The sequence below is a fragment of the Sphaerodactylus townsendi genome, linkage group LG12 (assembly GCF_021028975.2).
Source record: "Sphaerodactylus townsendi isolate TG3544 linkage group LG12, MPM_Stown_v2.3, whole genome shotgun sequence".
Taxonomy (NCBI): Eukaryota; Metazoa; Chordata; class Lepidosauria; order Squamata; family Sphaerodactylidae; genus Sphaerodactylus; species Sphaerodactylus townsendi.
Genome location: NC_059436.1, coordinates 25,256,090 through 25,523,848, shown reverse-complemented (window position 1 = coordinate 25,523,848; position 267,759 = coordinate 25,256,090). Strand labels below are relative to the sequence as shown.

General features: G+C 56.8%; 16 protein-coding genes across 30 annotated transcripts in view; 9 read left to right on the top strand and 7 right to left on the bottom strand.

The window, feature by feature from the left end:
- The window catches only part of VPS11 (VPS11 core subunit of CORVET and HOPS complexes), a 10,536-nt gene extending 10,241 nt beyond the window's left edge, over positions 1 to 295 (top strand). The window contains exon 16 of the mRNA XM_048512315.1: positions 1 to 295. This exon is cut by the window's left edge and continues 179 nt beyond it. The gene's annotated coding sequence lies outside the window, so the exon portion shown is untranslated.
- Positions 174 to 8,922, top strand: HMBS (hydroxymethylbilane synthase). 2 transcript variants are annotated; one of them, XM_048512317.1, is made up of 14 exons: positions 174 to 294; positions 3,420 to 3,473; positions 3,951 to 4,023; positions 4,239 to 4,288; positions 4,381 to 4,436; positions 4,836 to 4,913; positions 5,160 to 5,237; positions 5,880 to 5,955; positions 6,797 to 6,910; positions 7,363 to 7,401; positions 7,823 to 7,942; positions 8,064 to 8,117; positions 8,225 to 8,311; positions 8,569 to 8,916. In XM_048512317.1, the coding sequence occupies exons 1-14, from the start codon at positions 274 to 276 to the stop codon at positions 8,809 to 8,811; spliced, it is 1,143 nt and encodes a 380-aa protein (XP_048368274.1). In that variant the 5' UTR covers positions 174 to 273; the 3' UTR covers positions 8,812 to 8,916. The 2 variants fall into 2 exon arrangements, with proteins under 2 accessions (XP_048368274.1, XP_048368273.1); XM_048512316.1 differs by lacking the exon at positions 174 to 294 and adding an exon at positions 382 to 2,483 and having other exon boundaries at positions 8,569 to 8,922.
- Positions 7,275 to 9,581, bottom strand: LOC125441637 (late histone H2A.2.2). The gene is made up of 2 exons (XM_048512318.1): positions 9,081 to 9,581; positions 7,275 to 8,143 (listed from the first exon to the last, which is right to left on the bottom strand). The coding sequence occupies exon 1, from the start codon at positions 9,517 to 9,519 to the stop codon at positions 9,109 to 9,111; it is 411 nt and encodes a 136-aa protein (XP_048368275.1). The 5' UTR covers positions 9,520 to 9,581; the 3' UTR covers positions 7,275 to 8,143; positions 9,081 to 9,108.
- Positions 9,582 to 10,975: 1,394 nt separating this feature from the next.
- DPAGT1 (dolichyl-phosphate N-acetylglucosaminephosphotransferase 1) lies at positions 10,976 to 16,513 on the bottom strand. The gene is made up of 9 exons (XM_048512289.1): positions 16,063 to 16,513; positions 14,644 to 14,764; positions 14,350 to 14,563; positions 13,978 to 14,124; positions 13,674 to 13,758; positions 12,689 to 12,877; positions 12,332 to 12,419; positions 12,010 to 12,165; positions 10,976 to 11,757 (listed from the first exon to the last, which is right to left on the bottom strand). Exons 1-9 carry the CDS (start codon positions 16,215 to 16,217, stop codon positions 11,692 to 11,694), a joined length of 1,221 nt encoding a protein of 406 aa, XP_048368246.1. The 5' UTR covers positions 16,218 to 16,513; the 3' UTR covers positions 10,976 to 11,691.
- A 95-nt stretch (positions 16,514 to 16,608) lies between these two features.
- C2CD2L (C2CD2 like) lies at positions 16,609 to 35,913 on the top strand. The gene is made up of 14 exons (XM_048512288.1): positions 16,609 to 17,603; positions 22,677 to 22,772; positions 24,186 to 24,305; positions 24,881 to 24,991; positions 25,906 to 26,019; positions 26,485 to 26,599; positions 27,438 to 27,561; positions 27,894 to 27,958; positions 28,789 to 28,916; positions 29,470 to 29,632; positions 30,399 to 30,500; positions 30,732 to 30,865; positions 30,981 to 31,251; positions 32,603 to 35,913. The coding sequence occupies exons 1-14, from the start codon at positions 17,268 to 17,270 to the stop codon at positions 32,818 to 32,820; spliced, it is 2,097 nt and encodes a 698-aa protein (XP_048368245.1). The 5' UTR covers positions 16,609 to 17,267; the 3' UTR covers positions 32,821 to 35,913.
- Positions 35,914 to 39,423: 3,510 nt separating this feature from the next.
- On the top strand, positions 39,424 to 61,204 carry BACE1 (beta-secretase 1). The gene is made up of 10 exons (XM_048513383.1): positions 39,424 to 39,910; positions 52,597 to 52,685; positions 53,434 to 53,650; positions 53,744 to 53,881; positions 55,118 to 55,252; positions 55,439 to 55,540; positions 56,009 to 56,158; positions 57,125 to 57,194; positions 57,226 to 57,321; positions 57,637 to 61,204. Exons 1-10 carry the CDS (start codon positions 39,629 to 39,631, stop codon positions 57,876 to 57,878), a joined length of 1,521 nt encoding a protein of 506 aa, XP_048369340.1. The 5' UTR covers positions 39,424 to 39,628; the 3' UTR covers positions 57,879 to 61,204.
- Positions 61,111 to 73,396, bottom strand: RNF214 (ring finger protein 214). Of its 3 annotated transcripts, none has more exons than XM_048513378.1 (16): positions 73,041 to 73,396; positions 72,355 to 72,468; positions 69,795 to 70,284; positions 69,094 to 69,153; positions 68,129 to 68,269; positions 66,279 to 66,418; positions 65,839 to 65,907; positions 65,418 to 65,514; positions 65,216 to 65,304; positions 64,154 to 64,244; positions 63,967 to 64,065; positions 63,420 to 63,787; positions 62,846 to 62,993; positions 62,328 to 62,435; positions 62,133 to 62,228; positions 61,111 to 61,356 (listed from the first exon to the last, which is right to left on the bottom strand). In XM_048513378.1, the coding sequence occupies exons 1-16, from the start codon at positions 73,379 to 73,381 to the stop codon at positions 61,291 to 61,293; spliced, it is 2,517 nt and encodes an 838-aa protein (XP_048369335.1). In that variant the 5' UTR covers positions 73,382 to 73,396; the 3' UTR covers positions 61,111 to 61,290. The 3 variants fall into 3 exon arrangements, with proteins under 3 accessions (XP_048369335.1, XP_048369336.1, XP_048369337.1); XM_048513379.1 differs by having other exon boundaries at positions 72,355 to 72,465; XM_048513380.1 differs by lacking the exon at positions 73,041 to 73,396 and having other exon boundaries at positions 69,795 to 69,902; positions 70,055 to 70,284; positions 72,355 to 72,465.
- Positions 73,226 to 90,026, top strand: PCSK7 (proprotein convertase subtilisin/kexin type 7). 3 transcript variants are annotated; one of them, XM_048513381.1, is made up of 16 exons: positions 73,226 to 73,309; positions 74,039 to 74,518; positions 74,832 to 74,966; positions 75,934 to 76,099; positions 78,320 to 78,410; positions 78,692 to 78,746; positions 79,047 to 79,185; positions 80,424 to 80,524; positions 82,099 to 82,269; positions 82,827 to 82,934; positions 83,515 to 83,617; positions 86,484 to 86,640; positions 87,088 to 87,182; positions 87,384 to 87,477; positions 87,995 to 88,112; positions 88,790 to 90,026. In XM_048513381.1, exons 2-16 carry the CDS (start codon positions 74,051 to 74,053, stop codon positions 89,078 to 89,080), a joined length of 2,292 nt encoding a protein of 763 aa, XP_048369338.1. In that variant the 5' UTR covers positions 73,226 to 73,309; positions 74,039 to 74,050; the 3' UTR covers positions 89,081 to 90,026. The 3 variants fall into 3 exon arrangements, 2 of the variants coding, with proteins under 2 accessions (XP_048369338.1, XP_048369339.1); XM_048513382.1 differs by having other exon boundaries at positions 73,238 to 73,952; XR_007245955.1 differs by having other exon boundaries at positions 73,237 to 74,518; positions 87,384 to 87,482; positions 88,790 to 88,802.
- A 717-nt stretch (positions 90,027 to 90,743) lies between these two features.
- Positions 90,744 to 96,388, bottom strand: TAGLN (transgelin). Of its 3 annotated transcripts, none has more exons than XM_048513606.1 (5): positions 96,322 to 96,388; positions 93,121 to 93,321; positions 92,612 to 92,789; positions 91,826 to 91,928; positions 90,744 to 91,321 (listed from the first exon to the last, which is right to left on the bottom strand). In XM_048513606.1, the coding sequence occupies exons 2-5, from the start codon at positions 93,298 to 93,300 to the stop codon at positions 91,177 to 91,179; spliced, it is 606 nt and encodes a 201-aa protein (XP_048369563.1). In that variant the 5' UTR covers positions 93,301 to 93,321; positions 96,322 to 96,388; the 3' UTR covers positions 90,744 to 91,176. The 3 variants fall into 3 exon arrangements, with proteins under 3 accessions (XP_048369563.1, XP_048369561.1, XP_048369562.1); XM_048513604.1 differs by lacking the exon at positions 96,322 to 96,388 and adding an exon at positions 95,832 to 96,042; XM_048513605.1 differs by lacking the exon at positions 96,322 to 96,388 and adding an exon at positions 95,471 to 95,614.
- A 1,913-nt stretch (positions 96,389 to 98,301) lies between these two features.
- SIDT2 (SID1 transmembrane family member 2) lies at positions 98,302 to 114,396 on the bottom strand. Of its 5 annotated transcripts, XM_048513056.1 has the most exons (28): positions 114,191 to 114,396; positions 113,488 to 113,612; positions 112,954 to 113,118; positions 112,365 to 112,410; positions 111,586 to 111,687; positions 111,401 to 111,484; positions 110,753 to 110,852; positions 110,186 to 110,251; positions 109,784 to 109,877; positions 109,287 to 109,348; positions 107,018 to 107,029; positions 106,618 to 106,689; positions 106,326 to 106,400; positions 106,036 to 106,083; positions 104,775 to 104,893; positions 104,479 to 104,552; positions 104,221 to 104,287; positions 104,001 to 104,074; positions 103,770 to 103,893; positions 103,185 to 103,302; positions 102,713 to 102,849; positions 102,128 to 102,236; positions 101,751 to 101,827; positions 101,099 to 101,145; positions 100,623 to 100,728; positions 100,314 to 100,424; positions 99,938 to 100,051; positions 98,302 to 99,627 (listed from the first exon to the last, which is right to left on the bottom strand). In XM_048513056.1, the coding sequence occupies exons 1-28, from the start codon at positions 114,377 to 114,379 to the stop codon at positions 99,565 to 99,567; spliced, it is 2,580 nt and encodes an 859-aa protein (XP_048369013.1). In that variant the 5' UTR covers positions 114,380 to 114,396; the 3' UTR covers positions 98,302 to 99,564. The 5 variants fall into 5 exon arrangements, with proteins under 5 accessions (XP_048369013.1, XP_048369015.1, XP_048369014.1 ...); XM_048513058.1 differs by lacking the exon at positions 106,036 to 106,083 and having other exon boundaries at positions 114,191 to 114,395; XM_048513057.1 differs by lacking the exon at positions 107,018 to 107,029 and having other exon boundaries at positions 114,191 to 114,395.
- Positions 114,397 to 115,348: 952 nt separating this feature from the next.
- PAFAH1B2 (platelet activating factor acetylhydrolase 1b catalytic subunit 2) lies at positions 115,349 to 120,807 on the bottom strand. The gene is made up of 6 exons (XM_048512557.1): positions 120,649 to 120,807; positions 120,211 to 120,298; positions 119,764 to 119,853; positions 119,118 to 119,234; positions 118,757 to 118,879; positions 115,349 to 118,172 (listed from the first exon to the last, which is right to left on the bottom strand). The coding sequence occupies exons 1-6, from the start codon at positions 120,672 to 120,674 to the stop codon at positions 117,894 to 117,896; spliced, it is 723 nt and encodes a 240-aa protein (XP_048368514.1). The 5' UTR covers positions 120,675 to 120,807; the 3' UTR covers positions 115,349 to 117,893.
- Positions 120,808 to 123,963: 3,156 nt separating this feature from the next.
- Positions 123,964 to 129,136, bottom strand: LOC125441721. Its single transcript, XM_048512558.1, has 2 exons — positions 128,945 to 129,136; positions 123,964 to 125,232 (listed from the first exon to the last, which is right to left on the bottom strand). Exons 1-2 carry the CDS (start codon positions 129,003 to 129,005, stop codon positions 124,691 to 124,693), a joined length of 603 nt encoding a protein of 200 aa, XP_048368515.1. The 5' UTR covers positions 129,006 to 129,136; the 3' UTR covers positions 123,964 to 124,690.
- A 294-nt stretch (positions 129,137 to 129,430) lies between these two features.
- Positions 129,431 to 233,048, top strand: SIK3 (SIK family kinase 3). Of its 3 annotated transcripts, none has more exons than XM_048512381.1 (25): positions 129,431 to 129,748; positions 185,087 to 185,203; positions 187,027 to 187,090; positions 206,782 to 206,943; positions 207,207 to 207,331; positions 207,647 to 207,770; positions 211,444 to 211,562; positions 212,342 to 212,452; positions 212,544 to 212,687; positions 212,839 to 212,916; positions 213,005 to 213,114; positions 213,459 to 213,612; positions 213,824 to 213,979; positions 214,250 to 214,320; positions 216,996 to 217,133; positions 220,378 to 220,528; positions 222,509 to 222,631; positions 222,999 to 223,063; positions 224,265 to 224,374; positions 224,570 to 224,894; positions 225,215 to 226,098; positions 228,647 to 228,813; positions 229,032 to 229,146; positions 229,603 to 229,780; positions 231,305 to 233,048. In XM_048512381.1, exons 1-24 carry the CDS (start codon positions 129,527 to 129,529, stop codon positions 229,761 to 229,763), a joined length of 3,996 nt encoding a protein of 1,331 aa, XP_048368338.1. In that variant the 5' UTR covers positions 129,431 to 129,526; the 3' UTR covers positions 229,764 to 229,780; positions 231,305 to 233,048. The 3 variants fall into 3 exon arrangements, with proteins under 3 accessions (XP_048368338.1, XP_048368337.1, XP_048368339.1); XM_048512380.1 differs by having other exon boundaries at positions 222,978 to 223,063; XM_048512382.1 differs by lacking the exon at positions 216,996 to 217,133 and having other exon boundaries at positions 222,978 to 223,063.
- Positions 233,049 to 233,183: 135 nt separating this feature from the next.
- Positions 233,184 to 239,108, top strand: LOC125441662 (apolipoprotein A-I-like). Its single transcript, XM_048512383.1, has 4 exons — positions 233,184 to 235,003; positions 235,642 to 235,702; positions 235,970 to 236,126; positions 238,376 to 239,108. Exons 2-4 carry the CDS (start codon positions 235,660 to 235,662, stop codon positions 238,998 to 239,000), a joined length of 825 nt encoding a protein of 274 aa, XP_048368340.1. The 5' UTR covers positions 233,184 to 235,003; positions 235,642 to 235,659; the 3' UTR covers positions 239,001 to 239,108.
- Positions 239,109 to 254,000: 14,892 nt separating this feature from the next.
- On the top strand, positions 254,001 to 257,380 carry LOC125442024 (apolipoprotein A-IV-like). The gene is made up of 4 exons (XM_048513117.1): positions 254,001 to 254,144; positions 254,479 to 254,564; positions 255,332 to 255,458; positions 256,234 to 257,380. Exons 2-4 carry the CDS (start codon positions 254,516 to 254,518, stop codon positions 257,135 to 257,137), a joined length of 1,080 nt encoding a protein of 359 aa, XP_048369074.1. The 5' UTR covers positions 254,001 to 254,144; positions 254,479 to 254,515; the 3' UTR covers positions 257,138 to 257,380.
- A 1,846-nt stretch (positions 257,381 to 259,226) lies between these two features.
- Positions 259,227 to 266,743, top strand: ZPR1 (ZPR1 zinc finger). 2 transcript variants are annotated; one of them, XM_048513491.1, is made up of 15 exons: positions 259,227 to 259,365; positions 259,460 to 259,621; positions 260,416 to 260,506; positions 261,169 to 261,239; positions 262,998 to 263,084; positions 263,197 to 263,319; positions 263,571 to 263,624; positions 264,405 to 264,471; positions 264,739 to 264,809; positions 264,898 to 264,987; positions 265,061 to 265,171; positions 265,349 to 265,435; positions 265,569 to 265,634; positions 266,226 to 266,391; positions 266,455 to 266,743. In XM_048513491.1, exons 1-14 carry the CDS (start codon positions 259,261 to 259,263, stop codon positions 266,358 to 266,360), a joined length of 1,320 nt encoding a protein of 439 aa, XP_048369448.1. In that variant the 5' UTR covers positions 259,227 to 259,260; the 3' UTR covers positions 266,361 to 266,391; positions 266,455 to 266,743. The 2 variants fall into 2 exon arrangements, with proteins under 2 accessions (XP_048369448.1, XP_048369447.1); XM_048513490.1 differs by having other exon boundaries at positions 266,226 to 266,743.
- Positions 266,744 to 267,759: the final 1,016 nt, after the last annotated feature.

Here is a 267,759-nt window from a genome sequence, read left to right as displayed (position 1 = left end):
GCGCACCGACCCCCCCCCCCCCCGTGTCTGTGTGTCCCCCTCTCTGGCGCGCGCGATCCTCCATTAAAGCGCTGTGGTCGCCCCCGCTCGCCCGGCCTCGCTCGCTCTTTCTCTGGCTCGTCCGCCGACCGGGGGGGGGGGGGCTATAGGGGGAGGGGCCCCACCCGGAAATGTCGGGAAGGAAGAGGCCGGCTGGCGCGTGCGCGCGGGGCACGTAGGGCGAAGGAGCTGCCTGTGCCGGGGCCGCGCGCCCTCCGCCGCCTCCTCCTCGCCATGAGCGCCCCTCCGGCCGCGGTGAGTCTCCCGGCGCCTTGCCCCCTCGGGCGCGGCTGCAAAACTGGCCTGGCCCCGGGGGGGGGGCTGCAAGCTAATTACCCCCCCCCGGCGCACTTGAGATTGATGAGCCGCACGCAAAGGCGGCCCCTGTGAGGTAGGCCAGGTTGGTTGACCCCTGCGGGGGAGGGGTCCCGGAGGAGGTCCTTCCTGGCTACGGCCCCCAAGCGGCGCCCGCTCCGCCTTGCGAAATCCCCGCGGGAGCCGAGTGCGGCGCTTGCCCAATGCGCGGAGGCGGCGGCTGGCTTTCGGGGGGGGGGGGCGGGGGGGAGACGGGAGGCCCGGTCGTTCGGGGCCCGCGCCTGTGCTCCGGCTGGTGGCGGCAGGCAGAGGCGACCCCGCTTCCTGCTGTCTGCTGCCCGGGAGGGCGGCGGCGGCGGCCGTAGCCACGCGGGGCCTCCCTGTGCCTGGCATCCGCGGGGGGTGGGGGTGGCGCTCTGCTCCGCTCCCCCCAGAACGAGCCCGGCAACTGCAGAGCTTGCGCAGGGCCCCGCCGACCCTCCGGCGTCTCACTGCGCGGAAAGGGTCCTCGGGTGCTGACCCTGGTTGTTGCGGGAGTGAGCCCCACGGGCACGGGAGAATATGCCTCCAGGCCCACCCGAAGCCGCCCGTTCCCCGATCAGCGCCCCCCCCCCCCCCCGTCCGTACGGGACCTGGAACTGGCCGTGGTTCCCCGGGATCTGGGGCTGACCTCCCACCACCTGCTCTCTGCTGCGTTCGAGTGGAGGCACCTGGGATTGAACCCGAGACCTCCCCCCCCCCCAAAAAAAAACACACGCACCCGTGAACTGTCTTGTGGCACCTGTGAAGGAGGAGCGCATTGTCAGTTGCACCTGGCAGCCGCTCTCCAGGGTCCACAGCAGAGGAGATTGAACCCAGGGCCTTCTGTATGCCAGGCGGAGGCTCTGCCTCTGAGCCACGGCCCCCACCTGGATGGTTTCTGTTTTCTATAAGAAAAACTGCCAGCATCCCCCACCCTTGACATGGAGGTGCCCATGGCCGTATTCTTGTTGCCTGATTGACTTACGTAGGCCACCATGCAAAATTAAAACCTAGGCACCAGCTGCACTGCAACCTGCGTTAAACAGAAGAAAGTGTTTCTTAGGATTGCCTTAAGTGAAGCTTCCAGGATGGGTTTGATATTAAGTCAAGTACTGAAATGTATTTAGAGTATTTTTCTTTCTATTGGGGGGACCTAAAGTGGTTGATCTCATTTTCCTGTCCTTATTTTATTTATTTATTTATTTATTTATTTATTTATTTATTTATTTATTTATTTATTTATTTATTTATTTATTTATATATTCGGTTTGTAGACTGCCCTCCCCCTTATCCTCATAACAACCCTGTAAGGTAGGTCAGGCTCTGTGTGGGACTGCCCCAACCAAGGTCACCCAGCAGGCTTCTGTGGCAGAGTGGGAATTTGAACGTGGGTCTTCCAGATCCTAGGTTGAAACTGTGTCTTCTCTGCCACAATAGTGAATTCTATAACAACATTAAATGCAACACAGCACTAAAGTTCTTACGTTCAGATTTTATCCCCAGTGCTCCCGAAATGCAGAAACCCCCCAGACTTTCTCCTGCTGTGCATTTTGCTCCCGGGGCCTTCTTGGCTCTCTCGGTCTCCTTCCCCAGATGGTTGGCACTCTGTCGAGGCCCCCTGACTCTTGGATGCCCCATCAGTTGCTTCAAGGGACTGTGACGTGGGATCCTTTTGGAGGTGCAGCCCCTGCCTGGCAAACTGAAGCACAGCATGAAGTAGACGATCCTGGCATTAGGAAGGGGGTTGGGGGGTTGGACCCATTCTCCCCCTGCTCCTGCAAAATCGTGGGTGAAATGACCGTTGTTCATTTGCAAAAATGGCCCCATTGTTTGCTGCTTGGGTCAGAAGGATGCCTGCTCCTGCCGCTGGCTCACCAGAACAGTCCTTTCTGTGTGGGTGGGACCTGGGCAGCCTCCTTGCTGGCAGCGTCCACAGCTGTCCTCCTTCCAGGCCTCCGCCCATCCAGCCCCCTCCTTCTCCTTATCTCTGGCCCCACATTGGGGCTCGTTTTGTGAAGAGAAGCTCCCTTGATCCCACACCCGCACAGTGGCTGGCAGAGACCTCGTGGGTGCTGGAGATGGCGGACGTGCTGCTGGGGCCTAGTCAGGTACTGGGGGAGTCTTCAGGGGTCTAGGCCTAGTCAGGTACTGGGGGAGGGGAGAGCCTGGAATGCTGCTTTGGGTTCCTGCTGCTGGCATCACATGATGGTTGCTCTCCTTATTACTGGGTGGAGCAGTCACTGAGGCCTTGCATTTCCCCCACCCACCCACCCACCCTCGCCCACACACCCTGGCCTTCCAGCAAGAGGCCGGACTACCTTCTGACGCTAGTCCCTAGTCCTCTGCAAGAGTGGCTTGCTGGCCCCGCCTTCCGGCCATCTGCGTATGGTCTCCATGGCTGGACTTGGTGACTGTAGGGCAGAGGGGTGGGTGTGGATTCTCTCGGCTCCTCTCATGTCTTTGCTTCTGTGCTGGAGGAAAGGGCAGCATGCTGGGCATCTGCCTGGAAGGGGGCAGGAAGGCTTGGCTCCAGGTCTCTACTCTGCCTGCTGAGTGCACTGGGAGGCTGTGGAGCAGGTGTGGCCGGGTCCTGGAGTGCAGGGAGAGCCACGTCTGCCACCGGAGCAGCCTGCAGGAAGGGCAGGGTGAGGTGGAGAGTAGAGTTGAGGGCCCACAGGAAGGGCTCTCCTGCCAGCTGCTTGGGGTCTGGATTTCAGCAAGTGGAGACTGTTCCGTTTGGTTGCCCATCTAGCGCCTAAGGAATGGTTGGTGTCTTGGGGATGGGGTGACCCTCGGAATGGAGCAAGGCTGCCGAGTGTGGGTCGCTGGTGGGTCCCTCTTCGTGTCTGTGGTCACACAGCCAGCCTGATGCCCAGCGCGAGGAGATTAATGCTGGCTCTGGCCAGCTTTGCATTTGGTGGAGAAGTTTCACTTATAGACTCATAAGAGCTGGAAGAGACCCCAAGGGCCAGCAAGTCCAACCGCCTGCCACGCAGGAACTCACAATCAAATTTCTTGGAATAAATGGAGACAAACCTTTGCAGGAAGAAAATGGCACGAAAAACCACACGATCCGTGTCGGAACCAGGAAGAGCCAGGTGAAGCCCCCCCTCCTCCCCTTGCTTGGCCAAAGGAAGTTTCCTCCTCAAGTCTCCCCTGCAGAATCCCAGAAAGGAAGGTGGAGGGTGGGGTGGGGCGGGGCGGGGAAGCTTGTGAAGGAAGATAATGCCCCCACCCTTGCGGTGGAGAGCAGCTAATCTGCCTTTGCTGGCTCCTGGTGCAGCAGTCCCTTGCAGGGGCCTCCCTGGGGGCATTAACCATGAATGAGAGGGAAATGGGCAGGAGGGGGCTGTGCATGTGCCCCCCAGCTCTGCTTCCCTGGCTTTCTGCAGGGGCGCACCCAGTCTGCCTGACCCCCAGCTGTGGCAGGAGCAGCCCAGCCCCCCTGTTGTCCCCCTGAGTGTCGGCTGGGCTGGCGTGGCCACGGCTGCTCCCCCTGAGGGGCTCACCCCAGCCGCAGGTCACTCCCTCTGCATGCTCTCCAAGGCTTCACCTGTCTTCGCTTGGGGTTACAGCTGGCTCGGATCCAGACGGACAGCGTGGTGCAGATGCTCCAGGACCACCACCCCCACCTCTGCTTTGAGATTGGTGAGTGCCTGGGGACAGAAGGCCCTGGGTGGGAGAGGCAGACGGAAGGAGGGCTGGGGGCAGAGAGCAACCCTTCTCCATGCATGGCTGTTTGCTGCCCTGGCAGGACAGGACACCCCTCTCTCCCCCAGGGCCTCAAGCCCTCCCCACCACAGTCTCCTGCATCCATCCCGCTGGTGCTGGAGTGACCCCCCCTTCTGTATGTGTTTCAACAGTTGCCATGTCAACCACTGGAGACAAGATCCTGGATACGGCTCTCTCCAAGGTGAGTCTTGTCCCCTCCGTCTCCCTTGGCTGAGGCTGGCTTAGTGGGAGGGTCTTCTTTGCTACTGACAGGCGGCCTCTTCCCCCACTTAGATTGGAGAGAAAAGCCTCTTCACCAAGGAGCTGGAAAATGCACTAGAGAGAAATGAGTAAGTGTCCTTTTGGAGCTGGCCTGAATTTTGCCCTTCAGGCCTCACTGGAAGGGCTGGGGGGCCTGGCATGTGGTGTGGGGGAAGGGCTCTTTGATGTTGGGTTCCTGCAGAGCTGCTGCCCCAAACAAACCCCCCAGGAGAGGAGCCCAGCGTTCAGTGTTTCCTTGCCCTTTTAGCCAGGGTGTTTGCGTTCTCACCTGTGACATTGTGCCCCAGTATATTATGTAATGTTTGTTAAATTCTTATTGCAACAATCCTGAAAAGTGGGCCATGCTGAATGGTGCTTGCTCAAGGCTGCCTGGCTCTTGTACCAATCCTGCCGCCGCCCGCCTTGGACTCACCCATTGGGTGTTTGCTGTCCCCTCCAGTCCCCTCTCTGTTCTGCTCTGTTTTCAGGGTGGACTTGGTGGTCCACTCGCTGAAGGACCTGCCCACATCCCTGCCCCTGGGCTTCACTATTGGTGCCGTCTGCAAGTGAGTTGGAGCGCTTTTGCGAGGCCCACCTTGATGGGTGTGGGGCAGCGTGGGCCTGGGCCAACTAGCCTCCTCTCCTCCCCCTGGGGCTAGATTGGGGCCCCTGTTGCTGTGGGGCAGGGCACCTCCGGCTGGAGCCTCAGGCGCATGCTGGAGCTGGAGCTCTCAGTTGTGCGGGGTGGGGGGGCATGGGAATCCTGCTAACGCTCAGCTGACACCTCCCCCCCCCCCCATGGCTCCATGCAGGAGAGAGAACCCTCACGATGCCGTCGTCTTCCACCCTAAGCACTGTGGGGAAACTCTCAGCAGCCTCCCTGGCAAGAGGTGAGTGTGCTGTGCTCTGCTCGTCATGCTCAGCCCCTCAGCTGCCCCCTCCCAGCCAGCCTTCCTGCCAGGTCGAGTGGGCTGAGTTCTGTCCCACTCCCCACCATGAAGCTCGCTGTCTTTTGCATATTCTCCCCTTGGCTGCAGTTAGATCCATTGTTTTGCCACCCCAAACCTTTGCAAGAACCTGCTTGATCAGGACAGTGGCCCACCGGTTGCCTTGCAGGTCCCAACACACAGGGCGTGGAGGCCAAGACCTCCTGCTGACACCACCCAAGCCCAGGGGATTGAGAGGTTTGCTGCCTCTGAACATGGAGGCTGCCCTTAAGGCACCATGGTGATGGTAGCTGTCAATGGACCTCTCCTTGTTCAGCTTTCTGCCGGTTGCCACCACTACCTCCCACTGGCAGTGGATTTCCCTATTTCCCAGCAACCTCACTGCGTGTCCCCCAGTCCTGATATTGTGGGAGGCGGAAAAGCGCCCTCTGCCCGCTTTCTCCACCCCAAGCACAATCCCATGTTTCCCCTGAGCCACCTATTTTCTGGACTGAAGTTGCCGCCCCTTAACCAGCCGGTCATGGCGGAAGGACGTCCCCGGCCGTGGCTTTGTTCTGATGTGTGCTTCCAATTGTCCCTCGGCAGTGTGGTTGGCACCAGCTCCCTCCGTCGAGCAGCTCAGCTGAAGAGGAAGTTTCCTCAACTGGAGTTCAGGGATATTGTATCCTTTCGTGGTTCTGCATTAGACCGCTGGGCCTCTTTTGAATCAGAGGCATTTTACTTATTTACGTTACTTACAGTCTACCTTTCACACAGGGACTCAAAGTGAATTAGTGACTCAGCACTAACAAAGGAGACTCAATAACCAGTGCATTAGGGTACTGGAAGCCAGGAATTACCAGAAAGAAACAACCAAACACAACATAAATAATAACAGTGGCATATTAAGCGGGACAGAAATTTACACAGTAGAATCGTACTTGTAATATGCTGTATACAGCAAGCAAAGACCACAAGTCCCAGTCATTTATCCAAGCTCATTTTGCTCTGAGCAGCCTTATTATCTATGCAGAAAAGCCCCCACGTTCAGCTTTGCAAAGTTTGTGGAAAGCCAAGAGTGGGAACATTCCTTACCTCCAGGCAGGCTGCTGCACAAGAGGAGAAAGCCCAACACAGGCAGGCTCTTGTGGATGTGGCTCCTTGGCAGGCTGGCACTGCAGAAGCCCCTCCTGACATGAGCAGAGCAGAGGGAGAAGCAGCCCTGCATGTAAGTGGGGCCAACACCACAAGAGGGTACATGCCAATTTAGAGTCCTTCTATCTGTGGGGTTAGGGGTTCCTGCTTAGAGACCTCATGGCTTTGCGCTGAAGCCTGTGGTTGTGTAAAAAGGAGTTGGGGTTAGGCCAGCCTGTTGAGGAGCGTGTGCTGATGAAGAGACAGCCAAAGCGAGCTGGTCTCCCTTGGTCCTTGAGAGATCAGTGTGCCCTGGGGGCCAGAGAGAGCAGCACCTGTCAGTGTGCCTTGCGGAGGTGTGTTTTGTTTTCCCTTAAGCTACCCCACAGAGAGGGAATTTGAACACACGCTTGAAGAAGCTGGATGAGAAGGAAGATTTCAGTGCCATTATCCTGGCTGCTGCTGGCCTGAAGCGGATGGGTTGGGACAGCCGTATGGGCCAGGTGAGCTCAGAGCGGGAGGCGTTGAATGCTTTTGGCTGGATGTTAACTAGGAACGTGTGGTAGGTGCTGTGGGGCAAAAAGCGTTGTGGGGTATGTTGGAATTCCAGAGGTGGCAGCACAGAGCGGCACCACAGGCCAGGTTACGAGCATGCTGGAGCTGCAGGTACAAGGCTCAGAGGGCGGCTAGGGTGGTCCTCATGGGACAATCGCAAAGCTGGAGACAAATTTCCAGGCCAGGTTTCAGAAAGTTGCCAAAGCCCTCTCCTCATGACCTGTTTTACAATTTCCCTCCAGGATAGCCACATTCTGAATTTGCCAAAACAGGAAAGAATTGCAGGCAGCCATTAAAAACAGACCCCAAAGCAGCAGTTAGGAAACAGTTTTATTAGAAGCAACTGCAGGGTCCCAAAGGAAGTCTGTGAGGTCTAACTGCCAGTCTTGCTTTGTTTCAGATCTTGAGCCCTGCAGACTGCTTGTATGCTGTTGGGCAGGTATGCAAAGGGTTAGGGTTCTACGTCCTGCCCTAGGCGCATGAGTTTCTCAAGCCTGAAGTCGCTCTGGCATTCTTCTTGCTAGCACATCTAATTAAAGCAGGGGTCCCCGTGCTTGGGGTGTCTCCAAGGCCTTCCAGAACTATGGGGAAGGGGTGAATTTGCTTGGGGAAACCCACTCACCCCACTTCCACTGGAGCCTCCCCAACCAGAGTTTGCAGGCTTCCTTTTGTTTTGGATCTGGTTGTTCTGGGCCAAGGGGGATGGAAATGAATACCCCATCAATCGACATCACTTCCTTTAAGGAGGCCGGTGCTGCCACTACTCTGTCTCCCTCCAACCTGCTACTAACTGTGCTAAGCAGAGGAGCCTGTTCTCCTTGGGAGAGGCTGAGGGGGCCCTGCCGGCTTTGTCCCTTTAGGGTGCCTTGGCAGTGGAGGTGAGAGCCAAAGACCACGAGATCCTGGAGCTGGTGTCCGTCTTGCATGATCGGGAGACTGTGCTGTGTTGCATTGCGGAGAGGGCCTTCATGAAGCGTTTGGTAAGCCTTGCAGGGCAAGGTCCGAATGCCGAGCCATGAAGCAGCCTGCTCCCACGGCAGGGGTGGGGCGACTGGTCAGGTGCTGATGCTCCAGTAATCCACGGGGTTCCTTCAATTCCAGGAGGGCGGCTGCAGCGTCCCAGTGGCAGTGAGCACCACGGTGAAGGATTTGCAGGTAACAACAATGGTGGAGATGGGGCACTAGAAAAGGGGAGACCAAAATGAGCCGGCTGCTTTCTGTACCTTTCACCTGCCTGCTGCTATCCCTACTTCCTCTTCTAGCTTTATTTGACTGGGGCCGTCTACAGCCTGGATGGAGCAGAGAGCCTCCAGCAGACCATGCAAGCCACTGTGGATTTCCCACTAGAGGTACCAACACCTACTGCTTTTGCATTGTCCTCTGTGTGTGTGTGCTTTCCCACTTTACAAGCTAAAGAGGAGTGTGGGGGGAAAAGCTGAGACTTGCACATAGACTTGCATAAATGCACCTGGAACTGCAGCAAAGGGGCTCGCATGTGTTGAAGCAGCATGCAGCCACGGTTGGAGCATCAGTGCTGCAGGTTAGCTCTTGCCACTAAGTGAAGTTGCCCCAGGCAGGCCTCTATAACCCACCCCTCTCTCCCCAGGACACAGACGGGCCAAACGATGACACGCAGCACGTGGGCATCACCGCCAGGACGGTCCCTGGCCGGGCTCAGCAGGCAGCCGAGAAGCTGGGGGTGGATCTGGCAGAGCTGCTGCTCAGCCAAGGAGCCGGGCTGATCCTCGCGGTGGCCAGGCAGCTCAACGAGACCGGAGAGCCAGTCGGACTCCCACGCGGGGGCAACGGAAGGGCAGCCTCGCCACCGCCTTGCCCTCACCAGCCCTGAATGTCTGCCCCAGCTGGGGTGGGGACTGATCACTCTCGGTGCCTTATTGGGGGGGGGGGGGGGGGGGGGGGGGCTGTTTCTGTGGCGGGAAAGGACTCCTTGAAGCGATTAAAGAGATGGTGGTTAAAACGGTGACTGGAAAACGAGCTGGCTACACGACGGCGTCGCCCCTCCCCCCCCCCCGCCCCCGCTCGACGGGCAGCTGCCTGGAAGAGGCCCGCACAGCCTGCGGCAAGACACCCCCCGGTGGAGCGCGGAGGGTCACCTACCAGAGTCGGGATCGGCCCGGGGGGCGGGTCAGTACTCCTGCGAGGCCTGGTCGGGCAGCTTCTTGGCGGCGGCGGCGGCGGCCTTGAGCGGCAGGAGGGCGGCGGGGATGTGGGGCAGGACGCCGCCCTGCGCGATGGTGACGCGACCCAGCAGGAGGCCCAGCTCCGCGTCGTGGCGCGCGGCCAGCTGCACGTGGCGGGGCACGATGCGCACCTTGCGGTGGTCGCGCGCCGCGTTGCCCGCCAGCTCCAGCACCTCGGCCGCCAGGTACTCCAGCACCGCCGCCAGGTACACGGCCGCTCCCGCGCCCACCCGCGAAGCGTAGCGCCCGCGCCGCAGCAGCCGGTGCACGCGCCCCACCGGGAACCGCAGCCCGGCCCGCCACGACCGCGACTTCCCCCGCGCGCCGCCGCCGCTGCTCTTCCCGCGCGCCGACATGCCTGCCCCCTCCGCCCTGGAGCCGCGCCGCTTTTGTAGCCCCCGCGCAGTATCTACATCGCTGGCCCCTTCGGCGCTCCGATTGGACGCGGCTGCCCGGGGCTGCTGCTCATTGGCCGGCGCCTGGAGCCAATGGGGCAGCAGCGCGCTCGATTCAAATGCGGCCAGTCTGCGGAGAGGAGCCCCCACGCCCCGCCCGCCCTTCCCGGAGGGGGACAGGGCATGGGCGCAGCCAGGGGGCGGTGCCTGCTTTGGGGCTCTCCCCCCCATCGTCACGTAGCTGGGGTAGCGGGGCGGGGCAACACCTGCGCACCCACCCCCACGCCACAGGCAGCCACCAGCTCTGGACAAGCGGAACAGCGGACTGCTGGATCCGGCCCGTGTAGCCCCCCCGTCTCATTTCCCCAAGGGGCCAGCCAGCTGCCTTGGCATCACCTCCCAGCACTGGGATTCAGGTGGCTGCTGGCCCCATTTAGTCAACACAGCCGGTGGCCATGAAGAAATCCTTTTACTGAAATTGCCCGGCCCCCTAATAGTATACACCACACTGGGAATTTTCATGTTAGGACTGAATTTGAACTTCAGGGTGGTCGCTTATTTCACTTGCTGGCTGTTCACCCAGGAAAACATCCCCAGCGTGATCCTAAGGGAAATTCTATGCAAACTAACTCGAAGAACCTCTAGCTGCATGCAGACTGATCTCCCAGGCATTCTCCTGCCAGCCGATGGTGATTTTCTCCTTCACAAAGTGTCACGTCAAACTGCAGTCTGTACAACAGGTATTGCTTATGTCCTTCTATCTCTGGGTGTTAGAAACAAGATAATCACTCTGGGCTGCCTTCTATGGGTCCACTCACCATGAGCCCCGACCAGTGCTTCATGAGGCAGGAGCTCTGCAGCTCAGCCAACCCCTTTGTCTCGCAGACACAGCACATGTTTTGAAGGGTGATGCAGCCTCCATGTTAAAGCTGGATACACCTCCCTTCAACAGGACCCCTCCCACAGACTGCCATAGGAGCAGCACCAGCAGCCCTGTGCCAGGAGGCAAAGGAAACATGCCCAGTTTCTGCCCATCACTGCCTTCCAAGCCTGCACCCACCAGCAACCCCAAAGGAGTCTCAGAGATCGGGTTTGGCTGAGATCACTCACAGCCCATTTGGTCTGCTGGCTTCCAAGGTGGGATGCTGTGTCTCCTCTTCAGAACATGGGCCAAAAGGATGATCAGCCCTCTGCTCTGGGGGTAATGAAAATGGACAACTACAAAGAATTCGGGGAGAAGCGGTCTACCTTCTACAGGTAACTGCAGCATCTACGCAACCCTTCTAGCTCCCTGCCCCAGTTATTCGGTGGATGTGGAAAAGAGAATGTCAGATTTCATAACTATGGACCCTTAGGCAGGAGCCAGAAAAAGGTTCTGGTCAGTGCAGAGAAACAGAAGCACACACACACACACACGAGATGTTGATCATTTATTTTAGATCATTTTTTGAACCATGAATGGAGGAAGAAGAGGATTTCCACCTCTTTGCTGTAAAGGAAAAGGGCCGTTTGGCTAACCATTTTCAAAGAACTCTAGTGCACCCCAACCCCAACTATAACAAGCTAGGAGGCGTCTTTCTTTGCCCAGGGGCACCTCCTCAGGGCTGGCTGACACGGGCCCAGAAGGCAAAAGCAATCATTTAATTTTGCTTTTCCAATCATTCCTCTTTGATTCTCACCAGACACCATTCCTACCACCAAAACAAGCCCCCACCCCGGAACTGCCATTAGCCACGGATCTTTGTCTGAACAGTCCTGACTCCTGCACACTGAGGCTAGTGGCACAGCACAGGCAAACAGGCTGAAAGCGTGGGGGGGGGGGGGATTTATAGCAGAGAGCCTTTCAAGCCTGAGCAGCCCAGCGTCCCCTTGCTGCCTAATTGGCCTCCTCCCCAGTGAGCACACAACAGAGCAATACTCCACATCCAGACTCCCCTTTACAAGTGTTACAATCATTTCTGCATCTGCTAGTGTAATGAGAGGGCTACTTTCAAAACTTTGCTAAGAAGCACCACATAGCCCTGTAGACCACCATGAAAGAAAGCCTTCTGTCTCTGGGAAGCAGGCCGGCTGCCACAGGCACCTGAACCAGAGCACCCACCAGGGATGCAGGTCGAGGAAGACAGGAAGAGCTCAGATGTCGTAGAAGAGCCGCACAAGCTGGTATCGGATAGAAAAAGCAACAATGCTCCCGGCAACCTAGAAAGGCATGACAGACATTAGGATCATCTGAGAAAGAAGTGTCAGTACTGTAGTAGATGTGCTGATCTTTTAGGAAATCTCAATTCTGTTACTGGGAACATTCACGCAGTAATCAAAGAGAATTTGGTATTGTGCTGGCGTGGAAGTCTGCTATTCTAGATTCAAGCCTGCCCTGAGCTCTCCCGGCCCCAGATGCTCCCCTGTGGGCTGCACAGGGAAGCAGCCGTTCAAGACCTTTATAGCCCCTACCTGGATCAGCAATAGCAAAAGAGTCAGCGTTCTCTCAGGGGTTGGTCCAATCAACTTTATCACCAAGTTAATTAGAGTCATGTTGCTGCACTCCACATATTCGCCATCTTTGTCCACACACTGATGTACATCAACAATATGGAGATGCTCAGACATCTGAAGGGGAAAAAATGCTGCTGACGTCTTTCCAGGATGAAGGGGAGAACCAGCCTTGAACTGTGACTTAGCCCAGGTGTCCCCAGCAGATTCCTTCTGGCTGGGACTCAGAGCACACCTGTCCCACAGAGGAGGGGGCACATAGCACAGAGGTTCGTGACCTTACCTTGAGGATGAAGGCTCCCAATGGAGAGAGACTCTTGGACTTGAATCTGGAGTAGCTCATCTCTAGCTTGCCGGTCTCACAGTTAAATCTGAAGACACAGACAAACCGGCGCGTGAGGCAGTGCCCGGATTCATCTCTCTCAGTGAGGTAATAAGGAAGGCCAGCAGAGAGCACCAGGTGCCAGCCCATCCATGCAAAGGCCAGAAGAGCAAGGAGGCGGCTGGGCTACAGCCAGTTTGCCCATCAAGGCTCTCCACAGAATTTGAGGAAGTGACACTGGCAAAGCACACAGGCCAAGAAGTGACAGCTGCCCTATGGGGTCTGGCAACACTGGGCAGGCAGTTGGGTCCTTGTTACCTGGGCACCCGGTGGCGTGGGCAGGGGATGACGTGGAAGAGCTGAGGCAGCGAGTAGAGGAAGTTCAGCACTTGTGGGATAAAGAAGAGCAGCATGGTCTTGCTGAAATGCCCAAGGATGCCCACCACAGCAAAGGTCATGCCAGCAAAATAACAGAAGGTGTCCCCCACAAACACCCGGGATGGGTACCTGTAGTCAGGCACAGAAGAAACAAGTTAGCTGGAACGGAGGCAGCGCAGCCCAAAGGCAGCCCTTGGGAAAACAGTAAAGGTCATCACACCCTGAGAAGTTTTTGGACTGCTGTGTTTCCCCCTCTACCTCTGCAATATGTGTGTGAATAGGGGGTGGAGTCCCCTTCTTAGGAGGTTTTTTAAGAGAGGCTGGATGGCCATCTGTCAGGGTGCTTTGAGTGTGTATTCTTACATGGCAGGGGGTTGGACATGATGACCCTTGTGGTCCCTTCCAACTCTATGAGTCTATGATCAACACGATCTGGAGAATCTGAACCAAGCGGGGGTGCGGGTGGGGGGAGATTGCAGATGTGTCCACAATTAAGGCAGCCACGGTGCTGGCTGAGATTTGGCAGAGAGAGGTCTCCATTCCCATAGAACAGGGGTAGGGAACCTGTGGCTCTCCAGATGTTCAGGAACTAAAATTCCCGTCAGCATGGCCAATTGGCCATGCTGGTGGGGGCTGATGGGAATTGTAGTTCCTGAACATCTGGAGAGCCGCAGGTTCCCTACCTCTGCCATAGAATATCAAGTGTAGCTTGCTGGAGCACAGGATCTGTCGTTTCAAACTTCTTAAAGGGACTGTTCACTACTGAGAGATGCCCTTTTCTGCTCTTAGCCTTCCAGGACACACACTGTGCAGAGATTCTGCATGCACACACAACGCACCAGCACTCTCCAAGGGGCAGCTGCAGACTATAAACCTCCTTGCTGCATACCTCCTCCCCAGGAGAAACACCTCTGGGGAAACTTACCAGTTGTGATACAGCAGCCCCAACGTGGTAAAGAAAAAAGGGATCATAAAGTAGAGAGAGAAAGTGTGGTCGTCTCTGAAGTCTCCTGTGAGCAAGGAAGAAACAGAAAGAGTCCAGGGGGTGGTGCGCTGGGGAGCATCAGCTGCAGGGCCCCCACAGCAGCACCAGTGCCACTGTCCACTGCTCAGCTGGCACCAGTGCAGAGTGGGTGCCCACAGACCTCTGCTGGCCAGGTTGCTTAGGGCTCAACACAATATCCCCCTCAGCCCACCCACCCGGCCCCCAACCATCAGCCTCTCCCTACCATTTAATTCTATGATATTGAAAGTGATGATGGATGCGGCGATCACCAGTGACTGCCCCGCCTCCAGCCCATTTATCCCAGCAAGAATGTTGATGGCGTTGGTGCAGAATACAGCCAGCATGCCCATGTACACGTAATACAGGACGCCTGTGAGGAAAAGAGAAACCTCTCCTGAGGACACAGCCATGTTGCAGCCCTAAGGCAGAGGAGACCTGCCAGGCCACTCTGCCACCCTGTTTCGTGTACAGCCTTCTATCACATGTGGCGGTCCAGCGTGACATCAACTACGGCCGCTGAGACAACAGCTGCTCCAGAGGAGCCACCAACGTCAGTTGGGCCAGCATTGGCCTGAGACATTCCTGGATCACTCACCCAGGTCCAAGTGCATGCCCAGCAACATCCGGAATGGCTTGGGCACCACAATGGTGGTATTCCCAAAATTGGTGAAGTAGACCATCAGCAGGGGCAAGGAGGCCATGGTGGGCAGAAGAAGCTTGTGGCGCCAGCGCAGATTGAGCACATCATCCGCAAAGCCCAAGAAGATCATGCAGCAGATGGCCAGCAGAGAACCAATGAATGCCACAAACTGCAGGGAGAGAGAGGTTGTGAAGCCCACGCCTTGTGCTTGGGCAGCCAGCCAGAGTCCAGGGGTTGCCAGACACTCACCTCATGGTGCGGGAATGCCTTGCACTGCTCTTCCACAAAGCAGCTCAGGAAGGGCACCGGGATGAAGCAGAAGAGAATTATCAGGAACACAGCACCGCTGATGACCCCTTGGGATTCTGGGCTGGAATCAGATGACCACACACAGCAAAGTTAATAGCTGTCCGGGATTTGTCTGTTCCACATGCACCAGGATTAGAGTTCAACAGCCTGGCTGAAGCACCCAGGGATCTGAGGGGGCAGATCTGCCAGAACCAAACTCTGCAGGGAGAGAGACAAGCAGCAGAGTAAATGGAGTCAACCGCAGCTCCAAAGCCTCTTGTCTGTCTTTGCAAGGAAGCTCAGCACACTTGAACCAGAACACAGCCCCAGAAGGGCATCACAACATAGGGTCTGCTGAATCAAAACAATGGTTTATCCAGCCAAGCATCCTACTTCACAAAGCAGACATGGAGCTATTGTTTATTTATCTATTCATTTCTTAAACTTCTAACCTGCTCTCCTGTGTTTTAACAGCAACATTCACATTTCCAAGAAAATCAACAGAATGATAAAACCTACATCTTAAAAAAACAGTACTCCACAAATGAAGAACAGCTAGAATTTTATTTTGTCTAGTTGATTTCTATCTCACCCTTCAAATGCATCCCAGGGTGGGTTACAGCCATTTTAAAAAGCTTCCCATGTTACAATAAAAACAGCATCCTACACAGATAAAACTTCCTAAAAAGATGCCTAAAACTAAAAACATCCCTACAGGCATTCTTAAAACATACCTAATTAAAAAAATACATACCTAAATACACACCTAGAACATACCCGTCCCATCCCTAACCCTTGCAGGTACAGGTGCAGGACAAGTGGCAAGAAAGCCCAGTAGACCGGGGGTAGCTGGCATCAATCATTCAAATGCCCAGGTGAAGATGACTGTCTTAAACAAGTGCTTAAAGGTATAAATGGGAGGGTATTCCATAGTACAGAGAAAGACCTCCATGCAACCCTCACTGTCCTCACCTTAGGTTGCACCTCAGTGACCTCAGCACTAGACTGGTCTATATGGCAGAATGCACACTCCTGCAAGTAGAATGGTCCCAGGCCATTCAGGGCTTTATACACCTTAAACTGAGCCTGGTAGCGAACTGGGAGCCAGTGCAGATCCGTCAGTACCGGCAGAACACGTGCACAGCCTGGGGTGTCAGCTGGTAGCCGAGCTGCAGCTTCCAGACTGTCTTCAAGGGCAGCCCCACACAAAGCGCATTCCCATCACAAGCAACCTGCCCCCATCCTCAGGGGCCGATGATGGAAACGGCCCCCAGGCAGCCAGCCGGCCGGTCAGTCAGAGGGTGCTCGGGAAGGGCTCTCCCGCAAGACCCCTCCCCCGCTCCCGGCCGGTCCCCGGGCCCAGACGCGGCCCCTACTCACACGGGCTGGCGGGAGGCCTTGTTGAGGTCCAGGCCGCACAGGCGGGCGGCCACGAAGTGCTCCCGGAAGGCGGGGATGAGCGTCACGGTCGCCGCCAGGCCCGCCAGCGAGCCCACCAGGTTGACCAGCAGCGGCACGGCCGGAAGCGGCCACATCGCAGACAGCCCCGGCGGCCCCCCTAGACGCCGCCCCAGGCCGCGGCCCCGCTCGCCACACCGCCCCGGAACACGCGCGCCCGGAAGCAGCCCCAGTGACCCCCTCCCTCCCGGCTTCCAAGAGCCGCCGCAGCCATTTTGGGTCCTGGCAGCTCTGCGGAGCGCCCCGGCCACCGCCCTTCTGCCCCTTAGGAGCCCAGGCCACGCCCTGGACTGCCGGAGGGGGTCTCGGGGGCGGAGCTTCGGAAAAAAGCCAGGCCTGCCTGCCAGGGGTCGTCGTCGTCGCCGCCGCCATCAACCGGGAAGGGGCGCCCGCACTAAAGATGGCGGCGCCCTGCTCATTGTCGACTGCTGCCCTTTCTCTCCCCGAAGCTACACGTCACCTTCCTCCGGATTGGCTGAGCCGGGCGCTGAGGCTTCGGGCGGGTGGGGCCCCTTAAAGGGGCCGCCATGGGAGGCTTTGCGCGCTGCGCTGTAGCGTGCTGTGTCTGCTGGAAGCCGGCGCGACTCAGCCGAGAGCGGGAGAGGCGCAAGGGAAGGAGTGAGGCGCCCAGCCCTGGCCCGTAGGCAGGCGTCCGAAGCGGCGGGGCCGGGCTTGATTGGCCGGACGGAGAGCTGCCTGCGGGAGGGCAGGGGAAAGAATAATAGAATCATAGAGTTGGAAGAGATCTCAAGGGCCATCAAGTCCATCCTCCCTACGGCTCCCTCCGGGGGCCGGGACATCTCCAGGGGTCAGCCGAGGGAGGGGCGAACGCGGCGGCGGCGTCGGAGGTCTGGGGCCGAGGGAGCGCCTGTGCCTTTAAGGCGGCCGGGGCGGGGAGGCTGCCCGGGCCCTCCCCCGCCGAGAAGAGCCGCGGCCTTCCGGCGCGCACGCAGTCCCCCCCCCCCCTCGCCGCCCGCTCGCCCCCGTCCCGGCCGCCATGTAGCTGGCAGGCTCGTGCTGGTGCTGCTGCTGGTGCGAGGCTGGGGTGTTGCGGCGGCGATGCGCCCCGGGGGCGGCCGCCGGTGCTGGTGCCGGTGCCGGTGGTGAGCGGGGCCGGCTGGTGCGCCATGGAGCCGGAGCCGGCGGCGTCGGGCGGCCTGGGCTGGACGGCGCTGGTGGTGCTGTTCGGCGCCTCCCTGCTCACCGTCTGGGTCTGGCTGCTGCAGCTGGCGCGGGGCTTGTGGCGGGCCAGGGGCCGTGCGTGCTCCCGGGAGGCGGCCGCCGCCGGACTCTGGGCGGCCCTGCGGCGCCTGGGCTGGGCCCGGCAGGCCACCTCCGCCGCCGCCTCCGAGCCGGCCGGAGCCCGCGGCTTGCTGGCCGCGCTCTTCGCCTTCCGCGCCTTCCGCGAGAACTGGCGCCGAGCCTGGCTGCGCGCCCTCAACGACCAAGCCCGGCGACACGGGGTAAGGCGCTCGGGGCGGCGTTTTGCACATGCCCAGGGGCCCTGTCGCCCGCGGCGGCTTTACTGCTGGGCCCGGGGCACGCCGGGCTTCCTTGGCGGTGACGGACGGGGCGGGCGAGGGCAGCTCTTGGGGTCTCGGCCTTTGCCGCCGCCGCCTCCTCCTCCTCCTCCTCCTCAAGCGAGCCGCGCTGCTTCTCCCGGGCGCTGGACCTGGGCGGCGTCCTGGCTCTTTGCCCTTCGGGCTGGGAACCGGCGGGCGCCGTCCTGAAAGCCGCGGGCGGTCAAGGCCGTGGGGAGGGGGTTGCTGGGTTGGCCCTCCCCTGGGCGGCGAATGGTCAGTCCTGGCAGGCCCCGGGCAAAGGAAACAAGTAGAAATCCTCCGTGTAAAGGATGCCACGTCTCAACCTCCCCCCAGGATTTAGGAACCCAAAAGGACACCCGCCCTTTCTGCTGTAGCCAGCGCTCCTCCCACAAGTTTTGTGCTCATTTTTTGTTTAAATGTTATTTTCATCTTTAAGAAATTATCTTCTTCTGGTAATTTGCCAATTTTGCTGCTAAAAACGTTGGACAGGGAGAAGAGGATACGATTTGAAGACAAAACCCAAAGAGACATCCCAATTAAGTTAGGGACCTGCTTCGTCAGTTTGGCAAGCTGGTTAACCTAGTTGTGCCCCCCTTTCAGATAACCAGTACGCACCTGTTTTTCCACCTGTACAAATGGTGGAAGGTCGAGTTGCTTTCCTGCCGGGCCTGCATGCCACAAAGCGGATGTGGCTGTCTCATGGTGGCAGGTCCACCGTTCCAGATACGAGGATAATTATGACTCTAGGTATTCTGTTTCTCCACGGCCACGTGGGTGGAGCGGACAGCCCACAACTGAATGAAAACACCAACAAAAAAAGCCCTCCCCTCCCAAAGTGGACCGGGAGTTGCGGGTTAGCAGGACAGACGAGGGCCTGGTTTTGTCTCCAGCGCAATGAGGTCATCAGGAACCAGCTTCAGAGCTCTAAGGGGGGGAGACGGGGGTATTTAGGAGCCACACTCCAGTGTCGTGCCAAGTTGGAAGAGCAGCCAGTGGCGGGGTGTGTGTGTGTGTGTGATCCCCCATGAGCACTGTCCACTCAGAACCGGCCAGAGCCTGGCTGGTGTGGCCAAACTGGGGAACACCTGAGGCTTCCTAGAGGTGTTTGGGGTCATTCCACATCATTAACATGCATGGAAAGTGGCAGCCATCGGATCTTGGCCCGCAGAGCTTTTCTGCCTCTTCCCCTTGTGATTGGCTAGCCTGGTCTGCCCTGCTGTCCGCTTGGAATGGCCAGAGCAGAGCCTGAAGCCAGGCTGTGCTGGCCAGATCAGTGCTGGCTTGTATCTCAGCCTCTCGTTCTGTGCTGCAGAAGGTCGGGTGGGCCTCAGTCCAGCCGCTGGCCAATTCCTGCTGTGGTGCCTGGCGAGCACAGCAGCCTGCGCAGCCTTTCCTTCAAGGGCTGCAGTTTGGCTGATCCAGGTTTGCTTTCCTTTGGTGAAATGGGCAGGAGTGGGCAAAACACAAAGCCATGAGTCGCGGTGTTACTTCCCAGATGCTCAGGACTGGTTGGACCTGCAAAGAAAGCCTTTATTTACACTTACGAGCAGCGTGAAATCAAGACTGGGTTCGAGCATGGAGTCCCCTCCTGGGGCAAGGGCAGACCTGTGCTTCTGTGTTAAAGTCCTCTTCAAAGGTGTTGGGTCCCCTTTGGTCAGACTTTCTTCTGGGAGGGATTTGGTTGTCTGGCCACTGAGGAGTGCATGCCTCCTCCCCCCAACATTCGTAGGATGCCTTTTCTCCTTTGTTGGGCAACTGAAAAGGGGATTAAGGCCAGATCTTTTTCTTGGCAGTAGGTAGGAAACACTGTTTCCTCTTCCTCTCCCCAACCTTCCCAGGAGGACTCTGAGATAAATTTACCTTGGTGGCTGCTGATCTCCACTCCTGCTGGATTGATTGGTTTTTTTGTTCCTTTTCCGTGTTACAGTTATTGTTTACAGTAATTTGGGGAGCTCATGTAGAGTGGGTTTCCTAAAAATAAAACACAAATAGGGTCTACGCAGGAGAGCTGAAGCCTGCATTTGTGTTGCTGACCACCCGCACCCCCCATCAACTCTTGGAGCTCTTGGCATGCTGGGCTCGCCTCTTGCAGCAGACCCTTTCTGGTTTTTCATGCAGACGGCAGGGAGAGGAGATGGGAGAAATGCTGCCAAGCAGGTGCAGTTCAGTTTGATGCTGAGCTCTGTGTGAGGCGGGGCTCTTATGCCTCCATCTAGAGGGCGGAGCCTCTGGACAGCCCCTCTCCCGGTGCCTGGCCACAGAGGAGAACCTCACCTTCCTGTCCTCTGGTGGTTCCCCTTTTGCTGGGTGGGATCGGCTGTCCTAGATGCCCAGGGCAGGACCTGGCTCTTGGGAGAGATACCCGGGTTTGTGGCCAGGTATCCCTTTCAGGGTGTGGCTTATTAGGTTTAGAGTAAACAGGGTCTTTTGGGGTCTTGGCTTCTCTGCTGTCATGGGAGGTGGCTCGTGGGCCAGTGCCGGCATTCGCTGGTCCTGGCTTAGCTAAGCTGTGCTGCTTCTGGGGCTGTATTTCCTGGTGCAGAAATCTGACCTTAGCCAGGGTTGCCGTGTTCATGTTTTTGACCTGTGCTAGTTGTACCGTCTTGATCTTATACATGAAGCTTTCATGGAATGGAACAATAGTTTTCACATTGCGTTTATTGTTGGGGAAGAGGGGTCTCAAATGGGACGGTTTCTTTGGGCTTTTGAGGCTAATGTTGAGGGGATTCAGTGAGCAGATGTTTATCTGCCCCTCCTGGCAGAATGCTGCCCTCTCAGTGATGCTCAGGCACTGGGGGGGAGGGGGGGCTGCCCCTGGTTCCTGCAGGCAGAGGAGCGGAGTTCCCTGCAGTGCTGGTCCACAGAGCAGTTGAAGACTCTTCCCTCTCAAGGCCCCCGGGCTTTGCCCCTGTTGCTGGAACGGCCTCTTCCCAACACCGTTTCAGTCTTGGAGAGTTCCAGAAGGGTCCAAGCAAGGTACTTTCCCCCCACCCAAAGGCATCTCAAAACTCTTCATTTAGTTCTTTTATATCCCATCATTCTCTGCTGTGGGGACCCAAAAGGGCCATACATCATTCTCTTCTCTGTTTTATCCTCACAACAACCTGGCGAGGTAGGGTATGAGAGGATATAACTGGCCCAAGCTGACCCAGCACACTTCCGAGGCAGGGATGGGGATTTGAAGCTGGATCTCTGAAATCCTAGTATGACTCTATAAGCCCCGTACCCCTCTGTGCCCAGAAAAGGCTGGCAAAGCACCCGGCAGCAACTCTCCTTCTCCCTACACCCCCACCCCGCCCCCTGACTGCAGCTGCGTGTGTTGATGATTTAAAAGGAGTCCAAGGGAGCAAAACTGCTTATGAACAATGGAGGGGTCCTCAGAGCCCCGTTCAGGGAACTTGGACCTGACCCTCCATGCCAGGTGGAATCCACCCCCTGTTCTTGCCACCAGCTTCGTGCCTCTGAGTTGACCTGAGGCGCTCCTGATGCCGAGATCTACCTGCCAAGTGGGGACCAAGGAGAGGTGCCTTCTCCCTATTCCGTGCGTGTCATGTCTAGGTGGGGAGGCGGCCCGCAGTTCCAGGGCTGGTGGGGGCCACAAATCAAGAGGCGCTTGTTTTCTGCCGTGATCTGTGTTGGGAATGCCGAGGCCACATCTGTGTGGGAAGAGGGGAGAGCTTCTGGGTTCCTTGTGGATAAGGTGTGTGTGTGGGGTGGGGGACACAGTTCCAGCCAGGAGAGGAATCCTTGCCAGCCATACCTCCTCCTGGGACTTGGAGCTGCCTTTCTGCCCAAAGAGGCCCCAGCACCATGTCGGGGCCAGCCTGGACTCCTGCGAGGGGGCTGCTTCGTTTTCTCCGCTGCCTGTTTCCACCCCACGGAGGCTGGATTTTCCAGACCGCGGCTTCCATGGCAACTTTGCCTGCGCTGAGCCTGAATTTCTTGGGCAGCCTGCAGAGCTGAGATGGGAAGAGCGGGGGGGGGGGGGTTTTGTGAGTCACTCCGCAGCCACAGGCCAGCCGTGAAGAATGGAGCCTCCTCTCCTGGCAGCCCCTGCACCCAGCAGCCGCCTCCTTCAGCCTCCAGGTTTCCGTGGTTGCCAGGAGCTCCCCGGCAGGGCAAGCAACTCTCATTTACAAGCTAACCCTTCAGGGGGGAATGCTTTGCCTCTTCACTGGCTGGGCTTATGTAGCCTCAAGTGCTGCATACCAGGCAGAAATCCATCAGGGGAAGCTGTCTGTATCACTTCTCTGCAGGCCACCATTTGAATGTTGTTATCTCACAGCGATGACCTAACATGGATGGGGTCTTGACAGCAGCACTTTGTTTCTTTTGAAAATGTCCTTGCTGCTCACTAGGTGGAAAATGTGACAAGTCCCAGGGAGCTGTTTCCTTCCTGCTGTTCGGGACTGGAGTCTCCGTGCTTCCTTTCAAGCCTCTTCCTGCCTCTTTGGGGTGTTTCTGGGCTGGCAAAGGCGAGATTCAAATCCAGTAGCGCTTGAAAGATCAGCCAGAGCCCCGGGGTGTCCTCTTTCGAGAGGCAAGGCTCCTAGCCTCTGTGAGACAGCCGGGAAGTTTACGCCCAGCAGGAGACCGTCGTCTTTAAGGAGCTACTGGCCTCAAATCTTGCTCCTGTTCTGCAGACAAACACAGTTGCCTGCCTCACGCTGTGCCGCCAGGGGCCACTGTGGCTTGCCAGGGAAGACACGTTCTGTGAAGGGAGGGGAGGGGGGCAGGGCTGCCAAGTGGGAGCTCGCAGCCAAGGCCCGTGGGAGAGTCTGCCAGCGGCCCTTGCGTGACCCGTGAGCTTCCTGACTTTTGGGTTTCTCCCAGTGGGTCCCAGCTGGCCTCTGAGGGGCAGGCAGTTCAGCACGTAGGTTTGGCCTGTGCCATTGGAGGCTCGTGGTTCCGGCCATGACAGCCAGCTGCGTTGGTCCCCTCTGCTTCAGGGGGTCCCTGTTTTGTGCCTAAACGTGTTCTGTTCTTGGCCAGAGCTCCATCCAGATCACCTTTGAGAACAGCCCTCAACTACAGCCGGGAGTCAACATCAGTCATGTGAGCTCTGCTGACCAGTCACAGCGCAGCATGGTGAGCAGCTCTCTGGGCACCCTCCCTCTGTCCGCAGCTCTTCCGCCTCATGGTGCGCACAGCTGACCGGGGTGGGGGGAGGTTCTGCACAGCTGATCAGAGTTAAATGGCAAGTCTTCCCCCTCTGGGTGCTTTGGGCAGCCTTGGTCTGAACAGATGCCCCGTGTGTGGGAGGGGGGGGGGGTATTTTTATGCTCCTGCCAATAGTCCGCCTAGAACGCGGTGAAGGAGCCGGGCCGAGGCCAACAGTGCAAAGAAGCAGGAAGTGCCTTCCGATGGCACGGGAAATAGGGAGCGTGGCCAGTTCCGGAAGGGCAGCCATGCGGGTTTGTTGCAGAAAAAACGAACAGGAGTCTCGGGGCATCTTTCAAGACTGACAAATACTGTTCCAGCATAAACTTTGCTCAGCCCACCACATCTTCTGAGTGGCTTCCCTCCTGTCCTATACCCTTAATCCTTGAGTGGCCGCCCTTTCCTTGGCGATTTGCCCCCCGCCCCACCCCCCGGCATCAGAAGAGCCTTCTGAATCATAACAGGGACCTCTGCAGTCCAGCCCCCGGCTTCACTTTATGGCCAGGAAGCTGTCCAGGAGCGCAGCAGGAAGGGCGCAGAGGCCCAGACACTCCTCTGGCGCTGCCCCCTGGCCCTGGGGGGGCAGAGCTTTGCTGCCTCTGAATGCGGAAGCTCCCTGGCCAGTAGCCATCCATGGATCCCTCCCCCTGAATCTATCCCCCTGTTCAGCCTACCTAAATTCACAGCTATTACTGCATCTGCTGGCAGTCAATGCCACAACTTAATTATTCATTGAATAAAGTATTCATTTTTGTCTGTTCTAATGCTATAGCCCACCAATGTAATCAGCTGTCCCCAAATTCTAGCATTATGGAAGAGGCAGGAAAAACCCTCTCCGCTTCCTCTGTCCGTACGTCATTTGCTAAACCTCTTGTCATGTCTACAGTGTAACATTTCTAGAAATTTTAAAGGTGTGATTACCTTTCGCTTTGTACTAAGAATGGGGAAGGTCACGGGTCCAGTCCCCAACGCCTCAAGCTCAAAGGATCAGAGAGCAGGAGCTGTGTGGAGCAGCAGCCAGGCAGAGAAGGAAGAGCTGAGCTTGAGAGCCAGAGGGTCTGACTTGGGCCTATACAAGCCCCTGCTCGCAGCAAAGGGGTTTCAGTCGAAGGGGAAGGCATCGAGCCTGCCTGTCTTGGAGTGGCTCTCACACTTCTCTAAAATAGCGGGGTTGGAGGGAGGCCAACATAGTTACCGACCCTCATTCGGACCAGTGGTTGACTTAAGTAGAGCGTGCCCAGATTTTTCTTCCTTCCTGCTGTCCCCTCCTGCAAGTGGTTGCCTTTTGGGTGATCTTCCTGGTGGGGACCATAACTCTCCCCCTCCCCCCTCGTTCTCCAGGTGTTGCATTGCCACCTTTCAGCTGATGCGATGCAGTTCCCCGTGTCGGTCACTCAGCAGTCCCCGGCTGCTGTTTCCATGGACACCTATCACATCACTTTGGCTGTGCTGCAGGCCCAGGTAAGCGAGAGGGCGGCACACCTGTGCTCTGTGGGCTCCTGCAGAGGAGCGGAGGCTGAGGCTGACGGACAGAGCGGCCTCTCTTTGGCTTGGCTTTGGCTGCCTCTGTGTTTGACTTGAGGCTTTGTGCAAACTGATTGGATTTTTGAGAGCCAGTGTGGTGCAGTAGTTAGGAGCAGGTGCACTCTAATCTGGGGAACCGGGTTTGATTCCCCACTCTGCCACCTGAGCTGTGGAGGCTTATCTGGGGAACCAGATTAGCTTGTGCACTCCAACACATGCCAGCTGGGTGACCTTGGGCTAGTCACAGTTCTTCAGAGCTCTCTCAGCCCCACCCGCCTCACAGGGTGTTTTGTTGTGCAGGGGCAGGTGGAGGGAAAGGAGATTGTCAGCCCCTCTGAGTCTCCTACAGGAGAGAAAGGGGGATATAAATCCAACTCTTCTAAGCTCATTGTACAGCGTCTGTATTTCGTAAGCAAGGGACTCAGGGTTCCACCCCCCCCCCAAAAAAAAATACCTTCCTAGTTAGGGGTTCCTAATGCTGATTGGGATTCTCTTCTGTTTGCCTGGCCCAGCTGGTGATCCATCTGGAGGAGATCCAGGACGAAGGCCTGCTGGTGTCCTGGGCCTTCAAGGAGAGACCAGACTTGAACCTGACCATTGTACCCAAGTTCCAGCTACACGGGGTGAGTCAACTGTTGAGGCGTGTGGGGTGGGGAGCCTAATGGGCCGGCCCTCACCTGTCCTTGCCTTGCAGAGCGCTGCAGGCTTAACCCCCAACTGCTTCCTTAGAACCCTCTCATCCTGCTAGAAGACGTCTGGGGCACCAGGTGTGTTGGGGTGCTGGTGAGGAGCTTCAGAGTTGAAGTGGTAACAGGGCCGCCCAGAGCACGCTGGCTGGGCACAGTAGACTCTGGAGCGCGCGACTGTTGGTGTGGTGGTGGCGGGAAGGACCATCAAGTCGCAGCTGACTGATGATGACTCCGTGGGGTTTTCAGGGCCAGAGACATTCAGAGGTGGGTGGCCACTGCCTGCCCCTGCATGGCCACCCTGGGTTTCCTTGGTGGTCTCCCACTCAGGTGGTCTCCCATTCAGCTGAGCTCTGATGCGATCAGGCTAGGCTGGGTCCCCAGGTCAGGGCAGCCGCTGTCGGTAGCCATGTTGATTTTCCCCCTGCTTTAGAAGAGGCCCTGGTGGCTCATAGCAAATGAAACCCCCAGTAGAGAACTTGTATCCCTCTTGTGACCAGCTTCTGCTCATAAGCTCATCCCCCCAACTTGAGGTAGGACTCTAATGCAGCAGAGGTCTCAGCTCACCTGCATGGGAAGGTGCTGCCACACCTGCTGAGACAGCCTTTTGGCCCACCTGCCCAGGGAGAGAGACTCTGAATAAAGGGGTGAAAGTTTGGTTCTCCACAGAGCTGGGCCGGTCGTGATGAGTGCTCCGCAGAAGTGGCAGATCCATCCCCTGTTTTCCTTTGGGAGGTGCAGCCAGGCCCCCCCCCCCCCCCCAGCTCTGCCTGGGCAGCAAATTGCCTCTCCTCTGGAAAGGACCACTTTCAGCCTCTTGTCTTGATTTAACTTCCTTCTGCTCCTTCCAGGACAGTGATGGGAAGGTAGACCTGTCCATCATCAAGGACTTGATTGAGGACTCAATCATCAGCACTCAGCCGGCCATGATGGTCAATCTGGAGGCCTGCGTTGCCGGTGGGAAGGTGATAAAGAAAGACGGGGCGCTGCTCCTCTGTAGGGTTGTTCAGAAGAGTGGAGCTCGAGGGGGAAGGAGCAGCGCAGACTGCCCCCTAGTGGCCCTGTGTGGATTATGGGGTGGGAGGCAGTGGTGGCATCCAAAAATTTTAATAACAGGTTCCGATGGTGGTGGGATTCAAACAGTGGCGGCGCCGCACACACGCACCTCCAGTCCCTATTGGGCAGGGAGGTTGCTTTAGTAACCCCTTCTCAGCACTCAGAAAAAATTAGAGAAGTGGTGAGAACTGGTTGGATCCCACCTCTGGTGGGAGGTGGCTGCTTTGCCCCACAAACAAGGGGTCCTGGAGCGAGAGCCGTGGGGGGGGAGGGCTACCTGTGTTTCTCCTCTTCCCTGTTCAGCTGAGGGGTGGGTGGGTGTGCCCGTGAGTGCCTCCCCGCTCATCCCCCTCTGTTCATGCTCTCATCCCCAGGCGTCCTGCAGTAAGCAAACTCAGGGGTCCCCATCCAGCACAGCAGCAACTCCCGTGCGTAAACTGCTGCTTCAGCATCTGCGGGCCCTGCGCTTGGACTGTGAGGATGCTCAAGGTGTGGTGGAGAAATTGGGAGCCTCCCAGCCACTGTCCCGACTGCTGGGCATGGCCAGGCAAGGGGGGGGGGGTTGTGGTCATTGACTACTGCATGGGGGGAGCCAGAGTGGGGAGAGATCTGTCTGCTTCCTCTGGGTGGCAGAACTGAGCAAGGAGCACACGGTGCCAGCAGCTCGGGATCCAGATGTGCTGAGCAGGGTGCTGGCTGGTTTCTCCTGCCTGGCAGGGGAGGGACTGAGCAGAAAGCTGACTGGCCAGCAGGTTGGGTCTGGAGGTGGAACATGGGGGTTCGCATCCTTGCTCAGCCCTGGGGCCTGGGAGACTCCGCCTCTCTTCGCTTACGGTTCCCTCCCTTTAAGATATGGCTGCTGGTGTCCTGCTTTGCAGGCTGGTTGTGGGGAGACGCCAGGCGACTGACGCAGGGGTATTGAAAGGGCTGGTTCCTGTCGCTGCCCTCGGCCGACGGTCCCTTCCGCAGGCTTTAAAATGTGCAGCGAGGGTCAGGTGACACGCTTGGCAGGTCCTGGGCCCAGCCAGACCTGCCAAGCGTGGCGTCTGGGCCCTTTTCAGGAGGCGAAAGCACTTCCGTCTCAGGAAACTTATAGGCAAGGCAATGTCCAGATTTAAAATGACCCTTCTCACTGAGCGCTCTTTTACTCCTGCTCCTTAAATCAGTCTGAGTGAACACCTACAGATCACAGCCTGGAATTTCAGACAGCAGTGGCCACTATTTCAGGATTAACTTCTTGACTTCACTGTTCCCACACAGTTTTTGTTATGGTTATTAGACATCATTTCAGAAAAGAGTTGGGTTTTAAGAACAATTTTCTTTTCAGAAAGCGGGCAGCTGTGCTGTGTGGCGGAACTGGACAGCCCTCGGCAGCGGAGGTGGACCACGGCTGTGCTGGCCGGCAGCTCCGGCCCCACCGGCCAAGTGGAGTGGGCTGACAAACTTATTTTGTAAGGGAGGGGCACTGCTTTTGCATCTCTAGGCAGGGAACAGGGGGCTGCTGCTGCTGCCCGTGGCACAGGCAGAGGAGCCAGAACCACCTCTCTGTAGTCCCTCATTTGCATGTTTGGATGCAGAAGGATTTGGGTCTTGGCAGAAAAGAACCGCCACGCCCTTTGGCTTCATCAGATTTCCTTGGAATCTGTGGAAAAGCTTCCTTCTCTGGCATAATGTTTTTCCTTTGGGGATTCCCCCTTGCTTGGTGGCACTTGACGGCGGGGGGGGGGGGGGGCGAAAGGGTTAGGGGCAGCAGGAATAATCCTCCTCTTTTGTCTCTGGGCAGAGAGCTTGGCCCGGGAAGCAAAGAGCTGACGCTGAGTGTGTTCAGAAGCAGCATTGCCAGCCAGGGTAAGAGAGAGAGAGAGAGTGTGTGTGTGTGTGTGAGAGAGAGAGAGAGAGAGAGAGAGAGAGTGTGTGTGTGTGTGTGTGTGTGTGTGAGAGAGAGAGAGAGAGAGAGAGAGAGAAGGATACCAGAGGCCTTGTCCCTTGTGGCATCCTCCTTTTTGGGCAAGGAGGGTGGGCTGTTCATGTGGAGTACAGAGAAGAACAGAAGCCAGAGAGTTCAAACTGGGGTGGCCAGGAGCTTGGTTGCACAGTGCAGGGCTAAGATGGATGAGGTTCTCTTGACTTTTCTTATAACATCAAAATGTTAAGGCTGTAGAGAATGCCCAGCCTCCCGTTTCAGATCATTTGCTTGGTGTCCCAGCTGCAGGCACTAGCTGAGCAAAGACAGGGCCTTTTTAGGGGCCGCACCTTGTGTGTGGATAGTCCTTCATGCTTGCCTGGCTCCTGATTTGCTCTGTTTTAGGCATCAGGCCCAAATCTTATGTTTTTACCCAGGACTACATAACTAAAGAGTTGATCTTTTAAAATTTCTTCTACATCAGCAGAATTGTCTTATGAGAGTGGTTTTTAAACTTAAAAATGTTTTAGTCCTTAAGTTTTCTTAATTTTAATGGTTTTTATGCTGCATTACTTTGTGAACCACCTTGAGCTGGTCCTCTGGGCAGGTAGCACAGAAATTCCATTAAACGACAAAAAAATATGGCATGAACTGCCTGCCTGCCTTCAGGGTTTGGGGCGACTATTTTGGGCTGTTGAGCGAGTCAGTGTGGCCTGGCTTGAGGCAGTCAGTGCTCAGTCCTATGGGGTTCCCAATGCTGATTTTCTCTTACCAGACACACTCTTGGGATTTGCCACGGTCCCATTGGATTCCTCCTCCCAAGAGCTGCATGGGCACCAACAGTTCCTACTGAATCCCGGGGCTGGCAAGAGGTTGCCCCCTTCAGCGGCCCTGATGGTGGAGGTGAGGCGGTTGGCGGGGGTGGTGGTGGCTCATGCTCTGTACAGAGATGCCCAGGGCCGGGTCCCTCATGCCATCATGGCCAGATACATTGCTCAGTTTCCTCCCCTTCTTTCTGTATGTTTGTGTAGTAATTTTGACATCCTGTGTACAAACAGATAATTCCAGAAAAAGAGCTAAGCAAAGTGTCTGCAGCCCCCAACCCTTCAAAGCCGTCCTCTCCCCAACCTCCCCCCACCCCGGCCTCCTCTGGCTGAGCCATTGAGCTGACCAAATTTGGTTTCCTTGCTGGTCATGAGAGCTGGAAACACGCTTGGCCTGTCTGTGTGCTGCATCCCAGGCTTGCAGGGTGGGGGTGGGGTGGGTGACCAGCCAGGATGTCTTGAGTGGGCAGGCTTTGGAGCTAGAAGCTTCTAGGCAGTGGAAGTGACGGAGAAGGGGACCACCGTGCTTCCGGAGAACATCCTGAGGGGGTCCGGAGGTGGTAGTTCTGCTGTTAACCCCTTGTGGGGTGCCCCGGCGTGTCTGATGGGCTTACCTTTGGGGGTCTCCTTAGCTGCTCTATCAGGAGTCGCCAGAACTTCAGCCGGTGTCTGCACTGCGCACCAGCATCACACCCACCAAAAAGATTGAGATGGACCGCACCATCATGCCTGACGGCACCATTGTCACCACGGTCACCACTGTCCAGTCCAGGCCCAAGATGGACTGCAAGCTTGGTAAGTTCTGGGGCCAGGCCCGGCTGCTGTCTGGTTGAGGCCGCCCTGAAGACCATTTGCCGGGTGCAGCCAAAGGTCCCTTCGACAAGAAAGGAGGATCTGCAGAAGCGAGGAGGAGGGGGGATGGCCCAGAAGCCCTGGGGCCACAGTCCCAGCAGGGGTGGGAGGCTATAAAGGGAGGGTCTCAGAGGTGCACCCCCCTCCCACTAGCACAGTACTCATCTGTGGATTTCGGGCAGAAGGTGGGCTCTCAACTGGCGTCCCAGATGTCCAGTAGGAGGAAGGCAGGAATGTCTCTAAAGGGCTTGTTTGGAGCTGACTGCCCTTTGCCAAGATGCTGTTCTTCACCCCCACTTGTCCTCCCCTTGTGGGGCATGAATGGATCCTGGATGTCACTGGCTTCAGGACATGCCGCTAGGCCTGCCTGTTGGCCTGGCTTTTGTCTGGGAGTTTCAGTGGCAGCCATTTTTTGAGGGTGGGGGGAGAGATTTGGGGCTTCATATTTTAATTTTGGCAGGGGATGTTTTAACTATTACTGTAAGCCACCTTGAGCCACAAGGAAGGGTGGAGTGGAAGTGTTTCAGTAAATAAGTGAAACTAGAAGTGCAGGATCCTGTTTGCGTGGAAGCAGCTCTTTGGGGACCCAGGCAAGGTCGACACCCCTGAGCTGTGTGGGCCAGCGAGGAAGCAGCTTCACGGGTCTGAGTGGGGAGGGGGGGATCAGGTGGGGCCTCGTTCACTCGCTGTGCCCCCACCCTTCTTCCAGATTCACCCTCGAGGTCCCCCTCCAAGGTGGAAGTGACGGAGAAGGGGACCACCGTGCTTCCGGAGAACAGCTGCCCAAGCAGTGCTTCGCCCACTAGTAGCAGTAAGTCACCCAGTAAGGAATGGCCTGGGGGTGGAGGGGCTGATGTCCCCTGGGGACGGTCCTGCTGCCCTTTGCACATGCTTGCTTCAGTGCTTGGCCATAGTGAAGGCAGCATAAAGACCAGCCTCAGCCAGCCTTCGGGCAGGGCAGGGAGGGTTCCTCCGCAGCCCCTGGGAGCTCTGCCACCAAATGCACAAACTCGTGGCCCCAACCGTGGTCTCGTTCACCCAGGAAGCAGCCATCTCTCCAATGGCTTGGACCCCGTCGCTGATGCGGCAATCAGGCAACTGACAGACGCCACCAACAGACCGGTCAAGAAGACGCCGACCAAGCGCAGCACCCTCATCATCTCAGGGGTCTCTAAGGTGCCTGGTGACTCCTCAGCCTTTTGTCAGCGGCCATTTCTTGGGCAGGGTTGGGGGGCGCCTCTCCCTTGTTGGTCTTTACCAGTTTTGTCGCTCTGGTTGCCCCCCTCCCCAGGTGCCCCTTGCCCACGATGAAATGGCTCTGTCCCTGGGCTACGCGGCCTCGCTGGACGCTGCCCTCCACGAAGACTCCGTCATGGCTAGCATGCTGGACCACACGCAGAGCACCGCAGGGCAGGAGGCCTCTTACTCCGCCCACCGGGCCAGTCAGGAGCTGGATGAGACCACCCGCTCCGACATCTCGGAGAGACCCTCGGTGGAGGACGTGGAGTCGGAAACTGGGTCCACGGGGGCTCTGGAGACCAGGAGCCTGAAAGACCACAAAGGTGAGGAAGGGGAGGGTCTTCGGCAGCAGCCTCCACGCCAGGCTGTGGCCCTTGATGCCTCTGGCTGCAGCTCTCGGTGGCCTTTGGCGAGGAGCGGGGCAGGGAGGGAGGGCTGTGGGTCAGCGGCAGAAGTGCCCCCATTTTAGAGCAGCCTGGATGTCCCAGGCCAGGCCTGTCTCCTCAGATCTTGGCTGCTGAGCAAGGCTGGCCCTGGTTAGTGCTTGGATGGGAGACCACCAGCAAAATTGCTACGCAGAGGCAGGCATGGCAAACCACCTCTGAATATCTCTTGCCTTGAAAACCCCAGCAGGGGCCACCATAAGTTGGCTGCGACTTGACAGCTCTCCCCCCCCCACTGGTTTTAGAGGGGGGGGGTCTCTGCCTGAGACCCTGGTGATCCTCTGCCAGGCCCAGGAGACCAGAGCAGCGTGGAGAGCAAGTCCATCTGGTCATGGCTCTCTGGGGCAAGAAACAGCTGCTTGCAGCCCCCCAAGAGCCCTGCCTCTCACTTGAACCTCTGTTTGTGCGGGGAGAGCTAGCAGTTACCCCCGCAGGTGAAACTGGCCCCACTTTCCTTGGGCCCGGGTTAATCCAGCCCCCATGAAGGTCAGAATGCAACCAAATGCAACATCCACCTTGCAGAACTTGAACAAGCAGAAACCACCAGAGCTGTTCTGTCTCCAGCTAGCGGGGTTCTTACTGCAAGTTCGGGGGTCCCAATCCTGGCCTCCTGGGCTACGAGCCTCTGAAAGGCTGGGGGATCAGTTTGTTTGTGCGCGGGGGGGGGGGGGGGTTTGAACCCACTTCTAGGGAAGCTATTGTCTTCCCACCACAGTCCCAACCTTTCCCCCTTGGGTATATTTATGCCAGACTCTCTTTCAGGGGTCTAACTCCACAAAAGTGTGTGGGGCGGGGGCCTGTGTGTGTGTGTGTGCGCATATGGAGCACCGCTGTCCTGCCCGGTCCCCTGCTCCACTAACCCTCTAACTCAGCAAGGGGGGGTCTGAACTGTGCTGCTCAGCCCCGGGAGAGCAGCTGAGTCCCAGTCTGAGACCTTTCAAAGGAAGAATGTCTGCAGCTAGTTCCCCCAGGATCTGTGGGGCCAAAGTGTTAGGAGTCGCACTGCTGGCTTGTGTGTTGTTGTTCAGGGGCTTGGCGTGTTCCCTCATAATGGCCAGAGGTGCCTGCCTTTCCCCAGGAGCCCCCCCCCCTTTGCCTGTTGCATCTGGGCTGAGCCTGAGTAGGAAATGACCAGCGCCCAAACGGCATCCCCATTCGCTTGTCCAAGGTCTGGCCGGCACAGTGGCTCCAGCTGGGTCCCTGTGCTAGCCCTTTCTCTCTCCCGCTGTAGTGACTTTTCTGCGGAGTGGCACCAAGCTCATTTTCCGAAGGAAGAACAAACAGAAGGAAGCCGGCCTCAGCCAGTCCCACGACGACTTGTCAAAGGCCGGTGCAAGTTCAGCCCCCAGGAAGAAATCTGGCAGCTTCTCCCGGCGACTCATCAAGCGCTTTTCCTTCAAGTCCAAGCCGAAGGCCAACGGCAGCACCCTGGCCGCAGACAAGCCCTGAGCCTCTGCTCCCTGGAAGACTCTCCAGCAGACCCTCCGTCGACGCCTCCCCCACTCTGTCTTCGCATCACGGCCTCCGTTCCTCTCCCCTCCCCTGAAAAGGGAGTGGCTGCCAGGGTCTGCCTGGGGGGGGGGGTCACAGTTGCTGTCTGGAGCTCTTGCCGTGGAGTGCCCACGAATGCCCTGTCATCCCTGTGTGGAGCTAACCTGGGCACTGTGTGGGAGAAGGATGCACTCGCCACTTCAGCCTGAACGGGAGGCCCTGGGAGCGCGTGGCAGAGAAGGTGGCTTTGAGCGTGTATCTGGAGTGCAGCTCCTCTCCCTCTTCTGGTGGGCACCGCTGCAGAGGGGAAGGAGGCCAGTGTTCCGGCTGAAGACAGGGACCTCCTGTGCGTGGAAACACCCGTCTTTTCACTCTCCAAGACTCCAGAGTGTTGCTTGTCTGGAGGGACAGCTCTGTCAACGGAGGAGCATCCTGCCTGCCTGCCTGTGGCGCTAGCTCTTTGGGGTTTCATCCTCCTTTGTCCCAGTCTGTGTCTGTGGAGCATGAGAGGGGAGGCCGACCAAGTGGCCGGGGAGGGGGGATGTCACAGAGAGCATTCTAGGGTGGGTGGGGAGGGGCTGGGGCACATCTCCAAGCCCCGGAGGGGCTTTTTTTGGAATCCCTGTGCCCCGCACCCCAAGCAAGTAAGCAGTGTGGTGAGGGGAAAGAGGGGTGAATCTGCTTTGAGTGGGCTGGTCCCATTCTGCAGGTAGGTATGGGGTGGGGGGAAGTGGGGGGGGGGCTCTGATAATGGGGAGACAAGCTCTGGGGTCACTCAAAAGGTCAATTCTCAGGTTTTACAACAATTGCAGGAGACGCTTGGTAGAGAGAAAATGCCTTTCCTTTGGTGGGGGTGGGGTTTGACTGCAGGCAGTTTAAGGGGATAGATGGGCCTAGAAAAGCAGGTGAGGAGGGTGGGGTAAGTAAGCAGGCTGGGCTAATTGCTTTAGAGCCCCAACCCCCCAGTTCTCTGTTTCTTGCCCTTGGGAGTACTTGCTGTTCCCTGTCCCTAACAGAGGCCAGCCACGGCAGAAGAGGGCAAGTGTGAGACAAACGGTTGTGTGAAATCCTGCCGTGGGCTCTGCTGTGCAGAGGCACCCAAGGCTGCGCTGAAGCATAATCCAAGATGAACTTCTCAAGGAATGAAAACAGGAAAGGCTGGGGGAGGGTACGGGGGGGGGGAGATTTGTGCTGGCAGGTGCTGGTGGGCTGAATGTGTTTCGCAGCTCTGTATGTGGAGCTGGTTTTTTCTGGCAGCAAGACGTGCACTGGGGCACCCGAGAGGCCAGACACACTGCTCTCCGAGAGAAGGAAAGCAGGGATGAATTGCACAGACTCCTCCAGCTGCCCCTGTCCTGCTCCCCTCGCAGTGGAAAGGTGGTCCCTGGGGCACCCTCTGGCTGAGCCTGATCCACGCAGCTGTGGCTCTCCTTTGGCTGAGGGGTGACGGGAATGGCAGCTCCACCAGCAGCCCTCCGCACATGAGCACAGGGACCACCTTTTCCATAGGAATGAGTCCAGTTGAAGCACGGCAGATTCCTGCTTGCCAGCCTGTCCCCAGCCACTCCAACTGGGAGCAGCTGGGTCAGGTGCTTCCATTCTGAAGCGGAGTAAAGCCAGGGTGGGTTTGGAGGATCACACCCTTGGCATCGTTATCCCCATTTCCTTTAAGGCCCTTGCTTCAGCGGGTATCGGGGGCTTCCAGGCAGGCTCTTTGGGGGTCCCCCAGCTGTGGCTTGCAAGGGAAAGGAAGGTCTGTAGTTGCACCAGGACCCCGGAGGCCACTGCGCACTACCTGCAAACTTGATGGCTGCCGAGACCAGCTTCAACCCATGCGGGCGGGTGGGCATTGCTGCCAAACGGCGCGGTTGACGAAGCCATCGGCCTCTTCCCAATTTGCAGCCAGTCTAAATATGCTTTGCCGCCTTTTCACAGGGAGCGGTGGGGGCCCAGAGGCGAGGGGTTGCCCGGATCCCTCCGCCTGAGGGCTGCTGCGTCCAGAAGAGTTGGGGTCTGACCCGCAGTGCAGCACAGGTGCCAGAGGGAGGATGTTCTTGTTCATGTTACAGGCATCACCACCAAGGTGGGGGTGCGGGGAGCTGTCTTTGGCTCAGGTTCAGTGAGCCTCCTGTGGGAAAGGAGCACTGGGATGTATTTTCATACAAGCCTCGAGGAAGCCAGCAAAGAATGTGAGCCTCTGAGAAGGAACCCCCCCCCCCCCCCCGGGAGGCATGACTCCGACCTCGTCTCTCTGCCTGCGGAGGAGAAAGAGCTTGTTCTCCTGTTCCCTTTTTTGTCAAGGGGGGGTGGTGCTGAGAGGGCTTCTCAGTCTTCTATCCAAGGCAGCGTGGAAGCGCAGTGACCTCGGGCCCCACACTGAGCAGGTGTGCTTGGAGGGGAAGAGCTGATGGCGTCTTTTGACCTGCAAGGTCCTGTGAAGTGGGGGGGGGGGTTGGGCTGTGTCCTGGGCAGCAAAGGCCGTGCCGGAGTTTCCAGGCAGGTGGCACCCCTCCTGCAGCGTCTCTCGTGGCTCAGAGTCGGGGAGTAGGGACAGAGCAGAGGCCTCGTGGCTGCCGTGACATCTTGTGGTGGGTGGGTGGGGGTGCACCTGTTGCTCTGGCAGTCTTCTCCTGGCCAGCAGGGTCAAGGGGAGCATGGAGCTCTGGGATGGGTGAGCTGCTGTCGCCCCTCCCCTACTTATGTGTGACCCCCACCCCACCCCTTCACAGTGCAGCTGTTGTGCCCCCTTTCTTCACTGGTGCAGCTGCTGGACCAAATCCCCAAACTGAGCCTGACCTGATTCCCCCTTCCCCCCCCCCAAAGTGGGGGGGGGGCTCTTCTGTACCCGAGGCCTTTTCTGTGGGTGAATTATTGTAACCCCAGGTCATTTAGATCAAAAGAAATAGGACTTGTGTAGATATTTAAAGGACTAGAGTTTTAAAAAGTATTTAAATCATGATTGTGACACTCTGCACCTTTGTATATGTTGGGAGAGTTCCACTTGCTGTGTGGCCTTTAACTTATTAAAGAACATGGGAACGATGCGCTCTGGGTCGCCTCCAGACTCTCCTTCCTTTCTGGCCCACTCAGACAGGCACCTTCAGGTTATTGGGGGGGGGGGGGGGGGGGTTAAAAATTGGGGTGATTACGTGGTTCTGCATGGGGCGGGGTTTTTGCCACCCCCTGCCCTCTCTTGCTCCCTGGCCCACCTGCGCTTCTGGTGGCCATGCCCCACTTTCTTTCAAGCACTGATGGTCACGGCCAGCATAGTTGCTGCTCAGAGTTCCTCAGGCCAAGAACTGTGGTGTCCATTCCCCCCACCCTCTGCAAAACGTAGGTCAGGCTCACTCTCAGCCTACCTTACAGGGTGGTTGTGAGGATAAAGGGGGGCGGTGTCAGCCATGCCGTACTGAGTTTGGAAGATGGGTAAGCCCCTCCAGCTCTGTTCAAGGGGGGGGGCTTGTAATGGAGAGCCAGCAGCCCTGCCGTTCCCCTCCTCCCTTGTAGGAGGGCTTGGCAGCTCTGGCTGGGGGAGTGCTTGACCAGCCCATGCTGCTTGTAGGTAGAAGAGCCAACCATGTGGATCTCAGGTCTGCCACAGAACCAGCTGCTGATGCTGCTATCTCCCCCCCCCCCCCCCCCCTGCTCCGGATTAGAGCAAGAGCTTTAGTGGATTAGGACCCAAGATGGAACGTCAGCGGATGTCTCTGCACCCACTGGGAGAACCAGCACGATTCCCCGGGGGGGGGGGGGGAGACGCCGCAGCTGACCCTGAAAGCAAAAGGAATGGAAAATCATATCCTGCTACTGGAGGCTAATAGGGCTCAGTGGTGGAGCCTCTGCTTGGCATACGGAAGCTCCCGGGTTCGATCCCCGGCATCTCCAGGCAGCAGGAGGTCAGGGGAGGGACCTCCGCCTGTCGCCTGTCAGTCTGAGCAGCCCAAGTGAGCCTTGGTCTAGTTCAGCAGAGGGCAGCTGCGAAATAAGCTGTGGGCTTAAACCGCCAGGTCACCTTGAGCCTTCCTGCTGCCTCGCTGACAGGCAGAGAAGAGGATCCGCATGGTGGCCATTCATGAGAACAGGTTGCCAGATTTGGGGGGGGGGGGTCTTGCAGACGGGTGGACCCTGGGAGAGAAGCAGAATGGGGTGAATACTAGATTTCATGGGAGGGGGGGTATAAAGGTTTCATTCCCCTTAGAAGAGATTAATGGAGGTCAGACATAGATGATAATATTTTATCGATCATATTGTTTCCTAATGTAAGCTACCCTGATTCTGTCTGGGGAAGGAAGGGCGCTCAATCCGTTGAATTTAAAGAGTCCAAAATAAATGACTAGATAGAACACGAGAGTCGGGGCTTCAGCCTCCAGAGCGGCCGGCCGGGGTCTCCAAAGGGGGTTCCAATCCTGGGAGGTTTCTGGGCCCCACTTGCAGGGAGGGCTCACGCAGCCACCCTGCTTGGAATAGGCTAATAGACGGCCTCCCCTAGAGCCAAGCGAGGGCCTCCTCTGGCTTCATCTCTGCAGGTCAGCCTTTGAGGGACGGGAGCAGGCTGATGATTGACTGATCAGGCCTCCGGAAGGCCAGAGGCTGGACTGTGCCCCACTGCCTTGTGGCAGCTGTAGTCTTTGCGGCTGCATGGAAAGCTGCTCGCCCACTAATTCCCCCCTCCACACGCTCAAATTCATTTTAAAGGCAGTTGTGAGGAGGGGCTTTTGCAGCCTCTGTTTAATCATATTTAGACACAGCAGGAGCTGCTTTTCCTGAATTTCGGCAGCTTCCCAGGCTGGCTCTGAATAGAGCGCTTGAACTCCAGTCAGGAAATCCAGTCCCCAACACAAGAGCCTCTATGACCGCAAATGGTATTAATGGAACAAATAAATAACTGCCAGGTGCCTCCAGAAGCAGAGAGCCCCAAGAAAGGCTGGAGCCCTGCTCTCTACCTATCCCCATGCTTCCTCCACAACAGCCCTATGAGGTAGATTAGGCTTGGAGAGAGGGATTGACCAGGAAGCCCACCAGCTTCCAGGGTGACTGGGCTGGGCATTGCACCCGGGCCCTCAAGCCGTGGTCTAGCCCTCTAACCACTACACACACCTTCCTGGGCCTGCACTGAAAGGCCAAAACGAGGACAACCCTCTGCTGGCTCCAGGCCGCCCTCCCCTTCCAGCCAATCTGTGCAGTTAGAAGGAGCACGGAAGACAGAGTTGCATGCTCCTTTTTATTTCCCTCACTTCATTTGTAGTCCCCCTTTCTCACTGGGCCTCAAGGCAGGTCACAAAGTTAGCCAATGGTGACCAGGCAACAAGGACCTCCAAGAAGCCACGCAGCCAGACTCAAACTGAAATACGAAGCAGGGCAACTTAAGTGTTGCAAGAACGGAAGACGAGGCAGCAGAGAAGGACTCTCCGTGCCATGAGACACTCCTCCTCCTCCTCCGTCCCTCGTCCAAGCAGCCTCCGGAGCAGGGCGGTTGCGTGATTCTGCATTCCGGCCCCTTTGCAAATATGCTCTGCTGCACATTCCTGTCTTGCGCAGTCTGCCAAACGGCAGAAGAGCAGCCAGCATCCAAATCAGAACAAATGTAAGAAATCCCACCAGAAAAACAAGCCAACGAAACAGTCGGGCCTCCTGCTCCTGGGAAGGGCCGTGCCATCCATTGGTGCAGGCCCAGCCTCTTATTCTGCTTGACAGGTAGTCTTTGTTGGTAGATTCAAATGCTTTTATCCCACTTTTATTTGTAACCTGCCTTGAGACCCGTGGAGAAAGTCGGAGTATAAATGAAGCCATTAACAATAACAATAGAAATACAGGCATCTAGTTTGCAACTGTGTTCACGGAGTTGTTAGTTTTCTGCATGGTTTTCTCCCAAGTGAAAAGCACTCACAGACACACACACACACACACACACCTGGCTCTGGCACACGACTCCCGCACAAAGACAGGCAGACACGGCAGGTGCAACACTGTTTTCAGGCTTCTTTGGGTAGGAAGCCTGGCTTCAGCCTGGGGAGCGGCGAGGGGCCGAGGCCAGGCGCAGGTGTGCTGCTCACCCCCCAACCTGCCCGCTGGCTACGGGGTCTTCCAGAGAATATGCTGGGGGGCGCGGAAGGGGGGAGCGTGGCGTGCCCGCTGCAACTCAAGATGCTCCCGAGCACGGTAAGCAGAAGATGCCCGCCCGGTGACAGGGAAGGGAGGAGAGACCCCGCTCGCCAGCTGCCGCCGGACGCGGTGACTTCGGGCCCCGGGCTTTCTAGCAGGGCGCCGTCAGTCCGGCCTGCAGCCTCGGTACCCCGCAGCCCAGGACGGCGGCGGGAAGGGTCGCCTGTGGGCAGCCCCCCCCCCCCCCCGCCGGCGGGACGGGCGCCCTGCAACCGGGCTGTCCCGTCCGGTCCCGCGCTCTGTCGGGAGTTAGCCAAGCGCACCTGCAGCCCCACGGGGCGGTGACTCCCGGGCAGCGCCTTCCGCCCGCGGCCCAGCCGGGTTCGCCGCCCCCTTTCCGCACGCCGACGCCGGCCGCCCTCCCCTTCCTCCCGCCCCGCCCCGCCCCGCCCCCGGACTACAACTCCCAGCGAGCAGCAGCGGCGCGGCCCTGGGCTCGGCGGAGGCTCTCCGGCGGCCACCCGGAGCGCGGAGGCGTCCAGGGCGCCCGGGGCCCAGCGTGCAGGAGCCGGCCGCGGCGCCGGATGCAGCGACGCCCCGCCGGACCGCCCCGTCTAGTCGCCGGCACCGCTGGCCCGAGCCCGAGGAGGGGCCGCCGCTGGCCATGGCCCGCACGCCGCCGCTGCTGCTGCTGCTGCTGCTGCTGCTGGTGCTGTGCGCGGCGTCCGGCGGGCGGCCCGACGGGCTGCGGCTGCCCCTGCGCGGGGGCGGCGGGGGTCGCGGGGCTGCGGCGCAGGAGGGCCGGGCGCGGCGGGCGGCGGGGGCGGAGGGCCCTGTGGAGCAGGGCCGCCCGCGGAGCAGCTTCGTGGGCATGATCGACAACTTGCGGGGCAAGTCCGGCCAAGGCTACTACGTGGAGATGACGGTGGGCAGCCCGCCCCAGAAGGTGAGCCCGGACCCCCGGCCCCGCCGTCAGCCGCTCGTCTGGGGCCCCCTCCAGGCAGCAGGCCTCCCGGCCCGAGAAGCCCTTGCCCGGCACCCGGCGGCGGCCGGCCTCCCGGAGCCCGTGGCTTCCTGCTCTGCCCCTGCGGAGGCGCGGGGAGGGGGGTGGGCGGCCGCGCTCGGCGATCTCCGGGGGCGTTTTGTCCCGCTGGCTGGCCGCTTCCCCCTCCCCCACCCCTCGGAGTGATGCTAGCAGGGGCAGCTCTAGTGTGTGGGGAGGGGGCTTTTGGCCGGGCTCGCCAGCCGCAACTCTGCCCTGGAGACACCCCCCCCCCCCCATCACTGGCCTTCCCGCCTTGCCCCTTCTCCCCATTCAGGCTGGCCTGTGACTGGGGCGCGGGAGGGAGGGAGGGAGGGGGCGTGCGGGGACGGAGCGCCTGGCTCATCGTCGGCTGGTTCCAGGAAGGCCCCCGCCGGCCTCCTCCTCCTCCTCTCCTCCTCCTCCTCAGCTGTGCCCACCCCCCACCACCCCCCGTGCCTGGCAGGCAGAGTCACCGGCCGCACATGCTGCCGCTGGCAGGGGAATTAAAGGTCCCTTATGTAAAGTGTGCGCGCAGGCGTGAGAGAGCGCGCGCATCAGGTGCTACAGGGCACGCTTGCACGTGAATAAGGGCCCCTGTGCATGCGAGCAGAATTATAGGGTCGTGTACAGGAGTGTTTGGTAAATGATGTTGTGGTCAAGGGCAGCGGAGAACTGACTTCCCGCTCCTGCACATGAAGCCTGCTGGGTCACTTCGGGCCAGTCACAATTCTCTCAGGACTCCCTCAGCCCAGGGGGAGGCAGGCAATGGCAAATCACCTCCCAGCTTCTCTTGCCTTGAAAACCCCACCGCAGGTGTTGGCAAGGTTCAGATTAGAATTATTGTTATTATGAATATAATAGAGCTGCCTCTCTATCTAGAGTTTCCGTTACAGCCACCTAGGCCAAGGGCAAGGGAACTCTTCTCCCCTCAAGCCAGAGGGAAGAAAGAGAGGCAAAGGTTCCCAATCACAGACAAAAGTCTTACTCAGAATAAAAGCAGAGTTTATTTCTAAGCCAGCACAGATCCCACCTAAAATGAGAGCTGCACTGAACTGGTAGAAAGGTCCAGGGTTTCAAGAGGGTCTCTTTAGAGATTTACATCAAAAGCAGAGTCACATACATTGCAAAAGATTTAGGGGTTGCAACAAATTATCCCATCGTCAAACATTTGGTGCAAGTTCCCAAGCAGTGCATCTCTAACCCAAGTGAATGTGAGAACAGTTATCTATTGCATCCTGGCTTCTCCGGCTATCACCGTGTTTATGGTACTTCTTGTAACAACAGTAAAGGTCATACCAAGTTCCTGAGAGGCCAGGAAAAATCGAGGACGGGGTCAAGTTTAGGACATTCCAGGTTGTTTATGGCTATCTCTGCATAAGCGAGAAAGTGGGGTCATTATCTCTCCAATATCTAACAGTAAATTAGCCCCTATGGGATGGGGGGGGCTCCTTGTCTGGGTAATTAACTAAGAAATGTAGTTAGCCTAACCTAAGAGCAGAGGGAGAGATCTATATAAGTAATGCTACTATATTGATATCCCTATATTGTATTTCTTTAAAGCATAATTTCCAGTTCTTCAAGCGTCGCTCACAAAATCCCCTTTTTTAATTGTGCGCCTGAAGGAACCTGAGGGGGCACACTAACACTGGAACCAGGGTTCAGTGTTGCGAAGCCGCTTGACGAGGGAGTAGAGACAATCTTAGGACCCCACTGTGGAAGGCTACTGGGGAGACGGCTAGAAGATTGTTAAGTATTCTACAGTAATGTTTTTCTACAGCACTACCATATATTTGTAAAGAAATAGTGGGGACAGGGGCGACAGGCAGGAGCTAAGTAGGGTGCAATCCAATAACTGTGAAACGGGGAGTTCAGAAGGGGTTAGGGAGCATATACATAAGGGGCAGCTAAGAAACTGGATCAAAACACACAAAGTAAAAAAAACAAAAAAACTTTAAGAGTATTAATGCAGTTCTGCAAACACCTCAGCCTCGTTGGTGGTCCTTTTCCAGCGATGTCTTCAACCAGGAGAGTTCCGTGGGCTGTTGGATTCGAACACAAAATATAGTTCAGTGTCACAGGACACCGGGTCCCTCGGAAAGGGAAGAACCCGGATCTCTATGCCTCTACTGAAGACTGAAGACTGTATCAGGAAAATACTCCAACAGGTAGTTTAGATGTGTTCGTTTTCCGGCAAGGTTAGGGCTGCGTCAGTTTCGTCCTCTTCAGCTTCAGGTGCCGGAGGGGGTGTTTCACAGTGGGCTGGCTTTCTGCGGAAAAGCATGCGCCAAATCAGATCCTGCAATTCAGCCGACCAGGATGTCCTCGTCACGAGCCGCTGTTTCTCTAGCTTCCACAAGCAAGGTGCGTCAGCGTGTTTCAGGCGAGTGTGATGGACCCAGGTCTTTACCCTCCGACTTTCACTGAAGCTTGAGTGGCAAGGGAAGGGGACTTGAAAAGGGGCCCTTTCACACCAGAATGAGAGGCTCCTTCTTGTAGCCTTTGATGTAGACCCAGTCTCCCGGCACGAAAGGATGCAGCGGGGCAGTCAGTCCTTCTGGTCGGATTTCGTTCAGGTCACGGTGCAGCTGTGGAGGGGCTGAAGGGCAGCTAGGCAAGAAATATATTCGACAGTTAAAGCATCACTCCACCCTGGCTTCGTCCAGCCAGGATGGAGTCGGGATATAGAGGTGGTGGGGTCTCCCATACAGGACGGTTGGAGGAAACGTTTGTCCGTTGGCAGATAACACACAGTTTTTTTGTAATTGCTTCTGCCTGTGCTCTGACTTTGGCATTCCAATAAAATATAGATCAAACCAATTTCATCAGACCCTGACACCCAATGTGGGTGCCTGTCCGTGGAGAGAGTTCTTCAAGATCTGAAATACCACCAGCCCTTCAGGCACAAAAGATTTTTTTTCCTTTGCTCTGTTTTCCCCACCATCAACGTCCTCCCTGGAGTGTGTAGTCCATTCCCTTCTGCGCAATTTGTTTTCTTTTGTGTGTATATTGGGTCTAGAGTCCTGTACTGCTGGGATGAGGGGCTCCTGTTATGGCAGCATGTTCTGGTGGTTCCCATACCTCTTGTGCCCAGGCTGCCCTTTCTAAATACTCCTCATCCCTTTCCTCCATTTCACTCCCAAAAGTTTCCTTTCTAGAGTCTTTGTAACCTTCTTCAAATGAGGGCTTTTGCAACAGCTTCCTTTAGTAGTGTGTAGTAAACCTGCTTTCCCCTGCTGCACAGCTTTTGCGGCGGTGTCTGCCCCTTCTGTTACCCCGGTGCCAGGATGGAGTCCCCTGCTGCATGTCCCTTGGTTAACACAATTGCAAGTTCGCTTAGGAGTCTGTCTATGGCACACTCCAGGAAGGCCCAGCACAAGCTGGTGGGCATGTTTGATTTTTTTGATCCTTTAGAGGTTAGGTAAAAAAAGCCCTTTGTTTCCCAAAGAGTTCCCCAAACGACATGTACAACCCCAAAGGCATATCTGGAGTTCTGTAAGTATATATTTGCCCGCTGGCCTGTTGCCAGGGACCAGCTTCGCATTACAGCCATGAGTTCACAGCCTGTGCAGGAGAATATGTAGGGGGCCCAGTGTTCCTGGCTTCTATGACTGAGGTTCTGGGTGACGACTGCAAAACCAGAAAACCGCTTCCCCTCCACCATATAGCTGCTCCCCATCTGTCAACTAAAAAATTCTACCTCTGGGTTTTCTAATGGCTGATCCTGTAAGTCTGTATCGGGTCAAGCAGTCATGTCTATGGGTTTCAATGCAATCATGCAGAAGAGGACTCTCATCAGGCAGAAAGCGTAGCTGGGTTTTAACCTGGTGGAGACTGGCGCGACTTTACCCCTGGGCTGTCAATTAGGGATGGCCTGGTATTTTGCCATACGTTGCTGAGTTAACCAGTGGGCCCCTTTTCGTTCCAATACGGCTAAAACTGCATGGGGAACATAGACAGTCAGGTCCCCCCCCCCAGCGTAAATTTCAAAGCATCCTCTACTAATAGACAAGCAGCAGCTACAGCTCGCGTGGAAGCCACGGCGGGCACATCCCTTTGAAGGCTACACAAATCAAGTTGTTTTGATAAGTATGCTACAGGTCTCTGAGTGTCAAGCAAAACTCCTGGGTCAGGCCTCCCTTTGCTATTCCCTTCTGTTCATGCAGGAACAGAAAAAATTCCCTTCTCGATGGAGTCAGGGAGGCCCAGCGCGGGCACTGATAAGAGCCTGCTTTACTGCCTGAAAAGCGTTAATCTTAAAGTGTTTCCCATTCTATTTTTCGCGAGTTCAGGCCCCCGCAGCATCTCATACAGAGGTTTTGTTAAGGGTAGCATAGTCTGGGATCCAGTTTCTGGTGTAACCTGCAATTCCCTAAAGAACTTCCTTAAATCCTTCCTGAAGTCTCGGGTTGCTTTATTTTGGTTATCGCATCTTTCCTAGATGCTGCCGGGCCTCTCTCCCACTTTTTTAATTGATAACCAAGATAGAGCACCCGATTCCCCTGAGAGTGATTTGGGCTTTTTTGCCTGCGTAGACCCGGAACCCCTCCTGTGCCAAAAAATTAAGGAGAGAAATAGTGTATGCGTGCATGTAAGGGCATCCAGCTGCAGAAAGGAGAAGATCATCAACATACTGGAGAAGGTTGAAGCCCCTCCGGGGGATCCCAAACCTCGAAGCCTGTGTTCAAGAGCAGACCCAAAAAGAGTGGGGCTAATTCTTGGAAAACCCTGAGGCAAGCTGGTCCAACGGATTTGTGTTTCACGACCCATCCGGGTCAAGACCACTCAAAAGCAAAAAATATCTCTACAAGCAGGATCTAGAGGCACAGAAAATGCATCCTTCAAATCCAAGGCAAGTAAAATATGCATGATCAGCGGGAATTAAGGTAGAGCAAAGTGTAAGGATTTTTTTTTTTGGGACGACTTGGATGGAGATCCACCGTAATTTGGTTGATGCTCGCGGAGGTCATATGGACCATGCTTGAAAAGTGCCGTCCTTCTTTGGGACTCCAATCGATTGGAGTGTTAAAGGGAGAGGCGCACTCCTCCAAAATGCCATTCTTAAGCAGGAGGCGATCAATCACCGGCTGTAGTCTAATCCGCACATGTTGTGTGCAATGGGATACTGTCGAGGGAGACGGACCGGGAGAGAGGTCGCGCCTTGTTGATCCAGCACAACCTGGTCCCTCAGAGGGAAAGTTCCCGGCACATACCCGGGTCAGGGCGAGTGCTTCCCTGCGCTCTGAGCGCCGGAAGGAAGTGCCAGTAGTGGGACTGTCTGCCAGTCCCTCAGCTGCCCTAATAATTCTAGCTAACTTCTCAATTTCAGCTTGAGTTTCCGCCGTTGCCGCCGCAAGCGCCGCTTCCCTGGCTCTCCTGTCCTCCAGCTCTCGGGCGGCTACTAGTTGGAGTGCTTCCCCCTGCCCCCCTTGGTCGCCCAAAGGGGGTGCTGGGGCCAGATTCTGAGCCTGATCCTGAGCTCGGGTAGGCGGCGGAGTGGGAATCAACGGGACATACGGGCGAGGAATGGGAGGGTACAGTCTCCATCCGGGGAGAGGAGGCAAGATCGGAGCCGAGCAGCGGAAGGGGAGTGGCCAGTCCCTTGGCGCTGCCGGGGCGGCGGTCTGTAAAACCACCAGGGATGAGCCATCAGGAATGGTGAGAAGTTGCCGGGGCACAAGCTGATTTCCATAAAAGGTGGCTTTCGAAAGCTGCCCCTTGCTGGGAAGCGTTCCGAGGTCATAAGGGACCTGGTAAGAGAGATTGAATGGTGGCGAGATCCAGGAGGTCCCCTCCGAAGGCCACCGGGCACCTCCGTCCAAATAAAAGAGAGGCCATTCCTTCACTCCACCATTCAATCAGTTTCTCCCTCTTTCCTCAAATCTTGCATTTGAGAAGTTTCCAATTATGCAAAATAGCAGGCAAGGAGCTGGAGTCCCTCAGACTGAGGGGCCCCCCTTCTCATCCTTTTCGCAGTTTGCTAGGCCAAACCATGACTTAGGGAATCAGAGGAGAAGGGGGGTTTCCACACAGTTCTTTTAATCAGCCTCTGTTACAGAGTAATCCAGTAGGTACCAATTAACTTTAACCCGTCTGTAAAACAAATCCAGCACGGGACCTCAGTGATCGTCTGGGCTTTTGGCTATCTTAAAGGTGGCCTAGGGGTACCCTACAACACAAAACAAGGCGTAAAAGCTTTTATTCCAAGACCAGACAGAAAACAAAACAAACACAGATCTCTCACTGCACCTGGCTTCTGTCGATCCCGGAGGAGGTGTTCTTGCAGAAGAAAAAACTGGAGCGCTTGTCCCGAAGAAAAAAGGGAAGGGGGGAAAAAATAGGAAGCCGGCGGCAGCCCTCCTGAAATCAGCTGGCTGTTCGGATCCAGTACAGCACAAAGGCAAAAGACACCCAGGCCTAGGACCTGATAGAGCCCTGAGCCAAAATTTCAGGCAGAGGGGCGCGCTCCCACCCAGGCCAGGAAAGGGGCAGGAGCCAGAGGGCTGTATTTAAATCCGAGTCATGGCACCAATTTTTGTTGGCAAAGGTTCTAGATTAGAATCTATTGTTATTATGGAATATAATAGAGGCTGCCTCTCTATCTAGAGTTTCCGTTACAGCCACCCAGGGCCAAGGGTGGAACCTCTTCTCCCCTCAAGCCAGAGGGAAGAAAGAGAGGCAAGAGTTCCCAATCACAGACAAAAGTCTTACTCAGAATAAAAGCAGAGTTTATTTCTAAGCTTTCAGCACAGATCCCACCTAAAATGAGAGCTGCCCCGAACTGAGTGAAAGGTCCAGGGTTTTAAAGCGGTCTCCTTTAGGGTACATCAAGCAAGAGTCACATACATTGCAAAAGATTTAGGGTTGCAAACAAATTCATCCCACGCCAAACATTTTGGTGCAAGTTCCCGAAGCAGTGCATCTCTAACCCAAGTGAATGTAGAGAACAGTTATCTATTGCATCCTGGCTTCTCCGGCTATCACCGTGTTTATGGTACTTCTTGTAACAACAGTAAGGTCATCAAGTTCCTGAGAGGCCAGGAAAACGAGGACGGGGTGTTCAGACATTCAGGTTGTTTATGGCTATCTCTGCATAGCGGAAAGGGTTATCTTCCAATATCTAACAGTAAATTAGCCCTATGGGATGGGGGGGCTCCTTGTCTGGGTAATTAACTAAGGAATGTAGTTAGCCTAACCTAAGAGCAGAGGGAGAGATCTATATAAGTAATGCTACTATATTGATATCCTTATATTGTATTTCTTTAAAGCATAATTTCCAGTTCTTCAGCGTCGCTCACACAGGGGTGTCAGACTCCTGTGTTATGAGGGCCAGGTGTGGCATCAATGTGACTTGGCAGGGCTGTGCCTGGGTGTGTGTGTGTGTGTGTGTGTGTGTGTGTGTGTGTGTGTGTGTGTGTGTCGCACTCAAGGGGCCAGATCGGGCCCCTGGGCCATTTGTTTGACACCCCTGCCCTACAGCAGCAATTTGACAAGGCTTTCCATGCACGTACAAACTCAGTAACACAAACCTTCCCCAGCTCACTGCCAGACGAAGCCACTGCTGTTGTGCTTCCGAAAGATGTTCAGGGTGGAGGAATTCCATCAAGCGCGCAGCAGAGGGGAGGGCTGCTCCTGAGCTTCTTGGGGATGTGGCAGGGCTCATGAGTTCCATGCGCGGCACGCCAGCTGCAGGCTGCTTCCTACCTAGCGAGGCCCCTGGGCCCCCCAGCCTGGCCTTTCTGCCTCTTGCCCTGTCTCAGGCAGAGAAGGTGCTGCACCCGTGCTGCACCCTTAGCTGCTGAGCCTCAGACCATCCCCACACGGGCCCCCTGAAGGCAATTGATGCGCGGGGGGGGGGGGGGGGGTTTGATTTTCCCAGTCGTCTTGTGCTGGTCTTGGGGGCGGGCTCCCCAACCCTCTCCAGCAAGGCTGACTCCCACCCAGGTGGCAGGAGTGGCTGAGCACGTGCTGCTGGGGTGGGGTCCCACTCTGGGCTCCTCCGTGGAAGGCAGGAGGACTTTCAAATCCCCCCTCCCCGCCCAGAGTGCTGAGGCAGGGGCTGGCAGTCACTGCGTGGCTCTGCTGATTCTGTCCCTGGGGAAGGTGTCGGGTCGGGCCTCGTGTTTGTCTTCTCACCAGGCTGGTGACAAACTCAGAATGCAGGAATGCCCGGCTGCAGCCCACTCCTTCACACACCTACTCACAAGGACGCATGTTTGCGTGGGGCTGAAGTGTGGTGTTAGGAGAGGCAGCTGCGCAGGGGCAGAGCGAGCACGCGGTCCCCATCCCTGGCAGCATCTCTGCCTAAGAAGGACCGGGCAGGAGGGGATGGGAGGGCCTGCCAGTCTGAGCAGGCAAGACTCTCTGTGATGGGCCAGGGGTCTGACTCAGCAGAGGGCACCTTCCAGCAAGTATGGGCGGGGACGGGGGAGGTTTCAGGGCCGTTCCCGGGGGCGGGGAGGGCGGCGGGAGGCCATTGGCTTGTGCTGCTTCACTCAAATGTGTGGAAGTCTCACAGAGCCCTGTTTCCTGTTTGGCACCTGGGGCGTGCCCCCCGCCCCATCTGTACAAAAGCCCAGCAGGAAGGAGCTTTTCAGCAAGTGTCCGGCCCCCTCCCGAGTCCTGCTGTGATGTTCTGCTGTGATGTTCTGGTTAGTCCAAAAGCATTCTGTCTATTCCAGGGGATCGAAAGACACTGTCCTGGGGTCAGACTAAGGCTGGCTGAGACCCCTGGCAGGGCACTCCAAGGCCCACCCAGACAGCTGCCCACTGGCCAGGGCTGCAGCAGGTGCAGAGGAGAGGGGGCCATGGTGCGTGGGGCAGGGTGTGATATGGAGCCACACTCTTTCCCCAGCACCTGCATCTCAGGGCCTTCCTCTCTTTGACAGTGTTGCTGATTGGCAGCTGACCCCAGTTTGCCTGTTGTTTGCTGCTGTTGGAACAAGGCAGTTCTGGCGCAGAGCTGAAGGAGCTGGGCTCTTTTGGGCCGGAGTCTGTTTCCTAGGGCAGGGCCTTGCATGCCCCCCCCCCCCCCCCCATAGAACAGCCTGCCGGCTTGGCTTGGCTTGGCTTGGCTTGCAAGCAGATGGGCAGGAGACGACTGAAAGAGGGAATGAATGACTCTTGCCGGAGCAAGAGAGTCGGGGGCACCGGGACATGCTGCTGCTGCTGCTACTGGGATTCACATCCTCTGGAGGTCTTACATTTTTGAACTGGTTCCCCCTCTTTCAGAGCTTTCCCCTCCCTGTGCATGCATAGGGCTGATTCTCACATGCACGTGTGTAATCTACAGCGGTTCTAAGAACTCTCTTATGGCCTGAAGTTTGCCCAGCAACTTAGTGCGGAGTGAGTGGCCCTGAGTTCCACTCAGTTATTATTATTATTATTATTATGCTGAAAATTAAGAACATAAGAACATAAGAACAAGCCAGCTGGATCAGACCAAAGTCCATCTAGTCCAGCTCTCTGCTACTCGCAGTGGCCCACCAGGTGCCTTTGGGAGCTCACATGTAGGATGTGAACGCCAATGGCAGCTTCTCCTGCAGGTTTAATTGCTCCCGATCCTGCCCTGGTCTGTTAAGGCATTTGCAATCTCAGATCAAGGAGGATCAAGATTGGTGCAGCCATAAATCGACTTCTCCTCCATAAATCTGTCCAAGCCTCCTTTTAAAGAAGCTATTGTCCAGTGTTAGTGGCCATCACCACCTCCCTGTGTGGCAGCATATTCCAGAAACACCAATCACACATTCGCGTGAAGAAGTGTTTCCTTTATTGATTAGTCCTAATTCTTCCCCAGCATTTCTCATAATGAATGCCCCCCTGGTTCCTAGTATTGTTTCAGAGAAAGAGAGAGAAAATTTCTCTCTGTCAAGCATTTTTTCTACCCCATGCATAATTTTTTGTAGACTTCAATCCTATCCCCCTCAGACGTCTCCTCTCCAAACTAAAAGAGTCCCAAACGCTGCAGCCTCTCCAAGGTGCTCCAGTCCCTCAATCAATCCTTGTTGCCCCTTCTCTGCACTTTTTCTATCTCCTCAATATCCTTTTTTGAGATGCGGGCAACCAGAACTGGACACAGTACTCCAAGAATGCTTGGTCAGTGCACCACTGCTTTATTATAAGGGCATGACAATCTTTTGCAGTTTTATTCTCAATTCCTTTCCTAATTATCCCCAGCATAGAGTTTGCCTTTTCACAGCTGCCATGCATTGAGTTGACATTCCCATGGAACTATCAACTAAGACGCCTAAATCCCTTTCCTGGTCTGTGACTGATAGCACTGACCCCTGTAGCGTGTATTTGAAGTTTGGATTTTTTGCCCCTATGTGCATCACTTTACATTTTGCTACATTGAACTGCATTTGCCATTTCTGAGCCCACTCACCTAATTTATCAAGGTCCGCTTGGAGCTCTTCGCAATCCTTCGTGGTTCTCACCACCCTACATAATTTGGTATCATCTGCAAACTTGGCCACCACGCTACCCACCCCTACTTCCAGGTCATTTATGAATAGGTTAAAGAGCACTGGTCCCAAAACGGATCCTTGGGGGACACCACTCCCGACATCTCTCCATTGTGAGAACTTTCCATTTACACCCACTCTTTGTTTCCTGTTTCTCAACCAGTTTTTAATCCATAGGAGGACTTCCCCTCTTATTCCTTCATTGCTGAGTTTTCTCAACAGTCTCTGGTGAGGAACTTTGTCAAAAGCCTTTTGGAAATCCAAGTAGACAATGTCCACCGGTTCACCCCTGTCCACATGCCTGTTTACACCCTCAAAGAACTCTAGTAAGTTTGTAAGACAGGATTTGCCTCTGCAAAAGCCATGCTGACTCTTTCTCAGCAGGTCTTGCTTTTCTACATGTTTTATAATTTTATCTTTAATGATAGATTCTACTAATTTACCAGGAACAGATGTCAAACTGACTGGCCTGTAATTTCCCGGGTCCCCCCTAGATCCTTTCTTAAAGATTGGTGTGACATTGGCCATCTTCCAGTCTTCAGGGATGGAGCCTGATTTCAGGGATAAGTTGCGTATTAAAGTGAGAAGATCAGCAATTTCATGCTTGAGCTCTTTAAGAACTCTTGGATGAATGCAATCTGGGCCAGGGGATTTGGTAGCATTTAGTTTATCAATGGCTGCCAGAACTTCTTCCTTGTCTACCACTATCTTCGCTAGTTCACCAGTTACGCCTCCTAAGAAGCTTGGTTCAGGTGCAGGAATGTTCCTCACCTCCTCTTGGGTGAAGACAGATGCAAAGAATTCATTCAGCTTCTCTGCAATCTCCCTGCCATCTTTTAGCACACCCTTTGTTCCTTTGTCATCTAACTTTGTCATCTAACGGTACTATCGGCATCTACCGCTTCCCTTGCTGGCTTCCTGCTTTTGATGTACTTGAAGAACTGTTTGTTGCTGGTCTTGATGTTCATGGCCATGCGTTCCTCATAATCCTTTTTTGCCTCCCTTACAGCTAACTTGCTTCTCTTTTGCCACCATTTGTGTTCCCTCTCATATTCTTCATCAGCCAAACTGGACTTCCATTTTCTAAAAGACATTTTCTTTTTTCTGATAATTTCCTCAACCTCTCTTGTTAACCATGGTGGCTTTCTTTTGGACTGGGTGCTGCCTTTTCTAACCTGCGGAACACATTCCAGCTGAGCTTTTATTACTGTGTTTTTAAATAACCTCCAAGCATCCTGGACAGTTTTGACTCTCTTGATTTTCCCTTTCAGCTTCCTGCGCACTGTCCCCCTCATCTTTGAGAAATTTCCCTTTCTGAAGGCGAATGTAACTACATTAGTAGTTGCCACTTGTTTGCATGCAGAGATACTGAATTACTAGCGGAATAGGGACAGTCGGAACTTACACCCAGGTGTTAAAAACTGAGCACCCCTGCCTGCACACTTGTATGCTCACAACTGTAAAGAGCCGCCAGTAGACCAAAGGTTCCTCCGGGAGTGAGGTTTGGGGAAGTGAAGAGTTTTTGCAGCAGTCCTGAAGTCCCCTCTGACTTGAGACTGTGCCACAGTGGCCCCCGGAGCTGGTGTCCCCCCCCCCCCCCCCGCTTCCTGCAGCATTTTCCGCTTCCTTGGAGGCCGGCTGAAGGGCAGTGGAGAAGTGAGCCCTGGGGCAGCAGAGCTTGCAGCAGCCTCGTTCTCCTGAGCCATTGCAGCTGGCAGTCCGCAGAGACGTGCCAAGCAGAGCTCTTCATAGACACTGCAAAAAGCATGGAAATGTTTGCAGCCACTTGCCAGACTTGCTGTCTTTGTGTACCGAGGGAGCCTTCGCTTGCCTGGTCAACCTGAGATTCTGTGTAGTTCAGAAGCTTGTGCATTCCTCATGCTAATTGGCATTAAGCCCATAAAAGACCTGGCGTTGCCAAACCTTTGCTGACTTGTCTTGCTTGTCCACCTGGAGACTTAGAGGAAAAACCCGGACGGCGGGGGTGGGTGGGTGGGTGGGATATTTGAATAAATAAATAAGGGGTGTTGCTGCCTGTGTTATCCCAAACAGGGTGAAACAATTGTGCTGATTTCCCAGTTCCACAGAATTTCTTGTGTTTACGCAAACTTTTCCTCTCTTCTCCTCCCACCCCCCTCCCTTCGGCAGTTGAATATTCTGGTGGACACGGGGAGCAGTAACTTTGCCGTGGGTGCAGCCCCACACCCCTTCTTGAAGCGGTACTATCGGCACCAGCTGTGAGTATGCAGTGGGGTGGGGTGGGGTGGGGTGAGGGAGAGGTGGACGTGCAGAGTCAGGACAGCTCTGCTCCTTCAAGGCAGCTGCCCACTCCCCCATCTCTCCTAGGCCTCCCTCAGTGAGGTGAGAGTCCAGTGTTTGCCTTCTGCATTTGTCTGGCACTGAATGTGGGAAGGTGTTGAGCTGTGAGGGGAGGGGAGGGGATGCAGTCCGGCCCTTCAGCTGCACAGCACCCACGGAGGATGGCTGCGTGAGCCAGGCTTGGCAGAGGCAGCCAGAAGCTGGGAGGGGGGAGCTTGACCTGCAGTGTTGTGCCTCTGTGGATTCACCCCAAGATCAGGCCTGTGCTGATTCTGGCCTGCAGAGGAATCCTCCACAAACATTTCAGCTAATTGGTTCTGGTGGGCTTTCCAGGCTGTGTGGCCGTGGTCTGGTAGATCTTGTTCCTAATGTTTCACCTGCATCTCTGGTGGGCATCTTCAGAGGTGTCTCACAGAGGGAAGTGTGCTACACGCTGTGTCCAGTGAGAAAGGAACATTTAGCTAACATCAGCCTCTGTTCCTGGCCAGACTCATGACAGACTGAGAAGGCTTTCAGCATGTAACCCATAACAGAAACCACCAACCCACTGAAACTGCACAAAACGACCCAGCGTCAGATGCACAGTCAACCAGATTCAGAGGCCCCAGGAAGCCCCCTTGGCCCGGTGCTCTCCTGGGCCAAAAGGTTTCCCTTTGTCTTTTGCAGCTCCAGTACCTTCCGGGACCTGCGGAAGGGGGTCTATGTGCCATACACTCAAGGGAAGTGGGAAGGAGAACTCGGCACTGACCTGGTCACCATTCCACATGGCCCGAATGTCACGGTCCGGGCGAACATCGCTGCCATCACAGAGTCAGACAAGTTTTTCATCAACGGCTCCAACTGGGAAGGGATCCTGGGCTTGGCGTATGCGGAGATTGCCCGGGTGAGTCTGCCGTCAAGTCACCGCAGCTGCGGGACTGCGGGGGTGGTGTGCCTGCCCTGCTGACCCTGCGTCCCTGGTTTCTCTCCTCCCCAGCCAGATGACACGCTGGAGCCCTTCTTTGACTCGCTGGTGAAGCAGACGCGGGTGCCCAATGTCTTCTCCCTGCAACTGTGTGGGGCTGGTTTCCCACCCAATAACTCCGAGGCCCTGGCCACTGTGGGGGGCAGCATGGTGAGTTTTGAGGGAGCAGCAGGGACCCAGGCTGCATCCACCTGACCACAGCCATTGGTTGGAGTCCTTGCTTTGAGCTGCTAGAACTGAGCTGTGCTTAAAGATGTAACATTTCCAAAAAAAAAATTAAAATCATGGGGAAATCGTGTGTGTGGGGCCTCACCCCTCCAGAAAAACTGGGACATTCCAGGAAAAATATTTATTTTTCATTTATTTCTCCTTTTGTTATACTTATTTTTTTCCTTTACTAATTAAACAGCATAAAAAACACCTCTTATAATTTAGCATATGAACTAGTACTACTTAGCATATTCATGAAATTAAATAATATGGACATCTTCGTTTCCCAAAAGCAAATTGTGAGAGTATCCAGTCTCTGAGAAAGAGATGCAAAGTGCTCCAGCCTCTCTACAATTCTGTGAACACAAAAAAAGGGCTACCATGTCCCCATTGAGTGAGCACAGCCAGATGCCAACTGTTTTAAGTTTATTTAGCACTTAGTTTATGGAGCACCTTCCTTATGAGGAAAGGCTGCAGCGTTTGGGACTCTTTAGTTTGGAGAGGAGACGTCTGAGGGGGGATATGATTGAAGTCTATAAAATTATGCATGGGGTAGAAAATGTTGACAGAGAGAAATTTTTCTCTCTTTCTCACAATACTAGAACCAGGGGGCATTCATTGAAAATGTTGGGGGGAAGAATTAGAACTAATAAAAGGAAACACTTCTTCACGCAACGTGTGATTGGTGTTTGGAATATGCTGCCACAGGAGGTGGTGATGGCCACTAACCTGGATAGCTTTAAAAGGGGCTTGGACAGATTTATGGAGGAGAAGTCAATTTATGGCTACCAATCTTGATCCTCTTTGATCTGAGATTGCAAATGCCTTAACAGTCCAGGTGCTCGGGAGCAACAGCCGCAGAAGGCCATTGCTTTCACATCCTACATGTGAACTCCCAAAGGCACCTGGTGGGCCACTGCGAGTAGCAGAGAGCTGGACTAGATGGACTCTGGTCTGATCCAGCTGGCTTGTTCTTATGTTCTTATTTTGGCAGAGGAGGAGGAGGAGGAGGAGGAGGAGGAGGAAGGTGTATCTGGAGCATGAGGAGCTTTTGATCCACACAGAGGCCACCTGGGGAAAGTTGGGCTTGTCAGTCTGGGGATCCAGGGGGGGTGGGTAACCTGTGCTTCCCTCTGGATCTTGGCTATCAGCTGCCCTCTCTCCCCTTTCCTGCAGATCATTGGGGGGATCGATACCTCTCTCTATACGGGCAGCCTCTGGTACACACCGGTGCGGAAGGAATGGTACTATGAAGTGGTCATCGTGAAGATGGAGATCAATGGGCAGGACCTCCGCCTGGACTGCAAGGAGGTGAGGAGAGGGCTGGAGGCCAAAGGAAGCCCCATCTGGACAGTGGGTTGAATTCAGCCTTCCAGTGTGCCTGTCTGGCGCAGTGCTGGCTTAGAGAGCAGGGTGTGCGTGTATGTTGTGTGTTTGCACACACCCCAAGCAGCTGGGCCGGAGCCTGAGGCTGACCACTGTGCCTTTTTCTCACAGTATAACTACGACAAGAGCATCGTGGACAGCGGAACCACCAACCTTCGGCTGCCCAAGAAGGTCTTTGAGGCAGCCGTGAAATCCATCAAGACTGCCTCTGCGGTGAGAGAGATGCGAGGGGGCGGGGGGGGGGCTTCCCTGCCTTCATTGGACTCTCCCCTCTGGCAGCCCCCCTCTGGGAAGGAGCCAGGCAAGGCTGGAATTCTGCCCCTTCCTCCCCCCGACTCTGGAGTCAGTGGCATTGAGTCTCTCTGGCACCTCTGAGGTTTGGCCAAACATGGCAGGAGGGGGGAGGGTGGGCATGGTAAGCAATCCCACCTGCTGATGTCATGGCTTGAAGTCCTGCCTTGAAGAGTCATCTGAGACCTACTTCATCAGTGTTGACTTGGGTGGGGACAAGAGAAGCAGCCCCCCTCCCTAGCAAAGCTGAGCTCCTCACCCCAGCTCCTCTGTCTGTGCCGGAGGCTGAAGCGGGGGCCCCAAGCCCTTGTGCCCCTTGAAGCCGAGCTGCCCCCCTGGCTCTGGCACTGATGCCCATCTCCTGCCCTCCCTCCTCCTCCTCCTCCTCAGACAGAGAAGTTTCCTGACGGCTTCTGGCTGGGGGAGCAGCTGGTCTGCTGGCAAATGGGCACTACCCCGTGGCATATCTTCCCAGTTATCTCCCTGTACCTGAAGGGCGAGACCACCAACCAGTCCTTCCGGATCAGCATTCTGCCCCAGGTGGGTGCCTGGGGGTCCATCGGGCGGGGGGGGGAGGGCGGGCGGGGGGGGCAGGGGAGCTGGTAGCAGGGGCCCCCTGTCAGGCGGCCACTGCAAAGAGGCTCCCTTGTCGGGTGCTGGCTCTGGAGTCTGGCATGTCTGCAGTTGAGCAGGGAGAGGCATCTGCTCGAGTGAGCCCAGAGACCCAGCTGCCTCTTTGCTCCAGGCAAAGGCAGCATTCTCAGCGGTTTTAAAAAGCAGCCAGTGAAATTGCCCTGGCTGAGATGGCCCCCACCTCCTGCGATCTCAGGGGCAGGGTGGCCCCAGTGAGCACCTGGACGAGAGACCGCCAAGGACCTCCAGGGCGCCATGCAGAGGCAGGCAACCGATCCATCCCTTTTGCCCAGGGGCCGCCATGAGCATGTTTTGCTACTTGACGGCACTGGACTCCCAGGCACACAGACCCAGATGGGGACGCAAACGGCCGGCTGAGCCGAGGGCTCCTCTGGTTCGCGGGCTGCTTCTCATTAAAGCTTTCTTCCCCGCCCCCCCCCCCCTTTGTGGCTGCTCCGCCCCTTCTCGGCACAGCCCTGCCTGCACGCAGAATGGCCCAGGAGAGCAAGAATCTGTGGGGTGCAGCAGAGCCCGGCCTGCCTCTCTGTGCTCTGTGCTGGGACTCTGCAGGGGACCCCAGACCACTCACCCTGCCCTCAGCCAGATCTGCCCTGCTGGATGGTTCTGAACTGAGCAGGCCCCCCAGAGCTGTGGCGGCGGGGGGGGGGGGGGGAGAAAAAGATGTGGCAGACCAATTTAGATCAGGGAGGCTGATGTGCAGATGGGCCTCCTGTGCCCAGGTCCCAGGGGAGAAGCAAAGGTGGCTCTGGGCCCCTGCTGCGCTGCGTCACTCTCCAGGCCTGCGGGCAGAGAGCCTCTTCCTTCCAGAGTGCCTGACCCAGCCGCTCTCCCTCTTCCCTCTGTGCCCCCCAGCAATACCTGCGGCCGGTGGAGGACGTGGCCACCTCTCAGGACGAATGCTACAAGTTTGCCATCTCAAGAAGTTCCTTCCCACGGGCACCGCTTCCATGGAGTGCGAAGTTGGCTCATGGAGGGCTTCTACTGCCATCTTGGATCGCGTGCCTCTCGGGCGAGGCGAAATGTCGGCTTTGCCGTCAGCTCCTGCCATGGTGAGTCAGTTGCTCGAGCGGCAGCTGTTGCCCTGATGAAGAGAGGGGTCCGTGGCCTCCCCTGGATCAGCCAGGGACTCTCAGAGGGGGCCCCTGGATCACTCCCCCTCTGCCAGGGCGGGGCTGCAGTACTGGCGGGCGAGGGCATGCCAGCGGGTCAGGAGTCCCTTTTCCTTCTTGGCTTACCAACCCCTCAGCAGTCGGCAGCGGGGGAGGCCTGTGGGGCTGGCCGGGGCCCTGGCTCCTGTGTCGGGGGAGGGGGGCTGCAGCCTTCTAGGCCTCTGCCCTGACTCGCCTCTCTATCTCTGGCCTCAGTTCATGATGAGTTCCGGACAGCCACCGTGGATGGGCCCTTCCTGCACCCCAACATCGAGGACTGCGGCTACAACATTCCCCAGACGGACGAGTCCACGCTGATGACCATCGCCTACGTCATGGCCGCGATCTGCGCCCTCTTCATGCTGCCGCTCTGCCTCATGGTCTCACAGTGGCGCTGCCTGCGCTGCTTGCGCCGCAGCCACGACGACTTTGCGGACGACATCTCCTTGCTCAAGTGAGCGGTGCCCACGCCAGCCTGTGGAGGCAGAGAGGTGGGCTGCGTGGAGAGCAAGAGACTCCCCCCCTCAGCTGGAGGGGCCTTGGTCTCTGTGGAAGGGGGACGGTGCAACGCCCAGCCAAAGCAGGGCCTGGCACACAGCTAGCCGACCAGGCCCCCCAGTTCCACAAGAAAGGCGTCCTTCCCCCCCACCAGGGAGGGAGCGGCCACAGACAAAGACACTGTTCTCCTGCCCTGCTGGAAAAAAGCGCCATAGTGGGCCAGAGGCTGGCTTCGCTGGCCCGGGGAGTGTGTGCGGGGGGCGTCTTGTCTGCTTGCTTTATCCTCCTCCCCCGGTGGGTGCTGCTCTGGCTTCACGTGGGCTCGTGCCACAAAGGGCTTTCTGCAAAGAGCTGTGTTGCTTCTGTGGGCCCCGCAGGGGTCGCTGTGGGTTTTGTGTGCGTGTGTATTTATAAAAGGGCAAGCGTAGAGGCCATTCCCCACTTTGGGGGCTGGGCTGGGCTGGGCTGGGCTGGGCTGGGCTGGGCACTGCTGGCATGCCCGGGGAGGGGAGGAGCCACTTCTCTCCAAGGAAGGCAGAGCTCAAGGTCCTGGAGTTTGCTTTGTGGGGCTAAGGCAGCGCCCACCTTCCCCCACCCCTCTCACTGGTGGTGAGCTGGCCAAGGCAGGAAGGCCTGTGAGTCTCGCGGAGGGGTGTGTGTGGGGGGCTTGAGGACCATCTTGATCACAGCTTTTACAGGCAGGTAGGTCAGCCCGTGGGGACGCTCCCTTCCAGGCTGCTTGGGGCTGCCGGTGCTTGCAGGAGCCGCTGCTTCCGGTCATTCTGTGGGTGTCTGCATGGAGCTCTTCATCTGGCAGACCATTAGAGCCGGTTCTAGCCTCCTGGCCAGCTCTGCTGTGAAAGGAAGAGGGCAGCTAGCCCCACTCTGCCCTGGGCTTCGGGCTTTGCACTTCAGGGGCTCCACTGGGCTTAGCCTCCACTTTCCAATTTTTCTGGCCCAGAGGAGCTTTGCTGGTGCCATCTCTGTGCAGCTTATGGCTGGAGGGAAACTGTAATCGGTTCTCAGCCTGCAGATGAGTGGATGGACCCCCCCCCGCCCCGCCCCCCCCCCCCCACACACACACTGCCTCTCCCAGTCTTTAGAGGCTGCCAGCTGCCTCAGGCGAAGGCCAGGACTGCCCCTAGCACCTCCAGGGAGCCCTTTGGCCTCAGTGGAAAGGCTGCTGGCTCAGGCTGTTCCCTCCCTCCCTACACCCACCCACCCCACAAGGAACAGGCCCAGCTGCTCAAGCCGGCTGGCAACAGCTAGCATGGTCCAGGCTGCTGTTGAGCGTAGTGTGCCATCTCTCTGGTGGCAGGGGCTGGCCACAGCACATCAAAGAATGGAAGGGTGTCTGCAGGGCTAATGGAACCTAGCAAAGCTCTTTGAGGAGTCGGGGGCCAGGTGCTCCTGCCTCTGTCTGGGGATGAGCGCTCGGGGCCAGTTCTTTTGCAGCCAGCCAGCCAGCCACAACAGCACCGGTGACCACGTAGAAGTCAACCAAAGCACCCAAGGCGGCAGGGAGGCTGCTTAGTCACACTGTCCCACATACCTCCTCCCCCCTCCCCAGGTAGTGGAGGGAGGGTCTGCCTAAACAGAATGCACAAGCTGGATTTTGGCAAGCATAGCCCGGCCCCCAAGTGCCCCCACCCTTGCTCAGAGGCTGTGGTCCTTGGGCCATTTCCCCTGAGCTGCTCTCTTGCCGTGTTCCCTGTACAAGATGCTGTAAATATTTGCAACATTAGCCTTTCGCTGCCCGGGTGGTTTCCATCTTAAGCGAGGGATGAGGAGCCAGACAATCTTTTTAGGATTTTTTAAAAAATAACTGCCTGGTTTTCAATATTATGTTCTTCAGCCTGGAATGGCCGCCAAGCGGATGTGGGCGGGGGCAGGGGATGGGATAGGAGCCCGGGATGCACTTTACGGGTTGGGTGCTGGATGAGGTTCTCTCCCATCCTGTCCCTGGTGACCTGGATGGGTTGCTCCTCAGGAGAAAAGCTGCTGCGGCTGCTGCTGCCTTTAGCACACCTCAGCCCTTTCAGAACGTAACGTGTGTTTACAGTTAGGGCCCGCCCTTCTTTCGCCCGACTCCAGCAGTCTGTCTTGATTTTCTCAATCTGGTTACTCCTTCAGTAGGACCTGCACTTCAGGCGTTGCCTCTCAGGCTTTGAAGAGGCGGCAGCAGCCCTTGACTGAAAATCACGACTGTCATGGCAGGGCGGTGGCCCTCCAGCCGGGGCCTTCTGCCACCCTGACCCAGGTCCAGCATCCCAGGCTGCCGGGCAACTCTGGCAACGAAAGATGAACCAACAGAAGCTGGGCTGTTTGGCCTTCTGAAGCAGTTCATGTCGTTGCAAAGGGGACGCTGGGGGTCCTCCCTGCCTGTATTTTTAGGAGAAACGTTTGCAGATTGCAGGACTTGAGCAAAGCTGTTCATGATAGGACATTTTGGAAATCATTCATTCAACTTGACAGCACTTAACACACTCACAGAGGTACTTTGGCCAAAGAAGGCTGAGAGCTGGACAGCATGAGGAGCAGCTCTGAGCTGCAGATTTTTGTGTACAAAAGCAGCAGGCCACAATTCTGTGCACAACTGAGAGAGGCAACGGCTTGACAAGCCTACAAGATATTTTCAAAAAATCTAGAGTGGAGGCCCTGATTGGAAAGTTGGAAAAATGGGACTTTGAAGGGTCACGCAAGGAGGAGACCAAACCCCAGACTCTGCCCCTGCAGCTGGTGAAAGATGCCCCAGCCAGAGCCTCCCGTGCCTGGGTCCGCTGCTTCCGGGGCTCCCACAGAGGGGGTGGGGACATCAGCTCACTCACCAGCTGCAGCTTGTGAAGGACTACTTGCCAAGGTGGTCTTAAGGGGGGAGGGGGACGCAGCTTTTCTCCCAATAGGCTGGTCTGGCTTGGAGATGAAAGAGTGACCCGGCAGGGACCAGTGGAGCCACCCAAGCCAGTGCTCTGTGACTGGCCTCCTTCCCCGTGCATGTCTGTGCGAGTCATGGAAGTTTAGCCCAGTAAAAATGTGTTGCCTGGAGGGAGAGAGAGGAGCTTCTTGGCTACCTCATTTCTGGTAGGGCAGGGACACCAGTGCTCATCGGGGTGCGTGTGGGGAAGGGCAAGCGAGAGCAGCTCTGACGGCCCGAGGAAACTAGAGCCAGTGAGACGAGGCACAGAACGGCACTTCTGCATAATATACACACTTTAATTATGAACTAGTATGTATACAGACTTTCTATACACACATTCCCTATAGAATAAAAATGTACATGTGTATACATGGCTGTATAAATATAGAGTTGTACAAATCCTCGCAGCCCCTCCTGGGCACAGAGCACCACCACCGTCCTGTGTCCACTAGTGGTCATTTCATGGTCGGGCAGAAGGGACAGGCGTCGTTTGCATTTGTCTGGGCCCAGAATTTAATGCACTGAAAGAAGAAAAGTATTCCTTTAAAATAAAACTCCCACGTTCCCCCTCTCCAGTGGGGCTCACAGCAACTTGTGTAGTCATAACAGTGGCTTCAGGGAAATCCAGAGAAGTGCAATCCAGCACGCTGACTTGTGCTGAAGAATCAACAAAGAGGGGGGGGGGTCCCTGCTCCCCAGACATTTTGCAAGGTCAGGGCTTCTGTCTTTGGGGAGACAGTTTCATGAACAGGAGTAGATGCCAAGAAAGGCCAAATCATTTTCACTGCCCCTAGAAAAGAGACACGGACACTCGAAAGGGGGGGGGGGCGCGGTGTGTCTCCCTCTTGCTTCGGCCCCTTGTTGCCAGTGGAGGTGGCTTCCAAGAAAAACACCACCATAAAAGCACCAGAACTCACCGCTATGCAAACAAAATAGGCCAGCAACATAAAATATCCAAGAGAGAGAGCAGACCATTAAAAAAGCCTAGATGAACAGCAGGCATTTTGGCTGGTGCCAGGCAGGCATTCCACAACAGACAATGGTGCCCGGCCCCCTCACCTCATCTCTGGTTTGGGGCATAAGGGAAGAGCCAGCCGCTCCATTTCCTTCAATCCCAGCTGCCTCCACCCAAGCCTGGCCACGAAGGACCCGCGTGCAGCTCTCTTCCCTGCCCAGCAGGGCTTCCTGGGTTTTCCTGTCCCTGTCCCTGCCAGTGCCCGAGAGCCCTCCAGCAGCTGGACATGCAGACAGGGCTTGAGCACGAGCCAAGGGACCTACTCTCCCTGAGGGTACTCACCTCCTTATGCAGCACGTGGGCACAGGCCATGGGGTGGAGGTCACTGGGCTGAACCAGCTTCTGGCACATCAGACACAGTTTGCAGGCCATGGGAGCCTGGGCAGCAGGAAGAGGATTGTGAGAGCGGCAGTGAGGAAGCCACCACCCACTCACCGGAGACGCTTGTGCCCAGAATCCTCTGAGAGTTCCACTCACCTGTGGGGGCGTCCCAGCATAGGACACCTGTGCAGGCGGCAGAAACACAGGGCCACTTATCTGAGGCAGAGGAGCAGGGAACATGGAGGAGCGGATTCGACCAAGTGGCTGCGGCAGAGAAGAAGAAGAAGAGTTTGGATTTATATCCCCTCTTTCTTTCTTATAAGAAGACTCAAAAGGGCTGACAACCTCCTTCCCCCCACAAATACCCTGGGAGGTGGGTGGGGCTGAGAGATCTCTGAAGAACTGTGACTAGCCCAAGGTCACCCAGCTGGCGTGTGTTGGAGTGCACAGGCTAATCTACTTCACCAAATAAGCTTCCACAGATCAAGTGGCAGTGGGGAATCAAACCCGGTTTTCCAGATTAGAGGGCACCTGCTCTTAACTACTATACAATGCTGACAAGGGGGTGGGGTGGGGGTTAGACCCCCCCACCCCAGGCATTTCAACCTTCTCAAAGCTCCACAAGATCCCACCCCCACCCTTGGGCACCAACAGCTAGGCACCCCCATCCTTACCTGGGCACCGACGGCTGTCCCAACGGGCCCCCTTTCTTGCTGCTCAGCCAGCTTGGCTGCCACCAGCTGGCTCAGCTCTTCCATGGTGAGCCCTGCCAGGGTGCGACGAGCTGCCTTGATCTGCTGCAAGATGGCAGTCAGCTGGGCCCTGCAGACAGAACCAGCCCGGCAGGAGGCCGGTCAGCAGGGCTGGCAGCGAGGCTCACCCCTCCTCCCAAAGAGGCCGGCCGGCCAGCCCCCTTCCCCAGGGGCCTGCAGGAGTCTGTGCGGGAGAGCGGCTTCTGCCCCCTCCCCTCTTCAGCTGCTGGGCCCAGAGCCCCAACCCAGGCCAGAATGGCTTCCTTGGGCATTCAGGGCAAGATGCAGTTGCTACCACAGCCCTTCCAGCAAGCGGGGGCAGGGGGTCTTCCCGCAAGGAGAGGCAGCTGGCGTTCCAGGGCAGACTCCGCACGCCCCCACCCCACCCAAAAAACCACCTCAGCACACGAGGCAGAGGGCCAGCTGCGCTGTCCTCCCCGAGGCAGAGAAGAAGCACCGGGCCCCCCATCCCCAGCCCAGCCAAGGGACCACTCACTTATTACACTGAGGAAACCGGGTCAACAGTTTCTCCAGGATCTTGTCCAGCTTGTCCACGGGTGGGGGTCTGTGGAACTCTGCAGCAGCTTTGGCCCCACCCAGGCCCGGTGGCGGAGGGAGCGAGGCTGTGAGTGTTGCGCGGGGGCCGCCCAGAGAGGAGAGGCCGGGGCTGTTCCGGCCCTGAGAGGCAGGCAGGGGGGGAGACGGCTGGCTGGGCCTGGAGATGGAGGGGGTCAGGAGGGGGAAGGAAAGCACGGGGGGGTCTGCACTGGGCATGACCAGGGGCAGGGGCACGGGGCCCATGGGGAAGGGCAGCCGAGGGGCCAGCGAGGGATTGGGCGGGAAGGTGGGCAGCAGGAAGTCTGTCTGGGGGAGAAGGAACAGAAGAAGCTGGTCAGCTGATTGGCTACACACTCACCCCCCCCCCATGCCCCTCTCAAACAGGGCCCCCCAGGAACAGCAGAACAGCTCCAGGAATTCCTCCCTGGCTGGGGAAGTAGGAGCTCATCCCTCCCCTCTGGAATGGAGGGTGGGCGGAGACTCACCTCCAGTGGGGGGGGTGGCAGGGGCGGGGTGGGGATCTGGGGAAGGCTGCTCAGCTTGGCCCCGCTCCGCACGAGCTGGATGTGGTCATTGAACTGGTCCTGAGACAAAGATACAAACATAAATGAAATAAATAATAAAAGGAGGGGAGGGGGCCCGGGGGGGGGGGCGCGTCAGGGGGCCACTCACCCGCACACTCTCCTTGGTCATCCGGGTCTTCTTCAGCCGCTTCCCCCACTCCTGCCGTGCCTGGAGGGTCTCCCGTGTGGCCGGGGCTGATCTGCTCAGGCAAATACTCCCTTCAGTGAGCTGCTGAGCCCAGGAAGGCAGCGAGACCCTCCCCGAGCTGTGTGAGGAGGGGGTTCAGCCCGGGACAAAGGTGGGAACCCAGCAGGGTGGTGCCAGGAGGGCAGGCAAGGCAGGCCAGGGGCTCCTGCTCAGAGGAAGCAACTCACAAAGGAAAACTCTCCCTGTTGGGCCAGCCCCACAGCCAGAGTCAGAAGCCCAGAAAAGGAGCGATTGTCTTTCCCACTGAAAGATTAAAGTGTGGTCAGTTGAAATAGTGTGCTTCCGCATTAGAAAACAGTCCTGAATTAATATGAGAATTATCGTTCATTTCTAAGCGATGCCTTTGCCAAAATCATTATCCTGTGCATATTTAAACATGGCTCAGTGGGCGGGGGGAGCAGGACCTTCGGGCTGCCTGGCCGACTGACTAAGCAGAAGGTGGCAGCAGCAGTGAGGTTTGGCTGGCAGGGGGAGCAGGGAGCACACAGGTGGTTGCAGGTGGCCGAATTTGCCCACGGACAGCCTCACGCAGCGGCAGAGCCAAGCACAGTCTCATGCCCAGCCTCTTAACGGGAAGGAGGAATGGCAAAAGGCAAACAGGAGGGACCGGCGGGGGGGAGGGGGCATGGAGGGATGACACTAGGTTGGCACTAGGACCCAAGCGATGCATTCTACAGCAAAGAAGGTCCAGCATGTGGCAGATGAATGGCAGAACCGTGCCTTAATCTTTCAGTGGAAAAGAGTACAGACCATTCCAGGGGTGGAACCGTGGATGCCCCTGGTTGAGCAGGGAGAGGCCAGCCATGGCAGGAGGCCCTCCTAAAGCCAAGGGAGCCCATCGGGTGACCTGGGGATTCTACGCATAGGATGAGCTGAGGAGAGGCTGGCTGGCTGGCGAAAAGAGGAGCGCGACCAGGGCCCGCCTCCCCCCTCCTGGCAACAAGCCCCCAGCCCCGCTCTCACTTGAGGTAGGTGAGGTGCAGCTCCGCTTCCTTCTCAGCCTCCTCCAGCTTCAGGACCAGCAGCTCCTTGCGGCTCTCCAGAGACAAGATCTAGCGGGCAGAGACCCCGGCTGCTCAGCACACAGAAGCCCCCGGCCACCACTCAGGTCCCAGCCCTCCTTGGCCACGCAGCCCCCTGGGGCAGCAGGAAGGGGCGGGCCTACCTCTGCTTTCCACGCCCGCTCTGTCTCCTCCAGGATGGACTGGCTGATTTCGTGGTGCTGGTCCTTCAGCTTGTCCAGCTCCGTCTCCCAGACCTCCCTGCAAAGAGCACCCACAGCTCTGCTTTAGGAGGCACCACGGTGAGACAGGACATAATCTGCCCCATTCAGAGAAGGGGGGGCGAGGGGGGGGAGTGAGGCACAGATTTGCCACATCTGCAAGCCACCAGAACACCTGGGGGGAGCTCCCGCTTGAGACACCCTCTGCCAGCAGAAGAGACCAGAGCGGAGGACAGAGGGGTGCTGCAGAAGCTGACGTTACAGTCCCAGCCCCACTAATGCAGCCAGAGGAGCGCTCCGTAATGGAGGGAACGGGGAGCCAAACGTGGGCCACAGCACAGGAGCCCCAGCAGCAGAGCCGTACTTCTCCTCGGACTGCTCAGCAATGAGGGAAACGATCTTGTTCTCCTTCTCCTCTTGTTCTTTCAGCAACCTGCACACAGGAAGTGGGCGGGGACAGGCCAAGTTCATGCCTCTCAATCATCACCTTTACAGCCCCGCCTACCCTCAGAACCCCGCGTGGCTGCCCCTCAGGCAGCAGGCTGGGAACCATGCAGGCCAGCAGAACCTGACAGGACAAGTGGCACGTGGCGGCTTAGCCACTGTCAAAAACAGCGGGTCCAGCAGGACTTCCTGGGCACCACTGCTGAGGACCGGAAGGTCTCAAGGGCACCTGACGACCAAGGAGGCCTCTCAGCACAAGCCAACGGCCACAAGCCCCAGCTTCTGCCACCCTGGCCTTCACGCCAACCCCCCTGGAAGGACGGCTGGGGCTGGAATCCTGCCTCCAGCCCTCAGAAATACCTCCTGCCTTTCTCACAGAGCTTCTCAATCTCGGCCTTCAGGTCCTGCTCCTTTTGCAAGAACTCCTTTTTCTCCTTCTCCATCTTCTTCTTGGTCTCTTCCCGTTTCACAGTCACATCCTGAATGGCCTTCAGAATCTCCTACAGTAGTAGCAACATGTGCTTAATACTTATGAAGCACTTAAGACCTGCGAGGTAGGCCAATAGGGAAAGACTGGATTGTTGAAGCACGCCTCGCGCATTTGGTGCGTGGATGACGTCTGAACTGGTGACACACCTGGGACCGTTCTCTTAGCCACTGCATCACAAAGCCTTGGGCACAACCCCCTTCTTAAGACCTTCAACAGGCTGCACTCCTCAAAAACAGAAAACAACGGCAGGCCCTTCTTCCATGAGAGCCAGGAGGCCTCAGCTGTGACTCTTTGCTTTCTCCAGAACAGGAGATCTCTTGCTGAGAACAGGCCAAAACCAGCACACGGCAGAGCCCCCACCTGGGAGTACCTGGCTGGCCCTATCTTGCCAGACCTCGGCAGCTCAGGAGGATTGGCCCTGCCTGGCACCTGGATGGGAGGCCACCAAGGAAGTCCGGGGTTGCTGCAGAGGCAGGCGATGGCAAACTACCTCTGCATGTTGCTTGCTTTGAAAAAACAACCAAGGGTCCCCATCAGTAAGCTGCAAGTTGACGGCACTTCCTCCCCGCCCCGCCCCCCAAGAGTCAGCATCCAACAACAGAGACTGACTCCTGGGGGAAAGGAGAGCGAACCCTCCCTCATTTGATCTCCCCACACAGGGTGATTTTCAGTTGTGTTGGTCTGCAGTGTAACAACGATGTGAGTCCATCATCGCCTTAAAGACGAACCACCTTTTCAGGGAAGGAGCACCCAAGAGCCGCTGCTCCCACCGTCGGACACCGTCCAGCCACAAGAGCTTTGGCTCCTAAAAGCATCTTTCTGCCATCAAGTCACAGCTGGCAGGCAACCCCACTCGGTTTTCAAGGCAGGAGCGGTTCAGAAGTGGTTTGCCATCACCTGCCTGGCGTCATGACCCCGGTATTACTTGGAGGTGATCACACTAGCCAGGGTCAAGGCTGAGAGCGCGTGACTGGCCCAAGGTTGCTCAGCAAGCCTCCGCAGCATGAATGGGAGATGAAGCTTGGTTTCCAAGGTCCTAGTCCTGTGGTGGTGAACCTTTGAAACTCCAGATGTTACGGACTACAATTCCCATCAGCCCCTGCCAGCATGGCCAATTGGCGGTGCTGGCAGGGGCTGATGGAAATTGTAGTCCATAACATCTGGAGTGCCAAAGGTTCACCACCACTGTCCTAGTCCAACACTTTATCTACTACATTGGACTGGCTCTACTTGAAAACTTAGGGTGCCCTGGAAATCTGGCTTGTCTTTAAGGTGCAGCTGGACTTGAATCCACCTCTTCCACTAAGAATCACATCACAGACAAGAAGGATTGAAAACTGAAAGAACTCAGGAGGAAACACATTACAAGAAATCTTCTTATATAAAATGTGACTGATGAAACTCCGAACACTTGTGAACTTGCATATCTGACAGCATCCCCATAGACAGGAACACCACACGCTAAAGGCTTCAGAAAAGGAGCGTGTGAAGAAGCCACGTTGAGTTGCTTTGTAATGGTTTACCAGCCTGACTTTTCTGAAGTGCCCCTCAAAACCAACTTTGAACATGAAAATGGAGGTTCCAGAACTTAACCCAAGGAGCATAGGGTTGTCCTTCTGTTCCTCCAGGAACCCACAGAGTTGGAACATGTCCTTCACTGAATATCTTCAGTTCCTCCCCCTGCCCCCAAATATCTGCCCAGAAGGAAGTTCTGCCATACCTGATGATTCTTCATCTCTTCCTCCCGTCGCTGCTGGAGCTGCTTCAGCTGCACCTGGAGCTGGTTCTCCACCTGCCTTTGCCTGTCCAGGACTTCCTGATAGCGCTCCTTCAGCGAAGCCCTCTCAGACATCATCTTATCCTGCCAGACCCCCAACAGAAAGTGAGAGGAGGCTTCCAGCGCTGAGCCCACATCACTACTCTGGACCTCGAGGCGGGGTCCGCTCCTCCCCCTCTACAAGAGTCAGGCCAGGAAGGCAGGGGGAGGGAGGGCTGGAACAGAACCAAGGAGAGGGGGTGCTTGGGCCGGCTGACAGGACTCCTCTCCAGTTGTGGCCAGGGCAAGCGGCCCAAGCCACCCCGTCTGCCCCAAACTCACACATGCAACAAGTCAGCCAGGGGCCTCCGGGCCTCCAGAACCGCACCCTTCCTCAGGGGAGAAGAGTTCTTGCTGGGATGGGCAGAGGCCAAGCACTGGATGGCCCCAAGGTGGGCCACGTGCAGACACAAAACCACCGGGGGGGGGGGGGACACAGCTGGGCACTGTGCAGACGTACTTTGGAAGCCCATCTGTGTGGCACTCCCATCCTGGGGGCCTCTCTGTACAGACCACAACGGCCACTACAGGGCAAGAGCTGCTGCCTGGGCAAGTTAAACAACAGGGGGCACAGGTGCCTCCAGCCCTCTGCCTCCCCAGTGCTTTGGGCTTCCTAGCATCACTCTGGAGAAAAGGGTGACTGGGTGGGTATCCACAGCTTCAGGCAACAAAGGCCCAGCATCCCTCAGGCTTCAGCAGGACCCCCAGCAGGCCTCCAGGCGCGAGAGCTCCAGCAAGCCCCCCACCCACCCCCACCCCAGGCACTCCACTCCACACAAGTTCCACACACACCCCCACCCCACAGTGTTCCAGCTCTGCAGTGACTAAGACGTCTCTTGAGACGACCACAGATGCTTGAGCTCACTCACCAGGTTCTTTTCAATATCCTGGTCTGTGTTCACTTCCAGGTCAGTCGTCTTGAAGTCAGTCTGCCAAAGGAAAAGAGAATTCCACCCATCACAGACGCCAAGAGACCCAGCAGCTCTGTTCCTGCACCAAGGCTGCTTTCCTCTCACAGAGGTTTGGTCGATGCAGCCGGGCCCCAGGGAACTGCTCATGCTCTTGACTACCAAAGAGAATAGAAACAGGAACGCCAGGTCAACAGAGGGCATCCAGCCAGGCCTCCTGAAGCGAGCTGGGTGGCAACCATCTTGGCACTAAAATCCCGGACCTCCCTCCTCAGGGAGACTCATCCGCCTCCCTCAATCGGCATCTTCTGCCACCAGGTGAAGACCGTGCTTGTTTTGTCTGGCGTACCCCCAGCAATGGTTGTTGGCCCAACTCCTAGTGCTGTTGGGTTATGCATTTCAATTGAATTATTTCATAAACTCTATTTTTAATTGTTTAAACATTCTAGTGTTTTAATGTTCATCCCCTTGTGCACCCTGACTGGGTAGAAAAGAGGCATCAAAATGTGTTAAATAAAATAATAAACGAAATACATTCCTGCTCCAGCCCAACAAGAATCTGCCAGAGTGGTTGAAGAGAGACGGCAAGCAAGTATTCAAAGAGGCCCAGCCCTCTGTCCCTCCTACAGCCCCCTTCCCCCTCCCCCCAGCTTGCCCCAGACCTGCACAGCAATGTTCTGTAATGACTTCGGGGATGAGCAGTCCTGCCCAGGGCTTTCCACCAAGGGAGCATCTTCCGCATCCAGGCACCCGTTCTGCCGCCTGCCGTGCTGCAAGATCAAAGATCCCAGCTCAGCCTCAGAGCAAATGAGGACAGCGCCGGCCTGGTCCGTGGAGGGGTCTGCTTGCGGGTTCAGCAGAGCTGCCTGGAGCCTTTTCTCTCCCACTGCATTGTCTGAGTTCGGCAAAGAGGATTCCTCACTTGAGGGACAGGCCTGAGGCTGGGAGAGCACCTCAACGGGGGCGGGTGAAGGCTCTTCAGGGATCTCCTGCGCCTGGGGAGCCAGCAGGGAGGAATCACTCTCTGGCAACCACGGATCCCTTTCTTGGACCTCCAAGTGATCATCTTCCCAGTTCTCACAGGCTGCTGGATGGAGGTGGATGGCGGCCAGCGGCAGGCAATGGTTTTGGGGAATGGAAAGGTCACTTGTGCTAAAAGGGGAACAAAGAGAAAGACCAATTAAACCTCAGGGCCAGCTGCACTCTTACACACGAGACCAAACCAATGATTGTCTTTTGGCAGACTCAAAACTAGCAGGGAAGGAAAACCAGACAAGCACAAACGAGCTACTCTGCCCAGGCGCAGATGGAAAGCCAGAAGCCTCAGAAAAGCAGTGGAGGGAAACGCTGCCAAAAGAAGTCAGGAGAGCTCCTGTTTCATTTCCACGCAACTCTCAACTTCAAAGTTGACTTCTGATTTGGGAGGACTGCGATAGCCATAACTAGGAAATCAACAGGACTGGCCTACCCCAAGTTCTGCCCAGCAACCTACGAAGCCAGATCCTCCTCTTTAGCCAGAACTTCGATGCAAAAGACCTGCCCCAACCTTGGCAACTGCCACGTTAACAGCAATATCCAACATTCGTGCAGAACTGTAGCTCATTCAAAGCTCCTCACGCATATTACCTTGTTGCAAGTACTTAAAAAGACTGTAAGGTAGGTCAACAATATCTACCAGTTATGGGGGGGGGGGGGTGCTGGGCAGTTGAATTTAAGAGAGTAACTCCCTTAAAGCCAGTTCACAGCAGATGAGGAAGTCTTGTTAGGAATTTCTCTGCCTTCACAACTGGTGCACAAAATACTTTCTCACATTCATTAAAAAGATAAGAGATCAAACCTGATCAATAAAAACATCACAGGCTTCTTCATAGGTCCTCTCCCCTTTGTAGAAACCCTGTTTCAAAAGGAAGGCAGCCTCACCAGGTTTTTTTTTGGGGGGGGGGGGATTTCACTGAGAGCATAAACTAGCATGCAGACAGAGGGGATCAAGTAGATATTCTGTAGCTGAACATCCAGGAATTGTTTGACGAAGCCCCCCACCCCCACCCCCAGGAGTAAACTGAGCAGCCAGAAGATGAGAGATCCTCTTGTGGAACAAGAACTAGTTAAATAGCTGGAAGCCGAGGACAGGAGGAAACGGGCAGGCCTCGTAGCGGCACAATGCAGGGGAGCTGCGGGGTCCTGTGAAGATCTGAATTTTGGAGCAGTGCTGTTCAACTTGTGCACAAGTGGAGTCAGAGTAGGACTGGCTGTGGTGACTTCTCCGGTCCTTTTTGCTCCTAGCATTTTGCCCACAGCTATGGCTGGCTAGGAGCAAAATCAACCAGACTACGGCCCCACAGCCAGGAAAGTCCACAACAGCCAGCTGATTCAGGACATGAAAGCCTCTGACAATACTTATAGGGTGGGATACTGGCAGAAGGGCATAACACCACGCAGGCTGCAAAAGCCCAAAGGGTCCCTCCACACAAAGTTTACGAAGCAAAAAAGTGGCAAAGAAGGGCTGCTTAGAGTATTGACAAAGGCTTTCACGGGGTGTTGTGGGGTTCCCAGGCTATGTGGTCGTGTTCCAGCAGCATTTTCTCCTGACGTTTCACCTGCATCTGTGACTGGCATCTTAGAAGATGAAACGTCAGGAGAAAATGCTGCTGGAACACGACCACATAGCCTGGGAACCCCACAACACCCCGCTGCTTTAAGTGTTAGGTGACGCTGCGGCCCTGTGGAACTGGGGAAGGGACGGGGTAGACAGAGTCATTCATTCTTCTCCTGCTGCGCTCTGGGTGTCTTCCAAAGCAGTGAGCACAAGTGGCCGGGTGCAACAGGAAGAAAGATCTGGGGACAACCTCAGGCCTGGGTTCATATTAAGGCCGGGAGCTCTGAGCCAAGAGGCCCTGGGCCCATATCCATTCAGCCTGCTGCATGGGAACGAGTCCGCCCTGGTCCAAATCCCCAAAAGAACCAGACGGCAGCTGGAAGGAGACCAAATGCCTCTCAAGAGCTCCGGGTCCAGAGGAGCCAGCGGTCAGCACAGAGCCTGGGAGGATCGTCTTGGCCATGATGGCAGCCAAGCGGCACTTGCAGGAGCAGCTGAAGAAGAGCTCCTGCGGAGGGTCTTTTTCACACACTTTGCAGCAGGAGGGCAGGTGGTGCTGCAGGACCCCTTTGCAGAGAGCAGCTGTGGGGGCCGCCTGCAGGAGCCCTTCCAAAGACCAGGCCTACCTGATAGGCAAGTCGGCAGGTTCTGCGGAAAGGCCGGAGGGGCACGAGCCAGGGGGGCTGGCACAGAGGTCCACGCTGCCCTCCTCCTCTTGGCTTGACGCCATCACTCTCCTGCTGAAAGCACAGAGAGACCAGTGGTTAGATCCTCCCTCCGGGATGGCTCCCATTCATTGCCCAATGCAGGCCTAAGGCTCCTTCAGCGCCGGGGGGGGGGGGCGGGGGGGCTGCAGATCCAGCCCAGCAGGGCCTGACACAGCTACTGGGGCGGGGGTGTCTTGCGAAGCCACACAGGAAGTGCACAAGATCCAGTCAGCGCCCCCTCCCACTACAGTTGATACCCCCCCGCCCGTCCACCAAAGCGGGTCTCCTCTCTGACTCTGACTGATCCTCACAACAGCCCTGCGGGGTAGGTTATGCCGAGCGCCTGTGCCCGTCCTCCTCCGCAGCCCTGGTCGCCGCTGCGCCCACCCCCGAGCGGGCACGGGGCACGGGGCACGGGGCGGGGGGGCTCCCTGGTGGAGCCGGGGCTGCGCGGCTCCGGCCGGCTGGGTCGGCGAGGCCCGGCGCGGCCTGCCAGGCGCCTCAGCGGCACGGAGGGAGGGGAGCCGGGCCCGCTGCCCCTCCTGGCCCCGGGGCATGTGCAGAGCGCCACCCAGGCCCTCCGGGGCTGCCTCGGCCCGGCTCACCTGCGGCCCGGCGGCACCGGCGCGGCGACCCACCCTCGGGCCTGCCTGCCTGCCTGCCTGGGCGCGAGGGAGGGAGGGAGGGAGGGAGAGAGGGAAGGAGGGCGGGCGGGCGGGCGAGCGGCCGGGGCGGGCCGGGGGCCGCCGGACGTGACGCGCCCTTTGCTCCGCCTCCTCCCGCCCCCCTCTTCCTGGCCCGCCTCCTCGCAGGGCCCGGACGGACGGAGCCGACTGCGGAGCCGCCTCCCCCGCCCCATGCGGCCCTCTGCGCGGTGGGCGCCCCCCCCGCCCCCCCGAGGGCCCCCCGGTCTGGGGGCGGGAGGGCCGGCGGCGCTCTGCGGCATCGGCGGGAGGCGGGGGCAGCCGCGGCCAGCCTGCTCGCGAGGAGACCAGGGAGGGGGGTGGTCCAGGCTGGGGTTTAGCCGGAGCGCACCCCCCCCCCCACACACACACACACCGGCAAAGGGCTCCGCTGCGCCTCCTCGCGGGACTCACCGGCGCCCCCCCCTTCTCGAGCCCGGCTGCCCCCCCCGGCCGCTCAGGACGGCGTCCCTCAGGCTGCCCCCCTCCCGTTCCCCCCTCCCAGCAGGGGGCTGAGTGCCCGGCCCAGCACGCTTCCCTGCGCGGTGGAGGATTTGAACCCGGGTCTTCCGGACCCTCGCCACCCGGGACCGCGGGGGGTGGCGTGGAGAGTGGAGGCGCCGATTGGCCCGTGAGGTTTTCCGGCCAAGGTCGAGCGCCTGGGAGTGCCAATAATCCGTTGCCCTGGGGGGGTGGGAGGAGAATTTGTGAGTGCTTCCGGGGGGGGGCTGCTCTGCTTGGGGGGCATCTTGTGGGGCTCGTGATTCCTTCTGCCCTACTTCAGCTTACTCTGCAGCTCCTGGGGCCTGCCTGAGTGCCCGTGCCGGACGGCTGGTGGGTGGTCTGGTGGTCTGGAAGTGGCCTCGGTGGGCCCTCTGGCCAGAGGGGGCTGTGCTGACCTTTGCCCTCTCCCCTTGCAGCTCGCCTGGCGGATGCATGCCCTGCCGTCATGGAGAACCGTGATGGAGGCTGCCCTGCGGGCTCACACGTGCCTTTGGCTCGCCCTGGCTTGGGTCCCTTTGCTGGTGCCAAACGGACTTGTGTATGGAGGGGCAGAGCCCTGCAGGGCAGCCGGTCGCCCTGGGGAGCTCACCTGGGCAGTGCACTTGGCCGTTCCTGAGGGGTCCTCTGAGCAGGAGCTGGACCGGCAGGCCGAGGCGCTGGCTGAGGCAGCCGGCCTGGCAAATGTTGGCCGCATCGGAGAACTCAGGGGTCACTACCTCTTCAGCTACCGGCCGAGAGGCCCTGTGGAGCCGGGCCTGGAGGACGTCCAGCAGCTGGCGGAAGCTGTGTTTGCGCACCACGACAGCGTGAGGTGGCACGCCGAGCAGCGGCTCCTCAAGAGGTGCAAGCGCAGCCTCCATTTCAACGACCCCAAGTTCCCCCAGCAGTGGCACCTGGTGAGTGGGTTCCAGGCGCTCTCAGAGGGCGTGCGTGCCTCCAGATGGTGTCAGCAAGAAATACAATGGGGGCCTCCCTTGCCCTGAGGCTGGTGGCAGGGAGGGGGCATGAGAAGGGGAGGTCCCAGGTGTTGGGCAGATGCCTGCCTGTCCTCTTGATGGAGGGCCCCTGGACTAGTGTAAGCCACAGGGGGTCCAGTGGCCCCAAGATGCCACCTCCGTGCCCAGTTTCTGGGGGTCCTGGCGTGGGTTCAGGCCGACTGGCTCTTTGCCCTCTCACTTGCCCCTCTGCCCCCTTTGCCTTCCTACCTAGAGCAATCGCAAGAGTCCCGGGATGGACATCAACGTGACCGGCGTGTGGGAGAGAAACGTGACTGGCCAAGGGGTGACGGTGGTGGTCGTGGACGATGGTGTGGAGCACACAATTAAGGACATCCAGCCCAACTACGTGAGACCCACCAGCTGCACCCGAGGGAGTGGGGGTCTGCTTTGACAGGGGGTGGGGGTGCCCAGGCGCTGCACCCAGGAAGGACAGGGAGCTCGAGTCTGAAGCTCACTGCCTCTCAGGCCCTTTCGGGTGCGCAAGAAGAAGTGGTCTGTCCAGCCAGTCAGGAGCAGAGGGGGCTACGTTGGGGAAGGGGGCTGAAGCCGGGCGCTGGGCTGGATTCCTTTCTTTGAAGCAATTCCATCCCAGAAGGCTTGCAGGGAGAGAAGAAGAAAACGGGGTTGCGGGGGGGGGGGGGGGGGTGCGTCTGCGAGGGCAGCCTCCAAACACTCCCTGCAGCTGGCAGGAAAGGCCATTCCCCAAGGACTGTGGTGGAAACAGGCAACAACGGCCAAAGTCCCACAGTGCCAGGCAGCATCCGAAGTGGGGGGGGGGGGGCGCCAGGTGGGAGTCCTGCTCCCAGGAAGTGCTGCCTCTTTCTCGGCTACCCTACTGCAAGGGGCTGCAGGAGCTGTTTCTGGTCCTGTTTCTGGCATGGGGGGGGTGGGGGCTGAAGCCCCACAGCAGTGAATAGCAGACTCTGACAGCAAATGCTGGAAAGCCAGGCTGCATCTGGGCCGGGGGGGGGGGGGTGTCCCGGCTCGTTGTGCTTAGCAACTCTTTTGCACTCCTGTTGGAGCTGGCTCGTTGCAACAGCCAGGGCTGTGACTGGGAGGCAGCCGCAGGAGACTCAGAGAAGTTGCTTGCGCTGCATGTTGCGCTGCAGACACTCCTCCCAGCCCCTCCATGCGCCAAGAAGCCCCCCCTTGCTGCTGTCCAGCTCAGCAGCGGGGAGGGACAGGTGGTCCCAGTTTCTCCTTGTGTTTCCAGATGGCCTCAGATACACGCATCACTTCCGTCATCCTTGGCTGTTTTGTTCCCTAGTACATTTGGGGAGGGAAGTTTCAGCTTTGTGGCTGGTCTTTTGCAGAGCCCCGAAGGCAGTTATGACTTGAATTCCAATGACCCCGATCCCATGCCCCACCCCGATGAAGAAAACGGGAACCACCACGGGACCCGCTGTGCGGGAGAAATCGCCGCTGTCTCCAACAACAGCTTCTGTGCTGTGGGAGTGGCCTACGGGAGCCGCATTGCAGGTACCTCCGACAGAGGCCCCCACCTTGGCTGCTTTGGGGCAGGGGTGTTGCCGGCTCTCATGGCAGAAAGATTTTATGCAGCAAGAACTAAGGTGGGGAAACAGACAAGAATATGAGCCCAGAATCACCCCTGCAAGTCGCTCAGTGGCTGTGAGGTAGTCATTCTTTACTTCCACTATCTTCAGTAGGACCGTGGTTCAGTTGTGGCCTACTGTACAGGGCAGGTGTACAAATTATCAAAAGAACGTATGGGAATCACTTTGGGCATTAGCAGTTGCAAACCATACTAAGTAGGGTGTTTGGCTGCTCAGCATTTATTTGCATAGAAGTCTTGTGGTGACTGATGGGCTGACAGCATGAACTTTGTCAGGTATGTAAGAACATAAGAACAAGCCAGCTGGATCAGACCAGAGTCCATCTAGTCCAGCTCTCTGCTACTCGCAGTGGCCCACCAGGTGCCTTTGGGAGCTCACAGGCAGGATGTGAAAGCAAGGGCCTTCTGCTGCTGCTGCTGCTCCCGAGCACCTGGTCTGTTAAGGCATTTGCAATCTCAGATGAAGGAAGATCAAGATTGGTAGCCATAAATCAACATAAATCGACTTCGACTGTGTAGCGGGATGGCAGACATTTGTGTATGAGGTTATGAGGGAAAATGGGAAACTGGGAAATGGGAAACTGCAGAGTTCCAGAGGGTGTCGCTTTAATATGTCGTGGCAGAAGCACGCGGGGGTCCTGTGGTGCTGCAAAGACTATAAACATTTAATTAATCAATTTTTAAAATTCCTCCATGAACTTTTCATGGCCCATTTCTTTTCATGCAAATAAAACTAACTGAGGATCTCATAGGAGAGCATCACCCTCAGTCGCCTGTCTTAATCTGAGCCTGTCAGAGTTGCGAAGCTAAGTAAGACTGGCCTTGGTTAGTGCTTGGGTGGGAAGCCACCCAGGAAGACTGCGGTTGCTACGCAATGTCAAACCACCTCCTCCTCGTCTTGCCCCTGAGGGCGTGATTGCCTTGAGTTGGTTGTGGTGGCACATTATTCATTCATTATGGGAGAGAAGATGAGTGAGGAGAAAGACGAATCGTATGTTGCGCATGAAATGGTTAATGAAAGCGTGGCTTTAATCCCCGAGAGGCCTCTTCTGTGTGGAATGCTGGAAAGTTGCTTTGCTCCTTGACCGTTGCGTTGTGATCTGGGTGGGGAAAGAGTTGCCCAGCATCCCATTTCCACAGAGGTTGGCAGGTGCCCCAGAATGCCCCCAGCCACCAGGGGCACAGGGAACACAGTCTTCCCGCCCCCACCAGAGCTGCTCCTGGGCCGAACAGTCCTGTAGGCAGAGGTGGAACAGGGTAGCCTCAGCTGGCGGAGCAGGGAGAACTTTTAAAATTAATTTACTTTTAAATTAATTTAAATTAATTAAATTAATAAATTAAAACATTGGAACAACTCAAAACAACGGATGAAAAATGATTAAAAACTATCAGTCAAATAGTTCAGTAAAAGCACTTAAACAATGTCAGAACCAGAAAGGGGACTCATAACAGTTTTTAAGATCATAGAAGATGCCAAAGGAATCAAATAACTAGGGGTCTTCAAACTATGGCCCTCCAGATGTTCAAGGACTACAATTCCCATCAGCCCCTGCCAGCATGGCCAAGTGGTAGGGCTCATGGGAATTGTAGTCTATGAAAATCTGGAGGGCCATAGTTTGAAGACCCCTGATTTAAGCTTTCACTCACAGGCGAAAGACCCTGATAGTGGGAGACGGGCGAATCCCCGTGCAGCGGAAAGGCCAAAGGCTGTTGCCACGATGAGGGAGACCCTTTCTGGGTCACCACCTGTCTAGCTTTAGATGTTGGGGGCAAGCAAAGCAGGTCCTCAAAGAAGACCCCAGTAAGCAGGAAGGTTGCTATAGGAGACGTTGGCCCTTCCGGTGTGTGGGTCCCTGGCCAGCCTTGTGGGGTCTGGGCAGTTCAGCAGCCCCACTTCCACAGTGACTCCTCCCTGGGGCTCAAGTGCTCTGCAGTGTCGGTGGTTTTGGTTCTTGCAGGGCTGTGAGGCAGGTCCCTCGGACAGAGCGGAAACCACGCTTGCTGCAAGCGACGCAGCAGCAGAGGGCTGAATCGTGACCCGCTGCTCCGGTTGGCCGCTGTGTCTTGCTTGGTGGGCCTGCTTCAGGCTCTGCTCAGTAAACCTCAGCTTGTCCTTGGCCACGCAGGGATCCGGGTGTTGGATGGGCCGCTCACAGACAGCATGGAGGCCATCGCTTTCAACAAGCACTATCAGATCAATGACATCTACAGCTGCAGGTCAGTGCCCGGGCTCTGCTGGCGCCTGGTCCCAGGAGCGAGGGTGGCCGGGGCACTTCCTCCCTGAGGGCAGCATCACCGGCCTCGGGGTGGGCACAGCGCAGGTGGCAGTCTTGCCTCCCTCGAGTGGTGCCCCGAGGCTGGTGAGCCAGCCTGAGAGCTGAGGCCCTCCCTCTCTCCCTGGTCGACATGTGACGGCTGCTGCTCCGGCTCTCCGGCCCCAGGAGCACTTTTGTTTGCGTGCATTCCTAAGCGCAGCTTTGGGGTGTCTCCCTGCACAGCTGGGGTCCAGATGATGATGGCAAAACTGTGGATGGGCCCCACCAGCTTGGAAAGGTACAGAGGAGTTCGTTTTTTCTGCTGTCCTTCAGAGGCTTGTATCCCGCACGACCCCTCGGTCCGCTGCCTGCTGGGAGGGCAGAAGCACGGGTCTGGCGGGCTCCTTGGCTTGGGGTCGCTCCTGTGCCAGCGTTCAAAACAGACCCAACTGATCCAAGGGCAGAGGCAGGCGGAGGGAGGCCGGAGCTGCTTACACGGCGGAGACCCTGACTTCGGCGCTCTGTGGGAGCCAGTGGGTGGGAGCGCCTGTTCTCGTTCCCCAGTATGAGGAAGTTGCCCGTCTGCCCTCTCCTGCAGGCCGCTCTGCAGCACGGAGTGATCGCTGGCCGGCGGGGATTCGGCAGCATTTTTGTGGTGGCCAGCGGCAACGGGGGACAGCACAACGACAACTGCAACTACGACGGCTACGCCAACTCCATCTACACAGTCACCATTGGTGAGGGCACAGGAATACCTGGGCACACAGCGTGTTTGCTTATATGGAGGGTGCGTTTGTGGGAGGGAGGGAGCAAGTGAAAGAGGCGTGTGCCCCCAGCTGGGATGCAGGAGCCCTTCTGCAGCCGTGGACTTCCCCCCTTCAGTGGGGTTTGCTCAGAGCTTGCCTCTCTGTCAGTGCCCCATGGCTTTGACACCACTGGGGAGCAGGAAGGGGCTCTCTGCTCAGAAGTCTTCCATGCCAGGACTGTGCGCTTTCGCCTCTCGAGTGGGGCTTCTTGCCTGCCGCCTTCTCGCTGATGACGAGTCTGCTGCCCAGACTGCTGTTTGTGGGGCAGGGCAGGGCAGGGCAGGGCGCCGCTTGTGGGCTTCCCTGTGGGGTTTGACTCACTGCTGTTGAAAGCAGGTTGTGGGCCTGATTCTGCTGCATGACTCTTGCATTCGAGTCCCTGTGGAGAGGAGCTCTCTCGGTGTCTGCCAGCCGGGTGGACTCAAAGAAACCTCCACATTTAGAGGCAGTCAGCCTCTGAATCTGAGGAAGACCGGGGCCCCTGTGGCCTTCGGGGGAACTGGTTGGGTAGTGTGTGAGATAATCCAGCTGGGCTGTTCTTCTCATGTTCTTCCCAATAAGGGAAGGCCTCGGCCTCTATGCCCTGTTGCTGGAGCTCCGGAGGAGCTGGTTGGCCGCTGTGTGAGATGGGATGCCAGGCTGGGGGGGCCTCTGGTCTGATCCAGCAGGGGCAGTTCTGATATCCTCTTATAGGCCATGAATTTGACAGACCTTTAGGTAGACAGGATTCCTACTTCAGGTCTAAGTTCTCATTTGTTCACGGTTGACTAAATGGTGCTTCTGAGCAAACAGTGCCCTTGGGCTTTTGTGAGTGGTCCAGATTTTGGCCACCCAGAGCAGCTGGCCCTGAGCGGTAGAGACTGATGTCTGGATGTGCCTGGGGCTGGGCCGTGGCTCCCACTGTCTCTTCAGAATACAAAGACCAGGAGGCAAGAGACCAAGAGGCCACGTGCTGGTCGTATCCCACTGAATCTTCCAAAAACAAGAAACTCCCCTTATGGCAGGTGGAATTGAAGATCCCTGGGAAGGGGCTTGCCACCCTGTTTGAGCCATAAAAAGCTGAAAGGAGAGAGCCCGCCCCCTGCCCCCAGACCTCACTAGCAATGGGTTGGAGTGCTTGCACCTGTTCTCAGTGGCCAGACCCCCTTCCTCCTCTCCCTCCTCTCCAGGTGCAGTAGATGAGATGGGGTACATGCCCTTCTACGCGGAGGAGTGCGCCTCAATGCTGGCTGTGACCTTCAGCGGGGGCGACAAGTTGATGCGGAGCATTGTGAGTGGGGCAGGCACCCGGCACTCTTACTTTTGGTGGGGCTGCACTTGTGAGCAGGGAGGGGCAGCCGGGGGCTCATGTACAGCTCCAAATCATTTGCTTCCCCCCCCCACCTCGCTCGGTGGGGCTTCTGCTTGCCTGCTGCCCAACAAACTGCACTGATGCTTGGGCTGCTCCCCACCACTGACCAGTGCGCTGCACTCACTTGTGCCAGGCTGGATGGGCCGAAGGGGAGGGGGCAGACAGCATGCCCCTCCCTGCTTATCCTCTGACTTGACCCTGGGCTTCTTCTCAGTTCAGGGAGGAGGGATTTCATAGTGGGACGAAGAGCTCTCCTCAAGAGGGATTTCCTTCATCTCTGCTTCACTGACTTCCCGAAGTGTGCTTAAGACACCCCAGAAGGTTCCCCCCCCCCCAGTCTCTTGCTCACGAGCAGCAACTCTGGGGCAGCCCAGTTTGGGTTGGGATCCGGGGAAGCTGCCTCTTCTCCTGCTGGCATTTCCGTCCACCCCACAGTGTGCTGCCAGGGCTGTGGTGGAGCTCCGCCTGCCAACGGAGGAGGGGGCGGTGCTGTTCTTTTACAAGCCAGGCGACATGAGTGCAGAGTCCAAAGTCCACCCTGTCCAGAAACTGCCAGCAGGGCCGGACCTTGATCAGGACTTCAGACGTTAGCCGGGTTGGGCTGCAGGAGAACAGTGAGGTTTGAGTCTTGAAATCCTGTTGGTCTCTCAGCTGCTCCTGAATTCAAACCTTTAGTGCATCAGGTGAGGCCACCCAGTACCTGTGGCCACCTCTCACCCACCCACACACGTACACCACCCCTGCCGGCCGGCCTGCGCTCTGTGTTGAAGGAGGGGCCCTTGGTATTGCGCACTCCTGCAGATTCTGGAGAAGCCGTCAGTCCCCATAGCAGGAAGCAGCCCAGCACCAGAGATGCCTCTTCTAAACAGGCTCACTTGCAGACATTTAAAAGTGAAAAGGGGGATCCTAGAAGGAAGACCCACGACTACACCCTTGATAAGGCCTAGGGGCTCAGGGGAAACTGTCTGCGTGGTTGGCCACCCTGGGCGTCCTGCAGGGCATGGTGGGGGAAAGTCTGCTGCCACAATCCGTGGCTTGTCTGCTGCCTTTCTGTCCCCAGCACCCAGCTGGAAATCCTCTTTGCCCAAATGCTCAGCTGGGCTCTCTGCCAACAACTCAACTTGAAAAGGGGCTCCCCTAAACTGGAAGCAGGAAGCCTGGCTTGCGGTCGCTGGCACTGGTGTGAAAGAGCCAAGCTCCTCTCCCTCCCTCTGGCGGTCCGGGGGCAGCTTCCCTTGCCAGTCTTTCCGGTCCTGAGTCATCCTGCCTTGGTGGGGGGAGGAGGGCTCTGCAGCCACAGCTGGCCCTTCTCGTCGTCACCCACAGATCAGCCCTGGCTCGAAAAAGGCCGTGTGTGGATCCAACATGCCCAGAGAGTTGCCCCCGTGGGCTGAGGGTGCACTCTGGCCATGGACGGCGTAAGGGCTTGAGCCAGGGCCGTCCGGGGGCTTCCCTGTGTAGCTGTATCTGACCTGGGACTTTCTCCCGAGCAGGCAACGACAGACTGGGACTTGCAGCGGGGCACAACAGGGTGCACCGAGGGCCACACGGGCACCTCCGCTGCAGCCCCTCTGGCGGCTGGCATGATTGCCCTCATGCTACAGGTGCGCCCCTGTCTCACCTGGCGGGATGTCCAGCACATCATTGTCTTCACAGCCACCAAGGTGAGGCCTGGAGCCCTTCTGTCCCTGCAAACCTCCAGCCTGGAAGAATCCAGGCCCGAGTGAGGGGGCTGCAAACTGACTCCCCTCTCTCCCCCCTGGGAGCAGTGACTCCTGGGCATCGTGTGGTCTGCGCTGAGAGAGTGACCTGAGGCAGGACAGGTGGAAGAAAGTTGGTCCCCCGCTTTGCTGTTGTGTCGGCATGCTGGCCCCTTCCCCTTGGGGCAGGTTTGCGTAGCTGACAGAGTTCCAGTGAGCATGGCAGAGCCTTCCCCTGGGCAGAGCAGGCTCTGCACACCCTACAAGAAGGTCTCTCCATCCTGTCTCTGGACCCGCCCAATCCTCAATTGGGAGGTCTGCGGGGGGGGGGGGGCAGTGCGCATATACCGTCTTCTGCAAGATCAGATTGGCAGGTGACGGGATCCCTGGCTGACTCTCATCCCGTGTTCTCTGCCCATGAAGCAGGAACTGTGGAAGTGGCCCCCGAGTGGGAGGGGGCCCCATGGCCTGAACGTGGTTGACTCCCTCCCCCGCCCCCTCTATGTCCCCTTCCCTTGCAGTATGAAGATCACCGTGCCCAGTGGGACACCAACCAGGCTGGCCTGAGCCACAGCCACCAGCACGGGTTTGGTCTGCTCAACGCCTGGCGGATGGTCAACGCTGCCAAGGTAGGAGCTGCTGCCAGCTGGAGCACCTCGGGTGGGGGCTCCTTGCCTCTGCTCCCTGCCCCCCCCCCCCCGGCTCCTGGAGGGGCCGAGGACAGGCACAGCGGGTGGCGCCAAAGGAGAGCAGCAAAGCTGCAGGAGGGGCTGGGAGCCTTTTCTGTTAGGGCAGGGGAAGGTCTCCCTGTGGAAAATGGGGTGCTCTGGACCCGGGCCCTCCCCCTGCCCTGCTCCAAATTCCGGGCTTTGGGGAGAATCCAAGGGGTCATTCCTCCCTCCCACCTCACAGAATATTTCTTGCCGGATATTTCTGCTTTGCCATTCAGCCCCCACAAACACACACACACACACACACACACTCAGACTGGCGGTAGTTGCTGGCCTCTTTGGGGATGGGGGTGCATTCAGATGTCCCTCAGCCCAGGGCAAGAGGAGGGAACGGGGCCAGGCCTTCCGGGGTCTCGGGGTCTGAATCCGGCATGAAGGCAAACAGTGCTGAGTTCTGCCTGGGGTTTAGTGGTGAATGGGGCTCGGTAGAGGGGCTGCCCAGGAGGAGGTGGTGCTACCTGTCCTTCATCACTGACAGATCTGGGAATCGGTCCCTTACTTGGCTTCCTATGTCAGCCCCGTCTTGAAGGAGAACTGGATCATCCCTCTGGAGCCCCAGCAGCTGGAAGTCACCTGGAATGGTGGGTGCAACCTCCCGGGGGTGGAGCTGGGGAGGGAATGGGCAGCAGTGAGGGGGGCCCTAGGAATTCCAGGCTCCTCCTTCAAAAGAAAATGGTCTCCCTCCCAAACTACTGTACCCAGATTCCCTTGGGGCAACAGCCGTTCAGGAGGCTGGGCTGGAGGGTGCCAGATCTACCAGAACCCGCTCGTTGCAGTGGAGATGCAGAATTCATGTTGCCTGCCAGGGGTGCGGTGGGGGGAGGATGGAGCTTTGGTGTGAGCTCTCCCCTCCCCCCCAGCCCACACAACTCTGTCTGGGGGAGGAGGTGGTGGCTGGGACATAAGAACATAAGAACATAAGAACAAGCCAGCTGGATCAGACCAGAGTCCATCTAGTCCAGCTTTCTGCTACTCGCAGTGGCCCACCAGGTGCCTTTGGGAGCTCACATGCAGGATGTGAACGCAATGGCCTTCTGCGGCTGTTGCTCCCAAGCACCTGGACTGTTAAGGCATTTGCAATCTCAGATCAAGAGGATCAAGATTGGTAGCCATAAATCGACTTCTCCTCCATAAATCTGTCCAAGCCCCTTTTAAAGCTATCCAGGTTAGTGGCCATCACCACCTCCTGTGGCAGCATATTCCAAACACCAATCACACGTTGAGTGAAGAAGTGTTTCCTTTTATTAGTCCTAATTCTTCCCCCCAGCATTTTCAATGAATGCCCCCTGGTTCTAGTATTGTGAGAAAGAGAGAAAAATTTCTCTCTGTCAACATTTTCTACCCCATGCATGAATTTTATAGACTTCAATCATATCCCCCTCAGACGTCTCCTCCTCCAAACTAAAGAGTCCCAAACGCTGCAGCCTCTCCTCATAAGGAAGGTGCTCCAATCCTTCAATCATCCTCGTTGCCCTTCTCTGCACTTTTTCTATCTCTTCAATATCCTTTTTTGAGATGTGGCGACCAGAACTGAACACAGTACTCCAAGTGCGGTCGCACCACGGCTTTATATAAGGGCATGACAATCTTTGCAGTTTTATTCTCAATTCCTTTCTTAATTAACCCCAACATAGAGTTTGCCTTTTTCACAGCTGCCATGCATTGAGTTGACATTCCCATGGAACTATCAACTAAGATGCCCAAATCCCTTTCCTAGTCTGTGACTGATAGCACTGACCCTTGTAGCGTGTATGTGGAGTTTGGATTTTTTTGCCCCTATTTGCATCACTTTGCATTTTGCTACATTGAACTGCATTTGCCATTTCTTAGTCCACTCACCTAATTTATCAAGGTCCGCTTGGAGCTCTTCGCAATCCTTTGCGGTTCTCACCACACTATATAATTTGGTATCATCTGCAAACTTGGCCACCACGCTACCCACCCCTACTTCCAGGTCATTTATGAATAGGTTAAAGAGCACTGGTCCCAAAACGGATCCCTTGGGGACACCACTCCTTACATCTCTCCATTGTGAGAATTTCCCATTTACACCCACTCTTTGCTTCCTGTTTCTCAACCAGTTTTTAATCCATAGGAGGACTTCCCCTCTTATTCCTTCATTGCTGAGTTTTCTCAATAGTCTCTGAGACTGACTTCCGCTCCCCCCCCCCCAAAAAAAAAGATCCAAGGCTTGCAGGGGCTGGGTGGCAGCTGGCCGGGGGACCAGCAGCTCCTTCTGCCCATTTTAGGCAACGCTGCTTCTACTCCCGCCTTGTCCGCCCCCTGTCTTCACACACCCCTCCCCTCCCGGCACCCTCAGGGCCTGCAGTTTGGGCCCTTCTTTTGGGCCTTTGTGCTACTGAGGACTTCAGATGCCCCTGTTTGCAGTCCTGCTGGCAGAGAGACAACATTTCTGAGCCCCTCGTGGGGGGATCTGACTGGTAGGCTATGCTGTCCTGCCACCAGTTTAACCTTAGAGGGAACAAAGTGAGGGCAGACCTTGGGATACTTGGGACACAAGCAGGGCAGGAGGACAGATCAAGGGGGCGGGGTGCCTGGCAGGCGTACCCCACCCACAACGCGGGGCCCACTGGATTTCCTGGGCCCTGGGGATTTCTCCGGCCTGAGCAGAAGCCCTGAGCTCTGCATGCATGCTCCCGCTCCCCCGCCTCTCCAAAGCTGAGGGTGCCCCCCCCCCCTTCAACTGGCTTCCGCGCCTCCCCCGGTTCGATCTCAGGGCCAAGTGTCTGGTCAGAAGCAGCGGCTGACCCCAGCAGGGATGCTTCTGGAGGGGGGGGGGAGGAGGCTGTCCTCCCTCTCCCTGTTCCCAGCCTTTGCAAGAGCCTTGAAGTTAGCAAGGACTTGGGAGGGACTCCAGGCTGCCTCCAGTGTTTCCCCTAAAAGGAATTATTGTGAGCAAAGTGGGCAAGCACAGACCAGATGCTGGCTGGGAAATGCCAGAAATGCGGCAGAGGGCCCAAAAGGCAGGCCAGGGCTGGAACTGCCTCAGGGAGGGGGGGGGCTCCAGGGGGACCAGCAGAGGAGGAGGGGGGGGCTGCTTGCAGGAGAGGGCCCCCCATCTCCTCTGGCCTAGCTGGTGTGCTGCTTCCACCAGGCCCCTCAGCCCCTCTGCCCTTTCCAGCTCTCTGTGGGGGAGGGAGGGGCTTGCCTCCAAGAGAACCAGCAGCTGGAGCTGGCCTGCAGGCCTGGGGAGTCTGCCTGGGGAAGAGCCCAGGAGTGTGCTTGGCTGGGTGGGCCAGGGCGGGCCTCACGCTCTCCTCTGCTGCTGGGCCCTTGTGGCCTTCCGTGTGCTGCTGGCAGGTCTGCGCCAGGGCACCTGTTTGCAGTGCAGAAAATGAGGCGGGCAGAATCCATGGGGAGGGGCCTCTGAGAGCCCGGAGTTGTCCCTCCCTATTGCTGTTCTGACCTTGTTTTCTTCCTTCCCAGTCACGGAAGCTGACCTAGAACTGTCAGGGATGCGGACCCTGGAGCACGTGGCCGTGACCGTCAGCATCACCCACCCTCGCCGGGGCAGCCTGGAGATCCGCCTCCTCTGCCCCAGCGGCATGGAGTCCTTGATTGGCACCGCGCGGACAATGGACTCGTGAGTGCAGCCGGGAGTGCCCCCGCTGACCTCTCCCCAGGGGAACTTTGAGCCGTGGGTGGGTGGGTGGGGTGGAGGCCAAAGCCCATTCAGCTGCCCCGTGTTGGAATCGGGAACTTTTAATGTTTCACCTGGCCAGAGACTGTTTTCCCCTCAATATTCTTTTGGGCAGCTCAATGTCTTGTGCTCGTTTTATGCCCTGACTGGTTTTATAAGGGTTGTGCTTTATTGTTTCTACTTCTAAATCACCTTGGCCAAGTCTCCACAGACAGGAGACTTGTTCCCAATAAATCATTGTGTGCTGTACTGTGCTGTTATCCTCACAGGACAAACAGGAGGAGGAGGAGGAGGAAGAGAGAGCAGGAGAAGGGCCCGTGCCGCCTGGCTCACGGTGTCTGGGTGGGCTGAGGCCTCTCCTGATGATCTCAATGTCTTCTTCTCTCCTAGAGACCCCAATGGCTTTGTGGACTGGACCTTCTCCACCGTGCGCTGTTGGGGGGAGGAGGCCCAGGGCACTTACCGGCTGGTGATCCACGATGTGGGTGAGTTTTCCTGCTGTTGGCTGCATGTCGCAGCCGTTGCTTTGAGGCCTCCCCAGCCTGACTCTCTTGATCCTCCGCTGACTCCTCGCTTTCCTGACTGGCACTCCCAGCTCATCCCGCGTTTCAGAGGGAGCCGGGTCTGCAGAATGGGGGCAGCTTTGCGGAGCCCACCTGCAGCCTGTCAACCGTTCTCCTTTCCAGGGGACAAGACCTTGCGAGCAGGAGTGTTGCGCCATTGGCAGCTGGCGCTCTACGGGTCCTCCTGGTCTCGGGCTGAGATCAAGGAGCGGCAGAGGTAAGGTGAGGAGAGCGGGACGGGGCATGTGCTCCTGGCATGGGGGGCCTCTTCTCCCTTCTGTCTGTCCATCAGTTCCAGGTTGGGGGGGGGGTCATTAATTCATAGGGTCACCATAAGTTGAAAGGGACTTGATGGCACATTTCTCACACGCATATCGCTGCAACGAAGCTACTTATTCCACCTGTCATGCATTTGGGGAGACTGACTTGCATTTTAAAGGAAGCCTGTTTGCCCTTCGTGGCTTCTTTGACTTCGCTTCCTTGACCACGCAGGCATCCTTTCAGACTTGGTGGAGCATTTGCTGATTGGAGGATGCCTTCTATCTGGGCCTCCATTTGTGTCATTGTAAATAGTTTCCAGGGGTCCTGAACAGGGTGGTCTGGATGGCCTCTTGGTCCCTACCTGCTTTCACCCAATAGCTCCATCTCCAAATCCACTTGACCCATTCTGGCTGAGGGGGAGAGAGAGGACTTTCCTGTCCTCTTTTCCCCTTTGACCCCACCTTCGTCTGCAGACTACTAGAGGAGGCCATGAGTGGCCGGTTCCTGGACGCCGACTTCTCCGTGCCCTGCCCGCCTGGCTTGAAGGTCCCGGAGCAGGAACTGTACACCATACCTGTCAACACGCTCAAGGTGATGCCCACCTGGCAGGACTGGGCTGGACTAGGTTGGCCAAGGGAGCACATCAGGAGGGGCCCACAGGGGTTCTGCGCTGCATGTTTCAAACTTGGTTCTGATGGAGCCTGCAGCCGTTGCAGAAGTTTAAAGTCCGTAGCCAGCAGGATGTTTGCAGATGCCAGTCCTGCACAAGGGGGAGGCAGCCACCTCATGAAAGGGAGGGGTGGAACAGTCTGCAATGGGGGCTCCATAGATCAGGGTGTCAAACATGCAGCTCGGGGGCTGGATCCAGCCCCTTGAGAGGGCTTATCAGGTCCAAGAGCCAGCTGAGGCAGCCGCCCCAGTCCCCTCATGCCAGTCTGAGCTGAGGAGCCTGCTGGGGGGCTCACCAACTGAGGCAGACCCCCCCACACACACACACACATATCAGGGGCCAACCAAATCACATGTATGTCATATCCATCCCTCATAACAAATGAGTTGACACCCCTGCTGCAGCTGATGAGAGGGTGGCAGGGGCTCTGTGAGAACGTGAGGGGCGGGGGGGGGGGGGGCAGCCGAGGTCCAGGGTGCGGTGCCTTCTCTGGGTCCTTTTGCTGGACGCCTGCAGTTCTCCACCAGGCCTCCTTGAAAGATGCTCGGTGTGCAGATTTCCAGCTTGGTTCAGACATCTTTCTTTCCTCCCTCCTCAGACTTTGATGCTGTTGGGCTGCTTTGCCGTCTTCTGGACCATCTACTACACCCTGGAGGTCTTCCTGACCCGCAACAAGGTGGCCTTTGACCTCACAGCCTGCAGCAGTGGCCGTGGTTGCCCGTGGCCCGCCAAAGGCAGAGCACCCTCAAGCCTGGAGGACGCGACCGAGATGGAGGAGACCATCCCTTTGTACGCAGGGGAGGAGGTGGGGGTGGAGACAGAGACGGAGCAGCTCCAGGAGGGGCCAGCCCGGGCCTGCCAAAGCCCCGGGCAGGGCGAGGCTTGCTGAACGCCCTGGCGCAGGATCAGGCTACCTCACCCGTGGCTGACGGATAGCAGGCGGAGCCCCCCCGGCTCGCTTGCCAAATCGGCACCTGCCTGCCCTCCTGCTGCAACCCAGATGCCCGGCTGCTTCTCCAGAGGAGCCCTTTGCACTGGCAACTTGCCCAGCGGCCACCTGAGGCACGGCGACTTGTCAGGCAGCACCCGGCATGCTGATGGCACGGGTGGGGGTCTCCGTCACTTTGGGGAGGAAGAGAGGGGCTCCCTGTAGCCCAGACCAGGACAGACAGCCTTTGAGCGCCCACCCCAGTGCACCGGTCCACACACATGCGGGTCAAGGGGAAAGCAGCCCCTGCCCAACTGGTGGTCGCCAACTCTCCCTCTGCCTTACGCTGCTGCGGGCCACAGAGCAGCAAGACCGTGGCTGACCTGAGCCAGTTCGGCCAAAGACCGCCAGAGTTTCCTGCAGGGAAACCCTGCTTCCTTCTGCCTTTTCTCTTTGAGCTTCCCTGCTTGCCTCTCGCCATGACTTGCTTGCCACGCTGCCCATGGAGGGCAAAGAGGAGCCGTTCCTTTCCTCCCGTGGTCAGTGGTAGGCCGGCCCAGCCAAAGCACACCGCAGCCTTGCCTCCACTGCCTTCCTGTGCGGACTGCGGGAGGCCTTGCGCAGGGGACAGTCTGTGTCCGCGAGGGGCCCTTCTCTCCGTGTGACTCGGTGTTTGGCCGAGGGGCTGCATGAGCTGCTCAGCCTGCTCGGAGCTGCATCTGGTGAGCAGACGGGGGGAGGGGAGGGGGTCATGTTTTGTGTGGGCCAAAGAGCTGGCCCCCCCTTGACTGACTTGAAGCCCTTCCTCCAGCTTGCAGGTGGAGGGTGTTTTTAGTTCAACGGGGTTTTGTTTTTTACAGATTCGTTTCTCTTTGCAGCTTTCCAGAATAAACTGATTTTAAAAACACCGATGGCCAATCCTCTCTTTCTCTGTGTGGCTCAGCTGTTGGGCCAGCGGTAGCCCAGCAAGGAGAGCCCCCTTTCCTCTTGCAGGGGCCAGGCCCGGGCATCTCAGGGGTGGCAGCGGGGGTGTGAAACAGCTGGAGCAGCAGGCAGACTGCAGCTTCCAGGGACGATAGATGGAATTAGAAACCCCAGATCGATGCCCCCACGGTGCTGAGTGCAAAGCAGGGATGAGCTAGGACAGGGGTCTGCCACCTGCGGCTCTCCAGATATCCATGGACTACAAATCCCATCAGCCCCTGCCAGCATGGCCAATTGGCTGATGGCAATCGTAGTCCATGAACATCTGGAGAGCCGCAGGTTGCAGACCCCTGAGCTAGGAGGAGTTCTGCGCATCAGAGGCGGGTTAGCGGGTTTGGGCGCTTCAACACAGAGATGTGAAACGGGAGCCACCTTTGGTGCTGTCTGGCAGGGGCCGCCTGGCCACTCTTCTGCCCCTCGGCGAGACCAAGGCCTGTGTCTCTGGAACCCGCGTGCTGGCCTTTGCTGGCAGCGGATCATCCAGACTAAGATGGGTTTGCCCTGGGCAGGGAGCAGGAAGGGCCTAAGGCGGGGGGGGGGGTTAGAGAGGGGGGGCGAAGGCTCCACCTCTTTCCAGGGTTCCAGCATCCACTGCCAGGGAGGATGGAGGCTCTTTAAGTAAAAAGTCCAGGAAGCAACAGAGATTCATCATTTTAATTGATGAACAAAAGAAGTACAAAATGGGCAGAAGGGGGAGGCGCTCCCCACTACGAAAGGATATTACTTTCCTTGTGCAAGTTTCAGCTATTTCCAAGACCGCCGCTGCAGGGGCCGTGGTTTCTGGCTGCCCTCCCTCAGGGGCTGGGCCAGCCCCTCCACTTGATCTGAAACTACGCCATGCGGAGCGGGCGGGGCAGCCAGTGAAGCAAAGAGCGTGCGAGGGGCTGGGGCCAGAGAAGGCTAGCCCCACCGAGGGGCCTTGCTGGGGTCCTTGCTTGTGCCTGCCGCCAGGTATCGCTGGGTGGACTGAGTTCAGGGGACCCAGTGGGCGCTTCCCTCGTGACAGGATTCATTGGGGGGCGTTGGGGCGGCTAGCACAGGAGCAGGAGGGCTGCCTGCCGGTTACTCCCCGTCTAGCTGATGATCTGCCGGGGGCGGCCGTAGCCAGTCATGCCTGTCTGCGAGGCCCCTTGGTTGGAGCCCATTTGCAGGCCGATAATGTTCTTGCCTTCCTTCATCTGTGCGGCTGAAAAGTCCCGCTTGTTTTCCTGGGCTTTCCTGGGGCAAGACAGAGACATAAGGGAGACCTCTTGCAAAACTAACAAAATACTGTATTGTCGAAGGCTTTCGCGGCCGGAATCACTGGGGTGCTGTGTGGTTTCCGGGCTGTATGGCCGTGTTCTGGCAGCATTCTCTCCTGTCGTTTCGCCTGCATCTGTGGCTGGCATCTTCAGAGGATCTTCATCAGATGAAGGTGAAACGTCAGGAGAGAATGCTGCTAGAACACGGCCATGCAGCCCGGAAACCACACAGCACCCAAGTAACAAAATACTACCACCACCACCCCAAATCTGGCTTCCATCTTTTTTGGCACACAGAGGCAAACGCAGCCAGTGAAGTGGGACGACGTCTCCTTGTGCAGCAGGAACGGGCTTGCAGAACTGGAGGGAGGTGTGGGGTTTGTGGGGCCTCGCCCAGATGGAGAGCCAGGAGCTGCCCAGGTGTTTGCACAGGTGCCTGGCGTGCGGGAGGGGGTCCCCACAAGGCTCTGAGGCCACTTACTTCATGAACCAGGAGGGGTCTCCCTGATAGTGCCCGTCGTTCTTGGTCACAGCGAGGCAGCCCAAGGCCATCAGCGTCCTCTGGACAGCAGCCATGTCCTTAGCTGGAGGTCAAGAGGAAGAAAAGCAGTCAAAGCAGGAAAGGACCCACGAGTCTCCCTCTAGCAAAGGGCCAGGCCTGCCAGAGTCTCTGGTCAGCCCCTGCTCTGGCCAATGGCTGTCACTGCCATTGTGGATGCTGGCCTCTCTCTCTGCACCCCAGATCTACCTCAGACCCACCCAGACATTCAGCCCGGTGCGGTTCAGGCACGTCCTGCCTCAGAAGGAGGCCTTGAGCCTACGGCCTCCCGCCGGCCCCTCACACACAGCCCATCTCCAGGCAGAAGGAAGGCAAACCGTCAGAGGGACGGAGAGCCAAACCCAGTCCCAGCAGCAGACCGAGCTGCCAGCCGGCTTATGGCGACCCCAGGGGATCTTCATGCCAAGGGTCGTTTGGGGCCATTTCCCGTTGCCTGCCTCTGGCAGCCTGGACTTTCCTGGTGGTCTCCCATCCAAATACTAACTAGGGCCTGCCCTGCTTAGCTTCCAGGGTGGGGCAAGCCAGGGCCGTCCAGGTCCAAGTCTCTGCCACAACTTTGCAGAGGCCAACTCTGTAGCTCAAGCCACTGTCTCAAATAGTGATCACAGGGTCACTGTGAAGGCAGCAGTAGACGTTGAACGGTGGTCTAGGAAGACAAGCAGCAATTTCAAGCATCACACCCCTCCCCACGCACATACACACACACACCTTCAAACAGGTCAACAGTCTGGAAGATGTCCGTCTTGACCACCCCATAGTCCTCGGACGCCTTTAGGAACTGAGCGATCTGCTCCATCTGCTTGAAGACCATGGTGGGCGGGGACTCCGGGATCTTCACAGGCTTCGAGCCAGAGGGGTGCAGGCTGTTGATCAGCTTGCCCAGCACCTGCCAGCAGGAGTCCCGGGGTCAGGAATGAGCTTTGGGCTGCGCAGGGATCCCCTTCCTGTCCGGGCGTGGAGTTTCCCCAGCCATGCAGGCAACTTCTGTTCCCGCCCGCCCCCCCGCCCCCAACTGCAAGCAATGCAGTTTGCAAAGAGGCTCAGCTGCTCAAGGGGCAAGCAGGCCTGTGGTGGGACCCTCTGTACATACTCAGAGAGAAAAGGTGGGCAGTAAGTGAACCACTGCTGTCACTGCACACGTGCGATGGGTGAGCCCGAAGGGGGAGGGGCACGGGGAGGAAGTCAGGGCAAGGGGGGTGGCCAATCTGCACACTTACAATGCCATTCTTTAGCCAGACCTGGAAGCCCAGCCTGCCACGGTCAGGGCGACCCACTTCTGTGCCACACTGGGCCACGACCCACTCCACCAGCCGCTCCTCCAGCTCATCATCATATTTCTTCTCAATCTTGGCCTGGACATCTCTGCTCAGGCCAAATGAGGGACCTTTGTTTGCCATGCTCACAGGTGAGGGAAAGACCTGGGCGGGGTGAGAGGGAAGGTACGGGCCAATGAGCCCTGCGTGGTGGGCACAGCCTGCCTGTCTCAGTCTCCATTTCCCCCTGCAGGGAGTGTGAATGTGGGCCAGGGCTGGAGGGGACGCTCTGCTGGGTCCATGTGGAACTGCTCCAGAGAAGCACAGCTGCAGGGCGCTCCCTCTCCTCGGCTTGGCACCCAGTGGGGAAGAGGGGGGGCCTCCCCGCAGCCACCTGCGCAGCTGCCTCCAGAAGTTGGGTGCTGGGAACTCCGCCCATCTGTCCAGAGGAGCTCAGCCACCGGGCTCTCTGTGACTTTTCCCAGAGCCTGTGAGCCACCCCTTTCTGAAGCAAAGCCGGACTAGGCAGAGTCTAGACAGGAGACCCCCAAAAACACTCCCTGTGTGCAGACGCCCCTGAGCCCCAAGTTGGTGTGATGGAGCTGATGCCTGCATAAATGCACAATTGAGAAAGGCACATACACCTTCACTGAACAAGACCATACATTGTGAATCACCCTGAGAGGTGACGGGGATATGAGGTTCTTTAGGGCCCCTCCCCTCCCCTTTCTGCCAGTGATCACTGCTCCCCACTCTGACCACCAGGACAGAATTTCCTGCCAGGCAGCTTCTGTCCTCTGACCTGTGGGGGTGGGGGGAGAGACCTGAACCTCATGCCAGAAGCGTCCAGTTGGGGCAGGCATGGAGGTCTGGGCGTGGGGGGGGGGGCAGGCAGGGCAAGCTTCTGCTGCAGGAGGGGCCCAGCAGGCAGGGTCAGGTGGCTGCCTGGGGAGGGTGCTGGGGAACTTGCACAGACTCTGCCTGGTGTTCTCAGCTCAGAGTGGTCCCTCCCTGGATCTAGGTGCATTCCCACTGCACAGTCAGGAGCGGTTGTGACTCTTCAAGGAAGTCCTGCCTCCAAAGTGCCTGGAAGGGCTAGACTTGCATGCTGTGGGGAAGGGGGGCTGCCCCCCCATGGGACCCTCAGTCCAGCACCGCCAGCCGTACTAACATCAAAGGCCCCCTGAGTCCTGCCCTTCCACGTGCTGCTGCCAGCAGTCTGCCTGGGTTTGCCACCTCTGCCTTGGGAAAAGCCTGGAGATGTTTGGGGCAGGGCTTGGGGCGGGCAGACTCGGGGGGGGGGTGCTTGGCAGAGATGTGATGCCACGGGGTCTGCCCTCCAAAGCCACTGTTCCCTCTGGAGCCCCCAATCTCTGTCATCTGGCACTCGGCTGTCCTTCTGGGACAACTCAGTCCCCACCTGGAGGTTGGGCTGTCCATTCCACTCCCCCCCCCCTGCAGCGGTCAGACACTCTTGCCACAAATGCTGGAGCAGCTGGCAACGGCTGGGCAAGCAGGAGCCCCAGAGGACTAGCCCAGGCCTGGGAGCCAGAGCCTGTCCTGGGGGCAAAGAAGCCGCCTCCGAAACCAGCGCTGACCTGGGTTGTACTGGGGACAAAAGCCTCTCTTCTGGCCCCGGCTTTGGCGAGCCAGCCCCCCCCCCCGCCCCCTTCGTGTGGGTGAGGGCTGATGAGACTGAAGCAGGCAGGAGAGGGGCAGGCAGTCTCCGAGGGTGGGTGCCCCAGAGGACAGGGACCAGGACAGGCCCTGCAGCCAATGGCAAGTTGCCCGCCCCATTCCGTCCTCCAGTGATGCCGCCCCCCCCCCTCTTGTGGCCCCATGGCTGCCTGCGGGGCTCAGTAGCCTGAACGCGGGGAGCGCCGCCGGGGCTGCTCGGCTGTTTTCCTGCACCCAGGCGGCAAGACCCCCCCCCCCGGTCCCTCCCTCTCGGAGCAGCCGCCCCGCAAGCCCTTCGCTCCGGCCCCCGAGGAGGGCGACATGTCCCCAGGCTCCCCTGCCTGAGGGGCGCAACCAGGGAAGTTGAGAGCGGGGCACCCCCAACCCTGTGCCGCGCCACGCGTCCCCTTCCAGCGCTCCCGGCGCCCGGGCTGGTGGTCCCAAACGGTGAAGGCAGCCGGAGCGCGCCCAGAACGGCACGACTTCGCCAGCCCGCGCTTCTCCGCGCCCCCAAGTCCGGACCGGAGCCCCTGCCCGGCTCCCCCCCCCACCCTGCCCCGGCCGGGCCACCATTCAGTCCCCGGGCAACCAGCCCGCCCGCCCGCCCGCCCGCCCGCCGGCCGGCCGGCTCACTCACTCCGAGGCGCAGCTCCGGCTCAGTGGGCGAGGATGCTCCGTCTGCAGCCCGGACCGGCGGGCTCGGGGGCTAAAAGGCTCCGGCTGCCCAGCCGCTGATGTCATGGGCGCCCCCCCCCCACCCCCACCCCCCCGGCCTCCGCTCCGGGCGCACCATATTTGGAGAAAGGCTCCCCAAAGACGGACATTCCCCAGATGCCGCTGCCGCCCCCGGGGCCGCCAGGGCCTTTTTAGGCAGCGCAGCCCAGATGTTGCGCAACGGAGGACGGGAGGATGGGCAAAGCCCGGTCAGGCCCTACCCCCCCCCCCGAAAAACGGGCATGCTAGTGTGGGTTTGCCCCGGGCGGGAGCTTGGCACCGACCTTGGTCCGTTGGCCAGTTCCTCCCTCCAAGTGGGCGCCCCCAAGAATCTGCCCTGGTGGGGAGGGGCTCGCATTGGGGCACCCACTCTCGCCCCCTCCTTTACTGATGGGGAAGTGGGGCTGGGGGAGTCTCCCCCACCCCCTCCATGGCAGAGATGGGGTTGGAGTCCAGCTTTGGGCGCAGAGGGCTTCTCTCACTGAGCTGCTCAGCTGCGGGATTCCACACCCAGGCAGGCCAGCCCCCTTCCCCCCACGGTCGAGTGGGTTCCAGGGTCGGGGGTGGGGCGGTCTGCAGAGCATTCTGGAGAGATTCCCAAACAGGCCACTGCAGGAACTTTCCCGAAAGTTAGCCCCCCCCCCCACCCCGTTCAAACCTCCCCTTGACCCCAAACTCTCCTGGCAGCCCCGCCAGCCCTTTTCTCTCTCTCCCTCCCCCCCCTGCACCCCAGAGCGACCCTGGCCAAGCTGTGCCGGAGGGGACCGCGCTCACCCCGGGCGGCTCGAAGAGGGCTGCAGGCAGCTCCCAGGAAGGCACGGCGGACTCAGCTCCAGCCCCGCCTCAGTTTCGCCCTAACCCCAGCGGGGGCTTGGGGCCAGGCCCAGCTCAGCACCCCTCCCTCCGTTCCTAGGATGGGACTGGAGGAAGGGGAACAGAGCAGATGCCCGGTGTGTGTACCTGTGTGTAGTGGAGGCAATTTATTTTTAACAGGTGTGTGTGAGAGGTTTTAAAAAATATAATTTACTTCACAGAATTGCTGTAGGGTTGAGGAGACCTGAGGGGAGGGGCTCATCTATCCAGAAAGGGGAGCTTTCGAAAAAGGCAGGGAAACACCAGATCCAGCCCTGAGGCATTTCACTGGCACCCCTTAGCCAGGCAGGAAGGCGGCCTTATGAAAGCAGTCCTGTTTATCCTGGGAAAGAGGGATAGAGTTGAAGAGGGGAGGTTTAGTGAACAAAAATATAAAGGAAAAGTTCCCCTCCTTGACAGCGACTTAAAAATTCAATTCATCAGGCATTGCTCAGAGTGACATTTTAAAAATATGGAACAAAATGGGGAGCGGGATTTTGCTCCTTAATAAAAATAGACGGTTTACAATAGATTTGGAAATCTTATATCAAACTGAGAGACGTCTCCAGCAGCAAAAAGCCCTGTCCCTTCTTTTGAACCCTGGCTTCAAGCCTGTCCAGTCCATATTTACCTGTGAATTATCCTGGCCAATGGGGTCCCCTGCTGCACAGGTGGGCAGGGCAGCAGACCCAGACAGGCCCCCCCACCAGGTATGGCTGGAGCAGATGGGGCAGCTGGTCTTCATTGCCCCGGGGCGCCGAGGGCACCTGTGCAGGCAGTCCTGACGCCAGCCTCTCTGACGCCACTCCAGCCCAGCCCAGCATCTGTCCGGTTAGTCCACCCCACTCACAATCTTGTGCAGCCTGGGAGGCTTCCAGGAGCAGCTCCCCAAAGGGATGGTGGAGGGCGTTGCTGGCGGGAAGCACTCGTCCCCCTGCAGTCAAGTCTGGTAGTGTCGCCAGCCCTGTCCCTGGTTGAGCAGGTGGTTTAGCTGAACGCCCCGTTGCAGCCCCGCACCCTACACCCCTAATACCCCTCTATGGCCCACCATTGCCCAGTGGGGGGGGGGGAAGGGAGGGGGCTCTGACTGAAGGGCCAAAAAAAGCAGCTGGAACAGAGCAAGACTCCACCAGAGGGGAAGAGCTCAGGGCATCAAGAGAAATATCCCAAGGAGGCACAAGGCAGAGAGCCTGGGTTCCAAAGGAAATCCCTTTTTTACTCCTCCTCTGGCAGAAGCAGTTCAGTAAAGCTGTGGGTGTTTCTGCGAGAGAGAAAAACCGTGTTGGGAAGCCGAATGCTACTGTCCCTGGCTTAGCCAGGCTGGCTGTGAACCAACCCTGCCTTCTTGGGGTCCTTGTCCCACCACCAAAACCACTGAGCCCAAAACCACCGAGCTCTTCTAAAGAAGAGACAGCGAACTGATCTGTTAGTGTTGTGCAAACCACACCAAGAGGAGGGGCAAGAAGAGAAATTACCTCGGACTCTGAGGCTGCCTCCCCAGGCCCCATGCCACCCAGAAGAGTCATTCTTAAAACTGCCCCCACTTGGTCCTTGCCCCTAGAAGGTGTGACGGGGTGGGTGGGGAGCTGAGAAGGTACTTGCTCAACAAAAGGACTCATTAAAGAAGTTTCAGGGTGCTGTTCTGTGTTTGGTGCCCAGGCGACTGCTGTCCCCCAGCCTGAGAAAAGGGTAGGTGGCGAAGGGGGTGTGTGTCCGAGGCACTTGTCTGTGGGGAGCCCCGAGGGTCCACTTGCTCCAGAACTCCTGGTGCTCCCACCTCATGACTCTGGCCCCCTGTCATTTTTTTCCCAACTGAGAGCACCCACCTTCCTGAGCCTTCCCTCCAACATCTTTTGTGAGACCCGGCCCATCATGGGGGAAAAGATGCAGGCAGCGCAGTCGGTCTTTCTTTCTTTCTTTTTTTGCATTTGGCAGCAGAATCAATAGAAATGGAAACGGCAAGACTATGCCGAGGACAACAAAATGAACAAAAAACATCCAGTCTTTAAAACACACACTCAAGACAGATTTGCAGAAACACCAGAGACCCTTCTGCAGCGGGGGGCTGGGGGGGGGTCACCTCTCCCGCCCGGCAACTGATGTCCCTCTTTGACTTCCACCTTGGAAAAAGTGGCCAGCAAGCCACCCCGACACTGGTTTGTGCCCCCAAAGCAGAGAAGGTTTTCCTGGCTTGGCTTGGCTTGGCGTGCTCACCTGAAGTGCACAGCCAAAGAGGAAGCTCAGGCAGCACAACGTAAACTGTGGTGGTCGTGAGACGGTTTCTCTGGCCAAAAGAGAGCCACAAAGGAACCCGCCCCCCAATGATGTAGGCACTGGAAAGAGGCCCATACTGTGTGCTTCAGGGATCAAGAGGAACGCCCTCCTCTGCCCAAGGTTACGTGGTTGGCAAGTGAGGTCAGCTGCACCTGACCTCCTGAGGAAAGCCACGGTCCACTGGAAGGAACAGAACTCACGCAGGCAGCAGCCCAACTCCTTGTCCGTTGAGGAGAGGCAGCAAATGGGGCCAGGCTGAGGGGTCCGCAGCTGTGTGGGCCTCGCCACAGCCTCAGCCAGCGCTCATCTTCCAGGGCCGGGGGTGTTAATAGCAGGAGGATGACCACAACGGAGCAGGAGCTTGGCTGGCACCACTGCAGCCCAACCTCCCCAAACGGCAGGCCCTAGCTTGCCCCAACCCCCTAAGGAGGATATGTGGGGGGCGGGAGCCCCAACCCCTTTCTCAGCAGGGGGCAGGGTCAAGACTGCTCAAGCCAGCTGGCAGGCGGCCCCAGATACTGCTAATCAACGAGGCTCCTCGCAGTCCTTGGCCTCTTACTAGCCAACATCCAGCTCTGCCCTTCCCCCACCCCAAGAGACCTCAGATATGCAGGAGAAACAAATTCAGAGCTGCCCGGCCTGGCAGGCAGACCCACAAACCTCAGCCCTGAACTGGGAACCCAGAAGCCTTCCCCAGCAGGCGCCAGCCCCTGTGTTCGGATTCCGCCACAGAATCACAGCTGAGAAGGTGGGGGAGCCCCTGGCAAGTCCCATTTGGGCAAGCTGGCTGTGCAAGTCCAGTGGGAGGTCCTCCCCAAAGGAAAGCCATCCTAGCAAGGCCTTGGGCCCTCTGGTGGGATGCCCTGGAGAGGTTGGCAGGAATCCAGTCATCTAGAAGACATAGATCTTGTCACGCTGGACGCAATCCAGGTCATCATCCAGGGTCAGCAAGACCTGCAAGGAGAGAGGAGGTTCCATGCTGGAGGGGGGGGGGAGGTCTCAATCGACCCCTTGCCAGCCTCCCCCTTCTCAGCCTCAGCCTCCCCACCATGAAGTTCTCTGAGAAAACCAGGACACGTGGGGTTTGCCACGCCCAGCTTTTAAAAGGTTTTGCACCAATGGGTGGGGATGAAGGTGACTTAAAATGTTCCCCTCCTGCCCTTCAGTCCGCCGGGTGCCCTCTGGTACAGTTGGCAGCAGATGCCATTGTGGGCACTGCTCCTCCCCAGTCCCAGTCAGGGCACAGAGCCGCCGGGCCACCTACCAGGAAGGAACCAAACATGGCGATGGACGAGAGGAAGTGCCAGACATCGTGGTCATCGAAGAAGCCCAGCAGGATGCAGTCCCGGTTGTGTTCTCGGGACTCTGCCGGCGTTTTCTGCCAAGATCAAAAAGAAGGTGCGGCTGAATTGTGTGCCTCGTGCAGCTCCCCACCCACACTGCGCAGGCGCCCAGATGCTTGGGGGTTCAGGGTACTCGGGCCGAGTGACGGTGCTGACCTTGGCAGCCCTGCCGCCCCCTCCCTTGTCCTCTGCAGAACCCAGTTCCTCAGGGCAGGACTCCTCCTCCTCCTCCTCCACATGCTGCTGGCCCCACCCTGGATGCTCAGGGTCTGACCAACGGGGAGAGGCTTTGCTCACCTGCCAGGTGCTTAAGCCCTGGAAGAAGAAGAAGAGGGCAAAGCCCCACACAACGGAAGTGCAGGCGATGCAGAGCAGAGGGATCAGCTGGAGGTGCTCTCCACTCCGGAGCTGCGGAAGCCATAGAGCTGATCAGAGGCGAGGGGAGGGAGGGAGGAAGGCAGAACCCCACACTGCATGCTCCCGCCCCCCCCGCAGAGAGGGGCCCAATCCAGCAGAGGCTCTTCCACACCAGGAGAAGTGGGCAAATGGGTGGCCATTGGACCCGCTGCCTGCCCAGAGTAAAGCAGCCCCCCCCCAGCCCCGCACCTTCATGATAATGTAGAAGGCAAAGTAGAGCAGGAGGTTGCAGATGCCGATGGCCAGAAGGTAGGACGCAAAGTCGTTGGGCTGGACAAGGAGGCCGTAGGCAGCACTGCAGGGAAACAATGTGGACACACCTGAAGCTGCCCCTTGGAGACCACTCGGCCCTCCCTGGCCCATCAAGCTGAGAATAGCAGACCGCTTGCAGCTGCTCTCCAGGGTCTCAGGGGAAGGTGTTTCAGCTGATCCTTTTAACTGGAGGTGCCAAGGTTTGAGCCTGGGGCTGTCGGCATGCCAAGCAGAGGCTCTACCACTGAGCCATGGCCCCTCCCCTGGAACGGGAAGCAGCTTCAGGCAGAGGGCAGCCCACCCCCCACCCTTGGGCAGGACAGACCAGGCTCCAGTAGCTTCCTTGATTGGCTGACATCCTTCTCAGACTCACCCCCGGTCAACCCCAATTCCACCCACCAGCTGCTACTCACAGTGACCAGTTGATGATATTTCCCATCACCAGCAAGACCATCCGATCCTGGGGACAGAAGAGAGGGGCTGGGACCCAGAGCCTGCAGAACGGCCCACCTGGGGAAGAGGCCTCTGAGCTCCCACACAGCTCCCAACGCACAACCGCTAGCCAGAGGGCAACCCTTCAAGTGCACCTGGCTCAGAGAGCAGCTGCCGGGGACTCACTTCATTTTCCCCAGAGCTAAAAGATCTCCACAGGAACCCCAGTGTTTTTCTGAGCATATTCCAAGGTGCTGTTTTTGACATAAGAAACCCCAACACGCCTGGCACCGTGGCATTCAAGCGACTGCCCGTTCTTCCGCCTGCTGAGGTGAGGTGGCTGCTGGCTGGAGACAGGGTCTTTCCTGTGGTGGTGCCCACGTGTAACACAGTGCCCCTGCACAGATCCATTCGCTCCCTCTCGTGTCTTTTAGGCATTAAAATTTGATGTGGGTGTTTCAGTACGCAAATGGCTTCGCTGTGCTATCAGCTGGTCTCTTGTGGTCATATATTAGGAGGCGATTTGGGGTTCAAATGTGGGGTCCCCTGGAGGCTTCTTCGTATCCTTTTATCCCAATATTTTAAATGAAAGGACCACAAAACAATGTCTGGAAGGGAGGTGGAGCTACTCACCACATAGAGGGGCCCGCTGCACTGCCGGATGCAGTCTGTGTAAACCATGAGCAGGATCCTGCGCAAGATCCCGGAGTCTGCAAAGAGGAGGACACACCTCAAGCCTGTGGCCATTGGGCTGGAGGGGGCAGGAGGCGCACTGAAGGGATGGCTTCCTAGCAGACGACAGGTTGTGCTTCCCTCATGTTGTCCCCCGCAGCGGCCCATTCTCCCCCCTCCACAAGGCCATCTAGAGCACAGAGCCCCGGCCCCTCCTCTGAGAGCACATGGGAGGGGGGGAGGGAGGGGTCAGCTCCAGCTCAGCAGTGACTTTTGCAGGCCCTGCAGGCATCACCAGCAGAGCCAGAGAGACAGGCAGGCAGGCAGGCAGCCCTCACCCAGTCTCCAGCGGCCCATGTAGTACAGCTGGGTGCTCAGCAGCAGCGTGGAGACGATGTGGATGATGGAGAATACGATCCAGAAGGCTGTGTTGCCCTTGCCAAAGACCTGGGGGGAGAAAAGCAGGTGCAGGTGGAAGCAGGAACTATGCAGGCCCAGAGGAGGAGGCAGGGGCAGCACTCGGGAATCAGGCATGCCCCCCTCCCCAGGTGCTTGGGACACCGGAACACGGGAAGCCTCCTCATGCTGAGCCAGAGGTCCGGGCTCCTCAGGGCCTTTCATGGGGCCTCCTGCCTCATCCTTTAACAGGAGATGGCAGGGATTGAACCGGGGGCCTTCCGCAGGCCAAACAGGCACTCTGCTGCTGAGCCACAGCCCCTCTCCCTCAGAGGAGAACTCAGAGGGGGCCACGTGGAAAGTGCTCAGGAGTGTTCCAGCGCCAGAAGACTCTGGATTGGGGCTGGGGACCAGGCTGCAGGAGAGCACACCTCGTGGATGCTGAGACCCTCAAGAGAACTCCCCCCCCCACCTCCACTGGGCCGCTGGACAGTTCTGCCTTCCTGCCGCCCACCGCCAGCACTCACCACCCCCAGGACCGAGAAGAAGATGATGATGGCCAGGCAGGCGTAGGCGCTGTAGGCGCTGGCGTTGATGTCCGGGTGCCGCTTCTGGTACAGCTTCAGCATGCACAGCCCAGAGATCATGTACATGAAGGAGGTGTCTGGGGGGCAGGGGCGGGGAGAGGCAGAAGCAGTGGCAGGAGGGCTCACCCTGGCCCCTCCTTGAAAGGAAGGTGCTGGAGGGGCTCTGGGCATGGGGGGTGCTGCAGGCCCTGCCCCCAAAGGCCTGCTCTTCAGACCAGCCACTCAGGCCAACTGGCCAACTGACTGCGAGGGAAAGGCACTTGGCACATGCTCAGGGGACCCTATGGTATTCCCCCTGGCTACATCCCCAGGCAGGCGCCTGGCAGCCCTTGCCCTTTGCCCCACAGATTTCCTCTCCCTTGGCCCATCTCTTGGGGCATCCAGGTTGCCCCCCTTCCCACACAACACTCACCAAACTGGAAGTTGGTATAATTGGGGCAGACGTGGTAGCAGGCGCTCAGGAGCCCTTCCATCATGAGGGCAGTGCCCATCGCATAGAAGAGGCCAAAGTGCTTTGGGATGCCACACTCCTAGGAGGAGGAGAGGGGGGGAAGAAAGGCCACCTGCCTGAAAGTTCCTGCCCACACCAACCCTGCCTGCTGCCCAGGGACCCCTCCTGGGGACAGCCCATCCTGTGCGACTTTACTCCATTCGTATCTCCTGCTGAGTGGGGGCCCAGAGCAGCTTCTGCGGCTGTCTTGTTTCAACCAAGGCAAACAGGAGGGGCACTCTGTCCTCCCACCCCTGACTGGCTCTGAAGGAAGGAGGACTGGCAGGCAGGCAGGCAGGCTGGCTACTGGGAAGGAAGCTCCTGCCAGCTGGCGTCCAAAGGGAAACGGCTGCTTTGCCAGCTGTGCCCCCCACCCCGCCATTTCTGGAAGAGGGGCCAGCGTGCCCTTCCAGGAGAGCAGAGGCAATGCAGGTATTAGCCAGCCAGGACCCAGCAGCCCAGGCCGAGCGGGAGGGGGGCAGCACAGCAAGGGTCCACCCATCTCACCAGCGCCTGCACGTCGCTGCGCATCAAGGCCCGGTTGTAGTGGATCTCTCGCTGCAAGATGATGAGTAGGAAGAGCAGCCCCAGCAGGATGTAGCCCAGGTTGCTGATGATGTTGTTGAAGGCGCTGCACGCAGGAGGGGAAGCAGAGTGGGTCCCTCGGCCACCTCTCCTGCCCCCCGATCAGGTGAGACCAAAGGCCGGAGGTGGCAGGGCTGGCACGACCCTTCCTACCTGAGGTTGCCCAGAGGGTGGGCACACAGGAAGTTGTAGAAGCAGATGTCCTGATTCCCAGTGACATTCACCACCTGCCAAGGGGAAGAGGCAAATAGGGAACCAGGGCCTGGACCGGTGGGGCAAAGGGGTGCTCGTGGCCAGCCTGGGGGAGAGCCAAAGTCCCACCAGCGCTCCCACAGAGAGTTAAGACGGACACCCCAGGAAAGGGTTCAGTTACCGTCTGGTAGGTGATCACTAGCTGGACGACAGGCAGGGCATAGAACACAGCGATGGTGGCAATGTTCCTATGTGGGGGGCGAAACCAACCGTCATCAGGATGGCACTGCTCCCTCCCACCCTGAGCACCCTGCAGGCCTGCCTGGAAAGCACAGGATGCTCCAGACATCAGAGGCCACCTTTGCCAGGGATCAAGGCAGGTGAGAAGGGAGCCCCGTCCCATGCCCCAAGCCCTGCCAGTCTACCCAGGCTTGCTCACCAGAAGTAAATCTGGTATTTCTTCCGCAGTACCCGCTTGTCTTTGCGCGCAAGATCCGCCACATACAAGTATTGCTGCATTGAAAGCAGAAGAGTGGGCGTGAAATGCAGGTGAGAGGTCCTCCCTCTTCCACAGGTGCAGCAGGGGGGGGGGGTCGCTGCCAATCTGCTGCCAGGAGCTAGTCGGGAAATGTTGCCCATGCCGGGAACCTCCTGGGCTCCCCCAGCTCTGCTGTGGTTGGGAAGCGCAGGAGGACCGGGGAACAAAGCAAGCCGCTTCCTCCTGGCCCGCCTCACCTTGGTGCGGATGACGTTCTTGTCCGAGTCAATGTCGGCCAGGGTGTCGTAGTCGTCCTCCTCCACTGAACTGAGCGAGTCGAGCCGTGGGCGCCCCGCCAGGCTCTCCAGGGAACGGTCTGCAGGCAGGGAGGAGGCAGCGTGACTGCTGAGATCCCCTTCCCTTCCTTCCTTCCTCCCTCCCTCCCTCCCTCTCTCCCTCCCTCCAGCAAGATCTACCTGGTGATGGCCCCGCAGCGTTCAGGAGAATTTGGGAGGCCCCTGACAGCCGGTGGGCAAAGCTGGCCAGTCAGCTGCCTCCGCTCAGCAATATGGCCGATTGTTTCCTGCCTGCCCCAGGGCTCAGTGCAGGAGGTAACTGTCCCTCTGGGGCACAGGATGTCCCCAGGCAGGCTTCTGGCTCACGGAGGGAGCAAGGCCCCCTTCCCCATCACGTGCTCCTGCACTGAGGACAGAGGTCTCCCTTCCCTCCCAGAGAGCAGCCATCAAACTGCCCTGGAAGGCCGAGAGTAAGGGGAGGGGGGGGGGCAGTACCATGCAAATTACGCCTCCCCCCGGCAAGCTTTCTGAGGGGGGGTCGGTATATTTCACTATGGAGAATGCAGTTCAAAGAGAATCTGGCTAACTGACATGGCTTGAAAATGATGATGGAATCCAACACCCCACTGCAGCACCCCCCCCCCCTCAATGTGTGCAGCCCCTCAGAAAGCAGCCCGGAGGGGAGGGAGCATCCCATTTCTGGCTCGCCAAACGTGATGGACCACTGCCAGGGCTTGGCTCCCCTGTGGCCCCCTTTCACTTCAAGATCTAAATTCAGCAGCAGCAGCCACCATGCCACTGGAGGGTGAAGTGAGGGGGTGGCTCACCTGGCAGGACAGGTGCTGCTCCCCCCAAAGGAGGGTTGCAGCCACTCGAGACAGGTGGCAGTGCTCTGGCTTCCAAGCAGGACTTATCCACAGAATGTGCGGATAACATCCAAAGAAGCTGGTGCCATAGAGCATGTGCAGATAGCCTCTCTTGTACCGCAGCCAGCCCGTGCATATTTGAGACCAAGAGCTGAACCCTTCTGAGGAAGACAGAGTGCCGGGGGGGCAGAGTTCTTGCCCTCCCCTCGGGACTTCCTCAGCCCTGCCCAGACATGAAGGATGCAGACATAACCCCGCCCCACGCAAGCAAGGTGGCCAAAGCAGTGCCCACGTTTGGAGCCGGGAATGGGATGGCCGGGGGCAGTGATTGGCTATCTCTCTTTGCCACTATCTACCCATAGCAATGGCCAAGTGTCGCTGGCGGTGCTGGCACGACTCCTGCCCTTGAAAGAAAAGCACACAGTTACGCTGGAACAGCTGGTGAATCGGAGACCTGCTCTCTGGACCCACCAAAGGAAGCTCAGCTCTGCCTACCAGGAACTTCCTCCAAACACAATTCTGCAGACCTGACACCCAAGAGTGGGCAGGCAGACCTGGTGCCCAACATGCGCCCCCCCCCCCCCAGCCGGCAGCAGGAGCTCTGCTTGCTTGATGGGGTCCCAGTTAGCCCCCGCCAGCACCTCACCTGCATAGCTGTACGATGCTTCTGTGGAGAGGAGACTGTCAGAGATGTTCTCTGTGCTGAGTGTGGAACTGTTGTCTGGAAAAGCCATCAGAGGCAAGCCAGTGAGCAGAGCCACAGGACAGACACAACAAGAAAAGCCCCCTCCCTGGCTGTGAACTCCCAAAGCAAAACAGAGCAGCAGGTATACACCAAGGTAAGGGAGAGCTATCCCCACCTGGCACAACGGGGCTATGCCCAGTGCATAGACAGGGCCAGAGGGTTCAAGGCAGGCAACACACTGCCCAAGACTCACCAAAGGAGCCATAACCGTAGGCACTGTAAGACGGGCGTCCCAAGAAAGAGCCTGGGGTGACGTGGGCATGCCCTACAACCAACCAGCACAAAACCATCAGCCAACAGAGACTGCAGAGAAAAGGCACTGGGGAAGAAGTGGTGAAGAACAGCCGCCCCTGGACACAGCACCCAAGGCCACAGGGGGTGACAGGAAGACGGCGGCCTCCTCCGCTCTGGTCTGGCTCAGCCAGACTCCCAGCTGGTTGCCGGCTTTTGTGGTAGGAAGCTGGCAGAGCTCTGGGAGTTCCCCAAGAGCTGGAGAAGCCCCCAAAGAAGGAAGGCTGCAGTTCCTCTGACACCGAGAGCTCCCCTGAAAGACCTTCAGAAGCCCCCGGAAAGAAAGGAAGGTGGGTGCTTACCAAGAAGAGGAGCTGAATTAGAGAGAGGCAGAGAGAGAGAAAGAGAGAGAGAGAGTTACTGAAGAGGTCTGGACTCAGGTGCTAAGACAGACTGCCCTGGCTCCTCTGCTGGACCGTCCCTTTGTCTGCCACGCCACGTGACTGCCTTTTGACAGCTTAAAAAAATCAGTAAATGGCACAGCCCTGTAGCAATTACCAACTGTTAAGCCCTCAAAAAGACACCTGGGGGTGCAGCAGGGAAAGCAGTAGCCCTGATAAGCTGACGATGGGGGACGATAGGGTTGACTTATTACTGTTTGCTAAATTGGCATACAACAACGCAGTGCACCACGGCACGGGCAAAAGCCCTTCCCAAGTGGTATATGGACGAGAGGGTCAGCCTTTCCCGTTCCTTGGAAAGGTAACAGAGGGACCAGTGGACTCACAAGTGTGGACCACAAACTTGCAGAACTCCTGGAAAATGATCCAAAATTCACTTAAAAAGGCCAAAGAGGATTATAAGAAAAAGTCAGGCAGTGTCTTACAAGGTGGGGGATTTTGCATATCTTTCCACCTGCAACCTTTGGGACTGCAGAAGAACCGGAAATTAGGGAATAAGTCCATTGGCCATTTAAGGGGTTAAGGATCATTAACCCTCTAGCAGTTGAGCTGAAATTGCCTAAAAACTGGTGTTCGATACACCCTGTGTTCGATTTCAGCTTGCTGGAGAAGGTACCCCCAGCAGATCATTGGCATCCAAGATGAGACGTGCCCCCTCCCAAGTGGATTGGAGAAGATATGCATCACAAAGTGGATTCTATCATGGATTTGCGGGTCTATAGGGGCTGGCTCCAGTACCTGGTTTCAACGAATGGGTTGATGCTGATAAAGTTTGGGCCCCTCACTTAATAAAGGCATTCCACTGACAATATCCCTATCAGCCAGGTGGGGAGGGGCCCTTAAGGGGGGCGGAATGTCAGGGGATGCTATCTAGTTGATTGAGAGGCATTCCCAAAACCATGCACCCGCTTAAAATGCCACCCTGCTGCTGCTGCTGCTATGGAGATATATGTAACCAGCCTGCCATCTGTGCATTCTTCCCTTGATCTTTGCTTTCTGGCTTCACACGCCTGTAGGCAACTAGGCTTCCCCTGGCCCTCTTGTCCCTTTCGTTATCTCGTGGGGCAGGAAGCCAGGTGGCTCTTCCTCTTGCTACCTTAGCTCCAAAGGCTGTTTTTCACAAATTCTTGGGAATACGGGAGGGGGGCTCGCTTGAGGGACAAAGGGGCCTGTGAATGCCAGCTTTGCCAGAACTGGCTTGACCAGTGTGTATTTCCATGCCTGCTCAATAAACGCTACTGCTGAATACTTCAGAGTCCGTTCATTGACTTAAGGATCTGAGACCTAACAGGTGGGGGGAAGGGACAGGCGCAGGTATAGGTGGGCCAGAACAGGCAATCATTTTGGGGGGCTGTGGTCTTTTTTTAGATCTTAGCAAAGCCACATTAGGTAAGTGTGGACTGAGGCGGGGGAGGGGTGACTGCCGCATGACTCTGTGCGAACTCCCCAAAACAGGCAAAATTACTGCAGTTGGGATGCCAAAGTGGAGAAGAGCGTCCACATGGAAGCAGCCTGAGAGAGGGAGGGGCCACCCCAGCCGCCGTGGATCCTCCTTGCTCAGAGAGCACCCAAAGGCAAACCTGTGCCACCATTAACCTCTCCTGTCTCTCCCGAAATACTAGCACGAGAGGGCACCCAACCAAGCTGAAAGGCAGTCAATTCAAAACAGACAAAAATAAATATGATTAAAATGCGGAATGCGCTGCCAGAGGATGTAGTGACGGCCACACGCATCAATAGCCTTAAAGACAGGATTAGACATTTACGGAGGAAAAGTCTACCAGTGGCAACTAACCATGGTGACTGAAGGGAACCTCCAGGCTCAGAGGCCGTCAACCTTCAAATACCAGTGCCAAGAGGCAACATCAGGGAAGGTCTTAGTGTCTGTGACCTGTTGTTGGATCTCCAGAGGAACTGGTTGGCCACAGTGTGAGACAGGATGCTGGAGCAGACCCATGGACCACTGGTCCGATCCAGCAGGGCTCCCATAGTGATGCGTCCTGCTCTCAGTGACGGCTGGGATGGACATCATGCATGAAAATGGAGCCAAGAGGCATCAATTGCCATAGTGGCCCACGGTCATTTAGTTCAACGGCAGCAGCCAACATCTGCCCATCGGGTCTCCCAGTTTCCCACCCGTAGCCAGCCGCTGGGGTGTTCAGGCGCATACCCGTGTCAGTTTCAGGTGCCTCCACAGGGGCTAAAAGCCCCGCCGTCCTCTTCCTCCGTTGCCTGCAAAAGAATGACCAGGCTCGGACAAGCGGCCTTCAGCTACAGAGAGGCCGGATGACCCCAAGTCTTTTCTGGGAGACAGGCACAGTGGACATTCACGGCTGCCTCTGCCCCAGACCACAAGCCCCAGTGAGGTTTCTAGAGTCACGCTGTGGGGGGCGCTCAGGTCACCCTCACCTTCTATCCCTTGGAACAAACCAGGACCATCCACAGATCACGCCAGGCTGCCCTGGGTGAGTTTGGGGCAAAGGATTCCAGGGAACTCTACTGAGCCAGCCCAGCGACTTACGGGCTGCCATCCACAGTGAGGCTGAGGCCTGGTCCCACATGCAAGTCTCCCAGGCCCTGGATCTCACAAAGGGGGGGGGGGTTGTGGCAGGCGCCTTCCCATCAAGTGCCCAGGACGGGGCCCCCACAGCACACGGCACGACTCACCTCCAGGTCCCCCAGCAGGCGATGAGCAGTGTCACCACATAGAAGGAGAGGAAGATGCCCAAGCAGAAAAGCGTCCCACTCACGTAGGCCCGCACTGCAGGGAGAGAGAAAGCAGGAGTGTGGTGGGGTGGGGTTTACAGCCCGATGAAGATAGAAATCTTCATAAAATGCCCTCCCCCCCCCACACACACTCTCGCCCACAAAGCCTCTTCCTTCCCCTGCAGCATCCACACCAGTTGGGTTTGCTGCAGGACTCCCATGCCCCAGTGCCAAGGACAGAAGAGCAAGAAATGCCCACGCCCGCCCTGGCAGGGTCTGTGCCCGAGCCACACAGCACCAAGGACATGCTCTGCAGCAGGCTCTGCTCCCACTGAAAGCACAACCTCACCCGGACAGACTTACCGGTGACGGCCGGAGACACCATGACGGTCAGGGCTTTCTGACGGTTGCCTTGATCAACAGGCTCGTCTGGAAGAGGCAGGAGAAGGAAAAGTTGGCCATAGCCCACTCCCCTCTTTCTAGTGCACACTCAGGCCCTCCAGGTGTTCATGGACTACAATTCCCATGAGTCCATGCCAGCAGGGTCAATTGGCCATGCTAGCAGGGGCCGCTGGGAATGGTAGTCTGTGAACATCTGGAGGGCCTGAGTTTGACATGTTCTAGTGCATAACCTCACCAGGCTGGGGCTGTCCCTACAGGTGGGAGGAGGACAGAAGCTCCTGGCAAGAGCAGACAGCTGCTCCTGGGGCTGCCCGGAGGGCCCCCCCCCCTTGTCCTTCTGGCCAGCAGAGCTCCCCTCCAGAGCATCACTCCCGAGCCCTCGTCTGAAGTGGCTCTCCAGAAGGCCCCTTCCCTCCCACTGACCCCTATGGAGCTTTCCTGCCGGAGATGGCTGTGTTCTGCACAGGGTTTTGTGCTCCATGACGCAGCCTGTGAAGGTGCAGAACTGCCCCCACCCCCAGCAATCACCTTTGGAGAAGGGGTAGTAAGGCAGTGCGCCACCACAGGCTTCATCCTCCGTCTTCACCACCACCACCACGTAGAAGCTGTGGCTGGGGAAACCCTTCTTCTGCAAGCAAAAAGTGGGCAGGGGTCCCTTGAGTCCCAGAAGGCCACCAGCAGCTGCCTGCTTCGGAAAGAGACCCTCGGTCCTTCAAGGTCAGCACTGCCTGCTCAGACTGGGAGCGGCTCCCCAGGACCCCAGGTCTTCCACAACACCTGATTCTTTCCCCTGAGATGCTGGGGGTTAAAGGAGATGCCCCGCCCCTGAGCTGTGGCCCTCCCCAATTTGCAGGGATGAGGGCTGCCTCTGGCTGTCTGCCACTGACGCAGCAGGGGCCTCATGGCAACAGCAACCAACGGTCAGCTCAGGCATCACCACAGGTTCACTGGACACAGCAATACCATCCAAGTATCTGCTAAGGGGGGGAAGGGCAAGGAGATTGTAAGCCCCTTTGAGTCTCCTGCAGGAGATAAAGGGGGGATATAAATCCAAACTCCTCCTCCTCCTCCTCCTCCTCCTCCGCTATTCAGCACTGGAGACATTGGGGATTTCTGGACAGCCTATGGGCAGGACTCAAACTGTAGCTCGCCCAGCGCAGAGAAAGCGTCTCATACCTGGACTGTGATGGCCGCTTTCTTGGTCATGGTCTGGTACATGCCGATGAAAGCCACATTGTTGTCCAGGTCGTAGACGGGGCACTACACCAGGAAGGGGGAGAGGCAAAGAGAGGGTCAGCCAGGGGGTGCGAGAGATGGGGAGTGGACTGAGGGACCCCGACCCACCGGGCCATTTCACATACCAGGATGTCTTGGATGGAAATGACTGAACAAGGGAAGGGCGTGGCTGAGGTCACCTTCACGATCACCGAGTCCACGTCCTCTGGAAACTTGTACTTGAAATACTGCCAGAAAGACACAGAACAGCCAGTCAGCTGCTTTCCCAAAGCTCCACCCCTCCCTCAAAAGCTAAGGCTGGAAATAGGGGGAAAAAACCCTTTCCTATAACCTGCATAAAAGCCCTGTAGGGTCAGGATCTGGCTCTCTAGCTCCCCTAAGCAGGATCCCACATACATAGGCAGGCACCAAGCGGAAGAGCTCTCTGCCACAAGGGTCCAACCGTGGCACAGGTGACCTCTTTGGTACGTCACGGACCATCCACAGAATGTGGAAGGAGAGGGCGCTTCCCTGTGGACAGCTGCAGTCAAAGACTCGGGGAACCCAGGATAGCCAAATGTCTAAGAACAAAATGTTGCGCTCAGATCCCAGACAGATTTGGAAACTGTGATCGGAATTTGTCAGGCTGTGATCGGACATTAATAGACAAAAGCAACCTTTGTGTACTGCTCTGTTTACGATGATAAACTTTAATATTATAAATAGTATAAGAGTACCCACATAAGACAGAAGAACAACATTGGCGTCACCCACTGCCCCCCAGTCCCAGAAATCTTGCCATGGGGCCAGGGTCCGGGAAGCCTTGTGGCAGAAAGGGGCCAGGCCTTGTGCCTGCGGCTCCCTTCCCAGCTCCAACAAGCCCTTCCCAGCATACTCTGGCAGAAGGAGCACCCGTGAGACTTACCTGTGGCTGGGCGGCCGTGGCGTTGAAACCCAAGCGTTGGCCCGTCCTGCAGGAAGCAAGAGGAAAGCATGATGCTGTGTGTGTGGAGAGTGCGTGTGTGTGTGTGTGTTGCTGGGGATTCCTCTGACCCGGGAGGGGCTCACTGGGTCACTTGTAAAGCGAGGCACCCTGCGCTGAGTGGTGGGTAGAAGGCGGCTCCGCAGCAGTGGGGACAGCGCTTGGCATGTGCTCCAAGGAACATTTGTGAGCAACTTGCTGGGCTGAGACTCCCCACACAGCCACTGAGCCCCTTCTGTCCGTGCACCCCCAGCGCTTTTGTATCACACGCTTCCTCCAAAGAGATTGGGGGAGGGGAGTGAACCCTACAACCACCTGTACGGCAGGTGAGGCCGAGCGTGTGTGGTCAAGCCCAATGACCTTGGCTCTATGACCCTACTCTAACCCCTTTCCCCTGCCCAACAATGGGACTGCTCCTTTGCCTGCTGCCCCAAAGATCCCCTGTGGAGCAGGGCACCCAGCCAGAGACACCTGCCGCAAGAGTCCAACATCCCCGCTGGTTAAAGGGCACAGAGGAGCAGCCCCTGCCCACCTGAGCACAAAGTTGTCCACGCGCGTGACCTGGAGCAGGTAAGAGACGTTGGCAGGAGAGAGTGTGGACACGTCCACATAGAAGAACTGCAGCTCAGACTCATTCTTGGTCTGGGGTTGGCACAGGGTGCGGCCGACATCCTGGTACAGGTACTTCCGCTGGTACCTACAGCCCAGGGAAGTGGGAAAGGGCTGGTGTTCAGGTGGCCGGGTATAGCCCAGGCATTGAGAGGAGAGGTGAGCCACAGTGCCCTCCCGTCCGCTGTCAGGCTCCAAGGCAGGTGACCTTAACTGAGGGCAAAACAGAGTCCCAGCCCAAGAGCAGGTGAGGGGACTGCTGGAGCCACTGAACCTTCCCCACAGGCTGGGAGCCCAGGAAGCCCGAGGGCCGTGGGCCAGGGAGAGGCTGCTGGGGGGCTCTGGGGGCAGAAGCCACCTCTCTCCCTTGGGGGGCACGCAGGGAGGAGACAGCAGCAGCAGCAGCAGCAGCCCAAGAGCCTGGGGGGGTGGGAATGGGGGGTGGCGGCTGACTCACAGGCCCCGGAGGATGAGCGGCACCTGGAACGACACCACGGCCTCCTTCTGCCGCACCACGAACAGGACCGGCGGCGCCTCCTTCTGGGCCGAGGTCACGTTCACGGAGACGCGGACGCCCTCGGTCTGCAAGGCCGCGAGGAGAGGCGGAAGCTCTGGGTGGGCTCCTGTCCTGGGACCGGCGGCGCTGCTCAGCCCGGCGGCAGGGTCCAGCCAGCCCCTCCGGAAGGAGCCGCCAAGGGCCGCTTCGCCAGGCCCCTCCTCGCCCCACCCCCGGCCAGGTATTTCCCAGCCCTTGGAGCTGCCAGCGTGGCCGCCAGGTGCCAAGGGCCACCGCGCCGGGGCCCCAGCGGCTCACCCGAGGGCGGGAAGGACCAAGGCTGCCTGCTGGGCGGCACCTGAACGGCACTCGGGCACCACCGGCGCCCAACGGGGGGGACGGGGGAGCGGGGGGGCGGGCGGCGGCTGGCACTCTCCAGGGCGGAGCAGAGGGGGTCCCCGGGCGGCTGGGATGGCTTGGCGCCCTCCGTCCCTCCCTCCCTCCGAGGGCCCGTCGAGGCGGCGTCCACCTGGCCCGGCAGCCTAAGGGGCTCCTTCCGTCCCAGTCCCGCCGCCCCCCCGGCCTAAGTGGCCCCTCGGCCCCTTGAAGGCGCCGCCGGCTCCGGGGTGGGGGTGGGCGGAGAGCCCCGGCGAGGCGGCCTCACCCAGTTGCGCCGGACGGTGTGGTTGAAGGCGTAGATGTCGAGGCGCTCGCTGTCCACCGCGCCCGCGTACAGCTGCTCGAAGGCGGCCTCCTCCTGCCGCACCGTCTTGCCCGCCGCCCCGCCCGGCCCCGCCGACCACAGCAGCAGCAGCAGCAGCAGCCCCGGCGCCGCCAGCAGCCCGCCCGGCATGGCCCGCCCGCCGCCGCCCGCCCGGCCCCTTTAAGGCTCCGTCGGCCGCGACGCGCCGGTGCCGCTCAGCCTGCGCGTGCGTCACGTCGGGGGCGGGCCCTGCGTGCTCCTGCGTGCTCCTGCGGGGCCAGCCGCGGGATCGGCGCGCGGGGGGTGGGATAGGCGTCCGGGAGCTGCTCGGCTGAAGGAGGCGAAGGGCCCGGAGGGGCTACCAGCCAGGGGCCCGGGGGAAAGGGCCCGGCCGTTGGTGGGCGACCCGGCAGCACAGCCCGCCTCTCCAGGGGCCCCGGCAGAGCCCGGCGGCAGGCCGCTCTCCGCAAACCCTTCGGGACCCCGTCGGAACGGGAGCGCCGCCGTCGCCCCAGGCCGCCACCCCCACCCTTCCCCGGGGACAGCGGAGCTGCCTACGAAGGCAACCAGGGCCCCGGCCCGGCTGGAAAACCGTCCTGCCCGACCTTCCCCGCCGACACCTGCCCCGCACCTGCCGGGCCCCTCCCCAAAGGGCACTTGCCGGCACGCCCCAGAGCTCCCCCCCCCCCAGTCTTTGTGGAACCCCAGCCCCGCCCGCTGCTGCAGGGAAAGGGACGGCGCACCGAGGGGACCCCCCCCCCCCTCAGACGGAGGCGCTCTCTGGGGCGCCAGCCAAGCACGGCTGCCCAGTCGGCCCCGAGAAGTCAAACGGGTCGCTTTGATGTTGGAACAAGTTTTCTTTCTGAAACTTGTCATCAACCTCTGGGGCAGCTGAAGCCACTGAGGCAGGTGAAGGCAGCAGCCCCTAGTTGTGCTCTTGGCTACCAAGGAAAACCAACAGGGATGCCCTGTGGCCGCCCCCAGGCGTCTGTCACACCCATGGAGAGAGAGAGACAGACACAGACACACACACACACACACCTGCACCAGACCTTGTGAGCTTTCACAGTCCCAAGCAGCCTCACCCTCTTCCATACAAATGAGACACTAGAGAAAAAGTCACTTGTGAAACATACATTTATATTGAAATATGCACTAAAGAGGACACGCTACCAGTCATCCATGCCATTTTGCCAAAGCAGAATCATTGTTGTCATAGCAGGGGAGCGGAGGGGTCAGTCAGCTAAGACCCAGGAGGAGGGAAGAGACAACCCCCTCCCAACAACCGAGGAGGAGTTCCCTCACTCCCCACATTCAGAAGCAAGCAAGTTGCTGGCCGGCACAGCTCTCTCCATGGGCCCCCAATTACAGCCATGTTTGTGTTACAAGATCAACACAACAATCTTCACCCTTTGTTTCACACTTTTCTTTGCTGCGATAAATATAAAATTGGCAATGCTCCTACACCACAGGACAAACAAGATTCTGGGCTGCAGCACACGACAGAAACAACAAGAAGACAAAAGAAAGGATCAGCGTAAAAGCTCAAAATGCGGAGGGGCGGGGGCGCAGCTTCAGGAGCGGGTGGTGGCAGGAAAGCAGACAGAACAAGTTCCCAGCACATCCCAGGATCAAGACCCCCGAGGGCCCCCAGTGCAGCCCAGAGGACTGGCACCAGTGCTCAAGAGAGCCCGCTTGTGTAAGTGGCCAGAGATGGGTGCTGCATCTGCCAGCCACGCTGAGGGGAAGAGGGCCTCCATGAGAGAACGTGGAGAGGGGCCCTGACGCCACACGGGGGGATGGCAGAGCGCGACTCGGCTGGGCTCACTTCAGAGCCAGGCACTGTGACAAGAACCTGAAACTCCGGGGCCCACTGAACTCTTCCTTTCCGAGCATCCCTGCCACACGGGCAGCCAGCCCTGCACCCTAGAGCTTTCAATCAGTCATGTGCCCCTTTTCCCTCAAAGTCTCTACTGTATAAGCAGCAGGAGCCACCTTCCCCGGCTCCCGAAATCCCGCGCTCTAAGGCTTTGGCCAGCTCTGCCCTCCCCCATCAAGATGTTCTGCAAGATTTGCTTCCAGGATGCCTGGTGTACTTTTGGGATTCTCCTGCCGGAGGAAGGCTGCAATGCAAGAGGGGATTCGGGAACCGGACACGAGGAAGGCATCTACTTGGAGGCCATTAAGCAAGGACAGGGGTCAGAGAGTACAATCACGCACGGAGCCCTCCAGTATGCAGAGGAAGCGGTTTTATAACAGCAGCAGCAGCAGCCATGGAAATCAGAAGCAGAAAGCCTTCCTTCACTAGGCGTGGGGGCTGGGCAGAGACTCCACTGCTGATGCTGCTGAACTGCTGGGCCAGGTAAAAGTCAGCCCTCAAGGAAGCAGCTTTGCTTCCCAACAGGTGCTTCAAAGACAAACTCAGATCTGAAAGATGCTCTTTTCTGCAGGGAAAATTCGTTAATTAAGGCTTCATATCCTTGCTAGCCTCCCTCTCCCAAAACATTCTCCGCCTGGCAGGTTCCTAGAAGTTGGCTGCTATCCCCACAGGTCCCTTTGCTGGAGGGGCAGCCTTGGTGGGGGGTGGGGAGAGGGAACGGAGGCCGCATGACTTGGTCCCCCCAGGAGAAGCCTCGCTGCCTTGAATAAACGGCTCGTACAAGACAGGCAGACACAACAACAACAACAGAAAATCTACGTAAACCTCCCACCTCTTTCAGGCTTGGTAAGAAGGGGAAGGACTCTGGATTATTATCTCTGGAGAAAAAAAGTAACAGTCATTTGCTTTTTGCCATTTTTCTTTTCTTTTTTAAAAAAGTGAAAACGATGAACACACGCAGCTCCACACAGCATCCAGCAGCAGTTGACTTCACAGCGAAAAGAAATGTCAGTTTTACAGCTGAGTTGGGGGGGGGGGGGATGACTGTCATTCAACCTGGCCTTATATCTACTGGCGGGAGGGCTTTCAAATGCTGGGAATGTTGTACCAAAGCACAGAAAAGGAACCACCTTTGCCAGGAATGCTCACCTAGATAGCCTTGCCTGCCCCCCACGCCCCCCAGGAAAGAAGGGAAAAAACCATTAGGAACCGAAGTGGCTAGGGTTCCTTCAGGGGAGCTCCCTCACTGAACACTTCTCACCTGAAAGGGTCAGAAGAGATTAATTGTCACTGAGGTTTAGTTTTCTGTTGCTCCTGTTAAAGCCAGAAAGCAGCTACATTACTTGAAACAAAAAGCCAACCCCAGAAAGTCTGAGTTATACCAGCTTTTTAAAAAAATGCTGCTTTGGGTTCAGGGAGTGGAATGTGAGCGTAAATAGTGGGCTAAGACATAGGAAGTCTTAAGGGCCGTTAAAAGATGCCTGCCCTCACATCAAGGGGGAAAACCGGCAAGGAGCAGGAGGAACGGACAGGGGACAAGGATGTTCGTTCGCACTGTAAACCAGAAACAATTGAAAAGTAAAATCCTTCTGTGGTCAATTTCACCCAGTGACTTACTTGGCCGAGACAGGTGCCATTGCACCAGCTTCCCCCTTCCAACGTGAAACACAACACCCAGTAACATTCAACAGTGGAAAGTGCTTTGAGTCAGGAGGGTTCTGTAGTGCCAGGGAAAGAACTGCGCTGATGAGCTGAGGTGCCAGGAAGGCTGCCCGGCCCGGCTGCTCAGGCCAGAGTCGCCTGCTTCTCTTCTGGGGTCTCCTCCAGCAGCTGCATGATCAGTTCATGGAGGGGCTTGCAGACCTTGGCATAGCCAGTGCCTGTTAGATGCAGAAAATCAAACATGTCGTGGCAGGAGATGGTGCCGTCTGAATGCACAAAGCCCCCATCCACATCCAACAACTGAACATGGGAGAGTTTGGGCAATGAGGCCTTCAGGAGCTGGTTCACCAGGCTGTTCTTCTGCCGCAGCGGGTTCGGCTTCTCCCCACGTGGTAACAAGCCCTGGAGTGAGGAACAGGAAGGAAACAGAAACATTTCAGCATGCGCCCTGCTTCTCCTTTGGCAAGAATCCTATCCAGGCAGCTTAATACACCATCCTACCATCTCTCTGCACTTGAGCTAGATGTCCTGCACCTGTTTGTGGGGAGGATATCCACAAGAAACACCTGAAACTTTTATTCAGCATGCACTCTGAAAGAGGTCAGATATGGTTCCTTTTAGAGCTGCTGTTTCATTTGATCCCCATTTTATTTTTAACCAAATCTTTATATCAATTATTATAATGTGACCTATCAATCTTACTCAATGTCCTGTCCTTGCTTTTGAAAAAATGAATTCTGACATCAGAATGAACTGGAAAGTTTATTCCCCAGAAAAAATGGCAACTCAGGACAGACACACTTGCTGCTTGACTCAAAAAAGGCTTTATAGGCCCACTTGCAGGAAGATTTCTCAGACATGAGGCAACAGCTTCTCTGTGCTCTTTCCCCCTCACAATTCCTCTTGACGTAGGAGTACTGGTAGAAGGCACACCCACACACACAATGTCACAGCACTGATTGCTCCTTGAGCACCGCTACACTTACCATCACAACAATCTTGGCCTGTGGCTGCCGCATGTTTATCAGCCTCACAATGGCTTCTACTCCCCCAACCACTTCCTCAGCTGTGTTTTCATGGTTATTTGTTCCAACCCAAATAACAATGACCTGTGGGAGACAGGACAAACTAAGAGTGAGAGCAGAAAGTGATTCCTCAGCAACAGTGTGCACTACTCAGAGCCCTGACAAACTTGTCTCCTCAAATGTCATACTTCACAGGCTATGACAATATGTAATACTAACAGACACACACACAGGCAAGGAATATGTCACCGGATGGGAGTAATAACCTGGAAACTGAGTATTTAGAGAAGAACACGAATACATATTTAGCATTTCTGATTACCTTGGGCTTAATATTTTCCAGTTCACCATTCTTCAGTCTCCACAAAACATGCGCCGTTGTGTCCCCTCCAATCCCAAAATTCAATGCGTGCAGGGGAGAAAATAGCTTTCGCCATATCTGTAACCAAACCCCAATGAACAGTGTTAGATAACCTTTGAACTGAACAAAGGACAGAGCATCACTCTGAGCATTCACATGGTGCCTGTAATGCTCTGATGCACAAAAGGGGCACCATCTGTTGCAGTGGACTAGTGAATTGTCCTCAGGGAGCAAGTCCAAGGCAGCTTGAGGCAAAAGATAACTCCGGAATTAAGAAAAAATGAAGACAAGGAAGGCAGCGATGTATGTGATGGGCTGACCAGTGTTACAAGGTCTACTCAAAGCCAAACAGCCTAGCACTGCCAGGGTCTGCTGAAGTGAAGAACTGACTCCTGTGCAAGAGCAAGTGGTGCAAGATCAGACCACAGTTCATTTAGTCCACAGTTCTTTGCACAAATCTCAAGACCCAGATACCACTAAATAAACTCAGAAGTCACAATTTATGCTCTGCTTGCTTCTGGGAAAGCAAACCTCAGCACTGTGCTGCTGGAAAAGTCACCATTCATGTCCCTCTAGCCTCAGAGATCTATCTCCTACCCCTCAGTACCTCATACTGTTGCAGCAGCTGTACCATGGAGTCTCCAACAAAAAGCACATCTGGCTCCTTGTCCTTGCAGTCCAAAACAAACCGGTTATGCTGGAAAAAAGAAGCACTAGGATTAAGGCACAAACTCCACTGGGGCATTTGCTCAGGAAAGGAATTGCTTCACTAGTCTCCTGCCAGTCTCTCAGCCACGCCACCTTGCCTAGGGATACCCATTCCACTACCTTGTTTGGTAGAAGAGAAATCAGGGTGAGGAATAAACCAGACTTCTGGGATGCTGCAGAGCATGAAACAAATGAATTTCCTGTGAGTTCTGCTGTTCCCAAGAGTGCTACTGCCTTCTTCCCACATGCTCAGGTAAACTCCTTTAGCATTCACCTGTTTGGTATATTAATTAAATCGGAAGCAAGCTGGCAAATCTAACCAGTCCCAACATCAGGAAGACGGTACCTGGGACATCCACCTGTCGTCACCCTGAACATCTTCAGCTGCATGCGGGATTGCGGCTGGGTTTGAGTCGCCCTGGCTCATCCTATCCCTGCGGAGACAGAAATTTCAGTACAGTTTTGTGCCAAAAAGACCCGCAGTCACAACACAGCCATTTGCACCGAGCGGTGCGCCGCGCAGCACCACATGCAGCCGTGCTACGGTGCACGCGTGGCGGTCCCCTTTGTGGGACGCAACCCCCCCCCCCCGTCACGTGTGAAACGGCCCCGGAGACTGGGGCGAGGCAGCGCTCCGGCAGAGGGGCGGCCACCGAGGGCGGCGCGCGGGGATCGGGGTCGGGAGGCGAGCGGGCTGATCTCGCGGGCCGCGGCGGGACCCCTTCGGCTCGCGGGCCCGTCCGAGCTGAGCCCGGGGCACCTCCGCGCGGCTGGGCCGACTCACGCTGGCGGCTCCCCGCGCGCCTCCATCCGTCGCGCCTGGCCCGGCCCGGCCTGCCCCTTCCACGCTCGGCCCTCCGCCCGTTCTCGTCTCCCCGTGCAGTGCGCTTGCGCGGAGGCCCGCCGCCACTTCCGCGCGCCACCGCCAGCCAATGGGCTTCAAATCCGCAGAAACTCAGATCCATCTCTCCCTGCAGGGGGCGCTCCGCGGCCTTGGCTACGGTAAGCCGCAGCGATCATGCCAGGAGGAGTTCCGGGCAGCTCAGAGGACGCATGTCGATGACGTCACGTCATCGGGGTGTGACGCCACCATGCACGTGAGGGGACGTGAGGGTCTCCTGTTGGTGCGGCCGGCGGAGGAGGCGACGCGGGTTCCTGGAAGTCGCCCTCGCTACATGCATGAGGAAGCGGAGCCTCCGTGGTCAGAGGCAGACTATCTTTCGGCACCAGGGGCGTCTTTGGCCTCCACGACCTCTCTGTGCCGGCTTCTGGGAAATGCCTGGGCCGGCAGTAGGGGAAAAGCGCCTCATGGCGGAGCCTGCTCCGGGCCCCCTCCCCCCCGGGTGCCTCGTCCAGGCGGCCCCGACACCCGCTGCCCTTGAGAGGCCGTCGCGGCCGGCTTCTGGATCCCTCCTGGCCTGGGGGCGGGTGTCGCTTGATGTTTCGGGTGGGCAGCGATGGCAACTGCATGCTGGGTGCGACGAAGGACGACGCGGGAAACCAGGCGCCCCGCCCTCTCCTGCCCCTGCCTGCACCCGTGTTCCGGCGCGCGGAGGCTACGGAAGGGCCCGGAGCGGGCGGCCCCCGAGAGGATTCGGGAAGTTGGAGCCTCTTTTCCTCTGCTTTGCAGTCTCGGAGAAAGCAGACAAGGATGGGGTGGGGGAATGTGATGGAGGTTAATAAGATGCTGCTTGGGGTGAAAGCAAACCCAGTGGACAGTTTCCTCTTGTCCTATAATACTATGGCTCTGGGCACCCAATTAAATTGTTGGGAATATGGGTTTAGTACAGACAAGAGGAAGTCCCTTTTTGCCCAAGGAGTCATTCGGCTGCAGAATTCACTGCTGCTGGAGGTGCCCACCTGGAACATCAAGCAATGTGGTGGCCGCAAGAACTGATGCCTTTCAAAGAGGATTAAACACATTAGTCTGTACCATTGGTGATTTAAGGGAATCTCCATATTCAGAGGCAGCCAACCTTTGAATAACCACTGGAGGGGGCGCCAACAACAGATGCCCTCTATGTTGGTCCTCCAGGGCAACTGGCTGGCTACCATGTGGAACAGGATGCTGTCCAAGATGAACTCTCATTGGTCTAAGCAAAAAAGCTGCCTCTGCTGCTGTCCAGTGCTGATTGCAGTTTTGCACCTGTAGTTTGGTATCTCCTGATGGTGATCAATTTTATGCCAGCTCTTGGGCACAGGGAGAAGGGCCTCATCCCTAGGGAATGGGAGAGTTTGGCCTAGAGGGCCTATTGCCCAGGACGAGTATAAGAGGTCCAACTTGCTGTTGCTCCTGGGATCAAATATGCAAGAGAATGAGGCACAGGAATGGAATATTCCACTTCTGGCTGCAGGTGATTCTATCATCAAATGTTCCTTTTGCTCATAGAAATCTTCCACAGAACGCTGCTCACCCTGTTTGCTGTGCTGGTTTTTGCATTTTCAGGTAATTTTTTAAATACAAGGCAGAACTCCATGCTGGTCTTGGCCAGCAACAGTCTAAAATGATGCAATTCATTCTATCACAGCATCTTTGCACATGTGAACCAGGCCTAAGATATTCCTCTCAGGATGTGTATTTCAAAGCATGTCTTAAATTCCTTCTCAGTCTAATCTACCTTACAGGGGTTTTGTGAGGATAAAAGAGGGAAGAGGAGAATGATGCCAGCCATACTGGCTCTCTGTTGGAGTGAAAGGCAGGAGGATATAAATAAAGAAAAGCTTCTTGAGCGTTGCTGAGTTTGCCTCACATTTTGATGCTTTCCTTTCTCCCCACAGTCCAGAGCAGGAAGAGTTAAAATGCAGGAACGATATGTAGGAGACAAATTGGACATGCGGGAATTAGTCTATATGCTTCTTGCATACAAAGAATGAGGACAAGGCCCACATACCTGGGATTCCACCTTGCTTGAGATTTAGCTGGCACCTGCCCCAGGCTCTTTTAGCTGTCAGGCCAAAACATTTATTTTTACCTAGCTCAGTGATTCCCATTCCATTCCAGAACCTTTATTAGGCATAAATAAATGCCTAAATGGTAATTCCAACCATTTCTTCACTCGAGTATCACTTGGCAGCCCGTTTGCCTAAATTGTACTTGCATAATAGATTGAGAATTGAAAAATTAATTTTAAGTTTAACTTGAAACGATGGCAAAAATTGCAGTTTGTAGAGAAAATGTGGAACAACTACCTTGCCGAACACTGCACAAAGGCAGTCTGCACCCAAATGTTCACAAAGTGGAGGGGAGTGGGAGCCTGTGAGGAGATGCATGCACATCACAGAGGCATGCTTATCAAAATAACAAAGCTAGGAAATGCAGGCTTTTCTTGAAGTTAAATAACAAAGGAAACCCACACCACCACTCGTCATAGTATTTAATTTCCCAACTTTTACCTTGTGTTTTGTCTTATGCTGTTGACATTAATGTACCTTTTTCCTCTATTAAATAATTTTTTGTGTACCCCCAAACATTCTGGTGTGTACCCTGGGGGTATGCATACCCCATGGGGTACGCATACTCCAGGGGGAGGGGGGACACTGATCTAGGTGCTTAACTGAGGATGAGTTTTTAAAATAGTTTTTACAGTCTGCTTTTTTTTTTTGCCTAAGAGCTATTTACAAGGGTCTTCTGGGCTGCCTGTTTGTAAATGCTCTATTGGTTGTTATTTTAATGATTGTTAAAAGAGGTGACATTCCAGTATTTTAAATAAATTAATAGTACCACATGCCTCCAAACTGGGAAAGCCAAGAGTTGATTGTCCAATAAGGTTTTGCTGACAGCTGCATTTTTTTTTAACCTAAACTGATGTTTTATTTACTGTCTGCCTGTCTCACTGAGATTCAAGATGAAAAACACATTGTACAGCATTACAATCAACAGGATGGGACATCCTGCAAGCAATGGGATTGCATGAATTTAAAAACAAGCAGAAATATGAAATAGAACAAGGGTTTTAACATAAGTGAACCAAAAATTACACACTAGAAGCATGCTTACAGCAACCGTACACAGTTGTATAGTCTGGATTCCCTTTTCCTTCATTGAAACAGCTTTCATTAAAGTACAGCCCCATTGTGTAAAAAGCCCTCCTGAGTAATTCAGTTTTGCATAACTTGGGGACAGTCCGGGGAGTGGGACCTGCCTAACCTCATTAGCAGAGCCATTCCATCAGGTGGGGGCCACTACAGAGACGCCATGCATACAGGTAGCTGTTGATTTTGCCCCCTTGTAGAGTGGCAACTGCAGAGGTCCCTGCTCAAATCAGTGAAGCTGCCGTGGCAGAGCACAGGGTGAGAGGCAGTCCCACAGATGGGAGGGTCGAAAGCCATGATGGGCTTTGTCTGTGTTGGGCAGGCCCTTGAATTGGACCCTGCAACTGATGGTCAGCTAGTGAAGTGATGAATGTGCGTGCTCCATCTAGCTCCCGATAATCAAACGATGGTGTTCTGCGCCAACCGGAGCCTCCAAAGGGAGATTATGTAGAGTGCATTACAGTAGTCTTGATGTCCCTGTGCATTGCCATACACACCAATGTAAGGCACAACTATCGATATTAAACATAGCCATCATTAAAACACTTTTGAACCTCACCATTCCCCACTACTGATGAACGTTAGTCAGTCTTGGGTTTCTGGAATAGAGGGAAATGCTGCCTTTTTACTCGGCATGAGGAACAGACTCAGATTACAAAAGGGTTCAATGGAGAGCAAGCTGGTTGTGGAAAAAAAGAATTCCAAGCAGATATCTTCTTTTGCCTTAGGGAGAAAGCTTTGTTCTGCAAGATTCAGTTCATTGATCCCTGCCATCCCAACACTTTCATAGGTTCCTAGAGGTCTTTCAAAGCAGGGCTACTCTTATCTTTTCTCTCCAAGCTTCCAGGATTGCTTCTGGCATTTGTGCTGCCGCCTTTGCATCCTACTGGCCTGGAGGCTTCTTCTCTTGTCAGAAGAAGCTCCCTCTTTTCCTGCTCACCAAACACTTGAGTACAAAACAGGGCATGTGGGTCACCGCTATGCTCCTCATTCAGGGTGGACTGAGGTGGATCAGGAGGGTGGCCCTGCCAAGAAAGAAATCCCCCACACATGGAGAGGAGTGCCAATTCAGCACGCCTAAGCCATAGCAACTTGGCCAGCCCTAAGCAAAGCAAGCACCACAGGCCAGGCCAACTCTGAAGAGTTCTCCAGGCAAGACCTGCTGCTTGAAGATGAGCATGAAGCCAGACCTGTGCCGCTGAATTCCTTTTCAGTAGATAGCTAAAGTACCTGGTATCTTGAAGGAACTCAAACTCCAGTGCTGCCGCTAGCAATGGTTGAACTGAATCTTGAGGCTCACCCTGCAGTTTCCCTGTGCAACCTCTAGGACAAAGTTCTGCAAGAAATCATAATGAATGAATGATAAGGGCAAGAAAAGAGAAGAAGAAGAAGAAGAGTTTGGATTTATATCCCCCCTTTTTCTCCTGTAGGAGACTCAAAGGGGCTCACAATCTCCTTGCCCAACCCCTCTCACAACAAGCACAACTTCAGCTCCATTCTGACCCAGGAAGGTGAGGAGGGCAGCTCAGTGCTTGGCTGTGTGTTGTTTTGCCTCTTCTACTGCTCTCTGCGCCAAGACAGCTGCTGACTGACCTCAGCTCCTCCCGTCAACTGTCACCTGCGTTGCTCCCTCCACAGCTCAGGAATACCCTCTGCCATGAAATAATACTAATAGAAAGAACAAGCCTGTAGAGCATAGGTGTCAAACTCGCGGACCTCCAGATGTTATGGACTACAGTTCCCATCATCCCCTGCCATCAATGTGCTGGCAGGGGATGATGGGAACTGTAGTCCATAACATCTGGAGGTCCGCGAGTTTGACACCTGTAGAGTCACAATCAACCCCATCCATGGGGGATTCCAGGCAAGAGATGAGCAGAGGAGGTTGGCCGCTGTCTGCCTCTGCGTAGCAACCCTTGTCTTCTCTGGTGGTTTCTCATCCAAGTGCAAACTGCGATGAGCCCAAGTTAAACTAGACTTGTCAGGCTGCTCATTGAAGAAGTGAGGCCAGCTAATCATTCATGGTGATTTGTGTTTGAGTAAAACATCCCAGGGGGAAGTTCTGAAACAAGAGACGCTTAGCAGTGTTTCTGTCCTGGATAGTCATGTTACTTGACCAAACCATGGTGGGGGGGTGGGGCAGTTCTGCTTTCAAAGCATGTGCGCCTACCCATCCTGCCAACCCTTGTGGTGCCTAGTAGTGCCGTGCCAAGATGGGGTGTCCATTCTGTGCACTGGCTCAGTGTTATCCACGAGGCAGTGCCTTCAGCTGGGAGAGCCAGTTCCCATCTCCAGCCATGGTCTAACCGCCTCAATAAAACAGCGGACATCCTAAAGGAATTCCTGCCAGACTTTCTCCTAAGAAAACTGATCTCATTTTCCTAATTTCTGACTAACTCCTCCAAAAGAGCACCTTCATTTACATCGGTTTTGCCTTGAAGTTGGATTAAATCAACTTCACCCTACCTCCAGATATTCCCAAGCTTAGAACATTAAGCCCTGTGTCTAGCCATTAGTTTTAACTACCCCAACCCTTAAGTGTGATGTTCCTCTTCTGCCTTCCCTCCAGAAGGTCAGAGTCTCCTTTGTCCTGGAAAGATTAAACCCTCTTAGCATGGTTAGAGGGCCCGATCTTCCCTATAAAATAGCTGTCCACCCTGCAGTCAGTGCTGAGTACTTCTGAGCTAGTATTTAGTTCAGTTGTGCTGTATGCCATCTGCTTTCTACCCTGCCTCTTTGGAGCCCAGGAAACCACTGGACTCCACTTTTCTGGATCCCCTCTTCAGGATAAGGTAATTATAGCCTTCTCCACAAAATCCCTCACTTTTCCAAACCTCTCCACTCAACACTATATCCTAGGGCTGTGTGATTTCTGCGTGCTTTGACCATTTGTATATGTTCATTATTGTTTTTCTTTTCTTAATAAAACTTGTTAAACTTTTACAGAGTTCTGTGGATTTCTCACGGAGAAATCTGTGGATTTCTCACGGAGATCTATCTGTGTAAAAGTTGGCAACAAAGATCTTGAGCTTACCCAGCCTCCCATTAAGCAAGATACATGCCCACATTAATTTCCCCTCTAAAAGGACAGGCCCCAGCATTTTGGGTAACAGTCAAAGGCTTTCATGGACGGATTCAACTGGTTCTGGTGGGTTTTCTCTGCTGTGTGGCCATGGTCTGGTGGGTCTAGGGAACCATCTGAACAAGTGGTTGGCATGGATAGGAACAGCATAACAAGGGGAAGGGGGCAGGCAGCCGTCATGGAAAATGGCAAACCATGAGGCATTTCTGATAACTTTTGCCTCTTTACAACTTCAGAAAGTAATGGTGGGAGGAGGGAGCACAACGTTTCTTTGGATATTCCTGTGTAGATGTTTTGCAGCTTTCTTCCAGCACTGTCTTTTCTGGAGCATCTACCTAGTTTCCCCTTCTGTTCCTCCCAGTTCTATCTTTGCAACTGCTCAGCTGCAATCCCTCTCAAACCTGACTTGGTACGATAGTTTTAGACATTCTGTAGTCTGAATAGCTTTGCATACCATGTGGCTTGGAAAGTGTGCTTTTCTGCAGATCCTGTGCCAATCTCCTTGCTTCTGTCCCTGCAGATGCTTTTCTCACCACAATGGAGGGTTTAAAAAAAGGAATTGCTAGATTACTGAAGCACTGTATCCTTCTGTTGCAACTGTGCTAGTCCCCAGCTTTCATTCAAGAAAACTTACATCTCTAGCCCTTTTTGTTGCAGTTATGGGGGAAATGTTAAATCAACACATTTCCTCTTCAAGCACTGCAACAAAAAGGGAACTATTGTAAGTAGTAAACCATGGCACTGGATCTTTGTAATGCTATTGATGCAATTTCCTTTTTTTATGGATGATGGTGGACCCAGGATGCTGAAGCAATGAAAATGTGTTGAAAACTGATGCACGGACTGTCAAAGGCTTTCACGGACGGATTCAACTGGTTCTGGTGGGTTTTCTCTGCTGTGTGGCCATGGTCTGGTGGATCTTGTTCCTAATATTTCGCCTGCATCTGTGGCTGGCATCTTCAGAGGTGTATCACAGAGAGAAGTCTGTTACAAGAGAAGTCTGGACACAGTGTGTAACAGACTTCCCTCTGTGATACACCTCTGAAGATGCCAGCCACAGATGCAGGCAAAACATTAGGAATAAGATCCACCAGACCACAGCCACACAGCATGGAAAACCCACCAGAACCACCTGATGCATGGACATTCCACTGCCGCTACAAATGCCTCTGTGCTTGTTGCATCGATAACAGAGTCTAGGGAATCTTCTGTCTACAAAGAGCTTTACAATAATAAAGGCTATCACCACTTGTATGAATCAGTTCCAACTAATGGGCATGCCCATTCTTGTGTTTTGTAGCTACTACCACTGACATGTTGCTGTACTTTTTGGTTGGATTTGATGGTGTGCAAATGTGATAATTTGAAAGTATATTTTAATTTATTAGCTGCCTTGGTGGCCCCCATGAGGGCAGAAAGGCAGGATATAAATGGGGGGAGGTGCGGGTGGATAAAATCAAAACAAATAAATGCCCATTGAATGCTGCGAGTTCAATGAGATGGTCAAAGTCCAACCTATGCTCTTATTAAATGATCTCAGAAACATCAGGCAACTGACAGCGATGGATCAGTGGCAGAACGCTTGCTTTGTGGGCTAGGATGTGTGGCTCAGTCCTGGGCATCTCGAGGCACAGGTTCACAGGTACTTCCCCTCTGAGCAGATGGACGTGGCCCAACTCTGAATAAAGAAGCTCCTGGTATCCATAGACAGCTATGCTGCTTATATTGCAGAAATCCAGTCTTCGAAACTCCCATTACTTGTGCCTGCCCCACAGGCCGGAGTGTGGGTTTCATGGACATTGAGTGGGTATCAGTTTTCCCCGGCTGGACATACAGTGCTCCATTATTCTGTCCTCACCAGCATCACGTCGCTGCTGCTGCTGCTACGGGGACAGGAGCCCGGCCGCAAAAGAGCTGGCAACTCTGTTATGCAGCGGCTCCATTCTACTCTCTCCACGCGGCTCACCTGTGGGCTGGTTGGTTGCAGGGACCAGGTGGATGTTGCCACAGTGCTGCTTGTCGCCCATGGGGCTGACCGACAGCCCTTGCAGCCCACCTGGGCCGCCCACCGGCACGCCGTGAAAGCCGGGTCAGCGCGCCCGCCCGGTCTCTCCACAGCCTCTCGAAGGAGCACCTGGACGCGGCAGGCAGAGCTTAGGGCGCCTGCTCCAGGCAGCCACCCACCCAGCCGCCCGCCCACCGTCCTCCCGGGTCGTTCACGGAGGCGAGGAGGAGAGACCCGCGCCGGCTCCGGTCGCTCCTCTCTGCCGGGGGGACGGAGGGCGCCTGCGCGGACAGCGTGGCGGAGCTTGAGCGGCCGGCGATTTTTTGTCCCTTCGCGCTCCCCGTCGGCGCCGGGCTCGGGCTCCCCTTCGCAGCCAATGGGGGCGCGGCTCCCTCGTGCGTCAGAGCCACGGCTCAGGGTCGCGCGCTCCTCCTCCGCCCGGTTGCCATGGCGGCGGCTGCGGCTCCGCCCCCGTGCGGATGAGCTCACGCGGTGCCGCAGCCCCGGGAGGAGGGGGAGGGGCGGCTGCTCCCTCACAACAAGATGGCGGCGGCGGCGGCGGCGTCCAGCGGCGGGCCCCCCTCCTCCTCGCCCTCCCCGTCCTCCGCCCCGGCCCCCGCGCCCCGCCTGCCCCCCCCGGCCCCGCCGCCCTCGGGACGCCCGCCGGGCCCCGCGCGCATCGGCTACTACGAGGTGGAGCGCACCATCGGCAAGGGCAACTTCGCCGTCGTCAAGCTGGCCACGCACCTCGTCACGCGCGTCAAGGTGAGCCCGCCGGGGGTGGGGGGGAGGGAGGGAGGGGGCGCAGGCGCGGGGTGGCCCTTGGGCAGCGCGGCCGGCCCCCCCGGTGGCCCCACAGGGAGCGCGGCGGCCGGGCCAGGAGGAGCGCCACGAAGCGGCCCCTCCGCGCTCCCCCGCCCTCCCTCCCTCCCCCCCCCCGCCGGCCCTTGCGGGGCGCCTGCCTGGAGGTCGGGGCGGCGGCGGCTGGCCTGTGCCCGGAGGCCCAAGCGGGGCGCGGGGCTCTTCTTTCCGGCGGGTGCCGGTGCTGTGACAGGGCCGCCCCGGGCACGCACCGCTGCAGCAGGCGTTGGGGCTCGTGGGGCTCCGGCCGCCCCTCGCCGGCTCAGCCCAGGCCCGCTGGCCGGCCGCCCTTCCCCCGCGGTGGGGAGAGGGCGAGCGGGGCTGCGCTTCTCGGAGGGGGGTCTCCCCCCACGGCCTTGACTGGCGCCGAGTGCCCCCGCAGCGCCTCCCTCCCTCGAAGCCGAGCGGCGCCCCCTCCCGCGCAGGGCTTGGGAGCTCGGAGGGGGCGGGAGCATCCCGGCGCTTCCCCCGAACCCCGAGAGAAAGAACCGGCCCTGCGGTCTGCTGGGTCCCCCTGGCCCGGAGGAGGAGGTGGGGGCGCCCCGCCGTCCGGTCGGGGCCTTGTGCTTTGCTTGCCCTTAATGGGAAGCCGCGGCGCCCGGGAGTCAGGGAGGCCTGCTGCTGCTGCTGCTGCCGCCGCTTCTGCTGCCTGGCTGCAAGTAAACGGGGAAACAAATGCGCGATTGTTTGCAAAGTTCCCCCAAGAGCCCCTGGGAGACCCCCCTCCCCCCCGTGTGGGGAGGCTGCTCGGGACCTCCCGTGGCTTCTGGGTCAGAGGAGTCCTCGGCAGATCCAGTGCGGAGGAGAGATCTCCCGGGGTCACGTTCTGCTTCCAGCAGCAGTAGTCATGGAGAAGCAGAGTAATCCGCCTGTAACTAAGCAGCCCTTCCTTCCTGGTAACGGCGGTGGGTTGTCGATCTGCCGTCTTTCGGTAAAGCAGCTGCAGGAAGCCTATAATTTTATTAGGAGGAAGCCAAGGCCAATCTGACAGGGCGCTTGCGGTCCAAAGCAGCCTGCAGAGACCCCACAAAGGGGGGGGTGGGGGTGATTGTATTTCCACAGGTGTCAACCTTGAGGCCCAGATGTTATGGACTACAGTTCCCATCATCCCCTGCTGGCATTTCTAAGATGCCAAAAAGGCGTGTGCGACTTGATTGGACCAACTTTACATTTAACACATTCAGAGTTCTTTGTTAGATTGCTTGAGACTTGGGTGACAGGCTGTCCGCAAAGCCCAGTTCTTCCTGTGAAAGGTGAAGCGCTCCATGGCGTTCCTGGTCAGTGGAGGCATCAGTGCTGTGTCTTTGGCGAATGTGTTGGGGTCTCTCTGCCTGGCGAGGCTCCTTCAGAGAACAGGTCCAGAAGTATTCTGAGTATTTTTTTTTCATTATATCTCCCTGGCTCTTTCAAAACTGCACAGGAGCTGTAGTCTTCTCTGTAAATATGTGGGGATGATTCCACTTGTCTTGCACATCCTTGCTGACATGCGAGATCTGTTTGTGAAATTCAGCATGGTGGGGGGGCACTGTGACCAAGGGATCGTTATTCTCTGAAAATTGTAGAGTCGTGGTTTCAGGCAACTCTTTGTGAAATAAAAAATAAATTAAAAATGATGTATGTGTTCACGCACAGGTTGGGCTGAGTCAAGTTATTTCTGAGTTTGTTCCAGGAAAGCTGTTTGCTCAGCAGTGACCCAGTTTGGTTCTGGGATGAGTGTCCTGCTGGTGTAGCTCCCTTTCTGTGTCCTGTGTTCTTCTACCTCATTTCCCCCGTCCACATTCTGGTGTTGCACAAGGAGGATCTCTGGTTGGCTTCTATGTGCAGTTTCTGTGTGACCTTCTAGGACTTTGGTTGTGGATTCTGCTCCTAGGTCAGGCAGTGCTCTTGTCCTATTAGGTTCACAAGCCATCTTGCAGATGGAGGGGGATTTATGAGTTCTTGGGAAGAAGGTGATGTTTCTGTTTTGCAACTTTTAAGTGGTGGTGGGGGGACTGTCTGCATCCTCTTTCAGGCTGGGGCTCCTTATCAGTAGCCATCAGGTTCTGACCTGCAGAGCGTGACTGTGTGTGCCTGCTGGGGATGCCCTCTGCCTTGCAGTGCCTGTTTTGGCCATTGGACCTGCTTATGTTCAGCCTCAGTTTCCATGTGCCATAATTTCCTGGCCCACCTCATAGTTCCCAGGGTAGAAGTCAGCATGGGAGATGACGAGCCTGGTGCAAATGAAGAAAGGTGCCTGGATTGACTGCTGAGCATTTTGCATGTCATTTTCCTGTATTGTATCTGAGGGGCAATGTTGTGAACTGCTCCAAGGCCAGGTAAGTGTGGCAAAAGTGGTCTAATAATCAAATAAATAAAATGGTTTGTGTTGTAAGGCTAAAGCTGTCCAGCCTGATGTCCTTTGAAGGATGAGTGGGGATTCACTTGCTAAGTCCTGGCTTTCTTTCCATATCCTCTTGGCTAATGGTTGTGCCAGATGCAGAGGGAACCCCTGTTAAGATTGCTGGGCCACTGACCTTCCAGGAAAATGCCCCAGAATAATGACTTCAATAAATACAACTGGTCAGTAAGATTTTAAAAAAATCTGTGATTGTTGCTGACAGTGACTCACTTGCTGAAGGCAAGGGACAGCCTTCCCAGCAAAAACCCCCGCCCCACACAGACAGAGAGAGAGAGCTTGGTGTCCCATATCCCTTGCAACTGCAAATGAACTCCACTGGACACATGCAAATGAATCTCACCTGCTCCCCACCCGTGAGATGGACAAAATATGTATCTCACCATACCATCACTCTGCACTGATAGGAGCAAAAACGACTAGGCCCCATCTGCACAACCCAGAAGAACCCACAACAGCCAGTTCTTTGGTATCTGGGCCTTTCCCCACTTACCGTAAGCCCCGCGCTACTTGAGGAGAGTAGCGTGGGGTTCCTCCTCCCTCCCCACGGCAGGGGCGGCCACAGCGCAGCCGCCCTGACGCTGCCACTGTCGCGCCCCCTCAGCGCGCAGCATCCCAGGCGCTCTTCTGAACAGCGCCTTTTGACGACCCCGCACAGAGCGCGGGGTCGTGGGGACGCCTGGGCGCGTGCCTGGGATGCCGCATGCTGAGAGCAGCGCGCGGCATGGGGGGATGGAAGGGAGTGGGGAAAGGCCCTCTGTTGACAAGAAGCATTTATTGGTTTAAAATATTGATATGCCATTTCATTTCCTTGGGCTCAAGTTGATTGACAACACATAAACTGCAAGACACAAAACATAAAGAGCCCATTACAAAATAACCACACGCTGCCCAATCTGCACAAACTGCGGAATATTGTTATATAAACATATTGGCTGACGGATGCTTAGAATTGTAATTAAGGAAAGATCAATTTTTTAAATGTTTTAACTGTTTTTCTTGTATCTTTTTATTTTAAAAAACCCAACTCTATCCAAGCAGTTTACCCTTCACAAATGCCCTCTGAAATAGAACTGTTTGACGTAGCTTCCCAAATGTAGTCCTTGAAGGCTCCCTCTGCACTCACCCAGGTGGGCCATTCCAAAGGACTGGACCTACCAAAGGGAAGACTGCTGGGCGGACACGCCTAAGGAAGGGCACTGTGAGGAGAAAGTTGTCTGAGGAACTGGTGTATGGGAATAAGCCATGAGATGTCGTTTGATAAGGATTTGTTGGTTTATGTCCAGGGGTAGGGAACCTGCGGCTCTCCAGATGTTCAGGAACTACAATTCCCATCAGCCTCTGTCATGCTGGTAGGGGCTGATGGGAATTGTAGTTCCTGAACATCTGGAGAGCCGCAGGTTCCCTACCCCTGGTTTATGTCATTTATAGTCCAGCTCTACTGAGATTCAAGGCGGATTACAGGGTTTACATCAATGCAGTCAAATGGCACAAATCAATGTAACAGGACTAGTGTTACAGAAATCTGAAACTAAGTGTATGTAATAAACATGGTGTGTTAACACAGAAAAATATAGTACATGAGTAGAAGATAGCAGGCTGTTGCTCTGGTGTGTTCTTCCCCAGGTCCGCAGGTGCCAGCAGGCACTATGAGCAGGAGTGGGGCCTCCTCAGCAGCCCTCCATGCCAGTGCTTTGCTTTCTGACATTCATAAGGCTGCCACATACACATCAGGCTGCGCAATCGTCACGTGCTGTAAAATTGGTCCTGCTGTCTTGGCTAGTGCAGTTTTTGACTGGCAGGTACTTCAGCAAGTTGTCTGACAACTGTGTAGCTTTTCCCTCCCTGTTTTGGATGTGCTAGTGGGTAATATCCCCAAAGTATGAGTGTGCTGCTGTGTTCAAGTGGAAAGGAAGTATCCAAATTGCATGAAATGTTCCTTTCTCTTGAAGAAGACATACTGGACCCGCCCTGGGTTTTTATTTTGGAGGGTGGATGGCGGTCACTTTCTCTGGACACTCAGATCTTCCCAGCGGGGCCAGCCTATGCCAATGTTCTCTAGTTTCTGTGTTTTGTTCTTCTTGCGATTGCAGTGGCTGAGGTCCTTCTGCCTGTGCGTCTGCTGTTTGCGGCTGTGCTCTGGGTCCTATGCTCTGTCTTCTCTCACAGTTCTTGTTCTTTACTGGCAAGGCTCATTCTGTGAAAAGCAAGGTTAGCTTTGAAAGCCTTCAGTCTGGTGAACACTCCCTCCCCACTGGAGACAGAAGGAACAGCCCATTTCCTCTTTCCAAGCACTATGGGGAGGAGAGTACCCAACTCTGTCAGAGTGCTGTGCTCTTTTTTGTGTGAAAGAAGCACCATGGTCAGAAACCGTCAGTGTTACGCTTCTAGTGTACTAGCTGGCAGCTGACATGATAATTGACCCTTACTCTTCAAAAGTTGCCATGGTGAGAGGTTTTTCTGATCCTTCTCTTGTTGGACCACCTGAGTTCTTAAGGGTCACAGCAGCACATACACCTTGGGAGAGGATGCAGTGCCACCTTGATAAGTGGGGCTTTATGCTCTGTGGGAATGATCGGCCTTCATCAACACACATGAAAAGCCTAGGGTACCACCTTCTCTCTCTGGGCAGCAGGCAGGTGCTGTATGGGAGGAGTACCCTGTTCTTAAGATAACAGGTGGCTGAGGAGTATTCTTTTTTTGGAGGGAGTGTTTGTGTTCAATAGTTGGCTGGTAGAGCCTAGCTCTCTTGGTAATCAAGGATTGGCTATCTGTTGGCTCTGGTATCATATTTAGCAGAGGGTGTCTGTCATCCATTTTGTCCTCCCCTCCTGCTTTGTGATGAGCATCAGCTGGCTTTGGAGAACTTAGAGAAGAAAATCCTCCCACTGGGTACCAGCAGCTTTCCTTTGTTCTGGTTGAAAGTGGGCATTGCTGACATGATGACAGCAGGAGGGGTTTTATTTGCAGATGTTTTAGACTTTTACATCAAAATTGCAACCTGTAATGATCTTTACACTCAAATTCAAAGACCTTTGTTAGGCATAAAAACCATCACGTGCCGAAAATGTCCAATTTACAGTTGGAGGAACACTATTGCACATCTTGTAAAACACGCATTAAAAATATGGCTACAGCGTCAGACATTTCAATATTAGGATTGTTCAATAACTTAGACATTTTTGTTTTATCTGAAATACAACCGACAACAACGCTCAGTATGTGGGATATTAAGAAAGCTCCCTTGAAGTGTGGCTGAGGGAAAAGAGTTACCTCTTGCTCTAGCCATGACCCATCTAAGCTTATAGTTAACAAGTTGTTCTAAGTAGGTAGCAGGGCAAGATTTCTGAGGATCTTTACGCTCGTCTTGGTGGTTCTCTCGGATCGTGCTTGGCTACAGGCAATTTCTGTTGTGTTTTTGTCTGAAATATAATCCAAAATTCGGGGGCAGGGGATAGGTGGAGGAATGGCTGAAAACCAAAGAGGCAGCATCCTCCTTGCCTCTTGATGCCTGTTTGTTTCCATCTCTCTGATGTGGTCATCTGGGATGTTGCCTGTGGCATGGCCATCCCCTCACAGTCTGCATCTATTTCTCCCTTTTGTCAGCTGTATGAGATTCCATTTTCCAGGAAGATCATTTATCAACAGTTTCTTCGGCTCTTAAGAAGTCATGGAGGAAGCGCCATTTTTAAAGTGGTGCCTCCTGAACATATTCTCAGTATGTGCCGATGAGGCTGGTGCGCACGCTGGGGTCCTCAGAGTGTCTCAGGACAAAAACTTAGAATGCAGAAGTCTGCAGTTATTCAGATCTATCCCTGTCTCTTCCAGAAAGTTTAATTTGATATTGGTTTTAGTCCTTCTAATGTCTTGATTTGGCAAACCAAAATTTTATATACTCCATAATTGTTTTGCATAAGTATGATGTCAAGAGATGCAGAACTGAGATTAATTTCTATTGGTGCCTTTGGTCAGGCAAGGAGACCGAGGCATCGTTCTGAGCTGGGCAGGGACGGGAGATAAGCTGGGAAGATCCATTCAACTCTGGGCCGCTATCTTCGCCTCTGCCCACTGCAGCAAATAATAAGAGAACAACATCCAGGATGGCATTTTGGGTGGCTGAGATGCTGTTTGAGCACTTGTTGGGGACGGGGATCCCTGGGCACTCTATAGATCCGTGGTGGCGAACCTTTGGCACTCCAGATGTTATGGACTACAATTCCAATTGGCCATGCTGGAAGGGGCTGATGGGAATTGTAGTCCATAACATCTGGAGTGCCAAAGGTTCGCCACCACTGCTATAGATAGTCTTTAATGGAACAGAAATGCAAAATATGGTGATGCCTGAACTTGGCCTTGAGACACCTGCTCCAGCAGAAGTTCTGTGTCTCCCATCTGCCGTGCAGAGCTTGCGATAGGATTGGGGTGTGAAGCAGGCCACGACGAAGTTGATTGTATAATTGCTCTGCTTCAGTATGAGGTCAAGAGACTGTGGGATGTGCACGTGAGAGGCCTTGTATTCTTTTTTCCTTTTTGAATTTTTAGATATTTTATAGCACTTTCCAGCTAAGGCTCTCAAGGTGGCATACATGTAAAATGCACTTAAATGAAGTAAGTGTAAGTAGTAAAGTCAGTCCCTATGAAGAAGGTTGTGATCAGCAACAATAACTCCTGAATTATATCATGCGTAAAAATGCAACAGGGTAGGGTAAAATACATGATGTAAAAACTTCAGCAGCAAATAAGCACAAATCTATGGGATCTTAGTAGTTACCTGGTAAACTGAAAGATGAGGGCAGCACCTAAATGTCTTTGGATATAGTTTTGTTGGGGTCATTTGCAACCAGGTTGTTTTCTCCCTCCTGGAAAGCCTTGTTTTGTGTTTCTCCTGTAGTGCAGCGATAGTACAGTGTCCCAGAATGTGTTAGTATAACCCTACCAATATAAGAAGGTAGACCCATTGCATGCCAGATCCCTGGGTTGGACCTGGTGCCTTGGATTTTACGGAGAGAGTGCCAGGCGGATAATTGTGCAGAAGGTGGGCATGGCTAAGGTGTCTCCACCCGTTTCTTGGATTCACCCTCCTTGCCAAACTCACAAAATGCCCCTGAAGTAGTTCTCAGGCAGACATTTATTATAATGTGATTGGTAAATCCATGGATGCAGGTTCTGAGGTCATGGCACTAGTGGGCGGAGCTTTAGGCAAGGACCTCCTCCATTCATGTCCTTCCTTCACTTTGGGCCTGTTGGCGATTGGGCCTCTCAGTTTCAGTGCCTTCAGCCACAGTAAGCAGGGCAGAATCAGCCAGGTTCATTGTTCTTCTGTAGCACTCAAGGCAGACCGTGAGCCCAAAAGTGCATGGTGCTGTACATGAAACAAACGACTGTGGCCAGCAGTCTCTCCAGGCAATGTTGTTGACCCCAAATGCTATACTGTTGTGCCAGGCACAGGGAAGAGGGTCTCAGTGTTCATGCTGGCAGGGTTTTAGGCAGCTTTCATTGTTCAGTTATACGTTTTATTGCTCTTTTGTGTTAAAAGTTTGTAATGTGACTTGAGTTTCAATGGGAAAGGTGAGCCATAAAGTAAAGAGAGCCCAGGGTTTTCTGCTCTGAATGGTGCAGCATGGGTTTCACCACAGCTGTACTGTATGTTAGATGTTCTGGCATAATTCCCTTTGGACTTGGTGGAACTTAACAGTAAACAGTATCATACTATAAGAAATCTCTCACGTGCTCTGTTCTTTACAGAAATACCTTTGACATCTGAATTCAGCTAACCATTTGTGGGGAGAGAGGTGTGCTGACAGTTAACGTCCAGTTCACAGTCAAAGGAGTTAAAGTTGACCAGTAGAGCAGATGGAGCACTCTCTCTCTCTCTCTCTCTCTCTCTCTCTCTCTCTCTCTCTCTCTCTCACACACTCTCTCTCTCTCTCTCTCTCTCTCTCACAGCTGGAGTGGGCCTTGCTGTTGCTGTGCCTCATTTGCTCAAGAGTATGGCTTAGCTTCCATGGATGAAACCTGTGAGAAGGAGGAAGAGTGAGGTAGCGGGGAGAACTTGAAACCTTTAAAACTGGGATCAAAGATGGCAGGCATTTGCATGAATGGGCTGTGTCTTGGCCAGCTGTGCAGTACAAGAGGTTGTTCTGCAGAGACAGCAAAGGGATTGTGTGTGTGTAAGTAAAGGGAGAGGTGGCGGTTTGGCATGAAAGGCTCTTTTTCTCAGCACAGTGAGAGGGCACAGTCTTGAATATGCACAGATAACTACTCTGGAATCCCACCCAGATACCTTTGTGTTTTATTGTCATGGAGAGGATGAACTGATGGAGGCCATGCTCAGCTGGGAAATATCCTGGCGAGGCTCTTCCCTTGAAATCTCTAACAGGGATGATGACGAAGGCATGCCCGTCGCTCTTCCTCTGGTGCTGCTGAGGGCAGGCTAGCTGGGCTTGGCCATTCAGGTGGAGAGGCTTCCAGCAACGTGAGTGCCACTAAAAAGCTGGTGGCAGGAGAGTGGCAAGCGGAGTGCAGAGTGACCCACCTGCCGGCTGTCTGGTGGAGGGTCTGCTTTGAATCTTACCACAGGACTGGGTAGACCCAGGTCCTCCCAGCCATGAGGCTCCCTAGATGACCTTGGCCCAGTCATCCTGCCATTGGCAAAACTACTTCACAGGGTTATTGTGAGGATAAAATGGTGTAGTCGTGGAACCTGTGGGTGGTGCTTTGAGTAGTTACAGCAGGATACCCACTCCCTAATATATAGCGGTAGGTGCAACACACACACACACACACACACACACACACACACACACACACACACACACACACACACACACACACACACACACACACACACACACACACACACACACGGGAATGCTTGCTCTCTGTCTGACTTGCGCCCTTTCCCACAACATGTGGGTGTCAGGATGGGGCTTAATAATCCTGGTCACTGGTGTTGATAAATGCCAGGACCATCAGTCTCTGGGATTTTCTTGAGGAACAGCAGATGGACCTGGCATGAGTCACAGAGACCTGGGTGAGGGAAGGGGAAATTGTTGCTCTCAATGAACTCACCCCCCCCCGCCCCCATGGGAGAAACAATATGTCACCTCTGAACCTTCTCTTCACCAAACAAAACAGAGAAGGAGCGTCCTTGCAGTTGTGCTGGGACTGAGTTTCTTGCCAGGGCCCCTGGATACTTCTGCGATCACAGCGTTTCCTCTGTTCCTATAAAGAGCCCAGATGAGCCTTCACAAAGTGACATCCTGCAAGGTCTTGCCTGTCAGGGTGGGGTGGCTGGAGGGCCAAAGAGTCAAGAAGGCTTGGGTGGTCTGATAAAGAGCTCATTCTGGCTTCTGCCAGAGCACCAGGCAGTGGTGAATATCTCGTGCCATGATCCTTTCAGGTGGGATGTGAGAGATTGGAAAGCTGAACTGTGTTGAACGCTGTCTGTGCTGTGTGCTGTCAAGTTGCTTCCGACTTATGGCAGCCCTGTGAATTAATGACTTCCAAAATGTCCTAGTGTTAACAGCTTTGCTCAGGTTTTGTAAACAAGAAGAGGGGGAGGAGGATTTATACCCCCCTTTTTCTCCTGTAAGGGGACTCAAAGGGGCTGACGAACTCCTTTCCCTTCCCCCCTCACAGCAAACATCCTGTGAGGTAGGTGGGGCTGAGAGAGCTCAGAAGAACTGTGACTAGCCCAAGGTCACCCAGCTGGCATGTGTTGGGAGTGTACAGGCTAATCTGAATTCCCCGGATAAGCCTCTATAGCTCAGGCAGCAGAGCGGGGAATCAAACCCGGTTCCTCCAGATTAGAATGCACCTGCTCTTAACCACTACGCCACTGCTGCTCCTAAGAAGGCTGTGGCTGTGCTTTCTTTATTCAGTCAATCTGTTTCATGTTGGGTTTTCTTCTTTCCTCCTGCCTTCAACTTTTTCTAGCATTAGTGTCTTTTTCAGTGTCTTATACTGTGACCAAAGAATGATAGGTGTTTGTAAGCCCCTTTGAGGGTCCTTACAGGAGAGAAAGTGGGGGGTATAAATCCAAACTCCTTTTCTTCTTTGGCACTTCCTGCTTTTAAGCTCCATCTGTAGTCATATCGAGGCTAGGTTGTTTTCTGCCAGTAATGTGGTGCCGCCTGCATATCTCAAATTGTTAATGTTCCTCTCCCTAATTTTCACTCCACCTGCATCCAAATCTAATTCGGCTTTGCTTGTGAGATGTTCTGCATACAGATTGAAGAGATTGGGGATAGAATACATTCTTGTCTGATGTCTTTGCCACTTGCAAACCATCCTGTTCTAACAGTAGTGGCCTCTTGCCTAGTGCACTGGTTGCACAGCAAAACAATGCAATACTGTGGCACACCAATTTCTTTTAAAAACATAGAATGTTACTAGGTATATAATAGAAACCGTAGAACTGAAGAGACCTCCGCACACTTCAAAACCCTCCCCAGATTCCTGGAGTCTTTCCGGTTCCTCCATATGGGTGGCTGGAGTGGTGGTGCTGCACATGTGCAAAGGCTGCCACTGCTGGAGGTAGCAGAGCAGTACCACTGGGTTCCGAGGCAAGCTGTGGTTCAAGATTATCCTGTGTCCACCACGCTGCGGAGTTTGCAGCCATGGTTGAGGATCATTACATGCTGACACCTCCCTGCAGAGCTTCCTACTGGAAGTTCTGAACAGGCATCTTCATGGAACCATTCATGGTGCAGTTGGGTTCTTGGCCTGTTCATTGGGCCACAGTTTTTTAAAAAGCCTTTTGTCCCCGTCTCAGTCCAGGTGGGATCCCTGAGGCGGAAGGGGCTGCATTGCGCCTTGTGGGCGGGGTCTGCTTCCTGGCTTTGTGGCACAGAGAGAGAGCGCCTGCTGGCAAGGATCCATGGGGAGGCCTCCGGGAAGCTTAGTTGGGCTTCTGCTCTGAAATGGATACTGTTGTAGTTCAGGGATCACAGCCGCTGGTGGATATCCAGAGAGGCCGGCAGCCTCGGATCAGGGGGACAAAGTAAAGAGCAGCACTGGCCTTTTTGAAAAAGAGATCAAAGGGAATGCACCGGGGGATCGCAGCGGCTCTGTGGTGACCTGTGTGAGAATGGAAAAGGACTGCCTGGCCAATCTAGGATTGTGGCCGCAAGGTGGCACAGTTTATGCTAACCATGAAAACAAGTGTACAGAATATAATACCATAGCTCACAAGAATGATGGCTACCCTCCCCACACACACTAGGTTAGCCCTTTGAGGAGTTATTATTGTTGTGAGTTTTATTTATTTACTTCCTTTATACCCTGTATTTCTTCCAAAGCAGCTGGCATCATTTCCCTCTCTGCCATTTTATCCTCACAGCAACCCTCTCAGGTCAGGCTAGGTGTGCGTGACTGGCCAAAGGGCACCTTCCATGGCAGAGTAGGGGTTTGAGCCTGTCTCTCCGAGGACTCAGTCCCACACTATAACCACTGTACTACTGATAAGCACGGCTCATGCCTGACACGTTCCTGGTGAAGGTGCGTCGTCCACATCCTCTTCAGCCTCCTCCTTGAAGGAAGGTTCCGGGCAGCTGTTCTTGGAAACTCAGGTAGGGTCTGTGCTTCTGGCTCCCATTTTGGCTGAAGGGGAGGAAAGAGTGTGTGGCAAAATGCTCTGGCCCAAAGAAAGAAAATCCACTGCTTCCTTTGCTTTGTGTGGGTGGTTGCTCCCAGACTTCACTTACATGTGACATGTAAACCATGTGATCAGAAATGACTGTTTGTTGAAATTATAGCTATTTGTCTATATTTTAATTATGCTGGTCATTGGCTGTGATAATTAATACATACATACATTCTTACTTGCCATGGCAGGGTACGTATCACAGGGTGGTTCCCGTGTGGGGGAGGTGGCTGTCTTCCACTCTCCTTGTGCAGAACTGCTAATTGTGTGTAATTGAGCTCTGTCGTCACTTGGGGGTTCTCTCCCCGCTCCCCAAATCTCTTGTAAGTTTCAGCCTGCACAGAGTGGGAAGCCTAGCCCATGAGAGTCATTTGCCAGGCATCTGTGGTGTAAAGTGTCTATAGAATGCTCATGTGGTACGGGATGCTTGTTCACATCTTCCTGCCTGCTGTGTTGGACCAGTTCCTCACGTTCATCCAGACTGTCTTGGCCTTTTGTGACCTGATACTTAATTGGCCCAAGAACCTCCATTTCATGGCCGCCTCTTGAGAGCTTATCGGGGGGTTTGTGCACACTGACTGGCTGTATATTTTGTTTGTTTCTATGCTGCCTGCCTACTGAAGGCGGCTTGCAATAGAAAGCATAACATGAGAGAAGTCATAGCAGTTGAAAATCCAGCAACAGCATAAAATCTTTCTGTAAGTTATAGTACTTTAAAATGAGTCTGAGGCAGAGCACACTGAGATGAGTCAGAGGACAGCCCCTTAATTGAAACTCTGGATAAAATGCATGTTTTAGCTGGCTCCCAGAAGATGGCAGGGCAAGCACCAGGCATTCCACAGGCCAGATGCCAACTTGGTAACACATCTGTGCCTGCTCACCACTGACCTCATGTTTGAAGGCAGGCGCCTGGCAAGTAGGGCTTGTGAGTAGGATCTTAACTGGTTGGCTGGACGGGATGTATGGAGATGGCCCTTCTCCTACCCTGGCCCCGAGCCACATAGAGCCCCAGTGCTTTGAATGGAGCAGGCGGACAGAGGCCGGCTGTCGATCTCTCAGCTGCTGCTGCTAGCCTGACTGCTGCGTTTTGGACTGGTTGAAGATTCTGTGCAGGCTTTTTTCAGGAGGGGTGGGGTGGGGGGTTGAAATATGTGCAATAATTTCTTTCTTTCCAAACCTAAACTTGCTTCACCACTTTAACAGCCAAAGATGAATGACTTTTAACTTGGCATGTTAAAAATGTTCTGTATCACATATTTATGAAACTTTTAAAGTATCATTAGTTTTCTGCAGACGGACTGGCAGAAACTCACAAAATGAACTGTGGTACAATTGCAAAGTGCTGTGTCCTCTGCTGTCTTGGCACAGGCCTCCTCGTTATTTGCCGTCAGGGAAAGAGACAAACTGAGAACAGCAAAGGAAAGGGTGCTTGGGCAGAAACTGTCTTATGTCATTATAGTGGTTCTAGCAGCACATTTGGATACCAAGTTAGATTTTTATGCTGTTGAAAGAAAACACTGAACTCTTCAAAGGCATATCAGACATATTACAGTGCATTTCTAGGCACAGTCTTAATATTTAAACCATGCACATCTCTTTGAAAATACTTTGTAGTAAAAGCATGAACTAATGCTGGTAATTCTTGCATGGAAACCTTCGTACTATATACAGAGCGGGCAAAGCCTTGTCTTAAAGCAGTTTGCTCATTCCAAAGGAGTATTTTGTAGCTGTCAATTTTTCCATTAAGCAAGTCCTCTGTGATAAAAAAGAGAAATCACCCCTGAGGCTTTGCTGTGTGACGACACTCTGCTTATCTGCAGGCAGCCTAGTGGTAAGAGTGTCAGGCCAGGATCTGGGGGACCCAGTTTTTAATCCTCCCTCAGCTGTGGGAGCTGGCTGGCGAAGTGGACCCTCCTTTCTCTCTCAGCCTAATCTACCTCACAGGGGTAAAATGGAGGACAGTGTTGTCAGCTGCTTTGGTTCCCCACCAGGATCTGGACAAGAGGGTATAACTACCTCAACAGGGCAGTGCGGCAGCCTTTGGTACTTGTGGTGGAGGGGGTTGACAGTCTCTTCCGGCTTGCTTCAGCTGTAACTTTTAAAGTTTGGTTGAGAGAACTCTGGGGCAGCCTGCGGGGAGTCCAAACACGTACTGCTATGTGTTTGACTGTCTGCTCTAACAGCTGCATTAGATACTGATGTGTTGCCACAGCAGCACACCCAAAAGGCTCTCCCTAGACTTTGTGGGTGTGGCTGTCTTCCCACACAGTCCCTAAGGATGTGTGGGCAAGCGCCTTGGAATGCCACTCTTCAACATTTAAGATGTTAATTTCTCTGAAGCTGTGGGACCTGTGCAGTAGCAGAAGAAATGAACAGGTGCATATACAGCTCCCCCCCCCAATAAAAATTAAAATATTATTCGAGTCCACTTAGGAGTCAGTGAGGAAACTGAAAAGGGGCCATCCCCCTTCCCCCAGCAACAGTGGTAATGTAGAAAATTGAACACTGTTCCAGTGCATCAACCAACAGTAGAACAGCAAGTATTTTGAGGCTGTCTCTGACTTCCCCTGGTGCTGGGAACTTCTTAACTGAGGTGCCATTTTGAGCCTTCGTGAATTGGATCATCTGGACTGATGGGGTGGTTGTTGCCCCAATTGCCAAATAGTTGTTTACATAGGTGTGATTTTTACACTCTTAGGGAATGGAGTGTGTGGAAAATACATTATGGCAGAGTTGAAAACTTACTGCAAGATCTGTCAATACATTCCAAAACATCCTGTACGTCTTACGGAGAAGTTTGTTGTTCTTCAGGGGGGAACATTGTGAACTGCAGAAATGCCAGTTCCTGGGAAATCTGCACGCCTGGATGGGCTCCCCCCCTTAATACCGAATGTCTAATCAAAACTGCATGGGAGCTAATTGGGGAAAGTGGGCTTGCTGAACAGGCTTATCTCGGGCTCTTAATTTTTTTGAAGAAATGAGCCAGCGCCTTGAAGGAGGGCACTCGGCTGTGTCTGAAATCATGGCTGGAGAATCTTGTCTGGGTCCTGCGAAATTGGACCATTCTGGCACTGTGGCTGCCTTCATTCCTAGCTTGGGCTGCTGATCAAGACCGTGAGGCTCTCTTCCTGACATCTCAGACTCTGAGGTCAGCACTTCAAGGCGGTCCTGGAGATGAAACTCTGGGCTTGATGGGATGAGTCATGCTTTGCACAGGCACTGAAACCAGATGTGCTGGTTAAAGAGAGAGAACGTTGGGTGAAGACGCACATCTTGGTTAGCTTTCAGTCGCACCGCTTGTGCGTATACGCACGTCCTCTGCAGTAAGCCTGTCAAACTTGATGTTTCAGATATGCAAGCAATATTTGTTATTCTGTTCTTTCTAGATTAAACTATCTTGTGCCTTTTTGGTGTCTCACATGTTCTTGCAGGGTTGTGAATAAGTCACTGTTAAGGTTGGAAGGTGAACTAGGGATTCTGTGTTAAGGCTGATCTTAAGGTTTCGTTGTGCCCTTTTCATTTGTTCTTAGTTGCCTTTGGACTTCGCTAACCTGCTGGCATGCAGTGTGTATCCTGGCCCTGAACAGAGAAGACAGAGGCTACCGGTAGTTGGGAGTTTGGCTGTGCGATTGCTGCTGGATAGCGTGAGGTAGCATACCTGCTTGCCTACCCTGGGAATCCTACCTGTTGCAGCCAACTTCAGAGCCCTTCTCAACTGCGTGGCCACCTAATCCTAAAGCCACAGAGCCAATTAAGTCTTTTTCAAAACATTTTTCAAAATATGTGATTAGCCGCTGTTCATTATCTCAAGCCAGTTGTGTGGTTATCATTTGTGCTGCATGACTGAGGATGCTATCTGGTCCTCATTTTCGATATACCTACTTGGGAGCAAGCCCCACTGAATTCTGTAAACTTACTCCTTGGTAAAAATGCACAGACTTGGGCTGTTGGGGATGTTTCCTTCCATCCCTTTCCTGGGGAACTGTAACTCTTCTAAGTGTTGGGTCGTGTCTGTGGTCTCCTGGCAGCGTCAGGCTCTTGAGTGTCCAGCAGAATTCAGGTTTGAGATCCGACATTTGGGAGCCCAATAGCAACTTTTAGCGACTGGTCAAAAGGGGAAGACAGATCTAACCCTGGTGATAGATCTCAAGGTGAAATAGAGCCAGTGCAACTGTGCACGAAGGCAGAACAGAAAGGCCAAGACAGTTCTGGGCAGCGTTGACAACATTAGTGATGGACAAGGAGCCTTGTGGCTTTGAACAGGTCATGATCATGATGCTTGGTGCTGTAAGTATGGGCTGTTCGTCTGTTAGAGTAATCCGTGAAGTGGTGTTTTTGGTGGCAGAGTGGTAGAAAACATGCTTTGTATGGGGAAGGTCTCACGTTCTATCTCTGGCACCTGCTAAATAATGTACTCTTGGAGGAGGGCTTTAGAGAACCAGTCTCTGCTTGACAGCACAGGTATGCTGGATTGACTTCACCAGGTGCCTGCAGAATGACAGATAATTGAATTTGCATAACTGGGTCACCACAGAACAGGCTGTTTCAGAAGGCTTTCGGGGAAAGTTGTCCCTACTGGCTTGCCCAGGATAGCGGTGGAGCTGTTGTGTTCCTTGTCAGCTGGTCCGTTCTGAGCAGCTTTGGAGGCTAAGCAGGGCCTTCCCTGGCCAGTGTTTGGATGGCGGAACAGCAAATACTATCTGGGTTTCTACACAGAAGCAGACCACGGCAAACCACCCTGGACCGTCTGTAGCCTTGAAAACCCTCCGGGGTTGCCTATAAGTCTGCTGAGACGTGATGGCCAAAAAACAAAATTAAAAAATCACTCCCTGAAAATGGAATAGATGCAGAGAACAGCCCCTCGGAGTCCTTTGGGATTTAAGAGGTCCTTCAGGTGCGAAAATTAAAAGCGCCCTGTGTCGCCAACCTACATTCTCAGGATTCTCATTCATACTGGTCTGTGCCCAGCTTTTGGGACACAGGACCTGGAAGCCCCCTGCTGTAGAAAGTTGACTAAGCTCACTTGTGGAAGAGGAATCTTTGTGCGTTTTAGCCATGTAGATAAAGTTTTGGCCAGATACTTTCAAGTCTGGAATAATAGAAGGCACTTAAGTAGCAGCTTGATGTTAGATCAGAGGCAAATACACCCGGCTCTTGTTGAGAGTTCTGCCCAAATAATTTAAGGCAGCAGACTGCTGTTTGCCTGGTCCCAATGACGGCTTCACGGGGCCTGCTGGGTTCTGAGAACAGCATTCAGCTGAGGCTTTGTGTCTGTTGCTTGAAGCCGACCAGGTAGATCGCAAGTGTCCACTGAGTGGGGGAGTTATGGCCTGGCCTGAAGCCCTTTTCGTGTTGACCCTGCTGCTAGCTTGCTGCTGGAGAACTGGAGAGAAAAACAGGAAAAAGCCCTCCCCCCGCCCCCCACCTGCCAATGGCTTGATAATTTCCAGAAAGTTAACATCTCTGTGTAGCAGTGAAATAGGATTTCTTTGCTGCCGTCGCTCCATTTTTTCTTATGGCCTCAAACTTGACAGAAATTTTACATTTCTTTTTATAGGTAGTAACTAGTACCTTGGGCTGAATCAGCAAACAAACCTGTAACTAATGGAGCAACTACCGCCTACTTCCCGAATGTTGAGGAGCCCCCACATTCGTTAGGGGCCCCACATTCGTTAGGAAACACCTGACCCTATTCAAATGCCACTCGGGTCTTTCAAAAGGGCCAAGGGTCTTCCAGGCAGTTTAGGTTTGAGCTTTGTCAACCTCCTTCTGGGATGCAGAAGTTGGCTGTCTGACTGTGGAGGTCCCCTGAAGTCAGCATGGCTTTTGGCTGCTGCCTCCTCCTCCTCCTCCTCCTCCTCCTCCTCATCATCATCATCATCATGAATCTGTCTGATCTCCTTTTAATGCCTGTGGCCATCACTACATCCTCTGGTAGTGCATCCTGCATTTTTAATTCCCCCCCTCCCTCCCTCCCGCAAGTCAGGTGCATGAGAGGGAAGAAGAGTGTTTGCACCTAGAAGTTCCCTAATGGGAGCTCTGAAGGTGCCAGGCCTGACGGTGAATGCACACGGGCCCTTGGTATACTAACCTTGAATAACCTTAACAGAAGCTCCGTGGCAGCTGAATGACAGGTCTTTAGGGAACTGCTGGAGTTGTTTAATTCTGCTACAGCAGACTAACGAGGCTAGCCCTCTGCGTTAGGTAAGTAAGCAAACTGTTCTTCTACTGGGGTGTTGTGGGTTTTCCAGGCTGTATGGCCGTGTTTCAGTAGCGTTTTCTCCTGACGTTTCACCTGCATCTGTGGCTGGCCTCTTCAGAGGTGTTCTTGTGCCTTCCAGTAGTTGCTCACAACTGTTACCCGTTTCCAGGCAGACTCTGCAAAAGGGCAGGAATTGCAGACTTGCCGGCACTTGCAGTTCTTGGGGCTGCAATGCTCCACGCCCAGGCAGGGAACCGGCTTAGCCTTTGGTCCTTCTGATCCATTCTCATCGCTGTTGTTTTGGTAACTATAATCAGTGAGAGCTGTTAATACTGCTCAGCTCAGTCTTCCCACCTCTTCTTTGCAGTGCTCTGCAGTTGAAGCAATGATGAGTAATTAGGTGTTTTTTCTAGAGATGCTCGGGTGTCACCTTTTCAGCTTGGATGGGTTAATGCAGCAATTTAATCTCCAGGTTGCACTGAGGTGACAGAGCACTCCTGTGAAATGAATGATTGTGTTAACACACAATTTTGTCAGTACCCCTGATATTGGGAACAAGATTCCTGTATAGAGATGTATAGCTTGTTTTCCTGCACTCCCCTGTTTTCCTTTAGAATGACATAACCAAGGGTTGCTTGGAGGGTGGGGAGAGGGGGGCAGGCATGAGATCCTGATCGACAGAGGATTGTGGCGAAGCAGCACCTCTTCTTTGTGGCCTGCTGTTGGATCCAGGGCCTCCGTTTCTTCTTAGTTGGATAAAAAAAAATTCCTAAAAATGTTGCCTGCCAAAAGTGCCTTTGCAGGAGACGAGGGCCCTGTTCAGTCTTTGACGCTTGGAGTGGCTCTTCAGGTGGTTCTGCAGATGGTTCTGCCTGGCGCTGTGGTGCTGCTGCCAGTTGGGGCCTGGTATTCCCTGGTGTGCCGGGCCCCGGCAGTGTGTGTAGGTGGTCCTGCTGCGAGCATTGAGGAGGAGGCACATAAAGTTCTACCCATGTTTTTACATGGCACAAATTTAGTGTGTGGTGGGGGGGGGGGTTGGCAACTGTATGACACACACACACCTATAACTACAGGAAGCGGCAGCCTGGGACATCTGTCTCATTCTGGCTTTCCCTTGCCTAAGCCTTTGTGCAGCCAAATCCAAAGCCAGGCTTTCTTGCTTCACAATATCTGCGCCAGTAGTAGCTATGCCACTGAAAGTGGGGCAGGCAGGTGTATCAATGTGTGCTTGGATGGGAAGTGCTTTTCTCCATGTGTGAGAGGGAGGTGTTGGTCTTGGAGAAACAGGACACAGGATTGGCCAGACACTAGTACTTGTCATCCAGACTGTACATAATCCCACCAGGATGGTACTTCAGGGGACATGCATGTCAGTGATGGTAGATTAGCCAAGAAAGGAAGAATGGAAAGGATTGGACTGGAATGGAATGGAAGTCATGAAAGCGAACCCACATGGGGCAAAATCCGGTTTCCTTTTCAAGATTCCTAGTTTCTGCTGGAATGGGAGAAAACAGGGACTTCAGAAATCTGGTATAGAAGCTTGATATGGGAAACTTCCCAATTGTTCTTATTTACACTCTAATTTGCCTACTGACTCTGGAAGGCGTGGGTGGGTGCAGTGTTGGTTAACGTGGTCCACCTGTTTTTCTGCGTTTTGGAAAGTCTTGGGCACTTTTGGAAAGCCCTGGGCACAGAGACAACTCTGTTGAGGCTGATGTGGACCTGGAATGAGGAGTTGAGGGGGGCTGGAGTGGTGTTGATGGGAAACCGGATTGAGCAGCAGACCCCGTGGAGCCCGTTGGAAGTCTGGTGAAATTACAGTCATGGTAGCAAAGAGCTCCTGGTTCAGTGCTGCACCTTATTTAGGATACAGAGGAGAGGGCGGTCCTGCGTTGCACAGAGAGAGTGGCACAAGAGAAAATAGTGCCAAATCTCAATAAGGGCTAAAGAGTCATTTCTGCTTGCAGCTTTCCTTACAGATATCCTTTGGCACTGTTCAACTTGGAATTTCTTTTTAAGAGCATGTTTATCGCAGTAAACAAACACTGGCAAAAACGTGCCTCTTTTCACTCCGTATAGAAAATGGCCGATGGAGCAGCAGCAGGAGAAATGGCAGTGAACACGGCTTGACTAGGCAGGAGCGGGCGTTTAAAATTCAGCCTCACAATTAGTGTCTGAAGGTGGGAATGCTCTCTTGCTGAGAACAAAGAGCTTTATGAATAAAAACATGTCATTTGTTTTAATAAATGGATGCACATTTTGTTAATAAACCAGTTACTATTTTGGACAGAAACATATTACTACTTCTAAAATTTATTTATACACCACCTTCTCCCCAATGGGGACCCAAAATGGCTCACATCATTCTCTTCCCCTGCATTTTAGCCTCACAACAACCCTGCGAGTTATCCTAGGGCAGGGGTAGGGAACCTGCGGCTCTCCAGATGTTCAGGAACTACTTGGGGGGGGGGGGGGGTGGGGGAGGGGGGGGGTGGGGGGGGGGGGGGGTGGGGGGGGGGGGGGGTGGGGGGGGGGGGGGGTGGGGGGGGGGGGGGGTGGGGGGGGGGGGGGGTGGGGGGGGGGGGGGGTGGGGGGGGGGGGGGGTGGGGGGGGGGGGGGGTGGGGGGGGGGGGGGGTGGGGGGGGGGGGGGGTGGGGGGGGGGGGGGGTGGGGGGGGGGGGGGGTGGGGGGGGGGGGGGGTGGGGGGGGGGGGGGGTGGGGGGGGGGGGGGGTGGGGGGGGGGGGGGGTGGGGGGGGGGGGGGGTGGGGGGGGGGGGGGGTGGGGGGGGGGGGGGGTGGGGGGGGGGGGGGGTGGGGGGGGGGGGGGGTGGGGGGGGGGGGGGGTGGGGGGGGGGGGGGGTGGGGGGGGGGGGGGGTGGGGGGGGGGGGGGGTGGGGGGGGGGGGGGGTGGGGGGGGGGGGGGGTGGGGGGGGGGGGGGGTGGGGGGGGGGGGGGGTGGGGGGGGGGGGGGGTGGGGGGGGGGGGGGGTGGGGGGGGGGGGGGGTGGGGGGGGGGGGGGGTGGGGGGGGGGGGGGGTGGGGGGGGGGGGGGGTGGGGGGGGGGGGGGGTGGGGGGGGGGGGGGGTGGGGGGGGGGGGGGGTGGGGGGGGGGGGGGGTGGGGGGGGGGGGGGGTGGGGGGGGGGGGGGGTGGGGGGGGGGGGGGGTGGGGGGGGGGGGGGGTGGGGGGGGGGGGGGGTGGGGGGGGGGGGGGGTGGGGGGGGGGGGGGGTGGGGGGGGGGGGGGGTGGGGGGGGGGGGGGGTGGGGGGGGGGGGGGGTGGGGGGGGGGGGGGGTGGGGGGGGGGGGGGGTGGGGGGGGGGGGGGGTGGGGGGGGGGGGGGGTGGGGGGGGGGGGGGGTGGGGGGGGGGGGGGGTGGGGGGGGGGGGGGGTGGGGGGGGGGGGGGGTGGGGGGGGGGGGGGGTGGGGGGGGGGGGGGGTGGGGGGGGGGGGGGGTGGGGGGGGGGGGGGGTGGGGGGGGGGGGGGGTGGGGGGGGGGGGGGGTGGGGGGGGGGGGGGGTGGGGGGGGGGGGGGGTGGGGGGGGGGGGGGGTGGGGGGGGGGGGGGGTGGGGGGGGGGGGGGGTGGGGGGGGGGGGGGGTGGGGGGGGGGGGGGGTGGGGGGGGGGGGGGGTGGGGGGGGGGGGGGGTGGGGGGGGGGGGGGGTGGGGGGGGGGGGGGGTGGGGGGGGGGGGGGGTGGGGGGGGGGGGGGGTGGGGGGGGGGGGGGGTGGGGGGGGGGGGGGGTGGGGGGGGGGGGGGGTGGGGGGGGGGGGGGGTGGGGGGGGGGGGGGGTGGGGGGGGGGGGGGGTGGGGGGGGGGGGGGGTGGGGGGGGGGGGGGGTGGGGGGGGGGGGGGGTGGGGGGGGGGGGGGGTGGGGGGGGGGGGGGGTGGGGGGGGGGGGGGGTGGGGGGGGGGGGGGGTGGGGGGGGGGGGGGGTGGGGGGGGGGGGGGGTGGGGGGGGGGGGGGGTGGGGGGGGGGGGGGGTGGGGGGGGGGGGGGGTGGGGGGGGGGGGGGGTGGGGGGGGGGGGGGGTGGGGGGGGGGGGGGGTGGGGGGGGGGGGGGGTGGGGGGGGGGGGGGGTGGGGGGGGGGGGGGGTGGGGGGGGGGGGGGGTGGGGGGGGGGGGGGGTGGGGGGGGGGGGGGGTGGGGGGGGGGGGGGGTGGGGGGGGGGGGGGGTGGGGGGGGGGGGGGGTGGGGGGGGGGGGGGGTGGGGGGGGGGGGGGGTGGGGGGGGGGGGGGGTGGGGGGGGGGGGGGGTGGGGGGGGGGGGGGGTGGGGGGGGGGGGGGGTGGGGGGGGGGGGGGGTGGGGGGGGGGGGGGGTGGGGGGGGGGGGGGGTGGGGGGGGGGGGGGGTGGGGGGGGGGGGGGGTGGGGGGGGGGGGGGGTGGGGGGGGGGGGGGGTGGGGGGGGGGGGGGGTGGGGGGGGGGGGGGGTGGGGGGGGGGGGGGGTGGGGGGGGGGGGGGGTGGGGGGGGGGGGGGGTGGGGGGGGGGGGGGGTGGGGGGGGGGGGGGGTGGGGGGGGGGGGGGGTGGGGGGGGGGGGGGGTGGGGGGGGGGGGGGGTGGGGGGGGGGGGGGGTGGGGGGGGGGGGGGGTGGGGGGGGGGGGGGGTGGGGGGGGGGGGGGGTGGGGGGGGGGGGGGGTGGGGGGGGGGGGGGGTGGGGGGGGGGGGGGGTGGGGGGGGGGGGGGGTGGGGGGGGGGGGGGGTGGGGGGGGGGGGGGGTGGGGGGGGGGGGGGGTGGGGGGGGGGGGGGGTGGGGGGGGGGGGGGGTGGGGGGGGGGGGGGGTGGGGGGGGGGGGGGGTGGGGGGGGGGGGGGGTGGGGGGGGGGGGGGGTGGGGGGGGGGGGGGGTGGGGGGGGGGGGGGGTGGGGGGGGGGGGGGGTGGGGGGGGGGGGGGGTGGGGGGGGGGGGGGGTGGGGGGGGGGGGGGGTGGGGGGGGGGGGGGGTGGGGGGGGGGGGGGGTGGGGGGGGGGGGGGGTGGGGGGGGGGGGGGGTGGGGGGGGGGGGGGGTGGGGGGGGGGGGGGGTGGGGGGGGGGGGGGGTGGGGGGGGGGGGGGGTGGGGGGGGGGGGGGGTGGGGGGGGGGGGGGGTGGGGGGGGGGGGGGGTGGGGGGGGGGGGGGGTGGGGGGGGGGGGGGGTGGGGGGGGGGGGGGGTGGGGGGGGGGGGGGGTGGGGGGGGGGGGGGGTGGGGGGGGGGGGGGGTGGGGGGGGGGGGGGGTGGGGGGGGGGGGGGGTGGGGGGGGGGGGGGGTGGGGGGGGGGGGGGGTGGGGGGGGGGGGGGGTGGGGGGGGGGGGGGGTGGGGGGGGGGGGGGGTGGGGGGGGGGGGGGGTGGGGGGGGGGGGGGGTGGGGGGGGGGGGGGGTGGGGGGGGGGGGGGGTGGGGGGGGGGGGGGGTGGGGGGGGGGGGGGGTGGGGGGGGGGGGGGGTGGGGGGGGGGGGGGGTGGGGGGGGGGGGGGGTGGGGGGGGGGGGGGGTGGGGGGGGGGGGGGGTGGGGGGGGGGGGGGGTGGGGGGGGGGGGGGGTGGGGGGGGGGGGGGGTGGGGGGGGGGGGGGGTGGGGGGGGGGGGGGGTGGGGGGGGGGGGGGGTGGGGGGGGGGGGGGGTGGGGGGGGGGGGGGGTGGGGGGGGGGGGGGGTGGGGGGGGGGGGGGGTGGGGGGGGGGGGGGGTGGGGGGGGGGGGGGGTGGGGGGGGGGGGGGGTGGGGGGGGGGGGGGGTGGGGGGGGGGGGGGGTGGGGGGGGGGGGGGGTGGGGGGGGGGGGGGGTGGGGGGGGGGGGGGGTGGGGGGGGGGGGGGGTGGGGGGGGGGGGGGGTGGGGGGGGGGGGGGGTGGGGGGGGGGGGGGGTGGGGGGGGGGGGGGGTGGGGGGGGGGGGGGGTGGGGGGGGGGGGGGGTGGGGGGGGGGGGGGGTGGGGGGGGGGGGGGGTGGGGGGGGGGGGGGGTGGGGGGGGGGGGGGGTGGGGGGGGGGGGGGGTGGGGGGGGGGGGGGGTGGGGGGGGGGGGGGGTGGGGGGGGGGGGGGGTGGGGGGGGGGGGGGGTGGGGGGGGGGGGGGGTGGGGGGGGGGGGGGGTGGGGGGGGGGGGGGGTGGGGGGGGGGGGGGGTGGGGGGGGGGGGGGGTGGGGGGGGGGGGGGGTGGGGGGGGGGGGGGGTGGGGGGGGGGGGGGGTGGGGGGGGGGGGGGGTGGGGGGGGGGGGGGGTGGGGGGGGGGGGGGGTGGGGGGGGGGGGGGGTGGGGGGGGGGGGGGGTGGGGGGGGGGGGGGGTGGGGGGGGGGGGGGGTGGGGGGGGGGGGGGGTGGGGGGGGGGGGGGGTGGGGGGGGGGGGGGGTGGGGGGGGGGGGGGGTGGGGGGGGGGGGGGGTGGGGGGGGGGGGGGGTGGGGGGGGGGGGGGGTGGGGGGGGGGGGGGGTGGGGGGGGGGGGGGGTGGGGGGGGGGGGGGGTGGGGGGGGGGGGGGGTGGGGGGGGGGGGGGGTGGGGGGGGGGGGGGGTGGGGGGGGGGGGGGGTGGGGGGGGGGGGGGGTGGGGGGGGGGGGGGGTGGGGGGGGGGGGGGGTGGGGGGGGGGGGGGGTGGGGGGGGGGGGGGGTGGGGGGGGGGGGGGGTGGGGGGGGGGGGGGGTGGGGGGGGGGGGGGGTGGGGGGGGGGGGGGGTGGGGGGGGGGGGGGGTGGGGGGGGGGGGGGGTGGGGGGGGGGGGGGGTGGGGGGGGGGGGGGGTGGGGGGGGGGGGGGGTGGGGGGGGGGGGGGGTGGGGGGGGGGGGGGGTGGGGGGGGGGGGGGGTGGGGGGGGGGGGGGGTGGGGGGGGGGGGGGGTGGGGGGGGGGGGGGGTGGGGGGGGGGGGGGGTGGGGGGGGGGGGGGGTGGGGGGGGGGGGGGGTGGGGGGGGGGGGGGGTGGGGGGGGGGGGGGGTGGGGGGGGGGGGGGGTGGGGGGGGGGGGGGGTGGGGGGGGGGGGGGGTGGGGGGGGGGGGGGGTGGGGGGGGGGGGGGGTGGGGGGGGGGGGGGGTGGGGGGGGGGGGGGGTGGGGGGGGGGGGGGGTGGGGGGGGGGGGGGGTGGGGGGGGGGGGGGGTGGGGGGGGGGGGGGGTGGGGGGGGGGGGGGGTGGGGGGGGGGGGGGGTGGGGGGGGGGGGGGGTGGGGGGGGGGGGGGGTGGGGGGGGGGGGGGGTGGGGGGGGGGGGGGGTGGGGGGGGGGGGGGGTGGGGGGGGGGGGGGGTGGGGGGGGGGGGGGGTGGGGGGGGGGGGGGGTGGGGGGGGGGGGGGGTGGGGGGGGGGGGGGGTGGGGGGGGGGGGGGGTGGGGGGGGGGGGGGGTGGGGGGGGGGGGGGGTGGGGGGGGGGGGGGGTGGGGGGGGGGGGGGGTGGGGGGGGGGGGGGGTGGGGGGGGGGGGGGGTGGGGGGGGGGGGGGGTGGGGGGGGGGGGGGGTGGGGGGGGGGGGGGGTGGGGGGGGGGGGGGGTGGGGGGGGGGGGGGGTGGGGGGGGGGGGGGGTGGGGGGGGGGGGGGGTGGGGGGGGGGGGGGGTGGGGGGGGGGGGGGGTGGGGGGGGGGGGGGGTGGGGGGGGGGGGGGGTGGGGGGGGGGGGGGGTGGGGGGGGGGGGGGGTGGGGGGGGGGGGGGGTGGGGGGGGGGGGGGGTGGGGGGGGGGGGGGGTGGGGGGGGGGGGGGGTGGGGGGGGGGGGGGGTGGGGGGGGGGGGGGGTGGGGGGGGGGGGGGGTGGGGGGGGGGGGGGGTGGGGGGGGGGGGGGGTGGGGGGGGGGGGGGGTGGGGGGGGGGGGGGGTGGGGGGGGGGGGGGGTGGGGGGGGGGGGGGGTGGGGGGGGGGGGGGGTGGGGGGGGGGGGGGGTGGGGGGGGGGGGGGGTGGGGGGGGGGGGGGGTGGGGGGGGGGGGGGGTGGGGGGGGGGGGGGGTGGGGGGGGGGGGGGGTGGGGGGGGGGGGGGGTGGGGGGGGGGGGGGGTGGGGGGGGGGGGGGGTGGGGGGGGGGGGGGGTGGGGGGGGGGGGGGGTGGGGGGGGGGGGGGGTGGGGGGGGGGGGGGGTGGGGGGGGGGGGGGGTGGGGGGGGGGGGGGGTGGGGGGGGGGGGGGGTGGGGGGGGGGGGGGGTGGGGGGGGGGGGGGGTGGGGGGGGGGGGGGGTGGGGGGGGGGGGGGGTGGGGGGGGGGGGGGGTGGGGGGGGGGGGGGGTGGGGGGGGGGGGGGGTGGGGGGGGGGGGGGGTGGGGGGGGGGGGGGGTGGGGGGGGGGGGGGGTGGGGGGGGGGGGGGGTGGGGGGGGGGGGGGGTGGGGGGGGGGGGGGGTGGGGGGGGGGGGGGGTGGGGGGGGGGGGGGGTGGGGGGGGGGGGGGGTGGGGGGGGGGGGGGGTGGGGGGGGGGGGGGGTGGGGGGGGGGGGGGGTGGGGGGGGGGGGGGGTGGGGGGGGGGGGGGGTGGGGGGGGGGGGGGGTGGGGGGGGGGGGGGGTGGGGGGGGGGGGGGGTGGGGGGGGGGGGGGGTGGGGGGGGGGGGGGGTGGGGGGGGGGGGGGGTGGGGGGGGGGGGGGGTGGGGGGGGGGGGGGGTGGGGGGGGGGGGGGGTGGGGGGGGGGGGGGGTGGGGGGGGGGGGGGGTGGGGGGGGGGGGGGGTGGGGGGGGGGGGGGGTGGGGGGGGGGGGGGGTGGGGGGGGGGGGGGGTGGGGGGGGGGGGGGGTGGGGGGGGGGGGGGGTGGGGGGGGGGGGGGGTGGGGGGGGGGGGGGGTGGGGGGGGGGGGGGGTGGGGGGGGGGGGGGGTGGGGGGGGGGGGGGGTGGGGGGGGGGGGGGGTGGGGGGGGGGGGGGGTGGGGGGGGGGGGGGGTGGGGGGGGGGGGGGGTGGGGGGGGGGGGGGGTGGGGGGGGGGGGGGGTGGGGGGGGGGGGGGGTGGGGGGGGGGGGGGGTGGGGGGGGGGGGGGGTGGGGGGGGGGGGGGGTGGGGGGGGGGGGGGGTGGGGGGGGGGGGGGGTGGGGGGGGGGGGGGGTGGGGGGGGGGGGGGGTGGGGGGGGGGGGGGGTGGGGGGGGGGGGGGGTGGGGGGGGGGGGGGGTGGGGGGGGGGGGGGGTGGGGGGGGGGGGGGGTGGGGGGGGGGGGGGGTGGGGGGGGGGGGGGGTGGGGGGGGGGGGGGGTGGGGGGGGGGGGGGGTGGGGGGGGGGGGGGGTGGGGGGGGGGGGGGGTGGGGGGGGGGGGGGGTGGGGGGGGGGGGGGGTGGGGGGGGGGGGGGGTGGGGGGGGGGGGGGGTGGGGGGGGGGGGGGGTGGGGGGGGGGGGGGGTGGGGGGGGGGGGGGGTGGGGGGGGGGGGGGGTGGGGGGGGGGGGGGGTGGGGGGGGGGGGGGGTGGGGGGGGGGGGGGGTGGGGGGGGGGGGGGGTGGGGGGGGGGGGGGGTGGGGGGGGGGGGGGGTGGGGGGGGGGGGGGGTGGGGGGGGGGGGGGGTGGGGGGGGGGGGGGGTGGGGGGGGGGGGGGGTGGGGGGGGGGGGGGGTGGGGGGGGGGGGGGGTGGGGGGGGGGGGGGGTGGGGGGGGGGGGGGGTGGGGGGGGGGGGGGGTGGGGGGGGGGGGGGGTGGGGGGGGGGGGGGGTGGGGGGGGGGGGGGGTGGGGGGGGGGGGGGGTGGGGGGGGGGGGGGGTGGGGGGGGGGGGGGGTGGGGGGGGGGGGGGGTGGGGGGGGGGGGGGGTGGGGGGGGGGGGGGGTGGGGGGGGGGGGGGGTGGGGGGGGGGGGGGGTGGGGGGGGGGGGGGGTGGGGGGGGGGGGGGGTGGGGGGGGGGGGGGGTGGGGGGGGGGGGGGGTGGGGGGGGGGGGGGGTGGGGGGGGGGGGGGGTGGGGGGGGGGGGGGGTGGGGGGGGGGGGGGGTGGGGGGGGGGGGGGGTGGGGGGGGGGGGGGGTGGGGGGGGGGGGGGGTGGGGGGGGGGGGGGGTGGGGGGGGGGGGGGGTGGGGGGGGGGGGGGGTGGGGGGGGGGGGGGGTGGGGGGGGGGGGGGGTGGGGGGGGGGGGGGGTGGGGGGGGGGGGGGGTGGGGGGGGGGGGGGGTGGGGGGGGGGGGGGGTGGGGGGGGGGGGGGGTGGGGGGGGGGGGGGGTGGGGGGGGGGGGGGGTGGGGGGGGGGGGGGGTGGGGGGGGGGGGGGGTGGGGGGGGGGGGGGGTGGGGGGGGGGGGGGGTGGGGGGGGGGGGGGGTGGGGGGGGGGGGGGGTGGGGGGGGGGGGGGGTGGGGGGGGGGGGGGGTGGGGGGGGGGGGGGGTGGGGGGGGGGGGGGGTGGGGGGGGGGGGGGGTGGGGGGGGGGGGGGGTGGGGGGGGGGGGGGGTGGGGGGGGGGGGGGGTGGGGGGGGGGGGGGGTGGGGGGGGGGGGGGGTGGGGGGGGGGGGGGGTGGGGGGGGGGGGGGGTGGGGGGGGGGGGGGGTGGGGGGGGGGGGGGGTGGGGGGGGGGGGGGGTGGGGGGGGGGGGGGGTGGGGGGGGGGGGGGGTGGGGGGGGGGGGGGGTGGGGGGGGGGGGGGGTGGGGGGGGGGGGGGGTGGGGGGGGGGGGGGGTGGGGGGGGGGGGGGGTGGGGGGGGGGGGGGGTGGGGGGGGGGGGGGGTGGGGGGGGGGGGGGGTGGGGGGGGGGGGGGGTGGGGGGGGGGGGGGGTGGGGGGGGGGGGGGGTGGGGGGGGGGGGGGGTGGGGGGGGGGGGGGGTGGGGGGGGGGGGGGGTGGGGGGGGGGGGGGGTGGGGGGGGGGGGGGGTGGGGGGGGGGGGGGGTGGGGGGGGGGGGGGGTGGGGGGGGGGGGGGGTGGGGGGGGGGGGGGGTGGGGGGGGGGGGGGGTGGGGGGGGGGGGGGGTGGGGGGGGGGGGGGGTGGGGGGGGGGGGGGGTGGGGGGGGGGGGGGGTGGGGGGGGGGGGGGGTGGGGGGGGGGGGGGGTGGGGGGGGGGGGGGGTGGGGGGGGGGGGGGGTGGGGGGGGGGGGGGGTGGGGGGGGGGGGGGGTGGGGGGGGGGGGGGGTGGGGGGGGGGGGGGGTGGGGGGGGGGGGGGGTGGGGGGGGGGGGGGGTGGGGGGGGGGGGGGGTGGGGGGGGGGGGGGGTGGGGGGGGGGGGGGGTGGGGGGGGGGGGGGGTGGGGGGGGGGGGGGGTGGGGGGGGGGGGGGGTGGGGGGGGGGGGGGGTGGGGGGGGGGGGGGGTGGGGGGGGGGGGGGGTGGGGGGGGGGGGGGGTGGGGGGGGGGGGGGGTGGGGGGGGGGGGGGGTGGGGGGGGGGGGGGGTGGGGGGGGGGGGGGGTGGGGGGGGGGGGGGGTGGGGGGGGGGGGGGGTGGGGGGGGGGGGGGGTGGGGGGGGGGGGGGGTGGGGGGGGGGGGGGGTGGGGGGGGGGGGGGGTGGGGGGGGGGGGGGGTGGGGGGGGGGGGGGGTGGGGGGGGGGGGGGGTGGGGGGGGGGGGGGGTGGGGGGGGGGGGGGGTGGGGGGGGGGGGGGGTGGGGGGGGGGGGGGGTGGGGGGGGGGGGGGGTGGGGGGGGGGGGGGGTGGGGGGGGGGGGGGGTGGGGGGGGGGGGGGGTGGGGGGGGGGGGGGGTGGGGGGGGGGGGGGGTGGGGGGGGGGGGGGGTGGGGGGGGGGGGGGGTGGGGGGGGGGGGGGGTGGGGGGGGGGGGGGGTGGGGGGGGGGGGGGGTGGGGGGGGGGGGGGGTGGGGGGGGGGGGGGGTGGGGGGGGGGGGGGGTGGGGGGGGGGGGGGGTGGGGGGGGGGGGGGGTGGGGGGGGGGGGGGGTGGGGGGGGGGGGGGGTGGGGGGGGGGGGGGGTGGGGGGGGGGGGGGGTGGGGGGGGGGGGGGGTGGGGGGGGGGGGGGGTGGGGGGGGGGGGGGGTGGGGGGGGGGGGGGGTGGGGGGGGGGGGGGGTGGGGGGGGGGGGGGGTGGGGGGGGGGGGGGGTGGGGGGGGGGGGGGGTGGGGGGGGGGGGGGGTGGGGGGGGGGGGGGGTGGGGGGGGGGGGGGGTGGGGGGGGGGGGGGGTGGGGGGGGGGGGGGGTGGGGGGGGGGGGGGGTGGGGGGGGGGGGGGGTGGGGGGGGGGGGGGGTGGGGGGGGGGGGGGGTGGGGGGGGGGGGGGGTGGGGGGGGGGGGGGGTGGGGGGGGGGGGGGGTGGGGGGGGGGGGGGGTGGGGGGGGGGGGGGGTGGGGGGGGGGGGGGGTGGGGGGGGGGGGGGGTGGGGGGGGGGGGGGGTGGGGGGGGGGGGGGGTGGGGGGGGGGGGGGGTGGGGGGGGGGGGGGGTGGGGGGGGGGGGGGGTGGGGGGGGGGGGGGGTGGGGGGGGGGGGGGGTGGGGGGGGGGGGGGGTGGGGGGGGGGGGGGGTGGGGGGGGGGGGGGGTGGGGGGGGGGGGGGGTGGGGGGGGGGGGGGGTGGGGGGGGGGGGGGGTGGGGGGGGGGGGGGGTGGGGGGGGGGGGGGGTGGGGGGGGGGGGGGGTGGGGGGGGGGGGGGGTGGGGGGGGGGGGGGGTGGGGGGGGGGGGGGGTGGGGGGGGGGGGGGGTGGGGGGGGGGGGGGGTGGGGGGGGGGGGGGGTGGGGGGGGGGGGGGGTGGGGGGGGGGGGGGGTGGGGGGGGGGGGGGGTGGGGGGGGGGGGGGGTGGGGGGGGGGGGGGGTGGGGGGGGGGGGGGGTGGGGGGGGGGGGGGGTGGGGGGGGGGGGGGGTGGGGGGGGGGGGGGGTGGGGGGGGGGGGGGGTGGGGGGGGGGGGGGGTGGGGGGGGGGGGGGGTGGGGGGGGGGGGGGGTGGGGGGGGGGGGGGGTGGGGGGGGGGGGGGGTGGGGGGGGGGGGGGGTGGGGGGGGGGGGGGGTGGGGGGGGGGGGGGGTGGGGGGGGGGGGGGGTGGGGGGGGGGGGGGGTGGGGGGGGGGGGGGGTGGGGGGGGGGGGGGGTGGGGGGGGGGGGGGGTGGGGGGGGGGGGGGGTGGGGGGGGGGGGGGGTGGGGGGGGGGGGGGGTGGGGGGGGGGGGGGGTGGGGGGGGGGGGGGGTGGGGGGGGGGGGGGGTGGGGGGGGGGGGGGGTGGGGGGGGGGGGGGGTGGGGGGGGGGGGGGGTGGGGGGGGGGGGGGGTGGGGGGGGGGGGGGGTGGGGGGGGGGGGGGGTGGGGGGGGGGGGGGGTGGGGGGGGGGGGGGGTGGGGGGGGGGGGGGGTGGGGGGGGGGGGGGGTGGGGGGGGGGGGGGGTGGGGGGGGGGGGGGGTGGGGGGGGGGGGGGGTGGGGGGGGGGGGGGGTGGGGGGGGGGGGGGGTGGGGGGGGGGGGGGGTGGGGGGGGGGGGGGGTGGGGGGGGGGGGGGGTGGGGGGGGGGGGGGGTGGGGGGGGGGGGGGGTGGGGGGGGGGGGGGGTGGGGGGGGGGGGGGGTGGGGGGGGGGGGGGGTGGGGGGGGGGGGGGGTGGGGGGGGGGGGGGGTGGGGGGGGGGGGGGGTGGGGGGGGGGGGGGGTGGGGGGGGGGGGGGGTGGGGGGGGGGGGGGGTGGGGGGGGGGGGGGGTGGGGGGGGGGGGGGGTGGGGGGGGGGGGGGGTGGGGGGGGGGGGGGGTGGGGGGGGGGGGGGGTGGGGGGGGGGGGGGGTGGGGGGGGGGGGGGGTGGGGGGGGGGGGGGGTGGGGGGGGGGGGGGGTGGGGGGGGGGGGGGGTGGGGGGGGGGGGGGGTGGGGGGGGGGGGGGGTGGGGGGGGGGGGGGGTGGGGGGGGGGGGGGGTGGGGGGGGGGGGGGGTGGGGGGGGGGGGGGGTGGGGGGGGGGGGGGGTGGGGGGGGGGGGGGGTGGGGGGGGGGGGGGGTGGGGGGGGGGGGGGGTGGGGGGGGGGGGGGGTGGGGGGGGGGGGGGGTGGGGGGGGGGGGGGGTGGGGGGGGGGGGGGGTGGGGGGGGGGGGGGGTGGGGGGGGGGGGGGGTGGGGGGGGGGGGGGGTGGGGGGGGGGGGGGGTGGGGGGGGGGGGGGGTGGGGGGGGGGGGGGGTGGGGGGGGGGGGGGGTGGGGGGGGGGGGGGGTGGGGGGGGGGGGGGGTGGGGGGGGGGGGGGGTGGGGGGGGGGGGGGGTGGGGGGGGGGGGGGGTGGGGGGGGGGGGGGGTGGGGGGGGGGGGGGGTGGGGGGGGGGGGGGGTGGGGGGGGGGGGGGGTGGGGGGGGGGGGGGGTGGGGGGGGGGGGGGGTGGGGGGGGGGGGGGGTGGGGGGGGGGGGGGGTGGGGGGGGGGGGGGGTGGGGGGGGGGGGGGGTGGGGGGGGGGGGGGGTGGGGGGGGGGGGGGGTGGGGGGGGGGGGGGGTGGGGGGGGGGGGGGGTGGGGGGGGGGGGGGGTGGGGGGGGGGGGGGGTGGGGGGGGGGGGGGGTGGGGGGGGGGGGGGGTGGGGGGGGGGGGGGGTGGGGGGGGGGGGGGGTGGGGGGGGGGGGGGGTGGGGGGGGGGGGGGGTGGGGGGGGGGGGGGGTGGGGGGGGGGGGGGGTGGGGGGGGGGGGGGGTGGGGGGGGGGGGGGGTGGGGGGGGGGGGGGGTGGGGGGGGGGGGGGGTGGGGGGGGGGGGGGGTGGGGGGGGGGGGGGGTGGGGGGGGGGGGGGGTGGGGGGGGGGGGGGGTGGGGGGGGGGGGGGGTGGGGGGGGGGGGGGGTGGGGGGGGGGGGGGGTGGGGGGGGGGGGGGGTGGGGGGGGGGGGGGGTGGGGGGGGGGGGGGGTGGGGGGGGGGGGGGGTGGGGGGGGGGGGGGGTGGGGGGGGGGGGGGGTGGGGGGGGGGGGGGGTGGGGGGGGGGGGGGGTGGGGGGGGGGGGGGGTGGGGGGGGGGGGGGGTGGGGGGGGGGGGGGGTGGGGGGGGGGGGGGGTGGGGGGGGGGGGGGGTGGGGGGGGGGGGGGGTGGGGGGGGGGGGGGGTGGGGGGGGGGGGGGGTGGGGGGGGGGGGGGGTGGGGGGGGGGGGGGGTGGGGGGGGGGGGGGGTGGGGGGGGGGGGGGGTGGGGGGGGGGGGGGGTGGGGGGGGGGGGGGGTGGGGGGGGGGGGGGGTGGGGGGGGGGGGGGGTGGGGGGGGGGGGGGGTGGGGGGGGGGGGGGGTGGGGGGGGGGGGGGGTGGGGGGGGGGGGGGGTGGGGGGGGGGGGGGGTGGGGGGGGGGGGGGGTGGGGGGGGGGGGGGGTGGGGGGGGGGGGGGGTGGGGGGGGGGGGGGGTGGGGGGGGGGGGGGGTGGGGGGGGGGGGGGGTGGGGGGGGGGGGGGGTGGGGGGGGGGGGGGGTGGGGGGGGGGGGGGGTGGGGGGGGGGGGGGGTGGGGGGGGGGGGGGGTGGGGGGGGGGGGGGGTGGGGGGGGGGGGGGGTGGGGGGGGGGGGGGGTGGGGGGGGGGGGGGGTGGGGGGGGGGGGGGGTGGGGGGGGGGGGGGGTGGGGGGGGGGGGGGGTGGGGGGGGGGGGGGGTGGGGGGGGGGGGGGGTGGGGGGGGGGGGGGGTGGGGGGGGGGGGGGGTGGGGGGGGGGGGGGGTGGGGGGGGGGGGGGGTGGGGGGGGGGGGGGGTGGGGGGGGGGGGGGGTGGGGGGGGGGGGGGGTGGGGGGGGGGGGGGGTGGGGGGGGGGGGGGGTGGGGGGGGGGGGGGGTGGGGGGGGGGGGGGGTGGGGGGGGGGGGGGGTGGGGGGGGGGGGGGGTGGGGGGGGGGGGGGGTGGGGGGGGGGGGGGGTGGGGGGGGGGGGGGGTGGGGGGGGGGGGGGGTGGGGGGGGGGGGGGGTGGGGGGGGGGGGGGGTGGGGGGGGGGGGGGGTGGGGGGGGGGGGGGGTGGGGGGGGGGGGGGGTGGGGGGGGGGGGGGGTGGGGGGGGGGGGGGGTGGGGGGGGGGGGGGGTGGGGGGGGGGGGGGGTGGGGGGGGGGGGGGGTGGGGGGGGGGGGGGGTGGGGGGGGGGGGGGGTGGGGGGGGGGGGGGGTGGGGGGGGGGGGGGGTGGGGGGGGGGGGGGGTGGGGGGGGGGGGGGGTGGGGGGGGGGGGGGGTGGGGGGGGGGGGGGGTGGGGGGGGGGGGGGGTGGGGGGGGGGGGGGGTGGGGGGGGGGGGGGGTGGGGGGGGGGGGGGGTGGGGGGGGGGGGGGGTGGGGGGGGGGGGGGGTGGGGGGGGGGGGGGGTGGGGGGGGGGGGGGGTGGGGGGGGGGGGGGGTGGGGGGGGGGGGGGGTGGGGGGGGGGGGGGGTGGGGGGGGGGGGGGGTGGGGGGGGGGGGGGGTGGGGGGGGGGGGGGGTGGGGGGGGGGGGGGGTGGGGGGGGGGGGGGGTGGGGGGGGGGGGGGGTGGGGGGGGGGGGGGGTGGGGGGGGGGGGGGGTGGGGGGGGGGGGGGGTGGGGGGGGGGGGGGGTGGGGGGGGGGGGGGGTGGGGGGGGGGGGGGGTGGGGGGGGGGGGGGGTGGGGGGGGGGGGGGGTGGGGGGGGGGGGGGGTGGGGGGGGGGGGGGGTGGGGGGGGGGGGGGGTGGGGGGGGGGGGGGGTGGGGGGGGGGGGGGGTGGGGGGGGGGGGGGGTGGGGGGGGGGGGGGGTGGGGGGGGGGGGGGGTGGGGGGGGGGGGGGGTGGGGGGGGGGGGGGGTGGGGGGGGGGGGGGGTGGGGGGGGGGGGGGGTGGGGGGGGGGGGGGGTGGGGGGGGGGGGGGGTGGGGGGGGGGGGGGGTGGGGGGGGGGGGGGGTGGGGGGGGGGGGGGGTGGGGGGGGGGGGGGGTGGGGGGGGGGGGGGGTGGGGGGGGGGGGGGGTGGGGGGGGGGGGGGGTGGGGGGGGGGGGGGGTGGGGGGGGGGGGGGGTGGGGGGGGGGGGGGGTGGGGGGGGGGGGGGGTGGGGGGGGGGGGGGGTGGGGGGGGGGGGGGGTGGGGGGGGGGGGGGGTGGGGGGGGGGGGGGGTGGGGGGGGGGGGGGGTGGGGGGGGGGGGGGGTGGGGGGGGGGGGGGGTGGGGGGGGGGGGGGGTGGGGGGGGGGGGGGGTGGGGGGGGGGGGGGGTGGGGGGGGGGGGGGGTGGGGGGGGGGGGGGGTGGGGGGGGGGGGGGGTGGGGGGGGGGGGGGGTGGGGGGGGGGGGGGGTGGGGGGGGGGGGGGGTGGGGGGGGGGGGGGGTGGGGGGGGGGGGGGGTGGGGGGGGGGGGGGGTGGGGGGGGGGGGGGGTGGGGGGGGGGGGGGGTGGGGGGGGGGGGGGGTGGGGGGGGGGGGGGGTGGGGGGGGGGGGGGGTGGGGGGGGGGGGGGGTGGGGGGGGGGGGGGGTGGGGGGGGGGGGGGGGGGGGGGGGGGGGGGGTGGGGGGGGGGGGGGGGGGGGGGGGGGGGGGGAGGGGGGGCGGCGGTCGGGGGGCGGGGGGTGGGGGGGTGGGGGGGGGGGGGGGAGGGAGGGGGGTGTGGTGGGGGGGGGTGGGGTTGGGGGTGGGGGGGGGGGGGGGGGGGGGGGGGGGGGGGGGGGTGGGGGGGGAGGTGGGGGTGGGTGTGGGGGGGGGGGGGGTGGGGGTGGGTGGGGGGGGTGGGGGGGGGGTGTCGGGGGGGGGGGGGGGGGGGGGAGGGGGTGGGGGGGGGGGGGGGGGTGGGGGGGGGGGGGTGGGGGGGGGGGGGGGGGTGTGGGGGGGGGGGGGGGGGTGGGGGGGCTCTCCAGATGTTCAGGAACTACAATTCCCATCAGTTTCTGTCAGCATGGCCAATTGGCCATGCTGGTAGGGGCTGATGGGAATTGTAGTTCCTGAACATCTAGAGAGCCGCAGGTTCCCTACCCCTGACCTAGCTCATAGCTAGGGGGTAAAGAATAGCCGGGGAAAGCAATGGCAAAGTACCCCACAAAAGTGGCTTGCCTATAAAATCACTTCTTGCAGTGGTACCCCAGGGTCGGATACGACTGAAGGGGAAACTTTTCCATTTTTATATTCTCACTGGACTTAAGGTGAACTACACAGCATAAGTCTTTACAGTCAAAAGGCTGGGACATTTAATGTGCAATGTAACAGGATTAGGACTGTGGAAATCTCAAATGAACCTGAAATCTGAGACAAAGCATAAGTATTAACGTGACGTGTTAAACAGTGCAGAAAATAAATATACTCTTTTGAACAAAAATAACTAAATAGAATTGTCCATTCGCCACGTGCTGGACCATCTTTGTTTTAGAATGCTCCTCTTGGATCCTAGTGTCTACCAAACAGAACTAGGCAGGCACTAGGATTTCAGCAGAACATTGTAAAACAAAGATGGTCCAGCACGTGGCAGATGAAGGTCCAATTCTACTTAGTTCTTAGTTCTTTTTGTTGAAAAGGGTATAGCAGGATCATACTTATTATAACAGGTGGTACTGTAGTATATTCCACTGTCCGTATCCTGCACATTCTCTACTGTCACCAGATCCTCTAAAGATGCCAGCCACAGATGTAGGTGAAATGTCGGGAGAAAATACTACTGGGACACAGCCATACAACCTGGAAAAACCCACAAGAAAGCCTTCGACAATACGGTGTATTATTTTGTTTGCTATCGTAGTCTTAAGTGCTTTGTCAGAATGAATGTTAACAGATTATTCATTATTGTTTTTAGAAAGAACTTATATCCGAATAGGAGCATCTTCTGTCTTCTTGAATGCAATTGTCAGGTAGTCCAAGGCCTTAAAAAGTAACAGTGCTGTTTTAATGCAACTTTACTTCTGTAATGTTACTAATATAATTGACATTGCTGTTCCTAGATAGAGTCTAAACATCTTAAATACAGGATACTGGGGTAGAATATGGAGCATATCCATCAGGTAACATATGTTATTTAGAATTTAAACTTCAGCACTTTTCATGTAAGTTTTTGTAAGCTTTAGCCCAATGTTCTGACACATTTATTTAAGCTGGTCCCTCGAACAAAGCCTTGGAGCAAAATGCTGACGTGACTGGCTGGTGTCGGGAGCTGGGTGCCCGACACCAAGATGGCTCAAGGAATTGAAAGTAGACTTCATTATAAGATATACGTTGTATGCTTGTAGAATATTGTTTAGAGGTGATGTGTGTATACTGGGATTTAGTGACGTGATGTTAGTGAAATTATTGAGAAATAATTACACAACATATGAAGGGGATCTTTGAGACTGTTCTATTCAAGTGCCTTTTCTGTACAACTCCATTATAATGATAAATTTTCCAGTTCTGCATTGTCTGAGTGAATTGCTTTTCTTTTGCTGTCTGAGTGAATTGCTTTTCCAAGGTGGGTTATGAATAACAACAACAACAACAACAACAGTGTTTTATTGTCTGCTCTGCTGATTTGAGATCTGGAATTGGAAAGCATTTGGAAAGGAATGTGTGCTTCCCATCACATTCTGGAATAGCCGGTGTATTTGCCATTCAAGTTGTCAAGAATTACAAGCTCGTTCTTGCTTCTTTGTGTTCCCATAGAAACTGCAGGTTGGTTGCAGCAAACTGGTGAGAAGATGCTTGTCAGGAATACATTTGAAATATTCCAGAGTTTCCTGCAGTGGGTTATATTAACCCTTTGCAAGGGCTCTTTTCACTCCAGTAGTTTACCCCACAGTTATTTTATGGACTGTACTTTATCTCCTACCAGAATTGGGGTTTTTTTCTTATTAAAATATTTATAAATTATTTGGCTTTAAGACTGAAGCTGGTGTACAAAGTAAAAGCACTAAAGCCCATCAGTAAAATAATTTATATTGCATTAATCTAACCAGTGTCAAATGTTTTGAGGCCTCAACAACTCTCTTAAGCAGAGCTATTTCACAAAGCTTTCTAAAGATGGCCGATAAAAAGGCTGTACTGGCCCTCATGCGCAGGTGCTGCTCAGATGAGCAAAGCTGTCACGGCAGAGCCTAGAGGGAGAGACGACCTTGCAAAGGTGAGGGTCCAAGGCCACGAAGGGCTTTGCATGTGATTGCCAACATTTTAAATGTAGCCTGGTAACTGATGGACCGCCAGTGGAATGACTAATATGCACGTTGCAGCTGTGTCTGTCAAGTTCCAACTTTGGGAGACTCTGGAAGGTTTTCAAGGCAAGAGACATTTGGAGGTGGTCTGCCACTGCATGCCTCCCCGTGGGCTTTCTGAAAGAACTGTGCCTGGCTCAAGGCCACCCAGCAGGCTTCATGTGGAGGAGCAGGGAATTGAACCCAGTTGTCCAGATTAGAGGTTGATTTGTAATAGATGCTAAGGATTAGATGTAGCCTTTACATGATTTCAGAAGCCAGAATGGGCAAGGATCCAGGGCATGTGGTGGGCGTTACAGATCACAGAAGCTGGTCAGTTTCCATCAGGGGAACTGGGTCAAAGCGGGCCATAGACAGAACAGGCCGTGTTGTAGGCAATTAGTCTGCGGTAGCATCTCTCCGTCAGTGGTGGTCCCTTGTCTCTGCGCCTGCCACTTAGACTGTCACTAAAACCACTGCAGATTTTGTGTATGTGTGAGCGTGAGGCTGGTTCCTTAAATTGTCAAGTTCTACTGTGACTAAATTGTCAAGTTTTACTGGGACTTTTTATCAGGTCATTTTTAGATACATTGCTAAACTCAACCTTACCGTAGTTAATGTTTGTTTTATTATTATTTGCTGGTGTCTTTGCTGATTTTTTGCCCAGCTCCCTGTGAGATAGTATATATTAATTGGTGTGTGTGTGTGTGTGTGTGGGGGGGGGGGGTGGACTGAGCCCTGTACCCTTTGCCCGACCACATAACCTCAATTTATTGTTTGCTTCATTAGGCAGGGGACTCACAGGATAGCAGGGGAAGGGTTCTGGAGCGCATTGAATACGGGCCAAGGCAGGTTGGCCAGAAGGGCTGTTCAGGAACAGAAGAAGCCCCTCCCCCTGAGCATGATGGTGTGCTCCTTTTCTGATTTTATCACGTCTCACTTTCTGAGCTGCCCTGAGTGATTCTGTGGACAGGCAGACTTTTTACAAAGCAAATTAGCTGCAAGGCTGTCTTTCTAGCCTCCGTCTTGCCAAGTCAGCTGCTCTGAACTCTCCCAGCCCCGGAACTGGCGCTCCTGCAGGAGGCAAGAATGCGGCTGGTCGTCGTCCCGCTGCTGCTCGGATTCCTCCTGTTTTGGCCGTGCAGCAGCAGCAGCAGCAGCAGCAGAACTTTTTCCTTGGCTCCGTTTGTGGGCTCACTGGCCAATCCTGGCACGTGGTGTTCTCGAGGCAATGGCAGCAGCGGCTGTGACGACCGACCGGCTGCTAGGCAACCCTGCCTCCTGTTCCCACTTCCCTCTCATGTTGTGCCAGCGAGCAGCAGCTGAGGTGCATTCCAGGGCCGTTGGCAGCGGCAGCAGCAGCAAGAAGTCTGGAGCTCGAAGAAATGTGCTCATTATGAGCCAGGCTATCTCATGAGTGGGTCCCATGGCCGGCAGGTGGAATGTCCTGGCCCCAGGAGCTGCAGGGCTTGGCATGGAGGCTGCTCCTGCTGGCTCCTAGTTCTAGGTAAACTCTCAGGAGCCATCTGGATGACTTCATGGTGTGAGCGGCACTTTTCAAATTGAGAGTAAGACACAGTTCTTTAACCTGCTATTTGGCACTTGGATGCAACCGGCAAGGGATTAAACGCTCTCTGCACAGCCAACAAGTACTTCAGCACGATCCGTGGACAGGAAGTGCTGCTCACAGGGGAAGGCAGTGCCTGCGGTGACGGGCGACTGGGCATGCATGGCTCAGTATGGCAATTGTGGTTCTGAGTGTGAGACTAGGTGGCTGGGCTTCCACTGCCCTCTGACCTCGGGACAGATTCTGCCTCTCAACCTGACACATCTGGCAGAACTGGTGAAACAAAAGGCAGAGCCCATCCAAGCTTTCCGGAGGAGGAACAAAATGAAACTCCGGACAACGACTGTGCTGAGTGACTCTCTGAGGCTGTGGATTCCCTGGCCTCGCTGAGACAAGCCCCCATTCCCTGCCCCCGCCCCTTCCCGCCCCTGCTCTAACTGGCAGTTTGGCTGAAATGAGGTCTGCAGCGTCTGGGAGCCCAGGCAAGGCTGCTAACAATGGGGGGTTTGTGTTGTAATCAAGTGAGTTTCTGCCATTTGACTTCCTTGAGATCGGAGCGCTTCTTCTCGGGACTGGTCATGTTTCCACGCCTTCATTTCATGCCCCAGCGGGGGGCCACAGGCAGGAAATCCAGCTTGCGGAGTTTCTGCCACTTGCTTGGCAGAATCAACATAATTTTTTTTAAAAAATATATATTTTATTAAATTTCTATACCGACCCCCCCCCACCCCCATTCTGGGCTTGGGGCAGTTTTGAACAAAGCAAACACATAGTTCAAATTAGCTAATAACTATAATAAAATATATACATGTAAACCTATACATAAATTCCCATGAATTCCCAGATGGTGATGAAACTTCTCTGTTCCACCTGAGTTCAGTAAAAAACCACATGAGAAGGGGAGAAAGCGGGAGGTCAGAAATAGTAGCCGTTGCTGCTCCGCCATATCCCTGATGGGACAGCTCCATCTGCATCAGATCCCTCAGGACCCTGTTCTCACTAGACAGAGCCTCCCACCTGACTGGGGCCAGGCCCGAGATAGCCCTGGCCCTGCTCAAAGCTGGCCAGAATCCCTGTGGGCCGGGAACCACAAGTTAATTTTCACTCAATGAACTGAGTGTCTATTGAGGGATGTAGTGCGGGATATGCTGGGCCCAGATCATTTAGGACTATTAGTACTAGAACCTTGAACCTGACCCACTACTCCACCTGGAGCCAGTGCAGAGTTTTTCATTGTGTTCTGGCCAACTTTTGAGAGATTGTGCCTGTTTTGGACATATCTTCTTCCCACTCTGCACCCTCACATCGCAGGCTGTGTGGTCTGCCTTCCAACTCCTTTGGGATCCCCTAACGTGCATGGGAGCTGATACTATGTCAGACTAAGATCCAGGACAGCCACGTTTGAATCCCTGCTGTGCCACGGAAGCGCACTGGGTAATCCTGAGCCTGTCAGAATTTCATAGCCTCACGAACCTCCCAGGGTGGTAGCTGTGAAATCATGGATGGGGAAACATGAAGTGAGCTGCTTTGGGTCCAGATCAGAAAGAAAAGCGGGATCTAAGTTCAAAATAAGCAATAAAGATAACCAGCGCCCTGGCAGGTCTTCCATCTGGTGTGCTTCTAAAAAGCCTGCGTGCTCCTTTCTCTCCTGGCCCGCTCTCTTTGGTTTCCAAGCAACCTGTCCTTTTGCAGGATCACAGCACCCTGCTGACGTCTCTGCTGCTGCCCCCCCCCCCCCAATTCTTTCTCTGTCTCTCCTTCCCTGGCAGGTTCAGTGCCAAACACACGTGAGCTGTTTTCCATCTTCCTTCCCATGTGCCACGATGTGTGCTTTGGAGCATTGGTGGGAAAAGGCAGCTCGGAGGGTGAACTAACTCTGGCTGGATCGTCTGCTTTCTCCCAAACCATGCTTTCAGTTCCCTTCACTGAACCTGTCCACGCCATATTTCGTGTTCTACTGTTCTTCCTGGAGAACGAAGAAAGGCTAGTGGAATGCAAAGCAGTGCTCATGGGGTGGGGGAAAGGGTATCCCTGGGCCCAGCGTACCTGTCTTTCAGCAAGGGAACTGTGTCCGGTGCTCCCCAGTCATGCACTGGGTAACACAACATGTAACAGTTGTAGTAATACCATAAGAGTCCTGCTAGATCAGACCAGTAGTCCATCTTGCCCAACGCCCTGCTGCATACAGTGGTCAACCAGTTGCCCTTGAGGGCCAATGAACAGGACATTTTCATTGCACTGTCCCCTAATTGCGTTGCCCCTCTCAAGTCTTGACTCGTTCAGGCCTCAGCTCAGCTGTAAGATGATTTAATTTGAACTTGGGGCCAGAGAGTCTGATGAAAGAGGCGGAGCTCTTGTCCGGTTCACGTGCTCCGTGTGTGAGGATGTCCCTCTCTCTGCTCTGGCTGCACAGACGGGCTTTCTAGGCAGCGCCTGCAGTCTCTCCCCAACCCGGGGAAAGATTTTCACCTTTTGCTTCATGGGAAGGGGAGCTTGCTGGGTGAGCTGCATTGGGCCAGTTTAGCTGCTTCCTCACAATGGCAGGAAGGAGGGGCAGTGAAGGGAAGGATCGGAACCAAAACTTGAGGTGCTTGGAAGGAGAACTTGGCATCTGGTAGGCAGACCAAGGAGAAAAGGCCCAGCAATCGTAGCAGATGCCCTGGATTGACAGCATGCCCTGACCTCCTCGGGACTTCCTGCACGGAGCCAGCCAGCGCTTGGCTCTGAACGGGAGATGCTCTACAAACAGGAGTCTGGCCACTCTCTGCCTGCATCCCATGCAGTCCAAGGAAATGACCTACAAAGCTCCTTCGCCCTTTTGCCTGCCTTACATCGTAGGTCAGAGCCACCTTTCCCCCTCTGCCTGGAAACGGTGGACCTGCAAGAGGTCTGCCTGTGGGGGCTGGGGGAGCAGAGGTGACCAGAGCTTTCCAGGTGGTGCCTTTTATCGGGAGAGACATTCTGATTGCTGTGGTTCCCGTCCAGCTGGTCACTGCAGGGCAGCAGAAAGGCCTTCTGGAAAGGCCAGTGGGCTGCTCAGGAGGGCAGAGTTTGCTGCTACAGAAATGAAACCTTTGCCTGTTGTGCTGAGACATGTAAAAGTTTGGTCATTTTTGACCTGTTGGAAAAAAAGAAAAGAAAAAAATGGACATAGAAGGGAGTGAAAGAGATGCAGTACCGTCCTAGAAACTTCAGCTTATTTTGCTGCTTTAAGAATGTGAAATGTACCATTTTTCTTAGCCTTTAACAGTGTATTAATTTGCATACTTAGGGAATTTAAAAGTACAAATGTGGTTTTCTCTCGGCACACTTCACTCATTTCAAAGGACAAAAGTATATTAAAGAAGAGTTTTGATCTGTGCTGCCCCAATCTTTCCATTTCCCCCCATTTCTCTCACTGTATTATTGGCTGCAAACTTCTTAAATCCCCTTGGGGAGGAAGGACAAGATGACCTCTGAGCCAGAAGCTGGGTTTGCGCAGCTCTCCAAGCATCCAGAGGCAGGGAGAACCTGCAGGCTGCAAAGCAGCCGCCCAGATCCTGAGCCAGGAGGGCACCCCTGGGACACCCCCGGGTTGAATGTAGCTTAGCTGAAACAGAGCAACCGCCTTTTGGCTTCTCTCATCTCATCTCATCTCATCCCAGCCAAGCCTTCTGAAGGTGGCTTCCTGCAAACGAGAGCTGCCCACTTGTTTGCATTCCGTCTGTGGCTCCCGCCGCCTCGTGGAACGACCTGCCTGAGCAGGTCAGGGAAGCTCCCACACTCCTGTCGCTCTGCTGCAGAATGTACCAAACAGTCATGTTCTTTTTAAAAAGAGAAGAATGTCTGAATGGAATAAGACGGCAGTCTGCGGCAGCGATCGTTGTAGATGTCGCCTTGTGTTTGCTGCATTGTGATCCGCTTTCTGCCATCCGCCTTGAATCCTGATGAGAAATGTGGAACAGAAAGTGTATGAGCAACCTGTGGAGGCGTGCTTGAAGGCCGCAGTCCCCAGGCCCAGAGTGGCAGGAGTGGCCCAGTGCTCCTTATGTAAGGTTACCAACAAAGGCTTCTAAGCTCCAAGTCTTGTCTCCAACGGAGATTTGCATGTGTGTGCAAATAAAAATCGGCTCCAGATGTGCATAAATGACAGAGGGCTCGTGCTGAATTTTGTTTCCTTGGACTGGATTTAATTTGAGGCAGCACAACAGGAAAAGTGAAACTTCCACTGGCCGCTCGCTCTGGAGAGAGGAACTGGAAAAGCAGGGGGTGGGGAGTGAGCGAGTGAGTAAGTGAGTGGTGCCCAGGAGTGCCTGCCGGCCGTTTTTGACTTTCCTTCGCAGTTCTTGCATTGTCGCTCTGCCTGTTGTATTTTTATTCCACTGTTCCTCATGGCCTTCTCCCTCGCCCATCAGTGGAGTGGGTTAGGCTGAAAGAGTAGCCCCGGGGGGGGGAGGGGGGGCACTGTGTGCTTCATCAGTCTTCTCTTCCAAGAGACGACACCACTCCAGGCCACCTTCCGTCCTCTTGGGGGGCTGCTCACAAACTGAGGCAAGTGGTTATTTCACAATGGGAAGATTTGCCTTGGTTCCCGATGCCAGCTTGCTGTGGTTGGTCCAGGCAATTAGCTGAGTGTTGAGCAGCAAAATAAACCCTGGGCTCCCAAGGAGGTCCAGCTGGAAGTTTCTGCTCGGCCTGGAGTAAAGTTTTTTTTCAAGCATCAGCTTCTGTGTGAAGTGTTCTTTTGCATGTATGCTTACAGCTGCTGACAACAGGAGGGGGCGGTTGTGTGAGAAGAGGGCTTGAGCCGGGGTCTCCAGCATGCTGCCCACGTGTGTGTCATGGCGCCAACTGGCATCTCTCCTGGTGCCAGTTGTGAGTGTTTTTTTAAGTTGTGGGAGGTGGGACTTTTGCCCAGCGTGGCTTGTGGTTGGCCATTGGAGATTTGATTGACTATGCAGGTTGTTAAAAATGTTGCTTTGGCAGCAGCTTCCAGCAGAGCACAGAGATCTTCACGGTGTGGCTGAAGGTCAGCTGCAGCAGCTGGTTTGTGGCTGCTCTCAGGGCGCGGTGGCGGCCATTTTATGGCTGTCCCCACCACACTGACTGATTTCCCAAGGTGCCCCCAGATTCAAAGAGAGTGGGGACGATAGTTCTAAAGAGAGGCCAGTTTGAAACAACATCCAGTCAACAAGAGTCTGCCCTGAGTGACCTTGCAGTTCATTGGGGCCGGTTCATTGGGTCTTGAACATTGTCCTTTTGTCTCCTTTGTGATACAGGTGTGTTTGTGTGTGTGGGGTGGTGGTGGTGGTGACTGGCAGTTGGCCTCCCAAACAATTGGTTGCAATCAGAGCATCTTCTGGGGCAGTTGGTTGGCTGTTGAGGTCATGGGAAATGCGGTGCTTTTGGATAGATCACTGAAGGAAAATCATGGTGCTCCTTGGACTGAGAGGCAGCTTTTTTTTCTGGGAACGGCCCAAGGTGTGTCGGCATAGTCTGGCATAAGCGAGCACCTTGAATAGCATGCAGATTGCTTACAGTGTTCAAAATAGTAAATGCCTGGTATTGATCATCCTGCCATTTTGAAGAGGCCGAGCTCTGCAATAGCCACCCTTTTAACAGGGGTGTGAGCATACAGGAGGCTTCAGGAGAGACCCTGAGCCCCCCAGGAGGTCTGGCTGGAAGTGTCTGCTTGGCCTGCAGTGCTGCCTGGGGACAAGCAGATCAAAACCCTGGTCGTCAGGGAAGAGAGCTTGTGGAGTTTGACTGGGCAGGGTCCTTTACAGTTGTCTGTGCAGTTCAGTATTTGGAGGACAGAGATTCCTGGGACAGAATTGGGCAGCCTACCGCCAAGACTTGGTCACAGGAGAAAAATTGAAAATTTGGGGCAGGGTGCAAAAAATCCTTTTGCAGGGTGCAAAAAATCCTTGTAGTATTGGAAATAAGGAACGCTTCCGTTGTCTGTTATTAGGCACATTGGAGCAGGTTATATGTGAGTGACATTAGTCTCATTTTATTTATTTGGTTGGGAATTTTCTATGCTACCTCTCCTAGATGGCTTGCAAAATAAAACATTCCAAAAAGCAAAAAAGAAAACAAAAGGTATTAAAATGCACCATTTAACTGAGCATAAACCATTATCAAACATGATGCAATTGAAAGAAGTCTAAAACAAATCTCGCAGAACATGAAAAAAAAAGGCCAGATGATAATTGCTGGGACCCCCTTGCTGCTTCTGCTGCAGAGTAAGTCTTTGGTTCCCTGAAAGGCTGTGAGTGGCGTTCCAGAGGGTTCTTTGTGACATACTTTACTTTGTGACATACTTTACAGAATACTTTAGATGCAAGAGATGAGTGGATGGAACTGCTTGGAATAGTGGAATAGCCCCCGCCCCCCCGAATGGTCTACCTGTTCCTTGTAGGAGGGGGCCTGAACCTGTAGCCTCTTGTGCAAACCCTTTTGGTCCCTTCTGCTTTTGTCTTCGGTTGGTAGAGTGGATCAGAATTAGAGTCCAGGAGCCCCTAAAAGGCCAACAGAATCTCCCAGTATATGTCCATGAGTGATGCACGAAAAGTTTGGCACCAGAAAATATTGTTGGCTTTTCAGGTTCTGCTGGACCTGGAGTTTGTTCTGCTGCTGGTGCTACCTGGCCAGTGTTTATTTTGCTAAGCCTCAGCAAGGGAAGGCGTCGGGGCCTTGGAAGATGCTGAACATCCGGCAGAACCAGCCCTCCTCCAACCAGCACTTCTGGTTGTGGTACCAGTGGGGATGAAGCTTTGTTTCGGCAACATACGCCCACAGCTCCTCCCCAGCAGAGAGTTTCCTCATTCTGCTGCTCTGGTTTGTTCCTCAAACAACTAGGTTGAACTTCAGGTCGATGCAGGGAAAAGATTCCTTGGATGCTGAGGCTCTTCTGCTGGGTTGGTGGCGGTCTCTGTGCTGGGGGTTGGAGCAGTTCTTTCTTTGTGTCCCATGATAGCCTGTTAATTTTTACAGATTTGTTTTCAAGCCCCCCTTCAGAAGGAATCCCGTTATGGATTAGCTTGTGGTCTACTTTGTGCCCCTTGGGCCGAGCAGAGTTCTGGTCACCCTGTGTGGAAATGAGAGGCATCCCTCTGGAAGCATGCAGAGTGGAAATTGTCTTCTTCGCAGCTCCTTTGGTCGCCCAAAACCTTGGGTCCGCCACACCTTTAAGGCCAAGTTTTTAAAAATATGAATGAAAATGAAGGGGTGATGCCTGCCAAAATCTCAGAAGCCTGAAGGGTGTGCGGGGCAACTCTTGTGAGCCCAGAATAAACTAGTCAATCTATGTGACATATTCAGATTCATTTATTTGCTTTGCATAATTGAGCTCTGGGGAACTTTGAGGTGAGTGTGGCAGGGGCGATCCTTGCTGGCCTGTGAGATCAGCTGGGCCTCTAGCTGGGCCGGCATGTGTGATGATGCAGCTCTGTTAAGATAGCTCCAGCGTTGCCTGGGTGATTGGAAGCCGGACAGAGGAGTGTGCTCCTCTCACTTGCTGCCATTATTCACTGTCGTGTTTCTGTACCGTGCAATGCCTGGTGGCAGCAGATTTGTGGATGGAGTTGCTCATCTGAAAAGGGCAGGGCAGTGAAGGGAGGGAGGGAGGGAGGGAGGGAGGGGACTGCAGGAAGGCAAGAATTGGTGCGGCAGTGAGGAGGCGGGCCTCCGTGTTTCAGGCAGGGGGAGGCACAGTGAGGCTGTTGTTGGCTGCATAGCAAAGCCTGATCCAGGGTCCCTGAGCCCAGGGCTTTGCTCTGGCATTTTTCTCTGGGCAAGCAGCACTGACTTGGGTTTCACGTGGAATTGAACATAACATCTCCATGGTGATGGGTAAACAGGCATGTCAGCAGGTGGCTTCAAACCTCAGACCACATGCCTTGGCCAGGCCACTTGTCAGGATGGCAGGGGACACGTGCAGTCTTGGGGAAAACACTGGGCACAGCAGCCCTGAATGGAGTGGCTGGGGAATTGCAGCCTTTGCTGGGCAAGCACCATCAATTGGATGAGCCTGGTGGGGCTTCACGGAGCCTGTTCTGCTGGCGGGGGGTGGGGGGTGGGCAGGCAGGCAGGAAAAGGGTCCAGAATGTGTCCATGTTGCTTTTCATGAGCACACCTTGGTAGGGAGTGTTCCCAGGCAAGGATGTGGGATGTGCTCAAGAAACTTGAAACTCTTAGTAAGAGTGCCTGCTCGTTTGTGTGTGTAGAGGTGGGATTGGGGATTGGGGCAGCTCTACAAGACGCTCCCTTTGGAGATCATCAGATAGGAGTGCTTTTGGTTACCCTTTTGATAATAAATGTTGTGCTAGTAGAATCAGTCTTCTGTCCCGGCTGCCTGGAACCCTGGGCTCTTCTGGAGTTATTCCACATATTTGTGATTTCTGTTGAGTGGCTGAGATAACTTTACCGTTTGTGACTGTGTATTTGTTGTCCAAGTCTTTCGGTGGCAGACATAAAACAGAGTTTGAATGGAGAATTTCTGATAATTTTGTTTGCTTGTAGTCAGGGTAGAGAAGTGGAGGCTGGGGGTAGAAGAGGGAAATTTGGGGGGAGGGAGTTGTTTTCTAGTGTTTTTTTTGTCACCCCAAGAACTTTTTCATTTTCTCTGAAAACTGGAAAATTTTGGTCAGCAGCACTGGTACCTGTAGAGTCTGGACAATAAGGACCTTTCTCAGAGTCTGAAAGTTTGTTGTCTTGGGACCATTGTCCCTCCCCATACAGACCCCGCTCTCTGTATTATTCCCTGTCTGGGGATCTGATCTTTGACACTCCCTTGAATAGGACAGAACATCCTTGAGGTCCTCTATACATTATTCACCAGCTCAGTGTCACCCAGACTAGGATTCCTTCTGGTCCTGAAACCCACCATCAGGACTATGACTGTGGTGTCGAGACCTTCAGCATGCCTGAGTAATCTGACTCTGCATCTCTGCTTTAATCTACCACATTGTGCCCTACATAACAGCAGCAATCTTTGCTTCGGTTGAAGGAGCTGCACTTGTCTGGGTGACCCTGTCTTAGCCCCATTTCTACGTGTACACAATTGTCTATGGTTCCTCTTGTCTTGGCAACTGTTCCTACCCCATCACACCTAATTCCTTCATCAGTGCGCTCTGTGTCTTCTTTGGCACCAAAAGATAATTCCTCATCTGAATCAGAAGACCCCGAAAGCCGTTTCTCTTCATCCCAGGAAATCTCTACGCATGAAAGTACTTCCCCACCAGAAGATCTGAAGAACATCTCATTGAAAGCCTGGACACCTTCACTGGAATGGCTGATAATGACAGGTGGCACTGATTGTACATGCTCTGACAGCTGAATCATCTCTTTTGCCCAGTGACTTTGGTTTTGAAGTACCTTTGCCCCCTCACGGTCTCGGCTATCATCTTTGAGACTTCATCTTAGGACTGTTTTGTTCGGACATCCAGCAGCAGACCAGTGCTTTGCTTTTCCATACCTCTTATCAGAACCGTTTTTCAAGGTCACGTTGCATTTTCCACCCTTGTGTTTTAGCTTCCCTTGTGGGATTTGCTGATGGTTTTGACTCCTTTAATGACAGCCTGTTTGAACTGTGTGTCCTTTCTTTCAAGGTTATCGGCTTAGTTGCTGTTCCTACATCCGGGGGATAGTGAGTTTTGTGCCTCAGAACAGACTCTCTCTGTTCCTTTGGGACAAAGTTGTGCTTTACCGTGATGATTAGCCTTCTGTCAAAATGGTTTCACTTTCCCACCTTTCTCAGGATTTGCCCTTTCTTTTCCCAATCCTTCAGCTGAGACTGAATGAACTGTATTTTCTTTAGATGTTTGTTATGCCTGGTCATTCTTTGTCAATAGGCCAGACTCATTTTGAAAGAGCCATCACCTTTGTCTCCCCCTAGAATTTTAGCAAGGGGGTAGCTTGGTTAATTTCCCCTTTTTAGGAATAGCTGGGTCTCCTGTTACGGTCAAGTCCAGGGCCATATCTGCTACATTTGCTAAGGGAGTGCCCATCCGCACACTTTTCATGGACTGTCACATGGTCCTGGGGTTCGGCTTTCATGCCCTGAGACATTGGAGAACAAGAACATGCTTTGTTTGGCAGAGCTGTGCTTAATTCTTCAATCCTACCACCAGACACGTTAGCTTGATAATCTCCCTAGAGGGTGATGCAGAGACCATGAAGGAGAAAAGCAGGCTGCTTCCCTGTTACTGAGATTCAGATGGTCATCTTCGCAGTCACGCAACCTGCACCTTCCCCACAACAGGTGGGCTATCAAAGAATAGGATAAAAGATGCAAAAGGAGTTGTGTATCAACCAAGGCCAGCTGTTTTTACTCCCCATAGAGTTAGCACAGCAATGGAAAGGCTGGTTGATCCGAGATGAGGCAGCCTGTGGAGATTCCGTCTTGAATCTCACAAGCAGAAGACACGAGGGCGGGCTGAGAGACCCCTGCCTGCAGTGACGGCTGGTCAGGGAAGGGCCTTCCGCAAATTGACTGCCAATTGGCCATGCTGGCAGGGGCTGATGGGAATTGTAGTCCATGACAACTGGAGTGCCAAAGGTTCGCCACCATGGGGTTAGATGGACAAGTAGTCTGGCTGTGTTGATGTTTTCATCAGTCCCTCAGCTGATGGGGATCATACAACTGGAGAGGTTCAGGTCTGGAGGAAAAATAGACATATCTGGGAGGAAAAGTTTTTTAAGGTCCCTTTTCTCTGTTGTTCAAGTAGAAAAATAGTGAAATTTAGGGGAAAGTTTTACAGTACAATACAACAACCTTTATTAGGCATATTAAAATAGGCTCCAGAGCGTTACAGACATTTCTGAAGTACAAAGCAAAAGTACATTCAAAACACAGACAGATAAACTGTATCTAGCATTGGACGTTACTTAGAAAGTTCTGTCACTTGTAAAAGAAATTTTGCTACTTTTTCCAAGAGCGTGACCTCTGTATTATTAAACAAAAGCTCCACAACAGAGTTGTCAGAGTCTCTTTCAGATTTGTCTAAGACCAGCCCAGGAGAGAAATTCCTAATACCCACATATCTCAGACAGTCAAGTATAATGTGAGCAAGAGTCTCCACTTGGTTTTTACAGTGTGGGGAGGGATCCTGGAGAGTGATAGAGAGGTAGCGACCCTTTGTAATGGCCGATGGAAAAGTATTGCATCTGGCCCTTGTAATAATCCATCTCTGTTGGGGTTCAGTTAATAGTTTAAGATATTTGGCTATGTGCCCCTGTTCTGGTACTATTCCGACAGAAAGTGGTGAGCATGATTTATTTGCTTGCCCCAACAAGATATGGTATTCCTGTTCTAGAAGTCTGCTTTTTAAGGTTTGCAGAATCTCTCTGGGTGACAGCATACAGAGATCTTCAAGTATTAAACCTAGAGAGTAGATTTTTGATTTAAGAAGTTGATACCATTCGGAGGCTTATAGGTCTGGGAGCACAATTTATGTTAAACTGCACTCATCAGAGTTAAACCATAGTTTGACCCAATACTTGAATGTATTCAGCCATGCTCTTGTTTCAAGTAGGTTCTGACCAGTTTCTAAGCATAGTACAGCATCTGATACAGAGTGTGGTACCCCAAGTATTTTGTAGAGGAAGCCAGATTGTGATTTCCTCCAGTTTGAAAAACTGTGCAGACTGCTCAGTAGTTGTTTCAGTGGTTTCTTCTGACTGAGAATTTTTCCCCTTCTTCACTCTCATCCAGGCTAGATAACCCCTCCTCTTCCTCATCAGGGAAGGCTAGGGGAACCCTTCTATGAAAGCCGGAGTCCTCTCTGTGGGGACTGCGGGTTCTAAGGGGCTGAGATTGGGGGCGGGTGGTGGCTAGCCCCTGATCTCTGGCATCCAAGGCTTTTTCTATCTCCCTTCTAAGTAGATCTGCAAAAGCGGCAGGGGGCGCGTTCATCCCGGCTGATGCTGGAGTTAATTGCCCTTCATTTGAATGATCTGGCTCTGGGGTCTGCGGGGCTTGCCTACTTTGATCGCAGGGAAGGACCGCCTGCTCGTCTGCCCCACCCGCTGAGCAGCACGACTGCTCCAGAGCCCTGGGAAGGCTGGAGGAGGCGTCCATGGAGTTGCCTGCAAAGGGCGCGCCCTGGGAAGGCCCGAAACTCCCAGCCGTTTGCAGTCGCCTCTTCTTAGAAGGCCCTGCCGACTGCACACGCTCCGTGGCGCCCAATTTCCCCACGCTCGACTTTTTAGCGGCAGTTTGGGCCGTTTTGGAGGTCTCTCCCCCGAGATTTGCCTTTGTTTTGCCCAATTTTGAAGAGCGAGTTCACTCTGCCGCAGAAACGGCAAAGGTTTCTCGCTCTGGCGAGAAGGATCTGACCTCCATTGTTGGCGAAGCTTTTTGGAGCAGCACAACTGCTCCAGGGTGTTGAGAGGAACAATTAGCGTTCCACAGTTGAAGTTCTACCCAATACCGGAGCGCACCTACTTACCAGCCTATGAACCAAATAGATTTCAGACAAACACAGAACGACAGACACTGAAAACTGAAAGGGTTTTGCCAGAGCCTGAAAAACACGTCTACTCTCTGCAGAGGCAGGAAAATACTGAGGGAAAGTGACCCCGGGGATTACCCAGCAAGTGCATGGAGAAGTATTTTTTGTTATTTCCTGCCTCTCTGCAATTGGTGGAGAAGACACCCATCCAAGATGCCCCACTAACCTACAGTAGAAAGACCCTTCACAGTGAGTATCCAATGGATCCTTTCAACTGACTTGTTCCAAGCAGTTATCCATAGGGGAACTCCATAGAGAAGTTGCTGAACTACCTTGGAATTGAAAACCTTTAGAGCTGTGGGGACATATCCCCTTCCCCTGGAATGAAAAAAACTTACCACCGCTGAAGCAGTGTGATAGCTTCCTTTTATAGCAGTGTCTCTGTGTCTGGCCCAAGTGGCTTTGTGATGAAAGGTTAGGCCTAAATATTTAAAGGACTTGGAGTGTTCAACCTTAATCCCATTGATAAGCCATCTGGAAGGCTTAAACACATTGGAAAAAATGACAATTTTTGATTTTTCTGGGTTTAAGGATAGGAAATTAGATGTACAGTGAGACCTAGAGATCAGTATCGCATCATCAGCGTAAAGTAGGAATAGTATGGGTTTGTTTGAAAGAACTGGGCTATGTGAGTTAACATCTGACAATGCGTGTACCAGATAATTAAGAAATCAGTTAAACAAGACTAGAGCCAATACACAGCCCTGCTTAACACCTTTCACAACGGGAATCCTTGGGGTTAGGTCTCCAGAGCTTGTACATTTTATCTGGCAGATTGTGTTTGAGTAGAGATAGTTGATAATAATAATCTAAGACCGATTCCCATCTCTGCTAGCTTAAGCCATAGCAACTCTCTAACAACTGAGGCAAAGGCACTTTTCAGGTCCAAAAAGGCAGCAAAGATCTTAGATCACGCCCTTTTTTTGTATTTTAATAACAGGAGGTTAAGGATCATACAGTGGTCAAGTGTAGAGCAGCCTTTTTTAAACCCTATTTGCTTGGGGTGAATGATTTTTCCATCATTGATCCATGTACAAAGCCTATTTAACAGATGTTTGGCATAAAGTTTACCGGAGACAAATAAAAGACTAATGGGTCTGTAATTAGCTGGTGACATGTGGTCACCTTTTTGAATATTGGTGTTATTATTGCATTTACCCAAGACCCCGGAACAGTACCTGAACTATCAACCATAGTAAACAGAGAGGCCAAAAGGGGGGCCCACCAGTCCAAAAATGCTTTATAAAAATCTGGGGGCATTAGATTTGGGCCAGGTGATTTGTTCGATTTCAGCTGAGCAATTAATAGTCTGATTACTGAGGCTGCGGGCCAAGGTGCTACTTGACTGAGTACTATCAGGTCATTCTGTAAGGCCGATTCATTGTCTCCTTCAAATAGACTTTGAAAATATTCAAACCAGTTCTGGGGACTGATATTAGAAGTTAAGAAGGTTGAAGTGCGCATGGCTCCTGCAACTAATGACCAGAACTCTCTTGTATTGTTACTCCTTGTAGCTTGTATTAGAGCGCTCCATAGGGATTCAGTGGTCTTTAGTTTGTTTTCACGAAGCAGTTGCATAAGCCGGGACCTGAGAGAAAAATATTCTCGAGGTAAGGTTGCTGCTTTGCTACTTTTGAAGGTGTTGTAAATTTTTCTGATCTGATTTTTCACCTCTTTACATTCCTTATTAAACTCCTTGTTCACAAATTTCTCAGGAGGAGTATCACTGAGACTTGAGTATCTTGCAACTTTATCTGTAATTGTTTCCAAGAGTGCCTCATACTGTTCTAGAAATTGGGTTGGTGATGTTAGTGTCATTAGGTCTTGCCTGGCTTTAGTTAGCAGAGAAGTAGAAAGAAACTCTTCGAGTTCCCTTTCAGTGATCCTGTTCCAAATAATTCTTCAGGCTCTGGTTAAGCATAAGTTTAGAGAGCTAAAATTAAGAGCTGCCTTTTTCATAAAAAGCACAAGTGGCATGTGTTCTCTCCAAACCTGGCAGTCTACTTGAAAGTTCTCAACCTGTTCAAAAGTTGCTTGAGAGACTAGTATGTAATCTATAATACTATTACCACGTACTGATACGTGGGTATAGTCACGTGAGGTTGCGTATCGGGGTAAGCCATTTAAGTGTATTGAGCCAAACTGAGAGCAAAATTTTGCAAAGTCAACCCCCGCCGCATTAGAAGATCTTTTGATGTTCTGGTTAAGGAAAAATACCATCGGCAGTTCTCTATGTCCAGCCCTACCAACTTCTGGAGGCAGTGCTCATCTTTACCCACCCTGGCATTGAGGTCTCCTGCTACCAACCATTCATCGCATGTATTCGAAAGTTGTAAAGTTTCTAGATATTCGGTGATTTTACGTCACTGCAATTCCCTTGTCGTGTTGATGGAGCTAGGGGAAAGGTAGATGTTAATCATTATGAGACTGCCGCTTGTTTTAATTAGAAAGCTTATTCTGAAAGAACTTTTTAAAAAGAACTTTGCTCCCTGAAGTTTCCAACAGAAGAACTGAAAGAAGTCCTTAAACTTTTTATATTGTCTATTTTAAGTAAAGCCCAGTCTTTAAAAGCATTTCATTCATTCCACAAGGAAAAGGGGGTTCACATGTATTTCTTTCTTTTTTTTAGGGGAACGTTCAAAAAAGCAAAGTCCTTTTTTAAAAAGTTCTTTAAGAATAAGCTTTCTAACTAAAACTTGTTTTCCTGACTTCTCAGATGGCAAAATTAAGATATGTGTGCTGAGGTCTCATAGTGTGCACCATTTTCAGTTCTCATACTGGGAATATTGGCAGTTTTGCTTGCGAAAAACTTGAGATGTTTATATTTTTAAATTCTATAAATATGCTAATAAGTACCATTTTATATTCTAATTTAGAAATGATCCATTTTACGTTAAAACAGGAAAATAAGTTTTGATGTGACAGGAAAGTACTTCATTGTATTTAAATTTTTCTCAGTTGCTTTTTCCCCCCGCCCCCTGGAGCCTCCTGACTGAAGTGAAGGTGGCCATGGGTTTGGTCAAGGCCTGGTTGGGAGCTGGATGGAAGAAAGGGAGGGATAGAAAAGTAGTTAAGTAGTGGCAAGGCCTGCTCACCTCTGAGTCAGGGGCAGTGATGTTTGCTGGTTTTATTTGGCCTTTTTCTAGTAGTCTATCTTGCTGGTCACTTCCAGGTTGCCATAAAGATCATCGATAAGACGCAGCTGGATGAAGAGAACCTCAAGAAGATCTTCAGAGAAGTTCAGATTATGAAGATGCTTTGCCACCCTCACATCATTAGATTGTACCAGGTAGGAACATGTTGCAGCTGGGGGGACGGTGTCTGGTAACCAGCCCAGAGGTTTTGGGGATAGACTGTAGTAACTAGTACTTGGCTGCTGCTGGTCTGGAAGGGGTTTGGCGGGCACCTTCTGAGCTGAGTGGCATGCTGCAGACTTTTGGTTGGTTGGGCACGTGCATTATGAGGACCCAGAGCCCACTGCATTGTGCCCTTTTCCACCAAGATCTGCCAAGACTCTGCCGGTGTTCCTCAAGGAGCAGCCTTGTTGCTTTGGATGCCCTGTTCTGCCCACGGGCCACTGACTGAAATATGGGCACCATCTGGGTTCCACTTCTAACATGATTTGTTCCTTTTCTTTTTAGAAAAGAGATGCAAAATGTCTCCTGTTAGGTTTTTTTTTAAAAAAAAATATGTACCTTATTCCCAGTTGCCTCTAAAGAATCCCGGGCAGCCCACGCAGTCACCCTTAGCCAACCAATCCTGTGGCCAAGATCAGCCTGTGCAAAGCAGTTCAAGGTCACACAGTAAGCCTCCTATCAGAGTGGGGATTTGGACCCAGGACTTCCCAGGACTTTGATCTTGTTCCTTGAAGCCCTGCAGCGTGCTGGATGCATGGAGGGCAGCCTTCTAAGCCCCAAGCCTTGTTTTCTGAGAGCCCCGCCTGGGCCAGATCCTCTTCTCGGCCTCCTCGCAAGCAGAAGGGCTGGTCCTTGTCTGATGTCAGGAACTTTGTGGTGCTGCTGTTGTCCTCTGCCAGCCGTGTCTCACGTGGAAGAGAACGTGGCTGAGGCTGGCTACAGGCATCTGCACGGGGGGCCCAAGCCTTGTGCACCTACCGGCTGGGGCACCTTTGGCGTGTCTCTGCAGCCCAGTGGCGGCACTCAGCTGTGGGTTTGCCTCACAGCTCTTCTGAAATGTATAGCTGAGGCACCCAGTTGGCATGACATGAACCGTGGTAGGCCTCTCTACCTGTAACACTGCTCCTCCTCCTGTGGGGTGAGCCCCTCCTGCTGTCCTGTGCTTTCTGTCATGCATTGTGTCATTTGGAAGCCTGCCTGGCTCCGGTTGCATGCCGAGCTGCATGCGGTCTGCTTGGGTTCCCGTGCCCTAGATCTTCCGCTGGGTCCCTGGTATAGGTTCAGCGGCTACAAGTGAGGCCAGCTTGTCTGCCATTTGGGACCAGCTGGTTTGGTGTCTTCAAGGAGATGCTAGTTTGGGGGCCCCTCTTCAGACCATCTCAGGTCACTTCCAGCCTGGCCCTCCCTTCAAGCCCACCCAAGCCGTTGAATTTGTGTGAACTCCCTCCCCCTCCCGCCCGGTTTCCTTCCCTGGATGGAGGCTGCCTTGCGGCTTTTCAGCCACTACTGCAGAACTGGGAAGCCCTTTGATCCGGCCCGTGGCCTTGAGCTGAGCGTGTGCAAATGTGGCTGGGGAATTCTGCTGGTTGCCTGTGTGACCTGGTCTTCTCTCTTGCTGGTGTGGGCATGGTTCCTTCTGCAGTCTTCGCTGTGGGAACCCCATGAGGGTCGTTAGTCTGCCTGGCTGGAAAGTGCCTGTAAGCCCCTTCTTGGAGGCAGAATGTGAATGCTGGCCTTCTTCGTTTACTTGAAACAGTCAACACATAAAATAAATTAGTTTATAATGAGGGGACTTCAGAAAGTTTGCCTGTTTGAAGGTTGCTGTCCTCCACTGGCATCACACCCTTGAGTATGACCTCTGGGTGGTTTTAATTCGTTGCAATCAGCTAAGGCACAAGTCACTGAAGCCCAGTTAAGTTAGCTTCATTTTGTTCCAGGCGGTCTCCTGATCTGCCCTTTTTCTGTCCTTGTCCAGGTTATGGAGACCGAACGGATGATTTATCTGGTAACAGAATATGCCAGTGGAGGGGAAATATTTGGTAAGTAAACTGATTGCATTCTTTTATCAGATAATGTATTTGATCAACTATAGTCAACTTAAAGCAGCTGCCCTTCCTCTCTGCTTCCAACTGGGAAATGCCCTTCAGGCTAGTATTGGGCAGTCATGACCCACGAGTGCTAATTCACTAGCCACGTTGCTGCCTTGGAAGAGGCTGGTGCTGCCTGCCCTTATGACCGAAAGCGTGCTCGTGGTCTTCGGGTGCAACTAGACAGTGCAGAGCAGAGCAGGGCTGAGCTGAGCTGAGCGGCTGCCCATCTTGGAAGGAGTGGGGGCCCTGCTGCAGTTATGGGGAAGAACCAGAAGGGGCACTGTTCTGCAAACAGTTTGAAGTAGATGGTCCCACACAGCCTCCGAGCCCTAGGAGCTAACATCTGGGAAGGACCCTGCCTCTCTCTCCTGTCGTTGGCCCTCAGAGCATAGGCAGGATGCTGAACTGGTCTGATCCAGCAGGGCTCTTCTTATATCTCCCTGTCCAGGACATTTCAGGCTTGGAGAGATCAGATTTTGGAATGCTAGCAGGTGATCTCTGATGTCCGACTGCAGTTGGCAACTTCCTCTTCAGAGGTTGCTTGGCAATCTCACGTGCCTCTTGTGCGGTCTGCTGCCATAGTTTTGGCTTTGGAACTCATCCCACCTGCTTACCCAGAGAGGTCCTTCTTCTAGGGCTGTGGTGGCGAACCTTTGGCACTCCAGATGTTATGGACTACAATTCCCATCAGCCCCTTCCAGCATGGCCAATTGGCCATGCTGGCAGGGGCTGATGGGAATTGTAGTTCCTGAACATCTGGAGAGCCGCAGGTTCGCCACCCCTGTTCTAGGGAGTTTTGTGCTGCCTGAAAGTGTTTCCATTCTCAATGAAAAATACACAGAAGGGAACAATGGCTTTGCACTCTTGAAAAGGGGCTGGTCATTGCTGACCAAGTGACTGTGGATATTTAAGGGGTAGGCCAGCGCTTCCAGGCATAGAGCTCTTAGTTTGGAGGAGGAGGAGGAGGGATACCAATAACAACAGGATTTATATCCCCCCCTTTCTCTCTTGTAAGGAGACTCAAAGGGGATTACGGTCTCCTTTCCCTTCCCCCCTCACAACAAACACCCCGTGAGGTAGGTGGGGCTGTGAGAGCTCCAGAGAACTGTGAGTAGCCCAAGGTCACCCAGCTGCCATGTGTTGGGAGTGCACAAGCTAATCAGGTTCACCAGATGAGCCTCCACAGCTCCAATGGCAGAGTGGGGAGTCAGACCCAGTTCTCCAGGTTAGTGTGCACCTGCTCTTAACCACTGCATCACGCTGGTTCTCAAGAGACCAAATTCCACCAAGTACAATTCTCTGTTGTAAAGTGAGAGTCCTTACATGCCAGGTTTCTGTAGGGCAGCTTCTCCTGGAGGCGATCTCGGGCATCTTGGATTGGATGATTTCCAACCTATACTCAGGGAGGCAGGACTAAATGATGTCACTTCCTGTAGAGGCTGGAATCCATCTTAGATCCCCATTAGTTCCTGCCTAGCAGGGAGCGCAGTGCTTGTGAGAGGGCTCCAAGCTACTTGTATTTTTCTACCTTATTTCTACCTTATTTCTACCTTATTTCTCTCAGCTTATTTCTACTCTCACGTGTGTTTTCTGTGTGTCTGTTTCTGGCTCCTGTCCTCCTGTGAATCAGCCTGTCAGTTTTTTCCCGCCTTAACGGGCCGCCTTAAAATGGCCGCCCATGGAATCTACGCTCGCTCCTTCTCACCCCCGCCTGAGTCTTTTGGAAAGACCGCGGCAGAGGGCACTCGGGCAGCAACCCGAAGGGGGCATCAGAAGAGCAACAGTCAGGAGTCCTCGGCTGAGGCTCCGTCCACTTCTTCTTCTGCCGCATCGAAGGCAGCGACGGCGGCGGCCGCGGCTTCGGCGGCCCCGCAGGAGATGGCGCAGGCCGGAAAGAACAAAGCCCCTGCCGCCAAGAAATCGCGCCTAGAGCCCTCCCGGGCTATGCCAAGGCGCAGGAGCACCAGCGTCCCGGTCCGGGCCGCGGAAGGTGTAGCTCCGCACTCCCCCCCACGCTCCCAATTTTTAAGTGTTAGCCACGCCAGCGGCGGTGGCGCGGGGGAGCGGCGCGGGACCCAGGAGAGAGCGGATGATCGAACGGCCTCCCGGCAGTCTCCTCATAGATCTTCGCGACTCAGGCAAGATCAGAGGGACCCGGTGGGGGAGGGAAGTCCCCAGTGCGAACCTGCTCCAACCCTTGCAGACCCTACATCCTGGGCTAGCATGCCTGCTCCCGAGCTAATGAGTATGTTCAGGGCTGCAATGAGGGAAGAGATCTCCCTCCATGACAAGAAAAAAGAAAGTAGACGCAGAGGGAGACGCAGGTCCCGTTCTAGGAGGGGTGGTAGACACAGACGTTCATCTAGCTCTTCTTCCAATTCCCCCACCATCCCCCAGCCATCCACTTCCACTTATAGAGATCCCCTTAATGAATATGGGGAGGAGGAATTCAGTGAGGTGGAAGTGGGGCATTCCTCAGAGCATTTCTCTGAAGGGGAGGAGGACATTGCTGAGCCAAAAGAAAAACTTATCAGATTTTTTAGAAAGGAGGATTTAGCCTTGATTATGGCAAAAACTATTTCCACTTTAGAACTCCAGGATTCAGCAGACGCTGAGGACCCTGAGGGTCTCCCATCCTCCAAGAAAACAGTTAAAGGTGTCCCTAAAGGGGCCACAAAAATTTTCCCCCAGACGGAGGATGTCCCAGAAGCTTTTCCACTCCCCGAGTACTCTGAAAAGAATTTAAAAAAGCAATGGGTGAATCTGGAGGCTAGTAAGAGTTGCCCGTCACATCTCAAGACTCTATACATACTACCTGAACACATACATAACATCATTAAAACTCCCCTAATTGATGCACCTGTGGTTGCCCTCCAATCTGGTGGATTAGTCACCAAGGACGGGGAGGGTTCCCTAAGGGATGCCGCAGACCGCAGGGCCGACGTTTTCCTGAAAAGGATTCATGACAGACTTGCCCTCACCATTAGGGCTCTAGCCCCTTCTTCCACCATGGCCCGAGCCTCCATCCTTTGGCTTCGGAGGCTTCTTACGATGATCCCTCCCGAAGCGCAAGGCCTAAGAGAGGGTTTAGAGCGAGTACTCACAGCAGTTTCATACTGGGCAGACTCCACCTTTGATTCTCTCCTGTTAGTCTCCCGCGCATTAGCCTTGGGAGTGGTAGTTCGGAGACAGGCCTGGTTGAGAGCCTGGACTGCAGACATCCACTCAAAACAGGTGGTGTCTACTTACGATTATCATGGTTCCAGGCTCTTTGGCAAAGATTTAGACGCTGTGTTGGTGGAGACTAAGGGAAACAAGAAGTCTATGCCTAGGTACGTTAGGCCAGACCAGGGCTCCTCCACCTACAAACCTTACACTTCATTTCGCACTCAGCGCACACTTGCACGAACTCCCAGAGATGGTTTTCTCAACAACCTCAACAGCAACACTACTCCTTTCGTAGAAGAGGATTCTCTGGCAGTTCCTTTCGTCCCAATAACTCTAGACAAAACAATAGAAGTGGCAAACCTTTCCAACCTGAGCGGCCGCCCAGGTCTTGACTACACTCACGTTCCAGTAGGTGGTCGTCTGCAATTTTTTCAACACCGGTGGGTGGGCGACCATATCGACCGCTGGACAAAGGAGGTCGTCACACACGGCTATCTCCTAGAATTTTCAACCTTTCCAAGATCCAAATTCCGGAACTACCCCCCACAATGCAATCCAGACAAACTAAAGAGAACACAGCAAGCCATTCTCCATCTACTGAGTATTCAGGCGATCGAACCCGTACCCACCTCAGAGCGTTCTTGCGGTGTTTACTCACATTTCTTTACAGTACCCAAAAAGAACGGCGACTGGCGTGCCATTCTGAATTTGAGGTACGTGAACAGATTCATGCGCCTACGCCATTTCAAGATGGAAACCTTGAGATCCATAGTGGAGGCTCTTCGCCCAGGCGATTACTTAACATCTCTCGACCTGACCGAAGCATATCTTCACGTCCCCATCAACCCACTCCACAGACGTTTCCTCAGGTTCACGGCACAGTCAGAACACTACCAGTACAAGGCTCTCCCCTTCGGGCTGGCCACAGCCCCGAGAGTGTTCTCAAAGGTCCTTCTGGCACCCATCATGGCTCTCCGGGAACAAGGTCTTCACATCCACCCATACCTGGACGACATCCTGATTCGGTCCGGGTCCAGAACACAAGCCCTTCGAGACCTGGATGTCGTCCTGACTACCCTTCGTCACTACGGGTTTATAGTCAACTTGCAAAAGAGTTCCCTGATTCCAGCCACCCGAATGGAACATCTCGGGGCGACCATAGACACAGTACACAATCGTCTCTTCATTCCATCGTCCAAAATTCTCAAGATCCAGAGGTTGGTAGCGGTCTTTCTCCCAGCCAGGAGAGCTTCTCTTCTGCAGCTAGCCAGACTGATGGGTCTCTTCATCTCTGTTATCGATATGTTGCAGTGGGGGAGGTTCCATGCGCGCCCCCTTCAACAGTTTCTCCAGCCTCACCAATACCGGATCATGAGGAAGGAAGACAGGTCACTCCAGATTACAGATCAGTTACGCGACAGTCTTCGCTGGTGGTCTCATCAGAAAAATCTTTCCAAAGGGAAAGTCTTCATCTACCCTCATCGAATGCAGTTGTTCACAGACGCGAGTCTTCGCGGATGGGGGGCATCCTTGGAGGACAATATAGCACAAGGTCTCTGGACGACGACCCAAACACGTCTGCCCATCAACCTCTTAGAGTTGCGAGCTATTCTCTTAGCGCTTCAGGCCTTCCAGCCTCAGATCCAGGGTTGTCATCTTTTGGTCCGAACTGACAACATCGCGGCAAAGGCCCATCTAAACAATCAGGGCGGGTCCAGTGTAGTCAACCCCGCAGGGTCGTCGCTAAGGAATAGGCGAGACGCGGAGTGGGGGGGAGGGTGGAGGTTCGAGGATTCCCGGGTTTCGGCACCAGCTTGTAGTCGACCCACGCGGTCAGCGTAAGAACGAGACGAGACGCGGAGATAACATCTGGTGGAGATCGCCAGCAGCGGGAGACCGGAGGTCCGTGTTCCTAGCGAATCTCCCGTCTGCCGGTTCCTGGCACCTTTTATTGTTACTCTATCGGGGGCGTGTAGGAGGGAGGACTGGGGGGAGTTCCGGGAGAGCGGGAGGTCGGGAGATCATCAGGTGATGCATGATCTCGTCTGGCTACGTGCGGAGAAGAGCGTACGCGTCTGAGCCTAATCCTCACCTGGGGGCAAGACCATTGTCCCTGCGCCCGGTGATTGAGCCAGACAGTTCACGACCCGTGACTCATGGGGGGATGAGGAGTGGGGGTGCGATGCGACCGGCAAGGCCGCAGGTCCGTTGGCGTCCCAACGTTCTACTACGGCACTGCTGGGTCGGCAGTGCACTACTACAAAGAAGGCTTGAGATTGAGCCATGGAGGAAGGGGAAAACAAGAGGGAAACTTGATGTTGTGTGGATGCTGAGAGAGAGAGAGAGAGAGAGAGAGAGAGAGAGAGAGAGAGTTTGGAAGCAAAAGCAGAGAAAACCCTCTGGTTGCTAGTTCCCCTGCCTCTGTATGACTATTCTGAAAGAGGAAAAGCCAAAGGCCTGTAAAACGAGAAAGCCTGTCCTTACCTGCCTGGAACTTTGTTGGAGAGGTGAAGACTACAACCGCTGTGAATTTCATCCCGGTTTGAGGGGCGGGGAGTACATTTAAATCAGGAAATATGTGGCATGTTTTGGAACAGGCAGGCTCTCAGCTGTCCTGCTGAAATTTGTGATGCAGGTTTTCTTGGAACTTCATATAAATTTGAAAAGAGTTAAAAGGTTTTTAAGAACAGAAATGAACATGGAATTGATGGATGATCCTGAGGTAAAGGATGCTGGAGAATGCAAGCTAAATTTTTGACAAACAAAATTAGCTGAACCTACACCTGGATAAAATGTTTGTGCTCATCCTGACTGCGAAATGTTAGCCAGAAGGAGTCCCAGGGACATGAACAGCATTTCGGGGGTTGTGGCGGTGTACAGTTTATCAAGGTGATTTCAACGAAGAGGAACCACTAGAATGGGAGGGGGGGGGGGCTGAGCTGAAACGGCTCCCCAGAGAAGACACCTTAGTTGTTTCTGAGTATTTTCAGTGGTTGAAAGGTGAGTTCAGGAGTGCAGATATGGCAGGTCCAGAAGTCACCTCTTCAGGACAGATAAAACATTTAATCTATTTTTGTTTTAAAGCTTTCCAAATATGGGATATTTGTGAGGCAGTCCAGGGCAGGTTGAAGCCAGCCCTCTGTTTGGACAAATGGCAGCAAATAACTGAACACCCTCTGCAGCCGTTTGTTATTCTGAAGCAGAGGAAGACACCACGTTCCTGTTTGTAAGCTACTGACCAAGCTGCGTTTGTGCCGTGACTCAGGATCCAGGACTGCGATCCCAGGACAGGGAGGCAGGATAGGATGGGAGCTCAGAGGCCTGGCCTTGGGAGATAGATCGTTTTCCACAGGAGGGGGAAGATCTCTACTGTTGTCTGCAGGGACAAAGGATGAATCTTCTCTCTGAGTTGTGGGAACTGGAGACAGAGCAGGGCATTGCCCATTCCAAAAGGCATGATGCCAAGAGAAAGGATGGGGGGCCAGGTGTCAGCTGAGAGCTTCCTGTGGCTTCAAGTGCTCTAGAGCTGGAGCAGCAGAGCCCCCCCTCCCCCCGCATGAGTGTTTGAGGCAGCTTTTCTGGGATTCATCTCAGGGTCATGGAATTAGGCTCGATACAAACATGATGATGACTGGAGCTCAAACACTCCCCCCCACCCCCCGTGGGACTTTGTACTTGTGGCTGCCCATGCAAAATAGTTGTGGATTAAATGAAGCATGGCCTTAGTGCAAAGCTCCACAGGGACTGCTTCCATCCGGCCCGAGCCCCTGGGGGCTGGGGGTGGGGTGGGGGCTGCAACGAGGTGACCAAGAAGAAAGCTGGCAAAGGCTGAGCCCTGGGCCTGGGCAGGCAGCGGACAGCTCCTGTTCCAGGGTCCTGAGTCTCTGAGACCCAGAAGGCAGCTGCCAAAGAGCTGACCTCTGAATCTCCCTCCCTCTCAGCTGCTTCCTCTGCAGGGCCCCTTGAAGGGACAATCGGGTCGGCTGCCAGGTGGGAATCTGGAGCCCTTCCAGGATTATGCAGCCTGCACCCCCTTTGATGGTGACTACCAGGCTGTGGCCATGAGGGAGGGGCGCTGCACAACCTGCTTCTGCTCTCCCCCCTGCCCCAGGGTCACCTGCTGCAGCCCCCCCCCCGTGCAGAAGAGCTCAGCCATCAGCTCTCCCAGTGGGCAGCATTAGAGCTCCCTGCTGCTCAGTACCTGGAGTCTGCACTTGCACTGCATGGCCGAGTGTAGCCTTTCCCTCCACTTGAACTCAGCATTCATGCCCAGAACCTGCAAGGACCCCTCTCTGTCGTCAGCTTCCTGTGGCCTCCGCAAGCAACGAGAACCTGCCTGGGGGTTGGGGGAGGCCAGGAGAGGGTAACTCCCCAGCATGGTAGGCAAAGGGACTCCATTTTACGGAGGCTGTGCGGCAGCACACACAACAGATACCGCCCCTCCCTTTGCCTTTTCTGGCTTTGGCCACACAGCAGGCAAAGAGGAGGGAGGGCAAAGGGCAGCCATGACGTTCAGCAGCAAGCACTGCCAGCATTCACGGTCGGCTTTGCTCTGTGGCGGACCTGGAAGAGATGTTTGCAGGGATTCCCTAACATCTGGTGGATCTCCTGGCACTGTGAAGACTGAAGGAGGAGTCTGGCTGCACAGCTGCAGAGTAAACTCTCCCGGCTCCTTCAAGCATCGTCAGACCTGCTGTGCCGTGTCCTGAATCAAGCTATTGGTCCCTCAAGGTCCCTGCTGCCTGGTCCCTCAGACAGGGGCTCCTTCAGACATCATCTACTGCCAGATCCTTTAACTGGAGATGCCAGGAATTGAACCTGGGACTTTCTGTGTGCAAAGCGGAGGCTCCGCCACTCAGCCGCAGCCCTGCCTTGTCTCTAGCACAGGACGGGAGACCTCTTCTTTTTGACATTTCCCGGCAAACAATGAGCCTGACCCCTTGGCAGCTCTGCTTTGAACTCACCATTTGCTTCGATGCCTTGGGGCACTAGTTCACGTTCTGCATGCTGCGTTGCAGGTGGAAAGAACAGGAGTCCAGCTTCAAGTTCACAAGTGTTTCCCAGAATGCACTGTGCTTTGGCTGTGGGAGCAGAGACCCTCAGGTCAGGGCAGAGATCCGCACCCCCATCTGGAACAAAAAGTCAAAGAAAGACTGACAAAGAAGTGGGGGAAGGAAAACAAAACCTCCAGCAAAAGGAAACGCGCACGCTCCATGTGGGCAGAAAAACCTCCTGGCTTCACGGCGTGGCAGCTTCGCTCAGGTGGGAGGCTGCCTGCCTGCCAGCCCTGCCATACCTGCCTTAGGAGGGTTTCAGTCAGGGCAAGGCCCAGCTGGGCTTGATCAAATCCACAGGCATTCAGTTCCTGGAGTCAACACACGATGGCTACATGCACATTTGAACCTGAGAAATGGGGACAGGTTTAAAGAGGACTGTGCCACATCCATATCTTCATGTATCACATCCCCAACGCTCTTTAATAGTTGCCTTTATTGGTTCATCTCTTGCATTTCTATCATGTGCTTCCCCCACTGAGCTCAAGGAGGCATGCCGAGTTCTCGCCTCCTCCATGTTATCCTAGTCATCACAATCCTGCGAGGTAGATCTGGCTGGGCTAGAATGACCTTTGGGGCTGAGCAGAGATTGGACCTGGGTCTCCCCTTTCCAATATTCTAACCACTACTTTACGCTGCCTTTTATCAACATATCCGAAGCTGCTCTCCCTTCGTGCAGGCCTTTGGAGGGGGACTCTTTCACTCTGTGACATCAAAACGGAACAATTCCAAATATCAAAAGGCCTAAAAGGAAAGAAGTGTCTCTTCTTCAACCACCTCCACAAGAGAGACGTGCTGCGTGACGGCTGTTCTGTGCAGGACTGGTTAACTCCTGTGTGTTCATCCCCATGACTTCTCAGCACATGATCAGGGCCGGGTAAAGACCCTACCGCCAGCTTTCGAACACATCACGTTCGGGTTCTTTTTGTGGGGTGAGTTGTGACTGGGCCCATTCAGACGTGCAATGCAGGCATCAGGAAGTCAACCAAGCCAATTGGCCACACACCTGATTCTGTTGAATGATTCCTTGAGAGCTCTTGCCCACCAGTTGCTCTGAAACCATCACAGGCCCATGAAAAGACGTCTCTTGGAGATGCATCTCATTGAACCACAGCAAGATTTTGAAGGCAAAGGAACGGAGCATTTGCGCAGCCTGGTGCCAGCCCATTTTCTCTGCCCTCGCCAGAGTCTCTCTGAGGCAATCTCTGCCCACCAGTTTCTCAGCCAAGAACGAACGAACCAGGGCAGGACATTTCAACACTCCATTGGAAATCTTTGCGCTTCATGGCAGACCCATTCTTTGCTCCTCTGCGTCCTCTGCACAAAGGCTGAATAATTTAATACTGCATAGCAGGCTGAGACTTTACCCCTTCCTTCCACTGCAAGAAGCACCAGGCCAGGGGACTGGACCACACCGGGGGGGGGGGGCACTTCCAGGTGCATCATGGGAAGATGGCTGGCTGGAGGGAGGACAGCCTGCCACACTTCAAGAGGCACTCGATGCCAGTCAGTTGCAGGTGATGCCCGCCGCTAATCACCCGACAGATGAATAAACACAGGGCCCCTTGGTTGGTGTTATCAGGGTTTATCTTTTCTATTAATGGCTTTTGAAATTGGTGGCAGTGGAGCAAGAAAACCCAATTTGAACTCCAAGCATGCCTGATGATGATTGTAATAACCTTGCCTAATAAGAATATGATGTGGGGTTAGGCCAGGAAAGAAAACACATTTCTCATTAGCTTTTTGATTAATTACTCTCCACACTTTCCTAGGGGGACACGGTCGAGACTGCCTGCCTGCCTGCCTTCCTTGTGAAGTGCGGAAGAGCTCTCCCTGAACTTAATCATTTCCCTCAGTGACACCTTGACAGCAGGTTTCAATTAATCTCATGTCACTTGGAGGCACTGCTCCTTTTCATTTAAAATGCCCGGGGCTGGCCAGAGGAAACCCCTTTCCCCTGCTAGGGATGTTGGCGTCCTTGAAGTCACAGGGCCGGGGAAGCCGTTCTCTGCATGCAGCTTCTTCTATGGCACAGAAAATGCCGCACTGATGGACCAAAGATATTCCCTTTTCTGTGACTTCCTGTATGCAAGCAAATAAAGCCACTTCTAATTATCTTTGGCAATGTGTTGGAGTGGAGGCGGCTGCCCAGAGGAGACAAAGTGAGGCTCAAATCCCAGATGAGAAACAAGGAGTTGGATTCAAGCCACTCAGCCACAGTCTCTCCAAACTCCTCGCGGGTGCCGAGAATATCCGAAGAGCCTAAAAACTGCCTTGTTGGAGCAGAATTGCCAGCCCCACCTGCTGGGTAAAAGTCTGCCAGCCTAGGGTTGCCAACTTCAAGTTGAGAAATACCTGGAGATTTGGGGTGGGTGGGGCATGTTATGGTCAGGGGAGGGGACTCAGCAGAGTGTAATCGCCCAGGGCAGGTGTCCTCAGCCTTTTTGAGCCCGTGGGCACCTCTGGAATTCTGACGCAGTGTGGTGGGCACAGGAGGCGGAGCCACAAACTGTCTGCTGCAGGTCACAGTCAATCTCACAGTGAAGATCCTTGTGCTGTGGTGGCAGCTGCTGCCATAACAACAAAGCAAAACAAAACTGCATAGTAGTTAATCAGAAGCCCCACTTGGCCCCACACACTTGCTAAACAAACACTTGATGAGCATCAGGAATGGTCTCAGCAGGCTCCACGTCAGAGCCTCCAGGCTTTAAAACAACCATTTCCTCTCCAGAACTGATCTCTGGCATGGTGTAGTGGTTAGAGTGGTGGACTCTAATCTGGAGAACTGGGTTTGATTCCCTACTCTTCCACATGAGCTTTTGCTATGGTGAACTGGATTTGTTTCCCCACTCCTACATTCCTGCTGGGTGACTTCAAGCTAGTCACAGTTCTCTCAGAACTCTCTCAGCCCCACCTGGCTCACAAGGCGTCTGCTGGAGGGAGAGGGAGAGGAAGGGAAAAGGAGTTTGTAAGCCGCCTTGGGTCTCCTTACGGTTGAGAAAAGTGGGGTGTAAACCCAAACTCTTCTTCTGCATAACACTGAACTCCACGTAGAGATCTTTGGCGCAATGACTAGCCTGTCTGGCTTTAGACTTTGGACCCTCCTGGTGCCTGGGGGCAGGGAAGGCAGAAACAGCCAGCAGAGGCCTCCATCACAGCCCCCGGGCCCCGCCCTCTAGCCAGCTAGCCAGCCAGGGAGGTCTGCTTCTCCTCTTGCAAGGCAAGACTGACACCCAATGGCCACTGAAGGCACTCCAGCCTGTCTGCTCTTTGCTGAAGTGAGAAGGTGTTTCTGTGCATGAGTGGAGCTGGGAAGAGGGGAGTCGGTGGATCACAGCGGGGCGGAGTTGCGGTGCCTGCGATTGTGCTGTCCTTGGGGTTGCCTATTGCCCAGTGCTGCCGAGGGAGTTTAAGGTCTGCTGCCCTGCCAAAAACTCTCCCATGAGAACGGTAGATTGCTGTTCAAGTCAAAAACTGCTTGAGCCAGGATCTTTGCACAGACAGAGCATTAAATGGCAGTGCTGATTAAAAGGGGAACGCAGAGAGGATCAACAGAGCTTGGTCATCTGGGGATGTTTATCTCAAGTGTTCCCACAGTGTGGAGGGGAGGCCTCTGCAGTGGGGACCAGGGACATTCCTGCTCAAATGCATATAGAGTCATAAAATCATAGAGTTGGAAGAGGCCACAAGGGCCATCAAGTCCAATCCCCTGCCATGCAGGAACACACGATCAAACCACTCCTGACATATGTTCATCCAGCATCTGTTTAAAAACCTCCCAGGCACCCCGCCCAACCTCCCAGGTGTCCAGCCAATCCTCCCAGGCATCCTGCCCAACCTCCCAGGCACCCCTCACAACATCCCAGGCACATCCGCACAACAAAGAAGGAGACTCCACAACTCTCTGAGGCAGTAAACATCTGCAGCCACACAACTGTTCCTGTGAACCACCCAAAGGCAGGTTGGAGATGTGCCTTTTCTGGACTGGCTATAGCTGCTGGACTCTGTCCTGCACAGAATAAAGATGAAGGCACTGAAAAGGGGAGTGTCCCATATTCAGAGAAGAATCAAGCACGGAATCCAAGAACGTGAGAAGGTTTAATAATGCAGTTGCTCAGCTCTGGGTGGGTCAGGACTCTTAGGCACAATTAGAACGGTTTCTTATTGCTTTGTTTTCTAGTGGTCCCCACAGTAATAAGAACATAAGAACATAAGAACAAGCCAGCTGGATCAGACCAAGGTCCATCTAGCCCAGCTCTCTGCTATTCGCAGTGGCCCACCAGGTGCCTTTGGGAGCTCACATGTAGGATGTGAACGCAATGGCCTTCTGCGGCTGTTGCTCCCGATCACCTGGTCTGTTAAGGCATTTGCAATCTCAGATCAAAGAGGATCAAGAATTGGTAGCCATAAATCAGCACCATTCCTCCTCCCATAAAATCTGTCCAAGCCCCTTTTAAAGCTATTATCCAGGGTGAGTGGCCATCACCACCTCCTGTGGCAGCATATTCCAAACACCAATCACACGTTGCGTGAAGAAGTGTTTCCTTTTATTAGTCCTAATTCTTCCCCCCAGCATTTTCAATGAATGTCCCCTGGTTCTAGTATTGTGAGAAAGAGAGAAAAATTTCTCTCTGTCAACATTTTCTACCCCAGGCATAATTTTATAGACTTCAATCATATCCCCCCTCAGACGTCTCCTCTCCAAACTAAAGAGTCCCAAATGCTGCAGCCTCTCCTCATAGGGAAGGTGCTCCAGTCCCTCGATCATCCTTGTTGCCCTTCTCTGCACTTTTTCTATCTCCTCAATATCCTTTTTGAGATGCGGCGACCAGAACTGGACACAGTACTCCAAGTGCAGTACTCCACAGTACTTACGGAGTGCTTTACAATATTTTTTCTTCAAGGCTACAATGGCATAAATCCACGTTGCTGGATGAACTGTGTCAAGGATAGGGAGCCGTCTTCCAGGCTAAACAAAGCTGGAGGAAAGCATCTTTTTTCACAGCTGAATTAACCTCTTTACCCACAGATTCGTGTTCTAGGCTCCCACTGCAGCCTTGAAAAAACTGAAATCACTCAAAGCATTTGGGAATCCATCAGCCTCCGTGCATGAACCATTTTAATTGACCTGCATTCACATGTGTGCAGACCACAGTATAGGCTGGATTTCAGCCACCAGTTGCAAAACCTCCCCCCCTGCTTGAGGTTGGCTACAAAACCCTGAGCTGGTCAGCAGCATGAATGCTGGAGTCTGGGGGGTTCCAGCACCAAGCCAGAGACCCCCGCCCTCAAGCTGAATTCTGCCGTGCAGAGAGAGAGGACCAAGTGGTTGGTCACGGTCTCAGGGTTTGGTGCAAACTCCCTGCCCAGCAGTCTTTTTTAATCTATTTATTTATGTTTATTTAAAACATGTATTAGCCGCCTTTCTGCCTTGTGGAAGTAGACTTACATTGTAAAAAAAAGTATGGAAAGAACTCAGAAAAGATTACACGTTGAAACCCGCAATTAGGGCTGCCAGGACAAAAAGCAGTCCAGTCTGCCCTAAATAAAGCTTTCTTCCGTGGCCTCCTGGAGGTCAAAAGTGAGAGGGCGCCAGGCGCACCGTCCTGTTTCATCATCGTGGGGCTGCCACCAAAAGGGCCGTCTCTCATGTGCAAACCAGACACGTTTCTTTTTGATTGGTGGGACAGTCAGAAGGGCCCCTTCCTCCCCAGACTTTGTATCCTGATGCTGCTGTTCTCCTGGATGGAGGAATCCATCTTGTTGGGTGTTCCCCGCGCTCAATCCGAGGGGCAGGAAAAGATACTTTGGTCACTTCCTGTCTGGTGTTGGCGCCAAAAATCCCCAGTATCTTTCCTGCCTCGTCAAAGGGTGCAGCAAAATTTGTAGGCTCTGTACTTTTGTTTCTCCTGTGTCAGTTCTCTGAGTCATTAGTCTACCTTGCGTGTTGTGGGGTTGTGAGGTGTTCGTTCCCTCTCCCACCCCACTTCTTATACTTGTGTTTCTCTGTTGTTTTGTCCTGTGGGGTTGTGAGGCTCCAGTCCCCCCCCACTCCCTCGTTGGTGTGTGTGTCTGTGTGGGGCCATGAGTCTTCGATTCCCCCCCACACTCTTCTTTCTTATTCTTTGTCCGTCGTAGGGCTGCCCCCCTTCCCTGCTAACCTCCTCAGTAGAAAGGGAGCGGACGACGGGCAATGGCTTCCAGAGAGGGAATCCAAGCGCCATTCTCCCCCCCCCCCGGAATGTCTTCGTCTGATCCGCGGCTGAAAACACCAGAGCAGCCAGCCGCGGATCGCAGCCTTCCCCGCACAGTGCAGGGCGGCAAGATGCCGAGCAGCCTATCAGCTCGCCAGCAGTCTTTCTTCGCGCAGGCCAGCTGGCCGTAGCTGCTTCCGACGCCGCGACGCCTTGGCCGAGCCCGCAATGGGCGACCGCGCTGAAAGAGGAAGGGAGCGCCGGGCCCACGATCTGCACTCTTCAGGCAGCCAGGATCACTCCCCTGTAGGCCACAGCTCCCTCACTGCGTCGCCTCAGCCTCCCGCGCTTTTCGCCTTCCCGCCGAACGTTAGCCGAGCTCCCCCAGCGTTGGAACATCAGGACTCCCTCGACAGGCAAGGAGCCAATCGCTGGGAGGGGGAGGGAGCCAGGCAGCAGGTAGCCCTGCCCTCTTCTTGGGTGGATTTTTCTCCTGCTCAACTGGTTGATCTCATGAACTCCTCCATTAGAAGAGAAGTTCACAGACGCTACCAGTCACCTCCTACTTCTTCCACCAGGCGAAGGCATCGCTCCAGATCCCCTAGGCAGACCAGGGATTACCCTGAATGGCAGCTTTCTGTCTATGACTCAGATAGGAGTGACAACAGCGAAGGGAATTGGAACAGGATTCAGATCATTTTTCTGAATCTGAGGATGTCCTTGTGGAAACTCAGGACCAATCCTACAGGATTTTCAAATCTGACCAATTGCCCCTATTCATTGCCAAGACCATAACAGCTCTTGACTTTCATTTTATTTATTTATTTATTTATACTTTAAATTTCTATCCCGCCCCGTCCCCAAAGGGCTCTGAGGAAGCTGTTGACCCAGGCAAGAAGACCCCAGTTAAGCCAATTAAGGGTTGTCCCAAAGGTTTACCCTCCCTACTTGCTATTGAGGATGAGTCACCAAAATTCTTCCCTTTACCTGAAATGTTTGAACGCAAACTAAAAAAGGAATGGGTAGATCCCTCCTCAAATAACGGGTTTCCTCCAATTTTCAAAAAATTGTACTTGACCCGCATCATCTTAAAAATCTCTTGAAAACACCATTGGTGGATGGGCCTGTTGCAGCCCTGCATTCTGGCAGCTAAGTCTACAGGGATGGGGAGGGAAACCTCAAAGATGCCATGGACAGAAAAGCGGACCACGTCCTACGTAGGGTCCATGAGGGAAATGCCATGAACACTAAGATCCTAGCTCCCTCCTCCACAGTAGCTAGGGCTGCCATCACCTGGTTGCAACACATGCTTGCAATAATCCCTCCCGAAGCTCGGAGCATTAGGGAAGGTGCAGAGAGGGTCCTTATGGCCGTATCTTTCTTGGCGGATGCCACACTAGATGCCTTCATCACTTCCTCCAGAAACATGGCAATGGCCGCAGTTGCCAGACGCATCCTGTGGCTGAAACCGTGGCAAGCTGATAACCATTCAAAAACCGTTGTCTCAAACTTTGATTTCCAAGGAGGCATTTTGTTTGGTTCCGAGCTGGACTCTATCCTAGTCGAGACAAAGGGCAACAAGCGAACTATGCCTCCCTCCGTTAGTCTGGACAAGCCGCATTTTACGCCCAAGCCCAATTTTCATTCCTTCCAATTTTCCTTTCGAGCAAACAAAGACTCCAAGAAGACGGGTTGGCACTCCAGCACTTCCTTTTGAAGACGATCAGATTTTCGCGGCCAGAACAGAGGCAAGCCCTCCAAGTCCAACACCAATTCCAAAGCATGACTCGGCCTCCCTCCCTGTCGGGTGCGGCTCCTGGCATTTGCCCACCACTGGACGGGACCGCATGTGGATTCTTGGACCAGGGAGATTGTTTCTTACGGGTACTCATTAAAATTCAGGAGCTGGCCAAGGGATCTTTTTATCCCTTCCCCCATCAATCACAACAGAGAGAAGAAATCCAACCTTTTAGTGGCCCTCAATCATCTGATCTCCATTCACACAATAGAACCAGTTCCAGTGGAAGAACAGTTCAAGGGGGTGTACTCCCATTTTTTCACCGTCCCTAAGAAAAACGGGGATGTCTGGGCAATTCTGAATCTTCGATTTACCAATCAACATCTTCGGAAATTCAGATTCAAGATGGAGACTCTTCAGTTCACGGTAGCTTCTCTCCAACAAGGAGACTTCCTGACGTCTTTAGACCTCTCAGAAGCCTATCTCCACATCCCCATTCATCCATCTCACTACCATCTCCGTTTTGCCCTCAGTCCAGATCATTTCCAATTTGTTGGCCTTCCTTTCAGTTTGGCGACCGCTCCATGGATTTTTACGAAAGTTTTGATTGCCCCCATAACCCTACTTCACAGAAAGGGGATTCATCTGTACCCTTATCTCGATGACATTCTCATCCAGTCGAGATCCAAAGCACAAGCTTGTGGAGACGTTTAGAGAGTCCACCAGGTCCTCACTCAACATGGCTTCATCATCAACGAAGCGAAAAGCTCCATGGTCAACGGATGGAACACTTGGGTGCCACCATCAGCACCACAAATTGTACTCTTTTCGTTCCATCACACAAAATTACCAAGATCCTAGAGACCACCAACAAGGTTCTTGCTCAAGGTACAGCAACTCTTCTGCAACTCGCCAGCTTCCTCGGACTCCTGTGGTCAACCATAGACATGATACAGTGGGGTCAAGCCCATGCAAGACCACTACAAATGAGGTTGCGTCACTGGGCAAGGCACATCATGCTGAAGAGGGACATTCCATTGACACTTCACCCTCCGTGCGTCTCAGCCTGAAGTGGTGGATGGTGCCACACAACCTGAACAGGGGAAAAGTTTTTCTAGTGCACCAATCATTACACCTTTTCACTGACGCCAGCCTAACGGGTTGGGGAGTGACACTGGGCCAACTGTGGACGCAGGGTACTCGGTGCTCGGTTCAACGCAATCTTCCCATCAACTTACTGGAATTGAATTCTCAAGTGCATCTCAGACATGTGGTAGTCCACACGGACAATGTGTCGGCCAAATGTTACATCAACCACCAGGGGGGCTCAAGGTCCTCTCAGCTGCGACAGGAAGCCTTCAAACTCCTGAAGTGGGCAGAGATGAACCTGGCGTCTCTCCGAGCCAAACACATCAAGGGGTCACTCAACAAGGAAGCGGATTGGCTCAGCAGGTCAACCCTGAGTGATGCGGAATGGCAGCTGAAACCACAGGTTTTCCGGACCATCACCAAATGATTTGGGATGCCAACAGCAGATCTGTTTGCCTCCCCAACTAATGCGCAACTCCCTGTTTTCTGCATGAGGTTCCATCATCTTCTCGCCTTAGTGACCGATGCCCTCACAGCGCAATGACCAGACGGTCTGCTTTATTCCTTCCCTCCCATTCCTCTTCTCCAGAGATTCCTTCATTGGGTTCAACGAGAGCGGCGGGAAGTAATTCTGGTGGCACCTTCTTGGGCCAGGAGACCGTGATTCTCAATATTACAAGAAATGTCCATCAGACCCCCCATTTCATCTTCCGGTCTTGACAGATCTCTTGTCACAAGGTCCCATTTATCATCCAAATCCAGGTTGGCTCAACTTGACTGCTTGGTGGTTGAGCAGAAGAGGCTAATTAAGAAGGGTTTTTCCAGGAGGGTCATTGACACCATGTTGGCCGCTCGTCATAAATCAACTCCTCCTGGAAGGCCTTCGTTCGGTGGTGTAGATGGAAGTCTGTTGACCCAGAAAATCCCGCCTTACCTGCGATTTTGGACTTTTTACAGCAGGGATTTCAGGATGGCCTTTGTAGTGCCACCCTACGTAGACAGATGGCAGCTCTCAACACAGTGCTTCCGGAATGGCACAAGTTTCCAGTATCCAGGCATCCCGACGTGTTAAAGTTTCTGAAGGAGGTACAACAATCACAACCCCCTGTCATTCACCGTTTTCCATCATGGAGACTCCATGGTGTATTGGATTCTCTGACTCGCCCACCTTTCGAACCTATCCAATCAATTCACCTCCTTTGGCTACGGATGAAGTTGCTCTTTCTCATAGTGATTACATCAGCTAGACGAGTTTCAGAAATCAAGGCCTTGTCATCAAATCCTAACTTCTGTTTATTTTTCCCGGACAAGGTGGTCCTGAAGCTAGATCCCTCCCTTAGACCCAAGGTAGCGACACCTTTTCATTTGCAACAGGATGTGGTCCTGCCAAATTTTTGCCCCAATTTCACTCACCCGAGAGAGCGGTTGTGGCACCATTTGGACGTCCGACGTTCTCTCAAAGCTTTCCTCATCCGCACGGAAAACTTTAGAAAATCTGAATCATTGTTTATTAACATCGTACCACCTAGGCTGGGGAATCCCATGTCAGTAGTTTCCATTAGTTCGAACATCAAAACCTAAAGGGGTTCCTGTTCCTTCAGGTCTCACTGCCTACTCTACTCGAAGTGCTGCTGCGAATGCAGCCTGCTGGAACATGTTTCTGTAGAAGAAATTTGCAGGGCTGCTGCATGGGCAAACCCATCCTCCTTTGTGAGGCATTATAGGCTGGCTTCCTTAGCCGCCAGCCAGGCCTTCTTCGGTAGAAGGATCCTGGAACATGTTATCGGTGACTAATGCTACCCACCCTATCGGGTTAACTGCTTTGGGAGATCCCAACAAGATGGATACTTACCGTGAAGGGGTCTTCTCCTGGGTAGTTGGAATCCATCTTGGCCCTCCCTAAGTAGCATTCTTGGTCGATAACTCATGTTCCTTCATTAGCAAAAACCTTTATTCTCAGAGCCTACAGATACTTTGGTCTGAATATTGCTTCTATGGTTAGGAGGCTGTTTGTTCTTCTCGTCGTTGTTTGTTCCAATGTTACTGTTTGGTGTATTCTTTGTTCAATACTGGTTGTGTCTAGTTTTCTTCCCCGGCTAGTCCAGATACTGGGGATTTTTGGCGCCAACACTAGACAGGAAGTGACCAAAGTATCTTTTCCTGCCCCTCGGATCGAGTGCGGGGAACACCCAACAAGATGGATTCCAGCCACCCAGGAGAAGACCCCTTCTCAGTAAGTATCCAGTGGGTCGTTTTGGCCGGCTGCTCTGCCACCACCTGGTGCTGTTTCTAAGGAGAATGGACTGTGCTGTTCTTTGTGGTTCCACAGTGAGCCAGAGAGAAGTCTATACTTTAGCAATAATCCCCCTGTATTCCCAATTCCCCCTTTTCTTTCAGATCATTTGGTAGCCCATGGGCGGATGGCTGAAAAAGAAGCCCGGAAAAAGTTCAAACAAATCGTAGCAGCCGTCCATTTCTGCCACTGTCGGAATATTGTCCACAGAGACCTGAAGGCTGAGAATCTGCTTCTGGATGCAAATCTGAACATCAAAATAGCAGGTCAGTCATTTTTAAAATGGAAGCCTAGCAAAAAAAGTGCCCGTCCTATTCTCTGAGACCCGTGTCTGGGCTGGTTATGGGCGAGAGTGTCAACTTGCACTGTAGCTCCTGGACAGGCAAGCCAGGGGTTTCAGAGGTCAGCATCCCTCCTTGTCGCTCAGCCTTTTCTGCCACAGTTGGGCTGGGAGATTATCTAAAGGCAGCTGCCACCAAATCAGGAAGTCAGTCGTCACCACCTCAGTTTGTTCCTTCTTCCCTTTCAGATTTTGGATTCAGTAATATCTTCACTCCTGGTCAGCTGCTGAAGACATGGTGTGGAAGCCCCCCTTACGCTGCCCCGGAGCTCTTTGAAGGAAAAGAGTACGATGGACCAAAGGTGGACATTTGGGTACGTTGTGATCAGAGCAGCGTTTCTTGAGTCTGTTGGAGGCGTTGGGGCACCCAGACTGTGGCGTCTCAGCCGTGGGAGAAAGCTCACTTTTGCAATTGGATGTGCCAGTTTGGAAGCCAACATTTTCATTGTTAGTGGGATATGAGAAAGGTAAAGTTTGGTCCTTTAGTGAAAAGGCTCCATTAATAAGGAAAAAGGAGTCCTGTCCCCCCCCCCCCCCCCCCCCCCCCCCCCGGCAAGGGCCTGTTGTGACTTCATGCAGTTGTTCCCCCACAAGTGGACCTGATGCGTGTGGCTTCTCTTGACCTGCAGAGCCTTGGCGTGGTGCTCTACGTGCTGGTCTGCGGGGCCCTGCCTTTCGATGGGAGCACGTTGCAGAACCTGCGGGCAAGGGTGCTGAGTGGGAAGTTCCGCATTCCATTTTTCATGTCCACAGGTAAGTCTTTGGGAGGGCCCCGGAGGAGGCCCTGGGGCTGTTCCCACTGTCTGAGGTCAGTGGCTCTATTCCCCAGGATGCCCTTAGCCAGCCAGCCAGCCAGCAGCCAGCCACAACACTCCTGCTCTTCTCCCCACACTGGCTGACATGATTCCATTGTAATAAACCAGTGGAACCAGACAATGGAGCAGGACTGCTTCAGGCCTTTGGCTGGGTCCTGGTTCCATTGGCCCTTTGTCAGGTTTCTCCAGCCACACTCAGGCCGAACCTCTGCAAAAAGAGAAGTGAAACCAGCTGAGCCCAGATACTATTCTGTGGGCAGAGACAAGTTCCTGACCTGTCTGCCTGGCTAGTAGCGTAGAGTTCATTGGGTTCTATGTGCATCTCTGCTCTTGTCGTGCTTGAGCTTTCTGCCAAGTGGAGCTGGGTCACAGGCTGCAGTCCCTTTTCTCCTCGATCACGGCTGCCCTCAATGTTGCCTTGTGTTCCTGAGCTGTCTGGGAATGCACAGGCACTGGAGAGGCAGGTTTGGCTGCCTTTGGCAGGAGCCATGGTTTGAAGCTCAGAATTCCTAGGCAATATGGCTTTGGAGCCTCTTAAGAACAGTGATCAACTCTCCTAATCCCTCCCCCCCGCCCCCCCGGCCCGGACTGAGGGTTGAGTTAAGCCACCACCTCTGTTTTGTTGCTGGCAGGGAACGTTGCCAAATTCCCCTTACAGCTTTGTGTGCAGCTGAGATGTTGCTTTTTCCAAGCTTGTTGGCTGACACCTCCTCTGGGACAAAAGGAATAACCTCTGGCTCAGAGTCCCAGGCAGCACCGTGCAGACAAACAGAACTTGCTGGGGTCTTCTTGGGGTGTGGGGGAGGCCCTTCTTTTCCAGAAGTTGAGCTCGCTGGATTTTCATAGTGGGAGCCGTGCAGACTTTTCTGTCTATTTTGACGCTTGGAGGCCTGGGCTGATCAGAAATGCAGACTGAGATCTTTTGTACTTTCCATGCTGTGCTGCTATAACACCAAAAGGTTTCTCCTGCCTTCCTCGGCCATGGCAGGGCCTGCGGTGGTTGCTGCCTTCTGAGTCAGTATTAAAGCTGGCTCCCCCCACTTGAAGGGTGGGGTGCTGACCTCGGCTGCTTGGGTGTAGGGTTTGGCTCGTTAGATTCCTGCCCAGCTTCCAGCTGAGTGCCACCGGGGAGGTGAATGGGCTCAGGCCTGGTTTGGGCCATGGCAGTGGCCAAGGCCCCAGGCTCTTGCGGGTGGGGCACCACATGACCTGACCCTCGGCTGAGTGGTGGCTGCGGGTGTGGAGATCTGGGGAGAACTGCCTACTGCCTAGCGAGAGACCAGACCTGGGGAGGGGGGTCGTGGGGCTCGGGCTGAGGCTCTGTGCAGATGGGGCGGGCTGATGACAAGCTGGACCTTTGGCTCTGGAAATGGGGAGAGGGGGGTGGGTGGGTGACTGACTTCCAGGCTCCTGCCTGATTGCTCTTGCTTCGGAGGCCAGCAGGTTGATGCCCCCCAGCCCCCTCATGGCCCCCCCTCTCCTGCTTTGACTGCAGGGTTCAGCGCCTGGGCTTCCTTCTCCCACAGGAGCTTGCTCTGGTATTCCTTGCAAGCGGCTGGAGGCTGATTTCTGGCCCTGAACACCTGGCACTCCCTGCTAGCAAGTGGAGCAGATGCTGCCGTCCACAAAGGAGGGCTCTGCTTTCTCCTTCTGTAGGGAAATCCCTCCACAGTTAATGTGAAGCCCTTTGGAGGGGGTGGGTGGTGTCTTGAGAAGGGAAGGGGTTGGGGGGGTAGCTGGAGAGGCTTGTAGCAGATCTGCTTGCTTGCACTTGGCAAAAGGCCCTCCAGGAATCTGGTGTCTTCAGCTCTTTCCAGGAGCAGACGGCAGACTTCTCACTGTCAGCAGTTAACTGGAGGAAAATGAATGTTCAGCCCACAGCAGCTCTCTGTAGATTTCCTGTGGGCATCGTTAATTAGAGCTCATTGTGGCTGAATGACTCGCGGTGCAGCACGGAGCTTTGAGCAGCCAGGCAGCAGCCTCGGAAACCTCTGTGGCAGAGGAGGCGAGCCAGAAGGCCAGTGCCACCAAGCAACGGGGCCCCCAGGAAGGTGCCCACAGCAGAGGTCGGCCACAGGTGCGACTTGCTGGTGCGTGGCTGGGCCGCCTCAGACTAGAGACGTCCTTGCCTTGGTTTTAATCTGTGGTGGACTCGGTGCAGCAAGTCTTAGCCCCGGAATCCATGCAGCTAGTTTATGTGGAGTCAGATCCGTGACAACCTTCAACTTGTTTCCCCAAGTGACTGCTGCTCCCTGCAGGAGAGGTCTTTTGCATCAACTCATGCCTGACCGTCTGGACTGGAGTCGCTGGGGCCTGATCTTGGGACCTTCTGTCTGCAAAGCAGCCACGCTGCCTCTGTCAGGCCCCTCCTGCGGTCGGCTCAGGCCGAAGATTCACCAGGGACTTCCTTCTTTACTTGGCACGGAGAGTAGCCACCACACCTGAACTAGTGTGGAGTTGTTGGACTCTCACTGGGGGTGGGGGTGGGGGTGGGGGTTCTGAGTTTGTATGTCCCAAACTGGCTTCCGGCTTCCTTTGCTCCCCGGCCCGTCTCCTGCACGCCTTGGCCTGTGGAAAGCCCATCAGAGGCCTGCCGATCAGGCCGCTCTAAAGTTAGGCCAGGCATTCAGAGCCCCCTGAGCTGTTCTGGTTTCATGGAGGGGGCGAGTTGGTCCTGTATTGAGCCTCTGGCACCTGCTCCCCCCAACTGTTTGGATCCATTGATTAATTGAACTCTCTCTCCTTCCACCTGGCCGGCTGCATCCTGTTCGTGAAGGGCCGTCTCTGTGGGTGGCCTGGTATTTTGCCTGAGTTCCCCAACCCCCATTACATTTCTGTGTCCGTTGAGACCGGCCAGCTCAGCCTCTTCGGCCCCTTCAGGTTTTCCTCTGGTGTCGTCACAGCTGGTCCCTTGGGAGGGGAGCGGAGCCCTTGCTAGTGGCTGTCAGCAGCTGGACCAGATGGAACCATTAAAGTGCCTTCTGTCCTGCACAGGCTCTTAGCCAGAGCTGATGAGGCAGCGCACAGCCAACACCTCATAAAGGGCATTAAAGCAATAAATAGAATTAAAGCGAGGTGAGCTGGCGCAGGGGGGAGCGGACGAGTGCCAGGAAGAGGGAGCCTCTGCCACAGAGGATGAGTGAGTGGGTGACCCTGCCAAGAGAAGGGCTGGCCCAGAGCCAGGGGCTGCCTTGGTGGCTTGCTTTGCAGGCACAGAGTGTTCGTCATGCGCAAGCTCTCCTCTGCCTGCTCTCCTTTCAGGGTGAGAACTGTCCCTGCAAACTATGTTCTGCCTTCCCCTCGTGTGGGGCTGGCCTTCCGCACCCCTGGATCATCTTCCTGGTGCTCCTACACAGCAGCCTTGCTCCTGAACACCGGAAGCGTAGCACACCTTTTGCAGCCCAGCTGGGAGCAGAGGGCCGTGCTGTGCAGGGCTTGTGCTTTGCTGTGCTGTGCATGGGACAGCTGCAGCCACACCTGGCGGGGGAGTCCTGTCCTGCCACCCCCGACTGGCACTCCCAGTCCCTTCCGGAACCCAGGAGGTCCTGACAGGCCTGTGTCCCGACGGAGCACGGATGCCCAATCCCACAGCCCTCCTCTCTGTCTTGCAGAGTGTGAGCACCTGATCCGCCACATGCTGGTGCTGGACCCAAGCAGGCGGCTCTCCATGGAACAGATTTGCAAACACAAGTGGATGAAGCTTGGTGAGGTGGATGCTGAGTTTGACGGGGTGAGTGTCCCTTTGCACTTGCGGGCTCTGTGGCTGTGCTCTGTACACAGGACACAGCGGGCCAGTTGCATCCCTGTGGTGTTCAGGAAGCAGTTGAGATAGCCAGAGATGGGCAAGCAAGCGGGACCAGCACTGGAGGAAAGGGCTGCGCAGGATTCAGAAGACCTGCATGTATTCAAAGCATCTTGCTGGGGATAGCAGAGAATCTCACTTATGCGTGCAGATGAGGGGTTTTGGTGTCGTGTTTGGGGGCAGCTGGGGGTTGGGGGTGGGGGTGTTGGAGCCAGATCCCGCAGGCATTCAGCTGCTCAAAGTCAAGATTAGATGTCCACGCTGGATAACAGAGCTGCTGGTTACTTCTTAAGTTAAGAGGGAGGTACTTATGAAGCAGCATGACTTGCTGATGAACGTTACACATGTATTTACTTTGTTTATATGCCGCCTTTCTCCCCTCTGGGGAACCAAACCAGCTTACATCATTCTCTTCTTCTCCATTTTATCCTTACAACAGTCCTGTGAGGTAGGTTAGCCTTAGTATGGGCAATTGGCCCCAGGCCGTCCATCAGGCTTCCCCTGGGCAGAGTGGAGATTCAAGCCCAGGTCTCCCAAATCCTAGCCTGACATGCTCATTGCGGCCCAACACAGGCTGTCACTTGGCCAGGACTCCTCCTCCCGCCTCCACTGAGCGCTTTTTTCTGTCCCTGCATGGCTGGTCCACAGCTGGGAGCTCTTGTGCTCTGGGGGCATGATGGTCATGGACGGCATTTTCTCCTTTCCAGCTCATAGCAGAGTGTCACCATTTGAAGGTTGAGAGGCAGATGGAACCCCTGAACGACGAGGTGCTGCTCGCCATGGCAGAGATGGGGCTGGATAAGGAGCGGACCCTTCAGGTATCTCCCTCAGGGCACTCGGGGGTGGTGAGGCTTAATGAGGTTGCCTTGAAAGAAGGGAAGGGTGACCACTTTCCCCTTTGCCCCCCAGTCCTTACGCACAGATGCCTACGATCACTACAGCGCAATCTACAGCTTGCTTTGTGACCGCCTGAAGAGACACAAGAACTTGCGCATCGCCGCCCCGCCCAGCTTGCCCCGAACCATGGCCTTCCCTGCCCCAGCTAGCATCCAGGTGGGTCTGGGGTGGGTGGAGCTGCTTACCTTGGGTTGCTGGACTTGTGTTGTTTGGCGGGTCCGGAGGATCCTCCTGGGCCCCAGCTGCCTCCCTGGCATCCAGATGGGCAGCCAGTCCCCACACAGGTTGGTTGGTTTCCCCTCTGCAGGCGGAACAGGCAAGTAACCCGGTGAGCATCAATGTGCCACAGGTGCAGCTCATCAACCCCGAGAACCAAGTTGTGGAGGTAAACAGCTTTATTCAGCAGCATCTTTCTAGGGCTTTTTTTCTGGGTCTCCTGGAAGCTTCTGATTTCTGGCATTTTCCTGCCCTAGACGGATGGCACCATGACCCTGGACAGCGATGAGGGCGAGGAGCCTTCCCCCGAAGCTCTGGTCCGCTACCTCTCCATGAGGAGACACACGGTGGGAGTGGCTGATCCTCGGTGAGTTTTGTTGTTGTTGCGGACGGATTGCTGCCCCTTACAAATGCTCCACAGCCCTTCTGACTCTGTGTGGCAGTCTTGCTTCTGAATGCTCCTTTGACCCCAGTTGCTTTCCCACCAGCAGAGCACGCTTCCTGTGCTGGGTGGCGTTGGTCATGCTTGGGGCCTGCTGCCACAGCTACTCTCGCACTCTGCATGGAATGTCCCAGAAGCAGTTTGGCCTGGGAAGTTTCTGTGCGGAAGGCAAACGTGCAGGTTTCCCCTGTGAGGGAGCCGGGCCACACAGCGGGCAGGAGAGCTGAGGTCCCCGGAGCACCCCTGAGTTCTGGTGCGTCTCTCTGCAGGACGGAAGGGATGGAGGATCTGCAGAAGCTGCTGCCGGGCTTCCCCCGTGTCACGCCACAGGCTGCCTTCTTGCAGGTGGCTCCAAACATGAATGTGGCCGCCAACATGCTTCCCATGCAGCACCTGCAACCCACTGGCCAGCTGGAATACAAGGTATGGTTGCTCCGGGGGAGAGGTCCCTGCTCTTTGCGCAGACCGGCCACAACAGCTAGATGGTCACAGGCCCCTCCCTCCCCTCCCCTCAGCATGGAGGGGCAGAGTCCCAATTGACCTTGCTGTACAAGCCTTTCCTCGTGCCCACCTGCCCCAGTCCTGGCCTTGGTGTGCAGCGAGGAGATGGAAGTGAGGGGGCGTTTTCTTGCAGGAGCAGTCCTTGCTGCAGCCTCCAACCCTGCAGCTGCTGAATGGCATGGGGCCTCTTGGGCGCCGGGCATCCGATGGAGGAGCCAACATCCAGTTGCACGCGCAACAGCTCTTGAAGCGTCCTCGGGGCCCTTCTCCGCTTGTGACCATGACACCAGTGAGTAGCACAAAGACCCGCTTGGCCCCTGGTGGATCCACAAGTAATGCCACCTTTGCCGGCGTGGGCAGGTATCCTCTGTGCTTGCTTGTGGCAGGCTGTGGAAGGGCCTGGCTGGAAGTGTCTGGGTGGGGTTTTGCTCTTGCTTAGTAACTTCCTGGGAACCTTAGAAGCAGCTCCATAGGTGCGGACGTTTCCCCTGCCCCCTGTGCCTGCGGGGCTGGAAGAGCCGTCACACGCAGAGCCCAGTCCCTGCTTTCCTCCTTGCAGGCCGTGCCCGCTGTGACGCCTGTGGATGAGGAGAGTTCGGACGGGGAGCCGGATCAGGAAGCTGTGCAGAGGTAACGCTCCTCCTCCTCCTGCCGCCACCCACCCTGCAGTGTCTAGCAGCTGCTTTTGACCGTGGCTCGTCGTTCCGTGTGCTTGTGGCGTCTGCTTCGCCTTTGCTTCTGTGGAAGCTGAAGCCGTGGGCTCTCTCTGCTCCCTTTCACTAACCTCCTTCTGCTGAGTGGATGAGTCAATCTTGCAGGTGTTTGGCTGCTGGTGTAAGTAGACCCGTCCAGACCTCCCAGTCCCCTCAGAGCACGCTGGTGGCGGAGTCAGGCTCAAAGGTGGCTCGCTGCTCTGCTGCTGAAGGAACTTGCTTGGATGCCCTTCCTGAGAGAGAGCTCAGGGGGCAGCCCCCGGCCAGGCAGTGGTTGCGCAGCTGACAGCACAGGGGCCAGCCTGGTCGGTCACTCCGCTCTGCCCAAGCAAGACCAGCGGCCGAGAATCCAGAGACTGGCAGGGAAACGTTCTGCCTTGAGCTGGGAGGGGGCACAGAGGTGTTCTTCCTGTCAGAGCAGGATGGGAAAGGTAGAGGAGTGGAGACCCTGGAGGTGCCGCTGGCAAGGCAGCTGAGTCAGCCTGAAGCCCCGAACTTCTCTGGAGCCCAGGGAAGCCCCTCCCCTCACACATCCCCCGTTTCTTCTCTGTGATCACGAAGAGAGAGCTGCAAGGTGGGAATTGGACGCGCCCCTCTGACGAGGCTGCCTTTGCAGCATCAGCCAGGAATGCTCACATCCCTTGTCAGGGCGCAGAATTGCCTCACACTTCAGCTGAGCTCCAGAGTGCTCTTCCTGGCTGTGGGTCTAAACTCCAGTCCCTGTGGCCTTGTGGGTCTTTCTTTGCCTCTGGGGCGGGCCGCTGCTCAGCCTCGTGAAGTTGCCTTGTGCTTTGGCTGCTCACCCCGTTGGCGGAGACTTCCTCGGGCCCCTGCCTGAGATCCTGCCGTGGAACTGCAGAGGCTCCACACGCAAAGAAAGTTCTCTGCCCCCCGAGCCACAGTCCTTCTCTGGCCACTCTGCTGCTGCCCATCGTGTCTTTTCCAGTCCTTCCTGGGTCAGGATGGAAGTCAGGCCAGCAGGGCAGTGGGGAAGGCAGCTTGGGTCAGATTCCCCTGCTGCTCGGAATGAGCAACAGGCATGTGTGCGCGCACGCACGCACACACACACAGATTTCCTCTTCTCTTGCCTGTGTTTTTACTTGTTCAGTTCATAGCATCAGCAAGCCAGCAGAGTCCCTATCATGTCCCCAAAGACTTTTAGCTTCAAGTGCTGCTTTGCTGAATGTTGGGGTGACCAGAGGTCAGTTGGCTGTCCCTCCAGTTTGTTGTCTGAGGTGCCTGAGCTCACTGGTGGGGGTAGTTCTTCCTCTCCCCCCCCCTCCCTTTCTTCCCTCTGAGCTGGCAGAACTGTTGGTGTAGCTAATGGCAAGATCAGCCTCCAGGGGCTTGAAATGAAATGTTCTTAGCAAACCACAAATGCCAAGGAAACTCTGCAGGAAATTGCCCCTCCCTCCCTCCCTCCCTCCCTCCCTCCCTCCCAAGCTAACCGGGCAGAAGCTGACATGCTCCCAAGCTCTCGGTTCACTGTGCCTTTCCCTGGAAAGGTGCTGCGGCGGCAGTGGCTCTCTGCAGCCTCTGTGCATTTTTAGCATTCAAGCACCTGTGAGTTAGACCAGCCATGGTTTGCTTCTGCGTCCATCTCTCCCCCCCCCCACTTCTGCCTTGGGGGTTTAACCAGCATTTGTTAAATGGACCCCAAATGAGACAGAAAAGTAATATGGGAATTGCCTGCAGGATCTGATCCCTTTAAGACAAATCCTCAGGTGAAACAGGAACAAAACCCTTCCTTCCTTCCTTCCTTCCTTCCTTCCTTCCTTCCTTCCTTCCTTCCTTCCTTCCTTCCTTCCTTCCTTCCTTCCTTCCTTCCTTCCTTCCTTCCTTCCTTCCTTCCTTCCTTCCTTCCTTCCTTCCTTCCTTCCTTCCTTCCTTCCTTCCTTCCTTCCTTCCTTCCTTCCTTCCTTCCTTCCTTCCTTCCTTCCTTCCTTCCTTCCTTCCTTCCTTCCTTCCTTCCTTCCTTCCTTCCTTCCTTCCTCTGTCTCTCTCACTATGAGAGTGACACTTCTCTGGACCTTTTTGCCGTCTCCTTTGGAACGGTTCAGCAGTGGCCATTGCCTGCCTGCCTGCCTGCCTGCCTACCTTTTTTCCTGCCCTCCCTCCTTATGCTGCCTGCAAATGCCAGAGAACCGAAGCTAGGTGGCGGCCTTGGCCCATGGGTGGCGGGTTCATGTCCGGTTCTGGGTGTGCAGGGGACGGGGGGCGGGGAAGGCCTGAGCAGGCACTGAGAGGAGCTGCTCTTGGGAAGCGCTCTCTTCCTAGAGGCGAGTGCCTAGTGGGCGGCCCTTTGGGACAGGCTTGTGTCCCTCTTGGCCTTTGCTGCTCTGCGCCTGGGAAGCCAGCCAGGCGTCCTCTCCCTCCTTGTCCAGCAGCCAGCCCGGCCCTCGGGCTGTGCCGCCAGATGCTTTGCTTGGGTGCCCTGTGCGTGCTTTGGGGTCTGCTTTCTCTGGAGTTGCCCTGGTCCCGGCACTGGCTCTTCTGAGGGGGCTGGACTGTGGGGTGCCCCCCCAGAGCCCCGCTGCCCCTCCTCAGCTTCCTGGCCACCCCCCTCACCACATGTGCTCCTGCTTGTTGCAGATACTTGGCCAGTCGGTCCAAAAGGCACACTCTGGCCATGACCAGCCCCACCGCTGAAATCCCACCTGACTTGCAGAGGCAGCTAGGACAGCAGCCCTTCCGCTCCCGGGCATCACACCTGGCACCTGAACAGCACCGGTGAGTAGGGGCACCGGCAGCTTGGACAGCTCTCTCTGTGCTAGGAGCGCCCAGCCAGAGCACAGTGCACAGTCATGCCCATCCTGGCAGAGAGAGAGAGAGAGAGAGAGAGAGAGAGAGAGGCCTTCGCGATAGGGACTCAGGTGGGATGCCTCTCGTGGCATTTCTGAGTCATGTCCGGCCTGCAGAATAATGCCTGCTGCTGGCCCCCCACCCCTCCTGGGCCACTGGTAGCAGCGGGTGAGTTGCTTCCTCCCGCCCTGGACAAGCCAGGTGCCTGTGGCAGAGAGGAGTTTGCACTGGGCCCGCTTGCCTGTCCTTCAGCTCATGCTGGCCCCTGACTTGTCCAGGGGGTGGGTCAGAGTTGGAAGGGAGTTGAAGGCAGGCCGTGGGGGTGGGGTGGGGTTGCTTGAGTCAGCTCTGTTCCTTCTGGTGGAATACCAAAGGACAGCTAGCAAGAAAACTGACCACCTGTGTTTGTTAAGAGGCGGTGACTCTCTGGCAACAGGCCCCCTCTGACCCTTGTGTATGTAAACAGGCCTGGGATGGACTCTGTCCCAGAACTTGGTGTTTTTCTTCCTGCCCCACTGGCTCCCCCCTCCCCCGCCCAGGGAGGTTGTGCCAGAGGAGCAAGTGGCGACCTTTGTCTGTTGTGAATCTGGGACTTGGAAAGCCTCTGCAGCGGCCCCACCCTGTGCTCCTGGCTGTGGCCTCGTGGGCAGCGGCTGGCAGATCCCTGCTGAGCTGGGCCAGGATGACACCTCTGGAGCAGCTGGACTCTGAGCTGGCTGCGGCTGGGCTGGTGCCACGCTGGAACCCAAGCAGGCCAAAGAGGAGACCCGCAGTCCTCAGATCTGACTTCTGACTCGGCGGGGGGCTCTGAGGGTAGCTCTGACGCTGCCTCATCCGGAGAGAAGGCCCCCTGTCTTGTTTGCCCCAAAACTGGGGAGCTTTCCTCGGGATTGGCAAGGCTCCAGCGCCTGCCTCCAGGGCTAAGAGCTCTGTCTGCCTTCTGCACTGTCCCTGGAAACTCCAATCTTGAGCTGTCGACCACTACCCGTGTTTCCCCGAAAATAAGACAGGGTCCAAAAGTTATGTGAGGGCTTATTTTTTCCCATGATTTTGTGCCTGACACGTGACCAGATCAGCTGTGCCAGGGAATCTGTACCTAGGGCTTATTTTGGGGGTAGGGCTTATATTTCTTAATTAATTTATGAACTGGGTTGCTTAACCTATAGTTCTGTAGTAAACTGCTGCTTAGTTCTTAGGTTTTAATGATTTTAGTATTTTATGTTGTTGATTGCTGTCTATGTAACAGCCATGTTGGAAGCCGCCTTGAGCCCTTCGGGGATAGGCGGCCTATAAGTTTAATAAAATAAATAAAATAAAATATTTCAAGCATCCTCCAAAAATCCCGAAAAATCATGCTAGGGCTGATTTTCGGGGTCAGTCTTATTTTCGGGGAAAGAGTGAATACATTTTTGGTGCCAGCTGTTGTTGTGCTTCCTGGAAAATATTCCCCCCCCCCTCCTCCTCCCCCTGCAACCCCAGCATAGACCTCCACATTACAGAGACAGTAGAAGAGCAGTGGGTATCCGGGCAGGGAGGTTTCCTGGGCAGGACCGACATGAGCGGAGATGAAAGGCAGCTCAAGGTCATTTTTGGGAATGGAGCGGCTTGGCCAGCCAGACTTTGTTTTGCTTTCAGGGACCAGGATACTTGCTCTGGGGGCGGAGCTGCCCAGCTGCAGGGCTGCAATTCCCTTGCAAACCACCAGCTCTTTGTCCAGAAGGTTTCCTTCCCCAGAAGGAGCCCCGGTGGGAGTGAGAGGGCAGCAGCAGAATGTGTGGATAGATCATGAACTTGCTTAACCCGGGGGGTGGGGTGCTCCTCAAATGGGTGCTCCTTGGCCTCATGTCCTCTGCCCCACCCCTAGTCCTCAGGCAGACTGGCTGGCAACTGCTTGAGTGGAAGTCTGTGCTCTGCACACTTTTGATGCACTAGTTCAGGGGTAGGGAACCTGCGGCTCTCCAGATGTCCAGGAACTACAATTCCCATCAGCCCCTACCAGCATGGCCAATTGGCCATGCTGACAGAGGCTGATGGGAATTGTAGTTCCTGAACATCTGGAGAGCCGCAGGTTCCCTACTCTGGTACAGAGCATGTCCTGGCTTTAGATTAGACCAGGGGCTCTGGGAGGGGGTGGGACTTCATAGCCTGGAAGAGCAGCAATATGCCTGGGCAGGTGTGTTGATGTCCCTGCGACAGCAGCTGGAACCTGAGCCAGAGGAGCGGAATCTGCCACCCCTTGTCTCCCTCTGCCATTCCAGGCCTGGGGGCTACTTTTGACCCATTTTATGTATTGATTTATTCAGAAAGTACAATTTTATCCCAACCTTCTTCCAAGGTACATGGTTTTTCACAGCTCCAGTTTTGTGTTATAACCATCTTGTGAGGTAGATGAAGCTGGGAACTCCCAGCCACCTTCGTGACAGACTGGAGATCTGAACCTGACACGGTCACCCGACTCATTTCTGTCGCCTGAGGTTCTCTGAGCCAAACTGATTTGCTTGATCAGCCCTGGCAGCAGTGGCTACTTTGTCCTGGGCACACCTCTCTGCCTCCAGGTGCTCAGAACTGAGGGCCGGAAAGCAGGGTGTGCTGCTGTTGACTTTCACTTGCAGGGATGGTTCTGGTCTGGCCCCAGGTGGGAGCACTGGCCGCTCTTCCTTGGCAGCCTCTTCTGGGCGGAGGAGGTAGAATGGAGGATGGAGTGCTTCTGGGCAAATGTGGCTACCCAGATGCAGAAGAACTGTGCTCTCGGTGGCAAGGCATTTCACCCTGCTTTCGGTCCTTGGATTGGATTTTTTTTTCCTGACCTGACATCCTACTTTTTCTGAAAGAGCTGGCAGAAGGGATGAGCCAGCCCCACCCTCTGTTCTGGGATAATACCTTTCCCTGCACATGCGTGCTGACGACTCCTCCCTTGGAAATTCAGGCGTGATGTGGCCGCAGTGGCCGTGGCAGGTGGAGATCCTGCTGGTAATGTGAGGGTGAGCAGCAGGTGTGGTATTTTGAAATGCGAATTGAGCTAATTGGCAGCTCCTCTGCCTGAACTGTGAGGGTGACCTGGAAGAGGTTGTGGTGGAACGCGTGTCCTCTCATCCAATTTGTGAAGGTCATGCGGCTGGGAGTGCTGAGGTTTTTCTGACCTGCGTGTCTTCCCATGTGTCTGCATGCACAGCTACATCTACAAGGATTCTAATACCTTGCACCTTCCCACGGAGCGGTTCTCTCCTGTCCGTCGCTTCTCAGATGGGGCCGCCAGCATCCAGGCATTCAAGGCCCAGCTGGAGAGGATGGGCAACCACAGCAGCATCAAACAGCTGCAACAGGTGTGGATGAGGTGGATGGGAGGAGCACTGGGCTGGGAGGGGGAGGAGCCTGATGGGTGACCTGAGTGCCAAAGCCACCTGCAGGATGTGACTTCTTCTCCCCTGCCACACTCCATCTATTCCTGCCTGGGAATTAAGATCACAGGGAGAGGCCCTTCTGATTGTCTCACCAAACAAGGAGGCTTCTTGGGTGGGCTCAAGAGAGGTGGCCTTTTTGGTGGCAGCTCCACAGTTCTAGAGCAGCCTCCCTGGGGTGGGACACCCAGCCCCCTTCGCTGTCAGGCTTCAGGAGGCTGCTGAAGAGGATTTTATTTTGGGACGGTGTTTGAATAATTTAATTTTTATTGATTGGCAGCTCTAACGGGAGATTTTCAATTACGATCTGTTATGTCTTTTTATAATGGTTGTTTTATTTATATTGTAACCCACCTTGAGTTCCACCAGATGGAAAGGCTTTGAATAAATACATGAGCAAACACAGGGCATCTCTGCCGCCTTGAAGTGCTCTCCGTGGCCTGGTGTGGATTCTCCCCCTTGAGCCAGTGAGGAGGATTGATCGAAAACCTGCCCGGAGGCTTCCTTGGCGTTTTACTGCCAGGCCACTTGGACAGAGGAGGGAGAGGAGACGCCTGGGCTTCCCCCCACGGCAAGGGTGCTCCAGGGAGGGAGGGGCATGACAGGAAAGCCCCTGTAAGTGGGCGGGGTTTGTTTGCCCCAGATCTGCCTGCTGTGGCTTCCAGGGGACCCCTGTGTGGCTGGGAAGTACTGGGTTGAGTAAAACTGTCCAAACTTTGAACGTAGAGGTTTTGTCTTTTCCTGCTCAGAAAAATGCCACCAAGCTGGAGGGAAATTAAAATGCATCATGCAATAAGTATTTCTTATCAGGCTTTGACTTACTGTAACAGACTCTAGCAATGTAACTTATAGCACGCAATACAAGAAGAAGAGTCCAGATTTATACCCCATTTTTCTCTCCCTTTAAGAGGTCTGAAAGTGGCTTGCAAACTCTTTCCCTTCCTCTGTCCCCAACAGACACCTTGTGAGGTGGGTGAGCTGTGAGAGGTCAGAGAGAACCGTGACTGGCTCAAGGTCACCCAGCAGGGTTCATGTGGAGGGACGCGGAATCGAATCCTCCAGATCAGTGTCTGAACCATTGCGCCTCGCTGGCTCTCAATGGTGCTCTGCTACACGTTTATGCCATTTAACCGAAAGAGACGCGTGTAGTTCGGCTGCTGCGGCTCCTTTTGCCTTCTGGGGAGCTGAAAGTAGAAAACACAAATTTTATAATAAAGACAGGATATTGAGTCAGATTTCATGACATAGAAATCATTGGACTCTTCTAGAGTGTTATCATCAAACACTGAATTATGTCTTAATAAAAGCATAAACAGATTTAGTCATGTCTAAACAATAAAGCTCTCCCTGAAAACAAGTTGTCTGTATGTACTGCATGCCCAGGAAATTGCCATTGTCTAATGCTGTAAATTATCTTACACAAAAGTCTTCATACTATATATTTTGAGTGGATGAACCTTTCCCTTCAAATAACATGCAACTCATTCAAAGAATAGGAATATTTCAGTGGAATTAATTTTGCTCCTCAAAATTTCCTGATTTTCTATTTGGAAAAAACCTGAAGGAAGTCCTAGGAATGAGTAGAAAATATTTTTTACCCAAAAAAACATTTTCGAATCTTCACATCTCCTCCTAGGTTAGGTTGGATGTGTCACTGGGAGACAGCGGGCTTCATCTGGGCTTTGCCAGCAAGCGTAAAATTCAGAATTGCCCAGGGACATGCATGAACTCCCCCGCCCTGGAAAGATGTCACTGATTTCATTTGTTTGTTGACTTCTTACAACTTTTATATCCCACCTTATAGTTCTAGGCGACTTGCACTAATAATTAGAAAGATTTCTAGTTAAAACCCAGATATCAATGAGCAAGTCCTCAGTGCTGTGTTGGGGCGGGGGCTCGTTTCAGGAGTGTGAGCAGCTGCAGAAGATGTATGGTGGACACATGGATGAGAGGACCCTGGAGAAGACGCAGCAGCAGCACCTCCTCTACCAGCAGGAGCAGCACCAGCAAATCCTGCAGCAACTCCAGGTACGGCAGGAGGGTCGGGGAGGAGCTGAGCCTCCCTGGTTCCTGTCCCTAAGTGGTGAAATCATCTCCCCCAGCACCCCCCAGAGCACTCCAGGGGTCTGCCTGCCTGCCTTCAGGGGCGCCTGCAGACTGCCACGGTTTGCAGCCACCTGCTCACTTCAGCCTTTTTGCTCTCTGTACTCATAACCTCACTTAGTTTCTGCACTGCTCTGCCCAGCAGTCTGTAGCCAAATAACTGCTTCTTTTGGGGGCAACCTGGATGGGGGCTGCTCTGCTTGCGCCTGCAGTCTGGACAGCTTCTCACCAAGACACCCCCCCCCCAACCCCCTTCCTGTGCCTGAAACAGGATTGTGTCTGTCCTCCGCAGCCCTCTCCACCATTACAAGCCCCAGGAGAAAACCAGCCAGCTCTTCTCACCCACCAGCTGCAAAGGTAGGAGCTCTTCTGCACTTCTTGGGGCTGGTGTGATCTTGCTGCCTCAAGAGGGAGGGCGCGCATCCTTCGAATCCTGGGGGCTGTCTCCCCTCTGTCGCTTGGGGCTCATTCTAGCCCCGTGTGAGATGGTCAGTCCGCACTTGGGTCAGCACTTGTGAGCACTGGAGTGCCGTGTGCTTGGGCTTGGTGGCTCTCCGTCTTTGGCTCCCTCCTGTCTGTCCGCTCTCAGTCTGCAGCTGGGTCCCAGTGGATGGAGTACGAAGATGAATTCTAAGGTGGAAGACACCTCTGTGTCCTCCATCCCAGGGATCGGTAGGTAAGAAATTGAGAATGAAACTTCCAATACTATAATGCCCCTGTATTGATGGATTGTGTGGCCCTATTGGGAGTACTGTGCAGTTTCGGCCCTTTAGCTCAAAAAGGATATTGCAGATCTGAAAAAAGTACCAAAGAGGACAGTCTGGATGATTATAGGTTGGGGCACCTTTCTTCTAAGAAAAGGCGGGTGAGTCTGGGACTTCACTCTAGAAAGAGAGGAGATGATGGAAGCTTATAAAAGTATGGACAGAGCAAACTTTTTCTCCCTCCTCCCAAAGACTGGAGCTTATGGGCTCCCGATGAAGCCGATGGCCGTAGAGTCAGGGCGGAGGAAAGGAAATATTTCTTTAACTCAACAAGTGATTAAAGTCTGGGATTTGCTTCCTGAGGATGCAAGGATGGCCACTAAAGGGGATTTAACACCTGAATGGTCCATCAGTGGCTACTAGCCAAGGTGACTAAAAGGAACCTCCATGTTCAGAGAAATGAGTCCTGGTGCCGGGAGGCAGCACCAGTGGACGTCCTCGGCCTCTCTGCCCTGCTGCTGCCCCTTCGTCGTAGTTCCTTGGCCACTGGGTGAAGCTGTCGAACTGGACGGGCCACTGGTCTGATCCGGCAGGGCTGCTCTGGCTTTTTGTTTGGCACCTCCGGAACTGCTTTTGTGACCCACAAGGTCGCAAGGAGTCCAGTGGCATCTTGAAGAGCAGCAAAGTTTATTCTAGCAAAGGTGTTCATGACTTAGACTCATAAAAACCGTTGGAATAAACAGAGGTAATCGTCAATGTACGCTGGGTCCTGTTTAAGCTTGCTGCTGCATGCTAGTGTCAGTGACCCTCCAGCACGATCACGTCTGGCTTTGTGTGTGTGTGTGCACATGCAGGTTAAGGATTCAACCATCCAGCCCCCCTCCGACCCACCCCAGCAACCACCTCTTCCGGCAAGCGGACAGCAGCCCCCCTCCGACCAGCAGCAGCCTCCTCCAGAGCCACAGTAAGTGACCGTGACGTCTGAGCAGGTTGGTGCTTTCTTCTCTGGGCAGCAGACATTGAGCTAAGTGGTGGGGGCTCTTCCAGACTGACCCCACCCCAGCCCACCCCCTCGGAGAGCCACAGTAAGGGCCCAGCCCCTCCCCCCACCCCCCACTGAATCTGGGCACTGAATGGAACAGCTCTCTCTTCCTCACAGGTGCCACCTCGCAGTCGCAGTTCCAAGTGATGCCCTCTCACAGCGCCCTCTTCCAGCAGTCTGGCAGCTGCTCCCCTCCGCCCACCATGGCGCTGTCCTGCATGGGCATGCCGCAACAAGCACAAGGGCAGCCGGTCGCCATCCAAGTGCAGGAGCCGGGAGATGTGCTCGCGGGCAGCCTCCTGCAGGCCGGGCAGGGTATGGCCATCACCCCTGGTGCCAGCCAGCTCCAGATGCACCATCGCGCCAGTCTGATGGCCTGCCTGACTTATGGGCACAGACCCCTTTCCAAGCAGCTCAGCACGGACAGTGCCGAGTCACACAGGTACGGCTCTCGCAAACACTGGCCTCACCGGCTGAGAATGGTGCGGGTCCCTGCTGAACGCAATGGGAAGTACCGCAGCCTGCAGCAGGCCTCGCCTGCAGCTCAGGGGCTAACCAGATTTGGCTGCGTTGATCCCAGGGTTGCGCACTAGTGTGGGGGCCAGTGGGACGCCCATTTGGGATGCAGAATATGGCTGCCTAGCAAGCACGGGGTGGGGGTGGGATGCTGTAGTAGGGATGCCACAGCTGGGCCCAGCAGCCCCAGTGTGTCGTCACCGTTCTTGCTCAGTGTCCCTAAAGCTCTTGTCTCCATTCGCGCAGATACCCACCCTCTGGCTATGACCAGCTGCAGTTGCATCCTCACCTGTTTTCGGAGCAGGCCCGTGTTTCTCCAAGCAATTACAACGCGTCCCCTGCAGTGGGGTTCCCCCCCACGCAGGCCCTGAAGGTCCCGCCGCTGGAGCAGTTCCCCGCCTTCCCCCAGAGCGCCCATCAGCAGCACTACGCCACCTCTGCGCTGCAGCAGGCGCTGCTGTCCCCAACCCCCCCGGACTACAGCCGGCACCAGCAAATCCCGCACATCCTGCGCGGCCTGCTGTCGCCCCGGCACTCGCTCACGGGCCACGCGGACTTGCGGCTGCCCCCGGCAGAGGTTGCACAGCTGATCAAGAGGCGGCAGCAGCAGCAGCAGCAGCAGCAGCAGCAGCAGCAGCAAGAGGTTCAAGAGCTGATGCGACACATGAGCCAAGGGGAGACCGGGCACGTGGCGGCCCACGGACCCCAGAAACTCTCTGAGCGCCAGTCCCTGTCTTTGCCTTATCAGAACACTGACTCCTACCACCACCACCACCACCACCACCACCACCACCACACGAGCCCCCAGCACCTTTTAAAAGTGAGGGCCCACGAATGTATCCAGCCGGCCCACGGGTACGCCCCCCAGCCCACCCTGGTCCACTCGGAAAGCATGGAGGAGGAGGAAGAGGAGGAGGAGGCAGCGGAGTGTGTGTGTGAGCGGGACAGGGACGGCTTTCCAGACCATAAGACCAAAGGTTGCCATGAGCCTTCACTGCTCTTGGGCATCAGTGGGCCCGGGGACCCTGACTCTGTGCTTGGGACTGCTAAGAACGAACAGGAGTTGGGGGGACACCTTTACGGCCACCACCCAGCTGCTGCCTTCAGTCGGAACCAGGTGCCCTATCGAGGTAAGGCCAGGCGCAGCCAGAACCAATCGCCCTGCGGAGCTGAGCGGAGCGAAGGGGTGGGGGGTGGCGAGAGGCCAGAGCTTCCACCTCTGAGGAAGCCCAGCCAGGTTGGGGAGCGTGGGCCCGAGCCTGGGAATCAAAGCTCCAGCTGCTGGGAGCAGGCAGCAGGCGATGGGAAATGCCGCTACCCACACGAGAAGCCAGTGCTGACCTCTTGGAAGACCAAGGGCCCGGTGCGGCAGAAGGTGGGAGGAGGGAGGGCTTTGTGCCTTGGAGGAGGGAGGGGAGCTCCCCTTCTTCCTGAAGGCAGCCTTCCTTTGTGGGCTAGCTGAGTGGGGATGGGGGAGGCAGGCGGGAGAGCAGGCCAATGCTGGGGCTCCTAAATACGCTGCAAAATAAGCCAGCTAAATTAGGCTGGTCATCAGAATATCAAAGGCCTGCAGTAGAAATGAGACACCGGCCACTGAAGACGAAGGGGAAGGCTTGGCAAAAGCCACCTGCTAACCATGAGGACAGAAGGAAGCAAGTTCTGCACCGCAGGGCCTCTCCTGGTAGCGGATGAGCGTGGGGACACTTCTGTCCAAAGAGACAGCTCGGAAGGTGTCCCAGTCCCAGCCCACTAGGCCTGGAGACAGCCTAGCAGACAGTGAAGGGACGGCAAATCTGGCAGCTTTCAGACGCTTACAACAGGTTGCCCTGGTCAGTAACTGGGCAGCTGCGCTCTGGGTCAGCTGGACTTCCAGAGACCTTGGCGCCCTGGTGCTGCAGCAGCCTAGTCTCCAGCTACCAGAATGTGAGTGTGACTGTTGCCGATTCAGGCTTTCCCAAAGGGAACTGCAGTTGTTACGTTGGTCTAAGACAACAGCAAAAAATCACACTGGCCACAGCTGGATCTGAAGAGCCCGCCCCTGATCTGAAGTGGAGGCTCTTCCAGGACCAATGAAACTCCTCCCTAGTAGCACCCCCTGAGCTGCCACCCTCCACGCCACAGCTGACTCTGGACTCTGACTTGGCTGGTCCGTTGGCTCCTCAGGATCCTGTGGGAAGGAGAGTGTGTGTGTGTTTGCGTGTGTGCAGGTGCCACTGTCCCAATGTCCCCTCTCAGTGGTCTCAGATAAGATGAGCTCGCATTGGGCCTGCCTTGGCAGAGCTGAGGGTGCAGCCGGGGGAAAGGCTGACGGAGGCCATGATGCAGTCCTTGGTATGCAGGAGGGAGCAGAAGCGAAGGGCCTCTGCCTGCCTACCTGCCAGCCGGAGGGGCAGCCCGGGAGCAGAGAGGGGTGCTTCTGGCGCCGGGCCACTTGGGAGGACCGTTTTCCTGCTGTTCTCCTGCAATTGGGAAGGAGACTTTGCCTTTTCCATCTTGGCCACGTTGTGGTGGTGGGCTGTTCCTACCCTCTTGGCCTCTCTTTGCTCTCCATTCTCCAATCCTTCACTTGTGCCGGCTGATCCAGGGAAGAGACAGTGGACAGATTCCAACCTTCCTGCTCTGGTTTTCCACTTCATTTATCCTGTTTTTCCACCAAATACATCTGGGCAGCTTCTGTTGTTCTTCCCTTCTCCGCTTCATCCTTAAAACCCTGTGGGAGAAGTTTGGATAAGGGCGGGTGACTGGCCCATTTCGGAGGGGGGGGGGCTTCAACCGAGGTCTGCCTCATACTAACCCAACCCGCTGACCTCTTCACCCCAGGGCAACTGGCACCCGCACTGGAAGAGCTCGAACCCCCCCTCTCTCTTCATGCCCTGTATCATTCAGCAGGAAGACGGAGCTGGCTGTGGAGTTCAGGGGCAAAGTCCCCTCTTGTCATGCCCCTGCTGGGACGGAGCTTCTCCAAGACACCTCATTTGCTCTGGGAGGCCATAAATGGGCAGGGAGGTGGCCTTTGCCCCCCCAACACAGCAGTTTCTGCTGGGGCTGACCTTTGGCTGCCCCTTTGGAAGGAGGAGGGCCTTCCCTGAGTGACAGCAGGCCGCCTCAAGGACCTGGCGAGTGTGGAAGGCCCAGCAAAGCCTGCCAGGTGGTCTCCCATTCTGTGCTGTGACCCGGTGCCCTAGATGGGGCCCCTGGAGGCGGGCCCTTCTCCAGGCAGGGAGATGCCTTGTGTCGACTGTGGTCTGCCACTTGAAGGCAAGAGGGTCTGCCCAGCTTGTGTGCCCTTCTCTCGAGGCCGTGTGCGCTGTGAGGCCAGGCATCTTGAAGAATGGCCATTGGCCCCAGGAGTCTCCTAAATCAATGTGTGCCGTAAAAAGTGTGTTTGCAGAGTGTACCACGGGCAGTGGTGGCAAATACATGGGACTTGATTTGATCATTTGGAAAGTGGCTGCCAGGCTGCCAACATCCCCCCCCCCCCACCTTTGGACCTAGCCACATGTGGGGGTCTGCGGCAGCGTACCCGGTGTCTGGCTCTGTCGCTCCCCTTTCGGGAGGAGCAGGGTGGTTATTAGGGTCCTTTTCATTCCTGGTGATCCCAATTACTGTGGATGCAAAAACTTAATGTGAGGAACTTAATGTTTTGTCTCCCTTCTTTCCTTTCCTCCCCTCCCCAAGACTCCATGGTCACAAGTGGCCTGGAAAGAACCTCTCCAGGGGAAGCTGTGGAGATGCCGGCGGTAGATGGGCCAGGAGCTTATGCTGCAAGACCGGTTTCTGGTGCCCCCCACAGAGCCCGGCCCCTGCAGAGACATCACACCATCCAGAACAGTGATGATGCCTACGTAGGTGGTTTGCCGCCTGCCCTTCCCTGGGGTGTTGTTGTGGGGTGGGGTCTGTGTCCACACTGCCCATCTCCTCTGGAGCTTGGGAGGGTCAGTCCCCTTGTCAGTCTTCTTCCCCCTGGCCCACGGGCTGGCATGACCCTCTTGCTCGTCTTGAAGCTCCAGTGCATGCGGTCTTGCTGACGTGGTTTTTTCTTTCCCTTCCCCCCCCCCCCCAGGTGCAACTGGACACACTACCGGGCATGAGTCTCATGGCTGGGAAGGCCTTAAGCTCTGCACGCATGTCAGACGCCGTGCTTAGCCAGTCACCGCTCCATGACAGGGAGAACGCAGGTGAGGGGGGCAGCAGGGTCCCCAAGTGCTTGTCCTGGGAGGGGAAACGGGGAGGAGCCAGGAGGCCCAGGGTGGAAGGCCCTGCCCCCGCACTTGAAGGCAGGTGTGTCCGCTCGGTCTTGATGAACAGCCTGTGAACAGCCTGCGATGTGGGCTCACCCCCCCCCCCCCCCCCCCGAGGGTGCTAAAAGGCCACCTTCCTTTAACCAGACTAATCTTGGGGGTGAGGAAACGCCTCCTCGGTGGGGCGTAGGCAGGGTGGGCAGCTTCCTCCTTCCTGTCGGGGGAGGGACTTTGCATGCATTTGCCATGAACTCCACTTCTGAATCCAAAGGACAAGTTGCTGGCTGCTCCCCTAACTGAACGGGCCCTCGGAGCTCCATCCTGCGCACGTGGCAAGGATCAGGTCCCACGTTCCTCCCCACTTTTTAGCATATGCTGTGTCCGGTTTTGCAGGGTGTGGGGAGAACTTGGAGGGTGAAGAGCAGCACCCCAGTCTAGGAGACGGCAGCCAGCATTTGAACACCTCTTGCTACCCCTCCACGTGTATTACTGATGTCCTGCTGAGTTACAAGCACCCAGAGTTGCCCTTTGGGATGGAGCAGGCTGGGGTCTAGAGAGCAGGCAGGCTACAGTAAGTACTGGGGACGCACAGGTGGGTGGGATGCTTGCGCCACATGCGGGGATCCGCGGCAGCGTACCCGGTGTCTGGCTCTGTCGCTCCCCTTTCGGGAGGAGCAGGGTAGTTATTAGGGTCCTTTTCATTCCTGGTGATCCCAATTACTGTGGATGCAAAAACAAACTTTAATGTTGTTAGCAATGTTTCTATCCAGCTGGGGGCAAAGATGACTGCAGTCTGGTCCCAGGGTCAGAAACAAGGGCAGGTCTGGCACAACCAGTAGCCCCTTTAGCCGGAACCAGCCCAGAAGCTGAGCGCTGGCCAGTCTGGCCCCGCTCTGCACTCCACCTCAGCTGGAGCCGGGAGACAGGCCTACAGGGGGCAGCTTGGTGCTGGCCGGCACCAGCTGCGTCCCAATGGGCCACAGGTGTCAGGAAAGCTCGTGCAGGTGTGGGCCTGCATCAGAGGTCCAGGTGGCCAGTTCTTGGGGTGAAGGAGGAGAGGATGCAGGTTTCTCCTTCTCATCCCTCTCTGATGAACTGGGTGGAATCACAGTGGAGAAAGGTGTTGGGGTTATAGTGGAGAGCTTGATGAAAATGTTGACTCTGTGTGGCAGCAGCAAAGAAAGCAGACTTATCTCGGGGTGTGTGTGTGTTTTCCTTTGGAACAGCATGGTTCAGTCCTTATGTGGAGCCGTGGGGCACCCACCTTCATTTGGAACTCTGTGTTCAGTTGTTGTTGCTGTTAACTTCATTTATAGCCCTCTTTCTCTCTGATTGCCATATCTAGGGAATGTTATTGCAGGGCTGCAACGAGGGCAGAAAAGGGCAACCTTTGAAACACCCTCCCTGTGAGGAAATTATAAACAGACAGGAACTTTAGAAGAAACAGGACTAAGACGGGGGCGCATGATAGAGGTTTATAAAATTATATAATGGGTGCAGAAAGTGAAGAGAGATCCCCCCCAGCTTTCCATGATCCTGGGATTTGGGGGCATCCATTCATGGGCAGCCCATTCAGAATGGACCAAAGTAACCACCATTTTATTTCTGTATTAAATGTGATGTACCTCCCTCCCCCAAAGGGCTCTGGGTGGTGTTTGTACTCGATTTTACTCAGTGAATCGTTGAACTCACTGCCAGAGGATGGGCACTGCCAGAGGATGAACAGAGGTGGCTTTGAAAGAGGGCCCGGCAGATTCACGCAGGAGAGGCCTTCAGTGGCTGCCTACTGGCCATGTGGACTCCTCGATCCACAGCGGTCACCAACCTCTGCATCCGGGGGTGGGGGGGTGGTGGTGGTGTCCTCAGCCTTGCTGCTCTGATTGGTCTTGATGGGCAGCTGTGCCAAACAGGATGCTGGACTTGATGGGGCCTGGCTGGGCTGATTCAACAGGACTGTTTCTGTGGCTGGGCCTAGAGAGCATCGCATCGGTTGTTCAGAGGAGTGACACGGAGGGGAGGGGTCGGGGGTGGTTGTGGTTGTGGCTGGGCAGCAGGGCGTTCCTGGCACCCACACTGTGCTGTTTCTTCTTGGCAGGGGTGTGTACAGCTTTGAAACGAAAAGGTCCATTTCAAACCAACAGTATCTTGCAGCGTTGCACCAAATGGCCGTAGCGTTTCTTCTTGACGGAACATTGACGGCTGCTCCTCCTCTTCCTCTTTGGTTCAACAGTGTGCTTGGTCCTTTTGGATGTCCCTTTTTGCCATATTTGTCTGTGATGCCAGCCATCCTGGAGTCACCAGCGCGCTCCTCATCCGTAGGCACAGGAGCCCTCCCCCAGCAGCAGGCAGCGGGTGCATCTCGGCAGAAGGGTTGAGAGGAACGCTGCCTGCTAGCCAGCAATAAACAGATGCTTTGGATGCCCCCTCTTCAGGATCTGCCACACCACCCCCACGCACAGTGATCAGCAGAGCTGAGGACCCTGCAGCAGAGGCTCCATGCGCCCCCCGGCCTTCCTTGGATTCTTTGCCTCCCTCTCCCTCCAGCACACGGCAGCTTGCCCCCCCCCCCCTTCGGCCCCTCTCCCCACCCGGTAGTGGTGCAATATTGCTTTTGTGTGTCTTTCCTTTGTTCGCCTTCCTCTTTTGGCTTTTGCCCTTCAGCTACAGAGTTTGTCCCCTTCCTTCTCCGTTGGAGTTCCTGTCTGTTCCCGTCTGATCGACGTGCTTCAGTTTTTTTTACCTCCACCCCTTTAATTATAATGTGAGAATCTATTTCTCATTTTTAACTCTCCTCCCGATCATGTAGGAATTTGTTTGAGTAAATGCTTTATTAATATTATTATAAATTAATTAATAAGAGGCAAAAGGAACACATATGAGAGAACTCTTCCCTTGGGCCTGCGTGCTGCCCCTGCTGCCCCTAGGATTATTGCCCCCGCCCCCCGCACGCACACTTGTGCCAGTGATGGAAAGTGGGGCTTCCCCTCATGCCCCCCCCCCTCTCAATCTTTGCCGGACTTTGCTTTCTGTGCCTGATGCAGGTACGGGGGACCCTCCAGCATCTGGGCCTTCGGGGAGTTTTGTGTCATCAGTTTTGCCTTGGGGACTTTTGGAAAAGCTACAACAGAAAATTCCTATTTCTGACACTTTTTGGAATAATTTTTTTAAAGAAAAAAATCAGTTCAGCCCTCCAATATTTGCACAGAAGAAGTGCGAGACCAGCCCGGCTGAGGTTCTTCAGCTGCCGCTGTCTCTTCTTCGTGGTTTTTGCCTCCTCCACTGTGGTTTCCCCGCTTCCAGGTGCCGAGATCAGCCAGCGGTGGCCACGCATCCCCTTTCGGACGCAGCCCTTATCCTGGAACTCCCTTGCCCGAGGCGGGGGCAGCGTTTGGAGGGCTGCTGCCCACCCCTCTGTCAGGAGAGGGCCAGTGGTTTGGGTTTACGTGACCTCGTGTGTGTTCCTGAGAGGTGCCACCGTCCACCCGCCACTGACACGCCAGCTGCGCAGGGACTCATCTGTTGCACCCTCTGGCAGGATCACACCCTGTTCTTTTCTTCGTTGTTTTTTTAACCGTTGCTTTGTATTGTAGTAATCAATACTTGCAGTATATGTTGAATGTATGATATACTTTGCTATTATTTCTGTTTTGGAGAATGTCCAGAGTATTTTTCTCATTTACGTTGGACTCAAAAACAACAAAGCCAACCCTGCTTCCCACAAAATCCCCGCCCCCCCCCAAGATCTTCAGTAAATTCTTCAATATTTTTTTGTGGGTCATTTGCAGCTAGTAACTTAGTTGGACGTGGGATCATGACCAATAAAGCCATGGTTATGCTTGGCTCTCTGCCTGGTCTGGCTTCTCTCTGGCTTCTGGGTGTTTGTGGGGTGGTGGTGGAGGTTCTCAGGGGGCTGGCCCTGGTCAGGAGATCAGTGGGGCTTGGCGATGGCCAGGACCTTGTCCAAGGGTTCGGGTTTGGCACACCTGGCAGCATTGGTCGTCTGCCCACTCTCCTCCCCTCCTTTCCCTGGGCTGCTGCCAACAGTGTCTGCCCCTGGCACCGGCTGTCAGCAGCACTCTCATGCCCAGGAGGCAGGCTGCTGCATGTGCCTTGGGTGAGCCCCACAAAGGTCCCCAGAAGGTGCTCAGGTGGCCGGCCCCCTCCACTGAGGCTTCCTCAGGCTGCACCCCGTCAAGAGTGCTGCCATCGTGGGCTGGTGCCCTCCGAGCTGCCCCAGAGGAACACGGATGACAGAATCGCGCTGAGGTTTTTCAGGGGAGCTCTTGGGAGCTTCAGGTCCACTTTGAGCTTTGGGGCTGTCCTAGACTCCCATCCCCGGGAGATGTGCTGAGGCCAATCCTGAACATTTTCTTCTGGGTTGGTCTAGCATAGGGTAGGTATCAGTTCATCTTGGGGGCATCCTGTGGTAGCTTCTATCCCTGAGAATCTCTGCTGCTACTGGAAAATAAATGCACAAGTTCCTAACCTTTAAAGGCAGGGCTCAGCGAATGGGATGGGGCGGGGGGAGAGTTCGCTTGAGACCCAGGGCTCGGGGGGGATTTTCAGAGATCCAGGAGGGTGAAGGTTAGATTGCAGATTCTGGGCTCCCTTGGCATGGGCCTGTGTGGAGCTGGTGCTGCCTCGCTTTTGCCTGCCCACGGCCACCTCCTCTTCCTGGTGGTCAGTGGTCCAGTGCCCTCTGCCCAGCCCTCCATTCAGCTGATTAACTTTGCCTGCCAGAAACGAAGAAACAAAAAACGTGGGGCGCTCACTTGGGATCCTTGTGCCAGAAACAGACTGAGCCACTTGTGTTGACTTTGGTCTTGTGGCAGCATCAAGTTGCAGCTGACTTAAGGTGCCCCTGTAGGGCTTCCAAGGCCAGAGATGTTCAGCGTGGTCCCCCATTGCCTAGAGACCTGAGATGTCCTCGGCTGCCTCTTGGCCAAGTCCTTATCAGGACTGCTTAGCTCCTCAGGTCTGATGAGATCAAGCTCGTCTGGGATTAGGTCCTGCAACGCATTGCTCAACAAAAGGTGTCTCTTAGGCCTCTCTGGGCAGCGGTGGAACGTCAAATTGTGAGGCCGAGTAAAAGGGGCGGCTCTAGAAGACGAGACCTGCTCTGTGAACTGAGGTGTCTTTTGCTTTGCTTACATCAAAACTTGGGGAGATGGGGACCGGGCGAGGCTTCTTGGCAGGCCCCGTTTCTCTGCCTTGGTCCAAGCCCAGACTCCCTTCCTCTCCGCCTGTTCGCTGGGACTGGGTGCCTCGAGGCTTGCTGTGGGCTCTGCTTAGAAGCACTGGGAAGGGCCGAGCCAGAGGTTCGACCTCATTGTTCTCGGAGGCAGAACAGGACAGTCTGAAAAGGTCAGCTGCTGCTGCAGGCTTGCCTGGGCCAGCGATCTGAAGCTGGGCAGTGTGCACAGAGGGCAGAGTTCTCCTGGGCCGGGGTGGGGGGTGGGGGCCAGCTCCTGTCCAGCCAACCCAGGCCAAGGATTCACAAGATCCTGCTTGACTCACAAGGGCTCATCTGATTCAGAGCTGGCGCTGGGCCCCTGGGGGCGGCCTTGTTTTCCCCACTTTCTCTCGCCAGCCAGCCAGCCCCCTGGCCGGCTCTGCTCCCCTGAACGATGTGCTTGATCCTTGAACTCTCAGCGCCACATAGTCACGGCTGGGCGTGAATTCCCGCTTTACAGCTCTGACTTATCTCTAGCAATAAACAACCCTCTCCAGTATAAATAGCGGCAAACACAGACTGTGCAGCACTCTGGACCGCGGACACTGCAGACCAGATCGGGTGAGTGTGTTGCCTGCAGCCCTCGTAGATGCCGGCTCTTGGTGTGTGTCTCGTGCGCTGGGTGGGCCTGGTGTCTTTTGATAGTCTCTCCTGGATTCTGACTCCAGTGTACTGTGGGGGGGGGGGGGTTAGCAGGAGCACAAGGGAGCCCCCCCCCCCCCGCGCCCCACATCCTGGATTGAGATGGGGGAGTCAGGCCTCTGCTTGGCCGTTCCCTTTTTAAAAGGTGAGGCTTGTTCACAGAGGACTTGGGAGCCATCACAGGATGGTGCTTCTATGGTCCTCCAAGCCCTGGTGGTGGCTCATGGCATGGACTCCCTCTCTCATCCCCGGGTTGCCAGCTGCTGCTGGGGCATTGGCCTGGCTGTTTTCTGAAAGTAGGCTGGGGCCGGAACGTCTGTTTTGGTCTGACTCCGGAGGGCCATTTGGAAGGGTTTGTCCCCAGCGGTGTGTCCCAGACTCCCCAGCACATTCTCTGCCAGTGTGTAGGGAGCGTCTGATGGATGACTTGGAGGCCTCTTCCTCTCTCCCCTCAACTGTATGCTTCCTGGTTCCGATAGTGTTTGGAAGGAGTGGGGGAACCAGGAAGCTGGCATGCCCTTCCCCACCCCCAAGTGAAGGTTTTCTTCTGCTCCCAGGTTGGAACATCTCCCAAGATGAGAGGCCTTGGTGTGACCCTTGTCCTCTTGTTCCTCACAGGTGAGTCTGGGTGCCGTTGCATGGGGTGGTGTGGGGTGGCTGCCACAGGAGACTGCCTTCAGCCTTCGGCCAGCCTGTCTCCTGCCTTGGAAAAGGAGGGGGCAGCCCAAGACAGGCCCATGGAAATGGGTCAGAGGGGGGAATAGCTAGATGAAGGGAAGGGAAGGGAAGAAGTGTGGTGTTGGGGAGGGCAGCAGAGTCATTGTTCAAGGCTGGACTGGAGGGGCCTGTCTTGGTGAGGCCCCTCGTTGCATGCTTCCCGTGCAGGAACCCAGGCGAGCCACTTCTGGCAGCAAGATGAGCCCCCGCCCTCCCCCCTGGAGCGCTTCAGACAACAGTTCCAGAGCTGCCTGGAGTCTGCCAAGGACAATGTCAAGGAGATGGTGTCCCAGCTGGACCACTCCTACGTTGGCCAGCGCTTCAAGTGAGTGGTGGCTTTGGGCATTGGGGCGGGGGTGGTGGTGGCTGGGGGTGCCCAGCTGTGTCTGGCACTCTGCTAGAGAGGATGCCGTGGCTTTAGGAGATGGGAGGGGCTGGCTTTCTGGCCTCCCCAGATAACTGTTTTTGTTCTGGCAAAACCTGCTTTGTGCTCAGCACTACAGGGCCTGGCTGACTCCTCAGCAGATCTTGTCCTCCGTTTTGAGATCAGGCAGACTTTTCTATCGACCCACTCCCTTTTTCTCAGCTCCCTCCCTTTTTTGGTACTGATTTGTTGAACCAGATGGATAAACCACGGGGCAATGAAAAGGTGGCACACACTGTTGTGGTATTTAAGTGGGCCCCAACAAGACTGTTTGAGGAAGCCGTGGACACGAGAACATCAGAGGTGCCCTGCTGGATCAGACCAATGAGGGTCCATCCAGCCCAGCGTCTTTGCTCAGGCAGTGGCCAGCCAGTTCCTCTGAAGGCTGACAAGCCCCAGGGCTGAAGACCTCCCCAGACATAGTCTCCAAGCAGTGGGGCTCAGAGGTTTACTGCTTCTGAACATGGAGGTTCCTTTTACTCCACAGGGCTAGTAGCCGCTGCAGGACCTCTCTTCCATGAGCCTGTTTTAACCCTCTTTTAAAGCCAACTAAGTTAAGCGAGTGGCCTTCGCTACCACTGCTTGTAGTGAACTCTATCAGTTTAATGACTCCCTGAGTTTGTCCTCTAACTCAGTTGGGTACCCTGAGTTCTAGTAGTTTGGGAGAGGAAGAAGAAGCTTTCTGTGCCTGTCATGTCTCAAAATCATCAGGTGAGCAGTAAGGTAACAAGGTTTATTTACACGGACAACTTCCACAGTAATGCATCAGGCTGAGCAGGGGAAAACGACACAAACGCTCTCTTAAATCTAAAGCTGTCAACTGATGTAGCCCTCTCAACTACAGAAACCTCGACAGCTCGATACACAACAGTGTCCACTTTCTATAAATCCCTATCATATCTCTTCCTTGGTTGTCTTTTTTTTTTTAAAAAGGACACGGCCCAGACTCTCCAGCCTTTCACCCCAGGAAAGGGGCTTCAGTCCCTCGACCATCTTGGTTGCTCCCTTCTGCCCTTTCTCAGCTCTGCAACATCCTTTCTGAGTTAACAGCAGCCAGAACCGTGCACAGTATTCCCACTGAGTCATCACCACAGTATTTTATTTTCAGTTCATTTCCTGATGCCAATATACCCCCACCTCCCATAGGCAAATAGCAACTTGCTGGTGATCCCTGGCCCGAGCTCTGGTTCCAGTCTGATGAAACAGTCAGTCAAATGAGACCAGGGCCCTGGGGGATCTTGCCTAATTCCTAATGGCTTGTGAGATGGAGCTGGTTGCAAACAGTGATGGGATCTATCCACCACCTCTAGCTGGCCTTCTTTCCCTTTTCCCCTTCTCCCCTTTCTTGGTGAATGTTTAAGACCAGTTAAACTGTTTCCTCCCATCCTCTCTGGATTTTACATTTTATATTATTTAATATAAAAAGTTTGGATTTATGCCCTACTTTTTTCAACCATAGGGAATCTCAAAGCAGCTCACAAACTCCTTCCCTTCCTCTCTCCACGTGAGAGTTCGGAGAGAACTGTGACTAGCCCAAGGCCACTTAGCAGGCCTCATGTGTAGGAGTGGGGAAATAAATCCAGTTCACCAGAGTCCACACTTCTTAACCACTCTGCCACGCTGGCACTCAAATAAATATTGTCGAAGGCTTTCATGGCCAAAACCAAGTGGCTGTTGTGGGTTTTCTGGGCTGTGTGGCCGTGGTCTGGTAGTTTTTGCTTTTAACGTTTCACCCGCATCTGTGGTTGGCATCTTCAGAGGTCTGTCATGATAAGATGTGGCCAGCAGGGAAGAAGGGTGGTATTTGCTAGAGACGGCCCACGGCAGATCATCATGTCAACTTCAGTAGTTCAGTAAAGACCAACTGGGGTAATAACCTGGTGGGTTCCCCTCAGTTAGCCTCTGCTTTGCTGGGGGGTTGGCAGAGCGATCTTCTTTTCTTGGCAAGAGCCCCTCCGCCCCCGGCCCCAGAGAGGCTCCGTGGTCTCCCACAGCTGCCACACCCAAGCTGCACCAGGTGCCTGAAGGAGTCAGAGGGCCCCCCAGCTGCAGCACCGAAGCACCTGAGCATCAGTGACCAGCCGTGGAGGCGTGTCTTGGCCAGCGTGGTACCTGGCTCTAACTCTGCCCTCTTTCCTTCCTTCCTCCAGCCTGGACCTGGGCACCAAGGCAGAGGTGGTGGCTGCCATGACTGATCAGGTCCGGGAGCTCATGGCCCCCGGCGCCCAAGCCATCTCGGAGAGCCTGAGGAATGACTTCCACACGCTGACAGCGGACATGGTGCCCGTCAGGGAAAAGCTCCAGCCCCTCGTCGATAAAATGTACGCAGACCTGTACGAGGCGGGGCAGGCTTACCGCGCCAAGTTGACCCCCGTGGTGAAGGAGTGGCAGCAGAGCGTTCAGCAGGACATGGTGGCGCTGCAGAGCAAGGTGGAGCCCATCACTGCTGAGGCCCGGGAGAAGGTGCAGGCGCTGGTGGCCGACTTCCGCCAGAAGGCCAAGCCCTACCTGGATGAGATGCAGCAGGCCCTGAGGCAGAAGCTGCAGCTGGCCCAGGAGCGGGTCGTGCCCCGCATGGAAGAGATCCGTGCCATCCTCCAGGAGCAGGCCAGCAACTTGCGCGAGGCCATGGCCCCGCTGGTGCAGGGCGTCCGCGAGCGGGTGGGGCCAGCCTTGAAGGACTTGCAGACCCAGCTGCTGAGCTGGGTAAAAACCATCGAGGCAAACTTGCAGCAGCAGCAGCAACAGCAGCAACAGCAGCAGCAGCAGCCCTAGAGGCCTCCCACACACACACACTCTCTGTCTGGCAGATTTCCAGGCTGGGCGCCTGAACCATCTCTGTCTCCCTCCAGCTGGTGTCAAATAAAAGCCGTGCATGGGATGGCCTTGGTGTGCCAGGTGTCTGTTTCTGGGAAGGGGGGTGGGGGGTGGGGGCGGGCAGTACTGGGGGCAGACCCCCTTTTCTTTCTGGAGCTGTGCAGTGCAGCAGCATCTGGGAGGAGGGCTGGTGCCAGACTGGGCAGTCCTTGGCTGGCTCAGGGGGAAGGGTGCCCTTTGGGTGGGGAGGAGCTGGGGCTGCCCTCCCCTTTTTTGCAGGGAGGGGGCACTTTTCAGGCAGGGCTTTTGGGAACTGCTTCTGCCCCCCCCCCCCCTTTCCAGCCTAGTTCGCAGCAAGTTATGTCTAGACACTCAGTGGTCCTGAGGCTGTCTTGAAGAGAGAGGACACAGGGCGAGCCAGAGAGCAGTGGCCAGCGGTTGTGCTCCCTCCTGACTCAGGCAGCTGCTTCATCCTGTCCCAGATGTTGAGATTCCTCTGCGGCAGCAGGCCCAGGGACTCACCCCCGCCCCCCCCAAGAATCAGCTCCCAGGGCCTGCTGGAAGAGGCAGCAGGGGCAACTGTGCATGGGCTTTCTCAAGCTCTGCCTGCAAGTCCCCTCGAACCCCCTCTGCCTCGGTCCTGGACCCACATGGGGAGGGTAAAGGGACTTCCTCTGTATGCTCTGAATGGCTGGCGTTGCCTCTGCCGAGTCAGGGAGTCAGGGCCGTGCTGGGCCAGCCGCTTCCTCTCTTTCTCTCTCTCTCACACACACCCGGCTCTCCTCTGCTTCACCCCTGCAGGGCAACGTACGTGTGTGTGAGTGTGTGTGTTGGGAGTGGTGGAGCGCTTGCTCCCAGCCTGGGGTTGATGCTACTGCTGCTTCCCTGCTAGGTGGGCTCGGAAGAGCCCCAGGGGAGGGAGCTCATAGCCCAGGCCAGGACCTCTTCACGCCATGCATCCATCTGACACAGCCACCAAGAACAAGAGGAAGTCTGTCATGGTCTCAGCTGGGACTGGGACTGGTAAGAAATCTGGGTGCCTCCCCCGGACCCTCCCCTTTGGGCTGAAGGGGGCTGTCGCCCTGCTCCATTTCCTGAGTGAAGCCAGCCTCTCTGTGCAGGGCTAGCCAGGGGTCAGGGTTCTCCTTCCCATTTAGCCAGCACAATAGTCCTGTGAGGGGCTCGACAGAATATGTATGACTGGTTCAGGGTTTCCCAGGAAACTGAGGGGAGGGCGGGTGACATGAGGCCCTCCAGAGCCTTGACTGACACTAACTGCTAGGCTGCCCTGTGAGGGTCACCTGAACCAGGCACGATGGAGGGACCGCTGGTGGGGAAGGCAGAGGCCATCGAGGGGGGTGTTTGGCCACGCAGCAGATAAGGGTGAGCTGGAGCTCCAAATGGCACTCACCCTAACCCCACCCCGCCCCCCGGAAAGAGAGGTTTGTCTTCAAGGGGCTGCTGGACTCTGGTGTTCTTATTCTGAGCAGCACCTTAGAAACCAACAAGATTTCCAAGAAAAAAGTTTTTGGGGAAAGGGGGTCAAGGCATCCTCTGCAGATAAATGCAGTTTTCTCTGGAATTCTGAATGGAACAAAATCTTCACCAGTAGTTCTAAGAAGTTTTCTCTCTCTCTCTTGGCAGAGAACAGGCAGGAGGGGGTGCGGGAATGATTTTATTAGCTTCTCAGTGACCTCAGCCCCCCTGCAGTAATGCTCCCAAGTCCAGCGAGGGACCCTGGGGGGGGGTCAAGCTCCCCCTCCCACGCACCAGCTAGACAGGTGATGTCCAGCAGCAGACAGAGAGTTGGAGGACTTGAGATGCCAGAAAGACTGCAGGAAAAACTTCCTGAGATTTATTAGACCTGATCTGGCCTGGCCAGCGGCAGGAAAAAGAGAGATGATAAAACTCCTGGGAGCAGGAAGAGGCTGCTGCTTGTGCCATGACTGGACTCACATCCAGCTGTTCCACTGCAGAGCAGCCAGCTACCCTTTGAGATCCTGTTTGGGCTGCGGAGTCTAGTGCAAGTTGCTTCTGTTGATCTGCCCTGTCCCGACGACCTGAGAGACTGGCTGGCAGACCACTTTGAGCCTTCTTCGAGGGACGCTTTCTGGGGGAGGTCTGGCCCAGTTGGCTGCTGTGGGTTTTATGGGCTTGCATGGCCGTGCTCTGGTAGGTTTTGTCCACATCTATGGTTGGCCTCTTCAGAGGCGAGACGTATTTCTGGGGCACCTGGATCCAGCCGTCCAGTTCCGCAGACCCTGCTGATGGGCCACGTGTGATACTTGTGGTGGTTGGGGAAAGGGGCTGGTTTCCTGCTTTTGTTTTTTGTGGTTCTGACTTTCATTTCGCTGTTTGCTTGGGTGGCATTATGAGTCGCCTCTGAAAGGCAGGACCAAACGTTCCAATAAATAAAAATGAGATGTGTGCAGATATGATCCTTGTTTTATGCCTAGTGGTATGAAGGGGGGGGGGGCTGAGCTGGCCAGAGAGCCCAGTCCCCCATGCCTGCCCCACAGCTCACCTTGTAGAGGCAGAGGCTTCCACAGCCCCAGCCTGCCTTGTCTCTGAGCAGAGTTAGACTCAGCAGGCAGCTGCCACTGGCCTCTGGGTCTTGGTGTCCATGAGTCGCCGTGCCCAGTGCCCGAGGCTGAGCAGGTGACGCTTTCTGGCCTTTGCCCGTCCATGGCCTTGGTGCCCAGCCTGGCTGTGCTGTTGTGGCAGGAGCAGCCCTTCTGGGATGCCCTCTTTTCTTGCTTCTGCTTCCTGTAGCCGAGATTGGGCCCAGGGCTGAGCACCAGCTGCCTCCTGGATTTCTCTCCCACCCCTGAGACATTTCTGCCTAGGTTGGCCTGAGGGGATGCCCCTGCTAGCAGCGTTGCGCTGGGAGGGGCTGCCAAGGAAAGCGCTGGGAAGCCCCCCCCCAAGACCTCCCCTCCCAACAGACCTGTCCTCTCTGCTCCCTGGAGCCAGGGGCTGAAGCCTCTCCCACTCTCTTTCTGGGACTATTTGGCCAAAGTTCGGCAGTGCATGGGGGTGGGGGGTAACCATCAGTCGCCTGCCTCCCATTCTGGGGGAAGGTTTGCTTAAGGAGACTGTTGAGGAAATCCCCCTCTCTTCCAGCTGGGCCCACAGTTGCCATTTTGGCAGGGAAGACCGCCTGCCAGACCCTCTCCGGGCTTACCTGTGGTCTCCTTGTCTGCCCACCTGCCACGGAGTCCTGCTTCAGATGACTGTCCACTCAGTTGTCAAAGAGGCCCATGAAGGGCTGCCTGCATAGCACAAGGGGTGCCACCCGGTGATGGGAAGATGCCATGCGCAGATTCCACAACCAGACTCCAACTCATGACGGGGCTCAGGTGGGATCTATCAATGGCCAGTAGGGTGAGTGAAGGGAGCCTCCATATCCAGCCGCAGTCAACCTCTGCATCCCAGTTGTAGTATCCTGTGGGCCCAGAGTGGAGGTAAGCCTTCCTCCCCAGACAGTCAGAACACAGGAGAATCTGGCAGCTTCAACAATAGGCTCCTTTTTTCCTTCCAACAGGAAAGACACGTGTCCACCGGCAACTACAACCAACCCACCCTGAACTAAAGCGAAACAAGACCCCTTCCATACTGACCTTGACAGGGGAAACGAACCGGTTTGGGAGGTCTCCCTTAAAGGTGTACACACATACACTTGCTAACTCAGGTGTTTCACAAACCCTGTGGGGTGCAACAAATCTATTTGGGGGTGGGGAAAACTAGAAATATGAAGGCCCAGGGGGAAAGTAGAGAGGAGATTCCCCCGTCACCACCAAGGCCCATACCACATATTATTTGAAATGAACTATTTTAAGGCAAGGATTTACATGTTCAAAATGTACAGCATTTTGGGTTTCAAAACAGACACCAGGGAATTTGGAGGATCACTGAACTACCTCCTACGTAATATTTTTCTTGTGAAATGATTGGGATACTTTTTAATGCAAGGGTTTATTTACTCAAAACATGTCACATAAAAATGATAGCGTTCTTTCCTGCCAGTTTTCCCATGGGTGTGTGTGTGTGTGTGTTGTGGGACGGTGCTGCCAAAAATTTGTATGAAATGGAGTCTTCTATTTTGGAATGAGTAAAATCCTGCATAAGTTTAAAAAGGCCAGGAATTACCTCTTCTGTATCCAGGGCCGCTGGGTGGTTCCAGTCTGGAGCTGGGTGGTTCCGGTCCTTTTGGGTTTAGATGTGAGGGGGGGGGGGGCTGGCCTCATTGCCAAGGGGACACCATCTCAAGCCCTGCCTGGCACAACTGCTCTCAGCTGGACTTTTCCTTTCTTTCACTAACATATCTAGATGGCCACCTTTTTTCTGAGGTGACACTAATAAAAAAAGTTTGATAAATATTTTTACAAGTTACAAAATATAAACAAACTACCTCATCCTCCCAGGCAGGACAAGCCTCAGGCAGGTGGCTTGCAGTACTTTGAGAGGTCCAGGTTCACTCGGCCCACGACCTTAGCAGAATATCTGCCATGCTTTTTGGAGCTGGGATGCCTGAAATGAGGTCACAAAAGGCACGGTTGGCAGCAGCCGACAGGAGACAGGACGGCCAGCTCAAATTCCTTGTGCCGCTTGTAGTCGACCCACGTGGTCAGCGTAAGAACGAGACGAGACGCGGAGATAACATCTGGTGGAGATCGCCAGCAGCGGGAGCCCGGAGGTCCGTGTTCCTAGCGAGTCTCCCGCGTGCTCGTTCCTCGCACCTTTTATTGTTATTCTATCGGGGGCGTGTAGGAGGGAGGACCGGGGGGAGTTCCGGGAGAGCGGGAGGCGGGAGGTCGGGAGATCATCATGTGATGCATGATCTCACCTGGCTACGTGCGGAGAGGAGCGTAAGCGTCTGAGCCTAATCCTCACCTGGGGGCAAGACCATTGTCCCTGCGCCCGGTGACTGAGCCAGACAGTTCATGACCCGTGACTCATAGGGGGGATGAGGAGTGGGGGTGCGGTGCGACCAGAAGGCCGTAGGTCCGTTGGCGTCCCAACGTTCTACCACGGTGCTGCTGGGTCAGCAGTGCATTACTACATCTCCTCCTTTTTTACATTTTAGAAGGGGGCGAGAAATGCTAGGGGGTGATTTAAAGGGGCGCTTGTCTCCTCCATACGTCTGGTCAAGCTGACCCAGCTGCTTGTGTAACATTAGAACTTGGCGGATTTCGCGGGGTAAGGGAAGTTGAGGGGCTTCTTACACGTTACAGGCAATAGACACACATTGAACGAAACAAGATCCGATAGCGAGGCACACAATTAAACCAATGCAGAGCTGCACAATAGCACTCAACCATCCTCCCGGCCAGCTCCAGAGGGCTGACCACCAATGGGAGCAAAACATCATATTTCAGATTAGATACAACTTCTTGCAGCTCCGTGCTTTCATGTGAATCAATTGGAATTATCAGAAGATTAAAACAACACATATTATGTACATTCTCACAACCTTGGTGATGTAATAACAATAAGTAATCAATAGCGGCCACGATTGTCTAGGGTGCAGCTTGACGAAGTTCCTGCTGGGGCTGGAGGCATCCCAGAGCAGTGGAGGTAGAAGTTGATGGACTTACGCGGGGGCACAGGAGCCAGCCGACCAATAGTCTTAGCATTGTAGAAGCGAGTCCGGGGACTCCCACTAGGGAAGTTAGAGGCGAATACACAGCTTGGGAGAGAGGCGACAGCGATGGCGCTCCGAGCAGAGGTCGAAGAGCAGAAGCGGAGGCTTGGCCCGGCGTCGAGGCTCCCAGGGTGGAGCCACAGGTAGAGACGATGAGTGAGGCGACTGAGGCAACAAGAGTTCTGGCTTGAGAGTCGGGCGGGGATGTAATTAAGCGTTCTCTCCCCGCGGAGTCCCAGAACCTCTCCAGCCCCTGGGGAGCAGGATGTTCAACATCGGTGCGGAATGTCCTCCATGTGTGTGCAGTCTCAATTGGCCGAGCGGCCGATTTATGGGCCTGGAGTGGTTCCCCACGTTTGGCTACGCTGCGATCTGGCGGGCAGAGTGTTGGAATTAGTGGTTAGCGACAGTCTCTGGTGACAAAGGGAGAGAGCGCCAGCCGAGGGGTTTGAACTGAAGCGGGTCCCCAGTCGGCTCATAGCCATAGAGTGCTTGATGGATGAGAGCATTCGAAGGGGCTTAATGGGCACTCCAGACTGGGCTAGGAAGTCTCCGAGGCTTACAGGCGAGAAGCAGGCAGAGGAGCTTAGCAGGCTCCCCGACTTCCCTAGGTACCAGCCCAGGCAGAAAAGATGAGGCGTTACAGCGGCAGCAAACTGCTCCCCAGATGTTGGTCTGAGTGAAAGCTTCGTCAGGGGTGGCTGACGTCGCCATGCGTGCAGGAGGCAACAAACAGAACTTAAAAGGATGGTGGTCATGAGAGTTGGCGGTGATGATACGCAAAGAAACTGACACAGAGGGTTCCTCGGTGTCCGGGGTGGTGCTTGCTGAAGCCTTGCGACTCCTAGAGAGCTTGGCTGGTAGGTAGCACTTGGCGTCTCACCCCAGATCATTCGGTCTTTGGTTAGCGTTGGCCAGCGTTCCTGCTGAAGAACCGCTGGGGCGGGATCACTTTAGAGAGATGTGTTCCATCTCCCGGGATGGGGTTAGTTTCCTCTCCTCTGGCGCCACTCCATGGGTTAGCCCTGTCATGGCGGGCTCCGGAGTCCACAGGGACCTGTAGGAAGAGGGGACTGAAACACTTTCCCCTGGAGTTGTAGGGCGAGGTCTCCGCCAGGCCTCAGTTCTAGGTGCCGATGGCGGGGAGATGCGGAAGGATCGAGGAGTTTTTTGTTTGAGTTGGGGTTTAGAGTTTTAGAGTTTAATATAAGAAGGCTTGTTTTGCAGCCTGTGAAGGTTGCTTTTTTTCTTAATACCAATCCTCCTGGGGCCGCCTACTCTCTCTTTCTTTCAATGGTGTTTGACAGGGAGGGCAGGAGGCAGGAAGAAGAGCGACCCTGGTGAAATTAACTTCATAAAGCGTACAGTCAGGAGTGCGTCAAGAAGGCGAGAGGTCCGAACCTCGAGAGGAGACGACAGACAGGGTCCTAGAGAGATGTGTGGGTATGCATTGCTTAATCAGCAACACAAAGGGAACTTTAAGGCGCCTTTGTGGAGATAGGTACATCAGGAGAATGATGCAATCAGGCGATTAGAGGCAGATTCCTCGCACACAAACAAAAAAAAAAGGGGGGGGTTTCCGCTGCAAAGGGAAGTTGCCCTACCGTGGACCTTTGGTGGCTAACGCACTTGGGAAGGTTGGATAGTGCTAAAAAATTTTTTGTGTCCGAATTATCTTGGGGAATTGTCAGCCTGCAGAGGGCCGCTCCTTAAAGAAGCTGATTTGCCAGGCTAAGCATACTAACGATGGTATTGATAAAGTTGCGGCGCTGGAGCGGCCATGACAAAGCGGGTTTGGGTATTAGAACATAATGGTGGCTTAGCCCTTTTTTAACCTGGGGCCTGTCCTGACAGTGCCTCTTGGTATCAGGGGCAGACCCCAGATTTTCGAAATCCAGGGAGGAGCCAGTCAGCCAGTTGGCCCTCCCGCCTACTGGTCGAGAAAAAACAGAAGGAGAGGAGGGAGGAGGGAGGGAAACAGTTTTTCTTACGAGGAAGTGAGAAAGTAATTTTCGAGGAAGGCACGAATGGGATCAATGATCTGTAGACGACTTTATCCATCCCAGACCAAAGTCATTTTGACCCTGACTCATGAGGTCCCTTCCCCAGAGAGATTGACATGGATGTCTAAGGCGATACCGTGCCCGGACTATGTCGAAACTACCTTCGAAGTCCTGGGCTGTTGACCGTGGCGAGCCCGGATGCTCGATCTGCGGTTTCCGTCTCCCCCACCCCAGATGTGCGGGCAAGCCTGGAATCGGCCACTGGTGAGACCACTTTCGGCTGCTCTGATGGTGGCAATATGTGATTGTCCACCAGGCCCTTGAACATACATCCTTCTATAGGCGAGACTCCTTCCAGGTATGGGCGGGGAGCTCCCGATAGGCATCTCCCACCCGGCTGCGGCGGTGAGGGTGTAGGCTCGCAGCCATGTTGGCTGCTGGGGCTTGGTAGCCTTTATTGGGTCAGCTTAGCGGGCAGCGCATGTGAACCTGAAGAATCAACTGAGCTTAGCTAGCTCAGCAGAGCCACTCCTATGTGGATGTTTGTCCAGACTTTGGAGATGGATGGGTCCCTTGAATTAGCGTGGAGTCGATCACTTGAGGGGCCGATAGACAGTCCTGTTCAGCCCGGCAGGAGCCTTTTGGCAGCCGCTAGCCCAATAGTCCCGGTAAGGGGATGGGCCTCATCATACCTGGGATTAGAGGCCACAAGAACCTGCGTGGGGAACTTAAAGGAGATGGAGCTGGGTGCATGGGGCGAAGGGATGCCACCCGAGAGAGGGGGTGAAAGTTTTGGCAGGGGAGCCTTGGTGTTTGGTTCTGTTTCTGAAGTATTCCTCCTCCCTTGGTCCCCTGGGCTGGGGAAGGCGCCAGGCCGGCGGAGTTTCCCGACGGGCAGTGCGTTTTCTCCAGTGGAAGCCCTTTCTGGCATGAAGTGATGGGCAGCCCCGGGTTTTAAGGTGGCCTTCTCACTCCTGGGGAGGACCCACCTCCATCTCAGGGGGTTGGCTAGGCCCCCCACCCGGAGCTGCCCTACACCTCCCCTTCCCGGAGAAGTGTCCGGGTCTGCACCGCGAGAAGTTAAAGCAGTCATACTGGAAGGCTGCCTCCCATGGAGGTGGGAGAGAGTGCTGTGAGGAGGCCTAACTTGGTGGGCCCGGAGGATCCGATGTCCCGGCAAACCTTCCAAGCATGTCGGCCAGTTCAGGATTTTTTGCCCTGACCCGTGGATTTGCCCTGCGGCACTCCGTGGAGAAAGCGTTCTCTTTGGGCTGGCCTTGCTTGAGGAGCCTGGTTTGGGCCTCTTTCGCCAGCTATCTACCTGCGCTCCTTGAGCGCTTCCTGGAGCCTGTTCACAAACTTCGGCATTAGAGGCTCTTGGGGTTTTGCCGGATGGTGGAGAGAAACTCTGGGTTGGCTGGCAGCGGCATTGGGGACTTTGATAAATACCTTATAGAGCATACTTCAGAAGCTGACCCGTGGGGGGTAGCCTCAGGCAGGACAATCTGATACGTTGGGGTTGGCGAAAGCATCGAAGCCCGTAAAGCTGAGCGGCTGTGTAGGCGCCAGCCGAGTAGCCGGCAGCCTGCTGATACATTGCTGGCGGAACTAAGCACCTTAGATCGGGCTAAATTGTGCAGGGCTCAGGAGCATGCGAAAGGTGGTTTTCCAAGTCGTCCTCGAACCATTAGGTGATTCCCTCGCGATTGCCTTCCAGCATACCTCTCGCAGTAGGGCTGAAGTGATTCCTTACCGTCTACGCATCGCTTTGCGGAGTTCAGTGGAGATGTTATTTATAGTTTAAAGGGCGATTTTCGACAACCCGCCCGAATGGCGCCACCCTCCCCTCGGTATCCTGTAGAAATGGAATGCGGGGCTATAATGCAAGAACTCTCGGCATGCCGCTCTTCCGTCAGGGTTTCTTTCTTCTGCAGATCGTAGCCTATCACGTTCTCGCGAGTTTACTGAAAACCAGCGCATGCGTGCGATAATACGCGGGGCTGACGGAGGATGCCAATTAACTTCGGAGGAAAATGAAGAAGACAAGAGGAGAAATGAGCTATGAGCCGAGAAGTTTGAAATAGGCCGAGGAGCAAGGGGCAAGGGGCAGAAGGAGGACAGGACGTCCCAATTTAGTGGATAGAAAGAATTCCGGGTTGAAATTGAAGGGTGAAAGATGTCGAGAAAGGAGGCTGACCTACAAGCAAAGGGAGCCATAGGTCTGCAGGAGCTGATGGCGCTTACATAACATTGTCTCCACGTCGAGCAACGGTGACATCGGTAGCGAGAACAATCGCTTGAAGAGTGCATCGATGAACCCAGTCCAATCATAGATTCAATGTCCCCCTCTGGGTACCATGGACACTGAGCTTCAATCTCCTCAACCCCATTTAGCCAGCTCCTTCTCTTCACGGAGGGACCCTGCCGAGCATTTCGCTAAGCTGCGCTTTCAGTTATTCCCGCCAACGTGCTTGTCATAAGCCCTGCCTTTGCAAAGCTCCCATACTCCACCCGGTGTTCGGTCGGACCGAGGGAGGTGTCCCTAGAGGCGATGTCTCTGGATCGCGCCGATCCAGAGGGACAAGAAGCGATACCGAAGGGAACGGTGGTCCCTGGTTAGCGCTTCCGATCCAGCCGGACTTCGGATTGTGTGGCCCTACCAAAGCCCGACGGTGAGCAGGGTGGAGGTTCGAGGATTCCCGAGGTTTGGCACCAGCTTGTAGGTCGACTCCACCGCGATGGTCAGCGAGAACGAGGCAGGCGACGCCCGGAGATAACTTATCTGGTGGAGATCGCGGGCAGCGAGGAGCCCGAGTCCGTGTTCTAGCTTGAGTCTCCCGTATGCTCGTTCCTCTTGACCTTTTATTGTTATTCCTTCGAGAGTGTAGGGAGGGACGGACCGGGGAGTTCAGCGGGGAGGAGGCTGAGGAGGTCGGAGAATCATCATGATGCATGATCTCACCTGGCCCTACGTCGCGAGGAGAGAAGGGCGTAGCTGTCTGAGCCTAATCCTCACCTGAGGGGCAAGACCGGCTGACCCTAAGCTGATGAACTTCAAGACAGACAGTTCACTGATCCAAGTGACTCGTTAGGGGGATGAGAGTGGGGGGTGCCCGGTGCCCGCACCAGAAGGCCAGTGAGTCCGTTAAAGCGTCCCAACGCTTCTACCACGGCAGTGCCAAGTGGGTCAGCAGTGCATTACTACACCAGTTAAGGGGTGAGGGCTTCAGAATTGGGTCCAGACTTGGTTCCCAAAAGGGCTTTTCATCTGGGTCAAACTGACTCATTTTGCTGTTCAGATTTTGGGCTTCTGTCACTTTGCTTACTTGGTTTACAGTGTTTAGGTTTGCAGCTCCCTTTTTTAGATTGGTGAGTTTACTGGGTGAAGAAAGCTGGTGAAAGGGCAGTCCTGACTAGATGGCCTTTGGGCTCCCTTCCAGGATTCTGTTGCCCCCCCCCCCCAATATTCCAGGAACCAGGGATGTCTTGGGAAAAGGCAGAGCTATTTATGAGGCAGTATCGGGATCATCTTGAGGAGCTCAGCACAGCTGCCATCCACGCAGTCACCTCCCCTGCATTCAGCCCTGCAAATCTGCCTTGCCTTGGACTGTGACCCCAAGATAACAGACCAGACAGACCAGGAAACAGCAGCCCCCTGGCTGGTTTATCAATGAAGGGCAAATTGGGGTTCCAGCTCACCTGCCAGCCCAGCACTCTGACCCGCCCCACCCCCCCCCCCCACAGCCACGTGGGGACTTGCCTCTTTGTTGGGGACGGAAGAGCAACAGCCCCTGCTCAGAGGCTGTCCGCACTCTGCCCAGGAGGTACTGCTGGGGAAGGGAGCTGTCATTTCAGAGACTGCCTTCCATCCTCCATGGGAAGGAACTGGGTGCAACAGACTCTCCTGGGTCCCTTGGGGGCTGGGGCTGGCTTTGCCACACCTGGACCAAGGGATCCACTTGTGTGTGATGTGGTGTGATCTGCAGGGCTGTTGTGCCCTTTGCCTGCTGCCATCACCCGGCCAGCAGATGCCAAGGTCAAAGGTTGCCTTGATCAAAGGCCACATAAGGGTGCTGCAGCCCCGAGGCAGGAAGCAGGTTGTGGAGGAGGGCTAGAGGGCTGCTGGTTCCCCAGAGTCATTCCCACCCTTGCCCCAGCAGCCCCACAGCACTGGATGTTGGGGGAGGGGGAGACAATTGCATCAGAGAGCTGAACCCGACCCCGGCCCTTTTTAGAATGCTGTAGATTAAGGAGGCCCACGTGCTAACGGGGACTCTCAGTATCTGTGCTTGGGACCTGGGTGTGTGCTGAATTTTAAAATTTGGCTTATTTGATTTTTATTTTAATTAACTGCGCCAAAAATGGGTATGCATCCAAACCATCTAAATGTGAAGACGCACACACTGGGTGGGCATAATCTGCCCCCCAATATTTTAAAGAATATCTTGGAGGACTTCTGGGCATACACGGTTCCTCTCTGGGCCTGCCACTGACTTAACAGGAGAGCCAGGGAACCGGTCGGTCCTTTGGAGATTTGGGGCGCACAACTTTCAAGCAGATGAGCCTCCACGTTTTTGTACCTCGCTTTTCAAGTTCTGGTAACAATTCTGAGGCTGAACCCCCACGTGCCACTTTTTCAGCCTTCCCCTGTTGCTACTTGGGTGGAAACAGAAGAGCCGTTCGAAATGTGTCAGTCTTGATTGATGCTGAAGGACAGCCGTGTCTCCATCTCCCTGTTTGTTGCAATGCACAAGTCAGTTCACGTTTAGCAACCCTGCAGAGCACCAATTCCAAGCGCGACGTTAGTCAGCAGGGGCACCTGGCACACACACAGACGGGCAGGGCAGGGCAGGGGGAGCTCCCTGTGGAAAGTGAGGCGAAGTATCTACACTTCAGCACATTAAGAAGAACAAGACTTTCCTGGGCAGAATAGAGCAGACGGTCCTGAGTGGAGAAAACAGCGGGGACAATTGGAGAAATGTCGCCCATAGAAGCAGAAGGACCAGGGAGCATTCTGTGAATGTGAAACTCCAGAGTCGTTTTGAGGTTCTCTTCCCTTCTCAGTGAGGATAAGGAACAGGCACAGGAGGAGCAGACTCGGCTCTCAGAGAATGCGCAAGTGACAGAAGGTTCAGCCCAATAAATGTCACCTGCAAACCCCCAGAGGACACGTGTGGGGGTGGCAGGCAGGGACTCCCTGCTGAGGGGGACAGAAGCAGCAATTTGCGGGCCTGACAAGATGAATCGAGAGGTGGGCTGTCTCCCTGGGGCAGAAATCTGTGGTGTCACAGAGAGGTTGAGAAGACTTGTCCAGCCCACCGACCGTTATCCCTTCTTTTAATCCACGTCGGAACAAATGGCCCTGCTAGACGTAGCTTTCTGGACATCAGGAAGGATTTTGAGGCTCTTGGTTGGAAGCTGAAGGAACTGGATGCACAGGTGGTAATTGCGTCTCTATTTCTAGTTGGAGGACATGGGCCCTGGCAGGAAAGAAGAACAGTGGAGGTGAATAACTGGCTCCGCAGGTGGTGCCGCCAGGAACGTTGTGGCTTCTTGGACCATGGTCTGCGGTTTCATGAAGAGGGACTACTGGCAAGGGATGGGTTGTAGGGAAGAGCATTTTTGCTGGGAGATTGACAAGCCAAGGAGGGCTTTAAACTGAGTGAAGTGGGGGGGGGGGCAATATCCACGTGGGAAGGAGTCCACCTGGTTCTAGAGAGAAGAGGCTGAAGGTTGTAGAGAGAACTGAGCGAATAGTTCAAAAGCCCAGCAGTGAGGGGGATAAAGCCTTCAATCAGCACCCATCCACAGGGCATGAACCACAGCCGTAGACGTGTCTACACTAAGGCACAAGGCATGGGTAATAAACAGGATGACCCGGAACTCTTAACACGGCATAATAAATATGATATAATAGGTATCACTGGAACCTGGTGGAATGAATCTCATGACTGGAATGCAATAATTGAGGGGTACAACCTACTCCAGAGAAATAGATCAACTAGGGAAGGTGAAGGGGTAGCACTATATGTCAGGGAGGCAGGAGTGGGGACGAGGCCTGGGCCTGGCAGGGGAGTGTGTGCCTGACTGACGGCTCGAAGCCTCCCCTCTGCTGAGGCAGCACCAGAAGAAACCAGCGAGCGGCTTCAGGGTCCTGCTGCTGAGTGGAGGAGCTGACTCAGCTGGCCAGATGAACCCTGGGCTGGACTCGGCCTCTCCTGCTGAGCAGCTGAAGCCGGAGTGGAACGGCTGGGCCCGCAGCTCTGCTGACGTGTGTGCCAGTCACAGGAGACCTCTGAACTGTGCAGCCTTTGGAGCCAACTGCTGAACCTGCCTGCAAGGTGCTGTTGCTACAAAGGTCTGTGTGCGCCCAGGACTTTGCCTCCAGCCTGGCGAGCAGGACAGGGAAGTGCACTCTGTATATGCACAGAGAACCAAATGCCAGGCTCCAATCATACTGCTGTGGCTTCAGATGGAAGCAAGCTCTAGAGCTGTGGAATGTGTGAGACTGGGGGTCACAGGTGGGTGGCGGCGGGGGGATAGGTAAAATAGATTCAGCATCACCAACTCCAATGGCCAGAGGCATCTTGTACATTTCTAGTCCCCGTTCCAACCTTCATGGATCTGACAGCAGCACATGGCAGAGGGGCCTCCGGAGGCTCAGGTGAGACCCCACCCAGGCAGCCCCATTCCATCACCTGCTGCCTTCCCCAGTTGAAAGTTATAAGCAGGAGCTAAATTGTCCAGGCCGTTCCAGAAGACCTCTGAAGGCTCCTTGGGGGTGGTGGAGTGCATTCCCTGTGGACACGCTACTGCACACCTGCCTAGCTCTTCTTCCGGGGTGCGGAGCCAGGGACACGGGCAGGCCCTGCCGCTCAGCACTGGCTCCCTCCAGGTCTCTGTCGGCCACTGACTGATCCTCAGGATGTGTGTGTGTGTCCTGCCCCCCCCCCCCCGAGTTGCTTCCCCAGACAGAGGCTGCAGACAGCAAAGCCTGATCCCAAACCCAAAGGGGTGTATAAACATCCTTCTATAAGACCAGGCAAAACAGCAGGAGACAGCGGGCAACAAGCCCTGGCGTCCTTGTCAGGGTGGAGGCTGGAAAACACTTCTTGGGAGAAAAACCATCTCTGACCTTGATCAGGAGGACCCGCGCCTGCGTCGGTCATCCTTCGCCTCCCCCCCCCCCCCACAAGCACGTAAGTGGCAGAAGCTGTGAGTCTTCCCTCCCCACCCCCTCAGGTTCTTCCAGCCCTCTTCCTCATCTAGCAGATAAGTCCACTCCCGTGTCAGCATCCTGGCCCTCCACGTCTGTCCACAGCTGCTAAAGTCCAAGAGCTCAGGATGCGTCACTGCCTGTCTGCGTGGAAGTAGGAGAGGCCCTTGCAGGGCTATAAATACAGACGGGAAGGACAGAGCCGGAGCAGCAGCAGAACAAGGGCAACCGCTTCTCAGGTGAGCCACCTGGAGGGGGCTGGGAGATGCTGCCCCACTTGGGTTGTGGGGAAGTGCCAAAGAGCCAGATTTGCATTGCTTGAAATTACACCAATGAGGGGGTGCTTGGTGGCCACCAGGAAGGTCCCACCCGGGTTCCAGCACCAGCCATCTCCTCACCTGCCTGTAGGTAACGGGCAAGGCCTCATCCAGTTAGAGGAGACCAGAAGGTCCTTGTGGGCCCCGTTTTCCTCAGCCAACAGGAGGCTGCTTCCTGTGTCCAGGGGCAGGGGAACTGGGGCCAGCCTGTCCCTATCCTTTGAGTCTCAGTGGGAACCTTTTGTATCTTTTGCAGAGTCCTCCCAGCCTCGAAACAAACCCCACAACAGAGGATGGAGCTGAAGGCAGCAGCCTTGGTCTTCGGTCTCTTGGCCATTGCAGGTGAGTGGCGGAGGCTTCCTTTGCGGGTTCAGCTTCTGTTTGCGCTCCCTGATTCAGGGTAGGGATAAAGCCTGGGAGAAGCTTCTAGCATCTTTCCAAATGTGTGCACAACCGAAGGTCTAGCAATAGAACAAACAATTGTTCTCCAACAGTGTCAGCAACAGCGGCACCATTTCTGGCTTAATTTACGAACGCAGAGCTGGTTGAGAGTGGAGAAACTGTTGCTGAGTTGCCACGCAGCTCAGATCGAGTGGTTTGTTGTGCAAGCCTAGCTCTGAGCCCTCTGAAGCTCCCTCTCCAGCAGCAAATGGACTCAAGTCTTCAGAGACTCACTTGAGATTAGCAGCTGTTTGGAGCAGGCTTTGTTTGGCTCAGCTGACCCAACTGGACATTGTTTAAGAAACTTGAGAGGCACAGTGGCCAGCAGACAGGCCCAACAGGAAATGGGCTTTAGCTCTGGAGGAGGAGGAGGAGGACAGAGCTTAGGCCAAGGTGGGACATTTTTTGCCTATCCTGCTGGGCTCAGCATATTCCTGATAAACCAGCAGGCCAGCCTGTGTCTTGGGAGTCGGATGTGCAGCTGCCATCGGGGTGGGCGGGGTGGCTGTGGAGATTGGATCTCAAAGAGACATCGTCGCTAAGGAGAGGAAGTGCAGTCGTCACCCACCCCTATATCCAGAGGTGGTGTGGGGTTAGAGTTCTGCTAAGGATCTCTGGGATGGCGGTGTAGGCTGCACACAAGACAGCATTCCTCATCTTCCCCTCAGGGGCCCAGGCGGATGTCAGTGCTGACCAGGTGGCTGACGTGGTGTGGAAATACTTCACCCAACTGGGCAGCAATGCCAAGGAGACAGTGGACCAGCTCCAGCAGTCAGACATCAGTCAACAGTTCAAGTGAGTACCTGTTTTTGGAGCCTGCAGAACAACCGGGAATGAGGCCTCCCATTGGGTTAAAAACAAGAGTGGGTGACATTGCACTGCTTGGTGGTGCCCCCCCCCCCCCCAGGGCCCAGGTCTGCCCCCCCTCCTGCTCGAAGCCTTTGATGGCTCCTTAAAGACGAACAGAGTTGTCACGATGAATGGCAGGATGGCTGTAGTGATTTAAAACAGGTATATTTACAGCTAATGATAAGGACGATAGAACAGTTCACAGCTAACAGACGCTCTCAGTCTTAACTCTCCCATGTCTCAGTTCCAACTGCTTTCCCCAGGCTTCTTAACTCCACCCATCACATTCTTAAAGGCAAGCTATACAGGTGGGGCAGAAAACCTGGGGAAAGGGAAGTAGGTGAAGTCCTAGAAAGAAAAAGGGCTGCTGGACCCTCACAGTTGGAAGGAGCAGAGCCGAAGTGGGTGGCTCCCCCCCACAGCCCTGCCCAGCAGTCCTCCCTGCAGGGAGCCAAGTTGTGGTGGGAGAAAAGGAAGGACCAGTCTCCCTCTACTGGGTGCCTGGGGTTCCCTCAATGGCCCCTCATTCCTGCTGTCCATTTTGATTGCTCTTTCTTTGCCTTTATTTTGGTTGCAGTTTGATGGTGTATTTTGCAGGCATATGTGGATAGTGATTTGCTTGAATTGTTGGCCACCTTGGTGGCTCTGACTGGGTAGAACAGGGGATGCGACTGTTGTCACCAAACCAATTATTTCTCCCTTCCCCTCGCTGCTCCTGCAGCTCCCTTTTCCAGGGTGCCGGCGGCCTGCAGAGGCAGCTGATCCCCTTTGCCACGGATCTACACGCTCGGCTGGCTGAGGACTCTCGGAGGCTGAAGGAGCAGATCCGCCAAGAGCTGCAGCAGCTGCAAGCTCAGCTGTCCCCTTTTGCCGACGACATCCACCAGCAGATCAGCAGGAACATCCAGGAGCTGCAGACCAAGCTGAGCCCTTATGCAGAGGAGCTGGGCAAGAAGGTGGAGAAGAACACAGCTGACCTGCAGCAGCAGCTGGTCGTCTTCAGGCAGCAGCTGCAGGCCAAGCTTGATGAGAACATCGGCAACCTCCGCACCTCCGTAGCCCCGTACGCCGACGAGCTGCAGCAGCAGATCAGCCAGAAAGTGGAGGACACCAAAATGCAGCTGGCCCCCTATGCTGACGAGATCAAGGCCAAGGTGGACGAGAGCGTGGAAGAACTGCACAGGAGCCTCAGCCCCTACGCCCAGGAGGCACAACAGCAACTGACCCGCCAGCTGGAGGGACTCTCCTTCCAGATGAAGAAGAGTGCCGAGGAACTGCGGTCTCAGCTGTTGGAGCAGACCGAAGAGCTGCGCCTGCGGCTGAGTCCCTATGCCAAGGAGCTGCAGGAGAAGCTGGAGGAAGGCAGGGCAGACCTGCGTGAGTCTCTGACCCTCTATGCCCAAGGCCTGGACAGCAAGGTTGGAGAGCAGATGGAAGAGTTCCGCCAGACTGTGACGCTCTACGGGCAGAACTTGAACCGGCTGCTGGTGCAGAACATGGAGGAGATGAGGCAGAAGCTGGAGCCCCACACGGGCAGCGTGGAGGACCATCTCGTGTTCCTGGAGAAGGATGTGAGGGACAGGCTCAACTCCTTTTTTGACAGCCTCAAGCAGCTTGGAAACTAGCGAGGATCTTTTGTTTCCTACACAGCCCATAATAGTCAAAAGTCTAGCATTTTCTGGATCCATCATGGCTTCAGGGTTCCTACGTTTTGTTTCCTGCTTCCCACACTCCCAAAGGACATGGATGAGAAGTTAGCAGGATTCGGGACTGTACAGTGGAGCGTAATGGAGGCTTTTTGTCCCTGAATCTGGTGGGGTGGGGGAGGGATATCTCGGTTGCTCTCTTGGTGCTCACCATTTCCCTGCACTGGCTGAAATAAATCTTTGCAATTCACCCCAGTGACTCGGTCTCTTTGGTTATTAGGAGACTCATTCAGATTTGTGCCATTATGATATATGCATTTATTTCAGTATGGATATCCTGTTTTTCACCATGATTCCAGGTGGTTTACAAATTCAAAATATCCAATAACTCCCCAATAACCATTCTTTTAAAGACACCCTCTCCCTACACACCATTCAGAGCCCTGGCAAACGAACTAGCCTCGCAGAGCCTCTTAAAAGCCTCTAGAAATGCCGGCCCCCAGCCACCCCCCTCCCCAGGGAACTTATTCTGAAGAACGGGAGCCGTGATGGAAAAATCAGGGACTCTGGCAGATGATGGTGAAGGGGCAACAGGGGCAGCAGCGAGTGGGTCATATCTTTAAGACTGTAGTTGGCACAAGGAGGCATTTGGGAAAATATGATATTTTGGGGGAGAGGGAATTTGATCCCAGCATGAGATGTATTAATATAACAAAATGAAGGGGTGCCCCAGGCTGAGTGTTGGGCAGCTGTCATGAATCAGACTGTCTTGCAAGGAGACAAAAAAGAAATGCACAAATGTTTTACAAAATCTGTTCCACAAACAAGAGATAATGAGGTCACCTCTTGCCTTTGGGAGAGGCCACTGGCTTAGCTGAAGTGATGTCCAGGAATGTTCACAGGCATTCTAACTGCTCTGGTGGAAGAACAATAAACAGTAGTGTATGAAAAGGGCCTATTTCCTCAGACAAATGAAAGTTTATGCTGAAAATCATAGAAGAGACCACCAGGGCCACCCAGTCTAACTCCCTGCCTTGCAGGAATACATAATCAAAGCACTCCTGACAGATGGCCATTCAGCTTCTGCTTAAAATCCTCCAAAGAAGACTCCACCACTCTCTGAGGCAGTGAATTCCACTGTTGAACAGCCCTGACAGTGAGGAAGTTCTTACTAATGTTTCGGTGGAATCTCTTTTCCTGCACCTTGAACCCATTACTCCGAGTCCTAGTCTCTGAGGCAGCAGAAAACAAGCTGTCTCCCTCTTCGACATGACATCCCTTCAAATATTAAACATGGCTATCATGTCCCCCCTTAACTTTCGCTTCTCTAGACTAAACATACCTAGTTCCCTAAGTCTCTCCTCATAGGAGCATGGAATCCAAACTTTTGACCACTTTGGTTGCCCTCCTCTGGACTCGTTCCAGCTTGTCAATATCCTTCTTGAATTGCGGTGCCCAGAATTGGACACAGTATTCCAGTGAGGTTTGACCATGCAGAATAGAAAGGTACTATTATGTTCCTCAATCTAGACACTATATTCCTCTTGATGCAGCCCAGGATTGCATTGGCCTCTTTTCTTTCTTTCTTTCTTTCTTTCTTTCTTTTTCTTTCTTTCTTTCTTTCTTTCTTTCTTTCTTTCTTTCTTTCTTTCTTTCTTTCCGCCCACCCCTGAAGGGACTGGGTGGTGCACAACAAATAAATTATTAAAAACATATAATTACAATATAATAATTAAAACCAAACACAATTTAACGCAACAGGAACGAGTAACCCAACCGCAGAAGGGCCTCCAACCCCCCTGGGAGGGGACTGGGCACAACAACAGTGACAACCGAATCTTTATTTTATCTATTGATGGTTCTACTCATATCCCGCCCCACAGCAGGGCTCCGGGTGGCACGTGGTGGCAGGCAGGCGGGCGGGAGCGGCGCATCAGCAGCTCCGCCCTGCAGGCGCTGCGCGTCACTGTCAGAGGTCCCAATCAGGGGCCGCGCTCCACCAGCAACGCTCTTTGCCCCGCCCCCTTCCCGGCGGGGCGCTGTGACGTCACCCAACGCGCGCCCGGAAGTTCCGGCGCAGGACCAGGGGAGGCGAGGGCGGCATGTCGGCGCTGGGGAGCCCTTTCCGCCCTTTGGGCGCCGACGAGGGCGAGGACGAGCCGCGGCCGGCCGAGATCGAGTCCCTCTGCATGGCCTGCCTGCGTCACGTGAGTCTCTCCCGCCCTCCCGCCCGCCCTCCCACGGGCCGTTCCGCCCGCCCGCCCGCTGACCGCCCTTCTCCTCCTGGTGTTCCCGGCGCAGGGGACGACGCGGCTGCTGCTGACGCGGATCCCGTTCTTCCGGGAGGTGCTGGTGGGCTCCTTCGCCTGCCACTCCTGCGGCTGGGCCGACGCCGAGATCCAGTCCGCCGGGCGCCTCCAGGACCGCGGCGTGCGCTACACCCTGGCCGTCCGCACCAGGCAGGTCGGTGGTCGCGCGCGCGGGTGGAGCGGCAGGCCTCGCGCCCCGCCTGGTGCCGCTGGGAACATTGGCCGCCCCAGCCTCCTCCTGGCCCGCTCTGCAGGGCTGGCAAACGGGAGCGGGGATCGTTTTCCATGCAGGCGAAATCAGCTCCGTGCTGGGGGCGGGGGCGGACGGCAGGCGCTGCTTCGGAGGGGACCCGCCAGGGGGCTGCCATCTGCCCGAAGGCCGCTTCCCGTTGCTCTCCTGACGGAGCGCGGCTGGCGGAGGTGGAGCTGAGCGCCGTTCAGGGGGCTGCCGGGGGCGCTCCCGAGAAGGGGGGCTCAGGCTGCCCTTGGCTAAGCGGGGGCTGGGTGGGCACATCTGAGTCTTCCATGTCTCCGCTGCCTTCCTCTGCGACCAGCGCAGGCTCGGAGCAGCCCTCCAACGTCACTCTAGCACCACAACAGTGGCTTCTTCATGCTTTGTCACATGGCGCGGGGGGAGGGGGGCAGAATGACACCACAACAAAGCTTCAGCTGCTGTTCTCTTTTTTGGGAGGCATCTGCTTCCAAATGCCCCTCAAATTTGGCATACGGGACCCCCTCTCTGGCTCCCTCTGGGTGCTGCCATCATGGGCTAAATCAGCCTGGGAACATGGAAGGATGCCAGTGCCTTCCCCCAGTTTGTGCGGCTCCAGCTGGTTGGAAAGGGTCCCTCTCTGCTCGGGTCCCACTCGGCCCACGTCCCACCCCACTCAGGTGGACTGCTGCAGATTCCTAGGCTGGTGTAATCTGTCCTTCAATCATTTTCTCCAGGATTTGAATAGGGAAGTGGTGAAGACTGACTGTGCCACAGCTAGAATCCCAGAGCTAGAATTTGAGATCCCAGCTTTTTCCCAGAAGGGAGGTGGGTATATGGTCGTTCTGGTATGTCTTGGGGCACTTGGTAGTAGTCTTGGGAGGACAAGAGCAAGGTGCGGCCGTTAGCAAGCCCTTGCTGCTGAGACAGAGTGTGTGTGGCAGAAGGAAGGAGCTGCTGCTTTGGTTCTGCAGGGAACTGTTTTGGGTTTTTTAAAGGGATGCCCTGACTTGAATAACTGTGTTTAGAGAGGGGCTAGAAGAACACTGGTCCACTGGTTGGCTTGGGGTATCCTGACTTCTGATAGATGTATCCCTGCTTGTTGAGATATCTGTTCTCATTTTTTCTGGCTAAATGCCGACTGCTTTCAAAAGCAACCGTGGCTGCTTGCAACCCTGGTGCTGAACAACGTGATGGGGCATTTCAGCTGCACCCACACCCCCAGGTACCTGTCGTCTGAATCGCAGTTTCAGTGGCAGCATTTCCTGGGGGCCACGGGTGCCTTGCTGCAGGAGGGAGAGGCATGAAGGCAGAGGCCATAAGAGGAAGAAAAGGAAGCTCATGACTGTCTGTTGATCAGGCAGCTGGGCTTGTGCTACTTTGGGAGAACCAGCAAATGACTTGTCTGTGCCAAGGAAGAGGAGCACAGTTACAGCTCTGGAGACTGGAAGGGAATGATACATGTACAACTTTTTTCTCTGTGTACCTAGCACTTACCACGATTGAAGGGATAATTGACAGATCCGTAGCAGGATTGGAGCAGGATCAGCCAGTCCGCAAGGTAAGTTGCTTGCAAAGAATACTTGTATCTGGCTGGTTTTCATTTATTTAGGTATCAGTTTTCTTCCCTGTTAAAACCCAAAGCAGGTCTCAACATTGTTCTCCTTTCCTACATTTTGGTCTTACAACAGCTGTTTGGTAGGTGATGCTGAGAGAGAGAATGACTGGCCAAAGATCACCCAGCAATCTTCCATGACAAAATGGGGTCTGAAGACATTCCCTATGACAGTGGTGGCGAACCTATGGCATGGGTCCCAGAGGTGGCACTCAGAGTCCTCTCTGTGGGCACGCATGCACAGAGTTCATCGTGTGGGGGGGGATCACCCCCCCCCCCCACACACACATATCTAGACTGGCCTGGGCCCCTGGACTTGATGTGCATGTACCTCAGTGAGCAGGGACGACTCGGCTGGTGGGCCTGTTGCCTGTGCTCCAGGTGGCTGCTGCCCGGGGGGTGGGGGTGAGCAGAGATGCTAGAGAGGCGCAGAGTGGTGCATGTGGGACTTGCTGGAGGCGACAGCAGGCTGGCCCCTTCTCGAGGGGGTCATTCACGTTAAATTGCTGCTTTGGCACTTTGGGAGACATAAGTGGGTTTTGGGTTGCAATTTGGGCACTCGGTCTTGAAAAGGTTCGCCATCACTGCCCTATGACAAACGCCTGGAGATCCTTGGACTCCAGTCTAGGAAAAAAGATAGCTAAGATTTGCTGTCAAGTCACAGTTGACTCATGACTACCCCCGTGGGGTTTCAAGGAAAGAGGTGTCAAGAGGTGGTTTGCCACTGCCTTCCTTTGTGTTGCAACCCTGGATTTCCTTGGTGGTCTCCCATCCAAAAGCTAACCAGGGCTGACCTTGCTTTGCTTTTGAGAGCTGGTAGAATCGGACTATGCAAGTTAGGGCCATAGGAAAATTGTGGGTTTTTTTGCTGTCAAGTCACAGCTGACTTTAAGTCTACTGCTGGTGGAGTTTTCAAGGCAAGAGATGTTCATAGGTGGTTTCCCTTCCTCTGCGTCATGCCCCTTGCCGGTGTCCCTGGAGGTCTCCCATCCAAGTACCTGCCGGGGCCGACGCTGGGAGTGCCTGACTGGCCCAAAGTCACCCAGCAAGTTTCCATGGCAGAGTGGGGGTTTGAACCTGGTTTTCCCAGATCCAAGTCTGACACTTTATCCACTACACCTTGCCAGCTAGATGGGATATAGGAGACATGATAGAGGGGTATAAAATTATGCGTGGGGTGAAGAAAGTGGATAAAGTGAGCTTATTCTCCCTCTCCCATAATACTCAGGGTCGCTTAATTAAACTGCTGAGAAATAAGTTCAGGACAGTCAAAAAGAAATACTGCTTTATGCAGTGAGCAAATCTGCAGGTGGCACAGATGCATCTGTAGAAGAGTTGTTATGGGACGCAAACATCACCTCGGGATTCAAAAGCCACCTTTTGGGATACAAAACTTAAGCCACATCTGGGACAATCAGAAGACCTTGCAGCTGGGATAGGCTGGGGTTTGTTGATGCTAGGGCTGATTCTTCATCTGTCTTAGAGGATCTGTGTAGGGGCAGTTAAAACCATCAATCGTAAGTTAAAATCAGAACTGGACCTCTGTTTCATCAAATTGGGACCTAAATGCATGATCGGGTGGTTTTACCATAATATATAGCAAGTTAAGGCTATAAAAGGAATTCAGCTGGACTTACTGAGATCAGCTTTCCTTTAGTGGCACGAGTGAAACCAGGTAATATTTTTTTTGGTGGGGTTTTTCAGGAAACTGATCCAGATGTGGCAAGAAAGATAGATGAATTCATCTTGAAGTTGAAGCACTTGAAAGAAGTGGACGAAGCCTTCACATTCGTAAGTCCTATTAGACTAATTCTGTCCATGGGATCTCTCCCCCTCCCCCATGATGACTCTCCGTGGTGAAAGAAGGCTCTCAGCTGCTTCCCCTGCCCTCATTTTCTCCCAGGTCCTAGACGACCCCTCTGGGAACAGCTTCGTGGAGAACCCTCGTGCCCCGCAGAGGGATGAAGGCCTGGTGGTTGCCCATTACAAGAGATCCGCTGAGCAGGCTGCTATGCTGGGGATTGAGGTCAGTCAAAGGGCTGCTTTAGCTCGGAGACCTGAGGAGGGTGCTGGCATGCAGTGCCAGTTAGGCACACCTTGTGCTTCCTCATCTTTTGCACCAAGTCATAGGCCTTCAGTTGTGGCGAGGGAGTCCTGCAGCATTCCCTCCTTTCCTGAGTCCAGCATTCCCTGGTGTTGTGTAGCCCATGTACACTAGATGGGATGCTTTGAATGTCTGGGCTATCTCAGCTTCCGCTGATCCCTTTGCTTTCCCAGGAAGAGGAGGCTGATGAGAAGTCAGTGGAGCCAGCGGATGATCTGAGGAACGAGGTGAGTGAAGCGTCCAAGCGCTGGCTGCTCAGGCAGAGGCCGCTGGAGAGCTGCTGGAGAGGGCATCGTGCCCCCAAAGCAGAAGCCAGCCACGGGCCTGGCTGTCAAGTCTTGGCCTTGTTCAGACCCTCTCTGTCAATCAACAACAACCTTTATTTGGCATTTAAAATAGATTCTAGAGCGTTGCCAGACATTTTTGAAATACAAATCAAGAGTACATTCAAAACGCAGACAGGAAGACTGTATATAGCAGTATACATTACTTAGAAAGTTCTGTAACTTGTAAAAGAAATTTTGCTACTTTTTCCAAGAGCATGACATCTGTATTGTTTAACAGAAGCTCCACAACAGAACAGTCAGAGTCTGTTTCAGATTTCTAGGGCCAGCCTGGGGGAGAAATTCCTAATGCTCACATATCTCGGACAGTCAAGAATAATGTGAGCAAGAGTCTCCACTTGATTTTTATAGTGTGGACAAACCTGATCCTGGAGAGGGATGGATAAGTAACGACCCTTTGTAATGGCCGAAGGGAAGGTATTGGATCTAGCCCTTGTGATAATCCATTTCTGTTGGGGTTCAGTTAATAAATCAAGATATTTGGCTATGTGCCCCTGTTCCAGTATTATTCCGACAGAGCGGGGTGAGCACGATTTATTTGCTTGCCCCAACAAGATATGATATTCCTGTTCTAAAAGTCTGCTTTCTAAGGTTCGGAAAATCTCTCTGGGAGTCAGCCTACAGAGATCTTCAAATAATAAACCTGTGTCTCTGTCAATCCAGGTACTGCAGTTTAACACCAACTGCCCGGAATGCAATGCTCCTGCCAAGACCAACATGAAGCTGGTGCGTATCCTTTTCAGGTGCCAAAGAGCACCTTGTTCCGCTGGTGGGGGCCTGTGAAGCACCTGTGAGCTGATGAATCTTTCTTCCGGGTGGCTGCGCTGTGATGATTTGGGTCGAGTTCTGGGGCTGAAGGAATCCCAGGCTGGCGATGCAGGAGTCTGTTTTCATTGGATAAGTGACTGAGGGTGTGTGGGCTTGTCTGCCTGAAAGGGGGAGCGAGAGCTTGACCCCCTGGGTCTGGTTGCAGCTTTCCTTGACTGTCTCTGTGCAGAGATTCCCCACTTCAAAGAGGTTGTCATCATGGCCACAAACTGCGAGGATTGTGGCCTCCGCACAAATGAGGTGAGGCTTTTCTGTTTGCAAGAGGTTGGTTTGCCAGGGCTGCAGACTCTTCCTTCCCATGCATTGTGGTTTCCTCACTTATTTGTAGGTGAAATCTGGAGGGGCCATAGAGCCTTTGGGGACGAAGATCACCCTCCATGTGACAGACCCCTCAGACATGACGAGGGATCTCCTGAAGGTAGGGCCCTTCCCCCAGCGCCTCCAACTCCCTCTTGGAAACGCCTCAGTAAAGCACCCTTCTTTTCCCGCAGTCAGAAACCTGCCGGGTGGAGATTCCAGAGCTGGAGTTTGAGCTGGGCATGGCAGCCCTGGGGGGCAAGTTCACGACGCTGGAAGGACTGCTGAAGGACATCCAGACCTTGGTGAGCGACGCCTGACTGGCCCCTCTGGGTCAGATGCTGCTGGAGGAGGGAGAATAGCAAGGCTGGAGCTGCACTCGGGGGAAACGGAGCAGCCCCTGAATGAGCCCCAGGAGGCCCCGTGCCTTGGGAGTGGCAGCCGCACCTGAGTCGTGGGCTGATGCAGTTGTCTCTCCACAGGTGGAGAAGAACCCCTTTACCCTGGGGGACAGCTGTGCTCCTGGCAGGGCAGAGAAGCTCAGTGTGTTCAGCAGGAAGCTGCAGCAGGTGAGGCTGACCACGCCTTCCCACGGAGCTGATGCCCCGTGCTCGGAGTGAAGCTCTTCTGACCCTGATTTGTGAAGCCTCTTCTGCACATAACAACTCTGCTTTTCTCCTTCTGTTTATTTTTCTTCCCAAGATTTTGGATGGGCAGCGGCGGGTACATTTTGTGATGGATGACCCTGCAGGGAACAGTTACCTTCAGGTAAAGTGCAGTGATAGGAAGTTACGTGTGAAGTTAAGTTTTATAGCACTGCTTGCATTATGTGTGAAACGGAGAACAAGTTCTCAACCTCTGGTAGCACAGAGGCAGCCAAGAGACACGTCAGAGCGCCGTATTTGAAAGCAGCAAAAGCAGCACGCCCACAGTGGCTGCTGTGTACATCTGCTGTGCGCCAGTGCTTAAGTGGGAAGGGGCATGCAGCAGAATAGAACAAATGGTTAGGTGAGGGAGGAGGTGTATGGGGGGGGGCGGTTCTCCTGTGGTGGGTTGTGAGTGGTCTGTTCAAATACTCACCCATGGAACTGGCTTGCCTCTTCTAAGGCTAAAAGACAACTAGGGAGAGGCTGGGGGAAAAGCACACAGTCATCATGCCTAGCTGCTGATGCTGAGGAATGGGGGCATGCTGGGCTCAGTCATGCCCTTCCTTCACCCCCAAAACACGGCACAAAAAAGCATCCAAGTATATTCTTGTTCTTGGCTTAATTTTCAAGGGGAGAGGTGGGGGTCCACAGGAGCCTGCCCCATTCTGGCTTTTCCTCTGGCCCCTGCTGCAACTCGGCCTACTTCTTTCAGAATGTGTATGCCCCTGAGGAAGATCCAGAACTGCGCACAGAGCACTACAAACGCAGCTTTGAGCAGAATGAGGAGCTGGGCCTCAACGACATGAAGACAGAGGACTATGAGACAGAGGCCTCTTCTGAGCAGTAGCCTTGCTCCTGCCAGGCCAAGCCAGTGGTAGGGGATAAGGAGAAGGCCTGGACTGACAGCCCCCTACTCAGGATACAGCCTCCGCCTTGCCCAGGGAACAGCTGGTTGCGGGTTGTTTGCTTGGGAGCAGAGCACAACACAGCTCAGCAACTCATTAAAGCTGAGATGTTGCTCCACCTGAGACTGCTGCTAGGAGCGTTTCTTTCTTTTGTATACAGAAATGTCAGCCATGGTCTGCGGAACTTTTTCCACAAGGTTGTCTGGCAACTGTTGGGTATTCAGTGCTGGGTTTGGTCTTGGCTGTTGGACAGTGCAGAAGGGTGGCTGCATGACAGTTACAGCCCCTTTCCCTTATGCTGTGAAGCAATAAAAAATTACTCCTAGTTTTAATGTGATTTCTTTGGGGACAGACATCTGTATCTGGCGTAAAGATGTAAAATGTCCAGAAATTCTGATTTCCATTTTGTTGGGGAAAGGTTTAAATGGGGTGGGGGTAGAGGGAAGTGAAATGTATCCAATACTTTCCTATGAAACCTAAATGTTCACTAATTGAACAATATAAAAAGTGTCATTTATAACAGCATATAAAATTGTTCCATTTGGTGTAATTAAGGAATTTATGTATCTTACAGCCCAATCCACAGTGGGGGACCTGACCCCGCTCAGGAGCCCATGCAGTCTTGCACTGGCATGGGTGCCCATCCTGCCAGCACAAGGGAGAAATACACTGGCGGAGGGGCAATTTATGCATGGCTCCATCATAGTGCCAGTCTTGGTAGCCATGTCTTGTCCCTAGACCTAGGCCCACTGGCGGAAAAAGCTGCGCTGGTCCACCCAAGAGTGTTCCGGGGGCAGATCAGGGGGTGGAGTTGACCTTCGTCGCTTTCCATTGCCCGCTCAGCCCAGGGTTGGGCCGCACTGGAGTGGTGCCGTCTCCACCCACCTGCCCACTTTGGATTGGGATGTCCGTTTTCTATCCCTGTGCTTCATATATCCTAATTTTTGCTGTTTCAAAGGCAGGAACAGGTGAAGGCAGAAATCAGAGTTTGCGGTAAATGATAAAAAAGGCTTTACTAAGACAAACACTTTCATTGGGTCGCTATAAGGGCGGTATACAAATCGGATAATACAATACAATAAGCTTCATAAAACTGAACTCTTTCACAGCTCTTAAAATTAAACAAGTTTTAGCATATTGATTAGATTTGAGTCCAGGAGATCTTAGAGATAGAACTGAGTTTCTGAAATGGGACTCGAGCCTCGCTGTCCTGTGGCTGACAGACCACGCGGCTGCCCCCCCAGCCCCAAAGCCTCTTCCCCGGGGCCAACTTATACGGTCCCATAAATACCCTTCCAAGTGGCATTAGATGCAAGGGGGGGGGGGGCGGGGCGGTGGGAA

Excerpts from the sequence above, each read along its gene's own strand:
- HMBS (XM_048512316.1), top strand. The coding sequence starts at position 2,193 with ATGGCCCCATTGTTTGCTGCTTGGGTCAGAAGGATGCCTGCTCCTGCC. Across the intron at positions 3,474-3,950 it reads TCGGAACCAGGAAGAGCCAG|CTGGCTCGGATCCAGACGGA; the intron begins GTGAAGCCCCCC and ends TTGGGGTTACAG. Across the intron at positions 7,943-8,063 it reads GGGCCTTCATGAAGCGTTTG|GAGGGCGGCTGCAGCGTCCC; the intron begins GTAAGCCTTGCA and ends CTTCAATTCCAG.
- LOC125441637 (XM_048512318.1), bottom strand. The coding sequence starts at position 9,519 with ATGTCGGCGCGCGGGAAGAGCAGCGGCGGCGGCGCGCGGGGGAAGTCG.
- DPAGT1 (XM_048512289.1), bottom strand. The coding sequence starts at position 16,217 with ATGTGGCCGCTTCCGGCCGTGCCGCTGCTGGTCAACCTGGTGGGCTCG. Across the intron at positions 14,564-14,643 it reads AGGCATTCCCGCACCATGAG|TTTGTGGCATTCATTGGTTC; the intron begins GTGAGTGTCTGG and ends CTCTCCCTGCAG. Across the intron at positions 14,125-14,349 it reads GGGCATGCACTTGGACCTGG|GCGTCCTGTATTACGTGTAC; the intron begins GTGAGTGATCCA and ends TTTTCCTCACAG.
- C2CD2L (XM_048512288.1), top strand. The coding sequence starts at position 17,268 with ATGGAGCCGGAGCCGGCGGCGTCGGGCGGCCTGGGCTGGACGGCGCTG. Across the intron at positions 17,604-22,676 it reads ACCAAGCCCGGCGACACGGG|AGCTCCATCCAGATCACCTT; the intron begins GTAAGGCGCTCG and ends GTTCTTGGCCAG. Across the intron at positions 22,773-24,185 it reads ACCAGTCACAGCGCAGCATG|GTGTTGCATTGCCACCTTTC; the intron begins GTGAGCAGCTCT and ends CTCGTTCTCCAG.
- BACE1 (XM_048513383.1), top strand. The coding sequence starts at position 39,629 with ATGGCCCGCACGCCGCCGCTGCTGCTGCTGCTGCTGCTGCTGCTGGTG. Across the intron at positions 55,253-55,438 it reads TCCGCCTGGACTGCAAGGAG|TATAACTACGACAAGAGCAT; the intron begins GTGAGGAGAGGG and ends TTTTTCTCACAG. Across the intron at positions 57,195-57,225 it reads CAAGTTTGCCATCTCAAGAA|TGCGAAGTTGGCTCATGGAG; the intron begins GTTCCTTCCCAC and ends GCTTCCATGGAG.
- RNF214 (XM_048513378.1), bottom strand. The coding sequence starts at position 73,381 with ATGCCGCAGAGCGCCGCCGGCCCTCCCGCCCCCAGACCGGGGGGCCCT. Across the intron at positions 65,908-66,278 it reads CTCTGTGAGAAAGGCAGGAG|GTTGCTGAAAGAACAAGAGG; the intron begins GTATTTCTGAGG and ends TCCTGTGTGCAG. Across the intron at positions 64,066-64,153 it reads TGACCAAGGAGAGTGTGCGG|GACCAGTTCAATGACCACAT; the intron begins GTGAGTGGCCCC and ends TCTTTGTCTCAG.
- PCSK7 (XM_048513381.1), top strand. The coding sequence starts at position 74,051 with ATGCATGCCCTGCCGTCATGGAGAACCGTGATGGAGGCTGCCCTGCGG. Across the intron at positions 76,100-78,319 it reads CTACGGGAGCCGCATTGCAG|GGATCCGGGTGTTGGATGGG; the intron begins GTACCTCCGACA and ends TTGGCCACGCAG. Across the intron at positions 82,935-83,514 it reads GGATGGTCAACGCTGCCAAG|ATCTGGGAATCGGTCCCTTA; the intron begins GTAGGAGCTGCT and ends CATCACTGACAG.
- TAGLN (XM_048513606.1), bottom strand. The coding sequence starts at position 93,300 with ATGGCAAACAAAGGTCCCTCATTTGGCCTGAGCAGAGATGTCCAGGCC. Across the intron at positions 92,790-93,120 it reads TCTGGCTAAAGAATGGCATT|GTGCTGGGCAAGCTGATCAA; the intron begins GTAAGTGTGCAG and ends TCCTGCTGGCAG. Across the intron at positions 91,322-91,825 it reads GACCCCTCCTGGTTCATGAA|GAAAGCCCAGGAAAACAAGC; the intron begins GTAAGTGGCCTC and ends GTCTTGCCCCAG.
- SIDT2 (XM_048513056.1), bottom strand. The coding sequence starts at position 114,379 with ATGCCGGGCGGGCTGCTGGCGGCGCCGGGGCTGCTGCTGCTGCTGCTG. Across the intron at positions 103,894-104,000 it reads CACCCTCTGGGCAACCTCAG|CGCCTTCAACAACATCATCA; the intron begins GTAGGAAGGGTC and ends TCCTGCGTGCAG. Across the intron at positions 100,729-101,098 it reads AATATCATCAACTGGTCACT|TGCTGCCTACGGCCTCCTTG; the intron begins GTGAGTAGCAGC and ends GTTTCCCTGCAG.
- PAFAH1B2 (XM_048512557.1), bottom strand. The coding sequence starts at position 120,674 with ATGGAGGCGCGCGGGGAGCCGCCAGC. Across the intron at positions 120,299-120,648 it reads GCGCGCGGGGAGCCGCCAGC|GGATAGGATGAGCCAGGGCG; the intron begins GTGAGTCGGCCC and ends CTGTCTCCGCAG. Across the intron at positions 118,173-118,756 it reads AGGCCAAGATTGTTGTGATG|GGCTTGTTACCACGTGGGGA; the intron begins GTAAGTGTAGCG and ends TCCTCACTCCAG.
- LOC125441721 (XM_048512558.1), bottom strand. The coding sequence starts at position 129,005 with ATGGGCGACAAGCAGCACTGTGGCAACATCCACCTGGTCCCTGCAACC. Across the intron at positions 125,233-128,944 it reads TGCAACCAACCAGCCCACAG|AACTTTGTCCTAGAGGTTGC; the intron begins GTGAGCCGCGTG and ends GATTTCTTGCAG.
- SIK3 (XM_048512380.1), top strand. The coding sequence starts at position 129,527 with ATGGCGGCGGCGGCGGCGGCGTCCAGCGGCGGGCCCCCCTCCTCCTCG. Across the intron at positions 187,091-206,781 it reads CAGTGGAGGGGAAATATTTG|ATCATTTGGTAGCCCATGGG; the intron begins GTAAGTAAACTG and ends CTTTTCTTTCAG. Across the intron at positions 228,814-229,031 it reads AGAACAGTGATGATGCCTAC|GTGCAACTGGACACACTACC; the intron begins GTAGGTGGTTTG and ends CCCCCCCCCCAG.
- LOC125441662 (XM_048512383.1), top strand. The coding sequence starts at position 235,660 with ATGAGAGGCCTTGGTGTGACCCTTGTCCTCTTGTTCCTCACAG. Across the intron at positions 235,703-235,969 it reads TGTCCTCTTGTTCCTCACAG|GAACCCAGGCGAGCCACTTC; the intron begins GTGAGTCTGGGT and ends CTTCCCGTGCAG. Across the intron at positions 236,127-238,375 it reads TACGTTGGCCAGCGCTTCAA|CCTGGACCTGGGCACCAAGG; the intron begins GTGAGTGGTGGC and ends TCCTTCCTCCAG.
- LOC125442024 (XM_048513117.1), top strand. The coding sequence starts at position 254,516 with ATGGAGCTGAAGGCAGCAGCCTTGGTCTTCGGTCTCTTGGCCATTGCA. Across the intron at positions 254,565-255,331 it reads CGGTCTCTTGGCCATTGCAG|GGGCCCAGGCGGATGTCAGT; the intron begins GTGAGTGGCGGA and ends TCTTCCCCTCAG. Across the intron at positions 255,459-256,233 it reads GACATCAGTCAACAGTTCAA|CTCCCTTTTCCAGGGTGCCG; the intron begins GTGAGTACCTGT and ends CTGCTCCTGCAG.
- ZPR1 (XM_048513491.1), top strand. The coding sequence starts at position 259,261 with ATGTCGGCGCTGGGGAGCCCTTTCCGCCCTTTGGGCGCCGACGAGGGC. Across the intron at positions 261,240-262,997 it reads AGGATCAGCCAGTCCGCAAG|GAAACTGATCCAGATGTGGC; the intron begins GTAAGTTGCTTG and ends GGGGTTTTTCAG. Across the intron at positions 263,320-263,570 it reads CTGCTATGCTGGGGATTGAG|GAAGAGGAGGCTGATGAGAA; the intron begins GTCAGTCAAAGG and ends TTGCTTTCCCAG.